This window comes from Lepidochelys kempii, chromosome 6 (assembly GCF_965140285.1).
Source record: "Lepidochelys kempii isolate rLepKem1 chromosome 6, rLepKem1.hap1, whole genome shotgun sequence".
NCBI classification, from domain to species: domain Eukaryota; kingdom Metazoa; phylum Chordata; order Testudines; family Cheloniidae; genus Lepidochelys; species Lepidochelys kempii.
In genome coordinates this window covers 90,840,462-91,081,590 of record NC_136385.1, presented here as the reverse complement: position 1 = coordinate 91,081,590, position 241,129 = coordinate 90,840,462, and the positions used below count along the sequence as shown (strand labels likewise).

At 49.5% G+C, this 241,129-nt stretch overlaps 5 protein-coding genes across 12 annotated transcripts; 3 read left to right on the top strand and 2 right to left on the bottom strand.

The window, feature by feature from the left end:
- Positions 1–6,297: 6,297 nt before the first annotated feature.
- FCF1 (FCF1 rRNA-processing protein) lies at positions 6,298–14,795 on the bottom strand. Of its 3 annotated transcripts, none has more exons than XM_073349181.2 (8): positions 14,406–14,795; positions 14,053–14,120; positions 13,510–13,581; positions 12,954–13,102; positions 12,292–12,364; positions 9,465–9,552; positions 8,637–8,731; positions 6,298–7,166 (listed from the first exon to the last, which is right to left on the bottom strand). In XM_073349181.2, exons 1-8 carry the CDS (start codon positions 14,406–14,408, stop codon positions 7,118–7,120), a joined length of 597 nt encoding a protein of 198 aa, XP_073205282.1. In that variant the 5' UTR covers positions 14,409–14,795; the 3' UTR covers positions 6,298–7,117. The 3 variants fall into 3 exon arrangements, with proteins under 3 accessions (XP_073205282.1, XP_073205281.1, XP_073205279.1); XM_073349180.1 differs by lacking the exon at positions 14,406–14,795 and adding an exon at positions 14,288–14,384; XM_073349178.1 differs by lacking the exons at positions 14,053–14,120; positions 14,406–14,795 and adding an exon at positions 13,803–13,932.
- On the top strand, positions 14,513–64,221 carry AREL1 (apoptosis resistant E3 ubiquitin protein ligase 1). 5 transcript variants are annotated; one of them, XM_073349173.2, is made up of 20 exons: positions 14,513–14,600; positions 21,320–21,578; positions 22,779–22,838; positions 23,727–23,923; positions 24,642–24,879; positions 25,914–26,083; positions 26,171–26,351; positions 27,205–27,452; positions 29,599–29,676; positions 30,659–30,800; positions 31,252–31,373; positions 33,259–33,334; positions 34,144–34,253; positions 34,956–35,135; positions 35,287–35,412; positions 35,638–35,767; positions 35,848–35,906; positions 37,805–37,894; positions 38,893–39,068; positions 39,381–42,631. In XM_073349173.2, exons 3-20 carry the CDS (start codon positions 22,823–22,825, stop codon positions 39,481–39,483), a joined length of 2,442 nt encoding a protein of 813 aa, XP_073205274.1. In that variant the 5' UTR covers positions 14,513–14,600; positions 21,320–21,578; positions 22,779–22,822; the 3' UTR covers positions 39,484–42,631. The 5 variants fall into 5 exon arrangements, with proteins under 5 accessions (XP_073205274.1, XP_073205273.1, XP_073205275.1 ...); XM_073349172.2 differs by having other exon boundaries at positions 23,727–23,953; XM_073349174.2 differs by lacking the exons at positions 38,893–39,068; positions 39,381–42,631 and adding an exon at positions 63,837–64,221 and having other exon boundaries at positions 23,727–23,953.
- Positions 64,222–71,304: 7,083 nt separating this feature from the next.
- LOC140913203 (uncharacterized) lies at positions 71,305–73,233 on the top strand. The gene is made up of 2 exons (XM_073349177.2): positions 71,305–72,032; positions 72,608–73,233. The coding sequence occupies exons 1-2, from the start codon at positions 71,516–71,518 to the stop codon at positions 73,126–73,128; spliced, it is 1,038 nt and encodes a 345-aa protein (XP_073205278.1). The 5' UTR covers positions 71,305–71,515; the 3' UTR covers positions 73,129–73,233.
- A 19,453-nt stretch (positions 73,234–92,686) lies between these two features.
- LTBP2 (latent transforming growth factor beta binding protein 2) lies at positions 92,687–218,892 on the top strand. 2 transcript variants are annotated; one of them, XM_073349170.2, is made up of 36 exons: positions 92,687–93,489; positions 105,132–105,202; positions 117,432–117,675; positions 143,879–144,057; positions 145,594–145,764; positions 147,226–147,426; positions 148,739–149,004; positions 150,922–151,024; positions 173,991–174,065; positions 182,519–182,641; positions 183,572–183,736; positions 184,862–185,056; positions 186,364–186,383; positions 187,978–188,017; positions 188,707–188,796; positions 190,405–190,530; positions 190,992–191,120; positions 191,985–192,104; positions 192,803–192,922; positions 193,202–193,324; positions 193,611–193,736; positions 194,370–194,495; positions 200,261–200,383; positions 200,649–200,774; positions 201,061–201,183; positions 201,569–201,700; positions 203,315–203,440; positions 204,196–204,339; positions 204,813–205,004; positions 205,138–205,221; positions 211,589–211,717; positions 213,947–214,087; positions 214,543–214,710; positions 215,536–215,823; positions 216,101–216,250; positions 217,805–218,892. In XM_073349170.2, the coding sequence occupies exons 1-36, from the start codon at positions 92,966–92,968 to the stop codon at positions 217,975–217,977; spliced, it is 5,436 nt and encodes a 1,811-aa protein (XP_073205271.1). In that variant the 5' UTR covers positions 92,687–92,965; the 3' UTR covers positions 217,978–218,892. The 2 variants fall into 2 exon arrangements, with proteins under 2 accessions (XP_073205271.1, XP_073205272.1); XM_073349171.2 differs by lacking the exon at positions 200,261–200,383.
- Positions 218,893–219,389: 497 nt separating this feature from the next.
- NPC2 (NPC intracellular cholesterol transporter 2) lies at positions 219,390–229,438 on the bottom strand. The gene is made up of 4 exons (XM_073349168.2): positions 229,240–229,438; positions 221,430–221,537; positions 220,925–221,097; positions 219,390–220,192 (listed from the first exon to the last, which is right to left on the bottom strand). Exons 1-4 carry the CDS (start codon positions 229,331–229,333, stop codon positions 220,106–220,108), a joined length of 462 nt encoding a protein of 153 aa, XP_073205269.1. The 5' UTR covers positions 229,334–229,438; the 3' UTR covers positions 219,390–220,105.
- Between the last annotated feature and the right edge of the window lie 11,691 nt (positions 229,439–241,129).

Below are 241,129 nucleotides of genomic sequence, written 5' to 3'. Positions count from 1 at the left end.
TTATTAACTCTTGAATACAACAACTGAAACAATTGTAGAAAAATCCAGATTACTTTCTATCACTCTTTTGCAGTTCACCACGCTTGGAAAAGATCATTTAATTTTTTAAAACATCCTACTAGGGCAAGGCCCTGTGAGTTTATACCTGCCTGGGCTCTAGGGGTGTTACCCCACTACAAATAATAAACTTGAAACTGACCTTAGACAGGAGTGAAACTGACACTTCCAAGTCCTTTCACAATATTGCCAACCACAAATGTTCACAAATCATGACTCAGACTGCCCAAAAATCATGAGATTATGTAAAAATAATAGATTTGGTGTTCTTTTTATTTGCCTTCTGCTTTTTGAGCCTTTTGAGTGCACCTGGGTCACATTTTGAAGCTTTCTCCACAGCCACAAGGGTTAGAAACTTCATTTTTCTTTAAGAATGATGCCTGAAATCGCCACATATCCACTTGACTCCAGGAGCTGGGGCTTTAAGGGAAATAATTATTATGAGACTCATAACAAAATAATGGGAATTGGCAACAGTACTTTCACTTCTGTTAAAGGTGAGTTACTTTCCAGAAAGCTCTTAAACACAACATTGGCAACAGTGATGTAGTTGCAGTTCTGACAGGAGAATATTCAAAACCAAACCCCAAGAAAATTCCACATTTTAAAGTTGAGAAAAACGTTGAGACTTGCAAGGTATATCAGGACCACTGCAGGCAGGAAAGGAAAATAAATAGGCACAGGTGCTCTGGGCAGCTCTTCCTCTTGAAAGAAAGTTGTAGGGTCAAATTTTCTAGTCCTTAATCATGTAAAACTTCTATTGCCATCAGCATCTCCACTCATAGATACTAATGTGCTCAATAACTATACACTTCATACTTAAACATCTGAGCCATCTTTTCCAAGGCTACTCATTTTATACGAATTGGCTGAGAGACTACATTTTCTGGCATAGTCTGAACAGTTCTGAGCATACAATGGTGCCCAGTGAATAATACAAATCATGACAATAATTGTTAACTTTATGGACTCTGTAGATTCAGTTTTGTTCTTTGTTCTGGAATTGGCTTGGGTACAGCTGAAACCCTAAGGGCTTGGCTACACTTACATTTTATAGTGCTATAACTTGCTGGCTCACCCCCCTGAGCGCAGCAAGTCTGAATGCTTTAAAGCGCTAGTATAGGTGGATTACCAGGAGCACTGGGAGAACTCTCTCCTAGCACTCACATGCAACCACACTCGCACTTCAACGTGCTGCCGCGTGAGCGCTTTGAAATTTCCAGTGTAGCCATGCCCTAAGAATTTGAGGGAGAAACACATTTGATACTCGTACAACACTTTCTCATTCCTTCCTTTTTTCAAACTCAGAACAAAAAATGACAAAATAAAATGGTTTTCAGTTAAAATGTAAAATTGCACAGCGGGCATTATTCTACAACCCAGCCTGGGGCAGAACCTGCCATCCCTGAGGGGGGGTTAAGCAATCACCTCTCAGCTGACCCTCATTCTCTTTTTTTCTTCATCCTTCCTGATCTCTCTGCTGCTTTCCATGCTGTCAACCAGGATCCTTTCCAATTGCCTGGGACCATTTGCTGGAGTCTCAGAGAACTGGCCTTCTTGGTGTTTTCCCCATCTATCAGAGTCCTCTTTTTTTGCAGCATACAGCAGAGAGATAGGCTGGTCCAGTGGAATGGGAGCTACCCTGAGAAACTAGGGATCTACTTCTCCATGGACTTCCTGTATGACCTCAGGCCAGTACATTAGAGACAGAGTTTAAAGCTTTTTAGGCACCCAAAGATTCAGCTCGGCATCTAGTGCAGTTTACAAAGCAGCTAGTGCTTTTGAAAATCCCACTAGGTGCCTAAATACCTTTGAAAATCTGGCCTTTAGTCTCTCTGTACATCAGTGCTCCATCGGTACAATGGGTATAAAATAACAGCACTGCTCTACCTCACCGAGGGGCTGTGAGGAGAACTAGGTTAGACATTGTGAGGAGCGGGAATGTGGCACGATCAGGGTAGGAGGTAGGGAAGAGGTGGGGCTGGGGTGGAGTGGGGATTTGGGGAAGGAGTTTGAATGGGAGTGGGGCAGGGGTGGGGCCGCATGGAAGGGGTGGAGTGAGGGAGGGGCTGGGGACAGAGTGGAGGGGAGAGCACCCAGGGGAAAGCAGGGAAGTCAGCGTCTATGCCCCATAGATATGTGGGCAGCTGTGCCCACATATCTATTCAGGGGACACCATCACAGGGCCTAATAACATCAGCCACACTATCAGAGGCTCGTTCACCTGCACATCCACCAATGTGATATATGCCATCATGTGCCAGCAATGCCCCTCTGCCATGTACATTGGTCAAACTGGACAGTCTCTACGTAAAAGAATAAATGGACACAAATCAGATGTCAAGAATTATAACATTCATAAACCAGTCGGAGAACACTTCAATCTCTCTGGTCACGCGATTACAGACATGAAAGTTGTGATATTACAACAAAAAAACTTCAAATCCAGACTCCAGCGAGAAACTGTTGAATTGGAATTAATTTGCAAATTGGATACAATTAACTTAGGCTTGAATAGAGACTGGGAGTGGCTAAGTCATTATGCAAGGTAACCTATTTCCCCTTGTTTTTTCCTAACCCCCCCCCCAGACATTCTTGTTAAACCCTGGATTTGTGCTGGAAATGGCCCACCTTGATTATCATACACATTGTAAGGAGAGTGGTCACTTTAGATAAGCTATGACCAGCAGGAGAGTGGGTTTGTGTGTGTGGGAGTGTGTGTGAGAAAACCTGGATTTGTGCTGGAAATGGCCCAACTTGATTATCATACACATTGTAAGGAGAGTGATCACTTTAGATAAGCTATTAGCAGCAGGAGAGTGGGGTGGGAGGAGGTATTTTTTCATGCTTTGTGTGTATATAAAAAGATCTTCTACACTTTCCACAGTATGCATCTGATGAAGTGAGCTGTAGCTCACGAAAGCTTATGCTCAAATAAATTGGTTAGTCTCTAAGGTGCCACAAGTACTCCTTTTCTTTTTGCGGATCCAGACTAACACGGCTGTTACTCTGAAATAGGTCAATGGAAGAATGCTTCCTTTGACCTAGCTACCACTGTTTGGGGAGGTGGAGTTCCTACAGTTACAAAAAAAACCTTCAGTCACTGCAGGCTATACCTATGCATCGAGTTATAGTGCCATAGATATGCTGTTATAGTCCCCGTCGTGTAGACGTGACCTCAGTGCCACATACAAGTGAATGTAGCACCAGTGTGAATAGGGCAGCTACAGCATTATTGTGCCACGTTGCCATTTTCACTCAAGCTAGGTTATCTTGAGAAAAGTAAGTCTGCAGTGTTGTTGTAGCTGTGTTGGTTCCAGAATATTAGAAAGACAAGGTTGATTAGATAATATCTTGTATTGGACCAACTTCTGTTGGTGAAAGAGACAAGTTGTCAAGCCACACAGCTCTGAATTTGGTCCAATAAAAGATATTATCTCACCCCCTTTGTCTCTCTTGAGAAAAAGCAACTCCAGTGTCGATGAATTAAGTCTGCAGTGAAGACATGCCCTTAAATGATAGCTGCTCAGCACATCTGAAAATCAGACCATAAGAGTCTAATCCTGCAGCTCTTGCTCAGTCCTTACTAGAAAAAATTATATGATCTTCAGAATTTTGACTAAGTTTGGTCTAAGTAATCACTGCAGGGTTTTCCCTTAATGGAGCAAAAAATAGAAAACTAAGATTTCATTAAAACAATGAGGAGTCCAGTGGCACCTTAAAGATTAACAGATTTATTTGGGTATAAGCTTTTGTGAGTAAAAAACCCTACTTCTTCAGATGCATGGGGTGAAAATTACGTGAAGAGTTATGCATATACACTACAGTTCTGTTCTTTAGGTCTGTGAGTCAGGAAAGTCGCTGAAATCTGAGCTACATACCTGTCAGGCAGAGGGGAAGGGACATTTCTCTCTTTCTCTCAGACTGGTCATGTGCAAATTGAGAACTGAATGGTTCACAATGGATGCCCTTTTACAGTCTGAGCAAAATGCTAATCAACGGATTGTGGGGGATAGAAGAAAAAACAAAAACAGAAGGGTTTGTCCTGTTTAGGGGTAAGACAATGAACATTTGGAACCATATCTGTGATGGAGATGAACCCCCACTTATTCCTTCAATCTGTGAGGACAAGCAGACAGCAGACTTGATCTTATAAGGGACCTTAGCCAACCTGAGACTTGGAAAGAGACTTGGGACAAGCTATCTGGTAGAAGATAGGGGAATGCTTTGTGAGTGCAGTTTAGGGTTTAGAAATTTTGTTATGATTTGATTTTATATGTAACCATTTGTTTCCAATATTCTTACTATCACTTGAGTCCATGTTCTTTGATAAATCTATTTGTTTTGACTGTATATGTATCTAAGTGGTATGCGTTAAGTAGAGCAGTGATCCTGAGTTGAATCTTACAAGCTGGTGTGTACTATTCCTTTAGGAGTAGAGAATGTGAGAGTTCTGTGAGCGTTGAGTGGTACATGGGCTGAGCACTCCAGAAGGACACTCGGAGGTTGGCATGTGCCTATTACTAGTCTGTTCAGAGAGGCCTAGAAGGAAGAACTGGCATTGTCAGAGGCTGGTAGTTTTAGGGAGCTGATCCACAATAGGTACAGACAAAAAATCCTCACACTAAGGGCAGTTGGTAACAAGGTGCCTCACAACCCTGGGTACCCGTTGGAAGTATCACATTAAGTACTTCTGGTGTCAGGATCCTATGCATTCCACCATTGTGTCCATGGAATTTACTGTGAAATTCACCCCATGAGACTGAATTGTGTTCCAGAATTTTAGCTTTAAGAAAAATATGTTTCTAGCCCTCATGGTTGTGAATTGTGAACCCAGTTTAACCAAGACAGTGATGTCTTCCTGAGTCTGCAGAAAGCCTAAAACAATAACTCTAAGGCAGGTGTTACCCCCATTCATTCCAATGGGTGTTTCACTCTATAATTTAAAGGTGACAATTTCAACCCCACCATTAACTATTTCACCACTGATAATTTTAGTAGAAACATCCAACTAGTATGTTTATCCCACAATTCCAAACTGTCTTCACACCTCCCGAGCTACCAAAAGTCCCAACTGTCCTACACCCAGCTACTGCCACCCCCAACTTTTCCCCAGACAACTGCTACAATGTGGTTAGGTAGTATCAGTAAAAAAAAATCTGACATCAAAATTGGGAGGACAAACTAAACTGAATAGGAATGTAACAGGGTGTATTGACTTTTTTTAAATAAAACCCCCTTTTTAACATTTATCTGAAGCTGCTAGCAGAATTCTTTATTGTGCCACCTACAACAGGGACCTTGCAACAGAATGTAGGTCCAGCTTACTGCAGAGAACATGGAGTCTCTTATCTACTGTGCTTTACATTATCAATTAGCTTAATGAACACAAAAAAAAGCATAACTGTTAATGGGATAAATTTACATGTGTGTCAGGGGAAAGATGTGGTGATGGATCAAAGCCTTAACATGTCTAGCCTCTGCTTCATGGACTTGGACATGTGAGGCAAGAGATTATACGTACATTCATGAGAGGGGAAAAAGTTTCATAACAATTACACATACCATTCTAATAGAGATTATAGAGTTGTGGGTCTGGTAGTTTTGGCTACTTTGAGCAGATAGTGTGACTCTTCCACAACCCTTCTGACAGATCACTACGAAAGGGATTTTTAAAGACAGTTCCAGAGCCAGCACTTGATTAAAACATTTGAAATCTACATGAGCTATTCAAGCCCTAACCTCATGGCTTTCAATGCCATTTTAACCAAAATGGTGCAGATTTTTTATTATTTTAAAGCTACTGCATTTATGACCAACTTTGTGAAAACTACTGCAATTGCTAATGAAGTCTGTGGGAGTTAGCCCAATCCACATGAGGGCTGAACAGGGACTCAGCTTTGTTTTTCAACAGGGCTCTGTTTATACAACAATCAGTGCCTGCTGCCAGCCTAAGCAGGGCCCTGGAGCTCAGTAAGGGGTTTAATAGTAAGTGCTGCATCAGTTTGGCACCTTTTCTCCTCTGCCCCAACCCCTCCCAGTGAGAGGAGGGTAGAATGCTGAGAAGAGGTGCCCTGTGCCCAGCTATGAGTATACTGTGGAATAGTGCCTGCATCAAGCAGGATGTGGGAGGACACACATGAAGACATGCAGAGTTTTGGGAATGCAAGTAAGACACTACCATGTTTAATTCATTATGGTGACGATATAATAGTTGAAGAAAAGCTGACTAATTCCAAATAAAGACTGAACACCTTTATTATTGCCCGTTTAGTAGAGACGCTGCAGTTTGCCTACGGCGCTTTCATCAACCGTCATGCTTGCCAGTTTTTCCTTCAGCAAGGACCCCAGGAAGTTGATGACAAGTGAATTTTTTAAGTTAGTTTATCCTAATGCTTGACAGTCACATCTAGACAAAGCAATCTACTTAGTCAGGGATTTGGAAGGTGGGACGGTGGTGTTCTATTTAGGTCCCCACAACCCATCTTCTTGTGCTGATTTTTTTCAGAGCCTCTATCTCCACATGAGGTATATCCACTGCCGTGGCCTCATAATTTTGCTGATTCCCCACCATTCAGATAATGAAATTCAAAGTGTGGGGCAGACTTCAGCTGTGCTAGGGAAATGAATGTCCTGCTGCAGGCAACATTTTTTCAGACTGTACTGCAACTCCAGTTTCTAGGAACTTTTGTTTCCATTCTGTTCCGTTGCTGGATCCTTCCTTGGCCCTTTCTCTAAATACCCCACCTACAGAATGAGGAGGAAAATAGGCAGATGCATTCTCTGGGTCCTAGTATCCCCTCCCACACATGCTGATGTGACAAACGGGTTTAGGCAGAGCAAGGATGAATAAAGGTAGACAGATCTAAAACGGCTTTTCATTAGAAGACCAAAGCTGCAAAGCCAAGGCCTAAGAAATCAGTCCCGTGTCATCTGCAGGCCTGGGAGCAATCCCAGCAGAGGGAGGGAAGGGGAGAATAGAAACAGAGGAGCCCTCTAACTGGGTTTAGGGTCCTGGCGCTCGGTAGCAGGATGTGCTGGGAACATCTGTAGCAATGGGTTAGAATCGAGGGGCTCCATAATCATCTGGCATCCTCTCAATGTTATACCTGAAGGCAACAAAGAAAAAAAATGTGAGTATAGAACATCCTGCTTGGAAAGCAGTCTCCTCCAGTAACTGCCTTGCCATCTTCCCCTTCAGCATGCAGCAAATGTGGAGAGGAGCCTAATGCATTCAGGCCCACAACAAGCAGCTTCATGGCATTTTGACCTGCAGCCTGAATACCCAAGGAGGGCAAAGATTGGCAGTAGTGGAACTGCAAAGAGACTTGGAGAAGTCCCCACCAGTGTTCCAGCATTACAAAGCTCCTCAAGACCAATCGATTGGGGCACAGGCACCCCAGAAAACTTATCACTGCCGTGGGAGGAAAACAGCTTCAGACCAAGGTCTTACATAATAAGTAACATTACTCCTTTCAGCCCTATGACAGAGCAGCATGGAGAGCAGAGCACTTCAAAGAGCTGCTATATTAGTCACCCAAGCTGCATTCAAGGGCACAAAAGTATGACAACAGGAGACACTTTGTGAGAGAAATATACAGAGCTACATTCCAGTTATGGATCAATTAAGATGCTTTGTGGACTTGCCTCAGCCAATCTTGACACACTGCTCCCCTATCACATATCACCAGACTCCTCCTCTCTTCACAACTAGTACAAAAGCTTTCTCTCTGCTGCCCTTAGGATCTGGAATAGCCTCTCCCTCCCTCATTCCCATTTCAAATTCCACCTGAAAACATCATCTTCTCTGCCCATACCTTGTTTTCTCTCTCCGCCTCTATTTAACAGGGGGTATGAAAGATACAACTGTTGTATTTCATGCAGAAGATCATATTAAAATATTGAAGGTGCCCTACAAAGGTAAATAAAGGCCTCTTTCTCTAGGTCCTTATAAACACTTTAGGAAGGCTGGGATTGTTGCAAATCCTTGCAAATTTAGATTATGTTAAAGCAGATTACAGCTCCTGAAATGTTTAAAGTAACTTTAGATTAAGCAAGCAGCCCCAAACAACACATGCTTGGAAAAATTCACTATTTCAAAGTCACTAAATCAATTTCTTTCGAAGTTGTTTTGTTTTACATCAGAAACTAGGTCAGCCACTTACTTGTGTACACTAAATTTGTGACAGATGTGAAAAAACCCTACTCTTCAAGGAACTTCTGAGTACATTTTGCTGATACTTCAGAATTAAAAAATAAATAAGCCACTTCTTGGCTGAGATCAAATACTGGAAACTGACCCCAAGGAAATTATTATTCCAAATTATGAGCAACTGAATGAAATTGTTAGTAATGGAAATGGCATTCCAAACTTAGACTACTAGGTACTTCTGTTACAACAGTGTACAGTCCTTTCTTCACATAGGCGGTCATACCACTTCCGTTTATAAAGACTCAATGACTCTACAGTTACAGGCACTATAGAAAACCACAAGATAGATAGAAAGACCAAACATGTTTGGGAATAAACTGCTAAGAAGTCAAAGTCAGTGTTGTGTCCTGCTAGAGAGGTCTCCCACCTGTGGTTGGAAATATACATGATAGGAACTCCAGGAATCTTCCGGATTCTGCGCTTAAGGTCTCTGTCCACCGTGGCCACTATGTAACACTTGTGCTGCAAGAAAGGGAGGCATATCAAACTCTAACAGTGACCCAGCCCAGTGGAAAGAAGGCCAAACAAATTATTCTGTTCACTTAGTCATAACGCTGTGGGGCACCAATTCTAAAAGAATTGGATATTACTAAGATAAGATGCTATTCTTATTCATACAAAGTCCTACTACAGATTAGTTGTGCTCTTCTTCTCAACATAGTGTCCAAGTGACTTACAGGTGGGAGGCAGTGTTGCCTAATGGATAGTGTTGGACTGGAACTCAAGTACCTGGGTTCTATTCTTGGGTCTGCCCTGGCCTGCTGGGTGACCCTGGGCAAGTCCCTTTGCCTCTCTGTCCCTTAGTTTCCCCATCTGTAAAATGGGGACAGTGATACTGACCTCCTTTGTAAAGTGCTTTGAAATCTACTGAAAAAAAACATTATATAGGAGATTGGTATTATCATCTTTATTGCTACTAAAGCTACTGGCCTGCAAGCTGGAGTATTCAGGAAAGAATTTCCCATGCCATACGTATTCCTTCAGATAGAATTGCACAAGGAGGTGCATGATGGGTATGTTATATCTTCCTTTGAAGCAAATAATGTTAGAGATTGGATACTGGACTAGAGGAACTTTGACTGGCTCCCACAGTTTCTCAGAAGGTCTCAGATTTTATAGGTCATTAGTGCCTACAAGATTTCAGCAAGTTTTCATGCCAACAGTGCAGAAGAATAATCCTTGGAATGGGAGGTACCTGAGTGACCCTCTGCACCAAGCAGTCATCTGCATAGGTCCCTTTGTGTGTGCAAGGCAGGCGTTCAAATCGCGGGTCCTTGGCTATCCTGTGGGGTCATAAAAGATGTCATTAGGAAGACTACTGAGGACACTTGACCTATACAGAGGCATCTTCAGATAATTCCAGGGTGAGGAAGTAGGAACAACCCCTCTTCCATTCTGGGCAATTTCCAAACCTCAAGACCACAGCCAAGACCAGGGGGTTAAAACCTCTTCAGGCCAATTTCAAATGAGGAGCAAGGAAGGTCAAAAAGCACAAGTTGGATTAACAAATATTGTGGCTAATTATCATTGTTTATGTATTACTTAGTATTTATTGCAGTAGCCCCCAGAGAGCACAATCAGGATCCGGGTTCTATACAAAACGGAAAACGGTAATTAGAAATGTCAGTTCTTTAGACAATTCCCCTACAGAACCTCAGTATCATGTCCAGATGGCAAGAACAAGCCTCAAACGTAGCCAATGTCTTCTTGAGACAGATCCAACAGTCCAGCCTCCTGGTTTTGGTCTTCCAAGCCATCTTTGGGTAAAGCTCAAATCGATTTAGACGTGCTGATAGTGACTGTAAGTGGGGTCTTTGTGACGCCCCCTTTTACAGCTGTGGTCAGTTAGAAGATGTAGGCCACATATTTGCAGGTTGCATCCATGGCGAGGGCTGCCTGGTTCTATCATGGACTTGTATAATGCCCTTCCCTCAGCTACTGAATGATTAAGACATTTAGACTAACACGCTTGCCTTGATTGTCTATGTAGATGGAATCACTACATAGATATCAGGGGCAGGGATCATATTTCCCTTTAGCACCTCATCTCAAAGTGCTTTACAAGCTATATGCAGAAATAACTTCACCCACCATTAAAAGAGAGCCCTCTTGAGAGTGGAACACAGCAGCTCTTTACTAGCTGCACTGGAATACTACATATTAGGTCAAGAATGGAAGTGAATAACCATGACTGATTGACAAAGCAGAGGAAAATTAGTTATCTGACTTGGACTAATGTTGTATAGACAATGGAACTATGAATATACTTGCAGGCCAGTACCCTGATTCTAGGATTACCAGTTCACACTATTATGCTGCTATAGGACTGAGATGGAACTCAGCTGATAAATCCCTGAAAACATGAACTAATCTTGAAGAAAAAAAAAACCCCACAGACACCCCTCCTCCTTTGGGCAGAGGTTTCTCTCCTACTTATTCTCAGCTGCAGAGAAATGTTCTTTTGGAGAGTTTGCTGCAATTTAAAGTATAAAAAAAATATGTCACACAGATAAGAGATTTGGAGATTGAAAAAGAAATCTTTACAAGATTCACTCAGAACTTGTTCCAGACCCACACCTTAATGCCGGCAGGTGCCTTTGATATGGTGGAAGAAATATGAATTAATTATAAGAACTGGAATGATTTCAAAATCCTCTGCAGTATGGATGTTGTAGTGGAAAGTTACAAACATTTCTTTTTTGCTGTGCTGATGTACAAAGCTCTGGAAACCCTGGAGAAGTTTCTCAATGATCATGCTAGCAAATACCACAAGTTTGCAGAAGTATGAAGATGGGTTTTTTAACATAAGATGCAAGAAGTATAAATGAATGCCTCATTGTCAGTGTGATCATTTAAATTGACATAAGTCAGGAAATTCAGAGTTACAGTTGGAACATCAAGGATCCAGCTGGTGCAGGCTGAGGCCAGAATCATCTTTTCTCCTGTCTTGATGAAAACCAGTTTCTTTGTATCATCTCCTGATATTAAAAGGGATCAAGTTGATTTAAGAGCTCTCAGTGCAAGAACACAGTGCAGCCAACAAGACTATTATGGGTGACCTCGCAGGACTTTATAAACATCTTTTGTCCTCAGTGTAGGAACTCCTAAATGCCCTCTTCTCAACAGGTTACCCACTACAGAAAGAACAAGCACAAAGGAAGAAGAACAGAGTGCCAGTGGCAGAGATCTCATTATAAACATGGCTGATTTGGATAAAGATTTTTTAAAAAATATGGCTTGCAATCGTGACAAAGGTGGTTTTATCATCCTCCTCCAGAATATCCATGTGGTCATGAGAAGCAGAACTGTCCAGGATGATGTACAAATTGGCGTATATAGAGTCAAATGTTTTTCTCGTGGTGGATTCCTCCAATTTAATTCAGACTGGATTGCTGCCTCCACTGCAACAGTCCTTCTGTGAATGATCTGTTAATGTCTTTTCTGGGTGTTTTGGCCAGTCTTGCTCACAATGACTGTACATAAACTGGAGCTGTGACTTGCACCATAATGACTAGATATTTTTTAAATAAAAGCTTACATTGTGCAGGAATTGATAGGCCAAGAAGATAAGCTTTTGCAAGACTTTCCACCCTAGCCCAAGCTTTGGGAACAGAACTTTCCACTTCCCCATGCCTATTTAAAATTCAACCATAATGGTTGTGATTAAGTGATATAAAGTGCTATATGACAGGTTTCAGAGTAACAGCCGTGTTAGTCTGTATTCGCAAAAAGAAAAGGAGTACTTGTGGCACCTTAGAGACTAACCAATTTATTAGAGCATAAGCTTTCGTGAGCTACAGCTCACTTCCTCAGATGCATATCGTGGAAACTGCAGCAGGCTTTATATATACACAGAGAATATGAAACAATACCTCCTCCCACCCCACTGTCCTGCTGGTAATAGCTTATCTAAAGTGATCATCAGGTGGGCCATTTCCAGCACACAATCTAGTCAGTGATGTGTCTGAAGCAGCCAGGTAGACAGATGGACTAAGGAACAGAGTTGAGTGTCCTGCACCTACCTTAGTGCCACACGATACTTCTGCCCTAGCTTCTCAATTTCAGCCATTACGCAATCTGTGATACAGGGGATACCTGCATGAACAGATTATTATCAATATTAGTTATTACCTCTATAAGTGCCAAAAGTGTATTAGCTCTTACCTTACAGTACTTCGCTATGACAATGTGCTCTACAGAAAATACTAAGATAAACTATCAAGATCTCTGCCCTGAATTGCTTACAGTTTAATTAAACGTACAAAAAACTCATGAAGGGGGAGGAGAAGGATGAAATGCAAAGCAACCTAGCAGCTATTTGGCCATATCTTGTTAAGTTTGTTGATCTTTTGAAGGAATTTGGGGTTTAAAATTTTTGTTTTTATTTTTGTTATTTTGTCAAGATTAGTATTTAAGACTCATCTAATTATTAACTGCATAGAGTTCTAATGTTAATGCGGATCAAGAATCCCAGGTTCACTGAACATCATTAAGCTCCCTTGGCCCCTGTACTTGGCCAGCAGCATAAATCCTTTTAACTGGACTTTTGTTACCTTAAGCTAGTGCTATGTGGCCTGCAAAGTGTTTGTGGCAGAGTGAGGGATTGTTGCAGGCAAGAGCAGACCTCACCATACCAGGGCACCATGCTGTTTCCGGAGAAACTCTAACAGGAACAGACACTCACACTTGGCATAGAGACAGTCCATCATTGACTGCACCAGGTCCAACTTGGCTTTAATGGAGAAGTTGATGAAGTTTGTATCAATCAGAATATAATAGGGTGGGCCCAACTGCATGTTATACTGGAAGAACAAACAGGAAGGGTGCTGAGGGCTGTCAGGAAAGAAACAATTCAAATCAGTTACTTTAAACTAACACCACCAATGCATCAAATCCTATGACCTGGACAGATCTGCTAGGAAACACGCCCAGCCAGGAGCAGTTTTGAGATAATGCCTGGAGAGAAAGATGGTGGCAATTACCAAGCAGCCCACCTCCACCTCTCTTCCTTCTGAGAGCCCACTCCCCCTTTCCCATAGTATACACATCAAAAAGTTCAGGCCGGGGGTGGGGCGCAAGTTCTGACAATCTTTAGAACACTCCTCTAAGTGAAAGAGATGGGGAAAATATTCTTGCAACTGCCCAGAGCTGCCTCTCCTCTGCTCCCAAGTGCAAGGCAAGGCAGAGGGCATCTCCACTCTCCAAGATGTAAGGCAGAGTGCAGCTCCTTGGGTACTTACACCTCTCTTTCCTTGATTGCACTGGGATCATCCTTCTTTTTCACATTGGATTTTGCTCGCTCCGACTGTTTGCTAAAGCAACAAAAAATAAATTACATTTTTGTGTGACACTCAGAAGTATGTTAGTATGGAGTGTGTGTATGGGAAAGACGGGGACAACAATGGATAGAATATTAAAACAAAAATGCCTTAATTATGTAAAAAACAAGGGAAAAAAGGAACAGCTAAGAATGATACTAGAGAGTAAAACTAGAAAGTTTGGACTGAAATTATGAAAATTTAGGTTAGCTCACAGGAAGACTCCTTGACAGCGAAATGGACAAAAGTGGGAAAACATCTTCTAAAGCAGGAAGGGAAAGCAATCACTCGGGATCCTGAAAATGGGACAAGACACTGGAGAACATTCAGCCCAGACTCATCCCGCACTGGCCTTCAGAGATTGACTAGGGGGAACCTCAGTTTCTCTGTAGCTAAATCTCCAGTACTATGAATGGGTCCCCGATAAGCTGTTCCCACACCCCATTGCTGCGAGGCTCAGCTCACATGCGCTGGTCTCGGAGGTTGATCATGCGTTTCACGATGGCGTATTTCCTCGCTTTCTTTTGTTTCCCCTGCAAGGAAACAGTGTTAGAGGAGAGGAGGAAAAACAGACACCCCGCAAACCTGCCCCCGCCCCGTGACTCCCCGGCATCCGCTCCCCAAACCCATCTCCCCTGCCCCCAGCAACGCATCCCCGCCACAGAACCACCCTGCAGCATCCCCCACCCCTGCCGCTCACGTAGAGAGACCCCCGAGACTCGGGAAATCAGGCGCGAGCCACCCCCGCGCGGAGGCAGCCAAGCCCCACAGCTCCCGTCCGCGTGCCTGGGAGCAGAGCGCCGCCGCTCACGACTCACCATCCTGCTCCTCGGCCGCCTCCTCTTGGCCCCCCGGCCCGGACACTTCCGGCGCTCGCCTCGCTCGTCGCCGCTGACCTGCCCGCGAGGAACTATCACTTCCGGCCGCCGCCTCGGAGGCGGGGGCAGCGGGAGCCCGCGCCGGCCGCGCGCACGACCAGGGCCCAGACTCCGAACCGCTGCCCGTAGGCTTCGGTAACTGTCTCCCTTCAGGCCTGTGAGCCGGGGGCTGAGCCCGCGTCCCGGGGAGCCCCAGCGGGGGCTCGGGAAACCCCCCGACTCGCCTGTGGGGGGAGGGGAGACCGGCCTCGAGCCAGGGCGGCCTGGCGCCTGCGAGACGCAGCGACCCCCGGCGGGGGTGGGGTTGTGCGCGCGCGCCTGGAGAGGCGGTGCCTGGTAGCCCCATTACAGAGCCCCACCAGTGCGCCTCGCTCCCGGGGAGCCGCGGTCCGGGGGGGGACGCGCGGGGGGGGGAGCAGAGGAGTCCGGCCAGAGCGGCATGGGGGGCTGGGCAGCGGGTGTCGAAGTGCGAGGACATGGAGCCCTGCACCCGCTGCGGGATGGGGATACAGCAAGTGTCCACCCAGCACAGGCCTTCGCAGTATTTTTACTGTCTGATTCCCCAGTACGTTAAGCCTCTGCCCAGGGTGAGGTTTCCTGGCATGGCTGGACTTGATCCCCTGTCTATTTGCGTTTAGTGTTTGTTCCTGACTCCCTAGTGCAGTGGTTCTCAAACTTTTGTACTGGTGACCCCTTTCAAATAGCAAGCCTCTGAATGCAACCCCCACTTATAAATTAAAAACACTTTTAAATATATTTAAGACCATTATAAATGCTGGATGCAAAGCAGGGTTTGGGGTGGAGGCTGACAGTTTGTGACCCTCCATGTAATAACCTTTGTGACCCTCCTGAGGGGTCCCGACCCCCAGTTTGAGAACCCCTGACCTTGTGGGTTTGTGGGCCTGCTATCCCCACAGGTTGGGAGAGGGTGGGGTCATTGGGTCAAGTGTCTAGTATTATGCACAGATACTCTCCTCTGTCCTTGGATTAAAAGTCATTTCTGATCTTTAGAGGAAGTGAGTCTGCAGTGGAGCAGGAAATAATTTGGACCTATTCTGTATCACATGGGAAACTTGGTTGTTTCTTTGGTGCCTTATTACTATGTCATGGAAGTCAGGGAATCATCCAGAGACCTCAGTGACATTCTCTGCTTCAGCCCCAGGGACTGTAGGACTGGAGCTGGCAGCCAGTGGGGCCCTGACAGGGTTCCAGTGACAGGCGACAGCCTCGTGCAGGGGAGAGGAACGCCTGGGGTGAGCGGCTGGGGGTGTCCTGTTTTGTCTTTGGGAAATGTGGGCACCCTGCAGCTTCCAGCTGCTGTGGGCAGAGGGGGAACCACACAGCTCCTAGCCATCACAGTGGCAGGGAAAACCTTGGAGCCGCAGCAGCAAAAATCACAGACAGGTCACAGCTTCCATGAATTTTTGTTTATTGCCTGTGATCTGTCCATGACTTTTACTAAAAATAACCATGACAAAAGCTTAGGCTTACTTATTACCTCTCACTTTTGGTTTCCAATCTGTGGTCTCTGATTTTGCATTTGAGGAAGTCTGCATGCATTTTGCTCACCTCATTGTAGTGAAGTATTTGTTGGTGAGAAGGTTCTGTTTGGCATCTGCACTTGTCTAGCTGGTTGTTGTAGTTTGTATCTGTCCTTAATGATTGCTATACTGTAAAGTTTTTTTTAAGTGATTTACATTATTTGGGCTTAGGTGCAATTGATTATTTCATTGTTCTGGAGGTTAGATCTTTTGTTGAGGTTTGGCTGTGCTGCTGTACCTGCAGTCATTGTCAGGTTTCTGTTTTTTCTTCTCTAGTGCTTTGTGGTGAGCAAAAAGTTTGTGGCCTTGGCTGAGGTGTCCCCAGAACTTGTCCTTATTGTGTGTTGATTAGCCAAAGGTATCTCTAGTTCTATCCTGCTGCTGTCTGTTCCTGTGGATACATACTATTTATTTGCAGAACTTGTAAGTTTTCTCTTGTGGTTTTGTCTTCTCCAATGAATGTTGCAGATACAGATGGGTCCCATATTTTGCTTCTCTATAGTAAAATGGTTTGGATTATGTTATCAAATACTTTTCACAAGACTCTAAGCGTATGTATGTGTGTGTGTCAGGGGATATTCTATAGCTTGCAATCTCTATCAAAATTTGCTAGTGGTTTTGAAAGGGGAGCACACTCCCATTTCCCTTCTCCCTTTCTCTTCCCTCCCACCTCATTGCAAAATGGAGAGTAGTTCTATATCCCCTCTCATATGGAGCTGTTTTACTTGGCTGTCTTTTGTAGGTGAAACTCTAGGGTCTGAAGAACTTGTTTAGTGTTGGTTCTGCAGGACCCTGACTCTGGATGGTCCAGTCCCTCATATAAGAGAAAGGTATTATCATCAAACATACTTCCTGGTAGTGGCCATTGCCTGAGGTCCTAACAAATGCATGGAACTGCACTGGGTTTGCCCGCAGAGAGTGATAGCTAGTGGGTTGACACATTCCCTTTTCTGGCTATAGGTCTTTTCTGAGACCTCTTACTGCCATGAGCCAGTTTGTGGCCTATGTCCCTGATGCCTTGTGAAAGGAACAGGGAGTTAAGTCTAAGCCTTGCTGTGGTGTCTCTTCTTCATGCACGTCCTGGGATTGCTGTGAGCTTGGAAGCGGAGCTGATGGTGCCTTTCAGATGCGACCTAGTACTCCTTTTCTTTTTGCTGATTTGCTGAGGTGATCATGAAGCATGAGGAAGACAAGCATCAGCACAGGCTGAGTTACAGCTAAGCCACTTCTCCCCAAAGTACTTTCCTCAGCAGAACTGTAATTAAGGAGCTAGTGGTGTGGAAGAGAATCAAAGACTGGAAGGAGAATTGGGCTTAGTAAGGAAATGGGGGGAGAGGTAGCTGAGAGAGGTCAAAATATGGGCAATTTTACCAAAATTAATTGTTGGATGAAGAGATGCATTCTCTAGTGCTTTGCTTGTGATGTTTAGATGGTCCGAGTGACCCTGCTTTGGGAAGAGCTGGAGGGCTGATCAGCAGTGGTGAGTGGATGTTCCCCTGTGAGCAGTGGCTGAGGCTTATTTTTACTTGGAAAGTGAATGTTGTGTTATGCAATGAATGAAGAAGGCTGACCTGCTGTATCTGTGGAGGAGGTGAGGAGCACATGTGTACTGACATTGATTTAAGATCTACTTTGGAATAGAAAGAATGGGGGATCTTAGATTTTTGGTATTGATCTGGGATCTCTTGTGTGTGTTTTATTTTTTTCAAAGCCAGCATTTCACCTGGACCTTGTTTAAAGTTTCCGATGGCATGGTCCAATCCCGGAGAGAGAGTGACAGATCTGTTTGTGTTGATCTTGGCCATCGATGTGGCTTTCTGTCCTTGCTGCTTGATATTGGAACCTGCCCAGTGTCCTTGAGCTGACTCTTCTGACTTTCAGGATCATATTTTAAAATTAAGTGCATATGTACAATTGCACTGATACCCTTGCACACATTTGATTTATGTGAGAAAATACTGGATATTCTCACTCCAAGGAGAATCATCTTCTTGTGCATGATCTGAGAAGAACTGACCATTGTCAGTGGGTATTTGTCCACAAGGCTAGATATGCCACATAAGGTGTTCTGTTTACAAAGTTGCTGAGGTGCTCTCTCAGCTTGGTTTTTATAATTTGAGGCAATACTCTCCTGCAGAAATGATTTGTAAGCCATTTTTTCTGAAAGCCGTTGGAATTCGGGGGGGGAGGAAACCAAGATAAATATTTATCAGTGCAGGAACAGATATCAAAAGAAGGAAAATCTGATGTGTTCTAGGGCCTCAACAAGTCTTTTTTATATAGTGTGTGCCCTCTAATGGCTCTGCAACTTCAGTTACATTAATGTACCAGTGCTGGCTAGTATTTCCCTTATAGCTGCAATTACACTTGCACACAGCTCTCAGAGCTTTGCTGCATACTCTTCTGTCTCCACCACAGTTCTCTCTGTGGTGCCATGCATTCCATTCTGGCTCTGCAGGTAGTTCGGGAGGGAAATCTGGATTAAGTCCTTCCAAATTCAAATTCTTCCTGCAGGTGGCAGGAGGCCATCACTTGCTGTGTCCTTGGATCAAGCACATAAGGCCTGTAGGAGTGCTGGGTATTTTCTCTGCCCAGTAATGAGGTTGACTCTGTACTGGTATCTTTCACAAAAAGGTTAGTTCCCCACCTTGTTAGCTGGTAGCTTTTGGCACTGCCTGATGCTCATCTAAAATAACTTGTTCATCTTGTGAATAAATTACATATCTGGGTACCAGCTAACCATGGCAAGAAGCTTACCCCACAGTACCCTGTCTGAGTAAGTATCTTTGAGGCTGGTTCTAATGTACATGCTAGAAAGAAGCTGGCTGTGAATGTGGCAGCTCCTTTTGTCTCTGCTGGCCTTCTGACCTGGTGCCTTGCCTGCCATTTCATGCAGTGATAATGAAATAAGAACTTGCTGGGCTGATTAAGGGAGACAGCTTGTCAGACACAGGGGATTAATTCTGAAATTCTGTAACCAAGACCAAATGGCCCATTTTCATATTGGCATAAAGCTCCTTGCTCATTCTGGAGGTTTCAGGCACCAAACTTAGAACAGACAGTAACTTTCAGCATGACTTGGGGAAGGGAAGAAGTTATGGGCTGAGACTGGGGTAGCTTGTGCATATGGTCCCAGAGTGCCAGTTTTGTACTGAGGTTTTTCACTGTGGAGAGGGAGCTGATTCTGTAGATGCTGGTGAAATATTTCCTTCGAGATTCAAAAACATTTCAGAATTGCACAGTGATAAGAGTCCCTGTGGAATTTACAAACTGCTCTTGGCTGGAGTGCACTCCATATTCGGAGGGCGAGCCGTTACAAAGGGAGCACTAGGAATGCTAGGAAGAAATGTGTAGAGAGGTGGAGGCAGGAGTGTGTTACTGTGTTTAAAAACATTTCGGCTGCCAGTGTTAGAAATAGTTCTAGAAACTACACCCTGCACTGTGTTCCTTCCTAGACTGCATTGCAGTTTCAAAACCATTTATGCTGGTGGGTGGGCAAAACCTTGTAACAAACTAGCACAGTTGGAGCAGAGTTTGAAGCCGACATCGAGGCCATATGAATGAGCATCAAGGAGTACAGGTTTGGGGTGAAGTCACTAGTACATATGTGAAAGGTTTTGGGTCAGAGCCATGAGTCAATTACCCAGCCCATATCACAGGGCATTAGCTAGATTAACAGCTCCTGCCTTGCTGTGTTAAGAATAGAGAATTCAAAGGCCTGAAGCTGTGTAGGGAAGAAATTGACAACTCATGGCCTTAGGGATGTGGGAAGGATAAAAATAGCTGAGAGGGTGGGATTTTCCCTGAGATGACACAGCAAGAGACTGGGGTTTTCTGTAGCACATGTAAAGAACTCTGTACAGATTTGCTCATCTGTTTGCATATGTAGGTGGAGAGCTTTGTGCCCTGAAGGCAGCAGGCTCTGTACTGTGGAGTTGTGGGTTAAAAGGTCCTGGGGAGGCAGCAGGCACCCTGAAATAGATGGTTTGGAAAGGATGGGGTAAAGGTGGCAGACACCCTGAAGTGGAGGATGGGTAAGTGGGGAGTGAGGAGGAGCAGGTATCTTAATGTGGAAGGTAAGGAGAACACCACTATCAGACAGCTAGCTGATGTGATCTGTTTTGGGAGACCTGCTGTAGTATGCTGTCATTCATAATTTATTCTGGTCTTCTCCTTGCACTCTGCATTCTGAAGGAACAGATGTGAGCTAGGGAAGTGCATGGCCCCCTGGGACATTTCCCATTCTCTGTGTCAGAGGTCCCCAACCTGTGGGGCATGTCCCCCAGAGGGTGTGGAGGGGGCGGGGAGTGAGTGCCCCTCAGCCCCACTCCGCTCACAGCTCTGCTCCGGCCCCAGCTGCAGCCCTGGCTCCGGCCCTGGCTCCCAGCTCCAAACCCGGCCTTGCCCCCAGCCTCAGCCCTCCTCCCGGCTGAAGCTGTGTCTCTGGCCCCGGGCCCCAGACCCACCCCCAGCCTCAGCCACCTTATTACCCGTGTCTGCGTCCCCTCCCCCTACCAGGAGCCCCAGCCCCACTCCCACCCCCGGCTCTTGGCGGGAGGTGTAGACGGGTTAAGGGATGGAGCGAAACTGTAAAGTTTGGGGACCACTCCTCTATGAGTTACACAGATCCTATCTGTTATGGGGTTTGTCTCCAGACTGAGATATTTGCTGCTTTGCAACTCAAAGAGTTTTAGCAGGGTGGACGGTGCTTAAAATGAATTGTCTTGTGAGGCCACCTGCTGTTCAGATCTGGGACACCTGTAATATGGCAACAGCAGAGACATTTGCCCCATATGTTTTGGGGCTCAGATTCCTTGTAAGACATATTACCTATAAATGTCCCTGCAACTGAATATCCTTCAGCTGGGATTGGTGCAGTCATATTTTGCAGGACACCATGCTTTTGCTAGCTTTATCCCCACCCCACTTTCTCTGAAGGGCTCAAGTGGTGCCCAGTCCATAAAATTTACTCTCAGGTGGGAGCGGGGTACCTGGCTGCCCTGCTGAACCCCTCAGCCTGTCGAAATCTATCTGGGCTGGCAACGTTTTGTTCCATCTTGGACCTGCAGGATTTCAGGGGCATTGGTGTTGACTGAATGGCTCTGCAAATCTAGGCTGCAAAGTGAAATGAGACCAGGGTACATTCAGAGTACTGGGACATGGAGAAGCCTAGTACTTTACTCACTTTGTGGTGCTTTATAGCAGCTATGCTTGTGGCAATGACATGGAGTCAATTTTTTTTTAATCCCCTTCTAGGCTGTCCTTTTTATCTCTGGACAGGTGTAACTGATTTTTCTTCTTGTCCCTTCCCAGGCAGGAAGGCTAGCAAGCAATTGGTGGCTGCACAGTGCAGATATCCTCTTCCCAGAGTTGGGGGATAAGTTGCTGTACTTGAGTCCCTTTTCTCCAGCCGTGAATCTAAGATGTGAGTTCCAGGAGCCTCTTTTTCCACAATGTTCTGCTGCTTGGTCCCTTCCTGTTGACCCTTGCCCCACCTCTGGAGCCAAGAGGAAGAATGTGGAGGAATGAGTGCCCCCCTGTTGGCTTTTAGAACATGGGCACTTTTGTAAAGGTATGTGACTGCCATTGGCTGGAGAGTTGGGAGGATTCACAGGGCTGGAAGGTGATAGCCATCAGATAGGGAAATGCCTGGCTTAAGCTTTCTGCATGGTGGTGACTTTTGTTGCTGCTGTTGTGATAACTGATAAGTAACTTCACCTCATGCATAAAGCAGCTGTATGCACATTGTAATTCCTCACCTAATGGCTGGCAAGCTACATTGTATGCACTAGTGTGTGTGAAACTGTTATTTTCACCCCTGGCTGTTGAGCTAAGTACTAGCTTCTGGAGCAGGCGGGTTCTTGCTCTGCTGCATGATGACACAACTTGAGGGTCCCTCAGCCACCTGCAAACTCCTTGCAATAATTGAGAGTGCATGGTGTTTCCACTTTGCTGAAGTGAGATGGAAGATGTAGGTGTACTTCCTTATCCCATTGTCCCCCTGTGGTTCAGCCTCAGAAGGGCCAAATATATTTCATCCCTATGCTAGAGGGCTCATTTGGGGGAAGAGGAGTGGCGGAGGGGAAGAGGTTTATGCTCCACAACCCACTTATTCCGTAGTTTTTCTGCTGAGGCTGCCAACCTGAGGGCTAGTTGCTACCAGCTGTGGTGGTGGTTTTGTGATGTGCCCACATGACCTGTGGGAATGGAACTCAGATCCATGCAAACTCACTTTACAGAGCCGTCAAACAGATAGGAACTACCGTCAGTCATTAGTATTGGAATTGGTGACCCCAAGGTGAGTGACCGTATTGCCCAGTCCCCAAAGCCCACTTGCCCACTCCCAACTCAGTCTATGAAGCTCATACTGTATTGTCTTTATTTCAGGTATCACTGGTTCAGAACAGGAATCTGTGATGTAATTGTTCTTTACAATAAACTGGGCTGATCGGGTGTTCCATAGCCTTTTGGTATCATGCATTAGGGATCTGTTTAGGAAGAAGACTGATTTTCTCAGCTTCCACTGAAGCATATAATGTGTCTGGGGGAGGAAGAGATGGGGACTCCTGCTGGCCCCTCAGAGTTTTGGGGCACTGGGTATTTGTTGATGGGAGCTGTAAGCTGTGTGGATTTGAGAAGGAGTCACTGAACTAGACATGGAGTACTTGTGGCACCTTAGAGACTAATACATTTATTTGAGCATAAGCTTTCGTGAGCTACAGCTCACTTCATCGGATGCATTCAGTGGAGACATGGTGTGTTTGTGTTCTAGATGCAGCTGTAATCCTCAGCTGTGTGTCTCACCGAAGGGACCTGATGTTTTACATTATTGGTAAGTGGAGAGGTGGCCCTAATGTCAGTTTTCAGAGCAGCAGCCGTGTTAGTCTGTATTGTGTTAGTATCGTGTTAGTCTGTATCGTATTAGTGCATCTCACTGTAGGATCCTGAGGGTTTCCCTAAGTCTTCTACTGTCTTGAATGCTTTCACATTGGTTTAGGGTCTATCTAACAAACAGAAAGTTTTCTTGCCACATTGCACTCTTCTTCAACCCCAAGCAGAGTTATCCCATTGATCTCACTCCTGGCTCATCCCTCCTCTTTACCTTTATGGCCTAGTGGGGTTTGTTTCCTCCACGATGCATGCTTGTCCAATTTTAAATACTACAAGTGGTAGTTGCTGCATTGTTTCCTGTGGTGGAATCTCAGTAGTTTTATGTAGGTATTCATAGAAAACCACTTGCAAATGTATCTAGATTCTCCTGTGCCATACTTCAGACTCTGGGCAGCTACAACCATCTCCACTCAATTCATAGGTTTCAGAGTAACAGCCGTGTTAGTCTGTATTCGCAAAAAGAAAAGGAGTACTTGTGGCACCTTAGAGACTAACCAATTTATTTGAGCATAAGCTTTCGTGAGCTACAAAGCTTATGCTCAAATAAATTTGTTAGTCTCTAAGGTGCCACAAGTACTCCTTTTCTTTTTACTCAATTCATAGTCATTCACAGAGTCTAAAACTTAGGGACCTTTATGGTCATCTAGTGTGACCTTCTGAATAACACAGGCCACTGAAGTTCCCATAGTAATTTCTGCATCTAGCCCATAATTTCTGGTTGAGTTAGAGTGTATCTTGTAGAAAGACATCCAATCTCAGTGCAGGTGGGATCTCAGTGCCTTGCTGGGCCATGCTACCATAACCATACTGTATTCTTTCCCTGCTGCAGGTGGGATCACAGTATCCATTGTAGTCTTCTTCTTCACCATTAAGTTCCTCTTTGAGCTTGCCGCACGTGTAGTCAGCTTCCTCCAGCATGAGGACCGGGAGCGCCGAGGGGAGCGAACTATTTATGACTACGTGCGAGGCAACTATTTGGACCCCCGCTCCTGCAAAGTCTCCTGGGATTGGAAGGACCCCTATGAGGTGGGCCACAGCATGGCCTTCCGAGTGCATGTAAGGGAATGTTTCTGTCTCCACACAGATTGGGGGTAGGCCTTTTATCTCTAGGAGATGAAGGGGAAATTTCTTCACTGTCTGGAGGGTGTGGGACAGGGTGAGGTCCTCTCCTGTTTGTCTATTAGGACATTTTCGTGGTTGAGCTGAATATAGTGTTTGTGTCTAACAAACTCCTTTCATGCTGTTGCGTGTCATCGCCACAGACTAGGTCAATTGCTGGGGTGAGTGTCTCCTATGCACCTTCCTTTATGGTGAATTGGTGGGGCCACTACATAGTTCTCTCTGGGGACATGTGGACAAGACCTAGTGGTCTTCCTTTAAGGATGCGGTTTCCCCTGCTCTCCTTTTGGGCTTGGGTTCTGTTGATCCTGATCTGGATGCACACTAACAATTCAGGGATCAATTGCCCAGAAACTTGTTCTTCTCAAGTCACTTTTTTGAACCCGAGCACAATAAGGAACAAGGGAGAGGGGTCAAGGGCTCAAAGGTACTCACTGTCTGCTCTCTCTGTAGAAGAACGGTGCCCATACCATGGGGCTGTGGGGCCTTGTCCTGCATTTGCTGTCCCCTCACTCCCTTGCTGAGGCAGGGCTCCATCCTGCCCCTCTATTGCAAGGTGGCTGGTTTCTCTCTGTCCCTGCACCCCATATCTCTGCTGACCTGGGCTTCTCCATTCCCCATGCAGTTATTCTATAAGAATGGGCAGCCCTTCCCTGCTCATCGGCCTGTGGGGCTGCGAGTTCAAATCTGCCATGTGGAGCTAGCAATGGATATTCCTGTGACCCAGGAAGTCCTTCAGGAGCCCAATTCCAATGTGGCGAAAGTGGCCTTCACTGTGCGCAGGGCTGGGCGATATGAGATTACCATAAAGCTCGGCGGCTTGAATGTGGCCTACAGCCCCTACTACAAAGTGTTTCAGCCAGGTAAGGTCTAGGTGAATCGGTAGTGAGCCTGAGTGGATATAGAGGTGTCAGACACCCCAAGGTATATGTGTTGAGAGCTGAGATAGATATGTGGGGAGGATTTACCCCTTCTGGATTCTGTTCTTCACACATGCCACCCCAAGTAGCAGAGACTCTTGGTTTAAGCAAGCTTATGGGCAGCAAACATAGGAAAACAGAAGCTGCTATATACTGGAGTAGGCTGCTAGTGCCTCTCAGCCTACATAGCTGTTGTTACCCACAAGGCATGGTATGGTGCCTTCATCCTGACCCAGCTGAGTGGTTAGAGAATGCCTTTATGCACAACGATTGAGAATTATAATTTATCTTAGGTAATGTCACTGCAAGTGCTATTTTGATTTGACTCTAATCCTCTAGGATCTTCTTAACTTTGCTTCATTGATTTCCTCTAGCAATGAATTTCACAGATTAATTATCCATTAGTTGGAAAAGTTTCCTTTTTCCTTTTAATTATTTTTTTTCCTGTTTGATTCCAATCAGCATATTTTATACCCTCTGTGCATGTACAATAAAAAATACATCCATTAAATAATTTTACAAATAGACACGATACCAGTTAAGTTGCCCCCTTTATTGCCTCCAAAAAAAAGAGGATGCCCAAAACTTACTCAATACCCTTCTGGCTAAAGCTTGCATTACTAGCTGAGGCTTACAGATCCACTGATCTGTACTTTATTGGACTGGCTGTGGGAATGAGTTCCAGAGTTGAGGGCTAAAGTGCTAGCATGATTGGAGTGGAGGACACTCTTTTAAATGTCCTTAGTGAAGCTGAGAGTTAACCCTGTTCAGCATGTTGGGCCTCTATCCCCTGACAAGCTCTTTCCTCCCCATTCTATGCATTTCAGTGCTTAGTGGCTTGGTTCTCTAGCTGCAGAGGTGGGGAACGTATTAAGAATTCATCCATTCTTTACAGGGCATTGTGCTCCTATCTTGTTAGCTCTCTGCTGCTGTACCTAGGGCAGTCTCTGATTCTAAATTGTCTCTCTTTGTTTCAGGGATGGTGGTTCCTTCCAAGACCAAAATCGTCTGCCACTTCTCCACTCTGGTGCTGACCTGTAGGCAGCAGCACACCTTGCAGATTGTCCCCAGAGATGAGTATGATAATCCCACCAGCAATTCTGTGTCCCTGATAGATGAGCAGAATTACAGCCTTTCCATCCATGAGGTGAGTTGGACTCCGTCCCTCTCTCCCAGTCTCCTACTGAGCTAGAGAGTGTTGTTCTCTCCACTGATGTTCTCTCTCTTTATCTAGCTGGGTCCCCAAGAAGAAGAGAGCTCTGGCATTTTGTTTGAGAAGTCCGTGGTGTCCAATCGGCAGACTTGCCAAGTGTTTCTGCGACTTACCCTGCACCATAAAGGCTGTTTCCATGCTTGCATCTGCTACCAAAACCAGCCTATTAGCAATGGCGATTTTGACATTATTGTCCTAAGTGGTGAGTTAAGAGATGTTAGGTGATCCCAGACCAATTGCACTTCCTACTGGATGCCATATGGTCTAGTCAAGTAGAGCTGTTTTTTTATTTAAATGTGGCTTCCCTCCATGCCAGCCACACTCGGTTGCCCTGGTAATGTCCATTAATTTAAAATATTATTTAAATAAGGTAAATTTGGTGCTGGCAAAGAAAGCTAGATGGAGAAAACACTGGAGACAGACATTCCCTATCCCCACAACAGGTATAACCCAGGAGCTGTCTCCTCCCCTGCCTCAGAGGGGAATTTTTTAGAGATTGAGCAGTTGACTGTGGCCTACTCATTCCTTTGCATCTCACAGGTTAACGGTAGGGGAGCCAATTTTGGGCGTGCTTTGCGATCTACAGATGAAGAGTAGTATGTAAAAGATAGGTGGTATTCTCATTCCTAATTGTTTTGTGATGTGGTTCTCTGTCCCACAAGGAGAGAAGCTACCAATTTATTTCACACAAGCTACTGAATGACTGTCATATGGTTATGGCTTTTGGTCACTACAGGCAGGAGTCAGGTTAGAACTGGTGCCCTAGAAGTAAAAGGTTCTGTATTCCTACTCTCTCTCTCTCCCTCCCCACCGCCCCTGTCTCCCAGGTCTCCCAGGCCTATGGAAAGGCTCGACATACTGATGTCCTGGAGGTGAAAGTCTCCATATCCCATTCTTGAGCCTCTTTCATTATTGACTCACTTTACCAGGTTCCCACTTAGCTGGTTAGACTTTTTGCTTAGTGCTGTTCTGTGGACTCTGAGCTTAATGTGAGATGCTGAACTTCGTTTCTTGGCTGTATCAAGCTTTACACGTGTTCCATCTGTGTCCTTTAGAAAATGAAATGAACATTGTAGAACGCAATGTGTCCACGTCAGGGGTGAGTATCTACTTTGAAGCCTATCTTTACAACTCTACTAGCTATGCCAACACGCAGTGGCACCTCCCACCCATTCATCTGGGCTCCTCCCAGCGCCGTCCTTCTACCGCAACTGAGGATGAGGATGAAGACTCTCCATCTGACGGCCAGACTCCTGAGAAAGTGAAGAAACCCAAAAAAGTGTATTGCTATGTGTCACCCAAGGTAAAGCCCACATGATTGCTGCTCTTTAGCTTTTGATTCAAATGTTCTGGCATTTCAGAGCTTGCCTTGCCCATCACTTTGGGCTCTGCTTCTAGACACGTCAAACTTGGCTGGTAAAGTTTGTCGAAACTAAGTATTTGTTTAAACTTGTTATATCAGATTCCTTTCCTCTGTTTTTTTTTTTTTTCTCCCCTAAAGGATCCAAAGATGCCGCTGCAACATCTGGGGAAAAATGATCCCCCACCTAGCTAATCAATGGGAGCGAGAAACCTGGAAAGCAGGAACAGCTGAGGGAGACCAAGAGAGGGAGTGGGCAGAAAATTTAGAGTTTGCAATTCAGTATCAGTTAAAAAGACTGCTTCAGTTTTAGCATTGCATATGTAGAAGCATCGTATCACAGAGCAGGGGGATATAACAATATCTCTGTCTGATCCAAAACCCATTGAAGTCAATGGGAGTCTTTTCATTGACTTTAGTGGGCTTTGAATTAGCTCCTGTATGGGTCTGGTGAGATCGGGCATCAAGTGTCCTCAGTGTTGAGTACTTATAGATCATGATTAGAAGGAAGAAAATCAGATTAAAAACAATAAAACTGATCGGGGACTAGGAAGGCTGATTTAGGAAGAAAGATTAGAAAAACACAATCTGTTTAACAGCTAAAGTGAAGGGATTAAAATATAAAAACCTAGAACTGAGAGTGGTTATTTAGTTTGATACCTTGAGGTATAACTAGGAGAAATGGCAGGAAATTAAGAAAAGAACAATGTAGATTTTGCCATTGTAACCAGATCAATATTTACAGCAACCATTGACCCTCCACTCCCCACCAAAACCCCTATCCTAAGCAGGGTGCCTAGGGAAGCCAGAAGAGCAGAAAATTCCATTAGAGACCTCAATTTGCCAATCCATTAATTTGGGAGGGGTTCAAGTAATACAGTAATAGGTACCCATGTAAAACCCTAATCTAGGAAAAATCTTCCTGACAGAGAGAGAGATGAGGCTGTGAAACAGTCACCAAACGGTAAAGGGGAAGGCACATTGCTTGGGATATTTAAACCTAGATTGGATGCAGTATTAGAAAATGTGGAACTAGGAATGATGTCTGAGGGGGAGGGGGAATGACCCAGTAGTCCCCTCACTCTGATTCAGGGAGACAGTTTTGGACTTTCATCAAGCTTCACTGTTAAATTTCCTGATATTGGAGATCATTCTGAATGCCTTCTGTTGTAGCTACTGCTTGGACTGGAAGAGAGACCCCTTGTGCACCTGTCTAATCTGTGTATTTTTTTATGCACCCATAACTGTAGTGTTTGGGCACCATATACATAAATATAGACCGTCATTCCTGTCCAACAGATCCAGGCTGTCCAGCCCAGCAGTCCCAGTCACTTACACAGGGCTGTTCTCACTTGCTCAACTCCAGGAAAATTGCTGCTGACTATTCCCCAGCCATCTTTGCTGAAGGAGGCCTGTGCAGAAGGGAGTCTTGTATTGTGCCCTAAAGGAACTAAAATTGGGGCTTAGCCTGCTCTCCAGTGAGAGGGAGTTCCACAGCTAAGGGCCTTCTGCCAGAAACGCTCTGCATGGTGAAGACAGCAAACTGGCTTGGTCACCCCAGCTTCAACAATTGCAAGATTTTTTTTTTATTTGTTTGAACTTGATGTTCATGACATTGAAGGAGTAACAGCAATAATTTGGCCAATGCAGGATAACTTTCCTCAGGACTTCCCAGCTCTGTCAATGCATTGCAGTCCTGTACTGTAGCATCCCTTGCTATTTGAATCCTGGCTTCCACCCTAAATTCCTATACACCAACTATCTTTTTAAAAGCTAAGGTGTGCGCCGTTGGCCTGTTAATGCATGCTCTGGTTTACTGCTATATTTATATCACATCAGCGTGTCCTGGGAGCTTCACAGACAAGTGTAACAATTAAGTCCTTTTGCCAAGTTGCTTACAATCATTCTTCTCTCCCATGTTACTGCGTAGTGGAGGTTTGAAGGGCATGTGTATTGTCACAGGAGAGGTTTTGGAAGGAGGCTTTTCCTGTGGGTTTGTTCATCCTGTGTCTTGATTCTAGAGTACTTCAGAAAAGAGCTTTAGTAGAAATATGGCTGCTAATGATTTCTCTTCCCTACGGCTCCCCAGCAATTCTCAGTGAAGGAATTCTACTTGAAGATCATTCCTTGGCGCCTCTTCACCTTCAGAGTATGTCCTGGCACCAAGGTGGGTTTGTCTCCATCCAGTTATTGTTGCAGTTTCCACCCTATCACCCCTTGTTGCTGAATAATGAATAATAATAATAATAATTAATGAATAATGCCTGTTAGATCTGCTGTTGGCGAAGTGTGGTTATTTCCACTGAGCAGCTAGATACGTGAAATCCAGGAACTCAAAAAACACCTTTCCTACCAGAGTACTGGAAATGTGTGCGAGCAGGGGCCAGCCATGTCTCTTCTCCTCACCCTAACATCAGGATCCTAGATATCATTCTCAGTCCTGTATCACACTTCTCCTAATTGCTTTATTGGAGGAGGAATAAGGCATCTAGATTTGGTCCTCCTGAAGCCCATACTGTTTGAAGTGGGCTTTATAAAGGCAACATCCCAGCTGGAATCCAGATGCTAGAGCAGGGTTGGCCAACCTGTGGCTCCGGAGCCACATGCGGCTCTTCAGAAGTTAATATGCGGCTCCTTGTATAGGCACCAACTCCGGGCTGGAGCTGCAGGCACCAACTTTCCAATGTGCCGCGGGTGCTCACTGCTCAACCTTGGCTCTGCCACAGGCCTTGCCCCCACTCCACCGCTTCCTGCCCTCTCCCCTGAGCCTGCTATGCCCTCGCTCCTCCCTCTTCCCCCTCTGAGCCTCCTGCACACCACAAAACAGCTGATTGGGAGGAAGGGGGAGACGCCGGACTGCTGGTGGGTGGGAGGCGCGGGGAGCGGGGCGGGGGAGCTGATGGGGGGCTGCCGACGTATTACTGTGGCTCTCTGGCAATGTACACTGGTAAATTGTCTTGTATTGTATCCTTTTCAGACTCAGGTTGGCCACCCCTGCTCTAGAGGCAGTGTGCCTGTTAATTGGTTCTGTGTGAGTGTGCAGATGGGAAGGTGTGTGTGCAGAAAGTGGTCTTGGTATGTGTACCCCACACTCTGTGCTTTCTGCTGCACAGTAGTTTGACCCCTGTCCTGTGTCTCTTTGCTGCTAGTTTTCTTACCACGGGCCTGATCCTGTGCACAAGCTGTTGACACTGGTGGTAGATGATGGGATCCAGCCCCCCGTGGAGCTCAGCTGCAAGGAGAGGAACATCTTGGCAGCCACTTTCATTCGTTCTCTGCATAAAAACATAGGTAAAAGAGGCTGGTGGGATAGACACTATGATTGGGGGATTCAGGTTGCTGCATCCTCAGGTTGCAAGCATCTCGGGGTGGCAGGCAGGGAGTTAGCTCTTGAGGTCATTTATTCCCGTCTACTTAGAGTTCTATAACCCTCTAGGAATTGTAGAGTAGTCCTCTGTCTCTCCTTCTGCTTCTGATACCACTTCCAATGAAGGATTTCATTGTCCCTGGCTTCTCATGCTCAGCAGGCTTTTCTGTCATTCCTCTGAAGGCATCTCTATGAGTGGCTGGATGTCTGAGAGACTAAACCACAAACTGTCCCCTGGGAGTTATGCTGTCCCTGCCTTCCATGGCAGATCACTCTGACTATAGAGCAGTCCTATGCAAATTGGGATGGGGACTCCATCCTGACACGTGAGGTGTTGGCAGCTCAGATGCAATCATAATAAGATCACTGTTTCAGGAGGCTCAGAGACTTTTCAGGACAAAGTGAACTTCTTCCAGCGGGAGTTGCGTCAAGTGCATATGAAGAGACCTCACTCCAAGGTTACACTGAAGGTCAGCCGCCACGGCCTGCTGGAATCTGTGAGTGAGCTTGTGACAATTGGCACCTGGGGGGACAATAGGCTGTTCCCACTTGTGCCCAGGACCCATCCCTGCACCTTTTGTTGCCACTCAGTTACTCTCTAGTGAAATCCAAGTTGACACCAACTGCGGGAACAATGACAATTTTGAGCCTCTAGCTCCAGGAGATAAACTGATCGCCAGCTTTGGGAAGGGAAGCAAAAAAAAATTTCCCTTTTGATAGTGTTACATAATTAGATATATGCTGAAAGCCTTATATCTTCTTCTTAAACCTCTGGCATCAGTCTCTGATAGCTGCTAGGACTCAGGGACAGTTGATCTCTCCTGGTATGGCAGTAGCAATGTCCAGGCTAGAGGGGCAGTTGGTTTGTGTGTGGTAGAAAGAGCCCCGAATACTGCCTTCGTCCAGTGTGCTTTGTTTGGGTTTGGTAACTGTTCCTGCTTATGGGAAGCTGTGTACCTCCCCCTTAAACTGTAAGAGCCAGTGATGCTCTGAGCAGGGAGGAGGCCATGGCCTGGCACTGTTGTGTCCTTGCACAGTTCTTCAGAAAAATATAAGAAAATCCTGATCGTTGTCCTATATCAGATGCTTACTAATCCTTGAAAAATGGGAACCCACCCTAGATACTCTGAGAATTACTGTCATGTCCGTTAGGATAGACCAAGCCAAAGAATGTGGAACTGTGGCAATAACAGCCCCAGAGCACTGGCTCAATCTGTTTGTGAAGTGTTCTGCAGAGCATTAGCAGTGAGACTTGACTCAAACTCACCTGTTATAGTCCTTAAATGACCTTCTAAATTAGATGCAATAGAACTATCAGTTGCCATGACTTGTGATGCCATATGTGTTTTGGGTTAGAATTGTGACAGAAATGGAAAAGACCAGTTGTGGGGGAGGGAGGACTGGTTGAGATTCTCTTTGATATAGTTGGTAAATTTAGATTTGGGAATATTTTCTGCAGGTTGGACAGGCTGTACATTATATGCACTGAGGCTTCAGGTACTGATTCATTATCCAAACCAGTTTTAATTCCTAAAAGCATTTTCAGAGACTCCCTCTGTATCCTGTTATCTTGGAAATTGCTGCAGAGCCATTAGCTGGAGCATTGCAGGCAGATAAGATAAAAAAAATTAAATGTGGGGGTGAGAAATATAAACACTTGAAAAATGAGGACAACACACATGGCAAATGCAATCAGAGAAATAAGCACTAATCAGGGGCTAGCATGATGCTCCAATTTATTTAATGATCAACTAAGTCTGAGCTTACTGTTGCTTTCAGGGGTCTTTAGGGTACAGGTTTTGCACTTAGATCTTTAATTGGGATCAGGAATGTGGGCCTACATATTTCCAGTCACTTGAAAGATTTTGTTAAAGTAAATCATGCTGTAACAGGTAAATGTAAACCAGCAACTTCTCCCTGGGCTTCTTTCTTCTACATTCTTTCTGAGGGGCTGTTTTCTAAACTGGACAGATGGGCCAGAGAGAACTAAGACTTCTTTACAAAAGTTGCTCCTAGCTACAGACAGTTTAATAAACTCTATTGAGTTGCTGCCTCTGGGTAGGAGAGGGGGCAGTTTTGGGGGAAGTGCTGTGAATGGGCAATGCTTAGGCTGTTGCTATTGAGCAAATTTTGTCTTGGTCTTGAGACCAGGAGCTGTCAGATGTGGGGAACTTTTCTCTTAAATTCTGTAATGGAGAACACACCTATGGTTGAGACTGAAAGGAAAATGACCTGCCTAAGATTAGTTTCTGGCTCCCCATCCTGTATTCAGATTACTAGACTGGGCCCCTCCCATTCTGCTTTACTTAAGTCGTCCGTGCATGGATGCTGAGCCCTGGGCAGTGGCCGCTGCTGCTAATGCTTTTCCTTTCACTCTCTCAGTCTCTGAAAGCAACACGGAATTTTTCCATTTCCGACTGGAGCAAAAACTTTGAAGTGGTTTTCCAGGATGAAGAAGGTAAGGGAACTTGCTCCAACAGAAACTTTTATGGGCTTGAGGAGGGTGTGCCAGGAGCATACTGAGAGTCACTTGCTGGTCTGGAATTCTGGCTGCCTTGCAACATATCCATCTGTGTCTAGATCCTTCTATGGCCTCCATCCCTGTAGTTTTGAACAAACATTAATGAATATAGCCTCCCAACCCCCTGTGAGGTAGGGAAGTATTATTATCCCCATTTTACAGATGGAGATGTGAGGCACAGAGACTAAGTGACTTACCCAAGGCCATACATTTGAGTGTGTGGCTGAGTTGGTATCAGAACACATTATTCTTGAGTCCCCGTTCAGTGCCTTCATTACAAGAGCATCCTTTTTTAGAGTTTGCAGCTGGGCTTCCGATTGTGTCACATGTAAATAGTGGCTGGTTTGATATTGGTCACCTGGGTGGAGAAGGGGATGTGAATGTGGTGGATAGAGAGGTTTCACCAGTCACTTGTGTATTTAAATGTGTGAAAATGAATCTCCTGCATTTCATGCTCACTTAATGGATGTGAAACCACAGGTCTGAGTGAATGGAAAATCATTCAGTAACAGGAGTCTGATATGAGCAGTTATAGGAAAATTAAGTGAACGGCCATCTCTGTACTTATTTTCCTGTGATCCCATTCCCAGAGGCAATGCTCTGCCCATCACAGTGACTTAGAGATAATGATGCTCTAGCCAGAGAGATTATTCTGTTTTTCTGGCAGCTCTGGGTGGGAAGAAGAAATGGAAGAGAGCTGGATGTGGCCCAGAGCTGACCGGTTTTGGACTTATTTTATCTTGTAGCTCTGGACTGGGGAGGCCCCCGCAGAGAGTGGTTTGAGCTGATCTGTAAGGCTTTATTTAACACCACCAATCAGCTCTTTACCCGCTTCAGTGACAACAACCAGGCACTGGTGAGTCCTTACCTTCCTACTTCAGTGGACAGAACTTGACATGTAGGCATGCTGTCAGCTAAACAGCAAACACATCAAAACAGCCTCTGTGCCTGCCTGCTTTCCCCGGCTGCTCTCAGGCCTGCCCCAAATCCTCCTAAATTGTCTCCAAATTCTTGCTTGGATGTCCCACCACGTTGCAGAGTTAAGAGCACTGGCTCATAAGCCAGCAAGGTACACCACTAACAGGGAAGTCAAGGCTTTCAGGAACTGGGGTTGGCACTACCTAAGAAGGCCTTATTGGGCAGAAGATGCAGTCTGTCTGCCTATTAGAATCCCTTCCTCCTGTCATGGGGTGGAAGGCAAATTTTTGGGACAATGCATGTGGCTCATGTTGTGTCTCTGCTGGCTGGATTCTGGTTTTTAATCTCTGCTACTGCGCTCTCTGAGTGTCATTCTTGAGACCCACAACAGCTTTACCTTAAGCACTGGGCCAAATCTATGGTCCATGTTATGAAAGAGGTCAGACTAGAAATGTGATTGTAATGATCCCTTCTGGCCTTAAAAGCTATGAATCTATGTTCAGATTTAGGGTGCAGTTCAAGGGCTGTGAGGGCATCTTCCTGGATGTGGTGTGCAATGTGAATGCCAGTTGGGGTCATTGCTGTCACTTCTGTTAACTATGGCTGATACTGTAGTAATTCTGATCCCCGTCCTTTGCAGGTGCATCCCAACCCTGACCGGTCCCCACATCTACGGCTGAAGGTGTATGAGTTTGCAGGCCGCCTGGTTGGGAAGTGTCTCTATGAGTCATCTCTGGGAGGAGCTTACAAGCAGCTGGTGCGAGCTCGTTTCACCAGATCCTTTCTGGCTCAGATCATAGGACTGCGAATGCATTACAAGGTAAGGCCACACAGCCTTCTGTGCTAAGCCCAGGCTGAAGTGAAACTGAATGTGAGCTTGCTTCCAGCAGACCCAGAATTCCTGCTCAACAGTGTATGTTAAATCTCTCTCTCTCTCCACCCGCTGTACCTCATCTACCTTTCTTCCTCAGTATTTTGAAACAGATGACCCAGAATTCTATAAATCCAAGGTTTGTTTCATATTGAACAATGATGTGAGTGAGATGGAGCTCGTCTTCGCTGAGGAGAAATACAACAAATTGGGGCAGCTGGAGAAGGTGAGAGGTGGTGGGTGAGGGTGGGACAGTCTCCACTCCTTTCATCTGTAGTAGGAGAGGCTGGGAATTGTGTGGTATGTCCCTGCAGCAGTGGCCACAGAAGAAGAGTATCAGTAACGTAGGAGTAGGGAGAGGTTCTTCAGGTGGGGGTTTATGCTACAAGGAAGATACTGCTCATCCTCACACACTCTTACACTGACATCCTCGTGTGGCCTCTTGTTTCAGGTGGTTGAGCTGGTAACTGGAGGGGCTCAGGTCCTAGTAACCAATGAAAATAAGATCTTCTACCTGAATCTACTTGCCCAATACAGACTGGCCAATCAGGTTAGAGAAGAGGTGGATCACTTCCTGAAAGGTGAGGTACTGTGTGCTCCCTGCTTGGCTCTAACTCCCTGTTCTGGAGGCACTGCCACTTACTCTCTTCTTGTCTTTCAGGTCTCAATGAGCTGGTTCCTGAAAACCTCCTAGCTATTTTTGATGAAAATGAGCTTGAGGTAGGTGCTGCTGATCCTGAGCCTGCCTGCCCACTGACCCTCCTTTTCAGAAGAAAGTAGGGCTGGTTGGGGATGGGAAGCCTCAACACTTGCAAAGTGTGTCTTTCCAAAACCTTCCCCCCCCCCCCTTCCCTCCTCTCCATTGTGAGCGTATGTATCTGAGGGAGAAGGCACTGAGTGTTGTTTGATATTTCCTTCTTCTCTCTTGTATGTGCAGGCTTCAGGGATAATAATGTATCATTATTGTTTATATTCCTAATCAATGGGTATTTGAGTCATGGGTTCAGATGCTCTTAAGTCCCCTGGGGTAGTAGGAAGGCTAGCCAGACTGTGAATGCCGCTTAGGGCAGGTGGAATGATATTTAGAGGACAGGGCCAGTTCCTTTAGGTCACTCTTCTACCATAATATTGAGCCCAGGGCAAGACAGAGAGGCACTGATCAATTTCTCTGCTCCCCATTTAACATCAAAGCCTAGAATCCTTGGTGCACGCATCCTAGTTCCAGCTCTGAGACTCACCGCTTTGCATAGTCTGTCAAGTACTTTGCTTTGTACAGTGGTCATTTGGGCAGCCAAACGTGAGTTCTTGTTTTCTGGGTAGCTGTGTTACCCCAATCAATTTAGGGTACTTCAAGAGGGTGTGCTCAGTAGGTGACAAGATTCTAGAATAGCAATGGGGTGCATAGGACTCTTAGCCAGTGGTGAGCTGGAGCCGGTTCGCTGGAACCGGTTGTTAAATTTGGAAGCGGGACAACCGGTTCTAAAAGGACTTCTAAATTTAACAAATGGCCAAAAGTGGCCCCTTAGGCGCTGACTCCGTGGGTGCTCCGGGGCTGTAGCACCCATGGGGAAAATTTGGTGGGTGCACCCACCGGCAGCTCGCCAATCAAGCAGCGGCTTTGTGCTCAGGCCCGCGGAGGCGGAGCACAGGTGGGGCGGGGCGGCACGAGAAGGGCTGCCCGCGCCGCAGCAGGTAACCGGGAGGAGGGGGGTGCACGGGGGAACCGCTCCGCGCCCCAGCTGGCCTCCGCCTCCCTGGGTCTGAGAGCGAAGCCGCCGCTTGCTTCTCAGCCCTCCCAGGCTTCCTGTGCGAACAGTTGATTCGTGAGAAGCTGGGGGGTGGGGGGCGGAGAAGCAGAGCGGGGTGGTGCATTCAGGGGAGGAGGCGGACTGGAGGTGAATGGGGCCAGGCGCGGGGCAGGGCAATTTTCCCTGTGGGTGCTCCAGCCCCGGAGCACCCACGGAGTTGGTGCCTAAGGCGCAACTTTTGATGTGATCAGTGGCGGGAGCGACCACTACCCCTGCTCCCCCACAGCTACACTGCCCCGCCCCTAGGAGCCAGAGGGACCGACCAGATGCTTCCTGGGAGCTGCCCCAGGTAAGCACTGCCGTGACTCCCCCCCTCCCCCCCCGGCAGGTCTCTCTGGCTCTTAGGGGCAGGGTGGGCACCCACTACGGTGGCCCATGAGACCCTCCTGCCTGGTTCTGGAGGCAGTCAGGGGACGGGAGGGGGGTGGATGGGGCAGGGGGAGCGGGGGTGGGCCACAACTCCCTCGTGGGGTGAGGAGTGAACTGGTTGTTAATATTTTGGCAGCTCATCACTGCTGTTAGCCCCCTCCTCTCAGTGTTTCCCCTATTTCCTGGTTTGGCAGCTGTTTTTTCCTTCCCTTAGCCTATCTTATATCCAACAGGAGAAGCTGGTACGGCATGAGATACCATCCTATCTCTTGATTGAGATCATGAGGTCTTACTAGATTTGCATATGTCCTGGGCCCAGCACTCTGAGCATCCTGCATGCCTCTTAAGGGCACAAAACTGACTATTGTAACTGGAATAATGGTTGGCTTCATGGGTACTTTGTGCTCCTGTTTTTGTAACTGCAGGTCTTTTTCCTTTCAGTTGCTGATGTGTGGTACTGGAGACATCAGTGTCTGTGATTTCAAGGCTCATGCTGTGCTGGTGGGAGGATCCTGGCACTTCCGAGAAAAGGTAGGTGGGAAGTTTTCTTCTTCCTCCACTGGAATGGGTTGACTGTCTTCTGTGTCACTTGGGCTTCATATGGAGACTGCCTGCTGAAAGCAGGAGAAGCTTCCAGAAAGAAAAACTGGAAAGAACTTGGAGAAGAGCAGAGTGGAAAAGCAAGACCTGGGCCTGGAGGTGTAGACACAGGAGAGCAAACTTTGCATTTGGAAAGGGAGCTTACAAAGAGGACAGAAGCCACTGAGGGCAGAACAGGGATGGCTGCACTGCAGCTGCAGCAGGGGAAAGTTCAGCATTTGTATTGAGAAATGAAAAGGCAACTGTAAGGGCATTTTCAGCATTGGCCCAATGCTGGTGTTGGGAATCACATCAGTGAAGATGTTCAGGATGATATGCCTATATATCAGGGATGGTTTGAGGATTTTTCAGTCCATATCATTGTGAGGTAGAAGGTTGGCAGCCAGTAGAGATTCCTGAGCAAGTGACCCGGGACTTATTCCAGGAGAACATCCCACCCTGATGAGGGGGGCACATGAGACTGTCTAGAGAAGTGATGGGAACTGCTAAAGTGTCCAAGAGGGAAACAAATTACATTAGTGACAGACACTAGAACTGTTCCCCCTTCCAACCTGCCAAGGCACCAGAGGATGTGGGAGAGCAAAAGATTAGCCTAGGGCAGGAAGCAGATATGATTTGTATCCTAAACCTTAATTAGCTTTCCCATTAAGCATTTCCAATAGAGAGGAGCACCTATGGTGTGGGAGATGGATGAGACATTCCTAGCGTAATAGAGATGGGTGGTAGCAACAAGGGGTAAAGGTGGCTGGTGAGAAGTGACTATGCAATTGTTCCTTTTCTGGTTTGCCCTCATAATAGGGGTGGCTGTGGCAGTTGGTAGAGCTACTTTCTTGCAAGACATTTTGCCTGCTCTTCTTCTGATAACCTGCCATTGTACTTTTGTGACTCTGCTTCCCTGACCTGGCTCTGCCATTACTGGTCCCTGTCAGGTCATGAGGTGGTTTTGGACCGTGGTCTCCAGTTTCACACAGGAGGAACTGGCCCGGCTGTTGCAGTTCACAACTGGTTCCTCTCAGTTGCCTCCGGGAGGGTTTGCTGCACTCTGTCCATCTTTCCAAATCATCGCAGCTCCAACTCATAGTACTTTGCCGACAGCCCACACCTGGTGAGTGCCCTGTCTGTTGAACTCCCTGCAGCATGCGTGTGGGATTACACTATGTGCTTCTGAGTGGCAAGTACTTCATCTAATGGCATGCCTTGTGGTGAGCTGCCAACACTGCATGCCAAGTGTGTTGGCCCCTCTGAACTGTGAGATGCTGGTAGCAAGCATGTGGTGGGTGGCCTGTATATAATGGGTGACAGATGTGTGGTCGACACCATGTCATCTCACCCAAGGGCAGTGAGCAGCTGGAGGTGCCTGTGATGGACATTCCCCCACTGCACAAGTGGTGCGTATTAATTATTTTTCTTTTTTCAGTTTTAACCAGCTGTGCCTCCCGACTTATGACTCTTATGAAGAGGTGCACAAGATGCTGCAGCTGGCCATCAGCGAGGGATGTGAGGGCTTTGGCATGCTGTGATTCCCTTCCCCATCCTAGCTTCCTGGCTCTTCAGGGCAAGGCGTAGCTTGTGTCTACTGCTCATTCTTCTCTTCACAGAGCAATGGAGACAGAGTACAGACTCTGTGCAAAGAGGACTGTCGTGTGGTCTTTCCGTGTCCAGAGTACATCACCAAGAGCTCGCCTCACACTCTCCCCTCACTCCCATCTCAGTTCAGAGTGGTACGGCAAAAGAACTGTGGTACATTTGTCAGGGTGGTGTGGCACTGGGATTTCCCAGGACTCTGTGCCTTTGTCCCTCTGGAAGGGGAGAGAGTCCATGAGCAGGAGTTGCAGTGTGGCACAGGAGGACGTCTATGTAGCAGCCAGTACTGTAGCTGTTTTGGGCGAGGACCAGCTTGAAGCTCTTTTGGAGATCTGGCATGTGGGAAGCCTTAACACCTTTCCATGCTTTGGCTCAGGTCCTTCTGCTGATGCTCCCCTGTAGCTTATGTAACTCCCCCTGTATTGCATGTCTCAGAAGGGCACAGGCTTGTTTTCCTATTCAGTCCCTGACCCATTAGGGCTTCCAGTTCTCTTCCTCTCACTTGCACTGGAAGCTGCCATTTCTTGCCTTGCTGGAGAGGAGGGAGAGCAGCATCTGCTAGAGAGAGCAACCCAAAGGAACGCTCTCTCTTTAGAGCACAAGCGCTGGCCCAGGCAGTGACACTGTACTACCTCTGCCAAGGGCTGGCAGCAGGAGCGTCCTTCTGTACTGACAGTGGCTGGTACAGGCCTCTGCTAGTAAGCTGGAAGAGGAGATTCTCCTTCAGTGAATGTTTCTGATGGTGGTCCTAAAGTTACACAGGAAGCTGTCCCACACCCCTTGCCTTCCTTTCCCTTCCTCAGGAGAGGGGATGGGTATGAGAGTGTGAGCCCTCAATGCTGAGCACAAAAGCCTCTCCAACGTTCACCTTTATGGCACGTATGTAGTATGCGATAGGCCAGCTGGCCAGCAGGCAGCTACTACTATGTGCAGTGGGCTTCAGAATTACAGATGGGGTAATGGTATTGGACAGAATCCAGTACCTCAGCCCCTGACATTCCACAGGGTCTTGGCTTCTACCTCTATCACATGGCAGCAGGAGGCACTGCCTGAAGTATGCTGGAGGAAGAGGAGAGTGTTTCCCAAAGGGGTGTTGGTGCCTGGAGAGCAGCTGGCCTTCTCTCCTCCCAATCCTCTGCTGTTCTCTCCCTGAGCACTGTTCCTTGCTGTTCCTTCTAGTGTTGCTGGCTTTCCAGCAGACAGGGTACGAAACTGGAGCGTCTCCCAGACAGAGACTGAGTAGCCCACCAGGTGGCATGTTGCACTAACATTGTCCAGATTTCAGTTTGGGAGACAGTTATGAGCAGCAAATTTATAACTACCAGGTTCTGTTACCTCTGACTGTCTGCTCAGCTCCTCTCATCCCAGCGAAGTAAAGGGGTGAGGAGTCAAGGATCCTGGCTGGCAATCTTTCCAGTTTCAACAGTGAGGCCAAAATCTGAACAGATAATTGAACTTCCAACTTGCCCCTAAAGTGCATCTCTTCAGGTCAAGAGTGGAAGCACATTGGTGAGTGGTTGGTGTGTGAGAAGAACCTGCACTGCCTGTGCTGAGTGCAGTCACTGGAATGAAGAGGATTCAGGATCCTGGGTTGGGATTTCAATCTAGCATCTCTCCCAAGAGCTAATTTTAGAAAAATAGATAAAACAAAAAATTGTGCCATCACCCTCAGTCCCTTCATTCTGCTGGAGCTGGAGCTGCCCTGAACTGGGCAGGACTTGTGAGGTATGGCTTTTAAGTTGGCTCTTCACTTTTCCAATACAACTTACTAAATACGTTAGGAATCTTGGGAAACATTATAGAAAAATGTCTTTTTTATTAAAGCAGTGTCTTAACCATTCTTAGGGAGCATGTGCATCACATCTTTACAGACGTATAAGCCATTGTGGTGCCCAAACCAGCTGGAACTCCAAGCATCGTCATGGCTCATTGGGATTTCTCAGTCTTGTGGGTTAATTCCCTCTCAGGCACTGAAGTGCTGGGAGAGAGCCTGCTAAACAGCTGGTGCATTTCATCCCTGACTGATCACTTTAGCAGTGGCTGATTTGTCCCTTTTTTAAAACAGGCTCCCTTTTTGTAAGGTTCTGACCTCTTCTGGGGTTCCAACTTATTTGCACTCTGGATGGCTTCTATGGTCAGTGCAGTTGGGGCTCTCGTATACTGTTCCACCCATTCACTGCTCTCCCTAGGGACCAAAAGAAGGTGGCGGTGTTCCTCCGCTCAACTCCTGTTGGTTGGGGAGGCGCAGCGTGGTGCTGTTCCCTCACTGCAATCTTATGTCTTGTTCTTTGGCCTGGCAAGGGCCTTTCGAACCTTGTGGTTATAGGCTTATTCTGCCAATGACATCTTCCTCAGGAATCCTCTCCCTCTTTCTCTAGAGCTGGACTGTTTTCACATTGAGGACTGAGAGGCTGAACACCGAGTAGCTTCATCTGCTTGAAACAGCTCCCTAATCCTCACTGTGGGACAGCCAGCACCCCTCGCCTCTCTGCAGTTATACAGATGCCAAGGATTTTCTTTCAACACAAGTGCAGTCAGAACTGTGGTGGATGCTGTTAGTTCTTATTTGATAACCTTTCTTTATTGTTTCCATAAGCTGTTAGCTGGTCCTATTTCCCCCAGGGCTCCACCACTTCAGCGGTAGAGCCTCTTTGTCCCTAAATCTCTTCCTTCCTCTTCCCAACACATTCACCTTATATGCTGCCCTTACAATGACACCAGTGTGGGGGCAAGGTACGGAATGCACTGTGGTCACCTGTACTGTATGTTTTCTGCTGCAGAGGCTCCTTATTTTAGTTGGTCCCTTAAATATTCCCACCTAATTGAGGCGCTTCAGTAGAAAGTTTTTGATGCATGGTACTATCTCAGACAGATTCCTCACTCTCTGGAGCTGCCGTGGACCTCACAGGGCCTGTCTTCTGCCTGTATTTGAGAGTTATGTTGCATGTTTTAGAAACCAGAGACTAAGAGAGAGAGGCCAGGCCCCAGTTCTAGCTGGCAAGTTCCAAGTGGAGTTCAGCAGGTTCTGGAAGCCCATGGATTTTGTAAATAGTTTGTATAATAAATAAAATATTTTAAAAATGCTGTCTTGGTTTGGAGTTGTTCCTGAGAGGCACGGAGATGACCTAAACTGGTTAGCCTTAGTGGTGAAGAGTCCTCTTCAGATCTTCTAGTTTCTCACCAAGTCTGTCCCCAGGATTGGGCAGGGCATCTCACCCATCCCACTGATTTCTGGTAGGACTGACTAAATCAAGGACCTGGAAATTGAACTGAATTCTGCAGCAAGACTAGCTGGCTTCTGTGGTGCTTCAGGGCAGCAGGCTGGAAATTCTGCAGCACCTTCTGGTAAATCCAGAAATGAGATTTTTAGTAAACTTACTATACAAATGAATAATAGGGTCAGCTTCTGAGTTAATTTTTATATAAATGCATTTCATTATATTTTGTGCTGCTAGTATTTGCACTGAATTTGCTTAGCTGCATTGTAGAAGTTGTCAGGGGAGAAGATGGAGGTTTTAGTTGGAAGGGTGGACAGTTGGAGTTTATGGCACCTGGGAAGTTGTGGCCGTTTTGGAATGTGGGATATAAACTTAGCATCTGGAGGTTTCTTCTAAATGATCAACTAAATAGTTAACAGTAGACAAAATGTTTACTATTAGGCCTCAGGGTCAACATTCCTTTACCATGAATCTGAGTGTTGTTTTCAGGCTGTCTGCAGGCTAAGATTAACAGCACTATATTTGTCATTATGTTCGTGTTTGGAAGATTTTTCTTGTTAACTATAAGAACTAGAAATATAACTAGAAAAATGAAAAGATTATGGAGGGAGTGGATTCTGTGGCAACTGCCTTGTGGGCTTCTGACATCAGTATTGCTGGATGTAATGCTGTCAAAGTGTATTTTGGAATCAGCCCAAAGGCTTTGGTTGAGTTCTTCCCCCTTCTCTGGTAGGTATAGCTCTGATGGTTTGTATAAGTCCTACTACGTGCTGGCAGGTATCCTAATGTGTATTGAAATCGGCATTCCCTTCTCTGACTTTGGCCAATATTTGCCTTTTAAGCTGTGAGTGAGTGCTGGCTGCTGGATAGTGTGTGAGCAGAAGGTGTGGATCCCCGAGTCCCAGCTGTAGTATTGCACTACAGAGTTCCATCTGGCAGCCTTCAACAGGAGCAAGCTCTCATTTTGTCTGGTTCAGAGAAATCTGAGCTCAGTTACTGCAGTGATGGGTGCCATGAAGAACCTAGAGAGACTGAGAGTCACAGTATCCCCTTAAAGTGGATAAATCTGGGGTTCATGGTGTTCGATCAGGGCTCTCAAAAGTGGGTAAATAGCCGGATACCCCCTGTGGAATGATCAAAATGATTTCCAGCAGTGACTGTGTTCCTGTTCCAGACAAGCACATCAGCAAGCCACATGCATCATAACTAGTGTGACCATGTGAAAGGATCAAGGTAGAGGGAAGAGCTTTTTGAAACACTACCTGTTTGGCTGAACATGAAGGAAAGGGAGCCGCAGTCTGAATTATTTTAGCATGAAGTAGGTTCTAAAGTTTCTGCCCCTCTTTGCAGCAGGTGGTGTGATGTCATCTGGCCATCTCCATTGTCTTGTTCACCAATTCCTTCTGATGTCATGGAGATGGAATGGTGCCAGTGACCTATAGCCAGGTCTGCAACCTCGGTTCATCCCAGCATCTGTGAGTTTGCCTGGACCTGGGACAGGGCCAGGAGACGTTCTAGCTATGCATGCATCTCACAAGTTCTGCACGCACTAGCCTGTGTTCTTTGTGCCTACAGGCAGCTGCACAAAGGGAAATACTGCAGGCTCCCTGACTGTACACACACACACAGGCCCTTGGCCTGGTATGCTAAACGGTGAATGTGCTGCTTGGGAACTGCATTGTTTGCAGCATTCTCTCCCCCTCCTAAGTTTTGTCTGCAGCACTAGAAGCACAAAGCACTCACAAGGCATCAGGAGTTTTTTCAGCCATACTAAGGGAGAGACTGGTTCAGGGAGGTGCTGCTTTGGGGGATTCTCACTATATAAAAGGTTGTTACAAGGAGGAGGGAGAAAAATTATTCTGCTTAATCTCTGAGGATAGGACAAGAAGCAATGGGCTTAAACTGCAGCAAGGGCAGTTTAGGTTGGACATTAGGAAAAATTTCCTAACTGTTAGGGTGGTTAAGCACTGGAATAAATTACCCAGGAAGGTTGTGGAATCTCCACTGGAGATTTTTAAGAGCAGGTTAGGCAAACACCTGTCAGCAGACATGCCAAACCCATGAAAAAAGCATGGAAATTGGGCTTGCTTTTGGCTTAATTGGCTTGTGAGTTGCTTGTTGGCTAGTAGCTTGTTGCTTCTTTTTTTTTGATCAGCTCCTGGCAAAGGGGGTCAAGCAGGGGCAACGGGGAGAGAGAGGGGTGCACAGTGGGTCCACCACAGTCCCAGACTGCACACTGGGGGGATCTAGTCACATAGTGTGTTGGGGTTCTTAGGGATTGGCTTGTTTTGGCTTTGTTTTGAAATGGGATTATTGATTTTTGGCTTATTGTAAAAGTTGGGGTGCTTATTTACTGCATGAAAGTTTGCAACTGTGCCTGTCAGGGATGGTGTAGATAATACTTAATCCCGCCATGAGTGCAGGTGACAGGACTAGATGACCTCTCAAGGTCCCTTCCAGTCCTACAATTCTGCGATTTTTTTCTGATTTTTATAATATATTAAGACAGGTTTCAATCAATCTGGCAGCAGCTGTGCCACCTCCTAATGATGCTGTTTGTATCTTCTCTGCTGTGCTTCCATCTCTTCTCTGTGACATTGTGCCAGAAAGAAAGTAAAGGAGGAGAGCCTCTGACCTTACCTTTCCTGAGGACGTGTCAAGGTTCCTTCCCTACTCTGAACTCTAGGGTACAGATATGGGGACCTGCCTGGAAGATCCCCTAAGATTTTTCTTACCAGCTTAGGTTAAAAACTTCCCCAAGGTACAAACTTTGCCTTGTCCTTGAACCCTATGCTGCCACCACCAAGCGTGTTAAACAAAGAACAGGGAAAGAACCCACTTGGAGACGTCTTCCCCCAAAATATCCCCCCAAGCCCTACACCCCCTTTCCTGGAGAAGGCTTGATGATAATCCTCACCAATTGGTACAGGTGAACACAGACCCAAACACTTGCATCTTAAGAACAATGAAAAATCAATCAGGTTCTTAAAAGAAGAATTTTAATTAAAGAAAAGGTAAAAGAATCACCTCTGTAAAATCAGGATGGTAAATACCTTACAGGGTAATCAGATTCAAAAGATAGAGAATCCCTCTAGGCAAAACTTTAAGTTACAAAAAGACACAAAAACAGGAATATACATTCCATCCAGCACAGTTTATTTTACCAGTCATTAAACAAAAGGAAATCTAACGCATTTCTAGCTAGATTACGTACTAGCTAACAGAAGTTATGAGACTGCATTCCTGATCTGTTCCTGGCAAAAGCATCACACAGACAGACGAACCCTTTGTTCCCCCCCCGTCCCGATTTGAAAGTATCTTGCCCCCTTATTGGTCATTTTGGTCAGGTGCCAGCGAGGTTATTTTAGCTTCTTAACCCTTTACAGGTGAAAGGGTTTTGCCTCTGGCCAGGAGGGATTTTATAGCACTGTATACAGAAAGGTGGTTACCTTTCCCTTTATTTTTATGACAGCATGTGATTATGGGGCCTGTAGAAGGAAACCCCTTAGACTAGAAAGCAGAGTCTGGTAGATTCTGCTCAATTTGCCATGGAATCCACCCTTTGCTGCAGAATTCTGTGCCAGAATCTGAGTTTTCCATTAGAAACTTTTAATTTTTTTTAATTTATCTCCTTCCCCTCCTCAATAGGTTCTGGGCCCTAATGTGCTGTGCAGTTACATGAGAAGCCATTATCTCTGCTCTGAAGAGTTTACAATCTTATTGTAAGATGGGAGGGGTCACCATGTTAATTGTGTTACTCATTTCAGACCTAACTGATTACAAATCTCCATTTAAAAAAAATGTAGCTGAAGCTGGTCTTGGAATTTTCCAGGTGCTGGACCTGCTAGGAACTTTGGAGTGTGCCATTGCCTGAGTCTTGGGGTACTGCACACCGGATCCAAACTCAAGGGAGAAAGCTTTGGCAGCCTTTTGCTTCTTTTGTAAGGCGTCAAAAAATGTGAACAAAGAAATCTGAGTCCTTGAACTCAATGAGAAGCTAGAATTGGCCTAATGTTGCTCAGGAGAGTTTTCTCAGATGTCAGTAGAGGCCAGGACGAGATGGAGGCAGTTCTTTGGACGAGAATCTCTGGCTGTATCTTTGGTGGCCACCACCTGACTTCTCTCTCCCTCCCCACTCCAGAGACAACTCTCCAAATAAACTGGAGGGTGGTGCAGCTGTTCAGTGAATTTCAGGTTCTGTCATACTAACATTTTTTATTTTACAGAGACCTCAAAACTGATATTTTTTTTTTAGACTGGTCTTAAAGACCTTTTCAGAGTAACAGCCGTGTTAGTCTGTATTCGCAAAAAGAAAAGGAGTACTTGTGGCACCTTAGAGACTAACCAATTTATTTGAGCATGAGCTTTCGTGAGCTACAGCTCACTTTATCCGATGTTCAAATGAACTTCATGCTCAAATAAATTGGTTAGTCTCTAAGGTGCCACAAGTACTCCTTTTCTTAAAGACCTTGTGGACTAAATAGCTGTCAGTGGGGTCATCCTGTGCTCCACTGACTGAATTGTGTTGATGCATCAGTGGGTCATGCCATTTGTCACAATGACGAAAAAATACACAGAAGAGCTATAGAAATGCTACTCCTGGGGGAATTTTGCTCCACTGTGCATGCACAGAATTCATGTCCCCCGCAGATTTCTTTGTTTCTCCACAGAAAAATGACTTTCTGACAGGGAAGTAAAAGGAAGCTGCAAAAGCAGTCATGCACCACTCCCAAGCTGCGCAGGTACATCGTTTCAGGCACCCGGAGGAGCCGGCGGAGAGGTAGATCACCACAGGGCTGGGGACACCCCAGCCAGTGGCTCCTACCCTGAGCTCAGATCAGCTGCTAGTCCTGGCTGGGCTGGAGTCAGGAAAGGACGGGACTTCCTCTTCCCCTGCAAGGAGTGGCTGGGGCTGTGTCAGACCCACCCCCAGAAACCTCCCACAGCTGCAGCAAGCTCAGTATCCTCCCCTGCTTCCTGACCCCATCACTCCTCAGCTGTGGGGGGAGAGGTCACTGTACGGGGAACTGCTCCTCCATACACCCAAACCCCATGCATCTGGATCTCCCCTACCCAGACACCCTCACCAAGCCTCACCCCGTATACCCAGGACTGTCCTAGCCCTCCATACCCAAACTCCACCCCACTGAACCTCAACCCTTGCATCTGGAGCCCCCCCTATACCGAGACCCCCTGCCTCCACTCCTGAACCCAGACCACCCCCCACTGAGCTCCCTGCACTTAAACCCCCACCCTGATGAGCCCCCCACACCACTGACCCCTGACTAGCTGCACCCAGACAGATCACCCCACCAAGTCCCACTCCTCCAGTACCCAGACCTCCCTGCTGAGCCCCCCACACCCAAACCCCTCCACTGAGCCCCAACCACTTTCAGCTGGAAGTCCCTGCAGAGTACCATTGCCTCTGCATCTGGAAAAAAACACCCCCCAATGAGTCTCAGTGCATCCAGATCCCCCCCCACGCCACACCTAGACCCCCCACTGAGCTGCCTGCACCCAGATTGTCCCACACAGAATCCTCTCACCCCACACCTAGATCCCCCCACACTGAGCCCCTTCCACACTTGGATCCTGCCTGGTTGAGCCTGCCTGCCCCACACCTGGTGTGCTTGGCGCAGAGGGGCAGGGCCCCAAGGTGTTTCTGGGGCAGGCTTAGGTTTTGTGCTGTGTCAGGGTCAGGTGCAGCCTCACCACTGAGTCCATGTGGGGTGGGGAGGCTGTAGGGTGATCTCCCACTTTTGTGTACCCAGTGGCCTGTGCTCCCCACTGCCATGTTGGAGCCTCTGCATTTGTTTGTTTATTGACAAATAAAACTTGCAGAATTTTAAAATATTGTGCACAGAATTTTTAATTTTGTGGTGCAGAATGCCCCCAGGAGTAATTAAATGGCTGTAAAACAAGCAATGGGAAAACCCCAAATGTGAGATGCTCAGGGTTTGTTTAGAGCAGAAGCCTAATGTTCAGGTACTTATTCAAATCTATGGAAGCCCCTGTCCTCACAACCCTCCCCATAAAAGGCCCTGACTCCTTCCTGCTATTTACTTTGTGAAAACCTGGTGGCCTGCTACCCTCAGCAGGTATGATTGAAGTGATCAGCAGGCCCCTTCCCACCTCCATGCCAACGTCCCCTCCAATCCACCATTGCCTGACCTCACATCCCTTCCCATTCTCAGTCTCTTCTATCTAGATACTTTATGGCCCTGTGACAATAATAGCAATTGTCTAGACTAGAAATTAATATTAGGAAAATATTTATTTTTTTTTAGCACCTTTAAATGTGATTTTATAAGCTCCCTTTGTTCTCAGCCAGCTCTCTGGACCCGCATGGACCTTATGCCATATGGACCACCGTTTGCTAGTCACTAGCGATAAAGGGAGAAGCAGTGAGACTTGGTGACAGCTTTGATGGAAGAAGAACATCTCTCTAAGATACAGCCTTTCTTGTCCATCCACAGAACTGAAATTTGTCCAGATTCTCATTGTGTGTCCTGATTGCTGCAACATCCTTTTCTCTGGCCCTGACAATTGCAGTCTTGCCCCACGCATTTCCATTTAGAATGCTGCTACTAAGATCACTTTCCCATTCCGTTGCTTTCACCATGTCACCTGTCTCTTTGCATCCCTCCATTGGTTCCCCTTCTCTATTGCATCAAATGTAAGCTACTTGTCGTCATTTTCCAAGCCCCTTCGTGACCTATCCCCACCTTACCTGTCATCTGTCAGTATCGAAACCTCGACTCCCACCTCCAGCTGACCCATGATATCAACCTCCATCTCCTACTTGTTAAATTTTCAAACAAGGACCATAGTGCTTTCTCCCATACTGTCACTCATGCTTGGGAGGAGCTCTCCATAAACATCCTCAAAGCTATCTCATTATACTCCTTCAAAACCCTCTTTTGCCATGATGCCTACAGAACCCATATCTATGGTTAGATTGCTGGTATACTGGGACCGCAGCTTCTCATGGTGACCAGTATAGTTTCATGTTTCCTTGTACTCCCCCAATTGTCTGTCTGTACCCATCAGTGTTGGATGGGCCAATGGGGCCTGTAGCCATGTGCCCCTGGAAAAATGGGTGCCCTGGCGCCCCGACCCGTTCCGCCCGCCCACCCGGTGCTCATGCTGGGGAGCAGGGTCAGGGTGCGGAGGCTTCCCCTGCACCCTCGGCACTCCTGTCGGGGAGTGGGGTCGAGACATGGGGGCTTCCCCCGCTCCCCAGCAGGAGCGCTGGGTGGGCAGAGCCAGACAAGCGCCCTGATCCCGTTCCTCGGCAGGAGTGACTGCAGGCAGAAGGGACGGGGAGAGGCCCTCTCTTGCTCAGGTCCAGGACCCCAAAAATCCCTAATCCACCTCTGGTACCCATCTCTTTGTAGCTTGCTTTAGTCTTAAGAGTGTAAGCACTTTGGGGCAGGGACCATCTTCTTATTCTGTTTGTAGAGTGTCTAGCCCAATGGGGTCCCGGTCTATGACTAGGTCTCTGAGGCTTTGTGGTCTGTTGAAAAGATAAGGTATAATACAAACCTCAGTTAAGCAAACTTTGGAAAATCTGGCAAAACCTTGCCATTAGACCTTGAATTTTTATTCTCTCAGGTCTCTGTCCTATCTCATCTAAAAAACCTTGATGCCTGGATAATTCTTGAATAGTAGTAATTCATAATTTTGCGGCCTTTAGTTAGTACAGGTCATAATAGTATTAACATGCAAGAGCTGAGTTGAAGATGATTTTAAAGCTTAGGGGACAGGGACAACAAGAGATTCTCCTAGTAATGATTCAGCCTCTTCTAAAGTGACTTTCAGCACAGCAGTGGGAAGTCTGTGCCTTGGTACTCTAACTTCTCCACTTTGACACACTTCCTTCCCTGACGGCACAATAGAATCCTAGAAATGCAGGACACTGAGCATGAATGTCTACCAAATTAAGAGCTCTATTCCCCTGTGCTGAGGGCCCATACCTGGACCATACCTGTCAGGTGTTTGTCTAACCTGTTCCTAAACACTGTGAATGACGAGGATTCTACAACCTCCCCTATAACCTATTCCAGTATTTAACTATCTTTATAGTTAGAAAAATTTCCCTAATATTTCATTTAAATCTCCCTTGCTGCAGATTAAGCTGATTACTTCTTGTCCTAATTTCAGTGGAAATAGAGAACAATTAATCTCCATCCTGTTTATAACAGTCCTGAATCTGAGATTTTTGCAGCTGATGTTATCAAGCTATCCTGCCTCAAGAAGGAATGCAGCAGTGAGCAGAAGGATGGCCAAAAGGGGATGCAAGAAAGGAGTGGTAGTAATATCCCCTAAAGCAGGGGTGGGCAAACTACGGCCCACCAGCCATTTTAATCCGGCCCTCAAGCTCCTGCTGGGGAGGGGGTGTGAGGCTTGCCCCACTCTGGCGCTCCAGCTGGGGAGCAGGGTCGGGGGCCGCTCCATGCAGCTTCTGGAAGCAGCGGCATGTTCCCTCTCCAGCTTCTATGCGTAGGGCTAGCCAGGGGGCTCCGCACCACAGGCAGCACCTGCGGACAGGGCAGCACACAGCAGAGCCGCCTGGCCCCACCTCCGTGTAGGAGCCAGAGTGGGGACATGCTGCTGCTTCTGGGAGCTGCTTGAGGTAAGCACTGCCTGGAGCCCGCACCCCTGAGCCATTGCCCTGCCCCAACCCCTTGCCCCAGCCCTGATCCCCCTCCTGCCCTCTGAACCCCTCAATCCCAGCCCAGAGCACCCTCTTGCACCCCAAACCCATCATTCCCAGCCCCACCCCAGAGCCTGCACCCCCAGCTGGAACCCTCACACACACACCCCACTCCAGCCCGGAGCCACCTCTCGCACTCTGAACTCCTCATTTCTGGCCCCATCCTGGAGCCCACACCCCCAACTAGAGCCCTCTCCCACCCTGAACCCCAGCCCCAATTTTCGTGAGCATTCATGGCCTGCCATACAATTTCCATACCCAGATGTGGCCCTCTGGCCAAAAAGTTTGCCCACCCCTGCCCTAAAGGATCATAGCATATCATTTCACATCTCACGGAGAAGCGCCCATTGCAGCAGCTTGACCACCAGAGGGCCACCTGTGATTGACTTGAGATGGTGTAGTTCATTCGTTTGGAAGGATTGGTTATTGGCTATTTCCCTTTTAATAGAGTTCTTGAATTGGTAGACATTCATGCTTGGTTTCTTACCCCCAATCTAGAGAAGAGTGACTCTAGCAGAAGTACACCCTGTTCCAGCACAGTCCCCTTTTACATAAACCCCTCTGTTTCTAGCTGAACAAATTTAAAATGCATCAAAAGGAAATTATCTTTGCACAATATACAGTTAACCTGTGGAAAATTTTGCCCCATTTTGCTGAAGGAAAATAGCTTTAGTAATTATTTTTAAAAATTTAGAATGTCATGTAAATAAATAGTATCCGCAGTAATTCTAACCAGATGAAAACGATCCCTCAGGCTTCAAGGCACAGGCTGGTCACTAGTTTGGGGAGGAAGAAGGAATTTAATCCAATCAGCCAGGAAAGCTCAACTGATTAGGTGCATAGGAGGTGAAATATTCCACCAACACGAGACAGTGTCAGCATTTTAGAAGACAGTAAGGACTGAAGGCATTTGATTTTGGAGCCACAGAAGAGGCCATTGGAGCATTGCAGGTCAAGGAATTGTAAGGATCCAAGCATAGGGAACTGGGCACCAGAGGATGCCTCCTCACCATAGCCAAAGTTGGACCTGATCCCATTCTGCCCTGCTGCCAACCACAGACATGTTGTTCTGAAGCAGCTAGTATACCAACTCTGTTGGTGTCTAACCCTTCCTGCCCTCATATGCTACAGCTTCCTCGAATACAAAAGGTGTGACCTGTCTGATCCAGCACATTTACTGTAAGTAACTTTAGCATCCCCAAGCTTTGGAAGAAGATAGTGCCCCGGCTTCCAAAGTATGTGTGTCTGAGTGGGCCCCGATATTCCTGAGCCCTTTCTAATTGTCCTCTTCCTGGGCTGAGAACAGTTGTGATTTAAGTGAGAAGTGACAGATTTTCAGTGGAGCTGCATACCAGGAATATTAGTGAGATGTAAATCACTTGGTGCTGCCATGCTGTCCACAGGCCCAGGACTCTGACCTTGACAGATCTGGTCTTAGACAATCTGAAGAACAGAGGGAGAGACACCAGCTCAGACAGCTAACACCAGCTAGTGGGAGGTGACAGGTTACAGTGGGAACAGTAATTTTGGACCCAGGAGCTCCTCATAGAACCAGGGGGCAACAGTGTGCAGGCTGGAAGGAGTTTGGTGGTTCGATTTTCAGTTGCGTGTTTCTCTTATTATTGCCCTTGCTGAGACTCAGCGGTGCATTCTCAACCCTGGTCATCTTATAAGGATTATAGCAAACATAGAGGGGGTGGGGCTTCTAAAATAGGTAACAAGAATAGGTGCAGGCCTGGAAAGATTTTAATCTGAAGAGAGGTTGTTGCTATTTAGAGAAGAGACAAAGAGAGGGATAGGATAGAAGTATGCAAAATAGTGAACAGTACAAAGAAGATAAATCAGGTGCCCCTGTCTGTGATGCAAGAGCACAATAAATTAGACAGGCAGCAAGTTTAAACCTGATCCAAGGAAAATACCCTTTTCCACAATGAGCCTGTAGCAATGAGTTCCACAGTCTAACAGCACTGAGGCCAAGAGCTTAGCAGGATTAAAAAGATGTGACATTTACATGGATAATGACAACAGCTACAGTTACATTAAATAGGATTCAAAGCAAACCCCAACCAAAAAAAACCTGTCCTGCTTCACAGCATAGGCCAGCCTTTCTGATGAGAGGATGAAACTTCCTCTGCCATTTTATTTCACCTTCTACTGAAATACCGTAGACTAAAGTCATCGGGCTCAACAGAGGTATGTCTGAGTGAAATGTAATGAGTGGCCTATGCTATACAGGAGGTTAGATCTGATCATCTAATGGTCCCTTCTGGCCTTAAACTCTGTGAATCTGTGAAGCATCTGATACTGGCCACTGTCAGATACAGGATATTAGGCTAGAGGAGTTTTGGGCTGGGCTGGTATAGGAATTCCAGTGTTCTTAGGTAGAAAGAAGAAAGCCAAAACTGGCCACCTTATACTTCGATCCCATCAGATCTCTCATGCTAATCAGGGTTGGGCCAGTTTAACACTGCTAAGAAACAACTAGGTGCTTCAGGAAGTGGTGCTGGTGACTCAGTAAGGGGCACTCTCCTCTCTGAGAAAGTACTGACCCCAATACCCCAATGCTATGGTAAGGGGTGCTGTGCTGAAAGATGTGTGGGCAACACAATAGCAGGCACTGTCCCCTCTGACCTAGTGTCTGAGGCTGATGCCCAGTGTGCTGCTGGAGGTGCTATCTTTTGAATGAGTGACTAAATGTAGATCCTGACTGTGGTCATTCAGGAATCCTTGGCACATTTCCAAAGTGTCTAGGTATTAAGCTGAGTCTTGGCCAAATTTGGGCAGTTTCATTCTGTCCCCCCCTGCAGTTTCTACTGGACATGGTGTTTGCCTTCACAACCTGCCTTTTGTGTAGTGTTGCTATGTGCTGTGAAACAGCTGCCACACCGCACCCCAGAAGAGGCTGTATTTCAGTGGTGAGTGAATAATCCCTGTATGTATGGTTTGTAAAGTGGTTTGCAATCCTTCGGGATGAAAGGCACATGGAAGGGTGAGAGTTTATCATTCTAAAAGTGCCTTGCCATCTGTGTCCCCCTCTGGGGAGGGGTTGCTGCAGTTAGGGTCAGCAGACATCGTCCCCCATTGACCTGCAGGATGTGCAGTGTAGAAATGTGTCTCATAGGCTTGGAAAGGTAAGGAGCCCCCCCTCTCTAAATTTCCTCTTTACCCGGTGGGGAGCCCCTCTTATCACTTTCTTCTCTGTCTCTTCACCATTTTCACTTTGTTTGTTTGTGTCCCATACTCCACAGTGATTTTTTCAAGGGGGCCCCTATAGCATGGGTTCACAGCTCACTGGTTACTGCTGCCCAAAACACCTGCTCCCTCTCCTTTCCTCTCCCACGCTATTCACGTGCATCCCCATCCCTTCAACTAGTGTTCCTCACTTTTTCTTCACCTTTCTCTCTCCTGCCAGCATGGCTGCACAGAGGTCAGAGTTCTTTACGTTTGGCTGTGGTGGGGATGGAGCTGGGTCTGACATGGCAGAGCACAAAGCACTAACTGTGGCTGCTCTGAGGTTGTCTGTGGTTTGACTTTCTCTATTCTCCAGGGTGCTGGGCAGAGTGTACTCCTTCTCCAGCTCTTCCTGGCTGCCTTTTCGCTCTCCAATCAGTCATGGTAATTCACCCTGGCACTGTTTGGCAGGGACTCTGTCTTGGCATCACGAACAGCCAGGGTCAGCTGTCAGCCTCAGAGCCATGAGCCTAATTCAATACAACAGATGTAGGTATTTTTTCCAAATTCCCTCTGGGCCACAGGATTAAAGGCTCTGTTCTCAGCCGGGGTCCCTATTGCAGTCACTTCCCCCTGTGTTACACAACACCCCATTAGGAGGAACAGCACAAACAGATCTGTAGGGGCCCCTCCCTCAACCTGGAAAAGCCAGGGGGTCAGATTTCGAAAGGCTGAGGAACAGATCCAGGGGCTCTGGAATGGTTCTGCCTCCTCCTCTTTCCCCCCGCACCCCATGAAAGGTCTCTACAGCACCCTACTGCCTCCATTCTAGCCAGGGAGGAGGCAGGATGTGGAGGACGAGGAGTGTGAAAATACTGGAGCCTTATTTCCCATGACCTCTCTGGCTGTGCATAAACCTGAACCTCATACAGTTGGTGTGAGAGTGGCCAAGGTGCAGTGTGCCCACCTGACCACATCCCTGGGTCAGGGCACCCATCTGCTTGCATGCTCATTGATCAGGAGGCTTCTATATGTTTGTGTACAAGTGATACTTGTGATATCTCAGTAGGAGCCCCAATCAGGGAAGGAGTGGGGTGTAGCAAGCAGCACTGAAAGGCAGATTGATTTCCAGAAGCCTCCAGTGCAAACAAGAGGGAGATCGGGTAGTGAAATAATCCATCACATAAAACAAAATAACATGCGTGATAGAGACCAGAGGGGACATGCCCTAACAAGCTGCTCCCCAGAGCTGGGCTGCAGGACTGAGGAGACTTTGGTCTCTTTCTGCTGGCTGGGAGGATGAAGCTGGAGCTTGCTGAAAGCCAAGGAGGCTGCATACTAGGACATGTCTTTGTCCAGCTGCAGGCTGAGTGTGAAGTGAGTCTCTGCTACTTCATCTGATTCTGCAACTTTTGGGAGCAGGAGTAAGGGCACCGCCTGTCTGAACATGAGGCACTGGCCTCATTGACAGACATGGGGGAGTATTCAGTGCATTTCCTTGTGCCCACGGGGAATAAAGATTTAGGAGGATAGATGTCCGTTCAGTCCTGTCCCATGCCTGAGGTGCTGCTGCGTTCAGCTCTGTGAGAGCCCTCCCCACCAGCTGAAGGTCCTTGCACCAATTACAGTACTGGCTTTAGTGACAGAAGACCATAAATGAAGAGGCAGCTAAGTAAGTACCCAGCAGGCCAATTTGGAGCTCTGCAGGGCTGAAAAGACTAGAGCTGGTCCAGGTGAGCTGAAGAAGGAGCAGATTTTTGGCTATGTGACAGGCAAAGGAGCTGCTGGTCCTTCATGGTCCATATTGGGAAGTTCCTTGAGGAACTGTCCTCAAACCAGAAGGACCAGGCCCCATGAGGGGAGAGATTCACCCCTGGCTGCCTCTGTTTATTCAGAACTTGGATGGAGGGCTTAAACAGCATGTTAATTCACTCTCTTGTCCAGCTGCAGAGTGTTAGTCACACAGAAAGAACCTCCAGGCCAGTGCAGATATTTAGGAGCCGGCCCCAGCTACCTCTGTGCTCTCTGGGTGCACTGCACAGTTCAGAAGGGAATCACATGGTCTGGAGACCCTTCTGATTTAGGCACAGCTTCCTTTCCCATCTCCATTAAAGTGCTTTATGGCAGGTTCTCTCCATCTGCCGCTTGGTGTTTAGAGTGGTCACAACTGCTGCGGTGATCTGAGCGGGCTCCATGCAACTGATTGGCCTTGGCCTGCGGGAGACCTGCAGCCCCCTTGCTGTGGCAGTTGCCCCGGCTGTGGGTGGGGAAGGCTGTTTGAGAAAGAAGTGATTGAACTTGTATTAAAGAGATATCCTGACCCAGTAGTGCCTCTGGCTCTGACACCTACAGAAGTGGGGTCCTTGTGGTACCATCTGTCCACTATGTCTTTTCCTGTGGGGCTCTCATCCCCACACATCCCTTCCTACACCTCTCCAAGTACTATTTATTCCTCTATCCTGAGCTTGGGCTGGAACTTTGGAAGGGATCCAGCTGGAGGAGAGCCTGCCCCAGCTATGCAGTCTAAGTAAGAAAAGGGCATCAGCACTGCAAGGAGGCCCCCCAGTGAAGAGAGGAGCACAGCACTTGTGTTCCCAGTAACAGCAACAGGGCCCTGTAGTCTAAGAGCCTGGGGCAGTTGCTCTCCACCACCACAGGAAAGGTCTTTCAATGACCTGTTAGAACAGCTGGAGGGTTTGGCTCCCATCAGGTACCATGCTCAGAATGGCTGTCTCTGGGAAGGGTCGTCATCTCCTTACTTCAGATATTTATGTTCTGAAGCAATTCTGGGGGCTGTGGGAAGACAGGAGTTTGGCCCACTGGTGAAGAAGTTTCAGCTCAGTGAGGGTGTTTGGGGTGGGGGGCGGGTCGGACAGCTGGGCTGTATATCACCCACCAGGCCCAACCAGCTGCTTTGGAATCAGAACTGAAACCACGAGGAGACTGGGTTAGAATTCCAGACTTTTCCTTTACCTCATTTGTAAGCAGTTTCAGATATGGATGCTGTGGCCAGGACACAAAGGCCTGACTAGAATGCAAGGCGCCGATCCAGTTGACCTTGTTCAGACCTTGTCCTCTTCAGGCCTGTCTGGATGTGAACAGTGAGAAGGCCTCTAAGAGGGAACTCTGGATATCATAATGGACTCAGTTCATCACCATGTAAGGGCAGTGGTATAATTTAGATGTGTGAGATGGACATGTTCCTGCATGCTGATGCAATACAATGATGTAACACAGCAGCAGTTTGGCCCCAACGCAGATCAGGGCCCCATTGAGCTAGGTGCTATACAAATGTGTAGCAAGAGACACTCCCTGCCCCAAAGAGCTTACCGTCTAAATATACTTTCTTACCTTCCCTGTTTATTTCATCCCCATTTTACAGATGGGGAGCTGAGGCACAGTGAGATTAAGTGATTTATCCAAGGACACGCATCCAATCTGTAGCAGAGCCAGGAAGTGAACCCAGAGTTCTATGGTGCTAGAGCTTCCTGACACAAGTAATTGGGGTCTTAGTCCTTTAGTTGGATGGTAGGATGTAGATAGGGAAAGACTGTCCTACAGGCATGTCCAGTGGCCACTTCAGAGCAGAGCCCCTAGATGTTAAATGCTGCCCGCAGTTCAAACCTCTGGTATCATGTAGTGAGTTGGCCCAGCCTTTGAAGGACTTTGTCTCATTTGCCTGGCTTGGAGGTATGGGAAGCAGTTGTTGTGATGTTCTGAGTATTAATGTAATTGTTGTGTCTTAATCCCCCCAGGAAGGTGTTTGCATTCAGGCGTGTGTGTGTGTGTGTGTTTGTTTCATGCCCCAAGGTATGCTGGGTTTATTGGCAGTGACAAGCATGAAGTGCTACTCAAACCCCACACCCAGCACATTTTTGAGCCAGTTTCTAGGGAGAGCAGGGCTGGAGCAGGGTAACCCATGAGCATTGTCTTTTAGCAGCAACATGGCTGAGTAACCCCAACTCTGCTAATACATGCCTGTAGGGCTTGGGGAGATATTTTGGGGGAATAGGACTCCAAGTGGTCCTTTCCCTGATTCTTTGTTAAATCACTTGGTGGTGGCAGCGTTTACCTAATCCAAGGTACAAGGGAGAATTTGTGCCTTGGGGAAGTTTTAACCTAAACTAGTAGAAATAAGCTTAGGGGGTCTTTCATGCGGGTCCCCACATCTATACCCTAAAGTTCAGAGTGGGGAGGGAACCTTGACATGGTGGCAGAGTGGTGGGATCATTTTGAACCGGAGATCATTTTGAACCAAAAGCACAGACCTGAGGAGTTTTTCTCTCTTTGCCTGGAGGCAGAGGTGTTAAGTTACAAGTCACAAGCAGTTTTTTTCCCCCCCGCTTTCTAGCTCTCAGGTAACCTAGGCAAGCAGGAGCTAGGATGACGAAAAGCAATGTGCAACAGAAACGAAAATTAGCCAGATCTGAAGCTGAAGAGAAACAAAAAGAATATGACAGATAGCATTAGAACGCTTGGAGATGGAGGCAGAAAAAGCCAGGGTGGAGGCAGAGGAAGCTGACCACAAGAGAGCTATGGAGGAGAAAGAAAAAGAGATGGAGGAGAAAGAAAGAGGAAGCATGCACTGGAGTTAGAGATGGCAAGGGCTAAGGAGAATCATAGAATCTCAGGGTTGGAAGGGACCCCTGAAGGTCATCTAGTCCAACCCCCTGCTCGAAGCAGGACCAATTCCCAGTTAAATCATCCCAGCCAGGGCTTTGTCAAGCCTGACCTTAAAAACCTCTAAGGAAGGAGATTCTACCACCTCCCTAGGTAACGCATTCCAGTGTTTCACCACCCTCTTAGTGAAAAAGTTTTTCCTAATATCCAATCTAAACCTCCCCCACTGCAACTTGAGACCCTTACTCCTTGTTCTGTCATCTGCTACCATTGAGAACAGTCTAGAGCCATCCTCTTTGGAACCCCCTTTCAGGTAGTTGAAAGCAGCTATCAAATCCCCCCTCATTCTTCTCTTCTCCAGGCTAAACAATCCCAGCTCCCTCAGCCTCTCCTCATAAGTCATAAGAATATAGCAGAGAACCCTAACAATCCTTCTCCAGGTCCCGCTTCCCATCCCAGAAAGTTCCCCAACTACAAAGCAGGCGATGATACTGAGGCTTTCTTAGAAAATTTCAAAAGGGCCTGCCTTGGGTACAGCATCTCTACAGACCAGTACGTGGTAGAGCTGAGGCCGCAGCTCAGTGGACCCTTAGCAGAGGTGGTGGCTGAAATGCCTAAGGAACACATGAATAGCTACAAACTTCTTAAAAACAAGGCCAGAATTCAAATGGGGCTAACACCCGAGAAGGGCTGTCGGCGGTTCAGAGCCCTAAGGTGGAAAACAGACGTGTCATTTACCCAACATGCCTACTATACTGTGAAACATTGGGATGCCTGGATATCAGGAGCAAATGTTAAATCTCCGGAAGAGTTGCCCTTCCTAATGCAAATGGGGCAGTTCTTAGAGGGTGTTCCTGAGGAAATAGAAAGGGACATCCTAGATGGGAAGCCCAAAACTGTAATTGAGGCAGGGGAGATTGGAGCCAAATGGGTGGAGGTGGCAGAAAAGTGTAAGCAGTGTCAGGATGAGCTCCACCCTGACATCTGGTAGTGAGGTGTGGCAAGTTGTGGAAAAGAACTTCAGGGGCTGATCTCATTTGCATAGGCACACCCACCCTGCCTAGAATGAGGCCATAGCTGCCCAAATGGTCACTTTGGCTGCTGTGGGATCCCCAGTGTCTCTATTGTTGGGGCAGGAAGAATAAATTGTTATTACGCTGATTATGGGAACTGTGCTTGGAACTGTACGTGGCCTTTTGTTATGATGGAGGGACTCACCATCAACTAAGTAGCACTCGCTAGGCAAAGGTCATGGGTTCCAAAACTGTGTGAATAGAGAGAGGCTGGGGACAAGTATTAATACTTGGTGGCATGGGCCCCTTGGTGAGGGCCTTACATGCTAGTTGCACTTCCTCCTCTCTCCACTGTGGAATATCAGAGCTAATTTTGATTCCATTAGGAGTCTAGTTACAGGCTGCTGAGCTCACTTTGGGCTGACAATGCACCAGCACTGAGGCTCCCCTACTACAAGCTGAATTCACCTAAGAGCTGAAATCACTGAGTGTTGTGTTAAGTAGCGGGGGAGCCTGAAGATATATTGTGGAGCAGTTTGCGGGACGGCTGGAGTGCCTTGTGGACAGGCTGGTGGAGCAGTGCATAGGATGGCGGGAGCTGCTGGTGGGACGTGGAGTAGTTTGTGGACCGGCTGGTGGAGCAGTTCATGGGATGATGGGAGCTGCTTGTGGGCTGCGGAGCGGAGCTGAGCGAAGGAGTTCGTGGGGCGGCTGGCGGAGCGGAGCGAAGCTATGGAGCTATGGGGCGGTCAGCTTCAGATCATGTAAGGTGCCTCTTACCCCCGTCCCATCTCCACCCAGGTTGGGAGGTAAAGCTCCGCAGAAAAACTTTCGAACTCTGGGGCTGCCCTGAACAGGGACAGAGACTTTTGGGGCATTGGACTTTTGGGACTTTGGGTGATTTGGGGTTGCTGGACTCAAGAACCAAAGGGAAAGGGGCGTGCCCCAATTTGCTTGGGGTGGTTTTTTGCTCATGGGTTGTGTTATGAATCCTGTTGGTGGTGTTTCCCCAACATAATGCCACATTGTTTCTCTCTGTTATTAAAAGGCTTTTTGCTACACTCAGACTATGTGCTTGCGAGAGGGGAAGTATTGCCTCTTGGAGGCGCCCAGCGGGGGTGGTATATATTTGTCCCAGGTCACTGGGTGGGGGCTCGAGCCGGTTTGCATTGTGTTATCGGAATGGATCCCCTAGATATTGAACCTGGCCCTTGTTGCTGCCAACTCTGACGGGCAGAAGGGTTACAAAAGAAAAAAACTAGTAGCAGTTGGAGCGAACATCAGAAGGGGCAACCCAAAACAAAACCCTATCACCGGGGGCAACCCAAGGCCCCACCTACATCCCAAGGAAAACCCCAGACACCTTATCGTCCCACCACACCATTCTCCAGCAACCCACCTCACCCCAGTGACCAGTCAGCTGGACGATGTTTTAAATGTAACGAGCTGGGGCATGTAAAGATCAGCTGCCCCAAGAACCCCAACAGGTTATGGTTCATTGCACTGGGGTCACACTAAAGTTCCTCAGGCCCAGATGCCTCCCAGATACCCTCAGAGCAAAGGGAAACTGTGAGTGTGGGCGGGAAGAAGGTTACAGCGTGGAGGGACACTGGAGCACAAGTGTCGGTTATCCACCAATCCTTAGTGGACCCCAACTTAATCAACCCAGAGGTCCAAGTGATGATTCAACCCTTCAAGTCAAACTCTTTTGACTTGCCTACAGCCAAGTTGCCTGTCCAGTACAAGTGCTGGTCAGGAATGTGGACTTTTGCAGTCCATGATGATTACCCTGTTCCCATGCTGCTGGGGGAAGACTTGGCCCACCATGTGAAGCTAGCCAAGAGGGTGGGAATGGTAACCCGCAGCCTGACTAAGCAAGCTGTCACACCTAGCTCTGTTCTGGAAACTTCTACCAGGGCCCCTGTCTGTGTTACCAGAGACCCAGATGGAGGTGATGGAACCAGACCCCAGGCCAAGGTCTACAACAGCCGTAGTGGATCCAGTCCCAGAGACCCAGCCAGAGCCAGTCCCAGAACTGGTGGAGCAACCAGCACCAGACCCAGTGCCAGCACTGAATCCAGCGCTTGCAACCCCAACACCAGAGGGCCCCACTGAGCCTGCCCTGGCAGCAGCAGCTAAACCTACGCAAGAGGCTCAGCTGGAGCCTGAACCCCAACATAGTGCACCAGCGGAGAGCGGTTCACAGTCAACGGAAACAGCCCCATCACCTGCATCGCTTCCAGAGGGACCAAGCCCAAGTCCACAATCCAGTGAGAAACTGATGTCTCCAGCATCAAGGGAACAGTTCCAGGCTGAGCAGGAAGCAGATGAAAGCCTCCAGGGAGTTTGGACAGCAGCGTGGAGCAACCCACTGCCTCACAAGTCTTCTAATCAATCCCAGTTTGTTGTAGAAAGAGGACTTTTATACTAGGAAACTCTTTCTGGTGGGCACCAGGAAGACTGGCATCCTCAGAGACTGTTGGTAGTTCCAACTAAGTACTGGAAAAAGCTCTTGAGCTTAGCCCACGATGATTCTAGTGGCCATGCTGGGGTGAACAGAACCAAAGACTGTTTGGGGAAGTCCTTCCACTGGGAGGGAATAGGCAAGGATGTTTCTACCTATGTCCGGTCTTGTGAGGTGTGCCAAAGAGTGGGAAAACCCCAAGACCAGGTCAAAGCCCCTCTCCAGCCACTCCCCATAATTGAGGTTCCATTTCAGCGAGTAGCTGTGGATATTCTGGGTCCTTTTCCGAAAAAGACACCCAGAGGAAAGCAGTACGTACTGATTTTCATGGATTTTGCCACCCGATGGCCGGAAGCAGTAGCATTAAGCAACACCAGGGCTAAAAGTGTGTGCCAGGCATTAACAGATATTTTTGCCATGGTAGGTTGGCCCTCTGACATCCTGACAGATTCGGGAACTAATTTCCTGGCAGGAATCATGGAAAGCCTTTGGGAAGCTCATGGGGTGAATCACTTGGTTGCAATCCCTTACCACCATCAAACGAATGGCCTGGTGGAGAAGTTTAATAGAACTTTGGGGGCCATGATACGTAAATTCATAAATGAGCAGTCCAGTGATTGGGACCTAGTGTTGCAGCAGTTGCTCTTTGCCTACAGAGCTGTACCACATCCCAGTTTAGGGTTTTCCCCATTTGAACTTGTGTATGGCCGCAAGGTTAAGGGGTCATTACAGTTGGTGAAGCAGCAATGTGAGGGGTTTACGCCTTCTCCAGGAACTAACATTCTGGACTTTGTAACCAACCTACAAAACACCCTCTGAACCTCTTTAGCCCTTGCTAGAGAAAACCTAAAAGATGCTCAGGAAGAGCAAAAAGCCTGGTATGATAAACATGCCAGAGAGCATTCCTTCAAAGTAGGGGACCAGGTCATGGTCTTGAAGGCACTCTAGGCCCATAAGATGGAAGCATCATGGGAAGGACCATTCACAGTCCAAGAGCACCTGGGAACTGTTAACTATCTCATAGACTCCCCCACCTCAAACCTAAAGCCCTTTTATTCCAGAGAATTAAAGGTTTGTCACTTTACAGCCTAGGGAGGAGATGACGCTGAGTGGCCTGAAGGTGTCTACTACGAAGGAAAAAGTGATGGTGGCTCGGAAGAGGTGAACCTCTCCATGATCTTTGGATGTATGTAGTGACAGCAGATCCAGGAGCTGTGCGCCAGCTTTGCGCTGATGTTCTCAGCCACCCCAGGACGAACCAAACGGGCATACCACTCCATTGACACAGGTAATGCTCACCCAATTACAGCCCAACCTTAACGGGTGTCTCCTCAAGCAAAAACTGCTATAGAACGGAAGATGCAGGATACGCTACAGATGGGTGTAATCCACCCCTCTGATAGTGCATAGGCATCTCTAGTGGTTCTAATTCCCAAACCAGATGGGGAGATATGTTTTTGCGTGGACTACTGTAAGCTAAATGCTGTAACTCGCCCAGACAACTATCCAATGCCACGCACAGATGAACTATTGGAGAAACTGGGACATGCCCAGTTCATCTCTACCTTAGACTTAACCAAGGGGTACTGGCAAGTACCGCTGGATGAATCCGCGAAGGAAAGGTCAGTCTTCATCACCCATGTAGGGCTGTATGAATTTAATGTGCTCCCTTACGGGCTGCGAAATGCACCCGCCACCTTCCAAAAACTTGTACATGGTCTCCTAGCAGGATTGGGAAAATACGCAGTCGCCTACCTTGACGATGTGGCCATTTTTTCTGATTCCTGGGCAGAACACCTGGAGCATCTACAAAAAGTCTTTAAGTGCATCAGAGAGGCAGGACTAACTGTTAAGGTTAAGAAGTGTCAAATAGGCCTAAACAGAGTGACTTACCTCGGACACCAGGTGGGTCATAGAATCATAGAATATCAGGGTTGGAAGGGACCCCAGAAGGTCATCTAGTCCAACCCCCTGCTCAAAGCAGGACCAATTCCCAGTTAAATCATCCCAGCCAGGGCTTTGTCAAGCCTGACCTTAAAAACCTCTAAGAAAGGAGATTCTACCACCTCCCTAGGTAACGCATTCCAGTGTTTCACCACCCTCTTAGTGAAAAAGTTTTTCCTAATATCCAATCTAAACCTCCCCCACTGCAACTTGAGACCCTTACTCCTTGTTCTGTCATCTGCTACCATTGAGAACAGTCTAGAGCCATCCTCTTTGGAACCCCCTTTCAGGTAGTTGAAAGCAGCTATCAAATCCCCCCTCATTCTTCTCTTCTGCAGACTAAACAATCCCAGCTCCCTCAGCCTCTCCTCATAACTCATGTGTTCCAGTCCCCTAATCATTTTTGTTGCCCTTCGCTGGACTCTCTCCAATTTATCCACATCCTTCTTGAAGTGTGGGGCCCAAAACTGGACACAGTATTCCAGATGAGGCCTCACCAATGTCGAATAGAGGGGAACGATCACGTCCCTCGATCTGCTCGCTATGCCCCTACTTATACAAGTCAAGTATATGCCCCTACTTATACAAGTCAAGGAACTATCAACCCCCTACAGGCCAAAGTGGATGCTATCCAAAAGTGGCCTGTCCCAAAGTCAAAGAAACAGGTCCAATCCTTCTTAGGCTTGGCCGGATATTACAGGCAGTTGTACCGCACTACAGCCAAATTGCCGCCCCACTGCAGACCTAACCAAAAAGAAACAGCCAAGTGCAGTCCAATGGACTAAAGAGTGTCAAAAGGCCTTTAACCAGCTTAAAGCGACACTCATGTCTGACCCTGTGTTAAGGCCCCCAGACTTTGACAAACCGTTCCTAGTAACCACAGATGTGTCCGAGCGTGGTGTGGGAGCAGTTTTAATGCAGGAAGGATCGGATCAAGAATTCCATCCTGTCACGTTTCTCAGCAAGAAACTGTCTGAGAGGGAAAGCCATTGGTCAGTCAGTGAAAAGGAATGCTACGCCATTGTGTACATGCTGGAAAAGCTATGCCCATATGTCTGGGGATGGCGTTTCCAACTACAAACTGACCATGCTGCGCTGAAGTGGCTTCACACCGTCAAGGACAATAACAAAAAACTTCTTTGGTGGAGTTTAGCTCTCCAAGATTTTGATTTTGAAATAAAACACATTTCGGGAGCTTCTAACAAAGTGGCTGATGCACTCTCCTGTGAAAGTTTCCCAAAATCAACTGGTTAAAATCGTCCTTGAGATGTGGGAAATATTGTTGTTTTTTATATAGTCAGTAGTATATCTAAAGGTACATGTGTCTTATTAACTCTGTTTTCTCCTAAAGCTCCAGGAAGAAATCACAGCCAGTGTGGATCTGGCTGTCCAGCACTATCTGTGATTTGGGGGGCGTGTCATAAAAATAAAGGGAAGGGTAACCACCTGTCTGTATACAGTACTATAAAATCCCTCCTGGCCAGAGGCACAAAAACCTCTTACCTGTAAAGGGTTAAGAAGCTCAAGTAACCTGGCTGGCACCTGACCAAAAGGACCAATAAGGGGACAAGATACTTTCAAATCTGGGAGAGGCTTTGTCTGTTCCATGTGGCTTTTGCCGGAGACAGAACAAGAAAGCAAGCACTCCAACTCCTTAGTAAGTATTAGCAAGGAAATGCATTAAATTATGTTTTGTTTTGGCTTGTGATTTTCTCTGTACTGAGAGGAAGGTATGTTCCTGGTTTTTCTTTTTGTAACTTTAAGGTTTTGCCTAGAGGGAAATTCTCTGTGTTTTGAATCTAATTGCCCTGTGAGATTATCTCCCATTCTAATTTCACAGAGGTGCTTCTTTTACCTTTTTTCTTTCTAATAAAGTTCTGTTTTTTTTAAGAATCTGATTGTTTTTTTTAGTGTCCTAAAAAACCCAAGACTGGTCTGTGCTCATCTTGTTTATTCTCAAGCCTCCCCAGAAAAGGGGGGTATAGGGCTTGGGGGGATATTTTGGGGGAATAGGACTCCAAGTGGTCCTTTCCCTGATTCTTTGTTAAATCACTTGGTGGTGGCAGCGTTTACCTAATCCAAGGTACAAGGGAGAATTTGTGCCTTGGAGAAGTTTTAACCTAAGCTAGTAGAAATAAGCTTAGGGGGTCTTTCATGTGGGTCCCCACATCTGTACCCTAAATTTCAGAGTGGGGAGGGAACCCTGACAATGCCACTAAGCTTGAGCCAGGAAGCTGGGTTTGTGAAGCCCTTTTTGCTCATTGGGTGGAATGGGCTAGTGAACATTAGAACTTGTTAGCGTTTCCTGTTGATCACTCATAGGGTTTGTTCTTGTTCAGCATCTGGCCCTGGACCCGTCCTTTATCGCTATTTGTATTACCATAGTGCCTAAAAGCCTTAGTCAAGGTCCAGAACCCTACTGTGCTAGGCACAGTGGCAGGTTCAGGTTAGCTGGGAAAGTTCTGCTTTTGAAAGGAGCTGCAGTGATTAATGACCAGGAAATAATGTTACAAGCAATGGAATCATAGAATCATAGAATATCAGGGTTGGAAGGGACCCCAGAAGGTCATCTAGTCCAACCCCCTGCTCAAAGCAGGACCAATTCCCAGTTAAATCATCCCAGCCAGGGCTTTGTCAAGCCTGACCTTAAAAACCTCTAAGGAAGGAGATTCTACCACCTCCCTAGGTAACGCATTCCAGTGTTTCACCACCCTCTTAGTGAAAAAGTTTTTCCTAATATCCAATCTAAACCTTCCCCACTGCAACTTGAGACCATTACTCCTGGTTCTGGAGATGCCCTGCAAATGCTCCCACATCTGGGAGGAGGGGCAGTGGCCCTGGCTGTTGTGAGTGTCCTGCTTGCTTGGGATCCCCGTGGGTTTTCACAAGCTCGAGGGAATGGGGCATCCCAGGTTTTCAGACTGACAGAGTGTTAACAGGTGAGAGACAAATGCAGGTGCTTAGCACATCCATGGCTGCATCTCATAAATCAGATTTAAAATGCCAGAACCTGATCTGGGAAGGAATCACCAGGGAGATGATATATCTATGTCATCGGCTCTTCAGAGATAATTAGAACCAGAGAAACATCAGGAAGTGAAATGGCACAGAGAAACTCTGGGTCTGCCTGGGAGAGTGCAATGTCTCTGAGCTGCCACTGGGGACAGTGGGGGTCCAAAGTGTTCATGCGAGACTGGGGTGTTTGGTTTTTGAGGGGATTGGGAGGATTGCTTATGATGAATCTTTAGAGGCAGCTAAGCCTAAAGGAATAATGTCCTCATGCCCAGTGAAGGCCCCTCCCTCCACATGGACCTTTGGCTCCTTACAGCAGGAAACAATAAAAACCACTAAGGGTCCAGTTGCTCCATTCCTATGCTCAGCCAAGCAGGTGTCGGAGACTCCCCCTACTCTGGACCTGGCCCCGGCCTCAGTTCATCTGCATAGGTAAAGCACCATACCTGGGCATTAGTGATAGCATTCACTATAGATGCGACTGGGGTGTTTTAGTCGAGCACAGGAGTGGGAGTGCTCAGGCCTGGAGTAACTGGCTTGTGAGTAAGACTAAGGTGAGTTAGCAGGTCTGTGTGCTGTGGGGACCCAGGACTGAGAGCAGTGGGCTCTAAAGGGTGGAACCGAGGAGATTCAGCAGAGGTGGTGCGTACAGGCCTGGAATAGGTCAGGGCATGGCAGGTCAGGATTGAGGGGCACTGGCGTAGTAGGTCTGTGAGGAGTAGCATGCTCAGCTCCTGTCAGCAATCCAGCAGTGCAGTTTGTCCCTGAGCCTCAAGACCAGCAAACTCCTTTTCTCCCTCCATTTCTTCATCTGACTCTGTGTTTAGTTTTCAGAGTAGCAGCCGTGTTAGTCTGTATTTGCAAAAAGAAAAGGAGTACTTGTGGCACCTTAGAGACTAACAAATTTATTTGAGCATCAGCATCCGATGAAGTGATCTGTAGCTCACGAAAGCTTATGCTCAAATAAATTTGTTGAAAGAAAAGGAGTACTTGTGGCACCTTAGAGACTAACCAATTTATTTGAGCATGAGCTTTCGTGAGCTACAGCTCACTTCATCGGATGCATACCGTGGAAACTGCAGAAGACATTATATACACACAGAGACCATGAAACAATACCTCCTCCCACCGCACTGTCCTGCTGGTAATAGCTTATCTAAAGTGATCATCAAGTTGGGCCATTTCCAGCACAAATCCAGGTTTTCTCACCCTCCGCCCCCCCCCCCCCACAAACTTACTCTCCTGCTGGTAATAGCCCATCCAAAGTGACCACTGTAGCTCACGAAAGCTCATGCTCAAATAAATTGGTTAGTCTCTAAGGTGCCACAAGTACTCCTTTCCTTTTTGCGAATACAGACTAACACGGCTGTTACTCTGAAACCTGTCATAAATTTGTTAGTCTCTAAGGTGCCACAAGTACTTCTTTTCTTTTTGTGTGTTTAGTGTCACCAGGTTTCCATGCTCCGGGCATCCCAAGTCTAAACTACAGGGGAGTCCTAGTAAAAACCCTGCTGTGGCTGGAGTGAGCCTGGAATGCGAAGAGTTAAATTCCTAAATGTGGCTCCAGTTCCTTGCAGACCAGAATGTCTTTGCCTGAGGGTTCCTGACTGAGTGGCTTGAGATGTTGGTTTCCCAGGTTGCTGCTGCTTGTTGTTAGGGTCAAGTTGTGGTGTGTGTGCACATGAAAGGGAGCTTTGGTGCGTGCACATTGTGCTGGATTCTATTGTACTGAACATGGCCTCCCCTTTCTCAGCTGCAGCATGAGACAGGGCCTCTCTGGGAGCTGGGAGAGGAGCTGCTCCCAGGGCCACCCAGAGAATTGTGTGTAGAATAGAATCCTCACAAAAGCTCCCAGCCTGGGGTCCCTGCATTCCTCTGCCAGCCTCTCAGGGGTGGATTGTTTCCAGCAACATCCCTGGTAGACAGGCAGCTTCCCAATACAATGGGTTTCCAAGAGGTTAAAGCTGCTCTGTCCTCAGAGAAGGGACCTGTCCCCCTACTCCTTCCATTGTCTTGTCAGTGCTCCCCCTCCACTTCTGTATTCCTCTCCATGCCTCAAGGACAGAATGCCTTGAGGCCCCTCCTCCCAGGGAACAGGACTGCAAAAATGTGAAAATGGGCATTTCTAGCTCAAATGGCGACAGGTTGATGGAGGAGCCCATGCTGCATGTAAATCAAAGGCAGTGAGATGGACAAGACCATGTAGGTCGTTAGTCCATTCCCGGGGGCCAGGGCAAGATGGTGCCCTGCAGTACATGTACTTGTGCTTTTAAATGGCTCAAGGGAGGAGATGATTCCCAAAATCCAGTAGCGCTCACCAGCAGAGTTTTCTGGTGTTTGCCCTCTTCATTTGCTGTTGGATCTAATCACATCCCTTCCCCTGGGTGTTCACGCCATCCAAGGGTTAGTAGGCTGCTCCCTGAGGCATTGCTTAACCAGGACATACTGAGAGCATTCTTCAACCATTCTCCGAAATAAATCTAGCCCATCTGCTAATTGTTTTGCTGACCTTTCTGGGTGCCCAGAGTTGTGCATTAGGTCATGTCTCACCACCGGGTCATGGAGTTGCCCTCTGCATAACTGAGGGACCACCTTGACAGTCTGTTTATTTGTATGTTTCCCAGCAGATGCCTGAGTAGTTAAAGTCCCTCTTGTCTGTAATATCCTTGCACTCCTCTATAGATGGTGCAGGAATTGCTCTCTCTCTCCCCCTGTAGTGCTGGGGCTTTGCCCACTGCCTTTATTATTTTTTGTTTATCTTGTAGTTCGCTTCTACCCAACTCAGTAGTAACATATGGGATTCATATAGTATGTTCCTTTGGACTCTGTTCCTTGGACCAAATGTAGGCCTGGTGAAAATGCAAGTTCACCAACTGAAACGGAGCCACACTCAGCTAGAGTGGGCATTGAGGGGAGCCACGATGAGGCACTGTCCTCCTAAAATTCTTTGCAGCACAAGCACAAGGGGCAAGGGTCATGCTGGCCACCTCCTGGGGAAAGCAGAGGCTGGAGCCAATGGGAAGCCCTTTCTTTATTGACAAAATCTAAATGGTGGCATCACTTCCCTCAGTGGTTCCCCCAGGCCTGTAGTGACACTCATTGGACACCAGCCCCATCTCATGGCTGTCCCCTGGTCTTATGAAGTGTGATGTCACCATGATGTCATTCCAGCCAGGTCACTAATGGCACCAGAGGCACTCTCAGCACTTAGCTCAGACCTCCTAGGTCAAATTGAACCAGATCCAGCCCCAACATAAGGGCCACAACTCCCAATGAAGTCCAGTAGAGATGCATCCATTTACAGCAGGGCTGAGCTTGGCCCAATAAGGATTCTCAGCCCTATATTTTTCTCCTTGGAAAGGAATTAATTCTGGAGTCACAAGAGGGACTAAGCCCTGGTCTACACTAGGAGTTGAGGTCGAATTTAGCAGTGTTAAATCGATTTAACCCTGAACCCGTCCACATGACGAAGCCCTTTTTTTCGACTTAAAGGGCTCTTAAAATCAATTTTCTTACTCCACCCCTGACAAGGGAATTAGCGCCAAAATTGGCCTTGCTGAGTCGAATTTGGGGTACTGTGGACACAATTAGACGGTATTGGCCTCTGGGAGTTATCCCAGAGTACTCCATTGTGACCACTCTGGAAGCACTCTCAACTCAGATGCACTGGCCAGGTAGACAGGAAAAGGCCCGCGAATTTTTGAATTTCAATTTCCTGTTTGGCCAGCGTGGCAAGCTGTAGGTGACCATGCAGAGCTCATCAACAGAGGTGACCATGATGGAGTCCCAGAATTGCAAAAGAGCTCCAGCATGGACCGAACGGGAGGTACAGGATCTGATCGCTGTATGGGGAGAGGAATCCGTGCTATCAGAACTGTGTTCCAGTTTTCAAAATGCCAAAACATTTGTCAAAATCTCCAGGGCATGAAGGACAGAGGCCATAACAGGGACCCGAAGCAGTGCCGCGTGAAACTTAAGGAGCAGAGGCAAGCCTACCAGAAAACCAGAGAGGCAAACAGCCACTCTGGGTCAGAGCCCAAAATATGCCGCTTCTATAATGAGCTGCATGCCATTTTAGGGTTTTCAGCCACCACTACCCCAGCCGTGTTGTTTAACTCCTTCAATGGAGACGGAGGCAACATGGAAGCAGGTTTTGGGGATGAGGAAGATGATGATGATGAGGTTGTAGATAGCTCACAGCAAGCAAGTGGAGAAACTGGTTTTCCCAACAGCCAGGAACTGTTTCTCACCCTGGACCTGGAGACAGTACCCCCGAAACCCACCCAAGGCTGCCTCCCAGACCCACTAGGTGGAGAAGGGACCTCTGGTGAGTGTACCTTTTAAAATACTATACATGGTTTAAAAGCAAGCATGTTTAATGATTAATTTGCCCTGGCATTCGTGGCTCTTCTGGATATACTCCCAAAGCCTTTGCAAAAGGTTTCTGGGGAGGGCAGGCTTATTCCATCAACCATGGTAGGACACTTTACCACTCCAGGCCAGTAGCACGAACTCGGGAATCATTGGGGAACAAAGCATTGCAGTGTATGTTTGCTGGCATTCAAACAACATCCGTTCTTTATCTCTCTTTGTTATCTTCAGGAGAGTGATATCATTCATGGTCACCTGGTTGAAACAGGGTGCTTTTCTTAAGGGGACATTCAGAGGTGCCCGTTCCTGCTGGGCTGTTTGCCTGTGGCTGAACAGAAATGTTCCCCACTGTTAGCCATGGGGGGGAGGGGCTAGCCATGTGCTGGGGGGAGGCAAAATGCGACGTTGGAATGAAAGCACATGTGCTGTGTATGTAATGTTAATAGCAAGGTTTACCATGAAAGAGTGTACCCATTGTTCTATAAAATGTGTCTTTTTAAATACCACTATCCCTTTTTTTTTCTCCACCAGCTGCATGTGTTTCAAGGATCACAGGATCTTCTCCTTCCCAGAGGCTAGCGAAGATTAGAAGGCGAAAAAAATGCACTCGTGATGAAATGTTCTCTGAGCTCATGCTGTCCTCCCACACTGACAGAGCACAGACAAATGCATGGAGGCAGATGATGTCAGAGTGCAGGAAAGCACAAAATGACCGGGAGGAGAGGTGGCGGGCTGAAGAGAGTAAGTGGTGGGCTGAAGAGAGGGCTGAAGCTGAAAGGTGGCGGCAGCGTGATGAGAGGAGGCAGGATTCAATGCTGAGGCTGCTGGAGGATCAAACTAATATTCTCCAGCGTATGGTTGAGCTGCAGGAAAGGCAGCAGGAGCACAGACCGCCGCTACAGTCCCTGTGTAACCAACTGCCCTCCTCCCCAAGTTCCATAGCCTCCTCACGCAGACGCCCAAGAACACGGTGGGGGGGCCTCCGGCCACCCAGCCACTCCACCCCAGAGGATTGCCCAAGCAATAGAAGGCTGGCATTCAATAAGTTTTAAAGTTTTAAACCTTTAAATTGTTGTGTGGCCTTGTCCTTCCCTCCTCCACCACCCTGCCTGGTGCTTCTCTCCTCCACCACCCCTCCTGGGCTACCTTGGTAGTTATCCCCCTATTTGTGTGATGAATGAATAAAGAATGCATGAATGTGAAGCAACAATGACTTTATTGCCTCTGCAAGCAGTGATCTAAGGGAAGAGGGGAGGGTGGTTAGCTTACAGGGAAGTAGAGTGAACGAGGGGCGGGGGGTTTATCAAGGAGAAACAAACAGAACTTTCACACTGTAGCCTGGCCAGTCATGAAACTGGTTTTCAAAGCTTCTCTGATGCACACCGCACCCTCCTGTGCTCTTTTAACCGCCCAGGTGTCTGGCTGTGCATAACCAGCAGCCAGGCGATTTGCCTCAACCTCCCACCCTGCCATAAATGTCTCCCCCTTACTCTTACAGATATTGTGGAGCGCACAGCAAGCAGTAATAACAGTGGGAATATTGGTTTTGCTGAGGTCTAATGGAGTCAGTAAACTGCGCCAGCGTGCTTTTAAATGTCCAAATGCACATTCTACCACCATTCTGCACTTGCTCAGCGTGTAGTTGAACAGCTCCTGACTACTGTCCAGGCTGCCTGTGTTTGGCTTCATGAGCCATGGCATTAAGGGGTAGGCTGGGTCCCCAAGGATAACTATAGGCATTTCAACATTCCCAATGGTTATTTTCTGGTCTGGGAATAAAGTCCCTTCCTGCAGCTTTTGAAACAGACCAGAGTTCCTGAAGATGCGAGCGTCATGTACCTTTCCCGGCCATCCCACGTTGATGTTGGTGAAACGTCCCTTGTGATCCACCAGTGCTTGCAGCACTATTGAAAAGTACCCTTTGCGGTTTATGTACTCGCCGGCTTGGTGCTCTGGTGCCAAGATAGGGATATGGGTTCCGCCTATGGCCCCACCACAGTTAGGGAATCCCATTGCAGCAAAACCATCCACTATGAGCTGCACATTTCCCAGAGTCACTACCCTTGATAACAACAGCTCAGTGATTGAGTTGGCTACTTGCATCACAGCAGCCCGCACAGTAGATTTGCCCACTCCAAATTGATTCCTGACTGACCGGTAGATGTCTGGTGTTGCAAGCTTCCACAGGGCTATTGCCACTCGCTTCTCAACTGTGAGGGCTGCTCTCATCTTGGTATTCTTGTGCCTCAGGGCAGGGGAAAGCAAGTCACAAAGTTCCATGAAAGTGCCCTTATGCATGTGAAAGTTTCACAGCCACTGGGAATCGTCCTAGACCTGCAACACTATGCGGACCCACCAGTCTGTGCTTGTTTCCCGGGCACAGAATTGGCGTTCCACCGCATGAGCCTGCCCCATTAGCACCATGATGCCCACATTGCCAGGGCCTGTGCTTTGAGAAAAGTCTGTGTCCATGTCCTCATCACTCTCGTCACCGCGCTGACGTCGCCTACTCACCCAATTTCGCTTTGCCAGCTTCTGGTGCTGCATATACTGCTGGATAATGCGTGTGGTGTTTAATATGCTCCTGATTGCCAAAGCGATCTGAGCAGGCTCCATGCTTGCTGTGGTATGGCGTCTGCACAGAAAAAAGGCGCGGAACGATTGTCTTCCGTTGCCCTGACGGAGGGAGGGGCGACTGATGACATGGCTTACAGGGTTGGCTTACAGGGAATTAAAATCAACAAAGGGGGTGGCTTTGCAAGAAACTGAATGGCCCCCTCAAGGATAGAACTCAAAACCTCAAGGATAGAACTCAAAACTGGGTTTAGCTGGCCATTGATTTCACGGAGGGAGGGAGGAAAAAATGAATACAAAACAAATCTGGTCTATTTCTTGTTTTGAGCCACTTCATCTATCTTTATACATCTTGCTGGCAGCAGACTGTGCAGTACGACCACTAGCCATCGTTATCTCCTGGGTGCTTGGCAGAAGACTGTGCAGTATGACTACTAGCCATCGTCTTCTGCTAGCTGCAGATTAAACGACAGTGCACTGCTGTTAGGACTCAATCGCCATGAGACGAAACTTAAAAGGGAAATGACCTGGCTGAGTCACTCCCATGTTTGCCCAGGCGCCCAGTTAAAAGAGCACCCAGGACTACGTCGATGACCGCTACCAGTCATACTGCACTGTCTGCTGCCAAAAGGCAATAAACTGCTGCTGTGTAGCAATGCAGTACCACGTCTGCCAGCACCCAGCAGACATACGGTGACGGTTAGCTGAGCGGGCTCCATGCTTGCCGTGGTATGGCGTCTGCACGGGTAACAAGAAAAAAGGCGCAAAACGATTGTCTACCCTTGCTTTCACGGAGGGAGGGAGGGAAGGAAGGGGGGCCTGACGATATGTACCCAGAACCACCCAGGACAATGTTTTAGCCACATCAGGCACTGGGATTTCTACCCAGAATTCAAATGGGTGGCGGAGACTGCGGGAACTGTGGGATAGCTACCCACAGTGCAATGCTCCGGAAGTCGACGGTTGCCTCGGTACTGTGCGCACACTCCGCCGACTACATGGACTTAGAGCATTTGTGTGGGGACACAAACAGTCAACTGTATAAAAACGCTTTCTACAAAACCGACTTCTATAAATTCGACCTAATTTCATAGTGTAGACATACTCTGTGTCTCTAGTGTCTTCCTTCTGAGGCTTTCAAAACGCTTTCAACCATTACTGCATTCAGCTCCCTGCCTGCTCTCAGGTCCATTGGGGCGCAGGAGCCTGTTACAGTGCGGGCTTGCCCCCCCCTTCTTCCTGAAGTCTGTGAGTGGGGGTAGCCTGCTCCATGAGCATTAAGCAGTTTGTAGGATGTCAGAAATCTCTGGCAGAGGGTAGTCACGTGGGAATGAAACCTGTCTGACTTGGAAGGACACTGATGGCTGTATCCAGCCTTCCTGGCTGCAGGTTCACCAGGCTTTATTCGAGCAGCTTGTCCTCTGACACTGGCCCCAGGAAAGGACAATAGGAGATGGAACGACCTCCGCTTCAGCTGCAGGGACTGCCCTGCCCTTTGGCCTTGACTCTAGAAGGAGAGAGGCATGAAAGGACCTGGAGTGTCTGGCACCAACTCCCTGGAGCTCACTGTCCAGTCGCTGCCCTCCCTGCTCCCCGTCGTCGTGCAGCTGGAACAATCCCAGGCTGCTGCAGATGGCCTCAGACGTAGAGGGAGCTAATGAAAGTCAAAGGATGAAATGGAGGAGGGCTGGCAGCTGGAGCAGGGGTCTCCAGGGTGAGTCCCAGCTCTGCCCAAAAGGGTTTGGTGAGTGTGGACACCTCCATGAATGGAATGTGACTTGTGGGGGGAGGGGAGAATATCTCTGCACAGTTCCCACTGCTTGGCATGGTTTCATGCCTGCAGTCTGGACGGAGCATAGGATCAAGGTAAAGCCTGAGGGAAAGGGAGACTGCTAGGGGAGCATACAGGTGCGAAGCTTTGCTCTGGTTGTGCCCTCTCCACCTCTGTGGGGAAAGGCCAGTGGAACTGTGCAGTCAGGGATCCACCAGCCCTGCCCTGCTCCAATACACAACTCCAGCACCAGCATGACAGGATGAGCCCTGGGCTCCAGGGCTCAGAGGGCATATCCATCCCTGCAAAGGGTTCTGGCCTCCTCTCAGGAAGCTGCATGGGTTTCCAGGCAGGCAGGCAGGACCCTCTGTGCTGTGGGCATTGGTGGGGGTAAAATTTGCCCCTTCAAAGAGCTGCCACATTCCAGCCCTGGCCCAGGGATGTATCTAGTAAAGTTAACTGCATGACGCCTCAGGAAAATATTGCTATTGACAGTAGGTAACTTGTTGCTAATTTTGCATCTGATCTGTGTTCCCAGGGATTGTCTGAGCGGGACTGTTAGCTCTTTGGGACCAGGACTGGGTCTCTGACTGGATTCTGGGAACTTCTACACTGCCTGATTATTACTAATTGCAGTATATAAATATTGAAGTACTGGCCAACCTGCTAGGGGGCTGTACAGACACTTAGGAAAAAATGCTCCTGGCCTTAGAAAAATTACAGTTTTAGGCCTTAATCCTGCAAACAAGCACATGTCTAATTTGGAGCCTCTGAGTTCCATTGAAGTCAATGATTTGAGGACCCTTTGAAGATACCCCTGGGAACCCTCTTCCCTATCCTGGTAAGAACACTGTTCTTGGAGACCCTGAGCATTTTGCTTCTGAAGTTGGTGCCCCAGTGGCTGTGATGATGGTGGCTTCATGAGATATGTGGGGGCATTTATGTCATGGTGGCATTTGCTTTGTGGTCTAACTAATGCATCTCACCTGGCTTGGGTTGGAAGAATGAAAAGGGGTGTCATGAAACGAATCTGATAGAAAGGCTGGCAGGGACTTCCTAATCCCACACTCCCCATGTGAGCGTGCTCTCATATCAATGGCCAGAGCTGATGCTCTTGCAGCTCTGTAGAGTGTGAGCACCCTTGGGAGCATTGGAGTGCCGTTCTAAGCCAGCAGGAGCACTGCATTAATCAGACCTGCTCAAAGGAAGTCTTAAAGCTACAGCACTGCAAATAGCCTTAATGGAGTTAGGCCCTTAGGTAAAGTGGTGGTGGAGCTGAATTGGTTGGTTTTAGACAATATCCCTCGTGTAGGTTGTTTGTTTTTTTGTTTCTTTTTTAAATTGTGGCTGTCTCCATGGCTGGAACCCTACAACCTGGTGGTGGGGAGAGATGTTCCACTGTCTAATCATTCTCACCTTTGGAAGGGTTTCCCTTCTCTCTTGCCTTGCCCCTGCTTCAGGGTAAGGGTAATGCTGTCTGTCTCTCTCCCCTGACACCACTCCCCGTTTCTCTCCTGTAGCCCGTGGTGGCAGCTCCCCTATCTCTGTAAGGGAAGTGCCTTTCCTGCATTCTCAGCCCCAGGAGAGGCTCAGAAATCTCTGCCCTGTTAAGTGGTACAGTGCACAGTGCGTGAGTCCTCAGCTTTGGGAAGGACACACTTGACCTTTGTCCCCTCCAAGATATGCTTTCCCTGGGTAGGAAGTTTTGATTCAGCCCTTAAACAAAGCTCTGCCTGTAGGGAGCAGGGGGCCTGACCCTGCCTCAGAGATTGATGGATGGGAGGGTGGGTCAGCTTCACCCTCAGTGAGAGTGAAGAGACAAAAGACCCAGTGACCAGCAAGCAAAGAGGACCCAGCTCAATTTATCAAGTAGCACAAAGCCACATCCCCTCCCCCATTGGCAAGAATAAGCTGCCCAGGATCAGTCAGATTGTGCCTCTGCCCAAGGGAGAAGCAAACTTGCTGGATAGGAGCAGATCAGAATGATGCCTTGAAAGTCCCTTCTTTCCTTTGTATCTGAAACCCAGTTCCCTTTTTTAGGGTTGTCTCCTGTTCCACCCACTCTGTCTGAACCAATACTAACTTCTCTGCAGATTCTCCAGGCCCCGTGGAAGCTCCTGTGCTAAGTCTAGTCCAGTTCACTGCACCTGTAGCAAACTTGGCCCAACCATATCCATTAAGCAAACACATACCGGCCCAGTGTAACGTGCAGCTCAACATCTTCATTTCTCCTAAGCAACTAGCAGCAAGGCATGTGGGACCTATGTGCACAGTAGCACAATTGTCCTCCTCTGTAACACACCTCTCCTTTACTATAGGCTGTGTTATGGTAGTGCCTAGAGGTGCCAATGAAGATCCCAAGGCCTCTTGGATTGTGTAGACACTGGGGAGGAGAAAAGAAGTGATGTTATTGCTATTCTGTAAACAGGGACCTGAGGCACAGAGAGGAGGCGTTTGAACCCAGGTGTCCAGTGCCTTACCAGGAGGCCACCCTCCATCTCCATGGGATCTAGGTGCCAGAGGTGCTATTTAGAAAAGAGCAGCTCGGCTTGGCCCAGGCCCTTTGTTGCACCTCTGACTTTGGCATTCCCTTAAGTGGAGCGCCTCTTGCTCATTGGTTTCCTCAGGGAAGGTCCGCCACAGTCCATTCTGTGCTTATTTGTGTTGTGCTGACCGTGCCTAGTACTACCCAGCATACATAACGCAGAAGCCAGTTCCTGCCTGGAAGCCGTCAGAACCTAAAGGAGAGACCTAGAAGACGGGACCCACTGGGAGACCTACAGTGTGGAGTGACTCCGGCTTATTTTTCATTATCAGTTTCTTTAACGTGTAAAGCTCTTTTCTTGTACGAATGGTGGCAGAAGTGAGTTTCTGGAAAGGGTTTGCATGAGAGAGAGGGTGGCCAGGAACCCTGCTTGTCTGTATGGTGGGGAGACCTGTGCAAAGAGGTGAATGTCCACCATGTCCTGGGAGGCAGGCTTACCAGATCGCCAGTGCAAGAGTTCTCATCACTTGACTCTCAGATGAGGATCAACTTCCTCACCCCTGCTCCTGTGTGTGTTTCCCCTGAGTTCTGTCAGCTTCCCTCAGTGATCACAGCACTTAAGATAAGTCTCACACAGTGAGGCAGCTCTGTGAGAGCTGGGGTCAACCCATGGGGAGCTTTAAAGATTAGCACCGCGACCCTAAAGCAGATCCCGTAAGGAATGAGGAACTGGTGTCAGGCACAGGCCACCGGAGTGATGTGCATGCACCTTTTACTGTTGCTGCAGGTTGCTGAGTGCTGGGCTTGTTGAAACTTTTATTTGGCCCATGACCTTCAGGTCTCAGCTTCTCCAACACCGTCCTTTAGAGGATCTCAAAGCGCTTTACAAACAAGTTAATCCCCTCAACTCTCCAGTGAGGAAGTTTGGAATTATTGGCAAGCTGAAGCCCCGAGGTGGCCGTGATGTACTTAGTATTGCACAGTACCCATGGCAGAGTGGGAGCTAGAGCCCAGATCTCGAAGATGCATTTAAAAACAAGGCCAAATATGCATCTCTGGAGCGTCTCAAAGTAAATATGGGGGGACCCATTTATAGTCCGATGGGTTATAGAGAAATGGGGCGGCAATTCTAGATTATTTCCAAGGCTAATCCCCTGGTGTGCACAGTGCTGCAGTCTCCGGACATTATCTTCACCTCCTGAGTGAGCAGAGAAGGGAGAGGGTGAGAGGAGAAATTGCCTCTATCCAGTCAGGATGAAGTGAGGTGGGGTGGGGTGGGGGATGGATAAGGAGTGATTTCTGATGTGTGCAGTAGCTGCTTCTGGCAGGGAATAGATAGGAGCCAGGCTGGCATTGCTATAGCTGTGAATGAAGAGCTGGACTTCCAGAGTCTCCATCCTCACTGCACTTGCCATGTTCTCAGACCTGGTATGAAGGTCATGTACGCCCTGTTACAGTGACACTGTGTTTCTAGTTACCCCGTGTATGGGGCGGGTGAATGAGTATGCTACGGTGCACACCTTGGGGCTAGCCAAAGGCACTAGGGGAAGGGTACAAATCAGTAGCCTGTAGATACACAGTATGCTGTGGGTCCTGGCAACTTGTGGTCTTTGAGTTTGTCATGTGTATGGTAATTAAAACATCAGCTATCAGCTGTTTCTATAGCTAGACATGCCTGGGAAGAGAGGAAATCCAGTAGTGTTACAACTGGTGTTCTAGCTTGCACCTGTGTCTGATTAGCGCGGGTGTGACTGCACATGTTGTGACTTCTGAGCTACTACTGAAAGGGGAGGGGCTGTGCTGCCGGAGAGAGCTCCAGGGTGCCACACTGTGTCTTGCTCTCAAATCTCATTGAAGTTTCAACACTGAATTAAAGTTTCCTGTTTGAGAAGGAAACCGGAGCAGGTGTGCCTTGCAATCCTGTAGTAACGAGAATAATTAGATGCAATTCCTATCAGAGCCAACAACCCTTAGCTCCAGCTTGGCACTGTCTCTGGTAATAGGTTACTGGGAGTCGGAGCCCAGACCACGGCTCTGTGGAGGTTGAATGCTGCATGTAAGTGATCAGGCAGACCAGGCCCATCTCCTCGAACACAGCCCGCATGGCGGATTTGTTTACAGTCCTCACCCATTTCATTTCCCACAGTTGTTTTGCTAGAAGTGGTGCTGCTGAATCAGCTCTTCTGGATGTGGCTTCTCCTATCAGTGAATCCTTCTGGAGCTGGGGGCCTGGGAGACCCCACTTTGCTGAAAGAGCCTCACTGACGGGGTGGAGCGGGATTGGTGTCAGGAAGTGACTTGGACAGGCCATCTCGTCTCTGGGGGTTCCCTGTGTGTGAAGCCCAGCCCAGCTTGCTGTGGGGCGTAAGAAGGGCACTGACCATCCTTCCAGCCCTGCTGCTTCCTCCACTACAGAACTGAGACTAATTCGCTGCCATGTCCAGACTGTTTGAAAACATTGTGATAAACTTCCAAACATCTGTTTTACAAACCAGATGTGCGAGCCCTGTCTGTGAATTCTCTTCTGAAGAACAGGTGTGCAGTAATAACTCTAGCAGCAGCTCCAAAGCCAGCGGGGTCATCAAACCGCATATGAGCTCAGAGCCTGGTGCCTTCCCAACCATGCAGTGTAGGAGAGATTTGCTGGGAGCGTAAAGCACATTAGGTGTTTGCATGCCAATAACAGTTAAGATCAACACAGATTTGGTTTGTAGGAAGATTGAGGACTGGAATGAGCAGGACAGAAAAATCCACAGCTCCAAAGCACCCTGCTCTAATTTGGGGTCAGAGCGCCCCCTGAAGGCTCTTTGCCCTGGTTGCTAGGGCAGCACAGTGATGTCCATGGGTACATTTGGTTGGGAGGGCCCTATCACTCTAATGGATGGAGCACAGAGCTAGGTTTGGCCAGCATCCTCGGTGGTAAGTGGCATTCTATATGGGTGTGATTCTGACACCTCCAGTGGCTGTGGGGTTTGGGAAGAGATCCTATGTCTGAGATCTGCTCCCTGCTGTTTCTCACCAGCTCTGAATCACCATCAACTCCAACTCTGCTGCTGCAAGAAGATGTATGCTAAAGTGAGTCAATTTATTCCAATGTCCCCAACCCCTGGCAGGCCCTGTCCTGGAAATCTGGGAACTGGGGTGTGGAGGAGGGAAATGCCTGAGCTTGTGTCCTCTGTGGGGAACTGTACCTTTAAGAGGCTTGGGCAAGGGCTAGTTGGAACCTGTTTTATTGTTATGCACAGTCTCGTGTTACACAATGCTGATCAGTTGGAACTCAGACACTGAATGAAGTGGACCTCCATCAGATTCCTTGTGTTGGCATGCTCTCCTGCTGGGTCTGGATCCCCAAGGTCTGCACTGTTCTGGGGAGGAGCAGAGTCCAGTCCCAGGGAGAGAGTGAGATGTAGAATATGGATTGGCAGATGAGCTCCTGGGAAGACAATGCAACACAATGGTGTGTGTATAAGTATTAGTGGCCTCTGTTGGAAGGAATGACAGCCATGCTCCAGTGTCATCAAGTGACAGGTGGGAGGTGCTTGTGTTGCTAACCAGCTCCTGTTTGACACACATGAGCTAGGATGCAAGGAATAAAAGAAGGGAGACCTAACTGTAGACAAAAGCTGCAGCCGCAGAGGACTGGAGAGAAGAAAGCATGCTTCCCAGACCATCTCCCACAGTGCCACAAGATCCTGCACTCTTGAGTGGATTTTAACTCCCGATACACCATTGGGTGACAAATTTAGCCAGCCAGGCACTGGCAGTGATGCTCATACATTCCACAGCCACCTTCATAACCAGAAAGGAGAGAGCTGAGCTAGAGGTGGGAGGCGAGGACTGACTGAGAATAATAGGGCTGTTTGCAGCCATGCCCCTGGAGCCCTTAGATGCTGCATGGTAAGTCTCGAGGAGTGCACTACACCATTAGCATTTAGGAAAGCAGATGTGGAGGAATTAAGAAATGTAGGGTCATGTCAATGCCTCTTGTCCTGCCCACGGAGGAGATGAAAGGGACATTAAATTGGGGCTGAGAAGGGACTGAGCCAAAGTGACAGCACTGTACCCCCACCCACTGGAAGCCCCTAGATGTGACCTCTGCACAGTTGGGGCTTTGAGGTGCTGCTCTCGTTCCTTCTGATCAACCCAAGACAAACTGCCTTTTGGTGCCATTCCATGGGGTGAGTGCTTTGATCTCCCCAGGCTATGTCCCTGGCTTCTGTGAGTGCCCTTCCCCCAGGCTGATACAGGACAGAAGCTGCCCCACTCATTCAAGTGTAGCAGTAACTGTCTGGGGATTAACCTAGTTCAGGCTGCATTGGAGTCCAGTGCTCTGGCTTTGCACTGATGTGCATTAGCAGGGATGTCCCCAGTTGTGTCCTGATAGCTCCCCTCACCTCCCTGTGCTCTGGGGTTTGCCCCACTACGCAATTCAGGGCCTTAGAGTAGGGTATGTTGTGGGGAGGGGTGTTACAAGGAAGGTGGGGAGGGAATGTCTCCTATCCTCACGGTTAGTGCTGTCCTCTTGACTGCTAGCCCTAGTTCTGGCACCACTCCCTACTGTGCTGGGCTTGCCAGTCTCTCGGGATTTCACACAGTCACCTGGGCTATTAGCATTGCTTGTGTGCACTTGGCTGTGGAAAGCTGCCTAGTCAGCTGGACAGAAAGAGAGTGGGAAGAGGGAGGAGGAAAAGAAAGAAAACTGTGAAATGGATGGGCTGAGAGTGTCTGAGCCCAGGACAGGGCTGGGGTAATGACCAGCAAACATTCCAGGCCACTAGGTGCAATTCAGAGCTGTGGTATGAATATCCCTGATTCCACCTCATATCCCTATTGTCCGGTTATTCAGTCATCTGAGTCAGGGTGAGGGGTGGGGAGGCGGCTCCCATCTACATGGGAAATGGGTGCTGCCTCTCTGCAGCTTCTAGCCCTTTGCAGCATCTGGTGACCAGACCCTGTGCAGAAGTGCAAAGCGGCTTTGCACCTCACATAGCAGCTGCCCATGTTTGCCATGTAACTTGCCATTTCTAGGTCCTTCATGCTAAATCCAGTTAACTGTGCTTGAAGATTAATCCATGGATAAACCATAACAGTCACTGGACCTTGTTTCAGGCCCTGCAGGAGTGTGCCACACACACATGCGTATATAAAGGGCAATAGCAGAACCCTTTGGCTGCTAGCAAGAGAGTCCTTTTGCATTAGTGTGATGTCGCTGGGGAGCTGGTTCCCCAGCCTGTGAAGTCACAGCTGGGAAACTGGAAACCCAGCCTGGTGCCTCCACCTTTTATCCAATGGGATTGTAATATGCAAATGAACTACAAACTCCCTAATTGCATGACAACTGACTTCCTTACCTCTGATGTCACAAATCCACCAGCCAATAGCAATGTTGTTGTTTGCTCACCCCCAGTATTAATTTATTAATGAGCTCTTAGCAGTGACTCAAAATCACTCTGCCATTAATTGTCAGCTGAGATACTGGTCTGACCTTTCATTCTGCTGGTTCAGCTCCCAAATCGGCAGATCAGCTAGGATTCTGCAGTGGGGGTGACTGATAGTCCCAGACTGGCAGAGTGCACGAACACACTAAAAAACATGGTTAGAATCAACCTGCTGAAAATCCACCTTGTCAACAACTAGCTTTTCTTTTAACCTGAACTGCCATGGTGGTGACTTACGAGCTTCCCAATCTAAACCAAAACTGGTGGACAGCCAAGCGGAGTGTTTTACTTTAAGGGAACTGGAAAGCCATCACTCCTTGTTTGGTAAAAGAGAAAAGGAATGAAACAGCTTTAATCTGAAGCACGAGTTCAAAAAGTGGTGAATGGTGGTTTTGTTCTTGTTTTTAATAATACTTAAGATGGTACTGAAGAAATTCAATGGTTTTTTTTAGAAAAGTTTAATATAGTGAAACAAAAGAAGACTTTCCACCTGAGCCCTGACTTTCCTCCTGTTTCTTCTCTGTCACTGATATTTGTCCATCTTGCTTGAAGTGCTTGGGTCTGTTCTCTTCTGAGTGTTCTTGTTGCCTTGGAGAGCTGCTCCTCAAAAAACAGATGGGGAAGATCAAAGGGGCCAGGCTTCCACTAACACAGGCTGTCTGGGTTGCTGCATATCCTAAAGTTGGTCTCCTGTTCTCAGGCCTCTTGAGAGTTAAGGCTCATTTCCTCCTTTCTTCCCTCCACCTGTGCAATGAATATTGATGCTTCAACTGTCCTCTTGAGGCAGCCGTCAGAGTTAGCACCCTACCGAGATGCAGAAAAAACAAATTCTTTCTGTCCTTTTCATGGTCCTTCTACAGGCAGTGCAGAGACAGACATGTGCTGCTGTCCATTCTTTGTCCTCTCTATATACATACCCTGCTAGAAAATGGGGAGCACACCCCTCTCTTGGAACTATTGTTTCAGGCATGTTCTCTCTATACTGCATTGGTTACATTCGAGTCACATTCCAGCTGCTGGTGGGAATAGTCAGTGATGGAGCAAAGAGGCTCGAAATAAACATCAGTGTGATCATTAAACTAGGAGCCCGCTGGATTTCAAACAGCAGCCTCACCAGCGCCTTTCTCTAGCCATATCACATGGCAAGCTCCTATCTGACTTGCTCTTCACTCTTGTCCCTAGGGGTCTCTCATCTGTTCCTGCTGCCCAGGTTTCTCCCTCCTTTGTATAGACATGTTTATGTATATTTTCTTGTGTTCTAACCTCCTTCCCTGTGTGTGGTCTGAGCCAGTGTTAATGTGAACACACATGTTTAGACAACAGTATCCCCAAAGTGCCGAGCCATGGGGCACCCAAATGGTTGGCCTATGCCTCCTTCCTTTCTCCGTCTTGGGGCTGGTCCTGTTTAAGTGAAAGCAGAAGGAACGCTAAAGCCAACAAACCCAGCTCATGACTAAAAGCTGCTGGACAGCTTCTCTCCTCTGTTTCTGACAGCAGCCCATCACTGACACATATGGCTAGTCTGCCTGCTGAGCTCTTCCCCAGGCTGGAGTGTGCTCTGGGGCTCTGAGAGCTGGCGGATGTGGCTGCACTCTCTCTGTGTGGAGCTACTCCCCTCTTGCTCAGTAGCTGCCCACCTGCGTAGTGGTAATGTCGTGTTTCTAGTGGAACAGTGTCCCGTAATCCAAACATGCTGAGCTGTGTGTTTCATGGCAAAGTCAAGGGCCTGGAGTTCTATCCTTGGAGGCTTTTCTGGATGCTTTATTGAGTCTTGAAGCTGTCTCTGCTGCTTGGTGGTGTCCTCTCTGCAGGGTCCTATCCAACTGGCTCTTGGGCTTTCTTCATTTTGTACTTTTGTCTGATTGCCATGGCCCTGGCCCTGGCCAGCTCCCCTGAGGTTGCATCTGCTGTCTCTGTGTGAGACATCTGTTCTCTGAATGGTCCCATAACATCTTGAATGCCTCTAATGCTGTATGGTTTCAGAGTGGTAGCCGTGTTAGTCTGTATCAGCAAAAACAACGAGGAGTCCTTGTGGCACCTTAGAGACTAACAAATTTATTTGAGCATAAGCTTTTGTGGGCTAAAACCCGCTTCATCGGATGCATGCAGTGGAAAATACAGTAGGAAGAGATGTACATATATACACAGAGAACATGAAAAAATGGGTGTTGCCATGCACGCTATAACAAGACTGATCAATTAAGTAGGATACAAGCTCACCTTCTTGTCAACTGTTGGAAATAGGCCATCCTGATTATCACTACAAAAGTTTTTTTTTCTCCTGCTGATAATAGCTTATCTTAATTGATTGCTCTCATTATAGCGTGCATGGCAACACCCATTTTTTCATGTTCACTGTGTATATATGTATGTATCTTCCTACTGTATTTTCCACTGCATGCGTCCGATGAAATGGGTTTTAGCCCACGAAAGCTTATGCTCAAATAAATGTGTTAGTCTCTAAGGTGCCACAAGTACTCCTCGTTCTTTTTTCTAATGGTGTATGTTACCTACCGCACCCTAAAGAAGGTCTGAGCGTTTCCATTTGCTGAGGGATAAAACCTCGTGAGATGTGTCAAAAGGCTGATTCCACTCCCTACCAACAGTGGCAGCGTGGGGGGGTTCTACCAGAGGGAGTACAGGCTGTGACTCAGGGCCCCCGTAGGCTTTGTCCAGCCCTGTACATAGTAAAACATTCTCCTTTTCCTCTCAGCAGCCAGCTCCCAAATCTATGGAATGCATCCCATCTGCAGCGTGTTATGGATGTGCTCAGCAGTGGAGGAATAAGCACATGTGGGTTCTGAACCTTTCTGCAGAGAATGAAAAGGAGCTAATTAATCTAAAGAACGTGGCACCAGGAGCCACATCTGGGGGCCAACTGTCCCTGGGAGTGGGAATCCCAGGTGCTATATAGCTTTAGAGTCAAATTGCAGGGGTGATGCAGTCACAAAGGGCAAGAATGCAGTGGCACTGAAATATATAAACTCTGTATGTCTGAATCCAGGGCTAAAGGGACCCTGGCCTCCACCATCTCTGCCCTGAAGGGCCTCCCTCCCACAGGCCTGAGGGCTAAAAGGGAATTGATTCTTCATGCTAATCCCTCTAGGGAAAATTGAAGTTCAGGATTGGACCTTGCCCTCCTCAGCTGGGAGGTGAATCCAGCCTCCATGTTCTTCCTGTCTTGAGTTCCCTAACACTTCACGCACCCACATCGCTCTGTTCTAGCAGTGGCCTTAACTCTGCCCCTTGAGGAACTCTCTCTCCTGTAGGAAAAGGAGAATCGCAACACCAGCATAGCTACACTCTGCTCCATCTGTCCCCTATGCTGCTCTGAAGAACGCACTCATCCAGTGGTGTCTCCATGGTCAGTCTTGTCCTCTGCTTCGTGGCAGCACATCAGCTGGGACTTGGAAAGCATGTGGGTTTTTTGGGGGGGTGGGGGGTGCCCATCTAGGTCAGCCTCTGAGCTTGTTCTTTCTTTAGACACTGCCTTTCTGGGTCTAGGAGCTGTTGATGTTTGCAGCTAAGCGGAGCTGATGCCAAGCACTACTACCTAAGTGTTTGTCTACATGGAAAATTAACAAATAACTAAAGGTGTGAATTTAAAGTGAATTAAGCTGAAATGAACTAAGGCTGCTTTACATCTGTATGAGAGCATCCACGCAGGAGTTTAATGTGTTTTATCTAAGACGCAAAATTCACATCTTTAGTTAATCTGCCTTAACTTCCTAGAAAAGCCCTCTGTTCCCAGCAGCAAATGGCCAGATGGCCCAGTCACCAGAGATCATCTGTCAAATTCAGGGTTGTTGTCTAACAGTGGAACGATGATGAGAAAGCAAATCTCTGCAAGGGTTTGATCTTGTAGGTGCATCGCCCTGAACTGTCCAAGCTCTGCTGTCCGGGGAGTTCCTGAGAACTGAGCTATTTCATGTTTGTCTGCTGAGCAGCACATTGAAATCCAACTCCTGTTGCAATTCCCCATGGATTCTGTGCTTCCCCATTTCTGACAGACAGGACGAGTATGAAATGAGTCACTGCAGCCAGAGAAGTGCCAATGCCTAGAGGGCAGCACACGGAGCCCTGCGCTGAATGTTAGCCTGCAGCGTGGGCTGAACCAACACTGCCTCTCGACCCACACCTACCAACCGCTGTGGCTGTAATCAAGGCTTTAGGTGTTTGCATAGCACCTGTGCTGGAGATGTGTAGAGAGGAACAGCTTGCCTAAGCAAAATGGCAATAACAAGCCAGGGGGCTCAGCCTCATGCTCCCAAGAACCCCCACCATAGCCCAGGGTGCCCAAAAGCAACTCTGCAGTAACAAAGCAGGAACGTACAGCTTCATGTCCCACACTCATGAGCAACTCTAAATCAGAAAGGGGGGTGTGTGGCTCCAGAGCATCCCTACAATAACAAGCTAGTGTTTACACATTTAATGATGGAAAGAGTTTAATGTCCAGCTGCTGAGGGGTTATTGTAAACAGGGAGTAAAAATGATTTTAAAAGTTATGCAAGCTCCCTGGGCCTGGCTCCCCAGGAGGCAAAGCAGCCTGTGTGAGATGTTGGAGGGATGGGACCATTAATTGCTTTGCTTGCTTTATACTTCTCTCTCCTTCTCCTTCTCAGAAAGGAAACTGATCCCCTCACCCCCCTTAACTCTCCCTGGCCCACTTGTGGCTCTGGGCTGGTGCTGGCACCCAGAGAGGTTTAATCAGCTGGGCAAAGAGCAGATTTATTCTTTGATACAAATGGGAGCAGCAGTGGCAGCACCTCCTGTGCTCACGCCCCAACAGGGCAGGAGCTAGAAGAATGTCTGCAGTCGTTTCGGCAGAATCTAGTTTTGAGCAAAGCCTTGGGCTCCAGCTCTTTGTTTTCTAAGCCTTGTTTATGGCACTGATAATTCTTTAGTGTCAGGTTTAGACACTAAGCATTTTTTCCACTGCTGCATAAGAAAGTAATTAGGTGAAGATGGAGAGGAGGTTCTCCCTTAGAACAAAGAAACCAGCAATGGCTTTTATCAGGCTGGGCTCTCTGGATCCAATAGCTATGTACATGCTATCACAAACTGCTTCCTGGGCAGAGACTCAGCCCCAGCTACAGAGAGGGAGGGGTTGACTGCGCATTGGGAAATCCCAAAGCACCACTTGGATTTCGTCAACAAACGGCTTCACTGATAAACCAACAATTGCCAGCAGGGTCAAATGCCAGTCCGGCCAGCTCCCTTTGCTCCTCACAGACTTGGGTAGACACAGGTAAGTGCTGTAACGTCAGCCGTAATAGCACATCACTTCGCCTCTCTCCCTGGTAGTTTGGGCCAAAAAGAAAACAGACGCTCCTATGGACTCCAGCTTAGCCCATGTGTTTCCACTGCCAGCTCATTAACCCTATAGTGGCTGGATGACTCGATAACATCCTGCACAGAGCACTCTGGTTTTCTCTGGCCTAGCTTTAAGATGAGATTTGAAGAGAGGATGTGCCTCAAGGGCCTGTAGGGAGCTGGTAGGTGGGTAGAGAGAGAGCACCATCTACAGAGAGCAGCACAAATGAGCAAGCAGTTTTCCTCCCTTCTTGGTCCGTCCTCCCTTGCCCACACCATAGAGAGGGGCAGGAAGGAGACTAAGCGCAGGAAAGTGGTGAGAGCAGGCAGCAGAACAGGTGGCTAGGAAGGCAGTGGTGGAGAGCAGAAAGGTAAAGTGGAGTCAGGAGAGTTCTGAAAATGAGGAGCGGGCATTAGAATTGGCTGTAGAGCTGGGTGGGTGGTGACGGTGGTTGATGGAGGGTCTGCAGGGGCTGTGTGAGGCGGTAACCTGGCCCCACTTCCTGGCTTGAGGGAGCTAGTAATTAGCTTTGCCTGCATAGGAGGAGATGGATGTTCAAGGACTAGGATGACTTGAAGCTTATGGCCTTAGGGGCAAAGTTCTGGCCCTGACTGAGGAGCTCTGAGAGAGCAAAGAGCAGGGGAGGGCAGTGCTTAAAGTGGGGTGTGTGTGTGGGGCGGTCCATTATTCTCTACAGCAATGAAAGTGACATCCCATGTGCCTGTCCCTCTGCCTCCTCCAGTCCCCACATCTGTTCCCCCAGCCCTACCTCTGCTCCTGGTGCAGCTCCAGGGATTCTTCACACCCCTTTCCACTACCCCTGAGGGCTGCAGCAGAGGTGGAGAGGAGGAGCAGAGGATCCATCCCTGTTGCTCACTCTAGGGGGAGGGAGGAGCATGACTGCCCTGAGCTATGGGCACCTGGGCAGGGCTGAAATGTGGCCCTGCAGAGACCAGGCTCAGCTGTAGAAATGTCACTTGTTGGGTTTGCTACTACTTCAGACTGGGCTCACCTAAGCCCTGCCTGCAGGTGGCCCTTAGTGCCGGGGTTTAGACAACCACTGGCAAGGAGAACAGAGCGCTTACATCGGAAGCAGGGAAGGAGACAGCTGGGACCTCAGCTTCCATCAGGAGTTACCCGGGAGAGTGGTGGTACTGAGAGCTGCCCCAGCGTTCTGGAGGGTCCGGGCAGCATGGGAAGCGGGTAGGAGGAGAGGTTCCCTGCTCACCTGTACGGAGCAGAGCCTCTGCTTCTAGTCTGTCTGGAAGCAGTTGGAGCTGGGTGAGGTGAGAGGCAGCCCCCTGCTGCTGAAACACTGAGGGAAGGAGGGTGCAGAGAGGACAGGAGTGGGCAAATGAGAGGGGCCAGCTGAGGTGAGCTGTTGTAGGGGGAGAGGGCCTTGTGTTGGTAAGGCTGGTGATGGGAAGGGTCTGGATGCAGCTCCCCTGGATCTGCCAGTTGTGCAGAGGTCACAGACCTGCCGGGCCATCAGAAGCAGGTGGATGTTCAGGGCGGGGTGAGTCAGACTCTGGCATGGGCTGGCAGGAGCTAGTCCTGGGGTCCAGTGGGGTAGTTTTTCCCACTGGTGAGTCATGTAGGAACAAAGTGGATATACGGTTGGTCAGGTGACCTGCTGGGATTTGTTGAGATACTGACCACCCTGCAGCTGCAGTGAGGTCTGCCCCAGATATTCTAACTGGCAAACACCCTCAGCAGGTCCCTCCCAGCGGCACGTACTAAACAACGCCCCTCTCCTCATGGGCACACGCCACTCTTCTCTCTGTCCTCCTTGTGTGCTGAGATACCACGAGATCCCAGTATGCATTTTCAAGCTTGTGCCCGTAAGTGAGGAGAGAAGTCAGACCACCGCTAATACTGTGTGCCGCCGAAGCCCCTTCCACCACTGGATCGCCAGGGAACTGAGTTCAGCTTCAGACCCTCCTGGGAGGAAAGTCTGTCCTTGTCTCCATTGAGGGATGACCACAGTGAACAGAGAAGTGGGGAGGCGACCTGGCGTGGACGCAGTCAGTTGGTAGAGCTGAGATCAGGACCCTTGGCTCTGTTTTCCCGCTAGATCAGTCCCATCTCTTGGCACTAGAGGTGGTCTTTTCAATCACTGCTTAATTGAAAACACCAGCTGCTCACGTTGGAGGCAGACGAGGAGGAGGCTAGTGCTTCTCTTCTCCATCCTGCCTGGTACTTTCCCTGCCCTTCTCTCCTGGTAAAAAGACTGGTCTCGTAGCTGAAGGACCTAGAGCTTTGGCTAGTCTTTTTTCGGCCTGGCACCATGGATGTGAAGCAATGAAGACAATGAAGCACGGAGCTGGGGACTTGGGGGATCTAGCTAAGAGGCTGGTCCACTGTGTGACCTTCAGCAAGGCAAACTTCCCCTGTCTGGGCTTCAGGTTCGCCTGCTGGGAAATGGGACTAACACCCCTCCTGCCTTCTCTGGGCGTGCGGGCTAAATGTGTTGGGGTTCATTCAGAAGATCCTAGCCCTGTGGCATAGGGGTGAAGGGCCCTGGCCCGGGGTATATTCTGTCTCCGGGGCTCCCCCAGGTGCCCCTCCCTGCCCACCTTCGCTGAACGCTTACAGCTGTTGTGAAATTCTAACACTTGCTGTGAGCTGGGGAAGCTGAGCCACAGGCTTGTTCAGCAGCAAGGAGGCTGAACACAAGTTCTCTGAGCCGGCCGTGGAAGGGCTGCCCTCCCCGGTCGCTCATGGGTTAATGTTTCTCTGTTGTAGTTTGTTTCCCTTTGCCAAAGTGGGTGTTGCTGGAATGTCTCCTCTGGTAAGGAGGGGGCCGAGCTGTGTCCTCTGCAGAGGGGCGATGTCAGCATCAAAAAGACACAAAAGGGGGAGGTTTCCAAAAATAAAACCCTCCATCCCCTCCAGACTCTGCCAGTGCCAGAGGCAGGCGAGAAGGTGCTTGGAGCTGTCTGCAGAGAGCGCAGGCTCTGACAACCAGGGGAGAGGAGGGATTGGGAGTTCTCCTTTCAGTGGTAGGAGGGACGGCTGCAGCCGTTCTGTGCAGCCCACGCTGTTGGGTTTGCTGTGTTACCTTCGCCCCAGGCTCTCCTGCTCCTGCAGGCAGCAGGTACTGATTAAGTGCCCCCCGCACCCCCACCCCTCAGCACATGGCAAAGTGAAGGACTTGGAAGGCTATTTCAGGGGACTTGCTCAAGGAACTTTGCCTAGACTCCTTCCCACAAACTCCCGTTGGATACTTGGCTTCATGGGGCTATCAGCCACACGCTGAGTGCTCTCTGTTCCCTTCAAGACTGGCCTTTCCTCTCAGGCAGGCACCATGAGGGGCTCCTGGCGCAGTTTTCTCCCTCTCACTTTAGCTCTTTTCCTGGGGCTTGGGTATTCTCAGAGAGACTTTGCCGGAAGATTTGATCCAAGTTCTTCATTCCGAACCGAAGCTGGGAGCAGAGTCACAAGTCGGCTAAGGCTGCGGAACCCGGGCAGTAACTTGGGACCCACGGGCAAGGTGTACAGCCTGTTCCGGGTACACAGCCCGCCTTCTGCCTCGGAGCACCTCCCAGCAGCCTCTCCTATGGATCGCCCAGCCTGGATGAGGAGCTTGACAGAAGGGGACAACAGGGAGCAGCCGTCTATTCCTCCAGATCACAAACTACCTGCTCCCCAGAGTGCCCGAGGCCAAGCCAGCAACCTGAGGGCAGCTGCAGACTCTCCAGATGGGACCCTGCTTCAGACCCCTGTGCAGAGGCAGAAGACTGACTCCTCACGCCAGCGGCAAAGAAATGGGCTCAAAGCTCGGACAGTGCCCAGGGCAAAGGTGCAGAATGCCAGAGGCCGACTCATGGGGTAAGTGCAGCCAAAGGGGTCTCGCTGCAGGACCAGGTGCCTAACGTGACTCCTTCTATTGCACCGACTAAGAGGTCTGAGCTGGGAGCAAAAGGGACAGAAAGGTCCCATCTTCAGGGGACCTCAGTAAGTGGAGACTCCAGTCCCAAAGCTCCAGCCACAGGAGGGACCTCTGGTGTTGGTCCCATATCCACCCACTATTTGCTCACTAACCAAACAATCTGTGCCCACTGCCACTGCACCTATGCAATTCCTAGGAGGCAGAGCTCCAATTGTTTCTCTCTCCCTAGGTCACTTACCCACTTTCTGTCCCATGTGCAGTAAGTAATAAGGGCCAGTCTGTGCTCAACTTCAGCTGTGCTGACCCTCGCCTGCCCCTGGCAGACAGCCCAGGCCCCAAAGCAGCTTAGGAGTCAGCTCAGTTACTTGCTGTAACAATGTGTGTATGTCCCCCACGTGCAGGAGGAGTTTGTGCTCCGTCTCAGCACAGAGAGCAGGCACATGATGTGTTGTCTGCATCATTTCACCTGGGTGTGTTGCCTTGGAACGTGCTGGTTGTGCTGCCCTTCTTGCGTGGGTTTGTGGCACGGCAGGGTTCCTGTGGGCCACACAACTGTGTTGCATTGCAGGCTGTGGCTTTTGTCGCCCTGCTCGTATGGGTGTTTTGTGTGTAGCCTTGCAGGGAGTTCAGGAGGTTGTTGAGTTGCTGTGCAGTGTGTGTCCATGGGGCAGTGCAGTGGGGTGGGCTGTTGTGGCCCCTGCTTGGCATTGGGGAATGTAGCCGGGTTGCCATGGCCTCCGACTGTAGGTACCTGCCTCTTGGTGCATTACACCTGGAATGGGCCCCTTGTCAGTTCTGCGTGCAGTAGCTTCCAGCTTCCCACAGCTCCTGCTGGCTCAGCTGGAGGAGGCTTCCTATGACTTGCCCGGCAGAGCTGCCTCCAGTTCCAGTCCCTGGCATGGTAATGTGGAGGCGGGAGAAGGGGACTTGTGGCATGCCTAGAGGCTCTGCAGAAGAGCCCTTGGCCCTGTGCTTCCTCCCTCTCCTGCCATTCCCCTCCATGCTCCCCTGCTCAGGGTGCACCTCTCAGCCCACTCTACTGGTGTAGTGGTGCTCATGAAGCCACCCTCCCTAATCAGTTAGGAACACCCAAATTGCCACTCATAGCCACCCTGTCAGCATAGTCACAGGGTAATGGCAGAGAGGGCCTGTGGGCTGATTGCTCAAGTGCCCTCTGACATGTGAGCTTAGTGCAGACTCACAGAAACACTTTCTTCCAACACTGAACAAGAAACCTGACTAGAGTAAGGAAAGCAGCACTATTCCTAAAGCTTCCCTCCCCCAGCCTCACTGCAGAGCTCCTGCCTAGAGCTTTCCTCTGCCCCATCCTACCGGCTTCCTGCAACAGATTCAAAGTAGCAGCAGGCACAGCCTACATCTCTTCCCCTCCTCAATTACCCCCATTGCTCTGTAAACATGGTTAACAATAGTTAAGAGCAAACTATAGCTCTGGACGAGCCTCTGGCTTCCTCACTCATCCAGCTCTGCCCACCTTGTGGCCCTGAGGAGGGGCTTGTCCAGTGGATTCACTTAAATTATCAAATCCCATTCATTGAATATCAGGGTTGGAAGGGACCTCAGGAGGCCATCTAGTCCAACCCCCTGCTCAAATTCAGTCAGTTCAGGACACTTCTTAGCAGAATGATCAGCCCCCACTAAGGTTGTGGTGTAAGCATCATTGCTCTTGGAATCACATGGCAATTCAGCTGGGCTTGGGGAATCAGCTGGAGATGCTGCCTGCTTCCTCTGTAATGAGATCAGGCTCAACCATGTTCTTGGGCTGTAGCTACTTAGGGACAACAGCTGATGTCCAGTTTTATCAGGAGTGGGCGGCCTGGTTTAAGGTTAGGTGGTGGGTCAGGCTGCAGTCAGATGGCTAAAGAATAAAACCTGAGACCTCTTAGAAGTAGCAGCTCTCATTCTGTGAACAGGATCACTTAGGATGAAGATTTTCCTGTGAGGTTGGCAGTGTTGACCCACAAGCAGCTGAGTTTAGTTTACTCTCATGACTGATGTGGGGAAGCCATATAGCTCTGAAGAGTAATAGGTAAATTTTTGTTGTAGCATTCTCTTAGCAATCTGAACTGCTCCCTCCACCAGTCTATTCACTTACGGGTAATGAGGGCTGGAAGTAAAATCCTTGAAATCACACTGCATTTGAAAAGCTTGGAACATGGAGCTGGCATCTCGTGGGTCATTGTCAGTGACTATTTATTTTGCCCAGATGCCAGGACAAGAAAAGTTGCCATTGTTAACTTTTCTCTGACCTGCTCACTTTGTGTGTGTGTGTGTGTGTGGGGGGGGGGGGGTATCTAGTGAGGTGGAGAATTTTTGCCTAACTGGAATAGTCAGTGGCTACCAACATGTTCGTTTTCCTAACACAAGCCTGGTGCTATTCTTTTCCAAAGCCTATTGGATATAATGTTCTGGGTAGGAAAGTGTCTTTGAGTTTTGGCTTTCTGGTCATTCTACAAGACTCTCATGATTCCATCTCATCTGTCTGATTTTTGCCTTTGTTACATCCACCGTGTTTCTGCCCAGGAAACTCTGTGATTTGAAGAGGCTTTATTTTATGGTGTTTTCTACCTGCATCACACTTGCACCCCTTTCCTGCAGAGTGCCTTTCATTTTCACTCACTCAGATGATAAGGCAAGATGAACCAGCCATTCCACAGTAGCTCAGACACTAATTATTATAATTCTGAAAGTTCCTTGTTTAAAACCCCAGTTTCTAGATAGTGTCTTATTTGTTTTTTCTTACCAATTGCTGAGTTTCAGTGCTCTGATTCTCCATACAGGGCCCTAATACAGGCCCACCACACTTTGGCTCCAGTGGAGACATAACCTGAGGTTTAATTTCCAGCTTGGGCAGACATACCTGAGCTAGCTCTATCAGTGCTAACTATAGAAGTATAATTGCAGCAGTGTGAATGTCGGGAAGGTCTAACCGCCCCAGCTAGGTACCAAGGGTTTCAGATGGGTGGAACCTGGGGTGGCTCGCCCATCCCTCCGCTTGCGCTGCCAGAGCTACACTGCTATATTGTGTGTGCTAGCGTGATCAGAGCTAGCATGGGTACGTCTGCCTGACCTGGGAATGACATCTCCAGCTCCAGTGTAGACGTGCCCTCATGCTGTGACTCTGCACCCTTTGTCAGAAACACCCCATTCCTTTCTGCAATAAAATGCTCACCCTCATACTTCCTAGGAACGATGGCATAGCTGTCTCATCTCTTTTCTCTGGGACAACGATGATCCAGACGTGTGTTTAGCTTCACTCCCTGTGGTAAAAGTGAATGCAGTGACCTATCCTGGGGCCTAGGCCATCCTTTGTGTTCACTGTGGCTGCAGTGTGAAAGCTGGGGAAGGGCTTCTTCCACCCAGGCCATTGAGCTAAGCCAGCTTAAAGTCTTAGGGAGAGCTGAACTTTGGTATTGTGTTTTGCTGGCTTGGAATGAGTCAACTTCTGACACCATGTCCTACGTCAGTAGCAAAGAATCACAGAAGCTGCTTTTTTCTAACCCTGAACAAGGAGTTTTATTAGAATAAGGGAAACAGAACGATCCTGAAAGCTGCAGTCGCTTTGTGGAGCTTTGCTTAGAACCGACCCTTCCTGACTGGTATCCGTACACACGCCCTTCGACCATGGATCACAGCATTCCTGCCCTCTGCCAAGGATCAGCCCATGTTCAGGTTGGGTGTGTTCACGTTGATTTTAAAATGTTTGTACATCTTTTGATGTAGTCCTTGGGCTTTTGGCAGGTTCCCACCCTGGGCCTTGGTGTCCCAGATTCGGGAGCCTCTGAGCCATTAAAATGTCTCGGATGCACCCAAGGTGTAAATATGCCACAGAGCTGGGTGTATTGCGAGCAAAAGCTGGCCAGCTCCTGACTCAAGGCTGATGTGTTACAGTGTAGCTGGGTGCATTCCCATTGCACAAGCTGCTGAGAGTGTCGGCATCCGATGAAGTGAGCTGTAGTTCACGAAAGCTTGTGCTCAAATAAACTGGTTAGTCTCTAAGGTGCCACAAGTACTCCTTTTCTTTTTGCGAATACAGACTAACACGGCTGTTACTCTGAAACGGCTCTAAAACTGCGGAGCCTGTGCTCCCTACTCTCTCGGCTCCCCCCTCCCAACAGCCAGCTGGCTCCTGAGATCAGACCTAATCACACAGCTCCTATTATTAGTGCCCGCGGGGTGCTCAGTGCTTTCCAAATGGAGAACAGCATCTTCATGAGCCTTCCCCGGGGCTGTTGTACTGTGAGCCCCTCCTTCCCCGCACTCCTGACAGCGGGAGTGGTAGGTCAATGGAGATTGGTTAGGACATGAAGAGTGGAAGTTAGCAATCCTTGCATACATGCATGCACAGGCATGAGACTGACACACTGCATGTATCCCTCAACAGTTCTTGGATACTCCTGCCCTGACACATGTTGCTCCTGCCTCCCCTATCAACACCATAGGACTCGCCCTGTACCATGCTTTGGTTGATGCAGTTTATGCCCATCTCTCCCCTGTCACCCCCACCATGGCTCCCTCCTCCTCTAGCAAACGTGACATAGAAAAGATAGGAACAGAGACATGAAGGTTTGCAGGGCAAAGCTTTCAGAAGTTGGGAAACACCCCAATTAGGCTTACACGGGCAGCCTTAACTCTGCCCCTAACATGGCTGCCTCATTCCAATACGATCTTCAGTCACATAGTCATGTGCCTTTTTCGGAATAATACAATACCACGTCATACAGTGCCCCTACAATCTTAGGGCACTTTCAATATACAAGAAACTGCTGCTTAATCTTTTTTGTTCACACTGATGTCTTTGTTCTTTAGTCTACAGAATCTGTTTATTCAGACAGCGTATATGGTGTGTTCTCTCTCCAGCATGTGTTCCTTAATAATGTAGTCTGAAGGCTGCTCAGGAGCTGAGGCAGTTAATGATGCTAACTCAGATGCATATTTTCAGAGGCTTGTCTATGCCAGCAGCTTTTCACTCTCACTCTGTGTTGTGTAAGAAGGGTTTACGGTGAACTTCTCATATAAAGTTGGATGAAATTCTCTGGCCTGTGCCATAGAGGAGGTCAGACCCTGATGATTTAATGGTCCCTTCTGGCTTTAAATCTATGAATGACTTTAATGGAGCCTGTGTATTAGAAATGCATTGCGCAGTGCCCTGTACTACAGGATGATGCCTAGAAGGTTGTAAAAAATGTATACTATTGTAATATTTGGGAAAGCATGTGATCACATAGGGAAGCTATGCACACCATTAACATGTGCAACTCCATGATCTTATTGCTGCTTCTCTTGTCCTCCTTCCCCCTAGTGTTTGTTACACTTGCTTGAATCTGGTGTCCAATAAGACCACAGAGTCTTCAAGGCTTGTGTTGTCTTAAGTGTGTGTGGAGCACACGGTGCAGTGGGGCCCTGATCCTGACTGAGGCTGCTATGTGCTCCTGCAGTACTAATAATTAATAAGGAGGGCTGTATTGTAATAAGCCAAGGGGGCAGAGTTAAGGTTGCACATTCAGCCGTGACTGTAGCATTTCCTGATGTCGGGGTCAGAGGGGGCTTTGCTATGCAGACTGTGCATTCTTGAAGATTTGTTTTCACTGTGGACACGTAGGAAGTTACCCGCTAACTTTGGAGATGAGGCTGGGACAGGAACTCCAGAGAAACAAGACAAGGCTTCTGTCTTTCTGTCTCCCAGCACTTTTGGACCAGGGAAATGGCATCTGGAAGAAAGACAACTACTAAGGCCCTGAGCCTGGAAAGAGAACCACATGTCTGGACCTCTGCCCCTGCGCAGAGCCCTAGAGATCTCTTGGCAAGATCAGGGCAGGAATGGCTCTGTTAAAAAAGGGAACCCTCTTCCCCCTTGTTGCCCCAGATGATGCTTGTTTCTTAGAGCACCTGGAAACCCTACTGAGTGAGGAAGGGGCAGCTTCTCTCGTGCTCAGTTTGAGTGCAATTTGGGGCTGCTATCTCCAGACTGTGTTTGGAGATAGCAGTGTTTGGAGATCACAGAGCATATCTAGCACCTCAGGTGAGAGCTGTACCCTAACAAACTCATCCTCATTCCCCGCAGCCCTGCAGGTACATAAGTATTGCAGCTCTGTGTTACTGGTGGGGAAATGGAGACTGAAATGAGGTGACTTAGCAAAGACCCCCTTGGCACTCAGTGGCAGAGCCAGGATTAGAGCGTGGGCCCTCCTGAGGCCCAGCCCCATGCGCGTTTCTGCCATTCACACAAGCACCTGCTGTGGCTGACCTGATAGGGCTTGGGCAGGGAGACCTGCTTGTGGAAATGTCTTTTTTACTCTGGGCCTTTTGGGTTGTGTTGAGCGTGGTACCACCTGGTGGTGATACTGGGAACTGCTGGGCATTCCTGCCACAGAATGGCCAGGCTGTGTACCTGCCGTCTGAGTTATATTATCCGTGCGCCTCTCACCCCCGCTAGACCTGCATGCAACAGAATGGGAGAACAGTCACTGCCTTTCTCCAGGGCTTGATTCCCTCCCTGCTGCTTAGTGCAGAGGGTGGGACTCCTGGTCTCTGCTTAATATTCTGCATGCAGCTGGAAATGCCATTCTAGTTTGCTTCCCTTCAGCAGGGCACAGGGAGCATGGATTACATGTGGCCAACCCACTGTGCCCATGCTGCCATAGTGGGCCGTACATGCGTGGTGACTGGCAGCACAGGGGACAGCGGCATGGGGCAGTCTTCCAACAGGGCTCGTGGGTTCAAAGGTAGGTGGCGCAGGGCAGCCCCCAGAAAGGCACTGTGTCTAGGCTATAGGGTTCAGAGGGCTAGTGACACAGAGCTAGTCCCCATCCAGGCTCTGAGGATTGGCCGATGCATGGTGGCCTGGGCTGGCCCCATGGCTGGGCATTTTTGTCTGTGCTCTCAGGTTTCTGGGTGGGAAGCACTGGGCAGCCCCGGCAGGACACCATATTTGAGATTGCAGGGTGGGTGGGTGCCTGTCATGCAGGCTGTGTGTTTAGCTGTGGCTGGTGTTATTCACAGAGCACTGGGGGCTCAGTGCTGCAGAGATCCCAGCATGGACCCATGTCATGCCATGCAGCCACTTCTGACCTGCTGCCTTTGCCTCAGTTCAGAGGCCCCATCACCTGCGTAGCGGTTGACTTTTCACACATACAGAACTCCTCGTTGTGGGGCAGCCCCAGAGCGACCTAGCCTAGAGCGTTGCTTCCAACTCGGGGCTGCAATGCGGGGGGTGAGGGAACCCCAGCTCCTGCTCCATGTGAATGCCCTTGGCTGGAGAATGCCAGAGGAGAAGGCAGCAACCAGAGGGCTCCTCTCTGAGTTGCGTGGTTGCTGGGAGGCATTGGCCATGGGCGCGCAGCAAGCTGCGCGCACCTGGGGGCTGCTATTCTGCCAAGCTGCAGGAAGCCAGCCACTCCCTGGAGCACCATCCCTCTGAGCTGTAAACATGCCGTGCTCCTTAAACCTGCAGGGGTTTATTTGGAATTCTTCATAAGACAACAAAAACCACATGGCGTTCAAGCCATGAAAATGTCAAGTAAATGCTTTAAATGTAACCAGATGCTCCCAGGGCTGGTTCCTGCTCAGTGAAAAACCAAGACCACTTTGCCCAGCTCCGTAGCCCCCCAGCCATCCTCTCCCCCAGTCTCCCAAGGCTCCAGCACACCTGGCTGTCCATTAACACCATCTCATCAGGAGGTGAGAGAAAAGTTTGCTCCATTTCCCACCCGTGGCCCCAGCAGTGCGGCCCGATGAAGTGAGCTGTAGCTCACGAAAGCTTATGCTCAGATAAATTGGTTAGTCTCTAAGGTGCCACAAGTACTCCTTTTCTTTTTGCGAATACAGACTAACACGGCTGTTACTCTGAAATCTGGGATAAGAATAACCCTTAGCACCTCGCTAGCATTTTACTGCTTCCAAGAGCTTCACAAATATTTGGCTAATCAACCCTCCCCACTCTAGAGTGGCACTGGGGCCTGGCGAAATTGGCACCATTTTGGGAGTTGAGATTTTCCTAGCTCTGTTACTGACTCACTGTGTGATCTTGGCAAGTCCCTTTCCCAGCCTCAGTTTCCCCATATGCAATGTAGTGCTTATGATACTGACCTGCCTCTTGGGGTTTAGAGGATATGAGATCGTGTCTAGAAAGTGCTAAGGATTAGGATTGCCCATGAGCCTGGAGGACACAGCAAGTCTGTGACAGTGAGTCTGTCACTACAGACAGCACCAGGTGCAGTATAGAGGAGCCTTGGGGCAGGCACTGAGAAGATCAGCAGCAACAGGATGAGCCCAGAGGGAGCTGGGCCGGGGGAGTGACACAAAGCACCTAGTGATCATACCCTTTTGCATGCACTGCTTCACATGTGCTCCTCAGACGTGATTCTGCTGCCAAGATAACCATGACTCCTAGTGAGTCAGCCCTGGCCTTTCACTCCTTTCTGTGCTTGTTCTTTGTGCTTCTGCTTCATCCCCACAGCCTCTGGCTGCTCCTGCAGGCCTGGCAGCAGCAGCCTTCCAACAGAGAGTCAGACCAGCCCCCAGGGTGCTGGGGTGCAGCTGTCCCCCGATAGCTCACAAGAACCAGGCATGTTGATGCGGTGCCCTCAGAGAGTGGGAGGGCCTGCTAGGTACTGGGCCACCTGCTCTATTCCAGTCTCGCACTCTGCACCCCAGAACGTGTTGCCCACCCTATGGTCTGGGAAGAGATCTACTCTCACCAGCAGACACTGAGAGGCGTTCTCTCTGCGTGTGCATGCGTGTGTGAGCGAGCGAGCGAGATCTAGACAAAGATTCCGGACTTCATTCCATGAGGAATTGTTGGCTTGATCTGAGGCCAAAGCAGCTTCTCTGAGGGCGGCGCCTGCTCCTGCCTGCAGAAACCACCTTCTGATTGTGCCAGTAATTTGAGGCAAGAACAGGAAATGTTTATGCTCCTTCACAAACCTGCTGAATGTGATTTGCAAAGTGCATCTAGGCCACCTCAGGGAGGAGGGGGGAGCTGTGGTGATGTCCCACCTCATAAAGCGAGCGGGGTTGGGTCTGGTCAATAATTGAATGGGAGGCCTGCAACAATATAATGATTGGATGGTTTTAGACATCTAAAGATAGGGTGCAGCTAGGGTTGCCAGGTGTCCGGTTTTCGACTGGAACGCCCAGTCGAAAAGGGACCCTGGCGGCTCCGGTCAGCACTGCTGACTGAGCTGTTAAAACTGCGGTTGGCAGGGCTGGCAGGCTCCCTGCCTGGCCCCGCATGGTTCCCTGGAAGCGGCAACATGTCCCTCGGCTCCTAGGTGGAGGTGCGGCCAGGGGTGCTCCGTGTGCTGCCCATGCCCTGAGTGCTGGCTCCACAGCTCCCATTGGCTGGGAACCATGGCCAATGGGAGCTGCAGGGGTGGCGCCTGCGGGTGCAGGCAGCGCGGAGCCACCGGGCCATGCCTCCACCTAGGAGCTGAGGGACATGTCGCTGCTTCTGGGGAGCCCCCCGAGGTAAGTGCCGTCCAGAGCTTGCACCCGTCACCTCTTCCCATACCCCAACCCTCTGCTCCAGTCCTGAGGCCCCTCCCACACCCAAACTCCCTTCCTGGAGCCTGCACCCTGCATCTCCTCCTGAGCCCCCTCCTGCATCCCAAACCCCTCATCCCTGGCCCACCCCAGAGCTTGCACCCTTGCCCCAGCCCAGAGCCCACTCCTGCACCCTGAACCCCTCATTTCTGGCCCCACCCCAGAGCCTGCACCTCAAGCCGGGGCCCTCACCCCTTCCTGCACCCTAACTCCCTGCCCCAGCCCGGTGAAAATGAGCAAGTGAGTGAGGGTGAGGGAGAGCGAGCGACAGAAGGAGGAGGTATGGAGTGAGTGGGGGTGGGGCCTCAGAGAAAGGGTGGGGCTCAGGAGGAGAAGGGGCAAGGGTATTTGGTTTTGTGCGGTTAGAAAGTTCGCAACCCTAGGTGAAGCCTAAGCAGACTAGATATGGGCTTGATGCGGGATTTCCTTCTATGGCCTGTGTTATGCAGGAAGTTAGCTAAGATGACATAATCGATCTTGCTGGCCTTAAAATCTATGAATATTAATAAGAGCTTGATCCTGAAGGATCGGTAAGTGCTTTACAACAAGTTACTCAGCTACAGAAATCACGCTTTCTGCCTCTACTCGCACACAGTGAAATGCAGCCCGTTCTGTGGTGAGCTATGTAGAAACAACACTCCACAACAGTTTGAAGCAGGAAATGAAGAATAGTACTGTATCCATTTGAAACAGCATGGGAGATTTATGGGAGCAAAATATAATTACCAATGCTGGATTAGACCCAATCCTAGAAAACCGTGCTGTGAGATCTTTAATGGCCCCTGATTGTCGGGACCTCAAGTTACTCATAAGAACGGACATACTGGGTCAGACCAAAGGTCCATGTAACCCAGTATCCTGTCTTCCAACAGTGGCCAGTGCCAGAGGGAATGAACAGAACAGGTAATCATCAAGTGATCCATCCCCTGTCGCCCATTCCCAGCTTCTGGCAAATAGAGGCTAGGGACACCATCCCTGCCCATCCTGGCTAATAGCCATTGATGGACCTATCCTCCATGAATTTATCTAGTTCTTTTTTGAACCCTGTTATAGTTTTGGACTTCACAACATCCTCTGGCACGAAGTTCCACAGGTTGACTGTGCATTGTGTGAAAAAATATTTCCTTTTGTTTGTTTTAAACCTGTTGCCTATTAATTTCACAAACCCCTAGTTTGTGTGTTATGAGAAGGAGTAAATAACACTTCCTTATTTACTTTGTCCACACCAGTCATGATTTTATAGACCTCTGTCATATCCCCCCTTAGTTGTCTCTTTTCCAAGCTGAAAAATCCCAGTCTTATTAATCTCTCCTCATATGGCAGCCGTTCCATACGCCTAATCATGTTTGTTGCCCTTTTCTGAACCTTTTCCAAGTTCAATATGTCTTTGTTGAGATGGAGCGACTACATCTGCAGGCAGTATTCAGGATGGGGGCGTACCATGGATTTATATAGAGGCAATATGATATTTTCTGTCTTATTCTCTATCCCTTTCTTAATGATTCCCACCATTCTGTTCGCTTTTTTGTCTGCTGCTGCACATTGAGCGGATGTTTTCAGAAAACTATTCACAATGACTCCAAGATCTCTTTCTTGAGTGGTCACAGCTAATTTAGACCCCATCATTTTACATGTATGGCTGGGGTTATGTTTTCCAATGTGCATTACTTTGCATTTACCAACATACTCATGAGCAAAATGGCACCTCTGGCAGCACAGGCCCCCCTAGCAACCATGCTAGGGCATTGAGGTTAGTACTGATTCAGGAGGGAGAGCACCCCCTACTGAGTCACCTTCACCACTCCCCGTAGCACCTGGATGTTCCTTCCTAGGGGGTTTCCCCTCCAAGTATTTAACAAGACCAGCCTGGGTTGGCTTGAGAGCTCAGGCTGCAGTGGTCTGGGTGCAAGGAAAACTCAGATGTTGTAGGAAGTGGTTCTGTTGGTGTCTCCGGAGGTGCTGGCTATGGGGAGACCTCACCGCCTCTCTTTTCCTAATCCCGCTGTTTGTGACTGCTTAGGCCGAACGTCTGCGGGGGACAGTGCTGCTCAGGGTGGACAACTGCTCCTGGCACAAACCGATGCATCAAACGTGAGTACGAAAGAACAATCGATTAGAGATGTCAGTCATGGCACTTAATGCATCGCTGGCAGGCACTCAGCTGTCCCAGTGATGGGTGTGGCAGGAGGGCCAGAGGATGCCCTTTCCCAGTCCTTTGGCCCTGAAGCCCCCTTAGTCATTACACTGATGTCTTTGAATTTCTCCACTGTTTGGTTGAGACATAAACAAGGAGAGAATTCCCTTCTCTGCCTGACTCACCCCACCCCCTGTTATGGGCATGGTGTGCTTCCCACGGCAGAGAGAATGGAGCGCCCCCTGTGGGTGCTGTTACATATATAGTTCCCAGAGCTGGGCCGCATGTCCCCTGTTGGTGCTGCAGCACTTCTGGCCAGGTCAGTAGTCCATGCTAACATCGACTGCGTCAGAGACCAGCCCCCTTACCCTTGTTAATTTGTTATTAATCAGGATCGGGAGGGCCCCACTAAGCTGGGTACTGCACATACACATTCAGAGACATGGGTCCGTTTCTAAGAGCTGATAAATTTGAAACAAGACCCAAGTGATTGTGATAAATTGCAGGAGGGAGAGTGGTGAGGGAGGGTAGTGGCGATAAGGTCACATAGCAGCTGCTGCCCCCCAGATTGATGGTTCCAAATGATCTGAACGTTTTTTTACAAAAGCAACTAACTAGGTTGGCGAAGGGGCTGCCCTGGGAGGGGCTGGGGTGTGGAAGCCTGCTCTAAGGGGGTGTGCACACTAGGGAGACAACAGAAAATGGCTTGAACGCTCAATCAATCCCTGACCAGCTCGTTACTGGGGAGCTGCTCTCCCAAGGAGGCTGTGTCCCTTCATGCTTTCCCAAGGTAGGAATTACTGGAGCTGTGTGAGCACAAACACCTTCACCCCTATCCCTCAGTTCTGATACAGCACCCAGGGGGCCCTCTGTGTGGGGAACCCTCTTCCTCTCCCTGGCTGTTACTTCAGAACTCCTCTCTTGCCTGTAAATGCAGGGCCCTCTGGGCTGGGGCCTCCTGCAGGGCAGCTCTGCTCGACACAGTCATAGGACTAAAACAGAGTGCAGTGATTTACAGGGAAATAATCCCATGGAGGGGGCTCTGGTGACATCATTAACCACATGAGCTGGAACCCCTGTGATGCAATTAATTACATTGTAAATCAGGGCAGCTCACTGGCTGCTGGTGAGTTTTCTTAACCTGTGGATCCAGCATGGCTTGCAAGTTTCCAAACACATAAATCCTCTAAAACCGCAGAATGAATGAAGAGCGGGGTTTATCCTGCAAAGGCCTCAGCTCCAGCATTCGCTGCGGCCATGCTTCGTGGACCACCCGCAGAAATCTGCCTGTTCCCCTCTGACCTGCTGCCCAAATAATCCCAGAGAGACTCTGTGCAGAGAACATTTGTAAATCCAAGCAGCAGTCTCTCTCCTTTCCATGCCTGTCTTCAGTGGGCCTGACTTCTGGAGTTGGCCACCTGGGAATTCTGCTTCACCCGTCTGTGATGCTGTAGTGGAGCTGGGTCTGCATCTGGGGTTTATAAAGTGGAGTAGATTGCAGCTGCTCTTCTTGTGAGCCCTGTAAATCAAACCTCTGTCACAAGCAAATAAGGAGAGCAATAGTAAGAGGAAGGAAAGTCTGGAGGAGACTGGGCTCCTGAGCAATAAGCAGCATTACAGGGAAGCGGAGGAGTGGCTAGTTGTCCTTGTCTCCCCTGCCCAGGCATTCAGGGTCAGCATTGTGTCCGCAAACTTGTCTGGTCTCCTCATAGCCCTGTTTAAACACAACAGGACAGCCTGGTGCACACAAGCCATGAGTGACCACTGTAGGCCCACACTGGCCAAGATCTGTAGGGATAGAGATGAGTGAAATGTGTTATATGGGAGTGACATGAGGGGTAATGGCAAAGGACTGAGGAAGCGTAGGCAAAATATCCGGAAGATACTGCCTGATGGTGAAATAGGTCAGGCTGAGGAACCGTCTCCCAAGGGAAGGGATGGGAGCCCTGTTTAACAGTAGACTGACTGAGAGGACAAGACAGCTAGATGAAGAACCTAGATCTTGTCCTTCTCTGGATTCTGTGACTTAATATGGAGAGGCAACCCATGGAGACTGCAGGTCCCAAACCCAGAAATGTGGCCTGCCTTGAAGAGCTCTCTATTGTGCACATCTCTTGGGCTGGAGGCTGATGACTGCCCCCAGAAGGGAAGGGGGAGTACCTAGCCGTTACGATAGGTCTCAAAACGCTTTACAAATGAGGTCAATATCTGACCTGAGCTGGGAATAGAAACTGAGTTCCAGTCCAGTGCTCTGTCCACAAGGAACCACTGTCAGCAGTGGTCTGGTGACTGGCCTTTGGTTTCTGGCTGGGCTAGGAGGATGCCACGGCTTGAGTCACTCTACAGGCCAACTCTTCCCAAGCCTTTCAGAGCAAGGCTTCCTCTGACCCGGTGAGAGCTCAGCCAGGACCTCGGTTGTTGCTTTGGTTGTCCTCTTTAACGTCTGCAGGCGGCTATGTCCTAACCCTGGGGCTTTTGCAATAAGGAGCCTCAAGTTTTCTATTCCCATCTCCTGCCCCAGCAATTCTTGCTTAACCTTATTTTTGCTTGAAAGGAGGCTGGACACACAGCCCCAAATAGGGTTGCTCCAGGCTCCTTACCCCTTTCAGGATCTTGCAAACCCACTTGGATTTAGCGTGTTTCCTTCAGCCCACTCAGGGTCTGATCCTCTCCCCAGCTCAAAGATGGAATAAGTGCCCTGTCCTTGGGGGATGGGCCAGTCAGGGATGGGCCAGAATCCTCCTCCTACCCACACTCCATCTCTAGCTCTCTCTCTCTGCCTGTGTTTCTTTCTTCCGTTTGTCTGTGCCTCTCCTCCCTAAACCACTGAGGTCAAGCCCTAGTGTCCCTCTGGGGCTCCTCACCTGCAGAGTGTCACACATGTGAGTGCCTTGCCCCCTTCTGGCTCATTTGCATGTTAGGTTGATCTGTGCTAATTAAATTTAACTCTTGGCATCATCTTGCTGCTGTTTCGCTGCTAATGAAACATGCAGATTGGAAACAGTTTTCTGAACTGCAACTGACGGATCCTTAAATCAAAGAAAATTGAGATCAGGCCTGTCGAAAGCGGAGTTACTGGTACCGCAGTACCATGCCCTCTGTTATTCTCACTGCCACACTGTGCCTCCCATGTCCTCAGCACCCTCTGATGTCCTTGATTCCTGGCTGAGAATCTCCCCTGCTCTTGCCCAGCAGGCGAAGGGGGTGAGGGATTGGCGCACTGTGGCTGGGAGACTGGTTAGAACTGTGGGTAACTGCCATTAATTTTCCCACCTGTTCCTGCTGAAGTCACTGCTTGGAAAAACTGTTTGTGCCAAATCTGGACCTGATCCCCTCCTGCATCTCCTTTTAGATGAGCCTGACAGGAAGACACATGTCCATACGGGGACATCACAGCCACACCCTGGGCAACCATTTCTGATGGGGGATGCAAAAGGTGGGGGTGGCGGGAGCCTCCTCACTAGAGACATTTTCAATAGGGGCAAAGGGAACTTGCTTAAATGTGCAGTGAGATGGTTCCTCCATCCACGCTGGGGCCCAGCATCCCGCTCAGGTGACAACTCCCTTTCGGTGAGAGTGAATCTTGGGCCTGGCGGAAGTGAAGAGAGGAGACGGACCCAGCCTTCCACAAGCTCTGCTCTTGAGTGAGCTGCCCCTGGGATCTCTTCCCAAGGGACATTTGCCCTCTGAACATTGATGTATCAAGTGCTCCCCCTCTTTCAATCTCTTGCTGGACTGGACCTGAGCTGTTTCCATGGCAAAATACATTCTTGGGCCCTGGGTGGTGATGCTGGAGGGGATCTGGTGCTTGCCATGCACATGGGAGCCACTTGTCAAGGGCTTCAAGAAACATTCTTGTTCTGCTGCTGGACACTAGTCCCCACTGCGAGAATGGGGTCCTGGAAAGGAATAGGGTTTGATTTTGTCTTACTCTGGGTGGGCTCCCCGCTAGTGCCGCAGAGCCTGGGGGGAAGGGCAGGGTGCTGTGTGGGCAGTGGTAGGAGCTGTAACAAAGTGGGGATTGGGCAGAGGTGGGAGCTAGTTTGAGGCCTGTGGAACGTGCAGGTGGGAGGTGAGGTGGAGGAGATCAGGAACTCCTCAGCACAGCCAACGGTATTACTAACATGCCCATCCCTGAATATCCAGGCCCCCTGTTTCCAGCTCCTTTGTTCCTGCCTGGCTCCAGTTCTAGTGACCCCCTCCACATAGTTCAGAGTGAAAGTATCCGCTGCTGCCCGAGCGCGGTGTGCAGGGCACAAAATGATGTGTGGGTTGCAATGGAGCCTGAGTCCAGGAGCTGTCTGTGCCCTTGCTGCATGAGGCTGTTGTAGTAGGTGGGTCTGAAGCCAGTGTGCACCAGAGTTCCCAGAAAACCTCCCCTCTGGGTTGGCACCGTCTGACTCCACGTTCCAAAGCCACCTCCAGCTAAGCGGAGTTCTCTTTCCATTGTAAACACATGTACGTTCCTTTCTTTAGCATAAAAATGCAGGACTCTTGAGCTCTTTCCTGTTCGGGGTTGAGTTTCCCTGGGTCAGCGGTGCTCCTGGCCTCTGAAATCTCTCCTCCTTCCTCTCCTGGTGAAGTGCGATTCTTCCTCTCCTCGTCTTTTTATAGCCCTCTTGCTGTGCTGTCACTTCCCAGCTCGGAGTTCCCATCGTGCTGGCTGATTAAAGCCTTCCGCTAGTGAAGGGTTCCTGCTGTTGCGCCGAATGTGCCAGGACTTGTGATGGAGACGGAGACTGCGTCTGCTCTGCAAAAGCCATTTGCAGGAGTCAGAGCAAGGGCCTGGGAGAGTAGGTGCCACAGCTGTGCCTGAATCTTCCTGATTGGAAGGAACTGGAGATGGGGGCTGTACTAGGCAGCTCTGGGGCATGCGGGGGGAACTGGGAAGGAATCTGTGCTGCTTGGCATGTTTGTGTAGCTGTTTAGATTTATGGATGAGCAGGTTAATGTATCTATTTTAGAACATTTCAGGCTCCCAGAAGCATTTGAGTAGCAGTTAGAATTCATGAATGTGCCAGCAGCAAACAGACCAGAGGAGCTTAAACATCATCGCTGGCCCCAAGAGGTTTCAGACAAGACAGCCCAGTAACCCCCATTAAGTGCTGCCTGTGGGGCTTTCCCCTTCCATCCCAGGCACCCCCTCTCCACCTGTTCTGTCCATCTGGCTGTAAGAGTGCGTCTCAGTGCACCTGCCCCAATGTTTTTATCCTGGTCTCAAGTGGGGTCCGCTCCACTGCAGGTCAGGGTCCAGAGGCGGTTAGAACAAACTCGGGCATCAGGGGAAACCTTTGTGAATAAAAGTTCAGCCTATGAAATCTGCCCAAAGTATCCCAGAGCCCCATCGACTTCACCTAGGTAACAGGACCTGCCCAGGTCGACAGTGAGAGAATGAGGCCCCACTTTGTTCACTGCAGGATCTTGTGATTGTTAATGTAGTTATTCCAGAGAAGCCAAATAATTTCTGTTCTGGAACAAGGGGCCAAAGGCTGACTCACCTCCCTTCCCCACCCCACCAGCAGCCAAACAGTGGAGAGCATGTTGGGCTGCCAGACGGTGTCTGTAAACAAAGTGCGGGGCCAGCATCTTTCTCTCATTAGGGACTTTTCTGTGAGCAGCACAAATGCTATCTGGGAGCTGGGCTCCTGCCCATGTGGGCTGCCTGTGACTGCTCAAGTGCCCGGCCATTGTCGGCAAAGATTAATTATAAGGACACTTTTCAGAGTAACAGCTGTGTTAGTCTGTATTTGCAAAAAGAAAAGGAGTACTTGTGGCACCTTAGAGACTGACCAATTGATTTGAGCATAAGCTTTCGTGAGCTACAGCTCACTTCATCGGATGCATACTGTGGAAAGTGTAGAAGATCTTTTTATACACACAAAGCATGAAAAAATACCTCCCCCGACCCCACTCTCCTGCTGCTAATAGCTTATCTAAAGTGATCACTCTCCTTACAATGTGTATGATAATCAAGTTGGGCTATTTCCAGCACAAATCCAGGTTTTTTCACCCCCCCCCAACAAACCCACTCTCCTGCTGGTAATAGCTTATCTAAAGTGACCACTCTACTTACAATGTGTATGATAATCAAGGTGGGCCATTTCCAGCACAAATCCAGGGTTTAACAAGAACGTCTGGGTGAGGGGGGGTTAGGAAAAAACAAGGGGAAATAGGTTACCTTGCATAATGACTTAGCCACTCCCAGTCTCTATTCAAGCCTAAGTTAATTGTATCCAATTTGCAAATGAATTCCAATTCAACAGTTTCTCGCTGGAGTCTGGATTTGAAGTTTTTTTGTTGTAATATCGCAACTTTCATGTCTGTAATCGCGTGACCAGAGAGATTGAAGTGTTCTCCGACTGGTTTATGAATGTTATAACTCTTGACATCTGATTTGTGTCCATTTATTCTTTTACATAGAGACTGTCCAGTTTGATCAATGTACATGGCAGAGGGGCATTGCTGGCACATGATGGCATATATCACATTGGTGGATGTGCAGGTGAACGAGCCTCTGATAGTGTGGCTGATGTTATTAGGCCTTGTGATGGTGTCCCCTGAATAGATATGTGGGCACAGGTGGCAACGGGCTTTGTTGCAAGGGTAGGTTCCTGGGTTAGTGGTTCTGTTGTGTGGTATGTGGTTGCTGGTGAGTATTTGCTTCAGGTTGGGGGGCTGTCTGTAGGCAAGGACTGGCCTGTCTCCCAAGATTTGTGAGAGTGTTGGGTCATCCTTCAGGATAGGTTGTAGATCCTTAATAATGCGTTGGAGGGGTTTTAGTTGGGGGCTGAAGGTGACAGCTAGTGGCGTTCTGTTATTTTCTTTGTTAGGCCTGTCCTGTAGTAGGTGACTTCTGGGAACTCTTCTGGCTCTATCAATCTGTTTCTTCACTTCCGCAGGTGGGTATTGTAGTTGTAAGAATGCTTGATAGAGATCTTGTAGGTGTTTGTCTCTGTCTGAGGGGTTGGAGCAAATGCGGTTGTATCGCGGAGCTTGGCTGTAGACGATGGATCGTGTGGTGTGGTCAGGGTGAAAGCTGGAGGCATGTAGGTAGGAATAGCGGTCAGTAGGTTTCCGGTATAGGGTGGTGTTTATATGACCATCGTTTATTAGCACTGTAGTGTCCAGGAAGGTTTGGGGGGGTGGGGGGGTGAGAAAACCTGGATTTGTGCTGGAAATAGCCCAACTTGATTATCATACACATTGTAAGGAGAGTGATCACTTTAGATAAGCTATTACCAGCAGGAGAGTGGGGTGGGGGAGGTATTTTTTCATGCTTTGTGTGTATAGAAAGATCTTCTACACTTTCCACAGTATGCATCCGATGAAGTGAGCTGTAGCTCACGAAAGCTTATGCTCAAATAAATTGGTTAGTCTCTAAGGTGCCACAAGTACTCCTTTTCTTTATAAGGACACTGTTAACATGGGGAGGCCTGACAGGGGATGGTAAATCTCAGGCAGGCCTTAGAGCAAAACCTTTCTCTCCTTGAAGCTAAACTAATGGTTCTGCTGTGTAAACATTGCTTGGTCCCCAGCAACCTCCCTCCCCAATGCTGTTCTGCTGGAGTTTGGGTTGCTGGGGACACTCAGGCTGATATTTTTAAAGCTGCCTAGGGGACCCTGGCATCCTGTTCCCATTCATTTCCCAGCCATAATGTGTTTTTGTTTAATTTTTGATCTCCTGATCTTGTACATGGAGCAAATTGGGGGCTCTATCCAGATGGAAATGCAACCAGAGACAATGTGTCTGTGAGAAAGGAGGGGGGAGGAGCTTCTGTTTATGTCTAAAAGCCATAGGTTGGGTCTCAGCATTGGGACAGGAGAGAGGGTATGGCCAGAATGTTGCCCCTGTTCTTTGAGGATCTAATGCCTGTAACATACCAAGCACAGGTGTCAGAGTAGCAGCCGTGTTAGTCTGGATCCGCAAAAAGAAAAGGAGTACTTGTGGCACCTTAGCGACTAACCCATTTATTTGAGCATAAGCTTTTGTGAGCTACAGCTCACTTCATCGGATGCATTCAGTGGAAAATACAGTGGGGAGATTTTATATACACAGAGAACATGAAACAATGGCTGTTACCATAGACACTGTAACGAGAGTGATCAGGTAAGGTGAGCTATTACCAGCAGGAGAGCGGGGGAGGGGAGGAACCTTTTGTAGTGATAATCAAGGTGGGCAATTTCCAGCAGTTGACAAGAACGTCTGAGGAACGGTGGGTGGGGGGAGAGGGGGAATAAGCATGGGGAAATAGTTTTACTTTGTGTAATGACCCATCCACTTCCAGTCTTTATTCAAGCCTAAATTAATTGTATCCAGTTTGCAAATTAATGCCAATTCAGCAGTCTCTCCTTGGAGTCTGTTTTTGAAGTTTTTTTGTTGAAGAATTGCCGCTTTTAGGTCTGTAATCGAGTGACCGGAGAGATTGAAGTGTTCTCCGACTGGTTTTTGAATGTTATCATTCTTGACGTCTGATTTGTGTCCATTTATTCTTTTATTTAGAGACTGTCCAGTTTGACCAATGTACATGGCAGAGGGGCATTGCTGGCACATGACGGCATATATCACATTGGTAGACGTGCAGGTGAAAGAGCCTCTGATAGTGTGGCTGATGTGATTAGGCCCTATGATGGTGTCCCCTGAATAGATATGTGGACACAGTTGGCAACGGGCTTTGTTGCAAGGTTCCTTTTCTTTATACCAAGCACAGTGATTTTCTCCCTTCTCCAGCTCACAGTTTTCCAGGGATTTTTGTTCTTCATTATCTGTGTATATGACTGAATCCAGATCTTGGACAAAATTCTCTGGCCATGTGACTTTTTCCAGTCTTGGGGGTTGAAATACAATGGGGAAAAAATGAAATTTCCTGAGACTCAAAGGCTGGGAAGATGCAGAAACATGCAAGTATCTAATTCTGGGACACCTGGACACTTCCTGATAAACTGAGAATTGGGGATGGGGGTGAGCAAGTTTTAAGTTATGGGACGAAGTTTGCAACCACTTGGAATGTTCCTTAGTTCCTACCCAGACAGATCAGCAAACCAAGCTATATGCAGAGCATCCTAAGCTACGGGACTCTTAAGGGCTTTGTCCTCAGTGAAGTGCAGCAAGGGAATGAAGATGAGGATAGTTCTTTGTACAATGCTCAATCCCAGCACCCACTCTGACTCCTTCTTCCTTGTCCTAAATCCTCATGGCCCCACTCCTCTCCACTCATTCCTAGCTGAGCAATCCTTTTGCCATCCCCGACGGGCACCTTTACCCAACCACAATTGTTACGCTGTCCCACAACCACCTCGTCACAGCCTCTCCATAGTGTAGCTGTGGAACTCTCCCAAGAATTGCCCTCTGCCCCACCACCAACCCCCAGAACCGCTTTGGGAATTGGGCTACTTGCCCAAAGTAGGGGAGAGGGTGTTCAGCAAATGTAGATGTGGAAGTGAGGGAGGCAGTTTGATAGGAGGACAGAAAAAAAGTGGGATTGTCTGCCTTGTCTCCACCTTAAGGAACAAGTCCCTGCCGTTCCATGGGATGACAGCACTAGCTGGTCAGGTACAGGGTGGGTGACGGGGACTCCCTTCTGAACTTAGCCTTTTACATTTCTAAAACACACTTTTAATTTGGGCCTCCGGGGCTTAATAAACAACTATAGGTTGCAATGTTGTGAGGCTGGGCTTAGGGTTGAGGCACTTGGGCTGAGTCTCAGAGGATCTGGGATTGGTTCTGGTTCTTCCACAGACTCCCTGTGTGAACTGGGGCAAGTGATTTAATCTCCGTGTGCCTCAGTTTTCCCTTTGTAAAATGGAGACATGCAAGGGGCAGGGGGAGAAAGTACTCTTGGCTATTCAGACTGTGTGCTCTTTGGGGCAGGGACTCTCTCTCACTAGGGGTATTTCTTCACTGCAGATTTAGCCTGGGCAAGTTACCTCTGCAATGAAGAGTTATCATATGTGTTTTGTACAGCTTCTGGCACAGTGGGGCCCTGATCTCAATTGGGAACCTGTAGGTGCTAGAATGGGGTGGGCAAACTTTTTGGCCCGAGGGCCACATCTGGGTATGGAAATTGTATGGCGGGTCATGAATGCTCATGAAATTGGGGGTTGGAGTGCAGGAGGGCTCCAGCTAGGGGTGCAGGCTGAGGTAGGACTGGGGATGAGGGGTTGGGGGTGCAGGAGGGTGCTCTGGGCTGGGACCGAGGGGTTTGGAGGGCAGGAGGGGGGGATCAGGGCTGGGGCAGGAGGTTGGGGTGCAGGAGAGGGCCGGGGGGCAGGCTCCGGGTGGCACTTACCTCAAGCAGCTCCCAGGAACAGTGGCATATCCCCCCTCTGGCTCCTACCCCAAGGCACAGCGGAATTCTTGCCTAACTGGGACCCTGGTTGTGCTCTGGGATCTGCACTGATGGCCAATTCACTTCACAGAGGGGGTGTAATTCCAGTTGTTGGCTTTAGCCTATACAACCCTAAGTGGTTTGTGTTCTGCCCATCCCTGAGACCTGCCTCTCTCCCAGTACAGTAACACAGCGGTCAAGGTCAACTTAAGTAACCATGCCAACATGCCCGTGATCTCCCTGGGAAGGGGCTGGTGGCAGGTCATTTTCAGACAGGACCCATCCCCACTGCTCTGATAGGGCTGTAGGGCCTTTCTGTTCTGAATTCTGGGGGAGGAGGTATTTGGGAGTGAGTCAAGCTGGGTGAGGAGATGGCATGTGTGGTCAGGTTTGTAAACATTTTCTTTGTCCATGTGCCTTTAGTGATGAACTGGCGCTTGCATACCAGTGATGAGTGTTGTATGGGAACCCGAACAGAAGGGAGGTGTATTAAAAGTCTACGTAGCTATTTGAGAACATGGCTGGTATGTCAGAATGCCTTAGACACCCGTCCCTTCTGCTTGGCTCATGGAGGAACTACACAATCTAAAATAACCGTGATAGAAATGTTCACTGCACATTTCAGCCCCCACAGAAAGGGTCCATTTCAGCTCAGGTTGAGCCGCAGGTGAAAGTTGAATTGTTCTTGCATTATCCAAACAGGTTCCCCTAGACCTAAAATCCGAACCCTCCGGTGGGGCTTCTGTTGGTTGGGGCTTCCTTTCCGTTAAGGGAGATGCTTCCATTTGGTCTTCTTTAGCCACGAGCCATGTAGCTGTTGTCCAGTGGAGAATGACTAACTTGGTCCCACTGAAGTGAACTGTGATTTCCTGACTATTACTGACTGGATTATAAACCCAATTTGGCTCCTCTTAACTTGGGAAGCATTAGGGCCTCCAGCATGTAATTAATGACACTTTCCTCTCAGAGTCAGAGCTGAAGCTGATGTGCTGTAATTAGGAACACACACAGGCTGTGAGAATGATTTGGGCATGAAGTTAATGAACTGTAAGTCCCTGTAACTGCTGAGGAATTTGGGCATGGTGACTTCAGAATTAGCTGGCAGGGGAAGGGTAGGAATGTTTCAGAGAGGACAAGAGAGCTCAGAGGGATCGGGGAGGGGATCCATAAAATATAACCATGAAATAGAATAATAAAGCAATATCATAAAATGAAACCTAATACAACAACTCCCAAGGGATCCCAGAGCCATATTGTCCTCCGCCTCCCACTTCCCTTCTCCAATTCCTCCCTGTGCTATTGCAGCTCCTGTTCTCAGCTTAATTGAGACCTTCTTCTTGCAATGAGCTCTCTGTGGGGATCAGGGCACTGGATTGTAAGCTTTTCTAAGCCCATTGCTGCTCTCACTTGTACCAAAGTAATTCAGGAGTAGCCCCTTTGTGTTCAATGGAGGGATGAGTAGCAGCTCTCAGCTCTCTCTCTTGTAGATCATATTCGTGATCCATGGTAATCACAGTACTGAGACTTTCACCTCCAGGGTGCTGGTTCCAGTCTAGCCCAGAGCTGTAGCAACCCAAAAAGATGTGACCTGTGTGAAATGTCAGTCTGACCTTCCTCTTCACCCCAGTCTTAGCAGTTCACCTGCCCTTAGGAGTTGACTGAGGGAAGGAAAGGGTCTCTCCTGAAGCTGGGATTTAGCCAAGGGCTGGTGGGGAAGGGAAGCCTCCTTTAACTGTCTGTGTCAGGGGTGGGACAAGTTGTGTTATCCCACTCCTTAAACTGCAACTGTGTGGAGAGGGCAACATGGGCCTGTTGCACTGGGAGCATGTATCTCTGTTCACTCCTTTCCATGTCCCTCCAGCCGTCTGTGACCCTCCATGCCAGAACAAGGGATCCTGCAGCCGACCCCAGCTCTGCATCTGCCGCTCAGGTTTCCAGGGTGCCCAATGTGAAGAGATCGTTCCAGAACGAGCATACCATCCTCCTGGCTCTGTGGCAGCCCTCCAGCCCCCAGCAGGCTCCCTTCCGAAGAGGGCTGGCAGTGCAGAGAGAGAAGGCTCACCCAGAGGGGCCCAGACACCTATCCTGCAGCAACCACGAGCTGGGTAAGTCACCCCAGTTATCAACAGGAACCAGATTCCCTTGACAAATGAAAATTAACCCCAGGGTTTGTGCTGTGCTGGGCCAGGCCCTGCTTCCATTCCAGGCCCCAAGCTCTCATTCCCGAGGCCCGGCCAGTGCCCTAGGGAACAGTGCTCTGCTTTGCTATGCAGAAGATCTAGCTTCCTTTCCAAGTCACAGGCTCTTCCTTGGGGCGATTAGAGCTGCAGAGTACTGGTGCAGGGGCGATTGCCCTGAATCCACTCTAAAGCAGAACTAGGTTTGTCTCCATCACCGTCTCCTGGTTCCTGGGAACAGGTGCGACTGTGGGGAAGAGCCTGTGGTGGAGTGTTCACCCCACACTGGTCCAGGAAGGGTTAATGAGACTGAGAAGGAGCCAGATAAGCACATAGGCCACACCTGAGAGGAACTAGGTGGCCTAAGTAGCCACAGACTGAGGAAGGAGCCCAGTGAGAAGGAACAGGCGGGGCTAGTGTAAAGCCAGGAAATTGACAGCAGAAAAAGGGCTGCAGTGAGGGAGCCTCCAGCCACTCTGGTTGTTAATGAGGGAGGGAGGGAAGGAAGGAAGGAAAGCCAAGGGGGGAGAGCAGAAACCTCAGGAGACTGAGGCCCTGAAGAAGGGATTTATCCAGAAGGGTGGTGGAGTGAAAGCCTGAGAGAGGTGGAGTAGGAAAAGGCTCAGGGAAGTGGTAGCAAGGTGGGACATTGCAGACCTTGGCTGCTGATTAGAGGGTCCCTAAGCTGGAAGCTGGGCCCGGGTTCCCCTACCAGCCACTGGGGAAGTGGCACAGTCAGAGCAGTGGATTTGCAGCCTGCCTGGGACTGTTCATCCTGTGGGACTTTGATACCCCCATAAGGGGAAAGCACAAAGTGACCTGGCCAGACGGCCAAGCCATGAAGAGAGAGCATCCTGAGTCTAGGGTGACCAGATGAAATGGAGAAAATATCGGGACACATGGGGGAAGCAAAAAAAAAAAGCGGCTGGAGTTGCCAAAGCAAAAAACCACGCTGGAGTGGCCAAAGCCGCAATATCAGGACAAATGGTGTCCCAACCGTGCATCAGTCAGGACATGAGACAAAGACCTAAAAATCGGGACAGTCCCAATTTTATGGGGACATCTGGTCACCCTACCTGAGTCAGAGAGAGAGAGGTGGCAGGGTGTATGAGCGAGCAACAGAAGGGAGCGTCAGACTTGGAAGGAACTAATCTTCAGGGCAGCCAGGAGGAGGCGCTCTCATGGTGAATGTATCCCAGGACAGAGCCTCCCCAAGGTTTAATAGTGTCGTCCTTTGTCCAGTTCAGTAGCATCTTTAATGGTCTCAGCCAGGAAGACAGGCTGGTGGCTTTTTGTGTGTCCAAGCAACACCCCCAGCTAAGAATATTGGTTAGAGTTGTGCTATTATATGCAGAGAAGAGCACAGGTACTTGGGATAGTATACAAATGTACGCAGGCGTTTCCAAGGTGCCTATCATCATAGATCCTAGGAGCAAAGGGTTGGTGTAACTGTTACACACTTAAATTACACGACTGTATACAGTTCTTATATATCGTAGTGTAATATAGTAGGTGCATGGGCATCTGGTGCAGGATTATTATGCTTAGGTAACTCTGCAGCTTTTGTTTATTTGATACTGTGTCTAAGCGAGACTAACCCCCTTCTAGATTGAGTACTGTGTGGTAAGGGCTCAAGGTGGTTGTTGTTTCTTTGTTTCTTGTGTGTTAAAAGTAGCTCATTGGCTACAGCCCAGTTCCCTCTAAACCAAGCTGTAATCTACCCCATTGCTCGTATTTTGTAAGTCCCACTGTAAGTGTAGGCTTTTTCTCTTGTAAAAAGGGTGGTCATACACTTCCCAGCTACTTCTGGGAATATTCCAAAAAAGTATCTCTTTGTTGTTTTGTATATTTGCAGAGTGGGGGTACCTCCTAGAGTAACGTAATGGGTGGGAGTTTTGCAGGATCCATATCAGTGTTCTTCTGTAAGTGTTTATGGATGTCTGAGCAAAGTGCTTGGCTTTGTGTCCAGCTCCAGAAAGCATGCCTGCATCCTACCTGTGTCCTCTCCAGCGGGTTTGTTTCTGTGGAGGCTGCAAGATGACCCTTTCCCCAGCACTTTGAGGAGAGCATTTCATTCTTGTCACTATTATCGCTTTCATATACGTGCATCTTATACAATTGCAATAGCTGGAGATTCCCTATGGCCAATGCTGACTGCTACCTGCAGCTGGCTCTTCCTCCAGGGTGAGGCGCCCACCATTTCCCTGGGAGATTATTCCACCACCTAATGCATCTCCTTGTTAGGCAATATGAAGTGGTCCTTGCATGTGCCATGGTCTGTACTGATGTTCAGTCCTTCAACCTGGGGTCTTTCACAGAAATCTAGTAAATGACTGATTGCAGGTGACTGCAAAGCTTGTTATGGTGATGCAGCTTCCCAAGGCTGTAAAACTGACTCTAATACTGTCCGGAGCTTCCCAGGCTGGGCCTGTAACCCCAGAGAAGCTGAAGCAAATAAATCAACCGTTGTTTGTTTAGCAAAGCCAAGTTCTGCTTGTGGGGTGTTGCTCATGTCCAGTGAGTCGAGCCATATCCCTCAACAACTGGCTTGCCAGCACCCTTGGTTCAGAGAGAAGATATGGAAAACATCTTAGGAGGGTCAGGAGTGAGGGGCCACTGCTGGTTCCATGTCATAGATATTGTGAGGCAGCTCTGAGATTCAAAACACAGTGTCAGCCCCAAAAGTTCCAGCACAAGGTTATTGGTAATGAGGGGAGCTCAAGCAAGAGCAGGGGTTTGTAAACTTTGAAGTCCAATCCTCACTACAGGAAATGCCAGGACACGAAACCAATCTTCAGACCGATTCTCACTGCAGGGTTTCCACTACTCTAAGGTGTATTATTTGTATCTAGTAGTTGTATTACCGTAGTGCCTTGGAACCCCAGTCATGGACCAGGACCCCGGAGTGTTAGGTGCTCTACAAACACAGAACAGAAAGCTGATCCCTTCACCAAAGAGCTTGCCATCTAAATAGGGATGCGGCAATCTTTGGGTGCAAGGGTTTTTGAAGTAGTTCTTGACACATAGGCAGTGAGCCTCTTCTCATGTTGTTCAAAAACTATCTGCACCAAATATGTCCATTCTCACAGGAGGATGGACTGGTTTTAGACCATTTTCTGACCTCTCCTGTCACTAGCTGGCTGGGTTGCTGCCGCACTAACATGCTGGCTGTCAATGTAGGTCTGTAAGGAAAGAGTTTTCAGTTTCAATCTGGTGCTGCCTTGTTAGCAGTGTCCATGGTGTTCAGTGTTGTCTTTTCCTTCTGTGTGGTGAATCCTGCCCCACTGCTGTGGCATACAGGAAGGGCTTTGTGAGGTACCCCAAGGAGAGGTCTCTGCTTACAGGGCAGATTCCCTCACAGGCCCCAGGTGGTGATTATAAATTCTGACTGGCTGTGTTGCAGAGTTGAATAGCGAGTGCCCAGTTATGTCTCTGGGCTGTACTGGGGGGGTGGGGGGGGATTCTAGCTGTCATCCTAAAACAACTGGCTGGTGTTGAAATGAGGAGAGAAACCTCACTCACCACCGAGCCCATGGAGCTGGCTCTTGCAGCTTTTCGCAGTGTCAGTGCTGGTGCTGCCCATTTCCTTTGCTGGTTACTTCAGTTTGACCTTGGATGTGCTGGAATTGTCTGCTCTGTACTGGTGTCCTGGCCTCGGCTACTCTACCATGGTGACGGCTCCGTCGGGGTTCCCTTCAGGACATGCCCCAAACAGGTACAGAGCTTGATAAGGAGAGATGGCAAATTCCTTTTCATCAGGCCCTTTAGCGAAAGTTAGAGCCCAGTTGCCCCCAAGGGTGGTTATAGGCCTGTCTGAGATGAATGATGCTGACTGCGATCTAACTACGGGGATTAGCCTCACTTGCACATTTGGTCTCCGGTTAATGAGCCTTGGGAAGTTGTTGGAGGAGCCCACGTAACCGCAGTCCTGACCCCCAGTTTTTGTGGGCTCCTGTTTTTGTGGTTGACTGCAGTGGCTGATGCCAACAGCTGTCCTGGCAAAGAGCAAGGATGGAGTTGTGGAAACACTGTTTTTTGGGATGGAAACCTGCCCTTCAGCTGCCTGTTCTTATGGACAAGCTCCTAGTGAACGTGCCCAGACTGCTGGTCACCTCACACCTCAAGGTCATAGCATGGGAAACAGGTGCAGTGATTTCTGGGGACCAGGCCTTAGCATGCGTCCCTATTGAGTGCTCCCTGAGAGAGTCTGGAAATTGTGACCCCAACACTTCTGAGAATATATTATTTATGTGTATTACCATAGACCCTAGGTGCGCTAGTCGTGGACCAGGACCCCGCTGTCCTTGACCCTGTACAAACATAGCACAAAAAGACAGCCTGCCCCAGAGAGCTCACAAGCTAAATATAAGATGAGAAATGGATACAGACTGAGGAGGTAGAACAAAGACACGAGACCCTGTTGGTCAGCTTGAGAGGCTGTGTACTATCGCAGTTATACCCCCAGCCTCAGTAAGAGGTAACTGTCCTGAACTGAGGGGATTAGAAACCCTTTGACAGACAGACAAAAGGTTTGGTAGATCAGGTGAGTTCTGGGGTAGGGTTTCCATCTGCGACTGGCAACTGTTGGAAACAGGGTGCTGGACTAGATGGACCAATGGGTTGGCCTAGTATGGCAATCCTTGGTACTTCTTTGAGTGAGGTAAGGGTCCCAGGGAGATTGGGGTCCCAGTGATTGAGGGCAGTGGTACATCAATGGGTAATCCAAGGAGTGACTCCCGGTGATAGCCATCTGCATCCTTGATTGGAGTCTGATCAATGAGGTAAAGCTGACATGAGCTAGGCAAAGGCTCAGATGATGTCTTGAAGGCTGAGCCCTTGTTCCCAAAAGCCCCCTGTTGTGAACTGGAGACAGCAATGTTCTCTAGGATAAAGGCCTTTCCCCTCTTCACACTCACTGGCATCAAGTATGTTTGGAGTTAAATTGTAAAATCATCTCCTAATTCCCATACCTGGGAGAAAATTCTGTCCACATCAGGGGTAATCACATTTACCCACATCTGCTGCAGAGGGGAAGTTGCATATTGGCCTCAACCTTGAGTGTCCTCCACTATTCCCTAATGGAACCCATCCCTGCCCTGTCAGGACAATCTTCCACGGCTTTCACTGAATACTTGGCTTCCCCACACTGCTTATTACTGTACTCCCTTCCCCTGGAGGCTAGGGGAGAGTCCATGTTTCTGCATGTCTGGTGTTCCCATACTTGAAGACACATGCTTCTGGGAGAAGGAGGTGGGTTTTGAATTCCTGTGCTGTTTTCAGGATTGGTGGGACCAGAGCCCCCGTTACCAAAATTCATCAGACTGGGAAAGAGTTGGCGCTTTCCATGCCCCTTTATTACACGCCATGTTTGGCAGAGGTTCAAAGCTGGTAGTGGGCTGGAGGCAGCCACAGGGAGCTCGTCCTGTACAGTGTGAGAGCTGGGAGGCATGGGAGTGGCACCCTTTGACATGTTGAGTGCTAGAGAGGAGTATTCTGGGCTTGTCAGTGACTGGGAAGCATTGCCCTTCTGGCCTGGCCTAGTCACAGATCCTCTGTTGGCGCCACACTAGCCTGAATCCCTGCCCAGAGAGAAGGGAGGTCCTGACAGTCCGCCGGGCAGGCGGAGCTGCACCTTGGCTCAGAAGGCAAACTAAATGGAAACAGTTCAGTTTTTCTACTTTTGAAGTAAACAAACAGTAATTCTTTGGATAAGAGAAGCTGCAGGGAATATGACCCCTGCCCCTCCCCCAGGAATGGCCTGCTGCCCTGCAACCACTTGCATGTTAATTCCAGGTCAGTGTGTGAGGAGGAGGCCCCCGTTGCTGGGACCACAGGAAGTTGCTTCTGTGGGAACGCGGTGCATAAATCTGTATCCAGAATCTGTCTGGTGGGCTCCTGCTGCCCAAATGACACATGTGCTGGACTGTGGCTGTATAGCAAGCAAGGAAGGGCTACTGGGACCTGCAGAGCAGTTTCCCAGCAGCCCAGGCATGGGAATAGGAAAGAGCTCTGTTTTAAGGTGCTTAGACACTGCATGGACATCTTGCTGGAGCTGAACTGTGGAGCCTAGAGAGCTGCCTCTGGGAGGACTTTGTTTTGACAAGGTAGTTGTTAGGAGCATGCTTGGTGTTTCAGACCTAGAGGTGTGGAGGAGGACTTATTCGCAACACCCTCACTTCAGTGGCACTTCTTCTTGGCCCTGCCTTCTCCCCAGCACTCACGAGACACCTGAGGGGAAAGAGTGAAGGTTCTGTCTCTACCTGTGCTCTCTGTGTTGGGGTTAGGAATACCAGCTGTAGGGAGCAAAATTTATGGTAGGATCTCGAATGAGGGGAGAAAGGCGAGTGCAGCTGGGGTTGGTGGTGGGGAATGTGTATTTTTCTCCCTCTAAAAACTAATTGAAATAATCTGTGATTGTTAAATTTCACCATAACAACACAACAAACCTAGAGATGGGTTCCAATTCTGAAGGCGAACAAAGGGCTAGAACACTTATTTGAAAAGAAAACTTAGATTAGGTGGAGGGGAGCCTGCAACAATCTTCAGATTTCTCATGGAAATTACAGACTGTGGCTCAAAGGCAGCCTCTAATAACCAGAAATTTAGAATCCCACCTTGGTAAAAAGAGTCAACTGGTCCAGGACTAGCAGATAAGATGGCTGTCAAGTTTTGAGACCCAGCTGGCTTTAGAAGATGCCACCCCAAAAGAAAATTAGACCTTCTGAAAAAGTAAAATCCTAATTTTTTTCAAAATAACATCTCTAAAACCTTTTGTCCAGTTAACCCTGAATTTACACATTCAGGATTAGAATGGACACTTTCTTGCAACCTTAACTATGGTGTTGCCACTGCTGAGTGTCCATAACTATTTGTTAAATAATACAGTACACAGAGTGCCAACTGGAATTTCTTATTTAGCCTTACAAATGGTGTACATATTGTACACACCTTATGCTGTTCTGTTCACTTAAGGCTGTCACTCAGTTTAAGTTAATGAGAAATACTGTTTAGTAACACCAAACTAGCTTCTAAAAATGGGACCTTAACTTGGCCAAAAAGCCACGATACGCAAATGCTTTTCACATGCATGTTCTGCTGAAGGTTTCACACACTGCTAAGTTCAAAACCAAAGCAGGATATTCACAACAGCACACATACCCCAGTAAATTGAGGGTAATATTTAAGGGTAAGTCATAGAGGTCCAAGCCCCACTTTACGCCTGTGCGGCATGCTTATGCACAGGGCTTACACAACACAAATGTAGCTACAGTGGACATTTCCTTAATGCAGACAGGCCCTTATTCACAACTTTCTAGGGCACTTTCCTTTAGCAACAATTTTCCCGAGGCAGCTAAGCATTTAAGTTTCTTGATCCAGCGCCATCTGCAAGTGGATATTTGAAACCTTGTTAAAAACATGAAACTAAAAAGCCAATGCCAGTCTAAATGGAATGATGTGAAAAAAGCAATTCTGCTTGGAGCAAAGAGAACTTTGAGTCTCAGATCTCAGCCCCTCTCCGGTTTTGACACAGTTGAAAGCCTTTGGCAAGCAAGCTGGGAAGCCTATAAGAAAAACTAGAGCTGCCCAAGAGACATGTAAATGTCATTTTTCTTACATAAAAATACTGTTTTAAAATCACATGGCATGTAACCCCATTTCGGCACTATAGACAATTGCTTGGCTTTCTAACATTTTAAACCTGTCAGCACTTGTGAATTAAACTAAACTGAATTAAGGCCACTTTAATTCTGATTAACAGCATCCACACAGGGATTGACTGGGATTTAACTAACCCACTTCAAATTTATGCCTTTTAATTGATTTGGATTATTTTTCCTGGATGTCCCTGTGTAGACAAGCCCTAATCCACTTTTTCATTCTCATTTTTCTAGCTGAAAGAAAAACTGTCAGATTGTCATTTTAGACTCTGTATTGCAGAGCAGGGTGACACTGGAAATACGGCATGGGTATGCTATGTGAGGCTATACTAAAAAATCTGGTTCACAGCATATTTTATATATAGAATATTTGACATATAATCTATAACAACACAGTTTGAATGCATCCAATGAAGTGAGCTGTAGCTCACGAAAGCTTATGCTCAAATAAATTTGTTAGTCTCTAAGATGCCACAAGTACTCCTTTTCTTATTACAGTTTCAATAGTAATTACAGACAAAAAAACTTATATTAAAAGAACATTAAGGCCACAAGGTCAAGCAGTGAAAAGTTAGGAACTGTGGAATGAAGGTTGTCTGTGCTATCTTAATTCAGCCTTCTAGTGTGTATGGCTCACAAACCCCTTTGAGTAAGCTTTGGTAAGGAACAGTCAAAGCAGAGGGGAAGAGAAGGGACTGGGAAGTGGTGAGCAGAGGTAGAGTAGAGAAGGAAAGTAGAAGGAGGGAAGAAAAACTGGATTAATTCACAGTTCATTCTGAGAGACAATATTTCACATAAAATTTCTTTTCAATTTTTCCCTACTGGGCTGTGGGGGTCAAGTGAGGGAGAACAGAAAATACAAAGGTTTCTTTTTTTCCCCTGGAAGTTTCCAGTTTTTTCCCCCTGGACCCTCGCATCTCTAGCTACAGTCTTTAATTACATATCCTACTTTTTGGTTAATAAAAAAGCTGCTTAAGCCCAATCAAAATGGGATACTTTTGTTATTCCAAAAGGAGAGTTTCCACACACAGACTTGCACTGAAATAACAAACAGTATGAATTAAAACCAATTTAGTTATTTCGGTGCAAGCTTGTGTGTAGAGCGTGCATGAGGGACCCAGAGGGATTAGAAACGTAGGCAGGAAATAAGAGAATGTGATTCCACCTGGAAAAATGTTATCTATTATGTCTGGAGGAAAAAAAATTCCCATAGCCTGAGTCTCAGTGGGAGGGAGAAACCTGGGAAGGAGGAAGACCTGAGAGAGATGGCGGGATGGTAGCAGGCAGCAAATTGAACAGGCAATGACAGTGTCATATGGCTGTATGAAAGGCCAAGCAGCTTTGGGCTTTGTAGTCAGAGGCATAATGTCCTAGAGCCCCCCTGTCTATGCATATGGAATATTGTGTTGAGTTTGGGGCACCTCCTTGCCAGAAAGATACTGGCAATTTGGGAGGAATTCAGAGAGCAATAAAATGAGCAAGGGGCTGGAGGGAGTTATGGGGAAAAATCAGTAGCGCAAAAACTGTGTAGCTGAGTTAAGGGATGGCCGTAGGGCATGGGGGGACATACTAAGCATTTGTAAATAGCTGAGGGGAGTAACCACTGAGCACTAGATTGCCCTCGTCCTGGCAGGGGTGCATACTTATTGTCCAATTGTGAAGGGACTTTTACAACTCTTTCTGATGGCTCTGAGCAGGGTGTGAAGGCATGGTGATGAAAACACCTGAGACCTGTCTACCCTGGAGCTAGCACTGCTGGAGCTGCACTGCCTGGAAATTTCATGCCCAACTGTTGCCAGCACAGATGCAATCTTAGTGCTTGGTTCAGCTCCCTTCACCCTGAGTGATGCTGGTCCCAGCCCTGTGCTCCCTGCTGGTCTGGCCTGGTGGGGAAAGGAGCAAGTGCAACTTTGTGATGCGGAATCCTCTCCTTGGAGAAACTGCCCATTCCTTCAGCCAAGGGGCTATCAGGTAGAATGCAAATGGAAATACGGATGTATTCTTGGCCCAGACTCTGACTCTAATCCCTCCACTAATGAGCGACTGGAAGGATGGAGCTGGTGTTGATAACAGAGCAGAATCCCCAGGAGGCTTGTTCCCTGAATCCCAGCAATGCCGAGACTTGGACATCTGAGAAGAACATAGTGTAATTCCCCAGCATGGCCGTAATGGTCCATAAACCAAGGATGGGGCAACAGCACATTAGGGGGAGTAAGAGGAAACCTAATTAAAGCAGAGCTCATGGAGCCAAATGCCAGGTTCCCTCTGAGCTTCAAGCTGCAAATGAAACTCTATTGGGGAATGTCATTTTAAATTAAAACACCCAAAGTCCTCTTCAATCTGTAGCATTTTTAGGAAGATCGGGAGATTTCCCAGCATTTCTACTTTCTAGATTTCTACTTTCCTAGATTCAGGGCAGAAAAGAGGCCACTTCCACCCCACACACCCCTGTGTTTGTGGAGCAGCAGCCTCTCTCTGCCCCTCCTGCAGTTTGCAAATAGAGAGACCCTCTCAGTCCCAGCTGTGCCCAGCGTAAATGGGGGAGGATGTTACTTATTTCCCTGCCTCCCGAGGGGGTGTGTGGGTGTGGAGATGAATCGGCTGATCTGTTTGTTCAGTGCTTTGAAGCTGGGAAGCCCAATGGCGGGGATGGGTGTTGCTAGTGAACAAGATGCAAATGTGACTAAACGTGCTTGTTTTGTCTCTGTGTGACATGGAGATGAGTGACCCTCTCCCGTGAACCCAACAGGAGCATTTCCTCTGGTTAAGGCCTCGCCTATGCAGTATGTTTTCAGCAGGGCGGGATTGGGTCCCCAGCCCACTGTCATTGGATCCCACTCTGGCAGCCGGGGTCTCTGGAATGGGATGCTCAGCCTGCTGTGTTTGTTTGCAGAGGGCCTGCGCGCATTGGGTTCAGGCGGGCTTTGCTTCCATCATGTCTTTGTACTCAATCTGTTTCCTTTCTCCAGTGCCTGCCAGGTTGGGCCCCTCCTGCATGCTGCGCTGTGAAGTTTCTCATTAGGGCATGTGCTTGCTCAGAACCGTAGTCAGGAGCCATGCCTAGGCGTGGGGAGTTTAAAGTGCTGGCTGCACTGGGAGCCCACATTTGGCTTAGGCTTAGTGATCTTTATGGAATACCAGGGGAGCCCAAGCTTTGCCCATCCAAGAGCTGCGCTGGCATCGTAGCATGAACCAAGGGCCACTCTTAGACCTGGTTTACACAGCTTTTGTACCGGAATAACTATTTCAGATGGGGTGATTTATTTTTATCAGAGTGGTTATATGGGCACAACCTCTTGTGTGGACGCTGTTATATTGGTATAAAGGTGCCTTATGCCAGTATAAATTATTCCCCTTCAGGGATAGCTATACTGGTATAAAACACCTCTCTATCAGTATAACTGTGTCCACACTAGGGGGCTGTACTGCTTTACCTATGCCAGTGTAGCTAAAGCAGTACAGCTTGTGTGTGTAGATAAGTTCATAATATGCATGAAATGAAGCCAACTGGAGCAACTCATTATTAATGAATGCTGCAGCCTATGGGGACAACAGGTTCCAGCATGCAATGCCCCATCTGTAACTGAACAGCCTGGCCTGAGGTCTCTACCAGCTCCATCTCTGTATTGGAGCTGAGGATGGCTGAGGACTGTGTTGTGAACCCCATCAGCAGCATTTGGACTGCACTTTGCCTGTTGGGTCGAGCAGATTTCAGATGTCCTTGTGTTTTGTCTTCAGGGGGTCACAGTTCTGTCCATCCTGTGGATCAGCCCCAATATCCAGTAGAACCAGTTAGAAACAAAGGCAAATCCTTCCTCCTGGCAGCAACAGCTGTGTGCCATGTTCTTGAATCCCCTTCCTGTGCCACCTTCATGTCATGCAAGTGTTGCTCCCCTCCTGAGGAAGCTGGGTTTCTGCTATGGGGTCAGCTCTTTTGCTCACTACTGGAGCAGCCAGCCAGCCAGAGAACAAAGGAAACGTAGAGCTTGTCTACACTACGCAGCTTTTAGAGACAAGGCTGTGTCGACACAGCCTTGTCACTAAAAGTCAGCGTGTGTGAATGCTCTTTTGTGGTATTTTTGTCAGCACTTTTGCCGACAAAATACTTCCAGCCCCACGAGCGGCATAAGCTTTGTCGGCATGAGAATGCTCCTGCCGACAAAGCTGCATTCACACTGCTGCTTGCTTCAGCAAAACTTTCGTCTTTCGCGGGGGGCTTTTTAAAGTACCCCTGAAAAACAAAAGTGTTGGCGACAACTGTGCAGTGTAGACATACCCTTAGTCGCAGGCTCTCTTTCTTCCTTCTCAGCCTGTGGAAGAAATAAGTAGATTAGCAAATTTTTGTTTGCTTGTTTATGTTTAGGCTTGATAGAATTTGATTTTTTTAAAATAATTTCAACAGATAATATGGATGTCTAATTTTTTTTTCTATTTTATCTATTTAAATTTTCACAGTTGCAGGAAATTATGGGGTGGGGGTCGGACAACAAAGCAGGTCACTCAATAATTATTTAATGACAGTAGATATTGATTTCAAAAAGTAAAAGCTTTGTAACCATTAAAACACAAAATATCAACATCACATGTCAAAATATACAAAGTAAATAGCCTTCCATCAAACCCAATACGTTCTCACACAGCATTTCTCTCACTTTGTCATGGGTCTGCAGCTGTGGGAGGGAGGCCATTTTATTTAGAGAGACATTTGTTGTTGCCTTCTTTGGTGCTTGTAGAGTGGGTGAGCGAGCTAGCTGGTGCCATTGTCAGGCACGAACAGGTCCCAGTGGGCATGGAACATAACGGTACAACTATGTTGAGGTATTTAATGCCTATTTTGCTTCAGTCTTCACTAAAAAGGTTAATGGTGCCAGATACTAAATGCAATTAATATTAACAACAAGGGGAAAGGAAAGCAAAGCAAACCAAAATCAGGAAGGAACACATTAAAGACTATTTAGATAAGTGAGACGTATTCAAATCAGCAGGGCCTGATGAAATTCATATGAGGGTGTTTAAGGAACTAGCTGAAGCAATCTCAAAACCATTAGCAACTATCTTTGAGAACTTCTGGAGGACAGGTGAGGTCCCAGAAGACTAGAGAAGGGGAAACATAGTACCGATCTTTAAAAAGAGGAACAGAGAGGACTGGGGAATTATAGATCAGTCAGCCTAACTTTGATACCTGGAAAGATATTGGAACAAATTATTAAACAATCAAGTTGTAAGCACCTGGAGGATAACAAGGTGATAAACAATAGCCAACATGGATTTGTCAAAAACAAATCATGCCAAACCAACCTAATTTACTTCTTTGTCAGGGTTCCTAACCTAATGGATGGAAGCTGTAGATGTGATATAATCTTGATTTCAGTAAGACTTTTGACACAGTCCCACATGACATTCTTATAAGCAAACTAGGGAAATGTGGTCCAGATAAAATTACTATAAGGAGGGAGCACAACTGGTTGAAAGATTGTATTCAAAGAGTAGTTATCAATGATTTGCTGTCAGACCCAGTACTGACCTCTGCAGGACCCCACCAGAGATGCCCCACAAGTCTATTTAATATATTTATTAATGACTTGGATGATAGAGTGGAGAGTGTGCTTATGAAATTTGCAGATGACACCAAGCTGAGAGGAGTTGCAAGCACTTTAGAGGGCAGGATTAGAATTCAAAATGATCTTGACAAATTGGAGAATTGGTCTGAATTCAACAAGATTAAATTCAATAAAGACGAGTGCAAAGTACTTCACTTAGGAAGGAAAAATCAAAGCTACAAAAATGGGGAATAACTGGCGAGGTGGTCAGACTGCTTAAAGGGATCTGGGGGTTACAGTGGATCACAAATTGAATATGAGTCAACAATGTAATGCAGTTGTGAAAAAGACTAATATCATTCTGGGGTGCATTAACAGGAGTGTTGTATGTGGGAGGTAATTGTTTTGCTCTCCTTGGCACTGGTGAGGTCTCAGCTGGAGTACAGTGTCCAGTTCTGGGTGCCACACTTTAGGAAAGTTGTACACAAATAGGAGAGAGTCCAGAAGAGAGCAACAAAATAAGAGATTTAGAAACGTTAACCTTTCCTCATAGGTCAAAAAAACAACTGAGCATGTTTAGCTTTGAGAAAAGAAGACTGATGGAGAGACCTGATAAGTCTTCAAATATGTTAAGGGCCGTTATAAAGAGGATGGTGATCCATTGTTCTCCATGTCTGCTGGTGGTAGGACAAGAAGTAATGGACTTAATCTGTAACAAGGGACATTTAGGTTAGATATAGGAAAAAACGTTCTATGTATCAGTGTAGTTAAACTCTGGAATAGACTTCCAAGGGAGGTTGTGGAATCCAGTGATGGGGATTCAGAGGTTTTTGAAAACAGGTAGAACAAACCCCTACCAGGGACGGTCTAGGATTAATTGGTCCTGCCACAGTGCAGGGGGCTGGTTTTGATGACTTCTTGAGGTCCCTTTCAGCCCTACGTTTCTATGAGTCTATCTACAGGAGCAGTGTGCCTGTACTTAAGAGTCTCGAAGAGAAGGGAGGCTTAAGTGGTATTGAAGGAATGTGCAGATGAATGCTTGTGCCCCATAAAGTCAGTAAAAGTCTTAATAGAACTCTAGGGCCAGCAGCTGGATCCACTGTTCATACATGGTAATGGCAGCGTCTTAACAAGGTACCAGTTTGCCCTGGTACTGAGAAAAAACATACGCTACAGTTTCCAGAGGTAAAAGACCTGGGATTTTGGTAATGAACCTTGAGCCCATGGGATAGGGTGAGACCTAATAGGGTGAGGTCCCTACCCATCTTTCTACACCCTCAGAGCGAGTTGAGTCCTGGGGGGAGGCTGAGGAGCATCTGGCCTCATTTTGCTGCTGTATCCAGATGGATTCAGAGTCTGACAAAGGGGAAGTTTCTGGTCTGTAGGCACTTGAGGCTTTCTAAGCCTAGCAGCCTTCGGTCCCTGTGGACATGGACATTGGTGTGATGAGATCTGTCTGTACTGCTCTGGTTCTTTAGTGGAAAATCAGAGATTGCGAAGCATTACAGAGAGGTAAGTGATTCCCTGGCTCACCCTGTGCAGAGTGGAGCTGGGAGTGTGTCTGGCTGAAGGGATGGGCAGATGGACAGGGCTGATACTGAGGAGGATGTTGATGTTATAAGACAGAGGTGAATCTGCCTGTAGTTCTGGCAGATTGTCAGGAGCTGAGTGTCACTCAGCTGCTGTCCTGGCTCAGAGCTCTTCTCTTGGAGCTGTTTGCACAGACTCTGGCCTGAAGAAGCCAGGATGGAATTACCAGCACATTAGTGGGGTGTGTCATTAGAAGGCCCTTACTCTGGGGCCCTGTGTGGGGAAGGCCACATGGCCCATCAACCCTCTTGTATGGGGGTCTGTGACCCTTGGCCTCGACAGATCTATCTGAACTGAAGGAGCCAGTTGAGTGCTTGTTGTCATACTGACTGCACAGTGCTGGTCCCATGTGTGCTTAATATCTTCTCCCTGTGCTGTCCAGTAACCACTCTCCACACTCAGTACCTCCTGCTGGTTCTGCCAGTTGCTCTTGGTTAGGCGTTGATTAGGCAGATGGTGAGGCAACATGGACTAAAATGCCAACAATACCCATGTGGTACCTGGCTCTACAAACCTTCACACGAGCTCTCCAAAGGCCTGGCCTAGATCAGCAAGTGGACGAAGAGCTGGATGAAAGCTGAATCCAGGAAAGACGGAGGTGATTGTGATGCATTTACCCACAGTGCCTCGGATGAATCACTGCCATCTGCTTACAGTGTGAGAATGCCTTGTCTGTGCCCCCAGGGAAGCCCTCTCCACTTACTGGCTGCTGGCAACTCAGGTGCTCTATTCTGGGCTCCATAAGCCCTGCTCTTTCCCAATGCAGGCTAGCAAATTACACACCCAACTTTGTTACACTTGAGTGCCCAGTCCCTTATCTTCTGGATACCTGCAATGGTCACCATTTCACTGCCTCCAGGGAAGCAGTGAGCCCCAGTTCCCTGGTTTCACCTCAGTTCAACGCTCTCCTTACCTCAAGGCTCTTAGAGGTGTCTATAGTAAAACCAACTGGACACTTACTTAGCAGGGCTTGAGACAGGGATTCAAACAAAAACAAGAATAAGGGTTTAAAAACATAAGGTTACATGTAAAAGAAAAACAAAATGCAATTTGTAGCCTATGCTTGTTAACAAGTTACTTCCCTGTCTGATAAGGTATTTCTCTCCCAGGGGTTAGTTCTTACAGCGCTTGTCCAGTTTGAAAAGCTGGGGTCCACCTTTCATGAGGCACCCCCCCGGCAGAGTCTCTCTTCTGTAGTGGCTAATAACTGGTGCTCTTTCTTCATCTCTTACATAGTTACAGACTACTGTCTCTTACCCCAGGGGGTGCCCTTTATCAGAGACTTTTCTTGGGGGTGCTTGTGTCTCTGTAAATCCTCAAGCCTCCACCAGGCCCAGACTGAAAACAAAGTGCTGTCTCCACACGTGTTCACCACTCTCAACATTGATTGAATTAGCCCTGAGACCTGCCTCACTCAGGAGACAAGTTTTGCTTCAACAGTTTTGAACCCCAATATCCCATGTGTTATGTAACTCTACAGTTATTTCCTGTGCAAACATCTTGCAATACCCATGACAATCAGCTAGTTCTTAGCTTTCAGCAGAGGCTGCACATGACCCCTGCCGGTGAAATATTGAAGAAGCTGGTTGGACACCTGTGTATGCCTGTGTCACACTGATGTGGTGGGGAGAGGAGAAGCACTTGGAGGAATTTTCCACCTCTACGACATCGCCCTACTGAGGGCATCTACCCTCAGACCATTAAGGTAGGCCACAGCCTGGTGTCCGCCTAGATTCCTCACAGCTTCTAGATACCCAAATAGCTGTGATCATGAAAAATGCCCTCTTCTATCTCCACCTGTTAAGAAGACTAGCCCACCTTCTGTCAGATGCAGACTCAGCCTTGGTGGTCCAGGCTTGGTCTTGTAATTCCCTATATCTTGCAATAAAATTGCTGACCTTTAAAAAAGCCGTAATTAGTTCAGAAAGCAGCAGCCTGACTGCTCAGCAGCACCAGCCTCCAGGAGCCTATCAACCCAGTACTCCGCTCTCTGTTCTGGCTCGCCGCAGAATGCAGGGTCAAATTCAGGGGTTCAGTCCTCAACCTTAAAGTTTTTCATGGGATGGATCCAAGTTGCCTTGTCTATGCAGGAGACAGAATTTTCTCGGGGCTGGTCCAAGACTGGAACAAACTCCCCAGGAGCCAAAGACCATCACAAACCTCACCTCTTTCCTCTCCAAGCGTAAGGCACGCTTCTTCGACCTGCCTTCTCTAACATAAACACAGAGAGGCATGTACCTAAGGGGGGAAAGTGACCACCAGCACAACCCTACCAAAACAAAACATTTCAGCATATACAATTCTCCTTTTGGGAGAGGGCACCAATCATATAGATGTTAGCCACCTCACTTAATGCAGTTTATCTGGGAAGGTGCTCAGGGGCTACAGTGACATGATAGAATCAGAACCTCTATAGGATACCTGAGGGACCAGCTCGCCCTATGTTTTTATTTCCTGCAGTGGCAGCCACGTTCCACTGGTGCAGTGGAGCCATCGCCCTTAGGAGTGAAACTCCTGTGTTCAGGAGACTGAGCTTTGTCAGCAACTCGCCATTGGATCTGGATCCCGGGAGCGATCAGGATGAGCACAAACATCAGCACCTTCAGAGCAGAATGCCATTGCCACTTCGACCCAGCCTTCCCACAATAACACCGCAAGTGTTAGCCAGGTGCTCATATATCACTGTGGTGGGTTCCCTACAACAACTCAGAAGGAGGGAGGCTGTCCCGGGAGGCTGTCCCACGTGCGGTTTCTGTCACATGTGCTGGGCCTGACTGGAGAGTGCTGTTAGCAGCCCTGACAGATGACGAACAGGGAAACCAGCTGCTTGGCAGCCAGTCCCATTTTGTAAAGGAAGAGACCATTGTCTGTAGGCAAAGGCTCCAAGCTGCAAAGAGCTGTGCTGGCCATGTGCCTGGCTGGAAGTGTGGAAATGAATAACAGTGCTGAGGGATGGATTCTGAAGGATTGCCTGAGGCTAAAGCCCTGGGCCTTTACTGTCTCACTGCATAATCCCTGGGGCTGTCCCATCCTCATAAGCTTCCGGGCCTGTCCTTTGAACAGGTGTGGGCACGGACAGTGGTTGCACAAGCTCCCCAATTGCCTCTCAGCCCCTACTCTGGCCCAAAGCAGCCCCAGCTAGCAGGGAGAGGGTATGTCACTATTTTCAGCCCTTAGTCTCACTGCTGGGACATTCAGCAAGGGGCGAGGGGGAATGTGGTTTTTGCGATTCGGACCGCTGGGAACTGGACTGAGACTCAACTCCTGTCACGTATCCAGGGACACCAAGTGGCTGCAAGAGGGTGATGATTTCTAGCCACTACTGACTCAGGCTGCATTTAAACAGATGAACTCCAGATGAAAGGTTCCATTCCCCAACCTCTCTGAGCCAGTCAACCTCCTGACCTGTGGCTTGATTGTAGCTGGAGCTCTAAAGGTGAAAAGCTCTTTTCTGTTCCCTGACCTTGAATCTGAACCAGCCAGTAAGCCTGATGGGGGGCTGGATTTGAACTGGCAAACAGAGCTGGAAAGAGACTCCCTGCTAGTTGCTTTCTGTGACTCCCGCAGCGGACGGACGTGTTACCTAGCTTAATGTACAAATCCTGGAACGCATCTGCCTATAATGGAATCAAATAAACAAGTTAATTCAAAGCAAATCAACATCCCCCCTGCCACGCACAGACACAGATCCTTCTCTGTAAACAGGATCCTAGCTGGCTGCCTTTTCCCCCATCGCTTTTCATGCAGGCTGTCTTGTTCCATTTTTATTTGCCTTTTGCAGGATAGGTGCTGGCCCCATGTGATGAGCACATCTCACAACTTTTATTCCTAACAGCAACATTCATCTCTTTTTTGAAAAGTCCATTCATATGGGTGTTTTAACTGCATGTAACCCTTCTGCCCATCAGAGTTGGCAGCAACAAGGGCCGGGTTCAGTATCTAGGGTTCCGTTCCAATACCACCATGCAAAACCAGCTTGAGCCCCCAACCAGTGACCTGGGACAAATATATACCACCACCACCACCCCCGGCGCCTCCAAGAGGCAATACTTCCCCTCTCGCAAGCACAGAGACTGAGTGTAGCAAAAGCCTTTTAATAACAGAGAGAAACAATGTGGCATTATGTTGGGGAAACACCACCAACAGGAATCATAACACAACCCATGAGCAAAAACCCACCCCAAGCAAATTGGGCTGTGTCCTCTCTCTTTGGTTCTTGCTTGAGTCCAGCAACCCAAAAGTCACCCAAAGTTCCAAAAGTCCAGCAACTCCAAAGTCTCTGTCCTTGTTGAGTCCAGAGTTCAAAAGTTCATCTGCAGAGTTTTAACACCCCCTCCCCCCGAGCCTGTGTGGAAATCAGGGGTGGGGTGGAATAAAGGGTTACCTACGTGCTCTGACAGCCAACTGCCCCACCTCTCCGTGGGTTTCTGCTACAGCTTTCATTACCAGCAGCCGCTCCTCTTCAGTAGCCATCCTGCAAGCCACTCATCAATATATTTTCAGGCCCCCTACTACTTAACACAGTACTCAGTGATTTCAGCTCATAGTAGGGGAGCCCCAGTGCTGGTACACCATTAGCCCAAAAATGAATTCAGCTCTGCAATCTGTAACCAGACTCCTAGTAAAATCAAAATTAGCTCTGCTATTACACAGTAGAGAAATAAGATGGTACAGTTGCCATTTAAAACCCTCAGAAGGGGCACAAAGTACAAATACCTGTCCCCAGCCTTTTTCCCTTTGCTGAGTTTTGGAACCCATGTCTCTTGCCTAGCTCCTTAGTTGATGGTGAGTCCCTCCATCATAGCAAAAAGCCAAATACAGTTCCACTGTCCTTGATTCGCATAATCAGGATAATAACACTTTATACTTCCTGCCCCGATAACAGAGAAACTGGGGATTCCACAGCAGCCAAAGTGATCATCTAGGTGGGGTGGGTGTGCCTATGCAAATGAGATCAGCCCCTGAAGTTCTTTTCCACAACCTGCCACAACTCACCACCAGATGTCAGGGTAGAGCTCATCCTGACTCTGCTTACATACACAAATTGGTGTTTCTGAAAATCCCTGGAGTTGTCCCTCAAAACAAGAGGTCATATGCCAGACAGAGGAAAGAGCATGGCCACTCCCTACTTGTGGCACGTGTGCTTCCTCCCTCAAGGATGATAGGTGCTCAGTATGTTTTGAAGTACAGGGGCTATAGTTTCTATTAGTTCATGTCACTGGCCTGGTCCTCTGTGCTGCTATCCAGAGAGCCCCTGCTGCCCAGGGCTGAAATTGCTCTACAATGAACCTATTACCAAGGCAGTGGGTGTCATCATGCTTGCTTCATGAGATCTCAGAGTGTCCCTTCTTTTGGGGTGCTCCCATATATACTCTAGAAGCTTTTAGAGTTCTGGCCACACATGGCCAGAGTAGGTCATTTATGGATAATAAGAAGGCGCAGATGTCTGTTGTTAGACCTCCAGGCACTTGCCATTGTGTGTGAAGCTCCCAGGAATGTCATATGGCTTCCAGCTCTTCCCTTGTCACCCAGATGGCCTTATTGGAAACATATGGCCTCATCTTAATGACACCTATGAGAGATGTGGGAACATTGGATGGGCTTTTCCCAAAAGGGCTGTGTTAGCAAACTGGGGCATTCATACCTGTGTGCAGAACATCCCCCCTGTTCTGAGATCTGCAGGCTAGCCATGCCATGGCTTCTGTGGGAGATCAGGGCTGGGTAGGACTGTATGAATTTCTCATGGGAGATGCTTGGAGAGACTGAAGGGGAACACTAGAAGAATAGCAAAAATGCATATTTATGTAGATGTGTCAAAAAAAACTGAGGGAAAGATTTCAAGAACAAACACTGCTTGGAAGGGCCAGCATGTTGGTGTCTTGATATAGACTCAGTCCTGGCTGGTCTTCTACTGTCTGTATGCCACTGGCTGCTCCTCACCATGGGAGAGTCTAGCTGGCCGCAGCTCTCTTGAGCGCTGTACTGTCACATAGGGCTCCCAACTTCACTGTTGCTCTCTGTATGAAATGAGATGGAGGCAAGAAGCCGAGCCTAGACTGGATGTTAAGGGACGTGCTGACTGTGACATTGGATGTGGGGACTGGATGTTGTGGGACCCCAACTTGGCTTTATATTTCATCACCCAGCGCTCATGGAAAGAACAAATTGTAATTTGTTTACATAGATTTATGAAAACCAGATCCTAGTGCTCAGCCCAAGTGCTGGGAGCACCTCATGGATCTGAAAACTCACAATCCTTAAAAAATCACATTAAACTACTTAAAGGGAAATAAAAACTGGATGTGGGCCTTTGTGCTGCTTCATGAAAAAGGCCTAAAATGTGTTGTTAAAATATTTTTTTTTATTTTTACCTTAGAAATTCATTAGAGGTTTTGTCTGCCCTGAAAGATGCAATGGCCTTGTCTCTTTCTAGTCTTTTTCCTAAAATTTCCCACTATTCACACTTCTGGTGAGTTCCACCAGTGGTAGCAAAGTTTGCAGCTGTAGTGTAGACAAGACTCTCAGGGCTGTTGGCATTTTACCACAGTGTCAACAATGTTGTGCTTTTAAAACACTGAGGTTCCCAAAATTACTAACACAAGGGGAGGGGAACCTAGAGTAGACAAGGATTTGGTCATCTGTTTCCCCCAAGGGATTGAGCTGAAATGGAGACGCCCAGCTAGGTATTTCCTCACATTGTGAATGCTGTCACCCATGTCTCCTTCTGAACCCTCCTAGTGGCCTCTTGCACAGAAACAAGAGAACATTTGCTCCTAATCATGCTCTGGGTCCTTCTGAAATGCTAATCATGCTCTGGGTCCAACTTCAAACCAAGTCCATCTATTCTTGCTAAGGACCACAGCCTTGGTAACACCACCTCATTGTCAACCACAGCCACAGGCTTCATAGCATAAGCACAGACATGCTGCCTTCATCCATAGCCAGGAGGAGATCATCAACCAACAGTACTAGTGCCATTTCTGTCCCTTACCCAGGTCTAAGCACAGACAGACCATCTTAGGGGAATCTGAAGATTGCAGATATTGCCACAAGAATCCTCAAGAATCTTTCTTTAGAGATTAGATACCTGACAATAGCAGGCAAGATCATTAGCATCAAGAGTTGGTTTCTTGTGTTAAGGTCTCACGAGAGCCTCCTAGAGGCCACCTGACACTAACATTCTTCTTGAACAAAGGGCCCACTGTCTTGCTGCTGGCCTTTAGCAGCCCAGAGGGAGCTGGTTCCATTACACATGTAGTGACCTGAAGCACCCCAGTGCCTTTTTGACCACAGCTACACTTTGAGCAGAGGTTTTCATTGACTTGGCTATAGTGATGCCCTGGTCTCCTTCCTGAGTGGTTACAGTTAACTCAGAACCCCGCAATGTGTGTGAGTAATTAAAATGACTACTTCAGACCTGCATTAATTTGCATTACTCAACACTGAATCCCATCTGCCCTGGTGCTGCCCATTCACCTACCTTTGTGAGGTCTCTGAGGAGTTTCTCACCATCCTCTGTAGTTCTGCGTAACCTAAGTAATTCTGAGTTAACTACAAGTGCTGCTGCCTCTTTGTTCATTTCCTTTCCCAGATCAATGATAAATACATTTAAACAACAGTCCCAGCATAGAACCTCGGGGCACTCCACTGTTAAGCCTTTGCCATGCTGAAAATTGACCAATTATTCTGACTCTGTTTTCTGTCACTTAGCCAGTTTCTGGTCTGTGACAGAACTTAACCTCTCACTTTGTGATTACTCAGTTTAATGGCCTCTTGTGAGGAACTTTGTCAAAGTCTTTTTGAAAGTCCAGATAAACTGTGTTAACCAGCTCTCCATTAGCCACTCTTTTGCTGACATGCTCACAGGATTCTAGCAGCTTAGAGAGGCATGCTTTTTCTTTACAGAGGCCCTGCCGTTTTTCCCTATCATGTCCACCTCTGCAATTTACAAATCTATTTTTAATTACCAACTCAGCCAGTTTACAAAGTACTGACGTAAAGCTCACCGGTTTGTAATTCCTTGGATCGCCTAGTGGTTTTTTTTTAAAGATCAGTACAGACGCTCCCCGGGTTATGCAAGACCCGACTTATGCAAATCCGCACTTACGGAAAAAAATCCATAAGCTAGAAATAGGAGTTTTTTTGTTGTTGGTTTTTTTTTTTGTGTAATATGTTCCCGACTTACACAAAATTCGAGTTACGCAAGGCGTTCCAGAAGGGAACGATTGCGTAAGTTGGGGAGCATCTGTACAGCATTTGCTATGCTTCAGCCCTCCCAGTATAGAAGCTGATTTTAATGAAAGAATGCATATTTTCATTAGCAACTCAGTCACTTCATTCTCCAGTTCCTGCAAAAAAACCCCAAACCCTCTTGGGTGAATGCCATCTGGGCCTGCAGACTTCTGGCTTTATAATAAATCTGTTTCTTCATAGATTCATAGAGTTTAAGTCCAGAATGGACCATTAGATCATCTAGTCTGACCTCATGTACATCACAGGCCATCAAATTTCACCAAGTTATTCCTATATTGAGCCAAATAAATTATGTTTGACTAAAACATATCTTCCAGAAAGGCATTCAGTCTTGATCTGAAATCACAGAATATGGAGGATCTGCCACTTCCTTGGTAGTTTCTTTACAACAGTTTGCTCACTATTTAAAATTTTGTGCCTTATTATTTCTAACTTTGTCTGGCTTCAGCTTCCAGCCATTGGTTCTTGTTATGCCTTTCTCCAATAAATGTAAGTACACTTTGATACCTGGAGTCTTCTCCCCATGAAGGTACTTCTATGCTGTAATCAAGTCATATGCTGACAAAGGCAGCGTGCTCCTGGTGGGTTGGTGTTGTTGGTCAGCAGAGGGGAGCCAGCATGACAGCAAAGGTTTGTGATAGGAGCAGTGGGAGATGTTAACCCAAGAGCTGCTGGATGCAAGAAGCTCTGTGCTGGGGACCAGAATGCCTCTGCGATGGGCAGTAAGGAGCATGGCCTTGGAAGTTGGGAGCAGATTTGTACTCTCCCTGCTTGGCTTCTGCAAAATGCCCAAACCCATGAACCCCCAAAGCTGTAAATGCACCAGTGGGAGTTTGGTCCCTGTAAAGTTTCCCTCATTCATGACTTTTATGGGCTGTGTGTTTTGTTTATTTCCTTGGCCCAGCTCCTCTCCAGGCCAAGTCTCTGATCTTGTCAGTGCCCAGGACTCAGGTAGGGTTGAGGACTCATTCCCCAAGGAAGCTCCCATAGTGAGAGGAACTTACATAGAGACACTTGTGTCTGGAGTGAAAAGGGTAGATAAGAGGAGCTACAGGATTTTCCTCCATCAGCATGGTCCCATCTGATATAGGCATCCCCCACTGTAGTGATGGAGCTGGTTCCTAGAGGCTCAGGGCTTTCCTTATGCTAGGAGAGAATTACTTTATTTCATGAATGATTTATCAGAGGGTGAGTGGCTTGTACTGGGCTAACAGGGGGAGGGATAGCTCAGTGGTTTGAGCATTAGCCTGCTAAACCCAGGGTTGTGAGTTCAGTCCTTAAGGGGGCCATTTGGGATCTGGGGCAAAAATTGGGGATTGGTCCTGCTTTGAGCAGGGGGTTAGACTAGATGACCTCCTGAGGTCCCTTGCAACCCTGGTATTCTATGAACTCAGCAAGGCTGCACAAATGGTATGTATGACTGCAAACCCCCTCCAAGGATCAGGCTGCAGATGCTCCAAGATGCCACCTCACCTGACTCTGTACCAATCATCCAGTGGATGCAGGTGTTTGTGTATTAGCCCCAACTTGGGTTCCTTATTGGAATGCTTCCCTTTTTACAAGACATAAGAGAGATCAGGCTGGCCTAAGCAGCAGACTGACCAGCTCCAGAGGCAGCTCCCTTCTTCCTAGCAGATTTTAGGCTGCTCTTCTGCATAGCTGTCTCCAGAGCAATTAATTTAAAACAGGCACAAGCGAGAACATCAGTTGTAACAATGTGCCATTTTTGTCTGTTTGCAGGAGCTGGCATGTGCAAGTGTGACTGACTCAAAGATAACTAGCTTCTGGGCTGCTGGATTAAACTCTAGTACACCCCATATTATCCCATAGCACTGAATCTGTTCCCTGCCTCAGTAGGACTGTTGCAGGGCTGCTTCTTATTTGCTCTGCTACTGTGAGTGAGCAGTTAGTGCTGCTCTGTGTGTGCCTCTGCACAGATGCTCTGGCACACAGGTCTTAGGTCCAGAGAACTGTTTGTCTGGAGCACGTGGGATGAGAAGAACTGGGTCTCATGTTTGGTGCCCATCTGGTTGCTGTGGTATGGTCTTCCATTTCTCTGCTGGGCGTTGGACAGACAGGCAGGCAGGCAGACAGAAGGACCTGCATAGGGCTGGCACTGCAGGCGGAGAGGACAGTGAATAAGAGGCTGGGAGCAGCTGTTGCCTCTCCTTGCACGTTTCCCAGACTGGCTTTCTTGATTACTCTCAGCAGGTTCATCACCTGGCTGTACGGTGTTGGGGCATGGGGAATGGTTCCAGCATCATCTCTACTTCAGGTGTCCCCTGTGTTCATGGCATTCAAGCTGAGTGCACCAGAAGGGGAAGGGGGTTACCTCTGAGCATGGCCATGTGGGCAACAGGCTTTGTGTGACTGCCCAGGTGCTTGTGTGGCCAGGCAGGGGGTTTCTGTGACTGTTGCAGCCCATCAGGCTCAGTTCAGTCTGCAACCTCAGCCCTACTACAATCCATGCTGCAGCCTTCCTCGTGCCGCTGCAGTTTGCTCATCTCCTGGGGCTATGCTACCCTGCCCAGGGCCTGCAGGGACTCTGTAGCCCCCTGGTACTCACAGCAGCTGCATGCTTTCTTCAGAGCGTAAGACGTGGCTGCATGTGAAGTGTGGAAAGAAACCATTGTGCCCCCTGGGTTCGATGCCTTTATACTGAGATGTTTCCCAGGGAAGATGAGTGCAGCCTGCCAATTAGCATCCAAACATTTGTTTAGTGACAGAACCGGACTCTATTATTCTGTATTATATATTATATATTATATATATTATATATTCTGTATTATTCTGTATTCTGTATTAACTGTATTATTCTGGAGGGTGACAGGCTGCTACAACATGCAGAGATCTGAGCCAGGAAGTCCTGTGGGAGATGCATCAGGAGAGGCGCCAGGAGGTCGCTAGCATTGCGGTGAAATGGCAGGGTGGGCAGTGGTCTGGAGGGGGTGAAGAGCGAGCGCTGCTCACCCTGACTGGCAGACAGGAGGCTGGGGTTTCGAGCATAGCAGTGCGGGTTCGTATAGAACACACAGGGCGCAGCTGCAGGAGCACGGCATGGTCATCTGTAGTAAATATTCTTTTCCATAGAACTCAAGGAAGAATCGGCTCCCCCGTCTCCCAGCACACTGGGTCTTCACGCACTGTCCGGCGCTACCCAACTGGTAATACTCAGCTAACATCCAACGCTCTACCCAATGGGAATGGGCATGAACAGAGCAGCTCTGGACAACACGCAGCCTATCAAGAGCATATGCTGTCTCTCTGGGGTAAGACCTACTGGGCTGCCAGTATCTCTCAAGGGCCTCCTTGGGAGGGGCTGCATTTGCTGATGACACCAGAATGATAATCAGAGGGGTAGCAAATACACAGGAGGCCCAGATCATCTGCCTAGCACCTCATAGAGTGGAGGGGCTGCAGGCAGTACACTGGGATTCAGCTCTAGTGAGTGAGTGGAAAGTCCAACCCCAAGGAGAGGGAAGTAAGCAGCATGGAGAGAAACCTAGGGGTGGAGGAGGAGTCTGCGGCGAACAGCAAGTGCAGGAGATGGCTTGGGTGACAGGATATCAGTAAATGGAACCTATGCTCCTAGGAGCACAAAAACCAATAACGGGTGCATGCATGTGTGTGAACCGAGAGAAGGCATAGTGCTACTCACACTGCTCTGGAGCCAGCAGCGCCCTGGGATGGTGTTGCAGCTCTAAAGAGAGAGAGAAAGCTTGAGAAATAAAGTACGAATGCTGCAGGGATTGGAGAAGCCCCATTGCACAGGGATGGACTGAGGGAGCAAAATGCAGATGGTAGGGAAGAGAGAAGGCTTGGGGGACATGATAAATGCTCCCAGAGATAGTAACTTGGGATGGGAATTTCACACTCAGGACATTGGCTGAGTCAATTCTCTCTCAGTATAATCAGAGAGCAGGGATGCAGCAATTCTCTGCCCCCTGATTTGGCTGTGGATGTCTGATTTGTGTAACCTACAGGTGGTTATTTCTTTTGGCTGGCCCCCATAGGCCTAGTAAGGTGCAGAGGAGCAAGGCTGCTAGAGACAGCTTGTATGAGATTGCCGGGAGAGAACCCCACCCTGACACACCTAGGGAGGGTTCAAAGTGCCCTCTGCAGCTCCTAAATGGGGGCTCTCTCCTGTGGGCCTCCTGAGATGTGGGGTACAGAGTGTTCAGGTGGCGTCTAGCCGAATAGCTCCAGATTGTGGGCTGGCCGTGCCCTATTGCCCATTTGTTGCCAGCCAGCAGAGCCCAGCAGGCTTGGAGAGAGAGCCTGCTCCTTTTTCTGGTTTGAATAGTTTAACTATTTTGTTCTATCTTTAAAAACAAACACCTAGGACGTTCTTCACAGAAAATGCTGTTAAGGAAACGAGAAGGGCGCACAGTGAAACGTCTGGAAGTCAGGAAATGCCACAGTTAGGGCTTGTCTACATGGGGAAATTTACTGGTATAATTATATCTGCACTGGTATGACCCCCTGTGGGGGCACTCTTATTCCATTATGAGTGGCCTTTTCCCTGTTTAGCTTATACTGCTTCTAAAGTGACATTAGCTAAATCTGAAAAAGGCCAAGAAGCAATGGCCAGAATCACAGAAAAGGTAGACCCCTGGGCAGAGAATGACTCCCTCTCCCCACGGTTCTAGCAGAGCAATGGTCCAATCAGAGAGCATGTGCAGCAGTGCACAGCCACAGCTGCCCTGGTGCCTGGCCTGCCATGTGCAAGTCCTGCAGTTAGGGGGCAGTTGCTCGTGGGGCTTGGCTGTGCTGCTTCCATTCTGCCCTGGCTTTTTCCTTCACAGGGGCCAACCTGACAGAGAAAATCCGAAAGATAAAGATTGTCTTCACCCCCACGATCTGCAAACAGACGTGCCGGAGCGGCCGCTGCTACAACAGCTGTGAGAAAGGGGACACCACCACCCTGTACAGCCAGGGGGGCCAGAACCATGACCCTAAGTCTGGCTTCCGCATCTGTGAGTATCCCAGGGCTCCAGCCTCCTCCCTGCCTGGACTCCTCCTCGTGTCTCAACAGACTCAGGCCATGGCTTCTCCCTGATCTCAGAAGAATGTCTCACTCTCCCAATCAGGAGCTATTTCAGCTTCTCTGGGGGCCGACCTCACCCCCCCACACACACTTCCTCCCCTGGGAGGGGGAACCTCATCTCCACCCTACTCCTCCCATTCTGGGTGGGGGGAGAACGGGTTTCAGTCAGAGCCGCAGACAGGCCTCACAGTCTCGCTCCCAGTCAGGGCCAGCTTGCTGCTTTCATTGGCATCCAGTCTTGGGGCTGCTTTTCATCACCTAATTTCATCCCACCCTCTCCTTTCACTCATGTGGTAGCCAGGAGAGCTGGCTTCAGGTTGTGAGTTGTTTCAGTGAAAAGGGCTGCTGAAATCTTTCCTCTTGTTTCCTGGATGCTGGGATTGCCTGGGAATTTTCTGTGCCATCTAGTGAGTTGGGCAGACCGTCTGCCCCTCACACCAGGGATCCACTCAGGCTCCGGCCCCCTGGGTGGTGGGATAGGGCTTTTCATTTGCTAGCCTCGGCAATCCCATGGCAGTGAGATGAGCTGTTTCAGAAGCACAACAGTCCAAAACCAGGGGAGTTTGAGAGAAGCCCTTGCAGAGGTGGGGACTGAGCCAAGCAGGCGGTTTGTGTAAACTACCCCAATGCCCCAACACAGCTGGGTGTCTCTTCCCAAAGGCTGACTGAGTAGTCCCAAAATCTCCTGACTTGTAAGTGATTTCTAAGTGGTGTTCTTGGAGAATGGTGGGTGCCCATCTGCCAGGCACACAGCTTCACCCCAAGTCTAACGGGCCACCAGGGGACCTGAGGCAGGAATGTCTCATCGAGCCAGGAGAGAGAGTTGCCCATTGAGCTCCCCTGCCCCTTGGCTTATGAATAGTAACCCCCGCCAAACCAGGTTTCTTGGAAACTCTGATGCTGAGGGCAGGAATCATGCTAACTCCTCTCTGACTCCATTGTGTGCTGTTACATTAACCCCCAACCACCTCTAAGAGATCCTGCTGGTGCCAGCAGTATCACCCTGGCTCTGTGGGGCTTTGCAGAAGGGTGTGTGTGTGTCTGTCTGTCTCTGTCTCCCTCTCTCTCTCGGTCACCAGCCACAATGACAAAGCCCAAGGGAGAGCAGATCTTCCTCAGCCTCTGACTGAAAGAGACTTGCTCCATTCTGAGGTAAGGGAGGGTCTGTGGTTTCTCCTCTTGCTCTGGTTAGGGTGAACCCCAGGCTGCCACCAGGCTGCTTTCAAGAAACGAGGGGCCTGCTGCTGTGCTGGACCTGCTGCTTGGTTATTGCAAGGCTGCTGCCAGGCCAGGCCACTCATCTGGGATCCCAGGGCTGATGCTGGGCCACTCACTGGCCAGAGGGAGTAGCTAGGCTCCTCTGTTAAGCCGGTCTCTCTTTGCCTTACAGATTTCTGCCAGATCCCCTGCCTGAACGGAGGGCGCTGCGTAGGCAGGGATGAGTGCTGGTGCCCATCTAACTCCACAGGGAAGTTTTGCCACCTGCCAGTTCCAAAGCTGGAAAAAAAACAAGTGGGGAGAGTCCTGAAGACCCTGGCCAGTGGCTCCATGAAGCAGTCCATGTACACACTGCCTCTGTCCAACCAGCTTGGTGAGTGCAGGCCTGGGCCACCGACCCTTTCGGGCTGCCTGCACGTGTGGTTTAGAGAGCAGCCCTGACTGAGTATCTGGGCCCAACTACCCTCCAGAGCATGGGCTTGCAAAGCTAGTGCCAGGCTGCTTGTGCCCTGGAGACTAGAACATTTCTGGACAGGGGTGTGTGGAATTCATGGGGAAGGGGAGGAAGGTCTCTGGTCTGGGAGATAATAGCGGGGGAAGCAGTGGGGCTAGCTCTGGAGTCAGTGGAGGAAGGAGGTAAGGGGTTGGTCCCAGTGACAGTGGATCCCTTAACCCTGACACACTCTGTGCACTTTGGACAGCCCCCTCCCTCGCACTCACCCCACATTCCACACGTGAAGTATGGGATGGAGTGATTGTTATTAGATTAAAATATTGTGCCTGCCCTTCCCTCAAGCCTGGTGTCAGTTTTCTCCCAGGAAGCCCATGACCTCCCCACCTTGCTGCCAAACCCTTCAGGTCTCTCTCTCGCCCACGAGTGAGAACACACTTCTGAGCAGGTCCAGGTATCTTGGTATTCCAGTGGCTTCACCCTCTTCTCTCTGGACCAGTCAGTTATTAGAACGTGGGCTCTTTGGGAGGGCCCAGGAAGGGGTGCAAGCGCTCGAATGTGCATGTGGGAGCTTGTTGCGAGCACATGGTGTCAAGGCCGTGTGAGAGAGCGTGCAGATGAGCAAGTCCCGCGTGTACAAGGCCTCAGCCACCCAGAGGCAGCAGGACCTGAGTGTTGTGCCTTTTCCACGCTGTGAGAAGCACCCACAGGAATTAAACGCCACTGCTCTGTTGAGGCAATGCTCAGGGTAGGAATTTCAATGCACGGCTGTCAGGGAGTATCAGAGTTCAGGTGATCACAGTGCCATGGACGCAGCCACAAGGCTGAAACCAGTGGGAGCTGGGCATGTGCCTCTAAGTGTGGTCTGCATGAAGGCTGCCACGGGAACACTGGACTCTCCTGGCTCGTGCATTTAACCCCCACCCCCACCGTAGCGTGGCATTAACCCAGAGTGTTGCACTAAAGCACCGTCCTGTGGGTTCTTGACGAGCTTGTCTCAGGTTGCGCAGGAAGGCTCTTCGGGGTTTGCCCAGCTGGGAGACTAGGCAGACGTTTTCCTTCATGACACAGGTTTTCTCTGGATTTCCCCATGCGGTCGTCCCAGAGTGGCCCCAGCAGTCAGTGTCCCCTCCACAGTGACACACTGGCAAACGAGGAGCTGCTCCCAGTGCCAAGTAGGTCACCTGGGCAAGCGTAGCTGAATTGTCAGTGTTGGTCTAAACTCATCTTCCAGCTTCCTTAAACCCTTCCCTGGTGAACGTCCACATCAACCACCCACCAGAGGCCATTGTGCAGATCCACCAGGTGGCCAGGGTGAGGGGCGACTCGGGCCAATCGGAGGAGAACAGTGTGGAGGCTGTACTCATGTCTCAGCTACCTACTGGGCTACAGTACAGCTACAGCAATGGGAACAGCAACAGCATCACCAGAGAGAGCGGCCAGCAGCAGCGGCCCCCGGAGCTTATGGGGAGGTGTTTCCGGGAGACACTGCATGGACAGGTAAGGGCTGCACCTGTCCTGCTTTGGGGGAGGGGGTGTGTGGAGCCGTGAGGGTGTGTGAACATGAGTGCAGTCCATGTGGCGGAGTGCATATGCGGCGTGCTGGCATGCAGGCTGTGCGTGCAGAGTGCAGTGCCTTTGAGAGGTGCAGGTGCTGCATCCGTGTGCTGTGGGTGCAGCTGCAGTGATGTAGTGGATGCATGTGACCCAAAGACGGAGAAAGAGGGCATGCCAGTGGGACCTGGGGTCGCCGCCTGGACCCCGTCACGCCCTGTGCCTGTGTTGCTCAACCCTGACACCTCTCACATACAGTCTCCTTTGAATAGGTGCCCTATTTATAGAAACATTTACAGCAAGACTCTGATTCCTGGGTAGGAAATGTAGGAAAGTTCCCCTCAACCTCACACAGTAAGTGAAAGTCTGATTTTTATGGACAGTTACCTTCCTAAAAAGAAAAGGAGTACTAGTGGCACCTTAGAGACTAACCAGTTTATTTGAGCATAAGCTTTCGTGAGCTACAGCTCAGCTCACGAAAGCTTATGCTCACATAAACTGGTTAGTTTCTAAGGTGCCACAAGTACTCCTTTTCTTTTTGCGAATACAGACTAACACGGCTGCTACTCTGAAACCAGTTACCTTCCTGTGCATCTTGGTCAGATCTAGGGAAGCAAATGCTCCTGGCGAGTTGCCTAGCCCTTCTCCTGCACTGCCTGGATTTTATTATTTTACCTTTCCCTGTTGGAGATTTCTGGCCCCCAGTCTAACACCTGTGAATTCCCAGGGCTGAGCTCTGAGCGAGACCTATAGTCTGATGGACCAGGACTCTTCCTTCTCCCCCAACACCATGAATACAGCCCTTGCTCTCAATCTATTCCTGGGACCTTTCCCATCATTTGCTCTTTTCCATCCAAGACATTTTTAGCTGGATTTAATTCTCAGCAATTTCCTAAAGCAAAAATAAATGAGATCAGGCCCCAAACATTTGACATGTGAATACAGGGCTGGAAAAGCCCCATTCAGCTATGTGAAGATGGAGAGCTCTCTAAACCCAACCTCAGTCCCAGGGGACTCTCCCTCCGAGGGGCCAAGTTAAAGGAGGCCCCGTAAGAGATACGATGGTGCTCTCCTGCGACCCATAAATCTGCGGAGGGGAGCTCTGCAGTGGGAAGAGGGGCCACGCTTGCTGGGAACGTGCCTTGTTTAACTGGAGCTGTGGCTGAGCAGCCTGGGTGACGGCAAGGAGCCCAGGCAGGAAGCATTTGTCTCTTCTGTCTGGGTCTGAAGCAAAGGTGATTGGAATGTGAGCACTGGGCATGTGGCCATGTGTCAGATGGATGGGGGCCAGATTTGGCCTGTGGGCCGCGACATCTCAGCTCTAGTGGGGAAGCCTGTAATCCAGAGGGGGAAAGAGAATCATTAAGCAAACAAAAGCATTTTACCACAAGCTCCCCATGTGGGCTGGAGCTGTGCACCCATCTCGATGGGTAATCCCCGGGTGGCTCACTGGCCTTATCCCGGGCTTTGCTGGGTGATCATCTCTGGGTCATGCTCTGGTCTGTCTAGCACCCCCAGCTCCTCCAAGGGGGCAGTCCCAGGGAGGCTCGTGTTTTTCTGTCTGTTAGACTGTTTACTGTCTTAAACTGTGTCCCTGGCCCCGCTCTGTCCCTGCAGGGAGCTTTGCTGTGACGGCTGTGTTAGTGTCTAGCACAAGGCAGTCATCCCCTGTGCTGGCTCTGCTCCCCTCCTCTGCAGTGAGCCAGGGCTTTATTCCTCCTCCTTGCCCCCTTCATACTACACTGCCTCCCACACTGCCCTCCCTTGGACACCCTTGCCCTGGAAGGGTGGAGGGGCTGGGAATGGTGCATGGCATAGTCCCACTCTGAGAATCCTGATGCCTCCTCTCCTCCTCCCTTTCAGTGTGCTAACCCACTGGCGGGCCTGGCCAAGTTTGAGGATTGCTGTGGCAGTGTAGGGCTCTTCTGGGGGGTGAACCGGTGCATCCCATGCCCCCCGAGACCAGGTAAGTGCTGCTGCAAGGGAAACTTTAATGGGGACAGTCCATGGCTTCTCAGTCCCCAGAGCTGATCTTTCTCCACATACGCTAAAGAAGGTAGGGGGATCCAGAGAGAACAGAGGGCTGCTCCAATCAGCTGAGTAAGCACAAGGCCTCTCTCATTTCAGGCCTCTTGGAATGTAGGTGTCCTTTGCTGAAGGCCTCTGGGAAGGAGGGTGCATCTAACGTGGTGTCTTGGTTGATGCTTGTCCTCTCCAGCCTCAGCCCATGCGCTGGGAGGAGCGGTTTGGTTTGAGCGCTGGCTTGGAGCCCAACACTTTCCCCACAAACCGCCTCTGTAAAAGTTCAATGCAGCCAGTGGCTTGCTGCGTGCCAGATACATTAGGAGGGCGAAACAGGAAAACAACGGCCGAGGTTTTAGGAGGTGCAGCCCTAGATTAGCCGAGGAGGCTGCAGACTCAGCTGATAGAGTTACGGGCCTGCTCTAGGTCCAGCGCGGGCTTGGCAGGGGCTCTGGAAATAACACTACATCAAACAATTGGCAGGAGTGTGCTTGGAGTCCATTCCAGGGACACAAGAATCCAGCTCAGGTTTTTCTGCTCCCAAGAGCTGAGCAGACTGACCCAGCACAGCTATAGGGGAATCCTCAGCCACTTGGCTAGGACCTTGGGCCCTCACTATGGGGCTCATTCCTTGGGGTGCTAGGGTTTCTGGGAAGGACCCCCCATCCTGGGGAAGGAGAGGGAGTTTCCCATGGACTAGGTGACTCCTGCACTGTTCAGGACTGCTGCCCTGCTTCCCTCCTTGTGGGCAGACACATCTGTGGGCTCCAGCCTGAGATGGGGCAGGAAGCTGAGCCCCCGGGAAGGCCAGTGGGGTGGGATGTGCTCCAGGATGGGAGGAGTGATGCCAGTAAGGGTGAAATAGTCTCTAGCCTTGGAGAGAGTGCTGAGCTCTTCAGCCCCCTCTCTGTGAGAACATGGAGTTACCAGCAGGTAGTCTTCGCAGCTTGGCAAGATGGGCTTAGTGTTGTGCCCCCATGCTGCTTGTGGGATGGTGGATGGGGTCTGGTGCTTGCCCCTCTCCCACATCCTTAGTGGGACAGGGCCTGGGGCTTGCCTCTCCCCTTTTGGCATGATGGGGCCCAGTGCTCCCCACCCACCAGCAGGACAGGGCCCGGTGTCATCCCCCTTGGCAGGTACAGGGCCACTAAGATGGTCCTGGCACTCCCTGAGTGGAGGTCAGGTTTCAGTCCCATAGTAGGGTGAGTGCATAAGCCGGTGTGCAGTCTGGGGAGAGGATTATTGCATTGGAAAGGGGAGTCTCATGTGACCAAATAGCCGCTGCCAGTAACCACTCAAACCTGTGTGCAGCCAGCCGGTTCTGCCCCTGCCTCCCAGGCTCCTTCCATCCCAGCCGTGGTTAACCAGCTAGAGAGCTTGCCAGGGGAGATCGTCCGGGGCTGCTGGAGTCTCTACAGCCCTCTCCACCTATGCCCTGCATGAGCCTCGCTGGATGGCAGGGACACCCTCTCTCCAGGCTCAGTGAAGTGCGATGCCAGCATTGGAGTCACAGGTGCTAAGTCCCTGCTCTTAGCATGTTGTGCGTCAGGCTGCAGCTCTCCCACCGTGGCTTTACGAGAGCAGGGAGCCTGTGCCCTGGGATTCCTTATTAGGATTAGATCAGCCTCTGTTCAGAGCCCCCATAAGAGATCCCCCCTGCTTCTGGGCAGGCAGACTTCATTCCCCGCATCACAGTGATCTGCAGCAGGCAGCCCCCAGGCACCATCAGCCCTACAGACAGAGAAAGGAATGGAAGCCTGGTGGTGGAGATGGCCAGGCCAGTGTGGTGTGAGCAGTCCTGAGTGTCGTGGAACTGAGGTCAGAGAGGGTGTGCTGAGAGGGGGTGGGCTTATTGGCAGGGCTGAAGCCAGACTAGAACAGCCCTGGGGTACCTAGTGTGGGGAGCTGGGAGAAAAGGATGTTCTCTGGTATTTGGTGGGAAAGGGGAGCTGGCTGTGGGATAGTCCTTTGAGTGCAGGGAATTCTGTCCTATGCCCGCTGCTCTGCGGAGTGCAGTGGGCACGGTGCTGCTGAGCTCACGCCTGCTTGCCTCAGCCAGACATGGGGCTCTCGCCTGCCTCCCATCTCTTCACCTTGTCTGTCTGTCCATGCTTGGCACTGTAGTATCAGAGCACCTACACCTCCCCTCCCTCCTTCCCTCACCATGGGGACTAGCAGAAATAGACCCCTGAGAGCTGGACGACAGGAGTAAAGGGGAACAGTTACATGGAACAGGATTATTGGCACCTTCAGGTAGTGCCTTGAGTCAGACCCACCTCCTGCTTGCGTGCATTTACATAGTCATTTAGATCTTTCTGTCTTCCCTTTGCTGCCTGTTGCTGGGATGACATTTGTCTGAGATGCTGGACTGGTTTCTCCTCAGTCATGGGCCATGCTAGCTGGAGCCGTGTTCCCTGAAATGTGGACTAGGGCCTCAGCATCTTGGCACCAATGTTAAAATGAGGTGCTCTGAGTTGCTGTGACCCTCTTGCCCTTTGGGACTCTGCTGTGGCCCCGCTTCTTGCTGCCTGTTTCTCTCTGCTGGCCCCGGTCTGCTCCAAGGGATGAGCATGAGCATGTGACTATGTGAGGGATCGCATGGTTGATGGGTTCAGTACAAACAGGGAAATACACCATAAAGGCATTCTACGCACACACTTTCTCCCCTCCCCAGCCCCCGTATTTGGTTTCTAGTAATCCTCTGACCTTTATCTTCTGTGACAAAGTTCCTCCTCTGCCTTGGTGGGTCCTGCACTTATTGGCGGATTTGCTCGCCTCAGAGGTTCATGGCAGCCCTCAGTTTGGCCACTTTTATGGCTCAAATCTGCCATTCACTCAGTTAGCCTCATCACTGGCAAACATGGGGAAAAGGAAGAAGAACAATCCCCACAGTCTCTGCTGATCCACCTAGTGGATCGGGGAACAGGCCAGAGACCTTCCTTTCTGGTGGAACCCACAGTCCAGGTCAACGCCCCCGGTATCAAGTAGGGAGTTGGGGAGATGGAGGGAACCTGGGCCCGGGGCCCTGTGGACTGCAGCTGTCTACAGTGGCTCCTGTAACAGCTGCATGACAGCTACAACTCCCTGGGCTACTTCCCCATGGCCTCCTCCCAACACCTTCTTTATTCTCACAACAGGACCTTCCTCCTGATGTCTGATAATGCTTGTACTTCTCAGTCTTCCAGTAGTACACCTTCTCACTCTCAGCTTCTTGCAACTCTTGCTCCCAGCTCCTCACACGCGCACCACAAACTGAAGTGAGCTCCTTTTTAAATGCAGGTGCCCTGATTAGCCTGCCTGACTTAATTGATTCTAGAAGCTTCTTGATTGGCTGCTGTTCTAATCAGCCTGTCTGCCTTAATTGTTTCCAGAAAGTTCCTGATTGTTCTGGAACCTTCCCTGTTACCTTACCCAGGGGAAAGGGACCTACTTAACCTGGGGCTAATATATCTGCCTTCTATTACTCTTCTGTAGCTATCTGGCCTGACCCTGTTACACTCCATAATTGCTGTCTTCACACCCTTCCCATCCCCATGTTCTCTGTGCACATCCTCCATTTCCCCTTTCTCTCTGCTCCCTTTATTGAGAGCAGGGCTGCAAGTGGCATCTTCATTGGGCTACCGAAGGCTGTAAGAACTTCCCACCTCCCTGCCCCTTGCCAGGCGCTGGGTATCCCATACCAATGAATTCTACAAGCGTGAGGCCCAGCAGCTCCCCCCACCCCCCCCCAATTTACACCCCTGGATCTCAGAGAACTGCATGGGCTAGGGGGACACAAATTCCATAGACTTTCAAGGGACCCTCACGGCTGGATTGGGTGCCGCTCTTCTACTGTGCATGGCAGGTGAATGTCAGTGAGAGAATCCCAGGTTACTAATGTGTGTTGAGTTTTTCACTCAGGGGGGCACAGAGTGCCCCTGATCCCTGCATGGGAAATCGTGGCCATCAGTGGCAGCAGGGACCAGACAGACATCCCATAGGAAGCAGGCTTCACCCCTGCAAACACAAAATCTCCATCTGTGCTCTTAGCAGATAGCTGGGGAGGGCACTAGCTTGTTAGAAATAACCATTAACTCCCAGTGGCTCCCGATTCCACGGCTTGCCACACTATGTCCCTGTAGCAGCTGGGCTCAGGGGAGCGTGACATTGGTTCAGATGGCTGTTTGTCTGTTGATTGAGCTCAGACAGATGGATGCCTGTCTGGCTTTCATCAGATTAATTCCATGTGGACGTGAAAGTCGACAGCAAAGAATGTATCCCCCATGTTCTTCCTTCCCATGCCACCAGGAAATCCCGGCCTCAGTCCCTGGCTTTGGGCTACGGTCTCCCCTTGAAGGCCAACAGGCCCTTGTATACATTGGCAGAAATTCAGGTTAGCTGGAGAGGCCCAGAGCTTCCATTTTTCTCTCTAATTCTGTGCAAGTCTCTATCTCTGTTGAATCCATCTTTGCTTTGCTGCTCCTTAAACGGCCCTACGTGGTGGAGACCACACGGTGTGAGAACAACCAGACAGCTGCCATGTGCTGGGGCTGGTGCAGCGGGAAGGTTGCACTGCTCTGAATGAGGGCAGTGCCACTGAATTGCTGATGTGCTTTTCCCTGGAACGTGCTCTCAGCATCTGATGCCAGAGGTCAGACAGAAATGGGACAGGGGCACAGGTTCCTCTTCCACATTCTCATCTCTCTCCTGGAGGCACCAAGTGCTATAACCTCTCTTCACCCCCAGCTTTGCTCCATGCCTCCTCTCCTCAGGGCTCTCAGCATCTATGGATGCTCCTTTCTCCACCCAAGGTGCTGGTATAAAGAGGCCTTCTACCTGATGCTTGGGGTGTATCACTCTGCATTGTGCCCACCAGCAGAGACTCCACATCCCATGTTCAGAGCCCAGCTGTTTCTTTCAGACTCAGACCTGGGCCCTGCACATTGTTCATGTTGTTGGGCTGTAGCTCATTGACCCGGTCAACCACTTGCGCAGCAACGGTGCATCCTGCTCACATACCGCTTTCCTCTGGCACTGGGGATTTCCAAGAAAGCTCCCCTCTGTGCCCTCCTGTCCTGGGGAGCTGTGCACCAGAACCCAGTCTCGACAGCTCTTGGAATTTCAAGCATTCCAGCAACCAGAGACGGAAATGGCAGAAATTAGCTCAGCGTAAACACTTACAAATGTACGGCAGGGCAGCCAGGCGAGAGCTAGACAAATGAAGAACTTGTTTGGATTGACTTGCTGCCTGAGACACTGGATTATTAGTTGAGTCTGGAGACAGCCGGACGTCTCTGCTGACTTGCAGCTTTTATATTAGGTACACATTAGTGTGTGGGAAACATCAGAGAATCGGATGGAACCAAGGCCGACAGCTCTCTGAACTCACCCGCCATGCCCGTCCTGCCCGTTCTTCATTCACCTAGCATCAGCAGTGGTAGGGGCATTTCATATGCCACATCTGTGTCCAGTGGAGGCTGGGGCTGGGATGTGCCCAGGTGGGGTGTATTTTACTCCAGGCAGGGTATCAGCCCCACAGCTTTCATTTGCATGTGTGATTTTCAGTTGCCTGGTTTGTCCACTCTCTGTTGGGGGGACATGGATTTCTATGCCTCCTGGAAGAGGTGTGTTTGAGAAGGGATTTGGAAGAGGAGGGCTGAGGTGTGGCAGAGTGCTCAGGGAGCGGCTTTTGCCCACGTTAAGTTGGTGGTAAGACATCCAGAAAGAGAAGTTGGAGACAGGCTGAAACATGGGATTGGGTGGGGGTCAGGAGATATGTCAGGAGGGGTGAGGTAGATCTGTGAGTCACTGGTGTACGGAGGGTAATTAAAGCTGTGTGAGTGGATGAGATGATCTAGAGAGAGGGTGTGAAGGGATCAGAGGATGGGGCCAAGCATGGAGCCCAGTGGGAGCCACTTGCAGAGTGGGAGGCAGGAAGGAGGATCCCCTGGAACAGTTGCTGAAGGAATGACCAGAGAGGCTGGAGTGAACTGAGGCATGAAAGCCAAGGGAGGGCAAGACTGCAGAAAAGAGGATGTGCGACTGGCAGGGTCAGAAGTAGCTGAGGAGGAGGATGTTAGATTGGAGGCCCTGGGATTTGGCTGGGAAGAGGTCAACACCTGTGGGGAAAGCAGTATCAAAGGAGTGCGGAGGGTGAGAGCCAGGCTGATGTTTGTGTCGTGTTGGAGAAGAAGCTGAGTTACAGTGATGTTGTCAGCATCCCAGCATGAGGTCAAGAGGCCTGTGACAGGAGGTGGAGTGTTAGGACCATTCACAGCAATGCAGTGTTATTTCTGCTGACTCACCAGTCTAGATGACTCGTGGTTAGCTTCCAGCTTGGGGTTGGAGTGCCTCTGTGGGGTACGAGGGCCAGGGAGTGCTGCAAAGAGGAGAAAGTGAGGCGAAGAAGATGGCTTTAGCTGAGGGTTATATCTTACTCTTAAGTTACCAACAGAGGCAAACCCAGGCAGGGCATGAGTTTGGCCACTAACCCTGTGGCCTCAGCGCAGTGTCCCTTGCCCACTACAGAAGCCGAGGGATAAAGGAGAACAGAAATTGAGAGGTTTTCCCTACAGCTAAGGTGTTTGCTACACCATAAGACACAGCAGAAACTAACACAGAGGCCAATTCCCCAAAGTGCTCGGTGATAGAAACTCCAAGAGAACAGAAATTAAAGTCCCGAAAGCTTCTCCAAGCAGATGGACCCCCCCTCCGCCCCCCTGCACACACACATACCTCTTTTCCCAGCCCCACTGCATTTCCTGTGGGTTTTGCCTCCCAGGGCCATTCTCAGTCTGTCAGAAACCCTACCCTAACGCCCTTGGTGCTGCCTGTTTCAGGCATTGTCCCCACCAGCAGAGGCTCAGAACACTGCTTCGCCTTCTCTAGGATGGGGCCACAGAGTGGGAAGCTTAGCAAGATAGAAATAGCACCCATCACTTTTCCGCAGAGCCTGGTTAGCTCTGTGGGAGTGAGCATCCCTGCGAGGATGGGGTGCTGCTGGATTTGTCCAGGTGTTGTGTACCGTCTTTTGCACTGACTAAATGGCTGGGAGAAACCACTTCCCTTCTGCCCCTCCCAAACAAGCTTTCAAGAGTTTCTGGCTGGAGCAGTAAACTAGTAAAGCAGGCCCTTTCAGACTCTGCCCCTTCCCTTCTCCCACAGGATAGCCAGAGGTCAGCCTAGCAATGGGCCCAGATCCAGCAGTCCTGCAAACTCCCTGCCCAGTAGGGTTCACTCCTGCTGCTCTCTTTCTCCCCGCCGACCCCACCCGGGAGGAGGTTTTAACTTCATTAAGATACCGTTCTTTGAAGGCCATCATTTTATTTGTATTTCTCCCACATTTTTCAAGGTTTTGTCCTAGAGAAGAATCTGAATGTGCTGGAAAGTTGGATCCTGTAGTGTCTGGCTTGGCGTCTGCAATGTTCCCCATATGGACCTCCCACCGTGTTAGGCATAGCTGGCAAATGGCTGGCAGCTCCCCCAGCTGGAGCCACAGTCATTAGATCTATGGAATGGTATTGCAAGCCGCATGCCATTCTCCCCGCTGCACCCTTAGGCATTGTAAAAGCAATTGGAACCCTCTTGGAAACCAAACTCTGGCTGGCCTCACCACAGTCAGATCAGGGATGATGCAGAGAAAAGAGATTTAAAAGATTTGATGAAGCCTCCAGAAGGACCTAGTTCTACTGAAGTGGCACAATCTGCCATGGACACCGCTCTCACCGTGGCGATGCACATGGGCATGGCTGGAAGTGGGGAAGGAGCTGAGGCTTACACATGATTTCAGTTTCATAATGCTTCTCGGCCAGAGGAATCCCAACAGGCTTGAGACACATTCCTGACTTGCTCTCTGGAGGTCTCCCTTTGCCCATCACTCAGGGGTGGCTGGATGGGCTGCAGCAGCTGGTTCACAGTGCACAGCAACACAACACAACCAGTTAGCACATTAAATGCAGAAGAATCTTGTATCTAGTTGGAACAGCTAGTAAAGTAGAGTGGAGTTACCCGAGCTGAAAGTTACCCCAGCCACCAAGGCTAACAGTCCAAGGCGGGATCTTGGTCACAGCTCGCCTCGATGACAGCACCTCCAGCAACACAGCACCCCTTGCTGGGGCCATGGGGAATGTTGTGACTCATGGGGAAGCTGTCTGTCACAGATCGTCTGGAAACAACACATCTGGAGAGCAGGACTCTTTAGCCCAACACCCTTTGGGCAGCTTTAGAGATTCCTATTCTCAACTGTCGCAGAGTCTCTTGGGCCTTGCGATTGTCCACTGGCTCCAAGAAATGGACTCATTCCCTCGCCCCGTACCTAGCAGTCTGCCTGCTCCTAGGGATGCAGTCACTTGTGTGCTTTCCCTCTGGAGCCCATTGCTAAGGCTGAGCTGTCTGCTTTTCTGCTGGCAGTGGTTTCAGCAGCTGGGTCAGAGTTTCTTCACTTGGGGAGCAGGTCTTTTCTGCTGTGTGTTAAACCAGGCTGAGGTTTCAGTGACATGCTTGGAGCCTTTACTCAGCCCAAGGAGAAAGGATTTTGCAGTCTGGTTTCGATTAACCGTGCACACTCCAGCCTGTTTCTCTCTGGCTGGCTCCATCCCTGGGTTGTTTACTGAAGGCCTATTGACTAAAACCCAAACTAGGCTGAATGCTAGAGATAGGATTTCTTGGCGGCAGAACACTGGGCTCCCACTAGCCATCGACTGCCTGTCACGCTGATGCCATCCCTAGGTTTCTTGGGCCCGTGCTGCACATTCTCATTGCACAGCCTTAGTTCCTTGCCTGTCTCTCCTGATGCCGCTCTGAGAGCTATATTCTCCTTTTGTTGGAACCTGCCTCCTTTTTTCTCAGGAGGCCTCCTGTTTGCTGCACTCTTGGTTCACTGTGTGCTGACGGTTATACCTGGCTCCGCTCCATCACCTCATAATCAGCAGTGACTCTCCCTTCACCTACAGAGCTTCCTAACAATCTCTGTTAAACACCCTGCTCCCCACCCCCACCCCTCCATCCAGTGCCTGCACCAAATCAGTGTGTCCAGCCATTCATCACTCTCAGTCTCTTCTGGCTTCTGTAAACCCTTGGGCCTAACTCATTCCCCTTCCACACACAACTGCCATCACTGTCTTGGAAGGTGCCTAGAGCACTAGAGAAGAGATGTAACCTAAAAATACATTCATCAAAGTGTGCAGAGACCTGGCCAATGGTGCTTCCATCCAGTGCAGTGTCTCCAGAAGGGCTGGCGTTAAGTGGCTTTGTGTCCTGAACGTGGCCAAGGAATCCAGCTCATTTTTGATTCACCGCCAGTCTGGGGACCCTTTCCATCCTGCCTGGGGCAGCACTGCCCATGTGCTGTGTCAGTACCCCAGGGGCAGTGTGGTATAATGTATCTGGCACTGGGCTGGGAGCAGCTCTGTCATTAACCTGATGTACAGGGCAGCAGGAGCCCAGGGCCACACGCTGGGGAGGGGGGCAGTGAAAGCCAGGGCCCTAGATTCTCCTCTCCTGGGATGGTTGTAATTGGGTGGCAGATGAGAGAAAATAGTATCTCGAGTCTTTCTGACTGTGTAAAGGTCAACTTGATGGACTGAAAATCCCCTGTGACTGATCTTCTCGCTGGTGGTTTCCTTTTTCATGCTGACAAGCGTGACTATTTTAACAGCCGAGGAGATAAGCGGCTGCATGAACCCTGGGAATCCAAGGCTGTCAGTGGAGCACACTCACTTCCCTCTGTCGGAGGCTGTGAGCTAATGGCACCTGCCTCCCAATGAGATCACTGAGAAAGCACGTACCCTTTGCCGATGTGGAAGGCAGGCCTTCCTTGGGACGCTGCTGCATTTGCAGCTATAACAAAGACTAGGCTTGCTCAGAGTTGTGAGCCTGGTTGACAGGGGGCTGGGGAAGGGCTCTTTGGAAAGGGCTCCTCTCTGTCCTGTCTAGAAGAAGTCCTGTTGCACAGCCACCTGGAGAGCACTCGCTCCTTAAATGCAGATCCTGCTGCCTGAAGAACTGGCAGGGAGGCAGGGCTCAGCAGGCACAGCATTTTAATCTGGAGCCAGACCATAATGCCTTCAAACAAGCCTGAAATCTCCCTGCCCAACAGGTGCTGCTCAGCTGCTCCCTAGGGTATGTCTACACTATGGGCACTATAATGGCACCGCTGCAGCGCTGCCATGTAGACGTTTCCTGCATCGATGGCAGGGTTTCTTCTGTCAGTGTAGGCAATCCACCTCCCCGAGCAGCGGTAACTAGGTTGAAGGAAGAATGCTTCTGTCTACACAGGGGGCTAGGTAGCTTAACTTCCGTGCTCAGGGGTGTGAATTTTTCACAGCGCTGAGCGCCATGGCTTCATCAGTGTAAATTGTAAGCATAGACCAGGGCTAAGCCTCACTCTGACCTTCTAGAAAAGAATCAGACACAGACACAGAGGAGCCCAGGACCTTCTGGCAGCCTTTGCTGACCCTAGCACTGCCGCTATTCAATCTGAGCACCAGATCTATTTTCTTCCAGTCACTACCCACTGTTAAATTCCAGAACACTAACCTACCAAGCCTGTCTCCCGTTGCCAAGAGCTGGGAGGTTAAAAGTGGATGGTTAAGTTCAGATGCAGTTCTCCTTCACTTTGCTGGCTTTCCAGATTGGCCTTTTGTTGATTTCCTTGTCTCGGTTCACATCGTATTTCAAGGAAGTAAATTATCCTCTGCTTGTGTAACCAAGTCCAAGCTGGCAGTTAGTTGACATCCTCCTGCAGCCATAGGGTCTCATCGCTTTGTGACCATATCCTGACAGAAAGAGAGCAGCCTCCATACCAATATTTCAGACATCGTGTCTTGGTTCCCCTTGGTGCAGAGATCTGCTCATGTTACGCAACAGTTGCTCTTTCAATGAACATGGGTTACTTCGCAAAATTAATCTGTTCGTCTACAGCAGTGGTTCCCAAACTGGGCTTCATGAACCCCTGGGGGTTTGCGAAATGTTACAGGGGGTTCTTGGGAAAAAATTCCCTAATGGCGGACAGAGCTGTCCCTAGGGACCCTGGGCAGCACAGGGCCAGCAGCCTGGAGCCCCTGGACTTCCAAGAGCTAAGCAGATCAAAGCAAGCGTATCTACCACACCGAGGAGATTTAAACTTCAAGACTCCTTATAAGAAATGGAAAGGGAGGCGGATATTTGTTGCTGTTTTTAAAATTAAATAGGCAGCTAGTATTGTTTTTTAAATTATTATGAAGAACAGGTTTAAGCTTTGTTGTAACGTTCGTTGTTTGCCTGGGCTGTTCAAGACCTGAATGCTTGTGTAGGAGGAACTCTCTGAGTTGGCTTCTTAAATACCTTCATGCTGTTTCATATCTGATACTTCTTGATGAAACATAGGAGCCTTGTCTTATAATAGGCTTATTCAAAGTGATACAAGCTTCGAAAGTGAGATCTTGGAAGAGTGTTGCCGTTTTCATAATGTAATAAAAATACTGTAATGATAAATAATTAATAATAAATAGTGTGTAACAAGCATGTCATAAAAATTTATATTTCCAAGATCACTGCTTTTATAATTTATACTCAGGTAAAGTGATCAATGGCTCCATGTCTAGTTGGCAGCTGGTATCAAGAGGAGTGCCCCAAGGGTCGGTCCTGGGGCCGGTTTTGTTCAATATCTTCATTAATGATCTGGAGGATGCCGTGGACTGCACCCTCAGCAAGTTTGCAGATGACACTAAACTGGGAGGAGGGTAGATATGCTGAAGGGTAGGGATAGGATACAGAGGGACCTAAACAAATTAGAGGATTGGGCCAAAAGAAATCTGATGAGGTTCATCAAGGACAAGTGCAGAGTCCTGCACTTAGGACGGAAGAATCTCATGCACTGCTACAGACTAGGGACCAAATGGCTAGGCAGCAGTTCTGCAGAAAAGGATCTAGGGGTTACAGTGGATGAAAAGCTGGATATGAGTCAACAGTGTGCCCTTGTTGCCAAGAAGGCTAACAGGATTTTGGGCTGTATAAGTAGGACCATTACCAGCAGATTGAGGGGCGTGATCATTCCCCTCTATTCGGCATTGGTGAGGCCGCATCTGGAGTACTGTGTCCAGTTTTGGGCCCCACACTACAAGAAGGATGTGGAAAAATTGGAAAGAGTCCAGCGGAAGGCAACAAAAATGATTAGGGGGCTGGAGCATATGACTTATGAGGAGAGGCTGAGGGAACTGGGACTGTTTAGTCTGCAGAAGAGAAGAATGAGGGGGAATTTGATAGCTGCTTTCAACTACCTGAAAGGGGGTTCCAAAGAGGATGGATCTAGACTGTTCTCAGTGGTAGCAGATGACAGAACAAGGAGTAATGATCTCAATGTAAGGTCATGCATTTAGGAATTAATAACAAGAATTTTAGTTATAAGCTGGGGACGCATCAGTTAGAAGTAATGGAGGAGGAGAAGGATCTTGGAGTATTGGTTGATCACAGGATGACTATGAGCCGCCAATGTGATATGGCCATGAAAAAAGCTAATGCTGTCTTGGGATGCATCAGGCGAGGTATTTCCAGTAGAGATAAGGAGGTGTTAGTACCGTTATACAAGGCACTGGTGAGACCTCATCTGGAATACTGTGTGCAGTTCTGGTCTCCCATGTTTAAGAAGGATGAATTCAAACTGGAACAGGTACAGAGAAGGGCTACTAGGATGATCCGAGGAATGGAAAACCTGTCTTATGAAAGGAGACTCAAGGAGCTTGGCTTGTTTAGCCAAACTGAAAGAAGGCTGAGGGGAGATATGATTGCTCTCTACAAATATATCAGAGGGATAAATACCAGAGAGGGAGAGGAATTATTTAAGCTCAGTACCAATGTGGACACAAGAACAAATGGGTATAAACTGGTCATCGGGAAGTTTAGACTTGAAATTAGACGAAGGTTTCTAACCATCAGAGGAGTGAAGTTTTGGAATAGCCTTCCAAGGGGCAAAAGATCTATCTGGCTTTAAGATTAAACTCGATAAGTTTATGGAGGAGATGGTATGATGGGATAACATGATTTTGGCAATTAACTGATCTTTAAATATTCCTCGTAAATAGGCCCAATGGCCTGTGATGGAATGTTAAATGGGGTGGGATCTGAGTCACTACAGAGAATTCTTTCCTGGGTATCTGGCTGGTGAATCTTGCCCATATGCTCAGGGTTCAGCTGATCGCCATATTTGGGGTCGGGAAGGAATTTTCCTCCAGGGCAGATTGGAAGAGGCCCTGCAGGTTTTTCGCCTTCCTCTGTAGCATGGGGCACTTGCTGGAGGATTCTCTGCTTCTTGAAGTCTTTAAACTATGGTTTGAGGACTTCAATAGCTCAGACATAGGTGAGAGGTTTATTGCAGGAGTGGGTGGGTGAGATTCTGTAGCCTGCATTGTGCAGGAGGTCAGACTAGATGATCATAATGGTCCCTTCTGACCTTAATAGCTATGAATCTATAATAGCTAAGTTGCAGTGGGGGTGGTTTAGATTGGATATTAGGAAAAACTTTTTCACTAGGAGGGTGGTGAAGCACTGGAATGGGTTACCTAGGGAGGTGGTGGAATCTTCTTCCTTAGTGGTATTTAAGGTCAGGCTTGACAAAGCCCTGGCTGGGATGATTTAGTTGGGGATTGGTTCTGCTTTGAGCATGGGGTTGGACTAGATGACCTCCTGAGGTCCCTTCCAACCCTGATATTCTATGATTCTGTGATGAAAGGAGAAAATCCCTGGAAATATTCATTTTTAGGAGGGTGTTTGTGAGACTTGACATTTTAGTGAAAGGGGTTCACAGGTTGTTAAAGTTTGGGAACCACTGGTCTAGAGTCTGACCATTAACTTGCTTCATTAACGAGCAACAGCAATCTGCCCACTGCAGATAAGAGTCACACTGGTGCTAAGAGGGTACAAGACTCCATGACTTTCAGTATCTTTCAGCCTATTTATTGTCTTCAGAATGGAGTCTTTCTCCCCAGCAGTGTCTGGCTGATGGTGCTGGGTGTGGTCTATGTCTCTGTAAAGGCCTTTTGGAGAAGAAGTTGAGCCTCACTCTCTATTCATGTTCCATCATCGTCTGATTGCAGGAACACCTTGCTCCCTGTTGGAGTGCTTCCGTGTTACAATGCTGTGACATTTGTGTGTTTGCTATCACAATTGTGCCAGGGCTGACAGATGACTCTCCAGGCACTATTGTGTCCTGCAGTCAGCCCCCAGTATATGGACTAGGCAGTGGGACTGGCCTGGAATCTCTTTAACGGTTCCAATCCCAGTGGGTAGGGTGGGGCAGAGAGTGGTTTTTTTAAAGTGTTGTAACTTCAACCTCAGTGACCATGCCCCCACCCTCACACTTTCAATGCCACACCCCCAGCCTCAGCATCCTGCAGTGGCCACACTCCCAGCATCACTAACACTTATATTCTTTGAGCATCTCTGGTTACTTTTTAGTGCTGAACTGGTGGGGAGGTGGATGAGCTTCTACTTAGTCTTTAGTTCTGGCTGCAGCCCAGACTTGCTGGCACAGAGTGCATCTCTGCCTCCCAAAGGGTGTCCCTGGCCTTACCAGTGATGTCACATGGCTGGGGAGGTAGGTTACTGTCTCCCCTGTGTCTGTCACAGGCTCATAGACTCATAGATATTAAGGTCAGAAGGGACAATTATGATTATCTAGTCTGACCTCCTGCACAATGCAGGCCACAGAATCTCACCCACCCACTCCTGCAATAAACCTCTCACCTATGACTGAGCTATTGAAGTCCTCAAATCATGGTTTAAAGACTTCAAAGTGCAGAGAATCCTCCAGCAAGTGACCCATGCCCCATGCTGCAGAGGAAAGTGAAAAACCCCCAGGGTCTCTTCCAATCTGCCCTGGAGGAAAATTCCCTCCCGACCCCAAATATGGTGATCAGCTGAACCCTGAGCATGTGAGCAAGATTCACCAGCCAGATACCTAGGAAAGAATTCTCTGTAGTAACTCAGATCCCACCCCATCTAACATCCCATCACAGGCCATTGGGCCTATTTACCATGAATAGTTAAAGATCAATTAATTGCCAAAATCATGTTATCCATCTCCTCCATAAACTTACCGAGTTTAATCTTGAAGCCAGATAGGTCTTTTGCCCCCACTGCTTCCCTTGGAAGGCTGTTCCAGAACTTCACTCCTCTGATGGTTAGAAACCTTCCTCTAATTTCAAGTCTAAACTTCCCGATGACCAGTTTATATCCATGTGTTCTTGTGTCCACATTGGTACTGAGCTTAAATAATTCCTCTCCCTCTCCGGTATTTATCCCTCTGATATATTTATAGAGAGCAATCATATCTCCCCTCAGCCTTCTTTTGGTTAGGCTAAACAAGCCAAGCTCCTTGAGTCTCCTTTTATAAGATAGGTTTTCCATTCCTCGGATCATCCTAGTAGCCCTTCTCTGTACCTGTTCCAGTTTGAATTCATCCTTCTTAAACATGGGAGACCAGAACTGCACACAGTATTCCAGATGAGGTCTCACCAGTGCCTTGTATAATGGTACTAACACCTCCTTATCTCTACTGGAAATACCTCACCTGATGCATCCCAAGACTGCGTTAGCTTTTTTCATGGCCATATCACATTGGTGGCTCATAGTCATCCTGTCATCGACCAATACTCCGAGGTCCTTCTCCTCCTCTGTTACTTCCAAGTAATGCGTCCCTAGTTTATAACAAAAATTCTTGTTATTAATCCCTAAATGCATGACCTTACACTTCTCACTATTAAATTTCATCCTATTACTATTACTCCAGTTTACAAGGTCATCCAAATCTTCCTGAATGATATCCCGGTCTCTCTCTAAATTGGCAATACCTCCCAGCTTTGCATCATCCACAGACTTTATTAGCACACTTCCACTTTTTGTGCCAAGGTCAGTAATAAAAAGATTAAATAAGATTGGTCCCAAAACCAATCCCTGAGGAACTCCACTGGTAACCTCCCTCCAGCCTGACAGTTCACCTTTCAGTATGACCTGCTGTAGTCTCCCCTTTAACCAATTCCTTATCCACCTTTCAATTTTCATATTGATCCTCATCTTTTCCAGTTTAACTAATAATTCCCCATGTGGCATCGTATCAAACGCCTTACTGAAATCTAGGTAAATTAGATCCACTGCATTTCCTTTGTCTAAAAAATCTATTACTTTCTCAAAGAAGGGGATCAGGTTGGTTTGGCACAATCTACCTTTTGTAAAACCATGTTGTATTTTGTCCCATTTACCATTGACCTCAATGTCCTTAACTACTTTCTCCTTCAAAATTTTTTCCAAGACCTTGCATACTACAGGTGTCAAACTAACAGGCCTGTAGTTACCTGGATCACTTTTTTTTCCTTTCTTAAAAATAGGAACTATGTTAGCAATTCTCCAGTCATATGGTACAACCCTGAGTTTACAGATTCATTAAAAATTCTTGCTAATGGGCTTGCAATTTCGGGTGCCAATTCCTTTAATATTCTTGGATGAAGATTATCTGGGCCCCCTGATTTAGTCCCATTAAGCTGTTCAAGTTTTGCTTCTACCTCAGATATGGTAATATCTACCTCCATATCCTCATTCCCATTTGTCATGCTACCATTATCCCTAAGATCTTCATTAAAGACTGAGGCAAAGTATTTGTTTAGATATTGGGCCATGCCTAAATTATCCTTATCCTCCACTCCATCCTCAGTGTTTAGCGGTCCCACTTCTTCTTTCTTTGTTTTCTTCTTATTTATATGGCTATAGAACCTTTTACTATTGATTTTAATTCCCTTTGCAAAAGTCTACTTGACTTTTAGCCTTTCTCACTTTATCTCTACATGTTCTGACCTCAATAAGGTAGCTTTCCTTGCTGATCCCTCCCATCTTCCACTCCCTGTATGCTTTCTGCTTTTTCTTTCTGAGATGCTTGCTCATCCAGCTTGGTCTACAACTCCTGCCTGTGAATTTTTTTCTCCTTTCTTGGGATGCAGGCTTCCGATAGCTTCTGCAACTTTGACTTGAAGTAATCCCAGGCCTCCTCTGCCTTTAGATCCATAAATTCTTCAGTCCAATCCACTTCCCTAAATAATTTCCTTAATTTTTGAAAGTCAGCCCTTTTGAAATCAAAAACCCTAGTCGCAGATTTATTTTTGTTTATCCTTCCGTTCAGTTTGAACTGAATTAGCTCATGATCACTTGAACCAAGGTTGTCCCCTACAACCATTTCTTCTATGAGGTCCTCACTACTCACCAAAATCAAATCTAAAATGGCATCCCCTCTTGTCGGTTCAGCAACTACTTGCTGAAGGAATCCATCAGCTATCGCATCTAGGAAAATCTGAGCCCTATTATTGTTACTAGTACTTGTCCTCCAGTCTATATCTGGGAAGTTAAAGTCTCCCATGATCACGCAGTTTCCATTAGTATTTACTTCATTAGAAACATTAAAGAGGGCTCTACCCATATCCAAACTAGATCCCGGTGGTCTATAGCACACCCAAACACTATCCCAGGGGAGGCTCTAATAGTTTTCTTCCCCAGTGTGATTTTTTGCCCAGACAGACTCGGTCTTATCCATTCCGGTGCTTCTTATTTCTTTACATTCTACCTCATCATTGATATACAGTGCTACTCCACCACCTTTACCTTTATTTCTGTCTCTCCTAAACAGCACAGACCCTTCAATACCCGTACTCCAGTCATGACGACTATTCCACCAGGTCTCTGTTATCCCTGTATCATCTGGTTTCACTTCCTGCACCAGTAGCTCTAGTTCCTCCATCTTCTTTCCTAGGCTCCTCGCATTGGTGTACAAACATCTTAATTTTTGCTGTTTGGCCTCGCTCACGTTCTTTACCCGATTAGGCACGGACATTCTACAGCCAGTATGACCTACTAGACTGGTATCCACACTGCCCTTCCTCCTTATGTCCATTCTCCTACCCACGGCCGTACCCTTTCTTACTTTGTTTTCATCCCTCTCAATGTTAAAATCCGGCGTGGCGATTACCTGGACATCTCCCAACCATCTCCCCCAAATTCCTAGTTTAAAGCTCTCTTAATCAGTTGTGCCAGCCTCCATCCTAGAAGTCTATTTCCTTCCCTACTCAGATGAAGTCCATTCCGAGAGAACTGTTCTCTATCCATGAATGCCTCCCAGTGGCCATACATCCCAAAGTCCTCCTTATAGCACCACTGCCTGAGCCATCTGTTGATAGTCATAATCTTGTCACACCTTTGTTGCCCTTCTCTAGGAACAGGCAGAATCCCACTGAAGAACACCTGAGCCTCGATTTCCTTAAGCGTCTTCCCCAGCCTGGCATAGTCTCCCTTGATATGTTCCAGTGAGAATCTACCGGTATCATTTGTTCCCACATGAAGGACAATGCGTGGATTCTTTCCCGCTCCTGTTAGTATCCTCTTCAACCTCAGGTCCACATCCCGTATCTTAGCAGCTGGAAGACAGTACACCCTTCTGTTCCCTGGATCAGCTCTGGTTACAGGCCTGTCCAACCTTCTCAGTAAGAAGTCCCCAATCACGTAGACCTGCCTTTTCCTGGTGACGGTGCGATTCTCTGGTCTATCCCCTGTTCCCTTTGGCTGCAAGTTCTTTCTATTCCTATTCTCCCTTGTAATCCTCTTCAACCCATCCTGTATCCTCCTGGGGCTCATATTTGGTGTAGTCTCCATTGACTCTTCCCCTTTTCCTATAGGACTAGCCGCTCGTCTTTTCTTCCTTGCCCTTCCACCTTCAGTGCTGAGCCCCTTCTTCATTTTCCAACTCTGCAAACCTGTTCTTGAGCTCTATTTCTCCTTCACTAGCCCATCTTTTCCTCTGCCTGGTTCTCTTAGACACATGCTTCCACTGTCCATTTTCTTCACCTAGCAGTCTCCCCTCAGAGTTCTTCGGTCCTGCTTCCATCTGCAAGTCTGAGCTTTTCCCTTCAGCCGCCTCATGTCTTTGCTCCATAATCTACTCGAATCCCCTTCAAAACTCAACCAGACTTTCCACTTGCATCTCCAATCCTCCGATCTTTTCTTCCATCAGCTCTATCAGACGGCACTTCAAGCAGACAAAACTCTTTCCAGGTACCCCTCCAGGATCATGTACATACCGCAGCTTCCGCATCCAGTCATCTTCATTGTGTCTTCCACTACTTGGGTCACTACCACTGGTGAATTAGCTTTGTGTTCTCTTGCCATTAGTTTCCCTAGTTCCTCTTCAGTGAGGGGAGTGGGGATCAACCTCCTAAAGGCTTAGTCCTGCCCTGCACTAAGTCTCCTGTGGTGACTTAAAGCTGCCTTAAGTGGGTGGCTGAGGGCTTTCCTCAGAGAGTGTTAGGTAGGACCCAGGATGATCTTCTGCCCAAGCCCTGAATAGCACTTGATGTTGTGCTTTTTTTTCACCCATAGTAGGGTCCTTTTATGGCCATTTTCACAGTCCACTGCCTTGTGGGTTGTCTCAGATTTGTCCCTTATTTATTCTTGGCATCCATGATGTGCTAGGTGCCTCACAGGCGCTATGGACAGACATGTTCCCTGCCATGAAGAACTTGCAGACCTGATACTACAAGGAAGAGCTACAAGTGCTAGATGGAGGACTAGGAAGCGGGGCAGATGAGGGGTGTCAGGATACAGCCATATGGTTACTTAGTTGTTACGTGCACGTCTTGTTCCAAAACATATTCCACAATACGTGGGAAAAAAATCCGTCACTCCACAAAAATCTCTTTCCAGGACAAAGTGCCCCTTTAACCACTCTCCACCCCAGCCTGGCTCCCTCCCCAGCTCCTCCCACTCCCTGAAGTTAACTTTCATTCACTCCAAAACACGGTACCTGAATTGGGCCTCTTTGGAATTTGTTGGCTGGATTGTACTCGCCTATAAAAAGATTGAGAGACTTAATTATGTAGGTTATGGACCACTTTTAAACCCACCAAACTATTTTAAGACACTATTTAAAATTCTGTGTAGTGAGAGTGAGTCAGGAAATCATGTGCAGCCAGAGCAGAGAGCTCCTTGTAAAAAGGGGGAAAAGGTAATAAATGTCCCCTCAGCTGTTATTTCAGCATCTCGTTGGGGCCTATGTCATTCCTTCCATTTCCCTTGTCAAGTGCTCATGGACAGTCCAAGCAGAGGACCTGAGACATCGCAGAGGTGGAAAGATGACTGATTGCAGGTGTTGTAACTGTGCTGCTTTGCTGGCACTTGTCAACGGCGGAAGCAACTGGAAAATGTTGCAATTCATCTGCCCAGCCAGGCCATCATCCAGGCACTCTCTGGCCTGGTCTGGGTGCTCTTTGCTATTTTTCTGCCCTGAGAATCTTCAGACCTGTAGCACAGCCAGTCTGGGGGCACCTTCTCAGGTCTGAGTTGCAGGCTCCTTAACTAGAGTTGTTGGTGTATCTAGGAGCTGCCTGTTAATTGTGCTACACATTTGCTTGGGATACTGAGGCTGTTTTCAAGGTAAATTTCCCAATAAGGAGCAAGAGGCATGTGCATGAGAATAGAAATGTGTGGGGAACCCTAGGCCTGATGGGTTGTCCACCCTCCTGTTTCCACTTAGGCCATATACTTACATGATGAATCACTGGCTGCAACGTTATGATTCATTGGGGGTGAATGATGGTGGGGCTGTGGCTTGCACATCCGCACTTGAGACCCAATAGTAACTTATTTCATAAGGAAAAAAACATTTGTTTATCAGTGGGAGATCGGCCAGCATAACTCTGGTTTGTGCCCCCTCTGGATGAGCCTGGCATGTATGACTCTTCATACAGGATCCTGTGCCTCTCTCTGAAGGTGTTAGGGGAGCAGCAGGAGTCAGAGCCTTGCATGTGACATTAGTGATAACCAGGTCCTGCTTCAGGGAAGGTTGTTGATGGGGGTGTTTTTTTGTGGGTGATGACATTGCTCCAGAGAGGTGACTGTGTGAAGAGATTGGGCCCTTCCCTTTGGGACTCAGCATCAAACTACTATTCATGCTCCCCCCAAAGCGGGGAGATTGCAGTCCTCCCTCCTTGAGGATCTCAAAGCACCAGCACATGCCTGCGAGTTGGAGCCAATTTGCATCCTAGTACCCTTACAGTTGCTTGGGTTTGGAAACCAACTGATAGAAGTCTGGGAGATAGCCAGATAGGCTGAGACCAAGGTCACAGAGGATACTCAGACACCATGGAGGTAGGTAGGGGCTGCTTCAGACCACGCAAAACTCATGTCACACTGAGGGCGTAGGTCAGAACTAAGGCTGATTGGTTGTTGTGGTAAGAAATGGGCAACGTCCTTATGTTAGGATTTCTTAAGGCATGGCCCAGAATATGTGAATTACTGTTAAAGCTGTTTATCATGGGGAACGTATGAGAAACGTCAACTGACTGCTCTTTATTTTACAGTAAAAATTGTAAAATAATTCTGATAATATTTCATAATAATTTAAAACCACGTAAAAATCCATCCAGACTCCAGCATGCTGCACGTACAGCCTGGTTTGGGAAAGTTCCTGGGGGAGTCTGGGTTGTCAGCAGGCCGGCTGGGGCGACAAAGACCGAGGAAATGTTTTCGAAAGCGTCCAAGTCCCATTTTCAGAAGGGGAGCTGGACATTGAGGACCCTATGTTTCATTGAAAGTCAATGGGATTTGGGCTCCTAAGCCACTTTGAGCACTTCTGAAAATGTTACCTGTGGGCTTGCTGTGAAACCCACTTCAGAGCCATGACTTTTGTCCCGTGCAGCCTTACTCCTAACCCTGCCCATGGCCTGCAGGTGTTAAAGGTGAATTGTTTAACCACTCAGTTGGAGGACAAACTTATGAAGTGATCAACTCATGCTTGGAAACGCTACATGGTGAGGTTGGGTGTCTGAAACGGCTGCTCTTGGGCCACTCCCATTCTCCATCCTGCTCCCCATCCCACCCCAGGAGGCTGGCTGTGGTGGGTTAGTGTGGTACAATCCAACTTGATCCTGTGCGGTATGTTTTATGGACTCTTTGGGCCAGGCTTTCGGAAGTGTGCAGTCTCCATTTAGGCCAAAAATAAATCACCAGATCTTTAAAAGAGCCCAGTATATTGCGTGTTGAATTCTTTGGAAAATCTAACCATAAATCTCACACATAGGAGGTGCTGAGATTCTTATGAAAATCTGGCCCTAATCTCTGTGCTGAGCAGTGGGAAGTCCGGCCATGAGGACTCTTGAAAATCTGTCCTGATCTGTGTGATGTATTTCTGATGCATTGATCACCATGAGCTGTAGGTGCCTTTAATATAGACTGTGTCGCCTAGACTGCTTTATAGATTTAACACCAAGCACTATATCATCAACGAAAGACAATAAGGGCATTGGGCACCATTGGACAGGCCCTTCACTTGCAAAACTGCTGTTGAAGTTATTGACAGTACATGCTCAGAGGGCTTGCAGGATCCAGTCCATTGTATAGTGAATAAATTGAAACATCTGGTTGTGAAGTAATGGTGGGGGAGGAAAAAATAAAGTAGTAAGCAAGGGATAGAAACATCTGAAAGGGAGATTTGAAAAAGGGTGGAGTTGATGGTACAGGAGGCAATTCCAGATGGCAGCAGCTGCAGAGGTGAAAGCTCTCACACCAGCAGCAGACACTGAGTGTAGGGATGGAGAGAAGGCCAGTGGAGTAGCAGAGGCTGTGGAAGAGAGGGCTCTGAGGTGTGTCAGGAGCATCTCCTGCTTCACTGTGGGACCACCGCTGAGCAATTCGGTAGTATGAGTGTGAGCTGAGTTTCTGGTGCGCATAGCCAGTGGTGTGGAGGTAGTGACAGGGGACTTATTGACAGAGGAGGTGGGAGAAGAAGAAAAGGCAGAGACAAGAGTATACCAAGCTCACAGGCTGGTGGATGTAAAGGAGAGACTGGGGTCAAGGAGAGAGAAAGAGAAGATGGGATTGTGGAGTTTAGCCCTGGTCCCTAAGCTTACTGTTTGCTGTCATTCTAGCTCATCCAGTGATTGAAAACAGACAGGTGGAGTGTCCTCAGGGATACAAGAGGCTGAATCGGAGCCACTGTCAAGGTAAGGATGCCACTCTGACCGCTTTCTCAGACTCCTTATCAGGTAGAGTAACGATCATTCCTGTGTAAAATGAGTTCACTTCCTGCCCTGGGACCAACCTACTGGGAACGTTACAGTTAAAGAACCCTGGCCTTAAAGTGTGAAAGTAACTAGCTACATTCCACTAACTGTACAGAAAAATTGCATGTCCCTGACAGCTCAGGCTGTTTCACAGCAAAACCAGTCAAATTTCCCAGATAACAACCTTATCTCTAACCCACAAGACCCACCTCTATTCTCCCAGCATGTGCATGCACTAGTGATTTGCATCTCTAAATTCAGCATGTACTTAGTGGTGTTAAAAACAGGAGATCTGTATATTTCCTGTAGCCTGAAGCAACTTTAACTGCAAGTTACCAGTGATTGTGGCGGGGTGGAAGGGGGGGAGAGTTTGTTTGGGTTTTTCGAGAGGAGTGGTGAAAGTGAGTTGGCTTGAAAATCTGTCTGCACCAAGTACATAAACTTTATACTCTGCCAGGCTCCTCAGAGTCTGCCTTGCTCCAGGGTGGGGCCCGTCTATGCACCTTTCAACCCCAGAGTGTCCTCTGCCCCACATCGGGGGGTGGCTGTGTCTGGACCATTCATCCCAGGGGTCCCCTCTGCCCCACATTGGGAGTAGAGAGTGTGTCTGGGCCATTCACCCCAGGGGTCCCCTCTGCCCCCACATTGGGGTGTGGTGTGGTGGGGGGAGCACTCACCCAAGGGGTCCCTTCTGTCCCACATTGAGGGGGGGGGGTGTGGGCCATTCAACGCAGAGTCCCCTCTGCCCCCATTGGGTGAGTGGGTGTGTGTCTGGGCCATTCAACCCAAGGTCCCCTCTGCCCCCATTGGGGAGTATCTTATGTGGGCCATTCACCCTGGAGTTTCCTCTGCCCCACATTGGGGGGTGTCCATGTGTGGGCCAATCACCCGAGGAGTCCGCTGTACCCCACTCAGGGTGGCGGGGGGGATGCCTGTGTCTGTCCCATTCATCTGCTCCACCTCAGGAGGGCGGCTTTTTCCCTGTTCCTTGTTAGAGGAATATCTGACATTTTTCCAACCGTAAAGTTTTCCATGCAGTGATTGGGAGCTAGAATTTCTTGGTCACATTGTCATGATTCCTGATAAGCCATGAGGTGTCCCTTAGAGGATGCTGTCTGGGCCTGCCCTGGCAAGCTCATGACATGCAGTCCAGTGACTCATCTCCTCTAGCAGGGACTTTCCATCTGACTGAGTTAAGTAATGAGTCACCTGAGAGCTTCACCACAGTGTCCTAGAGGAGAATGGTCACCAGAACAGTGGCCTCAATTCCCTGTGACAATCAGTGTAGGGCTAGTGTCAGGGTTTTGTGCTGGGCCCCTGTGTGGCTCCTGGCATGGGGACATGTTGGGAGAGAGAGAGAAGTGGCCATGAGTGCTCTGCCTCCTCAGGGACCTTTCTGAGCCTGGCAGGAGACACACTGTCCTGGCAGTGCCTTGGTGCCTTGAGGTGCCATATACGTACATTACCATGTCCTTGCTGTGGCCATGGGACGTGTGTCTCGGACCCCAGTGCTAATCAAGGACCTGAATTCAAAGGCAAAGAGAGCAATTTGGCTAATAGAACGTTGGAGAAGGATCCCATGGGTAACATGGGGTCCTTCCCAGCAGAGATGGAAGAGGGAGTGGGATGATGGATGAGAGCCCCTGGATGTTCTCCAGGCCTTTGTCTATAGGAGTGGAGCCCAGCTGAGAGGGAGCCAACAGGCTGAGTGATCCACTGAGCTTTGGGTTTTGTTAAAGCATTGATGAGAGATGGCAGCAGGGCCCAAGCTGGAGTTGTGGGGACCTCAGGGAGCTCTCCTGCCACTGCTCTGTCTGGCTGGCCAGTAGGCCAGCATGGCTCTTTTGCTCCCCCACTGCAGAGAAGCAAACCGCCTGGCTCCCTTTGCAAGGACACCTCCTTGCCTTTGCTTACTAAATACCAGAGAACAGCCTTGCGACATCAGCACTGTTACGGAGGCCAGATCGAGAGTGGCTGGAAGTTCAAGTACTAACTGGTATGAACTCTGGCAATCCAGCTGCTCCCAGGAAATGCTGTGCCTCTGGAACTGAGTTTGGCTGTGCAGCACAAATCCCCCAGAGCTAATAACTGGGAGCCACGGCATCTCCAGTGGATTTGCTGATTGCCACTGATGAATGACAACCCAGGGGCCTCAGGTCCACTTCTGTTAATGAGAACAGCACAGGTCCTGGAGAGGCCATTTCCTGATGCTCCCGGCACCCAGCTATTCAACAACAGGGAGAGTGGCAGCCAGCTTCTGAGCACGGGGCAGAGATTGTCATGGAAACTGGTGGCTGATGCTGGGTAGGGGAAGAAGATGGGGATCCCTCCCGCAGCTGGGCTGCATCCTGCGGCTGCCAACTGGAAATGCACAGGGGGACTGGGCAACATGTAATCACTAGGACCCAGAAACCCCAAGCAGCCTGGTGAAGATGTCAGTACCAGTGCCAAAGCCAGGATCTTGCTTCAGAATACACTGAGGACAATGTGTGTGACATGTAGGGTGACCAGACAGCAAATGTGAAAAATCAGGGGTGGGGGGATAATAGGGTCCTATATAAGACAAAACCCCTAGTATTGGGACGTCTGGTCACCCTAATGACATGCATGAGTCATGGAACACAGCATCTCCAACTCGGGTCTGGTTTCCTCTTCAGACACTGACGGTGTCGGCCCCACGGTAAACTCACTAGGGCCTTTGTACTATGTGCTCCCCCTTCCCTGTGCACCTGAGGGTATTACTGAGACTCACCAACAGGCATAAGAACCAGCTATGTGCAGAATGGAAGAAATGGCCGGGCTGCTTGTGGTTCTGGGCTTGTGGGCTCCCCTTCCCCAAGGCACTGTGTCATGGGTCCAGCCACATCCCTGACTGGAGGTGGGCAAGGATGGGCAGCGTACAGCTGGCAATGCTGCTTCTGTGTCACTTGGGGATTCCCATGTGGTGGGAGTCCTCAGCTGCACTTCGGGTAGCTTTACTGCACTGACAGAGAAACGTGAGGGGGATGGAGCAGGGGATGGGATCTAGCCCTCTGGTTTAAATTAAAAGCTCAGTCCCCACTGCCAGTAAGAACATAAGAACGGCCATACTGAGTCAGACCAAAGGTGGTCCATCTCAACCAGTGGCCAGTGCCAAGTGCCCCAGAGGGAATGAACAGACCAGATAATCATCAAGTGATCCATCTCCTGTTGCCCATTCCCAGCCTCTGGCAAACAGTGGCTAGAGACACCATCCCTGCCCATCCTGGCCAATAGCCATTGATGGACCTATCCTCCCTAAATTTTTCTAGTTCTTTTTTAAACCCTGTAATAATCTTGGCCTTCACAACATCCTCACGAAAACAGTTCCACAGGTTGACTGTGCATTGTGTGAAGAAATACTTCCTTTTGTTTGTTTTAAACCTGCTGCCTATTAATTTCATTGGGTGACCCCTAGTTCTTGTGGTATGAGAAGGAGTAAATAACACTTCCTTAAAGAAAAGGAGTACTTGTGGCACCTTAGAGACTAACCAATTAGCTTATGCTAACGAAAGCTTATGCTCAAATAAATGGGTTAGTCTCTAAGGTGCCACAAGTACTCCTTTTCTTTTTGCGAATACAGACTAACATGGCTGTTACTCTGAAACCTAACACTTCCTTATTTACTTTCTCCACACCAGCAATGATTTTATAGACCTCTATCATATCCCCCCTTAGTCGTTGCTTTTCCAAGCTGAAAAGTCCCAATCTTATTAATTTCTCTTCATACGGAAGCCGTTCCATACCCCTAATAATTTTTGTTGTCCTTTTCTGAACCTTTTCCAATTCCAATATATTTTTTTTGAGATGGGGCGACCACATCTGCACACAGTATTCAAGTTTAACAAATTTATTTGAGTTTAAGCTTTCGTGAGCTACAGCTCATTTCATCACTCACGAAAGCTTATGCTCAAATAAATTTGTTAGTCTCTAAGTTGCCACAAGTACTCCTTTTCTTTTTGCGGATACAGACTAACACGGCTGCTACTCTGAAAAGTATTCAAGATGTGGGCATACCATCGATTTATATAGAGGCAATATGATATTTTCTGTCTTATTTCTCTATCCCTTTCTCAATGATTCCCACCATTCTGTTAGCTTTTGTGACTGCCGCTGCACATGGAGTGGACGTTTTCAGAGAACTATCCACAATGACACCAAGATCTCTTTCTTGAGTGGTAACAGCTAATTTAGACCCCATCATTTTACATGTATAGTTGGGGTTATGTTTTCCAACATGCATTACTTTGCATTTATCAACATTGAATTTCATCTGCCATTTTGTTGCCCAGTCACCCAGATTTGTGAGATCCTTTTGTAGCTCTTTGCAGTCTGCTTTGGCCGTAACTATCTTGAGTAGTTTTCTATCATCTGCAAATTTTGCCACCTCACTGTTTACCCCCTTTTCCAGATTATTTATGAATATGTAACTTGTGCTGCTTGTTACTATAATCCCTTGTATCCCTCTGCTCATTCAGACTCCAGATAAGTCAGATCCATTCAGTGCCTCAGGATGACAAGTTAGATATGTGCTGCTGGCTTATGTCAGAGATGAGCCCTGTAGCCTTTGTAAGGGATAGATAACCAAGCCTCTGCCCTGGATGGGGTTTGCACCATGTTTGGGGTTTGGTCCCCACTTCATCAAGCGTCTGCCCTAGACAGGGATTCCCAGCTTGCTTGGAGTCTGCGCCTTTGGTTCTACATATCACAAATCTCTGTTCCTGACTCAGTAACAGGGTGCTACTTAGCATGGCTCTATCCTTGCCATCTCTCTCGCCAGCAGAAGGACAGGAGTGGCAGAGGGAGGATGGGCACAGTGGGTCAGGTGTCTGGCAATATGCACGGGTTTTCCATCATCCTGGGATGGGAAGTCATTTCTGATTACTTGAGGACAGAGGAGTAGGAAATGTCTCTTGGGTTGGACCTCTCCTGTCCCATGGCATGCTTGGTTGTTCCTCTCTGTGGTTCTAGTTTCTATTCTGAGGGCCCTGGCTTTCCATTGGAAGAGGGCCTGCTGTGCTTTGCATGCCACTGTGGTGAGGTTCACCAGTGAGAGGGCTCTTTTTGGCACCTCCATCTATCTAGCCAGGGTGGTTTGTGATCTGTAGGATTTTCTCCAGAGATTTGACTCTGTCACTGTGGTATCTAGCCCAGGGAAAGCTGCTACTCATCTCCATCCTCTGCTTGAATGCAGTATCCAGGGTGCTGATTAAGATGCGTGCACCAGACAGGTACATCCGTGCCTTGTGTCTCCAGTCACGAGAGCTGCATGTGCCCCAGTTACCCCCTGTGAAATGTCCCACACCCTGGCCTGTGACCCCCTCCTCCCTGAACATGGCTGAACAGGGACACCTGGGGAATTTTCCCATTTAGAAATTTTTACACCTGGCAAAGATGGGGAGGCAAACTGCTGCTGCAGACACGTCCACTCGGGTACCATACACTGGAGCTCAGGTTTATTCATTTCACTATAATGCCCAACGCAGCTAATCCTGGGCTCTGCTTCCATGTGCCATGTTCGAAGGGTGAAAAGCAACGGCTGGATTCTTCCGTGCTGTGAAGGGGATGCTGGGTCTGTCTGAAGCCTGCAGCGGGGACTCTCTGCAGCAGGGGAATCTGCTCTTGCCTGCTGTGTGCCATGTGACCGTCTGGAAGCTTACTCAGTTATTAGGACCCTATTGGATGGGAACTGTGAGGAGCTGTGGGAACAGCAAGGAAATGATGCTTGTCTGTCCTGCTGCACAGGTGGTGGTGATAACAAGTACTTAGCCAGCATTCCTGAGAGCTTCCAGTTGGTTTTAAATCATTGTCTGACCTTCCCAACCCCCTGTCAGTATCTTATGGATGGCCCAGAGGGGAGAGGGAATTTGCTTGAAGTCATACACTGCATCAGTGGCAGAGCCATGGCTTGGACTTGGGAGCTGCTAGCTCTCATGTGTGTATCCCCAGAATCAGCAGCACCAGTGACAAGCTGGAGACATGCCTTCCACTCATCTGACTGATGCAGGGCTGTCAGTGCAAGAGCAGGTTCCCCCAGCCCTCACTGTGCACCAGCACTCTTTGATTCCTGATGATGCATCCTTTGCAGACAGTGCCCCAGTCTGGCCACACAGGGGATTTGATCGAAAGGAGGAGACTTGCTCATAAGTCAAGTCCCGCCAAGCTTCTATCTGGCAGCTTTAAAAATTACTTCGCCCGGATAGCCCTGTGAGATGCAACATCTGGTGTCCACGGGGATCCCAGAGTAGAGCAATCATTTGAGCCATCTATGCAGCTGCACCTAACAGGCTGTGCACAGTGGATGTGGGATTGCAGTCATCACAAAGGTTCCTGTGAAGCAGTTTGCAATGCAAGTGTCCTATGGGACACTGGACTAGCTGAGACTAGTGTGCTGATGCTGTATGGCAAAGGTGGGGTATGGGACTTGAGGGACTTAGAGGCCTGATCCAATAGAGCAAGTAAGGTGCCTGACTAACAGTACCAGTCACCTGATCTGATAGAGCAGGAAGAGGGGCCAGTAATTTTCCCAGTCATTCCTTTCCATTAGCGAAAATCCCCAAAATAAGCTGAAGAGCAATTGACTCTGAAGGCAGCTGCAGGGAGGAACAAAGGGGACATAGCCAGGGCAGGAGGCAGGAAGCAGACTGCAGGTGAACCTGGCTGGGAGATAAGCAAGGCAGGACTCTGGGACAGAGGGGAGGAGGTTTTTGAAAAGTCTGGAATCTCCTGGCACATTATTGTACCCACCTGGGGCTCAGCTAGCAAAGGCAGGCTCCCAAATTCCTCCCTAACCCATGGCATGCTGTACAGCTTCCACATCTGGATGGCACATGGTGACTGGACCCAGCTGGATGAATCTGGAGCATCAGCAGCAGGGAAGGAGAGAGGCGAGGCAAATGAGACGTTCTGGGTTGGCTGTTTGCTCTTGACATCCCTTTTGCAGGTTAACACAGCCCATGGGACAAAGTGTACTTACCCCTGCCTTGGTGTGGGAGGGGGACTAGATGGTCTGCTGAGGTCCCAGCCAGCCAGGTCAGGCCCCTAGAGAGAGCATCAGCTTGAGAGAGCAGCACTTTGTGGAGTCAGGTGACCTTGCGATACAGGACACTGCCACTGTCCCTACCAACAGACTAGCTGGGCATCAGTGTCATCAATGGCAGGTATGAACCCCTCAGGCCTGGAGCTGACTGTCCCAAGCTGTGACTGAAGAAAGAGCCAGGCCAGAGTCGAGATTGTTTAATACTGTTTTGGAAATGGAACAACTGGAAATCTCAGAGGGCACCATCCATACAATCAGTGCCTTGAGGGGCCCTGCAAGACCCTGGCCTTGCTCTGATGTGGGGTCCCCGCCCCTAAAAGCCTAGTGCTTGTTGATGGGAAAGTATGAGAGAAGGCCTGGCAGGACTGTGCTGGCCCTGGAATGGAATCCTGTGCCAGGGGACTGAGGGGACATTCTTAGCTGACAGTATCCAGGAGGGGACAGAGTGTCTCAGGAATTTCTGGAGGGGGCCAGGTAGCACAACAGTGCCCTGCCCTCACCCCTTCTGTCTGAGGCTCCTGAAGGCTGAGCACATTCGACCCTATGCCCCTTTCAGCCTTCACTCCCCCAGGGAACGGCGGGGGGTGGGTGGCTGACCCAGACGTTTCCCCCATTATCAGAGGGACAGAAATGTTAGGTGAGAACATGGGAAGCAAATGCTACCGGCAAAATTCTCCTACCCTGTCTAGCTACAGAGAGAGACTCCCCAGCTCTCCCATGCTGCTAGGTCTCCTGGCTTTTGCTAAATCATATTTTCTACCAGTGTGGGAGACAGCAGGTCTCCAGCCAGGGCACTCTAGGCAGACACTGATCTCAGTGACTCTGCAACGCACCCCTAGCAGCCCCTCACATAGATTCATAGATATTAGGCCAGAAGGGACCATTATGATCATCTAGTCTGACCTCCTGCACAATGCAGGCCACAGAATTTCACCCACCACTCCTAAAAAAGACCTCACACCTATATCTGTGCTATTGAAGTCCTCAAATTGTAGTTTGAAGAGAGACCTTCCCCAGCTCTGTATGTGGGGAAATCCCATGGGAATTTACTCTGGTGACTCCTGCTGTCACCTCTCGACTGGTTCAGTGCTGGAGAGACCAGCTGTGTTGCAGGAAGGTAAAGACTTCTGCAGTTTGCTGGTTGCATGGGGGTCAGTATCAGCCCGTGGGGTTGGGGGCTGGGAAGGGTCTCAGAGAGAAAGTGCTGTTTGTGCGGCTGTTGGACACATGGTTTGATTTGTCAATTTGCTGTTCAGTGGGCTGTTCCCTGCCCTTCTCTTCGCTTACACCAACCAGGGCATTGTGGCTGATTCTGTTCTCTGCTTTCACCCTGCAGATATCAACGAGTGCCTGATGCTTGGCCTGTGTAAAGATGCCGAATGTGTGAACACCCGCGGCAGCTTCCTCTGCACCTGCAAACCCGGGACCATGCTGGACCCATCCCGCAGTCGCTGTGTCTGTAAGTGCTCTGGAGACCAAGCCCTGCACGGCTGCTTGGAAGCAGCTGCCCAAGGTACCCAGTGACGTCCCCCAAAGCTTCCCTGGAACTGTGAGCAGGAACCAGCAGATCATGAGCCAGATGGAAACAAGATATCACGTGTCAGTGTGTCCCAATGCCCTGAGAGAGTGTATGGGTGGGCGATGTGAGACCCTGTGTGCGTGCATTCATGCCCTTGCATGATGTATGTACTTGGACGTGTACCCATGTGTCCCAGCACTCTCCTCTTACAGGGCCACTGGACTCAGCTCCCATGGGATTCTCATTCACGTCCCTCCTTTGTTCACATCGGGTTGTTGAGTGTGTAACTGAGTTGACATGACGGTAATTCCATGGCAGAGAATGCAGGAGATAGGAAGCCTGCACCCAGCTTCTGCAGAGGCTGCCGTGAAAGCAGTGACCTCTCCCCAGGGGTGCAGTTCTGAGGAAGGGGCTTGAGAGCACCTGCACTGGAGTATCTGGAATCGAAACAGAAGCCCATCTCTTCCATGCCACTTCTGTTGGATCTGCCCACTCCACTGAAGTCCTAGGGCAGAATGCCCAAGCAGGTTTAGGCTGCGGAGAGATATACTATGGAAACCGCAGCTTCCGGGAGAGGGGCCTGCAGCTCTTCACCAAAATCCTCATCAGCCAGGGGCAAAGGCCGTGTGGTGTGAGTGGGGGGTGCTAACCTGTAGGGGCAGCATGGAGACCGTTGGGGCAGAAGCGGACCAGTGGGGTGATGGCGGCTGTATGGCAGCAGAGGAGGGATGCGATAAGGCCCTGGGGCTGGGGACAGAGAGGCAGAGCTGGGAAGGACCTTGAAGGCGATGACAGGCAGCACTTTGACACTCTGTGCCCGGCAGAGGTAACAGCTTGGCCTCCGACACTAACCCTGGGCTTGTGTTTCAGCGGATAAGGCTGTGTCCATGGAGCAGGGGCTGTGCTATCGCTCAGCAGCGGGAGGCAACTGTGCCCTACCACTCGCCCAGAGCATCACCAAACAGATCTGCTGCTGCAGCCGTGTTGGCAAAGGATGGGGGAGGAATTGTGAGAAGTGTCCTGTGCTCGGGTCAGGTGAGAGCTGTGCTCACTGCCCAGCTGTGCTCAGAGTTCTAAGCCTGGAGCCTGGTCTTCACCTTACAACTTCTCCCGACTCCTCGGCCCAGAACCATCGCAGGCTCCTTCCCATGCACTAATGTGTTGGGATGTGGGTGTGAACAGTCTATGGGGGACTCAGTGCAAGGGGCACAGGCCAGCACAGAGACTGTGGTCTGCATGGCTGCTTGCTAGAAGGCAGAGTGCACTACTGAGAGTGGCCTGCCACTCTGGAGGCTGGGGTGAAGCAGAGAAGATTCCAAAGCTGGGGGATCTGCAGCACAAGTGAGTGCATCTGAGCTTGGAGGTGGGGAAGTTCCTCACCAGGCAGCCATCATGCAGCACAGCCCCAGAGGGAGACCACAGCCTTTCCTATGCCTGGGTTAGTCTGACAGTCCCTTTCATCTCACTCTGCCTCCCATAAGGTTAAAGTTTCCTCCTCTCCTAAAGTGTCAGCCTTTAAGTGCTCCAACACACCAAGCAAGGATGGGTTTGACTTTTACCGGTGTGTTAAGTACTAAAGAGACAAGCACAGAACCCCACAGGGCTGGGAATTCCTACACATCCCCCTGGACTGGGTGGAAGGCGTCTTTGGACATGTGCATCAAAGGGCCAAAGTACTAGAAGGTCCCTAGGGGTTGCAGCATTGTAGCCATTTATCTGGTCCCTTATCCAGCCTTGGCAGGCTGTGCAGCCCCCTCTGCCCATTATACGGCTCTCTCCTGTTGATGAAGTGATAGCTGTCTTCAGATGTGGGAGAGTGTTTCCTTGGTGCTCCCCCAGGGAGCTTTGAGCCAACGGAGAGATTCAGTCTCCAGTAGCTGTGAATGCTAACCGGTATCAGTTACAGACACACCCAGCGCTGGGAGCAGATTCTCTCTGCTGGAAACATCCACCCTTCACACCATGCTCTAACGTACGGTGGCTGATGGATGGAGGGTGTACACACACACAGACACACACCTGCCGTTCTCATCTGTGTAGCAGAAGACAGCATCTTCAGTTCCTCCATTGGATCTTGCCAGAAGGGCAACCTCGTGTGCTCGCAACTGGTTTCTGCCCCTTTCCCCCACATGTCAGCCTTGCCCTGTGTCTCCCTTGCAGAAGCCTTTAAGGAAATTTGCCCTGCAGGACATGGCTACACCTACTCCAGCTCAGATATCCGTCTGTCCATGAGAAAGGCGGAGGCAGAAGAGCTGCCATTCAGCTCAGAAGAGCAGGGGGAGAGCAGCGACCGGACGCCCAACTGGGCAGCAAAAAGGCCGCAGCTGCAGGAAGCCCTGAGTGGTGGAGTCACAGGTATGCTCCTCCGTGCTGGAACCTCAGCAGCAGAAGGTAGATTGGGATGTGATGCAACATTAGTAGCGGCTATGCACACAGGTGCCCTGGATGAATTCCCTCTTTCATCCTCAGGCTGTCCCTATCCCAGGGACTGTGCTTCCAGCTGAAGTGGATTTGGGTCAGCTCCAAAGCTATGCAAGGCTCTCTTGCCCCTGTATCCCAATGGCATAGGGTATGACCTTTTCAGAACTCCCTGGTCCTGCTGGGCAACCTTTGAGTCCCAGCCTCAGATCCTCACATGCTAACAGGTGCTGCTACTGCCAGATGGCCATGCTGCCTCCACACTTGGAAGCTGCAGTCTGATTCAGATGTGCCCTGCTGAGCAGAGCTGTGGGTCCAGCTGAGTTTAGGGCTCAGTGTGAATTCTGGCACAAGTATCCCTGGGCGGTTATCCCAATGCACTCAGGCTGGGAATCCAAATCCAGAGAGGGGAGTGACAGTTGTCACTGGAACCAGGGTCTATTAGAATGTGAGTTCCCTGCGGACACTGGGGGAGGAGCCAGGACTGGGGCAACTCAGTGTGCTAGGTTTGGAAGGACAAGTTCCCATCTTGTGCTGGGAGAAACGGGAGGCTCCTAGCCAGCATCTGGGAAGCAAGTGAAGTTAGTGCAGCCTGGGCTCTCTGAGGTATGTGGGGTGCTGACGCTTCTGCTTTAGCCAGCAGATCGAGGGACATGATCGTTCCCCTCTATTCGACATTGGTGAGGCCTCATCTGGAGTACTGTGTCCAGTTTTGGGCCCCACACTACAAGAAGGATGTGGAAAAATTGGAGAGAGTCCAGCGAAGGGCAACAAAAATGTTTAGGGGTCTGGAACACATGACTTATGAGGAGAGGCTGAGGGAACTGGGATTATTTAGTCTGCAGAAGAGAAGAATGAGGGGGGATTTGATAGCTGCTTTCAACTACTTGAGAGGTGGTTCCAAAGAGGATGGTTCTAGACTATTCTCAGTGGTAGAAAATGATAGGACAAGGAGTAATGGTCTCAAGTTGCAGTGGGGGAGGTTTAGGTTGGATATTAGGAAAAACTTTTTCACTAGGAGGGTGGTGAAACACTGGAATGCGTTGCCTAGGGAGGTGGTGGAATCTCCTTCCTTAGAAGTTTTTAAGGTCAGGCTTGACAAAGCCCTGGCTGGGATGATTTAATTGGGGATTGGTCCTGCTTTGAGCAGGGGGTTGGACTAGATGACCTCCTGAAGTCCCTTCCAACCCTGATATTCTATGATTCTTGTTCTGAAATTCACCATGTACTGTTTAATTTTCCAGGTCACTCTCCAGATAGTGAGGTGAGTCAAGCCCATGCTGCTGGCAGATGATGGGGTGGGGATATGTTTGTGTTGTACTTCACTAGTGGTAAAGGGATTGTTTAAAAAAGTAACCAGAGGGAAACACTGAATGTGTTGGAGTTGGAGTAATGAGGGGAAGTGGTGCTGGAGGAGGTTAGAAAACACCCAGACAGCCAGGCATTTTCACTTACTGCAGATCAGCTGCAACGTTCAAGCCGCAGCTGATGCTTTGGGCTTGGGAGCAGCTGACACCCCATTGTTGAGGGTTGGGAGCGAATGGTGTCTCCTCCCTACTCCCGCGATAGGATTTGGGGGTTTGCCTCCTTGTGCCCTAAACCTTTAGGAATAAAGCTTAAAAATAAGCTGTGAAGGGAAAAAATGGGGCTTGTGACTTTGTTGTGTTGGCTTCTTTGGGATGGTTTGGTTTGGTTGTTTCAGTTTGACAGCAGACGTTCACATCCAGTCTGTCTCCCCAGTGTGCTCCTATGACCTGCATTGCCATAGTATCTGAGCACCTCACAATCTTTAATGTATTCAGCCTCACAACACTGCGGGGGGGATAGGGAACAGCTGTTAGCCCCATTTTACTGATTCCCCACCAATGGAGAGATGAAGTGACTAGGCCAAGGTCATGCAGGGGCTCTGGGGTAGTGCTGGGACTTGAACTCAGATTTCCCCAGTCCTGAGCTAGCCCCCAGACCCCTGGTCATCCTTCCTTTCTAGCTGGGAAAAGTCTCTGATGACTGGAGAATTCGTGAAATGATGACAGTCCGAAAGAGTGAAAGTCGAGCTATTGAGGGGGAAGGAGTTTAGCCAAACTATAGAAAACTGCTTTGGTTTGTGTTTAATGCCTGGTTAATGCCAATGACTAATTAACATCCTGAATAAGGGAGTCTTTTGCCAAAGAGTCGGTACTCTTGCCCTTTGAGTTGAAGATTCAGAGCTCACAACAGGCATCCCCAGGATTTCCCAGAGGTTCTCCAGCAAAACCAGGAGAAACCACACTGACACTTTGGAGATTGTCCTTGGGAAAATCTCTGCCAAAGGATTGCCTGCCCAGTTCAGGTTCTGGAGCGCCTCACAAGATTAGCCAGGCTCCCATCTGGGGCACTAGGTAATGCAGATACCTGACTCTGAGGTTTGTAGCTATGCAGTCGGCCTGTGAAGGAGACTTGGAGGGAACTGAATGCAGAAATCTTAAAAAAAAGGATTACTTGTGGCACCTTAGAGACTAACAGATTTATTTGAGCATAAGCTACAGCTCACGAAAGCTTATGCTCAAATAAATTTGTTAGTCTCTAAGGTGCCACAAGTCCTCCTTTTCTTTTTGCGAATACAGACTAACGCGGCTGCTACTCTGAAAGAAATCTAAAAGGCTCCTCGCTAGGCATAATGCGTTGTATAGGGTCCAGCACACGGAGGCTCCAGCCATTCCACACACTAGCAGCTTCACCTGCCATTACAGTACCCTTAGTGTGAACCAGCAGCCAGGATGGGGCAGGAGGAAGCTCACCTCTCTCTTGCCCCTTGGCTAAATACATCCCTGGGCGGTCTAAGCAAAGCCAAACTTTGTGTTTGTGTTTCTCACCCACAGGGCGCTGCTGATGCCACCCAAGAACCTGCCACACACCCAGGTGCGTAAGTGCTCAATTGGCTTGTGAATAAGCTACAAATAGAGAAGAGAAAGGAGGACCAGGGTTGGCCCAGCTGGCAGCTTCAGGCTGTGCTGATAACCTTAGGGCCAGGGAAAGGCAGCTTTATTTCATAGGCACCTCCTAATCTCCTTCTGTGTCGCTCCAAATGGGCTGTGCTGCACAGAACCGGGAGGTGCTGCAGGAACGGGGGAGCCCCATGAGATGCAGGGCACGGAGGGCCACACTCCGTTTCAAGTATTGGAAGAGCTGTTCCTCCAGCCCGGGGATGGGGCTCTGTTATTGTCTGCCCACATTCATGGTCTCTGCATGCTGGGCTCTGTAATGGGCACCACAGGGTGGGGGTGGGGTCAGGTTGCAGGGGTCTGCACCCCCAACAAGCAGCAGCAAGGTTGCTGGCTGTGAAATTTCTCAGCCGTAACACGAATGAGGCTGGATCAGGTGATAACTGGTCTCAAGATGTCATGTGGTAGAACATATGCAGCAACCTAGATGCTGGGCTCAGAACTGGGGCTTGGCACCCACACCTGCTGCTCCGCAGCTGATCCCTCCGTATTGTGAGGTGCTGGGACGTAGAGGTTGGGGGCTCATGAACAGGGCTTAGGCTTTGACACTTGCTCCTGTGTCCGACTGTGATCCCAGGCTGGTGCTCACATCTCTCTCATCTGCAGGGGATGTAGTGGAGGAGACATTCTCTCGCCCTCCTGCCCAGCCAGGCCCAGAGGCTGCAGGGGAGGGCACTGCTGCAGCACAGATCACAGGTTCGTCAGCAGCTCTAAATGGGGTTTACCTGCCTCACCTGGTAGGCCCTAAAGAGAAATGTGATCCAGTCAGAACATAGGGCCCTCCCCCACAAGGATCCCTGGTATGCCAAACCCTGGTAGATCCCTCCAGGCCTGGGTGTGTGCTGAGGGATCCAGGCAGATCCCAGTGGGTACAAGAGCAGATGCTTTGGCTTTCAGTGCCCTTCACTGTGTAATCTGTATAACACACGACCTTGTCTGGATCACATGGAAGGGAAGCTTAGGATTCATGCCATGAATGAACACAGCCCTTCATTGCTGCCCAGCCAAGCGCAGAGACTTGTCACCCAAGAGAGCCCTCACTTTGATTCATGTGTTTAGCATAGGTCAGTGTTATTTCCCTGGCATACATCTCCTCCTGGTGCGCACTGCGTCTGCTGTGCCTGCCCAGGGCTACGGGGATGGAGGCGGTCCGCAGAATACGTGAGGCTAGCTGGATCTCTGCACTGTGAACAGCAGGGTCCTCTGAGCAGAGGGGAAAGGGAAGGGCTCCCCGGGGAAGAGACATCACAGAGGAGGTGGCAGTGACTCCCAAGGAAAGGGACTGGCAGGGTCTCACTGGTGGCTTTGGCCCAAGCCCTGCTGCAGTCAGAGTTGAGTCATCTGGAAGCTGTAGTGGAGCGGGAAGTGTGTGGCTCCCAGGGGAGGCTTGTTTACTGCGTGAATAATAGCAGTTCTGTTATTCTAGGGTTGTCTAAGTGTCTGGGAGTGCTGCCCCTGCTTGGGGCCAAAAGCACCCTCAGAAGAAACCCTGGCACAGGCACCTTGCTGTGGAATGCGCCTCCCACAATAGCCTTTTGTTTGTGTGTGTTTGTGTGTTGGTTTGGTGATGGGATTGTTTCGCTGTTGGGGCGTGTGTGGGTCTCTGCTGGCCTCTCCTTGCCCTTTCTGCATTCACTGCTGCTAAGCTGCTTCCTCGGGCTGCCCTGGGATTAGTGAGACCAGGCTGGAGGCAGCAGGAAGGGAAGCAGCATGTGAATGGCCCACACTGAGTGGGCACTAAAGCCCCGGGGACTGTGCCTGCCCTGCCTCCCTGCTCCCAGTGGCCAGTTACAGGGCTGCACTGGCTCCTGGGGAGGCGCTTGCCTGCCCAGGCCAGATAGAGCTGGTTTGCTGTTTTCTTCTGAGCTCTCCATGGGCTTTCCCCGCTTTCCAGCGCAGGGGTGGGCCAAGGTGTCCCAGCCTCCTGCTCTCGCTCAGCCCAGCTAGGAACAAGTAGAGACGATAGGCAGTGCCTAGCTGCAGGGCTCTGGAGCCCTGGGAAGCCATGTCCACTCTGCTAGGTGCACTGACCCAGGCCAACCCACAGGTGCTGGCCATTAGTGCTGCCTCTCCATTCTTGGGCACTGGGGGTCCATGGCTGTCGTGGTGGCTGGAGGCTGCTGAGGCCCAGCTCTGGCAGCTGTCTGAGGTGCAGGGGCCTTTGAGCTGTCTCCCATTCTGTCTGTGATGTGGGGGAGGTGCTAGTAACTGTGCGGGGGGCTGTGGAATAGGGAAAGCCCTGTACTATGTGCTGGGGGACTGCAGAGCAGGGGCCTGTGACTTCACCCTGTCTGTCTCCCTCAGAAATCGATAGATGCTCCTCTGTACCCGATCCCTGTGGCCCAGGCACTTGTGTGAACCTGCCCGGCAGATACAGCTGCATGTGTGGCCCTGGCTATCGGCTACATCCTGGCCTCCCCCGATGCATTGGTATGTCCCTAGCTCTGCTGTTTCTAAAGGGGACAGTGGGGAGACTTCCACGTCAGGAAACGGGGCATGTGGAGAGAGGCTGGCTCCTGAGCACAAAGCCTGGCCGAGCCAGGCCCCTTGCAGGGCACCAGCCCCGCTGCCTTCCTGAGCAGAACAACCCTGTGGCTTGGGATCATTCTCTCTGTCCTACTTCCCCAGTTTTAGTAGCCAGGGGACTTTTGTAGGGCAGAACCCTCCCTCTCCCGCCATGTGTGGGGATGTGATGCTGCCCTCCAGTGGTGGATGGCAGATAAACGGGGGCCCTCCCATGTCATCTAGCAAGCTCCCTGGGGAGGGAAATGCTGAGAGGGGGAGATGGGTCCCCTCAGGCCCTTGCTTATCCCATCTCCAGAAGTGTCTGTAGGAAATGGGAGGGCTAATGGTATTTCCTGAGTGACTCTGTTCCTCTGCTCCGGACCCAGATGATGATGAGTGTGTGGGAGATCCCTGCGCTGGGAAGGGTCACTGCATCAACAGTGTGGGCTCCTACTCCTGCCTCTGCTACCCGGGGTACACACTGCTCACCTCCCAGGACACACAGACCTGTCAGGGTAAGTGACACTCCAGCTGGCACACGCCTACAGCCCCGGGGGGCACCTTGCCCGCAAGGTTCCTGTGACCTCCCTCGGCTACATGTTTCCTTGGTAATGGAGGTTCCAGGCTCCTCCTTTATATGGGCTTCCCCCACCACTACTGCCCAAGCCTTCCCTAGAAGGACCCCTCATGATGGGGCAGGGGAGATTGCATTCTCCTTGCTCGTTCCCCCAGCCTCTCGCTGAGACGGGGCAGCGCACTGTGCAGACTGGGGAAGACTCTGCAGAAAAGAGTCAGTTAGCAAAAGCTTTTCTTCCAGAAAACCCCTCAGCTTGGGGCCTGTCTGACCCAGAGGCCAGTGGCGTGGAGCCCAACTAGCTCTGCATCCCCTGCCCTGTGTCCCAAGCACCCTCTCCGAGCATCTGGAGAGGACAGGAGGCAGCTCAGCAGAACGTCACCCACTGGTAGCTGGCAAGCAGCCTTGCTCCTTGCTCCGCTGCTTGTCTGGGCTCATGAGCTGGGCCCTCTGCCAAGCAAACAGGAAACCCTGGCCCTGGCCCAAACTGCCTGCAGCCTGCTTTGGCATGTGGGGGTGACCAGCAGCAGCAAGGAGGGGCTGGGGCATGGCAGAGTGGAGGTGTGAGTGACACAGGCCCGTGGGGAGTCTGGCCCTGAGTACAGCGTGGCACTGCCTTTCCTCCTCATTGGCATGAGGGCAGAGGTTGGTTCTCAGGAGGGATTTCAATGAGGGGAGGGGAGTGGCCATTCGGAGTGGGTTTGGGACAAAGGGACAGGGAGGGCCCTGCACACAGGCAGAGCTACCTCTGATGCCCTTAGCTGAGCCCAGTTCCCTGACGGGACCTATCCTTGGGTGCTAACAGATCTGAATGAGTGTGAGCAGCCCAGCATGTGCCTGGGGGGGCAGTGCACCAACACACCTGGATCATATCACTGTGAGTGTGCCAGGGGCTACATCATGGGCCGCAGAGGACAGTGCGAAGGTGAGTTTGCTAACCTCCCCTACGTGAGCATCTCCAGCCATTTTGTGCAAACCTCAGCTCTCCACACCCCCCTCCCTCCAGATCTGCACTGAGGTACCTGCGCCTTCTCACTTTGTCACTTAAGTCGCCTGACGCAGGTCTGCCCCTGCTTGCCTGGGGGAATCCCCACCCCGCTGCGGGAGAGGGGAGCTCTCTCCCCAAGTTCATTCCCCTTCAGGCTCTGACTCACCCCTCAGGCCCAGTGGGACCCATCTTGAGCCCCGTCTTCTGGACTGGAAAGGGAATGCGTTTTGTTCTTGGGCTGGTGCTTATCTTTGGAGATTTGGCATCTGTCATTGCTTGCCCCTGTTTGAGCCCTGGGCTGGCAAGTACATTGAAGGTATGACGTCTACAGCCAGCTGCATGTACACAGCATGTCACAGTGATTGAAAATCAAAATGGACATCCTACCAGGTGGGAGAACAGGCCACAGAGACAATGAATGACAAATGGGACTCATGAGAACGTCCTTCTGAGCCCCAAACTCAATGCACCATCAAGCCCATCCGCTTAGAGTCACAGTCACTCTTACTTTGGCCAGAGCTGGCTGAGAAGGTGAGATGCAGGTGACTGTGGTCCCAGCTGCGAGGGCGTTCTGGATGGGACTCAGTCTGTCTCTCTCTTTTCCTGGAGTCTGAAAGCAGGGGGTCTCTTTGCAGATGTTGATGAGTGTGCTGATCCCAACACCTGCCCCAGAGGGAGATGTGTCAATGCGCTGGGCTCCTATGAGTGTCTCAGCTGTGCAGCCGGTTACCATCCGATGAATGGAAGATGTGTTGGTAAGGAGATGAGAGCTGTTCCCCGCAAGACCCCTCCCCACCTTGTGGAAACTCCCTCTTGCATGGCAGCAATTCCAGCCCTAGCCAACCCCTCCTGGGACTGTAATGTGCCACACAAGCCTTGTGGGCAGGCACTGGCTGTGGGAAATGGCAGGCAGGAGAGGCTAGTGTGTGTACGGTGAGTACCACGCCCTGCAGGATTGGGTTGTGGGGAGATCCCTGGGGATTTTAGAGCATCCCTGTTCCTGGCTTGATGGGCCCCTTTGCTGTGTCTTGCAGATGACGATGAGTGCTTCGCCGTGGGAACCTGTGCTCATGGACTGTGCATCAACATGGCTGGCTCCTTCAGGTGTTCCTGCTACCATGGCTATGAGGTGACAGCAGATGAGAAGAGCTGCCAAGGTATCATATCCTCTACCAGATGCTTTTGGACCCAGTCCAACTCCTAGTGAAGTCTGAGGCATTGTTTCCATTGAACCTGGGGCATTCCTGAGTGCATGGCCTGGCTGCCTATACCTCCCTGCCCCAACTAGGGTAGCTAGGTCCTGAGATCCTGTGGGGCTAGCCCCTCTCCCTCCTTATCTATTATTGATCTATTCTCCGCAACACACCTGGCTCTGAGAGGAAGCCCCCCCCTCCGTGGGCTCCTCCCTGTCCAGCTCTCACTCTGGTTTGTGGGTTTATTTAGATATCGATGAGTGTGCGACCCACAGCACCTGCCCCATGGGACTCTGTATCAATACCGAGGGCTCCTTCTCCTGTGAAGCTTGTGGTGCTGGATACACCGTGTCCAGAGATGGCAGCATGTGTGAAGGTATCTCCTGTGGATGGTGAGATGTGCGGGTGCCAGGGAGACTGGATTCCCTGGGAGGATGTGCTTGCATTTAGGAGCAGGCCATTGGTGGTGTCTGGGGCTGGCTTTCCAGCTGTGGCTGCAGAATCTCGTAATGTGCATGGCACTCGGGTCACTGGGCATCCCTCAGCCCAGCTGAGGCAAAGCTGCCAGCTTGTGGCACAGTATTTGCAGGCTGCACTTGTAATCAGTGCCCCTAAGGCTGAGTCTCTGGCCCTGGGTCTGCATCACTGGTGACCTGAGCTGAGCCACTCTTCCTGCAGCAGCTCCAGCTGAGCTCCCTGCACTCAGGAGAGCTTCTGGGGGACAGCCCCCGAACCCCAACGAGACCCACTTGGAGAGCAAAGGGCCTGCCTAGGAAACCTGCTTCAGCAGTTTAGCTTTTGCAGTGCAATAGAGAGCAAGAGGGGGTTTTGAGGAGAGGTCACTGGGGGTGACAGGTGTTCAGAGAGGGACCACTGCAACTTTGGAAAGGGGTCTGTGAGTCACAGAGCTAATCCCCCAGCTGGCTTTGAGTACCTGGCGGGCGGGGGAGCAGAGTAGGCACGCCCTGTCCTTTATCCCATCTGGAGTTCCAGTCTGTGCTCTCCCCAGATATTGATGAGTGCAGCTCACCCGCTGCCTGCCCCTTGGGAATCTGCACCAACATGGACGGCTCCTTTGCCTGCCGAGCCTGCGATGCTGGCTACATGCTGTCCTCCAACAGACTCACCTGTGAAGGTAAATCACCCGGACTGCTCTCTGCCTCTGCTGGGAGCTGTGGCTGCAAGTCAGGCAGTAATAAGTGTGTCTGTAGTGTCAGACTTGGAAGCTAGGGGTCTTGCTCCCATTGGGTCACACCCCCAGTCGGGTCACGCCCCTGCTCAGGTCAGCTTAGCCCTGCACATTGGCAGCCATACTGTTTGGAGGGGCAGTGGGTATCTGAAGGGAAATGATCAGATCTGGGAAGGGGTACAGGTACAGAACTCATTAATGAGATTCTCAGATGATACTAATTTAGGGGGAGCTGCAAGCCCCAGCGAGGACAGCGTAATACAAAGAGGCCTTGAGAGAGCAGAACCACAGGCAGGGAATAGCAGAATGGGATTCTGTTCGGAACAGCATGGCTAATATGCCTGGAGAAAACAACCCTGAACCTAGGTAGTCAGTGGGAGGGGGAAGGCTTGGAATCCGGAGTGTCTGAGAAAGGCATGGGGCAGTAAATTAGGAATTTCTGATGCAATGTGGAAGCAAGCAGGGCCCATTTGGGCTGCAGGCAGAGCTATTTGTGTCTCTGAACAGGGGGAATAGCCAGGTCCTACTTTGTGTAGCGCTGGTGCATTTTGTTGTGGGCACCTTTTTATCAGAAAGATATTGGCAAATCAGAGGGAGTTCAGAGAAGACCAGCCAAGGTGATCAGAGGGCTGAGCTATAGGTAAGGCTATGATTATGTCGCAGAGGTCGTGGAAGTCACGGAATCCATGACTTCCAGAGACCTCCGTGACATTGGGGCACCATAGCAGCCCAGCCACCGCCAGGAGCAGGGGGCCTTCCTGCAGCAGCCAGCTCAGCTCTCTGCCCCCGCGGGTGGCAGAGGATCCCCAGCAGGCGGCAGGGGATCCCCCCCCCAGCTCCGTGCCCCCACAGGCGAGGGAGATTCCCCCGCAGCTCCCCAGCCGCCGCTGGTGGAGGGACCCTGGCAGCTCCCCAGCTGCCGGCGGTGGTGAAGGATCCCTCCCAGTTCCCAGGCCCCATGGGTGGTGGGCCCCACTCTCAGCTCCCACCCTGCAGGGCACTGGGGGATCCCGCACAGCTCCCAGCCACTGGGTAAGGATCGGGGGCCACAGCTGGGATAGGGTGCTGGACCCTCCTCCCTCCCCATTTTGTCAGGGATACTTTTAGTAAAAGTCAGGGACAGGTCACGGTTTCCGTGAATTTTTGTTTTTTCCCCATGACCTGTCCATGACTTTTACTAAAAACATCCATGACAAAATGGTAGCCTTAGCTGTAGAGAAGTGTGAAATGAGTTAAACCTGTCTAGTTTGGCTAAGCCTCAACTCTGGGGGTAGGGGGACCTGGGCGGAGTTTATAAATGTCTGCCGGGTATAAGCTCCAAGGCAGAGAGGAATTATCTAGGCCCATGGTGCAAGGGTTCAAAACAAAACAAAACAAAAATAGGCAGAGGGTTAACAAAGACACGGGCAAGCCAATGAAGGAGAGAAAGCTGGCAAAAGGGTGATGAAGTAATAAAGGCCCCAGTTCAACAAAGCAGTGAAGCACAGACTTAACTTCAAGCAGGCACGTGGTGGTATTGAAGTCACCAGCACCGCCCTCTGGGTTAGGGTACATCCACACGGGTGGGTTTCTGTTGCTGTAGTAGCTGGGCAGTAGCAGGACGCCCTGAGCAGCATTGCTAGGTGGTCTACTTAAGCTTTAGGTGCAGGCCTGCCCTGAGAGCGCTTTGCTAAATAGGGATAGGTAAGCATGTGGATAAGTGTTTGCAGTGTCATGGGCAATAATAATAACAAAAGTAATAAGGGGGTTAGACTAGATGAGCCTTGCAGTCCCTTCTAACCCTGTGGTTCTATGAACCAGGAGGACTGGGATGAAATTGGGGAAGAGAAAGCAAATGCTGGGCCTCAGCAGAAACTCCCAGACAGTGAGATCTGTCAGACTGCAGCAGACCTTGTGGAAGAGAACTCCAGCCTTCCCTAGTGACTGCTAAACCTGTGGTTGTTAATTGTTCTGTTCCCTAGGCCCTGTTGTAACTTGTGTGGGTTTTTTTTTCAAGTGTAGCTCTAAGGCTGTGCTCTGTCGTGGGTCCCTGAAATTGTGGTGTAGAACATGAGTTTATGTTGCTAAGTTACCCAGGAGTGGCAGAGCCACAGGTAAGGTGTGCAGAGACTCCTGCCAACTGGTCCTCTATACCCAGCTACACCAGCATAGGTTCTGGATCAACCACATATTCAGCAGGAAAGCTGCCTTAGGAGCGTGACTGAGAGAGTTTAAGGTTCTTTGTTTCTCCCCTTTCTCCTATTCACCCAGCTGTACAGGCCTCGGAGGAAAAGAAAAAATAGAACTAATATTGTTTAGACCACCCCCTGAAAATGACCTAAAATGAAATTTCTGTATCTCCTAATGCCTGAAATCCTGCAGCCTGCTATGGTCATAACTGTGTGATGCATTCCATTGGGGATACCCTCCCCCAGCACCTTTCTGCTAGTATCAGGGTCACCTTTAGGATCCGAGATATTGGACCTTAAATCTGTCTCTGGCCCAGTGCCTGTCATGGGTGTTCAACAGGGATATTTTTGGAGAGAAATCCCACATTTGAGGGCAAAGAAGGAAACATTTTTGTGGCAGGTTTTGTTTGTTATGTGAAGCAGTTCGGATGGCTGGAATGGTGGAGAAGGGCCCTTCGGAGATGGATCAGTGGGCAGAGTGCAGATGTAGTCCAAGGTGCTTGATAAAGACCCCCTGGTGATGAGCATGGCATGAAAAGCTAGTGAGGGAGAACTGTAGCTTCTCTCATGGCTTGGCAGTGGAGTACTTGGGAACCACCAGCACACAGATGGTAAATAAACCCACTAACAGGCTGTTTGTTTGGGGTAAAACTCATGGGCAGAGGCACACTGCATCTGGTGATTCCTCCTAGAGCGGGAGAAGGCGTCTTGGCCACTTTTCTTCTTCCTCTAGGTTTACAGCTGGGCCTGAGGCACACACAGGAAAATGAGGTAAAGTTTCCATGCTCCTGATGGGATGGAAGGATTGCACATTTTGTTCCATTTGCGGGCTAGTCATGTGACTCCCTCCTTAGATGGGTCTTTCCCGGCATGTCACTTCCCCATGCTCGCCGCTAGAGCAACTGCGGGAGAGAGCACTGAGGGAACATTATGAAGTGTTTGGTGACTGACCCCAGGAGAAACTGTTCCAGTCTTCCCTTGCTGGATTGGTGTCCATGGCTCTAGATTTTGGGTTTTGTGTATAAAAAACAATAAGGGTTTTGTGTTGGCTTACAACAAATGAACTAGGGCCTGGATCATCTGCTAGGGAACTGGTGGAAGCTAGGGATGTTTTAGAACTGAGTGTGGTAGGAGTAATCTTGCCCCAAGGCATAAATAAATGGTGCCCTGTTGTGTACACCCTGTGCTTGGCATTTAGCAGAGGCAAAGTCCCTGCTCTGCCCTGAGGAGCTTTCAGGCTCAATGTTTCCATCTCTAACTTCTGTGATGGGAACAGACAGAGCAAGGGAGATGGGGAATGTTGTTGGTGCCCTCTGCAGCCTGCAGGCTGGTACTGACGGGGAATCAGTCCTTTTAGACTCATGTGCTTTCTTGCAGTCAAAAGAGCTGCACTCAAAGGCACTGGGCCCTGCCTGGCAGGCTGCGGGGACTGAAAATGTAGCAGAAATGTTGTTTCCTTCTGAGGACGTAGAGCATCACACCTCCCCTGGATGGACCCGTGGAAGGGTGGGAGTAAGGAGTTTTCACTGCCCTGTGGGAGGATGGAGAGCTGCCTCCTGCCCTTGCCCCCAGCATGCATTAGCTGAACTGAATTGTGTTCCAAAAGAGGCAGGTGAATGGGACAGTCCAGGGTGACAGAGCCAGGTGAGGCCGAGGCTATGTCTGGCTTTCTACAGTGGACATGGTCATACTGGGATATGGAAGCCCCTTTCCCTTAGTGTTACCTGCACACTCTAGGGCACCCCACCTTTACTATTCCGTGGGCTCATGGCGTAACCCAGTTAATTTAGGCACCCCCACCCTTTCCCAGGTTCTAGGGCTCTGGTTGAAAGGCACCTACCCTTATCCAGCTCCTATGGCTCAGGGCGTAATTTTCTGCGGGTTTGCGGCACCATTTACCAGTGAAAGAGCCTTACACAGTAATATTCTTAACCTCTGTTTATTAACAGTTACCAAAACAGAATACACATGCTAAGCATACAATGCTTCCAATAAGGCAGACAAACTTTTCCTGGTGGCCAGTCAGGATCAGGTCGTCTGGGGCTCCTCCAGCTTCTGCACAGTGTGATTGCAGGGTGTTGAGGTCTGGCAGCTCTGATCTTGGGCTGTGTCCTGGAGTTAGGTTCCAAAGAACTTCCTTTTAGACCCCAGTTTATATACTTAAACTTGAGTCCTGCTTAGCTGTACCTTAACCCAATGGTTCTCAATCTTTCCAGACTACTGTATCCCTTTCAGGAGTCTGATTTGTCTTGTGTACCCCAAGTGTCACCTCACTGAAAAACTACTTGCTTACAAAATCAGACATAAAAATACAAAGATGTCTCAGTACACTTACTGAAAAATAGCTTACTTTCTCGTTTTGGCCATATAATTATAAAATAAATCAATTGGAATATAAATATTGTACTTACATTTCAGTGTGATACTTGAGCCTGTTTTTCACTTGTGAGCCCAGACAGAATGCTATCAAACAAAGTTTTTTTTAAACATCTTAAGATCCGTTTCTTTATCTGGTGATCTGGTGGTGGTGGGTACAATTAGGACAGGATTGCCTTCTTAACAGCCCGATATTTCATTGGTTTAATATAATTTAGATGGAATGTGAGGATGTGACTTTCTGCTTTTTAGCTCATGGCTGCTGCTGTCTTAATGTGGCTGCAGAAAAAGGCCTCAAACCTTACATTAGTGTCATCCCATCCCTCCTCCTTACACCCCCACCCCCGTACCATCACTCCCTCCTTAGAGCTTACACCCTGCAGGTAATAGCAGGTTGTTGGCCTGTCCCCCAGCCACGTCTTAGCCCAAAGGAACAGGTTTAATTCCTTCAACCTTTCATTATTAGTGAAACTCTTAAAGCACTTATGATGGCTGGGGGAGGGCCAGGACAGATTAAGGGATGACTGGGGAGGATGAGGGTGGGGAGTTTCCACAGTCGGGAGAGAATGAGGGGCGCCTGTCAGGGAAGGGATAGGCAGCCAGGAGAGTGGGGTCTGATGGGGTGTTTGGGGGTGTTGGGGCACTTCACTGACATACACTCTTGTGCTGTTAGCTTGACCCTTGTCATGGCTCTTCTCTGGTTTCCCTCCAGTTTGTGGCCCAGTTCTGAACTAACTTGGGGACGGGCCCAGGAGACTGGGGCCTGGGTTTGGTTTAGCAAAACCTCCTTGGTTGGTCCTGGTTTGCCAAGGCAGGACTAGCTCAGATCTGGGATCCCTGGGTAAAAAGGCACCAGAGTCTGAGGGAGCGTTGGAAAAGGTGCTGCTGTAGCTCCTCTAATCGCAGCATTCGAGAGCTGTATAGAGCCTCTCCGCTCAGCACCCCTTGACGGGATCCCTCTTTGTAGGCAACCCCAGGATCGCACTGTGGGCTGACAGCCAGGGGCTCTGCGCTCAGCGGGCGGGAAGGTCTCTGAACTCTAACCTGCCTGCGGCTGTCAGAGGCCTGAACGGCTGCTGCCCTCAGCCTCTGTTTGTTTGTAGCAGTTGCTCATTGCACACCCGTACTGGCCCTGACTCTTAATTCTGTGCCTCTCTGCCTGGGCAGATATTGATGAGTGTGAAGACCCCACCATTAGCTGCCTCGGGGGAGAGTGCCTGAACACACCGGGCTCCTATGGCTGTCACTGCCGCCCTGGATTTGAGCTGCTCAACGGCACTGTGTGTGAAGGTACAAGCACCTCCAGGGCCTGTCCATTCCGTTCCCCTTTGGACTCCACCAGGGAGTCTGGGGCATCTGCTGGGAATTCCCATTTCTACCCATGCAGGGGGGATTGTAGTGCAGCCTGGGACGATGCACTCCCTGTGCCTGCGATGAGAGGGCTGGATGGGGCCCTAAACCCTCCCGGGGCCTGCCCTGTGCGGACGAGGGGAAGGGCCCTCCTGCCATCTGCCCCCAGCAGATTGTGTGGAGCTAACTCACATTTCCCCTGCAGACATGAACGAGTGCCTGGGCAGTGAGATCTGCGGCCCCAATGGCGAGTGTCTTAACAGCCATGGATCCTATTTCTGTATTTGTGCTCCTGGCTTCTCAAATGCGGCTGGGGGAGTCAGCTGCCAAGGTGAGGGACTGGGAGAAATGGCAGCAGCTAAATGTGCCTGGGACCCTGGCTATCACCCTGGGCTCTCCCTTGCCCCTGACCGTCCTCTGGCTCTCCCCCTGCCTGACTCTGCCCCGTAGCTATCCCCCTGGGCTTTCCCCTGCCCCCTCGCCCTCCCCTTGCCCATATCCCTGGCTCTCTGCCTGCCGTGATCCCTGCCCACTGTGGATAGTATTTATTGTGCAGGGACCAGTGTACACCCATCAGACAGCCTCTGTGCTAATTCTCATCATGTCGTCTCTTCCAGATGTGGACGAATGTGCAGACAAATCTCGGTGTTTGCAAGGCCAGTGTTTCAATACGGAGGGCTCCTACAGATGTTTGTGTGAAAATGGCTTCAGGCATTCGCCAGAGACCGATGACTGTGTAGGTAAGCACTGGTTTTGGGGGAACACAGGGCTCTCCCCAGATCGCTGGTGTATGTATGAGGGTCTCCTTCCCCACACAGAGGGAACACCTCTATTTCAAGTACCAGTGACAATCATCACTTCACCCCTGCTCGAGAGCCAGGAGGCCTCTGCCCCTTCATTGGTTCTCCCAGTAGCTGACAGAGGGCCCCAGGGCCCAGAGTGGGTTTGTGGGTTGGGAGGCCTAGTATCAGGTCATTCGTGGGTTTATGGGGGCAGTTGCCACAGGACCCCAGTGTGGTTGGGGTCTAGTCGCACGAAGGCTCTCCAGTGGGGTTGTGGGGTTCCCAGTTGACTGTCCCATCTCTTTGCCTTTCTCCCTCTGTGTCTGTTGTCACCGGGTGACAGATGTGGACGAGTGTGCAGATTTCGGGGACACTGTGTGCGGCACATGGAGATGCCAGAACACTGTGGGTTCATACCGCTGCATTATGGGCTGCCAGCCTGGCTTCCACCAGACCCCGCTGGGTGATTGCATTGGTGGGTACCGCTGCATGATCTGTGCTCTCTCGTGGGGGTGGGATGGCTGGCTCAGTTGGCATCCTGAGGGTAAAGCTTGCTGACATGCCTGTGGTCCTGTCCCCGGTTAGCAATGGGGAGGAGGAAGTGCTTGGCCAGTGTCGATGTAGATAATGCTGAGTGCTTGTTTTCCTGGCTGTTTGTGTCTAGACTTCTCTCTTCTTGGCATTTGGTAACAGATGCTGCATTGTGCAGCTTTTCCTCTCAGGGAGATTCCTGGGGAGGTTACAGTCCATTCCAGGGCTAGGATTGTATTGCAGCACAGAGTCCACCAAGAGGCAGCTGCCTGCTGGGGTTTCTGGCTGTGTCTAGCTGCCTCCCTCCCTCCCTGGAGCTGCTGGATGAGCTGTGCTCTGACAGAGGCTGGTAGCTTGGCTCTGGGGTTGATGCATGGAGATCCCCCCTGCAGAGCCCCGGGGCTGGATTTAGAGCTCCCAGCCAAGGGCAGCATTGAAAGGTGACACTACAGAGGGATTATTGTGGCATTAAAGAATCCCCCAAACTCTCATAAGATTGTGAGGGGGAGCTGTCACCAGCCGGGGCCCAGTGTTGCTGCTAACACATAGGTTAATGCCATCTGAGCTCAGCTTCCGCTCCTTAACGTCCAGACAATGCCAAGCTGCAAACATGCAGCTTCCTCAGCTGTTGTGAGGAAATCTCACACCTCATGCAGCAATGGGAGGGGTATCCGGGTGCACTGTACAGCCCGGCAGCCTTCTTCTGCAAAGTCACACCCCCTACCAGGCGAACCAGCCCCTGCAACCCTGACTTCTTCCAGCTTTGGGGCACCCCAGATATCTGTGGGTGTAGTTATGGACAGGTGAGGGGTCCCAGCAGGCCTCCGATTATGCCCAAGAGGCCATAAAGCCAAGGTTTGGGTGCTTGTGGGGTCTATGTGTGCAAGGAGCAGGCTCTGCACAGCTGCAGGCAGAGCTCTCCATGGGTCTGGGTGTGGAACTGAGGAAGGAGAAAAAGTGCAAGTCTGCCACTGATCAGCAAGGAGGTCAGGAGCAAGAGAGCACAGTCCCTATCTGTGTTCATGGCCCCCATATGCTCCCACATTCTCCCAAAGACTCCTATATACCGGCCCATAACACCTCATATTCAGCTTATTCTATCCTGTATCAACCCAAACTCCCCTATCCTTGTCAATAACCTCCATATTCCTCTATACCTGCCCATGGCCCCATACCTATTTGCACTCCCCCTGTCTCCTATACTTTCCCATATTCATCCCCTATACCTCCCTTTATCCATCCATATCGCCTTTCCCCCTAATTCCCCAGCCCTGCCCGTGTCCCCTGTGTATTTTTCATCCCATCTCTATCCAGCTGGAGCACTGAATTATACTGGAGGTTGCCCTTATGGTGGCTCTTCCCCTGTGCTAAGTTGTTCCCCTTCCTTCTTGCAAACTAGGGAGGGGAGCTGGGCAGGCCTGGCCCTGTGATCCTGCAGCGGCAGGTGTTGAGAGCTTTCGCTAGAGGCTGATCCAGGTGGGAGGGCTCTGGGAGTGTGATGTGGATGGCCTGGGGAAGGGAGGTTCTGCAATGACCTGGGCCCTCCTCTCTCCTGCAGACATAGACGAATGTGCCAACGAGACGCTGTGTGGGAGCCACGCGTTCTGTGACAACACCGATGGCTCATTCCGCTGCCTTTGTGACAGTGGCTATGAGAACTTGCCCCCAGGCCAGGATTGCGTGGGTAAGAGTCACTCAGCGCTTCTGGCCCGCTGCCTTCACGCTGCCTCGGTGCCTGAGCCTATCTCTCCAGCTCATGGGTCCCTGCACCCTTTGTGCTGCACAGATCAGTCTGCCCACATCTCAGTGGGGGTGTCCCTTCCTGGCAGGGGGTGGGAAAAATCCTTTCCCTGTGGCTTCCTCAGGATCCCTAGCAATGGAAGCTGTTCACAGGCGGGTGGGACTATGAGCAAGGTCAAGAGAGGAAAGTGGCTACCAGGTGAGTCTCCAGGACATGGGCCCCTTTCAAGCAGATGGACACAGGGGCCCCTGGAGGTCAGAGCAGCTCACTTGGGGGATCGAAAATGGGCAAGGCCAACACCTTCCACCAGGGAGGGGGCTGCAGGTGAATGGCGAAGAGATCGATTATTGAGTGTTTACATTGGAGTGTGCCTGAATTGCAGCAATTGGAGGAGGAAATGCCCTGTCAGATCCCACCTAGTCCATTCCGGAGGGCCAGGGCAGGGTCTGTTCCCAGCGCTGGGTCCAGGTGAAGTTTAAATGCTCCTGGTGAAGGTGCTTCCTGCGTTTCATGGATAGGGAGTCCTCTTGGTGTTCAACACTGTGCAGCCTGTCCACAGGCTTGTTCCCTCCTACCACGGACACACACTGAGACACAGCCCCTCTGGGGCAAAGAGCATCCGCGACTCTGAGGACTCAGGTGGATGCACTGTCCCACTGCGGAAGCCTTAAAGCCGTTTCCTTTGCCTTGTGTGACAGACGTGAACGAGTGTGAGCTGATGGTAGCCGTGTGTGGGACCGCGCTCTGTGAGAACGTGGAGGGATCATTCCTGTGCCTATGCCTCAGTGACCATGAGGAGTACGACACGGAGACAGGAGAGTGCCGGCCACGAGCTGGCATGGGTGAGATCTCACTGGGGCGTGAGATGGGTGCTAACAGGGCGGTGCCGGCCACAAGCTGGCATGGGTCAGATCTCACTGGGGTGTGAGATGGGTGCTAATAGGGCAGTGCCGGCCACGAGCTGGCATGGGTCAGATCTCACTGGGGCGGGAGTTGGGTGCTAATAGGGCAGTGCTGGCCATGAGCTAGCATGGGTGAGATCTCACTGGGCAGCAGCTGGGTACTCAGGGGGTGGAGTTGGCATGGGTGAGATCTTGCTGGGATGGAAGCCAGTTGCTGCCTGGGCATTGTTGACCATGAGTGGGTGTGGGTGAGATCTCAACTGTGGGGATCTGTTCTGAAGGCTGAAGAGTCGTGCCAGGGAGGCCACATTGCCAGTCCTGTTTTCATCCTGGGAGATTCTGGATGTGGGGTGACCTTCCCTAGGGCTCCAGAGTTCAGGCTGAGAGCCCGGCATTGTTGTGTTGTCTCTCAGGGGACCCTGAGCGGCCCATAGCACCACGTCCCCCTGGCTCGGAGCGGAAGGAGTGTTACTATCACATCAGCGACGTCCAGCTATGTGACAGCGTCCTGGCCAAAAACACCACCAAGGAGGAGTGCTGCTGCACTGAGGGGGCTGCTTGGGGGGACAACTGTGAGACCCACCCCTGCCCTATCCTGGGCACAGGTAGGGCACCAGCCCCAGAACTCCTCTCCTCATGCAGATCAGAGCAAATAGCATGCTCGCCGTGTCCCAACCTAATCATAATACAAATTTCTGGGTTTTTTTCTCTCTGCCCCCTTCCCTTCCTGTGTGCCAGTGGAATACAGCGAGATCTGCCCGAGTGGGAAGGGCTATATCCCCGTGGAAGGGACTCTGCTCTTTGGACAGACGTCATACACAGGTACCAGCACCTTTTCTCCTCTGCGGGGCCTGGGCTACTAGAATGGTCATCTGTACCCCACACAGGCTCTGAATGGGTTCATGTGGGCCTGAGAGACCAATTATGTTAACTGGCTGCATCTGGAGGGTAGGCCAGGCTCACTTAAAGAGGCGTCCCAGCTGGGAGAAGCTGTTGGTGGTTGCTATAAAGGCAGGAAATCTGACACAGAAGGGAGCTGGGCTGGAGCGAGGGAGGATTTTCTGACACCAAATGAAGTCCCTCTGGTCACTGAAGAAGAGTCTATTAGAGAGAGAGAGAGAGAGAGAGAGAGAAAGAAAAAATGGACACAATGTGGGGGGGGGGAAGAAAAGAATAGAAGCAGAATCAGGGGATGATCTCAACAAAAAAAGCAAAGCTGAGGAAGGAAATAAACCAAAATGCTACAATTATAAGATCACTAGTCAAAGAACAAGATTCGGTAATGTTAACCCTTTGAAAGTAGCTGACTGGATTAAAAAAAAGCATAGGGGATATTGTAAGAGCCAAGAGGCTGTGAGATGAAGATTTTGTAGTTGAATGTAAAAACAAAGAACAAGCTGATATAAAAACTAAAATGCTAGGGAAAGTTAAAATAAGTTACCAGAAGGTAATGTATGGCATGCCATTAGAGCTGACCAGTGATGAGAAAACCAAAAGCACAGGAGAAGATAAAATGTTAGTAAGTAAGCAACTGATCAGTAAACCAGGAGGAGAAAGCAAAGCCATCAACCGCTGTAGTGTTGAGGGATGGCTCTACCTGAGAAAGTAACTCTAGGGTTTCAGATATTCAGAACCAAGTCATATATCTCACTCCCCTAAGGTGTTATAAGTGCCAATGGCATGGGCATGTCGCAAATGTTTGTCAAGGGAAAACGAAATGCAGTAACTGTGGAGGAGAGCATTCCTATGAGGGGACAGAAATCAAATGTAGTAACTGCAGTGGTAATCCCAGTCCAGCATATAGAGGATGTATTGCATCAAGACAAGCTACTGAGAGACAAAAGACAAAAATTGTTAATAACATGCCTTATGTGGCAGCAGTAAGGAGGCTCTCAAAGCATTAGGAAGAGAAGGCAGAGACAATCAGCCCAGGAAAAAAAGAATTGCGGACACAGCCTTATTCGATAAAGAGTATGATAAACACTGCAGAAGGAATAGGTGACGATATACTTGTAGTGAAAAAAAAATGATGAACTGTACATCACAACGGGGAAAAATCAGAAAAAAATGAATATTGTAGCAAGGGCAGTAGGAAAAATACTTATAAGTTAGCAATTTGTCAATGGACCGTATTCATGCCATTTTGAATGAGGTTAATGGTGAAAGGTGACTAGTATGGAGATCTCAGTCTTTTGCTGGAATATGAACAGTCCGATCGTACATGGTCAAGAACTTAAACGAAAATATCCTGGAAATGAAAACTAAACCAGATCTCATATCTATCCAAGGAACATGGTTGCTTGGAAAGTTTGCTTTTAAAATTCCAGGGTATAGTGCCTTTAGGCAAGACTGAAAACTAGGAAGAGGACAAGGTGTTTGTACCTTGGGAAGGATTAAGCTACATAGCAGTAGAGAATGAGGAAGTAAGCCTAGAATATAATGTTGTTGAGATCCTCATGCAGAAGAGAAATATTTCTGTAAGGATTTATAAAGTCTACAACCCTTATGGGAAATTAGAAAGTTTGGAGCTAAAAGAAATAGTGAAGAATGCTAAATGACCATATATTATATGTGGTGACCTAAATAGTGATGATAAATTGTGGGGAAGTAAGACAACTGATAAAAAGGGTGCATACTTAGGAAAGTTCATGGATGAAAACAGTGTAATGGTTTTAAACGATGACACCTCAAATAGATTTAATGCAGCAGATGGTAGTTTTTCCTATTTAGATGTGGGAATTATAACAGTAGATATTGCAATTAAATGCAACTGGGAAATATATAAGGAAGAAGGAATGGGGAGTGATCATTTCCCTACACTTATTATTTTTCAAGGGCAAGGTAAGGTTGAAGATAATGGAAAATTACCCACCTGGAATCTTAAGAAAGCTAACTGGGAGCTGTTTACAAGTAAATGGACTGAATTTGTGAATACTCATTGTGTGAGTGATGACAGAGAATGTCAATGATAATAATGGGATTAATAGCAGCAGCTACTGTAGCCATACCTCAGATATTGAAGTACCCTCAAAACTCAGTTTTATGGTAGAATGAGGAGTGCAAAATGGCGGGTAAAGAAAGGAACAAAGCCTATAAAAAAGTGAAAAACACAGTGACTAGTGACGATTGAATGAAATATAAAAGAAGTAAGACAAAAGCACAAGGAATTACAAAAAATAAAATCAAAGAAAGTTGAAGGAAGTACTGTGGGTGGATAAAGAAAGATGCCACGACATCAGAAATACAGAGGCAAACTAGAAGAATGAATGGAATTCAGACTGAAGCTCTGTCTACACTAGTACTTTTGTCGGCAAAACTTTTGTCGGCTGGGGGTGTGAAAAAACACCTCCCCCCCCCCGACTGACATAAGTTTCACAGACAAAAGAACCTGTGCGCACAGTGCTTTGTCAGTGGGAGAGTGTCTCCAGCTGACATAGCTATTGCCCCTTGTTGGGGGTGGTTTAATTATGCTGGAGGGAGAGCTCTCTCCTGCCGGCATAGAGCGGCTACACAGGAGACCTTACAGCTGTTCAGCTGCAGTGGCACAGCTGTGCTGCTGTAAGGTCCGTAGTGTAGACACAGCCTAAGAGTAGCCACATCCCAGGTCTCATTTGGACTGACAAGATAATCAAGTTCTGATCATGAGAAAGCAGAAGTTTTAGCAGAAACTTTCCAAGGGATGAGTAATGATGGAAATCAAAGTGACATTTTCCACCAGAATAAAAGAAAATTCATTGAAGAGAGCCATGATCTATTATGTAGTTGAGGTAAACATGAAGATACTGTACTGAATGAATGGTTTTGTATGGGAACCTGAGGAAGCTATTGATATTAGCAAGAATACCTCCCTGGGTAAATTTAATGTATTTAACATAATGTTTAAATATCTCTCTGAAAGCAGTTTGTGGGTTCTCCTGGAATTATATAACAATAGATGGGGGAAAAGGAGTTATTCTGATAGAGTGGAAACATGAAGTAGTAATTCCAATACGAAAACCAGGCAAACTATTCACAAAAGTGGGTATCTATAGTCCGATTGCCTTTACATTCTGTCTGGAGAAAATTATGGGGAAAATGGTGAATGAAAGATTGGTTGCCTATTTGGAAAACAATGGCATCATAGGTAAGGTGCAAAGTGGTTTTAGAAGGGGAAGATGCACCATTGATTACGTTGTTATATTAGGAACTGAAATACGAAAGGGTCCGAGGGACAAAGGTTTTGTGATAGCGGCCTTTCTAGATATTGAGACGTCATATGATATGCTGTGGAGGGACAGCTAGTTGTACAAAGTAGGTGCACCAGGGAAAAGAGGAAGAATGTATGGATGAGTTAGAGAATTTTTGAGTAAAAGGACCATGCAGGTCAGAGTTGGGAAAGTTATGTTGAATATATACAACATTAAAAATGGCACACCACAGGGAAGTGTTATTTGTTAAATAAGATTGGGCTGATAAGTGCCGAGGTAGGCATTGCTCTGTATTCGCAGATGACTGTACTCAGTGGGTTAGAAGTAGGCATATTGAGGTGGCAGAAAAGGGAATCAGCAAAGAGTTACGAGAGACCTCTGACTGGGGAAATGCATGGGGTTCATGCTTTCCATTGATCTTTACGAAAAGGAAAGTTACAAAGGAATGTAAACTGTATATGTATGAAGAACAAATACATAGAATTAAAAGATTCAAATTCTTAGTGGTAACTTTTGATACTAAATTACTTTGGAAAGATCTTATAAACCAGCAGTTCTCAAACGATGGGGCGGGCCTCCCAAGAGAGGTGCAGGAATGTGTCAAGGGAGGCACAAGCTGTGTGCTTTTTTTTTTTTTTTTTTAAAAGAGCTCCGGCTGTTCTCATGCAGAAGGGCCCTGCACACCTGGGAGGCAGGGATAAAGGGAACAGCCAGAGCCTGCTGCTTGGCTGCCCCTCCTGCCCCTCCATCCCCCACTGGGAGGCAGCCCGGACTTAGGATCTTCTCACCCCTCCTAGTTCCTCACCGGGTGGCAGCCCAGGCTCAGGCTCTCCTCTCCCACCAAATCCCTCACCTGGAGGCGGCGGGGCTCCAGCTCTCAGCCCTGGGGTGGCAGCATCAGCAGAGAAGGGTGGCAGTGGGGCGCTAAGTTTGCTGTGAAAAGTGATATTGACAAATACCACTTTCCACATTGCTACCTTTACTTCTGTGCTGCTGCTGGTGCGGCGCTGCCTTCAGAGCTGGGCGCCCAGCAGCAGCTGCTGCTCTCCACTCTGTCTTCAGAGCAGGGCGCCCAGCAGCAGCGGCTGCTCTCCACTCTGCCTTCAGAGCTGGGCGCCCAGCAGCAGCTGCTGCTCTCCACTCTGTCTTCAGAGCAGGGCGCCCAGCAGCAGCGGCTGCTCTCCACTCTGCCTTCAGAACTGGGCGCCCAGCAGCAGCGGCTGCTCTCCACTCTCCCTTCAGAGCTGGGCGCCCAGCAGCAGCGGCTGCTCTCCACTCTGCCTTCAGAGCTGGGCGCCCAGCAGCAGCTGCTGCTCTCCACTCTGCCTTCAGAGCTGGGCGCCCAGCAGCAGCGGCTGCTCTCCACTCTGCCTTCAGAGCTGGACGCCCAGCAGCAGCGGCTGCTCTCCACTCTGCCTTCAGAGCTGGACGCCCAGCAGCAGCGGCTGCTCTCCACTCTGCCTTCAGAGCTGGGCGCCCAGCAGCAGCGGCTGCTCTCCACTCTGCCTTCAGAGCTGGGCGCCCAGCAGCAGCGGCTGCTCTCCACTCTGCCTTCAGAGCTGGGCGCCCAGCAGCAGCGGCTGCTCTCCACTCTTCCTTCAGAGCTGGGCGCCTAGTGGCAGCTGCTGCTCTCCACTCTGCCTTCAGAGCTGGGTGGTGGTATAGTACCTGGAGGAGAGTAAGGTGTAAATGACTACAGACACAAAGAAGGGGGCGCAATCAAATATGTTTGTGAACCAGTGTTATAAACTGTAGTAAAGGAAAAATTAATCTGCTTAAAAGTCTTGCTGGGACTAATTGGGGGATGGATAAGAAAACGCTCCTCATGGTATACAGAGCCTTAATCAGAACAGTTACTGACTATGGCCGCCAAGCTTTGGGTCAGCATCAAAATCAGAACCTAAAAAATGTGATTTAATACAAGCCCAGGCACTACGAATTATGTACAGTGCATTCATTACAATACCTATAAGCACGCTACAGATCGCTTCTAGTGAAATGCCATTTACAGTACAAATGAAACTATTGGACTGTCATTTGTGGGATTTCCTTCCCTAGGAAGAAGTGGACTGAAACCAATACCTGGCTGGAGGGTCAGGTTACAGGAAGAGCTATCACCCCAGGGCCAAAGCAACTGTCAGCAGGGGGTGCCTGAAGGGGAAGCAGCTTGCTATGCCACCCCTACCCATGAGGAAGTGCTCTAGCACTGAGTGCACTCCTTTACAGCATTGCACTGAGAAGTAACTCCCCAGGACACCTTTGGGATGGCCCTCTCTGGCCCTAAATCCAGCAGAGTCGGTGGTGGGAGGTTCTGAGACAATATTGACAAACGTGGTTTTTTGACTGTTCAATATAGCAGGAGTGTGAGTGACTTCCAGCATTAAGACTGAAATGCCCTTTCCATGAGAAGCCCCCTCTACCCATTGCCAGTAACTCTGGCAAACTAATTCTTTCTGGGCTGATATTTCTCAGGTTTGATTCCAGCCAAGAGACAAAGCTTTTTGGGAAGTTTCAGCAGAATCCATGCAGCCATTTTTGAGTTCTGTGTGTTTATAAACCAGACTTCCAGTTTGTAAAGATTTAGCTCTTTCTCCTCCTGGTTGCCAAGCTGGATTCCAAGCTTGTGGGTTTGGAATGTGGACTTGACTCTGGCTCTGGCCCTTTAGCTTCACGGAATGGATTTTCAAACCAGTTAAAAATATAATGGTGCAACTTGTTTGTGTGCACATCTCAGGGAATTGCATGTGCAGTGTCCGTAATGAGCTCTGGGCCCATGACTTCCCCCTATTCCCACTTTGCCCATGGTGATTCCCTGCCCCTGCTCTACCTACCGATGATTCTCCCTCTGTCTGAGCTCAGGACCTAGATGCTGAGCTGGTTTTCCCCAGCCTTTGCTCATGTCGACCCCAGGGATGGAAGGAGCAGGTTCCCTTCCTGCTGCTGGCTGCAAGTCACATGGTCTCTGTGACTGACGCAGCCTCTCCCGCCCCCTCTCTTGGCAGATGCCGACGAGTGTGAGACGTTCGGCTCCGAGATCTGTCGGAACGGGCATTGTGTGAACACGGTGCCCGGGTACAAGTGCTTCTGCCGCTCTGGCTATCTCTACGACTCCAGCCGGCTCGAGTGTGTGGGTGAGATGGGCCTTCCCCTCTGGATGGCTCCTCCCTCCCTCTGTCTGGGCCTCTGCGCCTCGCTGGGGGAGGCAGGCCCATTCTGTCCTTAGGTGGCCCCGGTGCCCTTGCTGTGTGGGTGGTGCCAGTGGTGGTGCCCGTGTTATGTGAGGTTAGTGTGTTAGGGAGCCGTGTCCCCCAGGCCCTCGTTTGGGTAGGAGTTGGCAGAAGCGTTTCACAGGGCCTTTACACAGTGTGTGTGTGGGATGGGGGGGGTGTTTGGGGGTGGCAGAGGCGCTCCCTGGGGCCCTTGCACAGCGTGTGTGTGAGGTGGGGGTAGGGTGACCAGGTGTCTGGTTTTCAACTGGAAAGTCCGGTCGAAAAGAGGACCTAGAATCATAGAATATCAGGGTTGGAAGGGACCCCAGAAGGTCATCTAGTCCAACCCCCTGCTCGAAGCAGGACCAATTCCCAGTTAAATCATCCCAGCCAGGGCTTTGTCAAGCCTGACCTTAAAAACCTCTAAGGAAGGAGATTCTACCACCTCCCTAGGTAACGCATTCCAGTGTTTCACCACCCTCATAGTGAAAAAGTTTTTCCTAAAATCCAATCTAAACCTCCCCCACTGCAACTTGAGACCATTACTCCTCATTCTGTCATCTGCTACCATTGAGAACAGTCTAGAGCCATCCTCTTTGGAACCCCCTTTCAGGTAGTTGAAAGCAGCTATCAAATCCCCCCTCATTCTTCTCTTCTGCAGGCTAAACAATCCCAGCTCCCTCAGCCTCTCCTCATAAGTCATGTGTTCTAGACCCCTAATCATTTTTGTTGCCCTTCGCTGGACTCTCTCCAATTTATCCACATCCTTCTTGTAGTGTGGGGCCCAAAACTGGACACAGTACTCCAGATGAGGCCTCACCAATGTCGAATAGAGGGGAACGATCACGTCCCTCGATCTGCTCGCTATGCCCCTACTTATACATCCCAAAATGCCATTGGCCTTCTTGGCAACAAGGGCACACTGCTGACTCATATCCAGCTTCTCGTCCACTGTCACCCCTAGGTCCTTTTCCGCAGAACTGCTGCCTAGCCATTCGGTCCCTAGTCTGTAGCGGTGCATTGGATTCTTCCATCCTAAGTGCAGGACCCTGCACTTATCCTTATTGAACCTCATCAGATTTCTTTTGGCCCAATGCTCCAATTTGCGTGTCAGTTTTAGGTCAGTAGGGTAGCCAACTTTCTATTTGCAGAAAACCGAACACCCTTGTCCGGCCCCTGCCCTGCCCCTTCTCCAAGGCCCTGGCTCCACTCACTCTATTTCCCCCTCCCTCTGTTGCTCGCTCTCCCCTACCCTCACTCACTAACTCATTTTCACCATGCTGGGGCTGGGGTGCAGAGGGGGGCTCAGGGCTGGGGCAGGAGCAGGATGTTGGGGCGCAGGAGGGCATGAGGAGTGTGGGCTCCAGGTGGTGCTTACCTCAAGTGACTCCCAGAAGCTACTGGCATCTCCCTCTGGCTCATAGGTGGAGGCATGGCCAGGCGGCTCTGCGTGCTGCACCTGCTTGCAGGCTCCGTCCCTGTAGCTCCCATCGGCCACGGTTCCCAGAGCCAGAAGGAGATGCTGGTAGCTTCCCAGGAGCTGGGAAGGTACCTGCCTGCCCCGCTGCAGGCAGCCAACCAGATTTTTAACGACCCGGTCAGCGGTGTTGACCGAAGCCAACAGGGTCCCTTTTTGACTGGGCGTTCTGGTCAAAAACTGGATGCCTGGCAACCCTACTGGTCAGATCTACTGAGTGGACACCCGAAGTCCTGTTACTGCGGATAGGGGAGGCAGGGAGGCGCCGAGTCATCACTCGAGCCTGCCCCTTCTCTGCTGGGGTCGCTCTCTACCTGCATTGGGTGGCTGCAGCTCTCAGGCTCTGCAAGCAAGTCCCTCCTGACCCACACAGGGAGGTGGGAGAGGGGAAAAGGTGTGAGCGACAGAGGGAGGGGGAAGGAGGAACGAACGGGGGGCTGGAGCCTCGGGGGAAGGGGCAAAGCAGGAGCTCGACAGAAGAGGCGGGGCAGGGATAGGTCCTCAGGGAGAAGGGGAGGTTCCGGTACTCCTGCTGGAGTGTTCGGTTTTTAAACATTACAAAGTTCGCAACCCTAGGTGGAGAAGAGGTTGGCAGAGGCACTCCCTGGGACAAGGGTTGGGGTGGTGCCCTCGTTTGCCAGTGTAAGGGTATCTCTGCCTTCCTGTGGCTGCAGATCAAGACGAGTGTGAGAACGAAATGTCCTGCGTGAATGGCGAGTGTCTGAACACAGCAGGCTCCTTCCACTGCTTCTGCAGCCTCCCCCTGGTGCTGGATGTGACTCGCAACCGCTGCATCAACGTCTCCAACAGGGCTGGTGAGTGGGGCCAGCCAGCAGGTTGGGTGCTGCTGCAGGGCCTTGGGAGATGGGTTTGCTCCTATGATCTGCACCATCTTGGCCTGGGCCGGTAGTGCAGGCTGTGCCCCAGGACCTCCATGCATGCCTCCTTGGAGTGGAAAGCATTGACATAAGGTGCAGAGTGGTGGAGTAGTCCATAGGCAAGGTGGTGCTGCACATGGGGGGAGCAGGGGCTGTGGGGTACAGGGCCAGATTCAAGGGGGAATGTTGCATACTGTGCTGAACCTGAGGAGCGCTGTGCATGAGGCATGTTGTGGGAGGGGCAGTGTGCTGGCTGGCTCTGAAATTCAATGCCCGGGGTGTGAGTGCGGGGCACAGTCTGGGAGCAGGACACTGGGCACGGCGCCTTCCTAAGGGGTCCCAGGAGACCTAGGGGATGTCCCCATGGCATTCTTTGCCCATCTCACTAACAGAAGACCTGGATGAACATGAAATCCACCTGGACATCTGTTGGCAGAGAGTCTCCAACTACATCTGCAACCAGCCACTGCGGGGGCGACGGACCACGTACACCGAGTGCTGCTGCCGCTATGGCGAGGCCTGGAGCCAGGACTGTGCACTCTGCCCCCACAGGGCCTCTGGTGAGAATCGGGGGAGGAGGACAGGCTTGCTCAGGGACTGTGGAGCCTTTGGCCTCTCGGCTCCTGCTAGTCAGACCCTGCAACGGTCAGCAGTGAGTGAAAGGTCGTTGTGGGCTGTGGATGAATGGAGAGAGGGCTCTCCCAGCAGGTCCCAGTGAGCAGGTGTCCACCTCCCAGAAACCAGACCCACAATGTGTTATCAAATGCCCCCTTATTAGCAGCCCAGGACTGAATGGGCCACAGGGAATGAATTCTCCTGTCGCTCCTAGGGGAGTTCCCTCTGGCTGAGGTGCGCTGGCAGAGGTGGCATGTGAGTCCTTTGCTGAGGCATTGGAGTTAGTACCAACTCCGAGGGGAGTCTCCACTACTCGGTCACCCTCACTGTTCCCGGCAGCAGCTAGGTGTTCCGGAGCAGGAGGGGTTCTCCTCCAAGAGTGTACCAGGCCAAATCCTGCTTAGCTGGTTAGATCTGACACAGACCCAGACTCTTTCTGGCAGGTATCCAGCCCCCTTAGTCATGGCTTGGAGTGTGGGTTCCACACCTTGCAAATCCCATAAGGACCCTGAGACCCAAGGGGGAAGCCTCCTCCTACAAGAGTTGGACACAGAAGTACAGCTTCAGAGCCTTTTCCCATTGCTTATAGGTGCCCTAGCTCTGCCTGGCCCTTGCCTGGCCTTTGCTCTTCCTGGGCTTGGCCTTTCTTTGCCCCGCCTGAGTCCATCCCTGATGCAACCCCCCACTTAGCTCATCCTTAGACAGTCAGGGGCTTACCCTCCTTCGTGCCATGGTGCTAGGCTGTTCCTTCCCTCTCTCTCCACCTCCAGAGGACTTTGCTCACCTGTGTAACGTGGCCTGGGGAGAGACTGAAAGGGAGGCTGGACTCCAAGAAAGGCCTGGATACGAGTATGGACCAGGCCTAGAAGACTCTCATTATGGACTCTATAGCCCAGACTTAGGGCCCTATTACAATTACCTGAGTTCTGAGTATGGAGCCCCTGATGCCAGCTTCGCCCAGAGAGAACTGAGCAGCGAGGTTGGTGGCAGCACATTCCTACGCACTCCTCAGCTCCACCCAGAGCACGCCCAGCCCCGCTACCTGCCCAGCCAAACTGGTGAGTACTGAAGAAGACCAAGAGATGTCCTGGTGGCTTCCTCTAGGTTCAGGCTGTGACCAGAAAGTAACCCCCCCGCCCCCCGCTTCTCCTAAAGCCAGCCTGGTTGGGGCCCCATCTGTGTTATCCAGACCAATATCCATATCTGCTGCCCCTGGCCCCTTTATGTGACCAAACTGCCAGGCTGATGGTCTTCTGTTCCCCTGTGGGCAGACAGCCTCCCCTCCCCCTCCCGCAGCGTGTTCCCTGCAGGCTGATGGCCCCTCTGTATCCACAGGGCACTTTGACAGCTTTGAGGGACTCCAGGCAGAGGAGTGTGGCATTCTGAACGGCTGCGAGAACGGGCGCTGCGTGCGCGTGCGGGAGGGCTACACCTGCGACTGCTTTGACGGCTTCCAGCTGGACATGACCCACATGGCCTGTGTAGGTGAGTGGCCCCAAACAGTGAGAGAAATGGCCCCACAGAGGGTAGGGGGTGGTCTAGCTCCCATAAGTGCTAAGATACTGGTTTTGAGGAGTGCTGGCTGGACTCTGCAGCTCCCAGTCACTTCAGCTGTGGAGCTCAGCACATGCAACCCTCAGCCATTCCTGACCTGCTGCTTCCCCCTAGGGTCACTGCCTGGGGATGGCAGTTGTCACTGGAGCTCCATAGGAGCAGGGCTTGTGAAACCACTCCCCACCCCAACTCCGACTACGTTCCCATCACAGAACTGCAGGGAAGAGAACTAGGGTCCAGCCAGTAGGGACCCCTTTCCTCAGCACCCAGGGCTGTCACTGTAATCAGGGCATCAGCCACTTTCCGGGCCCGTGTGGCTGGGTTATACAGCCTGACTGAGGCTGAGGGGAGATTCACACAAGGCCTGGGTCTGTCATGGGAAGGGGGACCGCTGCTCACGCAGTATGGGGGAGCATTGTGGGGAACAAGGGGGAGCCACACTCACTCAGTATGGGGGGCAGATGTGGGTAATGAGGGAGAACCCTGCCTCCTCAGTCCTGGAGGTGGGGGTGCTGTGGGGAATGAGGGGGAACCCTGCTCACTCTGTGTGTGTGGGAGCTGTGGGGAGAAACACAGGAAAATTAAAAGTTCAGGAAAATGAAAAGTGGAGAAGGAGAAGGGATCTAGGAAACACAGTGAGGGCAGAATGGGTTGGAGGTGTGTGCGCTCTCGTCAGTCTGGGCAGGCTCCCTGTGGTGCTAGCACAACAGAGCACTGGTACAGACCTGGTACAGGTGCTTTGGCCACCTGTCACATAGCAGTGCTCGCAGCAGGTCTAATCAACATGGTGTTTAAAAGCCAGTGGCTCTTGGGCCTCCACCACACTAACTCTCCTGCCCCAGAAACGCTGGTCTAGACAAAAGGCCTCCATCAGCACTCTGGAACAGCTGTAAGGTTAATAAAATGCTCATTTGTTTGCTCACTGCAAGGTTCCTTGCCTGTGTTTTGGTCCCTGAGGTGATAATTGGCCCCTTTCAGGGCCACCCCAGAGATGCCCTCGTCTCTGTTTCCCGGCAACCTTGCCAAATCAGCTAGAGGAATTTTGCAACACCAAAATCAGCCTTTCCCCCAAATCTTGTTGTTTAGCTCGTCTCATTCTTGAGAGGGAGCACAAAGCATTCTTCTTGGGATGATCTGTATGGGGGGCAGTTTATATCATGGGATGCTTTGTTCAGTGTGCGGGAGCCCTATGCACTGTGAGGTTTCTGGGCATGAGGGAACACTACAGCATGGGGTCGTGGGGGTGCTGGGTTTGGGGCCGCTTTGTGTGGCTTGGGGGCTGCTGGGAATGGGGAATTGGGTGTGGCATGGGGGTGCTGGGTGTGGGAGGCTTGGAGGGCTCCTTGCAGTGGGGGTGTTAGGTGTGGGGGAGCTGGGTGTGCTGTGGGGGCATGGAGTTGCTGGATTTGGAGGTATACTGTGCAGTGGGGGTGCTGTGCTACAGAACATGGCTTTCAGGCTTTTTTCTCATCCCTCTCCTTTCAGACATTAACGAGTGTGAGGTGGTGAGCGGCCCTGGGCCCCTGTGTGAGGCCGGCACCTGTGAAAATACAGAGGGCTCCTATCGCTGCAACTGCTCGCCTGGCTTTGTGGTGCAGGCTGAGCCCCACCGCTGTGCTCCTGCACCGACCCAGAGCCCAGAGGCAGCACAGCTTTAGGGGACTGACGGGGCAAGGGTGGCCCCCCTCAGACACTCTGCTGGTACCTGGGATCCATCGGCTGGAGAGAGGCCCCCTGGGACTGCAGTAGCTTTGATGCCCTTTGCTCATCCCCCAAAGCGCACGACCTTCTTGCCATACCGCGCCTGGCTGAGCCCATAGGGACACAGTCCAGGGTAGAGAGCGCCAAGCATCTGCAGCCACCTCCCTGCCAGGTCTGCTCATCACCAACCTCCTGCTTCTGCCACAACATGGACCCACAAGGCCCCCCACTCCTCTCCCCGACCAACCCACAGAGCCCCCCTACTCCCTGCACTGCAGACCTGTGAGGCTCACCATTATTGAAATGGCTAAACAGGCCTTAAGAAAGGAACTCTAGCAGCTGAAGCTGCAGAAAGGCAGCACCTTCCCCCAGCTCCTCAGTAACCAGTGTAAATAGCGGAGAGTGGCGAGAAGCCTCAGCCCTTCCCCAGTGCCTGGCAGAGGGGTTGATAGCAATTCATCATGCTATCCTGTTTGAGGGCTCACAGGACAATTCACCCCACTCCCACCCATAGTCCAGAGCCTTCATAGTTGCCAGTGTTACCCCTCATTGCTTTTGCTGGTGTCTTTGCCCTGCCCCAAGGCACAGCCTGGTGCATGAACCCCCAGGCCTGGGAGCTTGAGTGTGAGGAGGGCCAGCTCCAGCTTTGTACAGATGCTGCCTGTCCTCTGACGGTGGCTTGGACGTGGAGCCCAGCAGGTTTGAAAGGCCTGGGGACCCTGCTCTCCCTGGGCACAAGACTTCACCCCTGCACTTTGTACGATTGCCTAGCAGGGGGATGGGGTTCCAACTTTGTAAAGCTGTTGGTGGCTTTTCCTAATGGAATCTGCTAGGGAACATCTGTCATTGTTAAATAAAACGTTTATTTTGGACCCTGTGGCTCAGACACTGGGGTTGGTCAGGACTATCCCTGCCTCATCTCTGCCTAGCCTGACCGCTCAGATCCTGGGAAGAAGAGTCCATACATGGTGATGCACACAGTGCAGCAGGAGCACCTTCCTTTAATTCCCCAGTGGAGGGCCACTGTCTTCTGGCAACGTTTGCCCAGACTCTCTCTTTAGAGGGAGGTGGCCCTTTTAAATTTAGGGTACACAGCCCTGAAGGGACATTTTACTACTAGCTGGTGAGTAGCCTTAACTCCTACTATGTTTTTCCTTTCCTATAACTGAGGGGAGATCATATGTCCAGCCTGGCAGTGGGCTGTGGCATCAAGCTGCTTCCTCATACCAGCACAGTGCAGGGACTGGCTGCATCCTCAGCTGGGCCGTCATCCACCCTCTCGCATAATAATAGTGGCATCTCTGGCCCCAGCTTGAAGATGATACCTTACACTGGCCACCCCATCAGACAAAGTAAAACAGGCAGGTGGTAGTTTTTATTGAGCCTTTATTAAAAAGGAAAGTTATAAAAAGAGGTTAGGGGTAAAAAGCCCCCAGCAGCAGCTCCATGTGAATTAATAGACAGTGCGAATCACTGGTTAGTAAGAGTCATCCCTGCAGAGATGCTGCATGAGGTTTGGGTTTGCGCCTGCACAGAGGAAGCATTCTCCCAGCTGTAGAGCCGCTGGCCACTGCTGGGCCAAGGAAACACCAGTGCTCATGGAAGACAAGTGGCAGGGCCAGTCCCCTCTCTTCACCCTCCATTGGCTCTGGATGGCAGATGCAGGTCGCAGGAACGCTCTGGTCATGACTGAGCAGGAGAAAAGCAGAGGGATGCAGCAGCATTCTATCAGGACAGGCACTCAAGGGTTAACAGGTAGCAGCTGACACCAGCCCCATTGCATTAGAGAGAGAGGGGCTCATTTCAAGGGACAGAAACCATGGCAGAACTCCAGCAATGTGCTGCTCAGCCACTGCCACCAATGGCTGCCAGACTCTGCCCCCTCTTAAGTTGCAGGGAGTTGAGCCCTCTGCCTATTGATGCCCCTGCAGCAACTGTACCTCAGCTTTGGGACAACACAGTGCCGGCTGCTTAGAGGCTGCAGAATTTTGAAGCAGATGCCAGGAAATGCCCATTATATAAGAAAAGTCTGATCTATGTTTTCACTTCTACTCTCCCCTCCCCCAAAGCGGCAAGCAGGGCTCCTTAGCTGGTGATCTGGACAGGTATCTTCCAGCAGAACATCATCTCATTTTGGTCATCAATCAGCTCCCACTTGACGATCAGTTTAATCTGGAAGAGATAAAGGATGTGAGAGTGTGCAGGGAGTTGCTGGTCCTCAGGCATGGAGGCAGCCTAAGTTTCTTTGTGGGGTGAGGAAGGAGAAAACCCACCCCTCTGCCCCCAATTATGGGAGAAACTGCACCTCTGGAAGCAGACTGGGAGCCAGGTGAGCTGCAGCAGGCTAATTCCAGCTACGCTGTACACCCAGAACATCTTGCATGCTAAGCAGGGTTGGCTGGAAGATCTCTAAGGATTAGCACTCCACCCTCCAAGTCAATACTGACCATACTGTGGTGATAGAGGGACTTGCACTGTGTCTGTTAAGAAAAGTCCTGGCCCTTTGAGCTGAAATTTTCATTAAGCTCCCCATCACCATGAGGCACTAGGGCTAGGAGGGAAGAGCTGGTGCAGGGCCATGACTCTCAGAGTCACAGGCTCTGGAAGGAGGTTATCTGGAAACACTGCCCGGAAAGGGGCCTGCAAACACTGTACACACCTTCCCCAACCCCTGCAGTCACAACCAAGCTGCTCCCCCTGACAGGCCTGGCATAGGATCAGGAATTGGAGACCGGTTTTGGAGAAAATAGTGCATGGAGCAGAGGTGACTCCTGACAGGTGACCTCCCATGCACCCCCTATTCCCAAGGATAAAAGGGCCTCCTTGCTGAAAGACATGCTGCGGGGCTGAGCCCTGACCAGGGTGGGTAGCTCCGAGACTTGGAGCTGGCTTGTGGGTACTTACACTGGGGTACTCGCTTTTCACAGGCAGCTTGTTCAGGTAGCTGTAGGAATGGCCTTTCTCAATGGGGCACTGGATCCCACACTTGCATCCATCAGGCTCAGGGATGGGAAAGGGTACGTCCACATGGAGCATCTCCCCATATACCTTCGCTGTGCTGCCCTGGCTCTCGATCTCTGCAGACAGGGAAAGGGATGAGAGGGAGATGAGCAGCTGCCCACAGCTACAGAGCTATTAGGGCAGGGCACCATTTCCACCCCATGCAGTGTCCCCTAAAGCTCATAGGGATGCAATGTAGGATGAGGTCACCAGTAGATGCTCTTCATTTCTCTCCTGCTGTGAGGACACTTCCCAGCCATCCTTCCCCACATCTCCAACTGCTGCAGGCAAGGCTCAGGGATGAAAAGTGGTTACCTCCCCTTCTGCCCTCCCATCTCCACCCACCGCTGCAGAGAAGCCACCACCCCTATAGAAGCTCAACCCCTAAAGTAGCATGTTCTGCTCTTACTGCTGGAGAAGGTGACATTGACGCTGTAGGACATCCCTTTCTGGAGCTGGCAAGGCTGTGTGGGGCAGGGGCTCACATTCACTTCTGTGATGCTCCCATCTTTGGAGCCTGCAAGAACAAACAAGAATTTGGTCATTTTAGGGTCCTGTTACCCATAGTCAGAGGCCTCCAAGCAGCGTAACACCCAGTCCTAGTGAACATGACATGCACACACCAGCAATGCCAGACATGGCATAAGACATACACGCCCCTTAAAGCAAAGAGTCTTGGAGACTAACGAGGCTCCAGCTAGAGTTACTTTGTGAACAAACTGGAGAGAGTCCAGAGCAGTTCAAAAAAAATGAGAAGTTTAGAAAATATGACTAATGGCCAATTCTTTCAACCCTTCCTCCTGTTTAGTCTAAAGAGGAGAGGGCTGAGCAGGGACCGGATAAATCTTCAAATATGTCAAAGGTTATTATAAAAGGACAGTGATCAATTGTTCTCCATGTCCACTGAATGTAGCACAAGAAGTCATCAGCCTAGTCAGCAGCAAGGGAGATCTAGATTAGACACAAGCTTATTAATGAGGAGCAAGGCTACAATTTAATCATGGAGGTCACTGGAAGTCACAGAAACCATGACTTCAGCTTGTGGCGGTCGGGAGCTGCAGAGTTCCCCGCCTCCCGCAGGAGCAGGGAGTTGCAGGTTACCCCCACTGCCTCTGGCGGTCCCCTGGAGTTCCAAGCCATTGCAGACAGTGGGGGTACCCCACAGCTCCTGGATGTGGCAGGGTACCCCACTGCTCCTGGCCACCGTGGGCCCAAGCTGCAGGCAGTGGAAGTACTCTGGAGCTCCCAGCCACTGTGGGTGGTGGGGTGACCCCGCAGCCCCCAGCTGCTGCAGGGAGCGGGCCCCCACATCCAACCCACAGTGGGGGCCCCCTCAGCTCCTAGCCATAGGCAGCAGGGGACTCTGGAGCACTGACACCCAACTCATAGTGGGGCCCCCTCAGCTTCTATCCCCGCTGCAGGCCATGTGGGGACCTGCAGATCCCCATTTTGTTACAGATTTTTTAGTAAAAGTGAGGGACAGGTCACTGCTTCCCTGTACTTTTCTTTATTGCCTGTGACCTGTCCCTCACTTTTACTAAAAATATCTGTAACAAAATCTTAGCCTTAATGATGAGGGTAGTTAAACAACGGAAGAGGTTAACTAGGGAGGCCATGGAATCCTCATCTGTGGAGGGTTAAGACAGGTTGGACAAAAACCCCTGTTATGGATGCTCTAGGTTTACTTGGCCCTGCCTCAGCAGAGAGAGTGGGGATGGGGATGATGATGGACTAAATGACCTCTCTGATTTACATGGCCCAGAGATGCTGGGAGCTTTGCACAATGAGGAGACCCACCCACTCTGCACAAAGAAGGTGCTTTGTGATTAGGTTGAAGTAGGACAAATTGGGGGGTGAAGAGGAGATGTGGATTGCTTAGGTTTGAAAGTTTCCCTAGGGAAGGAGTGGGAGCCCTATTAGGTGGGACAACTATAGACCTTGCCAGGGCAAGGTCCATACTGGCAAATTGGGCGTTAGCAGCTCTAGCTCTCGGAGTTTTGCATTATTTGTATTCAGTGGCACCAAGTCAAACTAAGCAAATTCCAGTCCCCACCCCTCCTCCATCAGGGACCCCATTCTACTCCCCTCTCTCTCTCACCCCCCCCCCCGGGACCCTCTCTCTCAACCAGGGAGTCTCCCCTCTCTCTCTTTTTCATAGATCCCAACCCAGAAGGGACCATTGGGATCATTTAGTCCAGGGGTTCTCAGGGGTCAGGAGGTTATTTACAGGGTTATTTAGTCCAGGGGTCAGGAGGTTATTACATGAGGGGTCACGAGCTATCAGCCTCCACCCCAAATCCTGCTTTGCCAGCGTTTATAATGGTGTTCTAAATTAAAAACACTTTTTAAAAATATGTAAGGGGTTTCACACTCAGACGCTTGCTATGTGAAAGGGGTCACCAATATAAAAGTTTGAGAACCACTGATCTAGTCTGACCTCTTGTGTCACACAGGCCATAGACCTTCCCAAAATAATTCCTGGAGCATATATTTTAGAAATTGCCAGAGAGCAAGAACCCACCACAGCCTTTGGTTGTTCCAATGGTTAATTACTTACACTGTTAAAAATTTAGAGTGTCAAGGTGCGTGAGGTAATATTTACGCTTTATTTCCAGTCTGAATATGTCTAGCTTCAAGTTCCAGCCATTGGACCGTGTTATACTTTCTCTGCTAGACTGAAGAGCCCATTATCAAATGTTGGTTCCCCACTTAGGTACTTTTAGACCATAATCAAGTCACCATTGCATGAGTCAATGCTATCAGGAAGTGAGTTCTTGGCAGTCCCCGTGCACCAGGTTGCAAAACCATTTGGCTTGGCAGCCCTCCATCTGGACAGAGAACGGTCTGGGCCAAGTTTGAGTGGCATTGTAACCCTATGCATCAGGTCACAACGCCACTCACTGAAATTTGGCCTGGCTGTGTCTCTGTCTGTACAGAGGGATGGCTGGGTCAAATTTCAGTGGCATTGCAATGCTCTGGACCGCTCCTGCAGCAGAGTACTGATTTAGTACAAGACCACTGCTTAAGGAAGTGCAAAAACGGGGGTGGGGGGGGAGGAAGGGGACATGATATGTCCCGTCCCCATCCCCGAATTGGCACCACAGTTTGTACTGAGCTATAAATGATGCTTTTCAACGGTCCATAGAGAAAAGCAAAACCCTGCTCTGGAACACAGGGAATCTGAGTGGGTGAGTAACAGCAACAGACCCCAGGTGTCGGCGGGCGGGATTGAACCTGGGACCTCTGGAGCTCAGTGTATGAGCCTCTACCACAAGCTAAAAAACATATGGCTGTTAGCTAAGGCTGTAGAGCAAACTCATTAAACTCTAAGTGGTCCAAGTGCCACTAGATGGGACAGAACACCACACCCACGAGGTGTGTGCGTTACGAGTGCAGGGCAGCATGAAGCAGCCAGGGCAGCAGAATGACCTGCTGGGGTGTAATAGGTGGGGTTTCAGGAGATGGCAGCACAATGTACCTCTCCAAGCCTTTTCTCTAATTACATTCACGGGGAGACAGTGCCAGCCATGGGGGCAGCATGGGCCCGGTGAAGGAGATTAATTAACACTTAGGACTGGAAGAGACACTATTAGGGACCATCTAATCCAGCTCCCTGGTACTAGCACAGGATTGTTCCCCACCTCTTCTAGCGCAATGGCCTCCAGCGATGGATCTGAGGACAAGGCAGTGGGCAGAAGAAAATACTGGGTGAGGTGCAGGGACTGCAGGGGAAGGTGGAAAAACCAGCTTCTTTAGGTAAGCAGGGCTAGAGACAAGAAGGGGAAGCTTGGGTTTAGTGGGAAAGTCAGTGCAGAGATTCAAGGAGGAGGAAACATGGTAAGAACAGCCAGAAAGGAAGATCACGTGGGATGAAATGGAGGAGAGAGGGAGGAATCTGCAACTGTCACAACAGGAAAACAGCAGAGGATGAACTATCGGATGAGCAGGGGGGAGAGGAAAGGACGCTGGTAGCAGAGAAGGGAGTTATAAGTCAACCCTGGCCTTGGTAGGATAGAAAGGAGGCCAGGCTCTGCTTGGTGACAGACATGACACATGACAGTAGTGTCCACAGAGGAAGAAGGGGGCTATTTAAATGGCCAAGTGTCCTCACTCTGAGTTCTAGTGACTATGAAGGGTTTTGTCTTGTCTATACCAACGCATGCCCTGAAATACACATCCTTCAGGGGAGGGAACAGACTACATGCTGGGCCTCTCTCTGCAGCCACTTCCGGGTATACACAGACAGACTCTGCTGCTGTTTGTCAAGACTGAATGGGACAAGGCAAGTTTAGTAATATTTTTCAAATAGTGTTTCACCTGGGAGCACTGGAGTGCAGTACAAGATCAATTAAACCTTCCCAGTGCCCAAAGGCCCTCATCTGCAACCGTAGTGCTTTCAGTGGGTGGGCATGCACTAAGTAGGCCCTAAAGACAGGCCGTGGAAGACAAAGACAGCATTGAGTATTTATCAATACCAGGGAAGTCTCAGTCTCTTGCAGAGTACAATGCTATGACAAAGCTTTAGAGTTCTCTGGCTTCACTGCATTGGGGAGAAATTTATCTTTATCTTAGTTACTGGGATATAAGTTAAGAAGGTTTATTACTAAACTCAATGTGACCAACACAAAGCAGCCTTGGAGATATCTTTCTAATTAGCCAAAAAAGCCCTGCTTTCCAGTCTCTTCTCGCCTTTGAGAAAGAGCAATCTGTCATTTTACAACGGCCACCCTATCTTGTTTATGGAGGCCAGAGGTGAGTTAGATTGGAGGGAGGGAAGGTCACTTCATCCCTTTGTTCCCCATATCATCCTTGTCTTTATTTTAACAAACACTGTGTCATTGTGACCTCCCCTCAGAAGCTACATATTGAGCCATGGTTCATATAAAAGCCGATACATAATGTTTGTGTTGGCTTATCAACAGCTCTGCCATCATCCATTAGGATTCCTAGGTCTTTCTCAGCATGACTGGTCACTGGTTTCTCCCTCCTCCACCCTGGGAGGGGGTGAGGGGAGAAGTCACATTCGGAACCTATCTGAATCTTTAGGCATCTAAATACCTTTAAAAAACAGCCCCTTCTTGCCTTTATTCTCCATAGGCCTCTGTGTTATTTCTCTGCCCCGACTGGTCTCTGAACACTACCCAATGTAGTGTTATTGCTCAACTTTGCTGATATGCTCTTTATGCACCTCTTTCAGATTAGTGAGATTGTTCCACAAGATGGCCTGCCTGGATCAATGTAGTTTACAGAATCCCAGTGGATACCAGCCCGCAACTTGATATCTTGCCGTTTATCATTACCCATTGTTCAGAGGCGGTTATCACCCCAGCCGCCTCTCTACCAGAAGCAGGGCCATAAAGTACAAGGTGCAGAACAAACAAGACAAGTCACTTTGTGAATCTAGCTCCTTAGGTGCCTAACCGGCCCTTCAGGCCCAACATTTAGGTGCCACTGGCACTAACAAAACCCCTGCTCAGCTGCTGCCTAACTCTGTAGGCACGTATAGGGATTTAAACTCCTATATTTCTGCCAGTGGGCATGCACAAAACCACCTCAGTCCTGATGCCACCTCACAACTAACAAGGTGCTTAGAGCCCTTGCTCACACCTAAGCCCCAGTGGGATTCTCTTCTCCCTCTTATGGGGCCCAATGCATTAGGCAGGCTCACAGTACATTTAACTCATACAAAGGACAGCTGGGGGGCAGCAGGCATGGGTCCCAGAATACTCACTAGCCCTGTGGTTTCTGTACTCATCTGGGATGTGAGACACTCGGGTTGGAATTCCCATGCTGCCTAATTTGGAGCTGAGAATTGAATCTGATTCTCCCACAGCCCAGCTGAGCACTCTGACCACCAGGCTATAGAGGAGGGGTGGGCAAACTTTTTGGCCTGAGGGCCACATCGGGGTTGCAAAATGGTATGGAGGGCTGGGTAGGGAAGACTGTGCTTTCCCAAACAGGCTGGCCCCCACCCCCTCCCCACCCTTTGATTGCCTCCCTCAGAATCATAGAATATCAGGGTTGGAAGGGACCTCAGGAGGTCATCTAGTCCAACCCCCTGCTCAAAGCAGGACCAATCCCCAATTAAATCATCCCAGCCAGGGCTTTGTCAAGCCTGACCTTAAAAACTTCTAAGGAAGGAGATTCTACCACCTCCCTAGGTAAAATCCCCGACCCATCCAACCCCCCTGCTCCTTGTCCCCTGACCGCCCACTCCCAGGACCCCCTGCTCCAGGACTGGCTTATTGGAAAGTCTGGGAGGTGGGCGGGCGCAAGAGGAGTGGCTGGGGGGCCTCCCCAGCTGGGAGCTCAAGAGCCAGGCAGGACGGCCGGATGTGGCCTGTGGGCTGTAGTTTGCCCACCTCTGCTATAGAGTCAATCTCTCTCTCCAGCCTAATGAATATTTATACAAAGCAGAACAGCTTCCCACATAGCCTGGCAGTTAGGGCAGTCCTCTGGAACACAGGAGACCTGGGTTCAAGTTCTTGCTCCAAGTCAGGCAGAGCAGGGACTTGAAATCAGGCTTCCCACATCCCCAGTGAGGGCCCCAGGCACTGGGCTATTAGCTGTGATGGGGTGGGGTGGGGCACACTCCGGGCTGACCTGGTTTAGGCACCTAATACCAGGAGAAGGTTCATAGCTGAGAATTCCAAACAGAGAGAGGCCTCCGGCCTGTCAGTCAGGTGCTTAGGACTCAGATCAATGGGGGTTAGTTGCCTAAGTATCTTTGTGGATCTGGGCCTTAATCCCCACCCCTTTCCCTTGCATTTCACTCCTGGCTAGCTTAGGTAGCACTCCTTACTCAGCTCGCTGGCTTCTGAGAATCCCTTACATAGGTCCCTAAATCTCCCCTGAGGTGAGGCTGCAAATTATTCCACTGGGTGACAGGTCACCTAAGCATTGCAATCCTTAACTCCTAAATCGACTTTGTGAATCTAGCCCAGGGTCCCTACTCGGAAGAGCTTTCAGTTCTAGGATGGCAGCCAGAGAGTTGCTATAGGTTTTTATATATATATATATATATATACACACACACACACTTCCATCACTGGTAAGTGTAGATTTTCCTGAACTGCCTCCTTTCAGCCTACTTCGGTGAGTGTTTGCTGATTACTTGTAAGCATTGTGGGAGGAAGCTTTCAGTCCCGTGACAGCGTCAGCTCCAAACCACTTTTAAGTTAATGTTTCAGGAAGATTGGGAAACACTGTTGAATGCAGACAGAGATTATATCTCCGGCCCTTCATTAAGCTATTCATTTTGAAATTCTAACAAAAGCTGGCTAGATGGGGAGAGAGTTGGATGCACATGAGGCTGAATAAGAGAGGACTTCCCATTGCTCTCAAAGGGGCACTGGGAAACTGAGCTGGAAACTCCAGGAGTTACTTATTCAATGGGATGTGCATGAATTTTCCATGGCTGCTCTCCACAGAAAGAGAGAGAGTCAGAGGCTGCTATCTGTACTTAGTGCAAGCCTAACAGAGAAGAGACTGGCTCTGTATGACACCTGGAACAAATCTGGACACTCACTATTAACGCTATTTAAACAATTAACATGGAGCAAAATGGTTTGGAGAGCCGGTGAAGCTTGAAGCAAGAAATGCAGGTACGTTATGGATCTCCTCACTGTAGTAGCCCAGGCCCTAAATTCACCCTTAGCTGAACAAGCAGAGAACCGCTGCTAGGGAAAGTCTCTCCTTGGTTTCTCAACAGACCAGAGACATACCAGCCACCAGTCTGTAGCCTAGGACTTAAAAGAGGAACACGGAGGGAGCGTGCAGTGTCTTACAAGTACTGTCAGTCAGGGAGCAACAAGGTTAACCTGCGTAGCTAAGGACTCCGCTAGGTACTGGAGAAGGGGGTTACAGACACATTAAGTGCTCCCTATGGGGGCCAGGGGATGCTTAGTAAGGGAAAGGGGGAGGAACCTTGACAGCAACTCCCAGGTGGGCGGGGAGGGCGCTAGCAAACCCTTCAGGACCCGAGCCAGCCAGCCAGCCAACAGGCAAAATACCCTCCCCAAGACTTCCCTGCACCTTTCACCCCCTCCCCAACCCTCCCAGGGGTTCGTGGGCTCCTCAGTTCCGAGGCTGAGCCGCCCCAGCCTGGCGCGGGGAGGTGTTGTGCGGCACGCGGCCCGGGGCTGCAGGAGCGGGGCTTGGCCAGGCAGCGCCAGAGCCCGCAGCGCCCCGTGGAGCCGGGCAGGGCAGGAGCCACTCACCGCAGTCCACGAATCTGAGGGGCTCGGCCCGCGCCACGGAGCCCAGGGCCAGGAGCAGAGCCACGGTCAGGGCGAGCATGGTCCCGGCCGGCATCTGAGCGGGGAGAGGAGAATCCGGGAAGCGCGGCGCAGCCTGAGTCACCCGCAGGTCACCTGAGAGCCCGCGGCCCTGGCGCCGCCCCTGCGCTCAGCTGACTGCGAGGGAGCCGCCCCACGGTAGGCGGGGCCGGGCCAGGGGGTTGGGTTCTGGGGGTTCCCCTTTGGACTCCTGGCCCTAGGCCCCCGGGCCCAGCCACATCACAGACAAGAACCTTTCAGCGTGACCCGGCCAGACCTTCATGGGCCCAGCAGGGCCAGAGATCCGGGCCCGGCCGAGGCGGACAGAGGGCGTTGCCAACCCCAAGCGTTCACACGCCCCACGTCAGGCCCCCCAGAGACCTGAGAATGGATTTCTGTACATACATTCGGGAGTGTTTAGTCCCTTGCCGGTTTGGGACTGCAGGGGCCAGGGCCGTCCCTTGCCATTTGGGTGCCCTCCACGCGGGATAGGGCTGGTTGCCAGAGCTGGTGCTACTGGGTATGCAGCAGGCAGCTGCCCAGGGCACCATAAAATTTGGGGCTATTTGGTGCCCCAAATTTCATGGTGCCCTACGGAGCTGCATATTCTGCGCATGCGTAGGGACTGCCCTGGCAGGGGTGCTCGGTTCAAGCTCTCAGTCTTCCCCCACACAAAGCCAAGGGCTAGATGCCTCCTTCCCCCACCCTGCCCTTGGTTACAAAATGGGAAGCGGAGGTTCTTGCTGTAAGGAGTGGAGCTTAAGAAAGACATTATCACAAGATTTAATTATTTTAAAAGTCACAAGAGCCGGTAGCACAGCTGGTCTCTGCTGCTGGACCAACCTATCCCCTGTAGAAGACATGCCAGAGCTTGTGACTAACACTTCTGAAAATCACTGACCCAGGAGCCATCTTTCACTGAGATCGAACCCCAGAGCAGAAGTCGCAAGGAACAGCTGAGGTGTAACGCAGCCAGTAATTTTGCACGCTCAGTCTAGTTCAGGGATTCTCAAACTTCATTGCACCATGACCCCCCTCGGACAACAAAAATTACTACACGACCCCAAGAGGGGGGACCAAAGCCTGAACCCACCCAAACCCCCCTGGCCTGAGCGAGAAGGCCCAAGCCCAAGCACATGGGCTTCAGCCCTGGGCAGGGGGCCTGTAACCTGAGCCATGCCACCCGAGCCATGCCACCCAGAGCCAAAGCCAGAGGGCTTCGGCTTCATCCCCGGGCCCCAGTAAGTCTAATGCCAGCCCTAGCAACTCCATTAAAATGGGGTCCCAACCCACACTTTGAGAACTGCTGGTCTAGTTTATGGAGATTGACAGAACCCCCAGCTCTGCCCACCCCACCCCAAAGACTCCTCACATGGTTCCTGGGTACCCTACACAATCACCCTGACCAGCACACTCAGGAAGCCAGTTTAACTGGGTGGTCAGGGACACTCCCTTCCTGTAACTGATCAGCATCAGGCCATATATGGAATTCATTCCTGCTGCCCTCTTACCCGTGTCACACATATAATGGGGCTGTAGAGAGGCACCAGCAGCACCCTTGCAGAGTCTCCTCCATGTTGGAGCTGCTGTGGCAGGTGTTCAGCAGGCAGCTTTTCTCAGTGACTGTCAGCGATCCAAGGTAGGGGATTCAGTCTGAGCCCCAAACTCCTCCCCTCTCTCTTCCCCCCCATGATGGCTCCACATGCACACTCTTTTCCACCTGCATCAGGGCAGTAGAAAGGAGTAGGCTCCTGGCACTTCCCCCCACTGCTCAGGGAGAGGAGAGAGATTGGTATGTGTCTTCCCCGTCTACCTACACCTGCTCCCCATATGGCATTCTTATGTACAGCTTATTATCGTACTGCCACACCCTTTGCTCTTCCTGTAGCACCCCTTTTTAATGTCATCCCATCCCCTCTGCAGTCTCCTTTGTAATGGAAACTCCTCAGGGCAGAACCTGACTGCCTTTTTGTCTGGCTAGTGGTGTGTTGGGTGCCAGAGTAAGGTTACACAACCTTTGTTATTCACGGGGATGCAGTGTTTTACACTGGATTTAGCAAACTTGACAATGAGGTAATTAGTTTGCTATTTGGGAATAAGTACTCCTGGTTAAATGCTGACTAAGGAGAGAAAAAGTTATGCAATTGTAGCATTGAAAGGGTGTAAACAGGAAAATTGGAGCAGTTACTGAAGATGATCCAGTGATAGAGGGATCCATAGGACTAATGTGATTAAATTAAAGAAAGAAAAATGCAGGCTGGATATCCCAACAGCAAGCTGGATTAGGCTGCAGAGTGGTCTCCCATGAGAAGTGGTGGTAACCCCATCCCCTGGGACATTTAAACTAGACGGCTCTGGGCTGGAGAGGGGGTCCAAAGGAGAAGTGGCCCATAGTCCTTTTCCATCTCTCACATCCAATTTGAGCCTATGGAATGAGATCAGGTGGAGGTGTGAGCAAGGCTGCACCCTAGAGGAGATGAAATCTAAGATCAACAAGGAAAGAGTTGGTTTGAGAGCGAGAGAAGCTGGTGACCTGCACAGCATATCCACTGGGAGCAGAACCATAGTGAGAGAACCAGGACAGTTATACTTAGGCTTCCTCTCCTAGGCCCTCTCCCCAACGCCTCTATTGCAAAGCCACCCATTCCTAAATTCTTGATTGGTAAATTCAGTTTCTAAGCAAGTGGAGAGGAACAGTTGATGAGGGCATCCACATGCAACAGATGAGGAGCAGCCCAAGTGAGCAGATCCTAGCTAGAGCAGTAGAAGGAGTTCCTACAAAAGCAAGTGGAAATGTTCTTCCTTCAAGCAACAGTGAGTGAGCATGTCAGCAGGCTGACCTGTAGCCTCATTCATTAGTCAGACTTTGTAAAAGGTATTTCAACATGTAGGGCACATGCTAAGTGTTATTTTGAGAAGGCAGTTGCATTCTTTGACCTGCACCAGCTATACCATGAGTCAGTTCTGCTTCATAATCCTCCAGTAACACTCAGTGATGGGCTCCAAATTTACTCCATGGATACTAGAAACAGGTGGCTACAAAAAAAAAATGCCAAACAACAAATACATTTTCACCTGCTTCCTACTAATATTTTAAAAGGGGTTTAATCTGGCACCCTAAACTAGATTTAAAGTCACTCTGTACTAATTTGGTGCTGTAGGAAATAGTTGGCTCATTAGGTCATGCCAATAGCAGATCAAAGACACCAACACTCACATGCCTTGAGGCAGCAACGTGGCTCGTGGCTCGAGAGGGATGAGGCAGCCTCAATCCTTCCCTTTTCAGACCTGTCAGTGATCTCCACACTCAGCTTCATATCACTCAGATGTAAAGCCCCTGCTTAGACAGATCTGAGTATCTGTCCCCCAGACAAGAATCTCTTGATGAAAAGACTGCAAGAGAATTAGTACAAGACAAGAACAAATGGATATAAACTGGCCACTAGGAAATTTAGATTAGAAATTAGACGAAGGTTTCTAACCATCAGAGGAGTGAAGTTTTGGAATAGCCTTCCGAGGGAAGTAGTGGGGGCAAAAGATCTATCTTGCTTTAAGATTAAACTCGATAAGTTTATGGAGGAGATGGTATGATGGGATAACATGGTTTTGGTAATTAAATATTCATGGTAAATAGGCCCAATGGCCTGTGATGGGTTTTTAGATGGGGTAAGATCCAAGTTACCCGGGAAAGAATTTTCTGTAGTATCTGGCTGATGAATCTTGCCCATATGCTCAGGGTTTAGCTGATCGCCATATTTGGGGTCGGGAAGGAATTTTCCTCCAGGGCAGATTGGAAGGCCCTGGAGGTTTTTCGCCTTCCTCTGTAGCATGGGGCATGGGTCACTTGCTGGAGGATTCTCTGCTCCTTGAGGTCTTCAAACTACAATTTGAGGACTTCAATAGCACAGATATAGGTGTGAGGTCTTTTTTAGGAGTGGTGGGTGAAGTTCTGTGGCCTGCATTGTGCAGGAGGTCAGACTAGATGATCATAATGGTCCCTTCTGACCTAAATATCTATGAATCTATGAATCTAAGTACAACTGTGGAAGACTCTCCAGCAGCCACCTTTTTTCAAAAAGTTCCATCACTCCAGGAAACAATGTTTTTCTTTTAGATTGGTTTCAGAGTAACAGCCGTGTTAGTCTGTATTCGCAAAAAGAAAAGGAGTACTCGTGGCACCTTTAAATTGGTTAGTCTCTAAGGTGCCCCAAGTACTTCTTTTCTTTTTTCTTTTAGATTGTCAGGGGAATTTTCCTGGGAGGTTCATCAATGGTTCACTCTACAGAGTCTCAAGTAAACAAAGATCCCTTAGTGCCTACGATAATCCTTTCCAAAGTAAATGCTAAGGGAGTGGCTTGTCCCCTCAAAGCACACCTTCAGAGATTTTAACCCACTCAAGTATCTCTTCCAGCTGCTTGCAAAGTTATTTGATTTGTGTATCTTGAGTTCTTTCCTCAGGGCCCTCAGAAAGAATTTCCTTCTCTCCATCTCCAGACTTTGTCTCTAGCAGCACCTATATGGGAGTTTTGAGCAGAGTTACTCTCAACTCAAATAGCAATATCCCCAAACTATTCTGTAGCATTCTCAATAAAGCAAGATAATAGGTCACCTTCAGCAACATACTCCATGAGAATTAAATGGGACTCCTCCCTGATGAGCTACCCACCAACCACATCTTTACTTCATCAGAAGCTCAAACGTAGTAAAAATAAAGGCACATTTTCTCTTGTTCTATTTCATAGACTTTGAGACAAAAGATTTGTTTAATCCGGTACCAGGACTGGCTCTTAGAAATGCTACAAAATAGATTTGTTATAAAGGCATCAAGTACAGAATAACATTTCAAAAAATAGTTCACACCTTCTGACAGTTACTGCAACACAACGGTCTACTGGTCAACTCAGAAAAAGTGCTTCAGACAGACATTTTAGAGTACTCCAAGATAACACAGACTAGTGTTGTATTACACACATGAAGATTGAACACACCCTAGTTTATGCATACCCAGGTAGTCTCATAAACACAGTTGGAACAAAAGACTGTTTACAAACCCACTGAATAAAGACCTGTGAAATGAGATAGACACACTATTCATCATTAAGACTACTGCTAGAGCTGTTCAGTAGTATAACCCAACCAATTGAGAGTAAAGTCTAGGGCTCTAGTTTAACAGACAGTTAAAGCCTGCTGCAGTTTCCACGATATGCATCTGAAGAAGTGAGCTGTAGCTCACGAAAGCTTATGCTCTAATAAATTGGTTAGTCTCTAAGGTGCCACAAGTCCTCCTTTTCTTTTTGCGAATACAGACTAACACGGCTGTTACTCTGAAACCAGTTAGAACTATAGCAACCTATAAAATCCCTATAGCAACCTTACATTTGCAGTCCAACGACAAACATTTTATGTACATAGCAACAGTCCACCACGGAGCAGAACTGGATCACTTCCCTCATCCTGATCACCAGCCAGAAAAGAACAGTTAAGTTCTCATGCTACATCAACCAGGACAGCAAATAAATATGCCCCTCCCCTTCACCACAAAGCACTAGACAATCAAAATTCAAATGAAAGTTTGAGCCTCTCATTATATAGCTATTCACTCCTTACATCTTATTACAACCAGCTTCCAAATCATTAGAGCAAACCCCACCCAAAGCCAAAATGTGCTCAAAGTGCTTTATTAACCAATTAAAACAGCTGGACTACCGCAAGTCCCCACACAGCTCATAGTAGCAGATGACCTCACTGCAGCAAACTGAGCTGAGCTAAAGCACATGTTCACCCAGTAAGGAACCAACAACCAGATTAGGGAAGGAAACACAAAGCACAGGCTAAACCCAGAAAATAGAACTAAGCAAGCAATCAAGGTGATAAAGAAGAGTAAGGGACAGAGACGTTCTCTGCTTCAGTGTCTGAAATACAAGGGAGTGCAGAAAAGAGATATCATCATTGCCAGGAATCAGAAAAGACTTTTAAAAAATAAAATTAAAAGAAAAGCCATGAAGGGAAAATCCTGTGCATGACCCTAGATTAGAGAGACAGCAGTACACTGCTTAATGACTAGTTTAGGAATGGCTACTAATAAACTAGGGGACCCAAATACAGCATGAACCCCTCTCTGGTCATAGTATCAGAGGGGTAGCCGTGTTAGTCTGGATCTGTAAAAGTAGCAAAGAGTCCTGTGGCACCTTATAGACTAACAGACGTATTGGAGCATAAGCTTTCATGGGTGAATATCCACTTTGTCGGATGCATACTGTGGTCATGCTTACTTCTAGCAGATATCTGAGGGGTCTATTTCTTATACATGACAACACCTTCTGATTGTAACCCCTTTGGGGTTTAGAGAGCATGGCCCCTTTAAATCATTTTCCTAAGGGGTAAGGGGGAGCAGTGAGAGAAAGGAGGGAAACTCCAGGGTGTGGCTCTGGAGCTCCAGAGAGAGAAGGGCTGCAGCAAGCAGGCCCTCGCAAAGTAAACCTGCCTGAAGCCTGGGAAGGACAGGGCAGCCAGTCGGGGACACCCTAGGACAGGAGCCAGGAGGAGCACTGTGCCAGGGAGAAATTGCCCAAGAAGGACAGGCCGGACCTGGACCCAGTTTTACTGCTGCCCAGAGCTGCATGGGGCTGTGAGTACTGGGGCTTGTGACTCTGCATTGGGAATAAGGAGGGAGGCTGCTAGTTAGTTAAGTGGGGAGGTGGTCGCTCTGTGTGGCTTTGCAGAGAGCGGCAGAAGAGGGCACCGGAGGGGTTTGCTGGGGAAAGTTTACTGGCGTTGAAGATGACCAGGAGCACCCAAGACTCACTGCCAGATTGGAACTTTGCTCAGGACTCCTGAACTTTGTGTGCAGACACATTGCTCGGTGTCTGCCCTTTCAGACTGTGCTACAACTGGGCCTGTGGGGCCTTGGTTTGAATGCAACCCTATGTTTTACTGCTCCTCCTATATTTCCCCTTGTTATTTTTCTCCTCTCATCCCTCTGTAAATAAATATTTCCCTTTCTTATATCCATTGTACTTTTCCGGTGGGTTCACTCTGTGAGGTTTGGAACAGATGCCCCTGGGGTGGAAGGAATTTTTCCTGTTGCATTCCTGCGCGCGCCTTCTCTTGCCCAGAGCTGCCTGCAGAGCAAACTCCATCTTGGCCATGAGGGTGCTAAAGTTACACCTGGTGGCCCGGATAAGGATTTTGCAGTACACACATGCACACACCTACGTTGTGCGCCCTAGACTCTCCTTCACAAAGAAACTCCTGAGTGACTTAGTTAAAAAATAAAATAAAATGGAGAAGGAATTACTAGAAGACCTGTGCCGAGGGGCACAAATCCCAGTAACCAAAGCTGTGCTGGTGGCGGGGTTCCCAGAAGAGATGGAACCGAATGAAATTGAGGAGGGCCTAGATGCAGCTGAAATACTGGGGGGAGTGAAGGTCCACCCTTGTATTTACAACGGCAAAGTGAAGGGCATGGTAGCACTATGTACTCACTCCAAGGAAGTAGATCTTGATAAAGTGCCCAAAGAGGTGCAAGGAGGTGGTATCCCCTGGACAATTCTGGGGGCAGAGCAGTCCCCTACTAGTGTGCCCGTGTCACTTGAGGTGGATTCTTTAGTGCAGAAATTGCAAGCTCTGATGGTGGATGAAAAGTGGATAAGAGAGGAATTAATTTTGGCATTAGGAGGGGCTCCAACACCCACAGCACCCAGCCTGGTTGGATGGGCCAAAGCACTGGGAAATGCTCTCAAAGATGCATTGAAGCCGGCATATGAAAGTGCGCCATACAAGCAGTTACGTTCTTTGTCGGGGGGTGTCCTCTTTACCCTCAGGGGAGGATGATTATGAGACCTGGTGGGATTTTACGGTGCCACTTGTCCAAGAGTGGGAATGCTCTGATGCTGAGAAGCAGAAACGTGTGCTTGAGAGTCTGAGGGGATCTGCCATGCGAATTGTCTGAGCCCTGAAAGGCTCCTAACTAGCTGCCACCGTGCAAGACTATTTAACCACTCTTGAGAGTGTCTACGGTGCTACTAATTGCAGTGAAGACCTGTATTATCGTTTCAGCCATACCTATCAGGAGCCCCAAGAATGATTGTCGGATTTCATCAGGAGACTAGAGGATTTGCTATGGCAGGTAGTGCGGAAGGAAGGCATCCCCACCAAGCACATTGATTCCACTAGGTTGGACCAGATCCTTCAGGGCACCCAACAAGATGGGTTGATGTGGTGGCAACTGCAGCTGAGGGAGTGGGCCCAAAACCTACCCCCATTCCACAAGCTCATTCAAGAGATACGTGAAGAGGAGGAGTGATTGTTGCAAATGGACGCAGTGGTGCAGCCAAAGAAGGCAGGGAGTCACACCACCACAGTGCTTGGAGAGATGGAAGATGCCCCATCAGAGGCAGCGGCACTGAGAGATTTGACCTGAGAAGTGGCCATACTTTGCCATCCTCAAGAGTATCAGGAGGGGTGATAGCCGGCGAGAAGGTTTCTGTTACAACTGTGGGGGAGATGGTCACTATGCCTTAGATGCCAAAACAAGACAGATCATGCAAGGGTATCTCAGAGATTGCAGCAAACCATTAGGGAGCTTCAGGGAAACACCAACAAGGCTTTGGGGAAGGAGCAACCCAAGACCCTGAAATTCCAAGGCTCCCCAGAAAAAAACACAAACAGGGTTACATTATGTTTTATGGAGAAGCACACTTACCTACTGAGGGTATGTCTACACTACGAAATTAGGTCGAATTTATAGAAGTCGGTTTTTTTGAAATCGGTTTTATATATTCGAGTGTGTGTGTCCCCACAGAAAATGCTCTAAGTGCATTAAGTGCATTAACTCGGCGGAGCGCTTCCACAGTACCGAGGCAAGCGTCGACTTCCGGAGCGTTGCACTGTGGGTAGCTATCCCACAGTTCCCACAGTCTCCGCTGCCCATTGGAATTCTGGGTTGATATCCCAATGCCTGATGGGGCTAAAACATTGTCGTGGGTGGTTCTGGGTACATATCGTCAGGCCCCCGTTCCCACCCTCCCTCCCCCCGTGAAAGCAAGGGCAGACAATCATTTCGTGCCTTTTTTCCTGAGTTACCTGTGCAGACGCCATACCACGGCAAGCATGGAGCCAGCTCAGGTAACCGTCACCCTATGTCTCCTGGGTGCTGGCAGACGCGGTACGGCTTTGCTGCACAGCAGCAGCAACCCATTGCCTTCTGGCAGCAGACGGTGCAATACGATTGGTAATCGTCCTCGTCGTGTCCGAGGTGCTCCTGGCCACGTCGGCTGGGAGCGCCTGGGCAGACATGGGCGCAGGGACTAAATTTGGAGTGACTTGACCAGGTCATTCTCTTTAGTCCTGCAGTCCTATTGAACCGTCTTATGGTGAGCGGGCAGGCGATACGGACTGCTAGCAGTCGTACTGTACCATCTTCTGCCAGGCAGGCAAGAGATGAGGATTGCTAGCAGTCGTACTGTACCATCTTCTGCCAGGCAGGCAAGAGATGAGGATTGCTAGCAGTCGTATTGTACCATCTTATGCCAGGCAGGCAAGAGATGAAGATGGCTAGCAGTCGTACTGTACCATCTTCTGCCAAGCAGCCATGAGATGTGGATGGCATGCAGTCCTTCTGCACCGTCTGCTGCCAGCCAAAGATGTAAAGGATAGATGGAGTGGGTCAGAACAAGAAATAGACCAGATTTGTTTTGTACTCATTTTCCTCCTCCCCTGTCTAGATCACACTGCAGTCAGTCACAGAGAAGGCGCAGCGAGGTTAATCTAGCCATGTATCAATCAGAGGCCAGGCTAACCTCCTTGTTCCAATAACAACGATAACTTTGGTGCACCATTTCTTATTGGAACCCTCCGTGCAGTCCTGCCTGAAATACTCCTTGATGTACAGGCACACCCTTTGTTGATTTTAGCTCCCTGAAGCCAACCCTGTAAGCCGTGTCGTCAGTCGCCCCTCCCTCCGTCAGAGCAACGGCAGACAATCGTTCCGCGCCTTTTTTCTGTGCGGACGCCATACCAAGGCAAGCATGGAGGCCGCTGAGCTCATTTTGGCAATTAGGAGCACATCAACCACCACACGCATTATCCAGCAGTATATGCAGCACCAGAACATGGCAACGCGATACCGGGCGAGGAGGCGACGTCAGCGTGGTCCCGTGAGTGATCAGGACATGGACACAGATTTCTCTGAAAGCATGGGCCCTGCCAATGCATGCATCATGGTGCTAATGGGGCAGGTTCATGCTGTGGAACGCCGATTCTGGGCTCGGGAAACAAGCACAGACTGGTGGGACCGCATAGTGTTGCAGGTCTGGGACGATTCCCAGTGGCTGCGAAACTTTCGCATGCGTAAGGGCACTTTCATGGAACTTTGTGACTTGCTTTCCCCTGCCCTGAAGCGCATGAATACCAGGATGAGAGCAGCCCTCACAGTTGAGAAGCGAGTGGCGATAGCCCTGTGGAAGCTTGCAACGCCAGACAGCTACCGGTCAGTTGGGAATCAATTTGGAGTGGGCAAATCTACTGTGGGGGCTGCTGTTATGCAAGTAGCTCACGCAATCAAAGATCTGCTGATATCAAGGGTAGTGACCCTGGGAAATGTGCAGGTCATAGTGGATGGCTTTGCTGCAATGGGATTCCCTAACTGTGGTGGGGCTATAGACGGAACCCATATCCCTATCTTGGCACCGGAGCACCAAGCCGCCGAGTACATAAACCGCAAGGGGTACTTTTCGATAGTGCTGCAAGCTCTGGTGGATCACAAGGGACGTTTCACCAACATCAACGTGGGATGGCCGGGAAAGGTGCATGACGCTCGCATCTTCAGGAACTCTGGTCTGTTTCAAAAGCTGCAGGAAGGGACTTTCTTCCCAGACCAGAAAATAACTGTTGGGGATGTTGAAATGCCTATATGTATCCTTGGGGACCCAGCCTACCCCTTAATGCCATGGCTCATGAAGCCGTACACAGGCAGCCTGGACAGTGGTCAGGAGCTGTTCAACTACAGGCTGAGCAAGTGCAGAATGGTGGTAGAATGTGCATTTGGACGTTTAAAGGCGCACTGGCGCAGTTTACTGACTCGCTTAGACCTCAGCGAAACCAATATTCCCACTGTTATTACTGCTTGCTGTGTGCTCCACAATATCTGTGAGAGTAAGGGGGAGACGTTTATGGCGGGGTGGGAGGCTGAGGCAAATCGCCTAGCTGCTGGTTACGCGCAGCCAGACACCAGGGCGGTTAGAAGAGCACAGGAGGGCGCGGTACGCATCAGAGAAGCTTTGAAAACCAGTTTCATGACTGGCCAGGCTACGCTGTGAAAGTTCTGTTTGTTTCTCCTTGATGAAACCCCCCGCCCCTTGGTTCACTCTACTTCCCTGTAAGCTAACCACCCTCCCCTCCTCCCTTTAATCACCACTTGCAGAGGCAATAAAGTCATTGCTGCTTCACAGTCATGCATTCGTTATTCATTCATCACACAAATAGGGAGATGACTACCAAGGTATCCCAGGAGGGGTGGTGGAGGAGGGAAGGAAAATGCCACACAGCACTTTAAGCACAGCACTTTAAAAGTTTACAACTTTAAAATTTATTGAATGACAGCCTTCTTTTTTTTGGGCAATCCTCTGTGGTGGAGTGGCTGGTTGGCCGGAGGCCCCCCCACCGCGTTCTTGGGCGTCTGGGTGTGGAGGCTATGGAACTTGGGGAGGAGGGCGGTTGGTTACAGAGGGGCAGCAGTGGCAGTCTGTGCTCCAGCTGCCTTTGCTGCAGCTCAACCATACACTGGAGCATTCTGGTTTGGTCCTGCAGCAGCCTCAGCATTGAATCCTGCCTC

Coding starts and splice junctions, on each gene's coding strand:
- FCF1 (XM_073349181.2), bottom strand. Junction 9,553..12,291: donor AAGTATCGTGTGGCACTAAG/GTAGGTGCAGGA, acceptor ATGACCCCACAG/GATAGCCAAGGACCCGCGAT. Junction 8,732..9,464: donor TGGTGCAGAGGGTCACTCAG/GTACCTCCCATT, acceptor CCTTTCTTGCAG/CACAAGTGTTACATAGTGGC.
- AREL1 (XM_073349172.2), top strand. Junction 37,895..38,892: donor CCTGGCACTTCCGAGAAAAG/GTAGGTGGGAAG, acceptor GGTCCCTGTCAG/GTCATGAGGTGGTTTTGGAC. Junction 39,069..39,380: donor TTGCCGACAGCCCACACCTG/GTGAGTGCCCTG, acceptor TTCTTTTTTCAG/TTTTAACCAGCTGTGCCTCC.
- LOC140913203 (XM_073349177.2), top strand. CDS start 71,516: ATGGACCGAACGGGAGGTACAGGATCTGATCGCTGTATGGGGAGAGGA. Junction 72,033..72,607: donor AGGTGGAGAAGGGACCTCTG/GTGAGTGTACCT, acceptor TTTCTCCACCAG/CTGCATGTGTTTCAAGGATC.
- LTBP2 (XM_073349170.2), top strand. CDS start 92,966: ATGAGGGGCTCCTGGCGCAGTTTTCTCCCTCTCACTTTAGCTCTTTTC. Junction 201,701..203,314: donor CCCGCTGGGTGATTGCATTG/GTGGGTACCGCT, acceptor TCTCTCCTGCAG/ACATAGACGAATGTGCCAAC. Junction 214,711..215,535: donor CTGCCCCCACAGGGCCTCTG/GTGAGAATCGGG, acceptor CTCCACCTCCAG/AGGACTTTGCTCACCTGTGT.
- NPC2 (XM_073349168.2), bottom strand. CDS start 229,333: ATGCCGGCCGGGACCATGCTCGCCCTGACCGTGGCTCTGCTCCTGGCC. Junction 221,538..229,239: donor CCTCAGATTCGTGGACTGCG/GTGAGTGGCTCC, acceptor TTGTTCTTGCAG/GCTCCAAAGATGGGAGCATC. Junction 221,098..221,429: donor CAATGTCACCTTCTCCAGCA/GTAAGAGCAGAA, acceptor CCCTGTCTGCAG/AGATCGAGAGCCAGGGCAGC.